The following is a 288,358-nucleotide window of genomic DNA, read 5'->3' as shown; positions in this document are numbered from 1 at the left end:
ATAATACCTGGGAAATAGTAGACAAGAAAGAGGCAAAAGATAGTAAAATACTTACAAACAAATGGGTATTCCGTGTGAAAGATAATGGCACTTATAAAGCTAGACTTGTTGTACGAGGATTTGAACAAAACAGTATTGACTACAATGAAATATACAGTCCAGTTGTCAGTCAGTTAACTTTAAAATCTTTATTTGCACTTGCTGCTTCTAAAGACTATAACATGATGACATTTGATGTTAAGACTGCATTTTTATATGGAGAGCTGGAAGAAAATGTGTATATGAATATACCGGATGGATATGAAAAACAACCTGGGAAATTTTGTCGATTAAAGAAATCCTTATATGGACTAAAACAAGCTCCTATTACATGGAACAAAAGATTTACAAAAGCAATGTTAAAACTTGGTTTAAAAGCTACTAAAACAGACCAGTTTGTATTTACAAATGAAGATAATACAATAATAATAGCAATCTATGTAGATGATGGACTTGCTTTGGCTAAAGAAAAGCAAACATTAAAAAACATTTTAAACTGCCTAGAAAAGGAATTTGAAATAAAAGTATACAATGATCCTACTACTTTTATTGGATTTGAAGTCAAGAAGACTGAGAAAGGTATAACACTGAAACAAGAAAGCTACATTGGAAACTTATTAAAGAAATTTAGTATGGAAGATTCTAAACCTGTTAAGACACCCTGCAATACAGAAAATAAAACAGAAACGCAAAACACAGATACTATAAATTTTCCATATAGAGAACTGATTGGAGGACTTCTATATGTATCTACAAGAACAAGGCCGGACATAAGTCAAGCTGTAAATGAAGCAAGCAGAAAAATAGAAAACCCTACAAAAGATGATGTGATAGCTGCAAAGAAAATACTAAAATATTTAAATGGAACAAGACAGAAAGGAATCATGTACAAGAAAGGAGGAGATATGTCAAAACTAAATGCATACTGTGATGCAGACTATGCCAATTGTAACAAGACAAGACGCAGTACAACCGGATTTGTGATAATGTTAGCAGAAGGACCTGTGTCTTGGTGTTCAAAACGACAACCAATCGTTGCATTATCATCAACTGAAGCAGAGTATATTGCAGCAGCTGATTGCTGTAAGGAATGCTTATATTTAAGGTCATTTTTAAAGGAGTTGATTGGTTCTGAAGTTGAAATTACATTAAATGTTGATAACCAAAGCGCTATTCAGCTGATCAAAACAGGTTCATTCAATAAAAGATCCAAACACATTGATGTGAGATACTATTTTATTCATGAAAATTATAAAAAGGGTAAAATTAATATTAAATATTGTCCTACTGATAAACAGACTGCAGACATATTTACAAAACCATTGTTAAATAATAAATTTAATTTTCACGCCCAAAATATTGTCAACTAAATAAGTTCATGATATATGTATATAACTTAAGAAACATCTACTTAAAATTTGTATAATTTAAAATTTGATAGCATAGAATAACAAGTATTATTTAAATTGTAAACAATTTTAATAATAGGAGAAGGTGTTAGTGGGTACATCCCTATTAAGAAGTGTGAGCTGTATGTAGCACGACACTAGTATAAAAAAAGGATATAGAAGAGTAGCGTCATAACACTATGGTCTCTAAGAAAAATGTAAAACAGAAAAACCAGTAATGTCCAGTTAAATAAATAATATATATTAATAAAAGGTTTGTTTTCTCTCGTCTGAGCATCTCCACACCCTTCAGTTACAAGGGGCGCGCGAGCTCAGAATTTTTAAATAAATAAAGAAAATAACATATCGACGATTAAGAACTATATGCCTCAACTAAATGTCCTGGTCTACTAAAGTCTAGGGTTTGATGATACAACATCATCGTAATTGCAAAAACAACTAGTTAAAATATATCGTATTATGATGGCTATTTATGGCCGCTACAGGGGCACCGATAAAGTGATTGCCTAAGGCGCTCTGGACCTTTAATACGCCACTGAACAAACCAGAGAAGTAGGCTACAATCCAGCGCTTAGTCACACGCAAGCGTTTCCCCGTAACAAGAAACCGGTCGGAACTGAAGCCCGTTTCCTATTGTGGTTTCTGCTGGTAATTTCGAGGTTTTTGTTAAAGTTGTAAGTCTTCAAGTCGTTCATGCGCTCGCCGAGTTTCAATGTACCAATTACGAGTTGTTATAAATATTATTTATACGAAAAACAAAACCGAAGTAAAATAAGAATATCATTCAAATCAGTCAGACTGGTGGTAGTCTTACCTGGTAGGATCCAGATAATCTATAATTACTATCGATTTTTTTTATATCCTGGCAACCCCGGGAACGTCAGTTTGACATAATATGTCACAGAGATCAAGCTATCTTTTATAAAGTATAGGTGTATCGACGGTCATTTTATTTTAGCCACGTTAACTTAAAGATACCCTCTAAATCGAATGTTCCAGTGCTCGCCTTTAAACCGTTCATACCAACACCTCCAGATATCGATTCACTTCCCGTATTCACATATTCGTCCTAGATTTATTATGGCAAATGATATTGAAAAAAATACTGTATCAATATATTTTGTCGTCTAAAACTGAACAATACGATCCGAAGAGAGAAAAGCAAAACAATTTACAGAACAGAAAAATATAAAGAACTTTTTTATGTTTGTCTATTAATATATGTATAGTAGGTATGATGCTTTTGAATGGAGAGTACCAGAATGCCGAGCCAATTGCTCTATGGCAAACCAGAGGGCTGCAGAAGTCGTGGCAGACCCAAACTCCGATAGTTGGATGGCATGGAGCGCGACCTCAAAAATATCGGCGTCAAGAACTGGAAGGAGAAAGCCCTGAACAGAGCAGTCTGGAGAGACATACTGGACCAGGCTAAGGCCCACCCTGGGCTGTAAGGCCTAAGATGATGATGATGATGAGGTATGATGCTTTATGACTGATTAGATTAAGTAAAAACCACACATTCACATAATCTTTTATAATTAGAACATCTTACACACAAGTGAATCGATTTAATGTTATCCACCACAACAAAGTGTTCTTAAATAATAATTCAATACCATACTATCACTGGACACACACGGCATAATGTCGATGGGCTCTGGCGACCACTTAACATCAAGTACGCCGTTAGCTCGTCTCATAAAATAACACATCTTAGTGTTAATTTTGGTACGTGCAACTTATTAAATGAATATAAAGCTAATAAAATATCCGCGAAACATTTTCAGTGCAACACCATACTGTGTCTTTAATGAGAATTTATTAACGCGATGACAGTTTTATCATCTGACATTGTTTGTATTTAAATCTCTTTAGCGTATGTGTTTCGCGTATTATCCGCTGTATTCACGGTCGTCCAAAGCAATAATATATGGCTGATTACTTTATTTCTTAGTGTAATTATCTTATTCAGTTATATGCTAATGGAGCAAGTTTTATAGCTGGGTTTGATTAAAGCCTATATTTGGGTCGATATTGAAGTCGTTGAAGTCGTCGTGGCCCAAAGGATAAGACGTCCGGTGCATTCGTATCTAGCGATGCGCCGGTGTTCGAATCCCGCAGGCGGGTACAAATTTTTGTAATGAAATGCGTACTTAACAAATTCACGATTGACTTCCACGGTGAAGGAATAAGATCGTGTAATAAAAATCAATTCCGCAAAATTATAATTTGCGTAATTAGTGGTGGTAGGACCTCTTGTGAGTCCGCACGGGTAGGTACCACCGCCCTGCCTATTTCGGCTGTGAAGCAGTAATGCGTTTCGGTTTGAAGGGTAGGGCAGCCATTGTAACTATACTGAGACCTTAGAACTTATATCTCAAGGTGGGTGGCGCATTTACGTTGTAGATGTCTATGGGCCAGTAACCACTCAACGTCAGGTGAGCTGTGAGGTCGTCCACCCTTCTAAGCAATAAATATCCCGATTTTATTGCTTAGATCGCATCCCTTTACTCCCTGCATCCCTTTACTCATTACTGCCGCAAAACAGTATCGTTCTATTTTTTCTCAAAACAAGTTGCCATATACACGTGCTCCAGTGACGCTTTATAACCCTTCCGCGAAAACTGGCATTACCTCTTAAGCTACCAACGAATAGGTAGGTAATTTAAAAATAAGCCTTATAATTACAAGACCGGGAACGCATTATGAGATCTACGTCCATCCAAATCTCAATCATATAATTTAAGCTTCGCCTGATGCGCCCTTTAACCTATCTCATACTCATGACTAGCTCACGATCAGTCTATTAGAAATGACAAATATATCGAGATAATCTAATCCAATGACACATTAATTTGACCATAAGAAACACAGTAGCCGCATCTCAGAAGCGTGTAATGGAGGCGTAGACATAAATTAACCAATCAAGGGGTTCCGTTAGCCGACGGTAAGTGGCGCCACCTATCATTAGATCGTCTGCGCGCGCGTCTCGCTTATGTTGTTATGATTTTAAAAGGATTTAAATCTCTTGTTTAATTTACATTGCTCGTTAGGTTTTGGACTAAAATACTTAAGGTTAATTTTTATGATTTCTATGTTTATGATGTCTACATTTATGTCTATTTCTATGATGTCTAGCTTTTATTGATAGCGAAGCGTAAACGTAAGAGTAGCGAGACGTAAACATTGCAGTTTTTTTCATTCAGTTCATTAATATTCAAGATGACCAATAGAGTGCTACCCTCAAAGCGTCATCAGCATACATTAAGCACCTGTTCCTACAAAAGCACATGCAATAAACAGAACATGAAGAAATTCGACAAACATAATCAACGTTTGTGTGCAAGCTAGCAGACGAAGTGGAACTAAGATATAGGAGCTATCCGCGGATATCGCACCGTCTCCTTCGAGGCGGCGTGTGTGTTGGCGGGGACGCCGCCATGGGAGCTGGAGGCGGAGTCGCTCGCTGCCGTTTATCGGTGGCGCAGCGAGCTTCGTGCTCGGGGCGTGGCGCGTCTCCCCGAAAGTAAGCTGCGGGCGCGGTAGGCCCATTTTCGGCGGTCCGTGCTCGAGCCGTGGTCGAGGCGGTTGGCCAACCCCACGTGGGGTCTACGGACTGTCGAGGCGGTTTACCCGGTCTTTGATGACTGGGTGAATCGTGGCGAAGGACTTCTCACCTTTCGTCTGGTGCAGGTGCTGACCGGGCACGGATGCTTCGGGAAGCACCTGCACCGGATAGGAGCTGAGCCGACGACGAGGTGCCACCACTGTGGACACGACCTGGACACGGCGGAGCATACGCTCGCTGTCTGCCCCGCTTGGGAGGTGCAGCGCCGTGTCCTTGTCGCAAAGATAGGACCGGACTTATCGCTACCAGGTGTCGTGGCGTCGATGCTTGGCAGCGAAGAGTCTTGGAAGGCTATGCTCGACTTCTGCGAGTGCACCATCTCGCAGAAGGAGGCGGCGGGGCGAGTGAGGCAAAGCTCTCCTCACTACGCAGAAATCCGCCGCCGCCGAGCAGGGGGTCGGGATCGGGGTCCCGTCCGTAACCCGGCCCCCTAAGGGCTTCGGGCTCCACCCGCTTTGTGCGGAGAGGAGCCTAAAAAAAAAAAAGAAAAAAAGGCGTGGGACGGCGTGATAGGCCGCGTTCCCCCGACCGCTCCGGGGGAAGGTGTAGCGCGGCGCCATTAGTGCGGGCTCTTGGCCCGTCGACCGAGGGAACCGGCGGTCGTGACGCTGGCGGCCGCCGGTCCGGCGTCTGGGGGACGGCGGGATGGATGTAATATGCTCTGCGTAAACCCTGTCCCGCCGTCTCAATAGCTCCGACTGGGTTCCCGCCCGGTCCGGGGTAGGGCGCCGGCTGTGAGCGGCAGGAGTTTTTAGTGAGGTTCGACTCCCACATACCCCACCTGCCGTGCGGGTGGGAATCCGGCGATTTTCTCCTGTGGAAAAAAAAAAAAAAAAGATATAGGATATAGGCTCCAGTAACCACTTAACACCAGGTGGGCTGTGAGCTCATCCACGCATCTAAGCAATAAAAAATATATATTAGCAATATTCACTTCATCAGTGGACTAAGTATGCCTTTGAAACGAGCGGATATGAGATTAGAACCATAGTAAATCAAAGTCCGAATTGAGTTGTGATGTCCTTATATAGTAAGTATCATATTTTGATAGTTTTTCGTAACTTGATTTATATTATTGGGCCCGACAATTATAAAATTCGTTGAGAGATTCCAGCAAAACAATGCAAGTATAGAATTCGAAGCAATGTACATCTAACAACTAATCATCACCACAATTGCAACACACGTGTCGTGTTGAGGCAGATCCGTTATTCTGTTTCTGGGCCCTGTGTACGTTTCCAACACAGTGTATAGTATTAACAGTTAATTCACTTTCACTTCAATCGAATATTCATCAAAAAAAATATCCATAATGTTAGGTGATGTGATCCTGTAGACGCCATGGTAGTTGTCAAACAAAATGTTCTTTCTGTGTAGTTCTTAATAGACCATCGCATTGAGAAAAATTGTGATATCTTATACCTTTAAACGAGCAATTCTTGTATATATATAATCTGAATCTCGGAAACGGCTCCAACGATTTTCATAAAATTTAGTATACAGGGGATTTCGGGGGCGGTAAATCGATCTAGCTACGATTTATTTTCAGAAAATATTGCTTTATTCGTGTTTTCAATAATCAACTCTTCCCGACATCTATTGGCGGATAATAATACTATTTTTCTTAATTGAGGGCAACTAACTGCTTTAAATACACAACAAGATGGCGTTATAAAAAAAAACCGAGCAATGCTCGGTCATCCTCTAGTAATAATAATGGGCATTAATTGATGAATTTATAATAAATATTTATTTGAATGATATAGGTAAATGTATAGTAAGAAAAATAATAAAGAATAGTTGCAAATTTTTATGTATGTTTGGTTTTTTTCCGTTGATCTCAAAAGAAAGCTAAGTACGGGATAAAGACTAGTTCTATTTGTTTCTCACTCCTCCTTGCGTCGTGCTCCATATTTCTCACGATTGTGAGCACTTCCATCCAATTTTGTAAATATTTGTTTATGTGTTGTTAATCCTCATTTATTGTTTATCTTAGTCAGGGGTTTTCTGCAGTGTTTTCTTTGGTATTCACGAGTCGTGGACTTATTTTAAGCTGGATATGACTGGATATATACGGATTAATTTTGCGTTTTTTTTTTTTATTGCTTAGATGGGTGGACGAGCTCACAGCCCACCTGGTGTTAAGTGGTTACTGGAGCCCATGCACATCTACAACGTAAATGTGCCACCCACCTAGAGATATAAGTTCTAAGATCTCAGTATAGTTACAACGGCTGCCCCACCCTTCAGACCGAAACGCATTACTGCTTCACGGCAGAAATAGGCAGGGCGGTGGCACCCACCCGCGCGGACTCACAAGAGGTCCTACCACCAGTAACATTTTTGACATTTCAAATAATTTACACTTTTAGTTGTCACGGGCTACTGAAACTATAATAAAAACGATAACAATAAACGCCAACACCGCTAGCTTATAGTGTAAAAATAGTTATACTTTGTACATTTATAATCTGCGTTTATAATGTAATGTGACTCATCGAAGTGACTGCATCTCACATACACTGTGACAGCGGAGCCTCTTTCGCCATAATCAAAACAAAACACTGATAATTGTCGGGTTATTATAAAAGAACTTTATTTTTCATCGAAATAATTAATCTGTTTGTTTATTGTATGTATGAGTATGAGTCGTTTCGTTTGCAATTTGTTATCTTCATAAGCCGATGTCAATAGAAGTGCTTTTAATGGCAAGGCAGAGAGCGTCAAGTAACAGCTTTTGAAGTCCTAGCTGCAATGAAACTAGTACTAAGTTAAAATAATATTTATTAACTAAGTTGAGCATTCTTACCTGTCTTTTTCAAGAAGTCTTTTTCAATATTACATAAATAATCTAAAGACCTAATTATATAAATTCGTTCTATTATTAATGTGATGAAAATTTCAATGTTTTTGTAATTTACTCTTCTATTTTTCAAATATTAAATTATAAATTTTAAAGTATGTTTGTTTGTCCTTCTTTCACGTCGAAAGGAAGCAAGGGATTCACATGATTTTTTCATCGTATAAGGTCAGAAGAGTGACGTGATCTATTTATCCCGAAAGGTCCTATCGTTTCCACGGGAAACTATGCTATTACTTTCCCTTGACCACGGAGGCGAAGCCGCGGGTAATAGTTAATTATAATATTAAATTTCAAAAAAGAAACTCAAAGATATCTTTGTAACATTGAAATTTTTGTTAACTTCTAGCTTTGTTTACTTTTACTTTGGATTGATAAGCTTATGGCTCACCCAATATCTTGTAACCGGAATCTAAATTTACTACAACTTGATCGCCACCATGGCTGTGTGGTCGGCACACTGCATTGCAATAAGGCATAAACGTACGTATATCCAGGATCCAACTTAGCCTAAAGGATAAGGCGCGATAGCAGTGTCTAACCAAGTACACCTGGGCTCAAAGCCTGACAGGCGACAGAAGCTAAGGAAATACTAGCCAAGTGTGTCACAAGCATATTCTATGATCTGTGGTCACAGTCACAAGCGTCTTCCACGACGAAGGAATATATCGTGCTAATATCAAAGCCGCCCAATTTTATGGATCCTCATCCAGATCATGCAGTCATGCTTGAAGGGTTGAGACCTTGGACCTGTTCCAAGGTGGCAGCAGTCAGGAGCATCTGTGGACCGTATGAACTAACTGGTTTTTTTTATTGCTTATATAGGTGGACGAGCTCACAGCCTACCTGGTGTTAAGTGCTTACTGAAGCCAGTAGACATCTACAACTCAAACGCCGCCACCCACCCTGAGACATGAGTTCTAAGGTCTCAGTATAGTTACAACGGCTGCCCCACCCTTCAGCTTACGAATTTGGGGTGACAAGACCGTCTTATGAAATTCAAATGTAATATCTGTCGACACAGAATCATGATGATTTAACTGAGAGCAACGGTGATACCAGTTTTCGTCTGACTCCACAGTCAGTACGACCCATCTCATAGTCAGTGATCATGAGGACTCATGGATCTGAGAGTAGGACCAGGAAATTATCCGATTGCTTGCCTTTTAAAAGCTTATGCCATATCCGGGAACCATTGTTTGTTGGGGAACATGCCAAAAATATATCTCCTATCTATAAATCTCCTATCTCCTATCTATCCAAATATCTATCTATCTATCTCCTATAAAATAATATGCCATATAAAGAAAAATCAAAAAAAAAGTTTGAACAATTTTTTTTATTGCTTAGGTGGCCGGACGAACTCGCGGCCCATCTGATGTGAAGTGGTGACCGGAACCCATAGACATCTACATCATAAATGCTGCCATCTACCTTGAGATATAAGTTCTAAGGTCTCAAGTATAGTTACAGCGGCTGCCCAAATCTAAGCGCATTATTGCTTCACGGCAGAAATAGACAGGGTGGTTGTACCTACCCGCGCGGACTCACAAGAACGTCCTACCACCAGTTATTACGCAAATTTTAATTTTGCGGGTTTGGTTTTTATTACACGATGTTGTTATTCCTTCACATTTTCATTACCATAACAAAACTAATGTTAATTGAATATAAACTCTATTAGAAGCGAACAAACTGCTTAACCCAACAACCACTCAACTTAAACAAATGAGTTCGAAAGTCAAACTCTAAATGTCGGAACATTCTGAACTTTGCAGGGACTATTCGGGTCACGTGCGCACCCCGCCGAAGAGCTCGCCTCTCTGGAATCTGCATTGGTCTATGGTTCAAGTCCATGAATCAACTTCGAATAGCTTTGAATACTAAACTAAAAACTTGTAGTAAATAGCAGACGAGCTATATAATATTCATTTTTAGGAGACCACTTACCGGTGGTAGGACCTCTTGTGAGTCCGCGCGGGTAGGTACCACCACCCCCTTATATCTGCAGTGAAGCAGGAATGCGTTTCGGTTTGAAGGGGGGGGCAGCCGTTGTAACTATACTGAGACCTTTAGAACTTATATCTCCAGTAACCACTTAATACCAGGTGGACTGTGAGCTCGTCCACACATCTAGGCAATAAAAAAAAAAAAAATTGTACTAGTTAATTGCAAACTAACAAAACTGCTACCCTAATAACACGTATATTGATTATAATTTAGTTAATAGTCGTTTGAATGTTCTGTTAACTCATCAAATATCTACTGGATATTGTCTCAATCCCCTTCTTTAATTCAATTTCCTTTTATTCCACTATCAATTTTATTTTATACCGTCCAATTTCAGTTTTCTTACAAAAGAAATGCTTTCCACTTTATTTTAACCGTTTAACTAAATGGGCTACATTTCCTTTGCCTTTCCAATGATCGAACGAACCAAAAAAATTGATTCCGTAACAATAACGTTGAGTATTACAACACAGTTTGGGCGGCAATTTTGAAAAAACAAATTCTGTCCGATTCCTTATTATTTCGAACAAAAACATAATATCTGTAAACGTCTTTGCCTACCTAAAAAAATTATAATTATCTATAATAAAAGATTATTATTCAACTAACGCAAATGAAAAACGCCCTTTCCATAAAAAAAAAACGGAATCAGCTAAAAAATCGCCGGCTTAGCCCCCTCGTTTTCTTGATAAAATCAATTCAATTTTTAGATTCTCTCTGCCTGTCATATCGGGCTAGGTGAGGGAGCGTGACCAGAATCACAAAACGGTAACAAATAGTCCAAATTTTATACCGCAAGTAAATTACAAAACTTTATGCTTTTTTAATACGCTTTTATTAGCTTCAGACGTATGTATGATAATATGTAACGGAATCTTTGAACATGATTTTGACCCCCTTCAAAAAGTCGGAAAATTGTATACTTAGGATTGACGACAATTAAACGTCTAAAAAAAAAAAAAAATTGAAAAAATTGAAATTCAACCAAAAAATGAAAATTAAATAATAGTTTAAAAAAACTAACAAAATACGCTTTTATTATTTAAAAAAAAAACGTGGGATGCATGGTATCAGTATGGTCATTAATATTTTATGAACAGATATGAGTAGAAGGGTTATTTTGATAATATCCTGAAAAGTACGCCACGCTTTTTTACAATAAAATCATTTTTTCTTACACTATTATTAATTCAAATTTATTAAAATATATTGTCTATTTTTTAGTTGGATTTTCTATAAAAGCGTACATATTTTGTTAATTTTTTTAAACTATTATTTATTAATAGGGGCTTTTTATTGATACCGAGATGTAGATACAGTCCTTCATAGTCTTACATACCAAAGTATACACGCGAACGGATAAGCAAAATAAAATTAAAACTAGTGATGATCCTGTCTTTGGTTGATCTGAGTCTCTTTCGGGTTTTGATCTCTTTGGAAATCGCTGTGGATAGTAATAATAATTATTTTATCAAAGTCTGGTGGTAGGACTTCTTGTGAGTCCACACAGATAGGTAGGTACCACCTTGCCTATTTCGGCCGTGAAACAGTAATACGTATCTCAAAGTGGGTGGCGACATTTACGTTGTAGATGTCAATGGGCTCCGATAACCACTTAACATCTGGTTATCTGTGAGCTCGTCCAGCCATCTATGCAATAAAATAAATAAAAAGAATCTTATTAAGTATAATTTGATTACAATTTCTAATAAAACTTTTCGACAATTTTTCTCATTTACAAGAAAATTTTGCAACCCACCTTTATCAAAATCTTAGGCGACGATTAAAAAACCTGAAATATTCTTTATTTAAACTAATAATGTAAGAAACAGCTAGGAAATCAGTAAATGTATTATGAACCAAAATTATTCCGGATTTATTATAATAAGGATTACCTTATTTGATTTACTGTTTTTCATTTATACTTTCATATTGAAATTCGGCGCTGCGTTGATTCGCTGACAAGTTCCAAACCTTCTGATTTGTGCCAAGCGTTTCATCAAGTAAACCGGAGCATGAGTTCGATGAATGTTTATCTTTTAAATCGGGCAATAAGGATTTTCGTATAAAGATACAGCTTTTGAATAGAAAAGTGTTTGGTTCGCTTGTTTTGTGCGTGAGTATTCCTCGCGTTAAGAAGTTGGTTAATTTACTGACCATTTAGTATGAAGTGACTTTTGGGGTTCATAGATAGCACACCGTGAACATGATCTTACGTTACTAATTTTCAATTTTATTATTACTACTAGCGGCCCGCTCCGGCTGCGCTCGGGTCTTTAACAAAAATCTCAACGACGTTGTTTTATTTTTTTAAATAAAAGAACACTTATGGTGGCATAACTATAATAGTTAGATATATGTATTCTGTCGCGACACTTTTTGTAAATAGTAATGTGTTCTACAAAGTCGTAGTACATTATTTTATTTTATCATAAATAGTTTTCGCAGGGGACGCGATGTAAATAATATTTTAGGTATTTTTTTACACCTTAGGTTACATTATTGGAGTTTTAGTAAGGATCTCTATTTTTTCAAAAAAGATTATACCCTATGTCACTCGGGAATAGTGTAGCTTCCAAACAGTGAAAGAATTTTTCAAATCGGTTAAGTAGTTTCGGAGTCTATTCAATACAAACAAACAAGCAAATATTTCCTCTTTATAATATTATTATAGTATAGATAACGAAAAAGTGGGTTTTTTTATTACCTACCCGACACGTAATATGGTTTTCCTTAGCACTAAAGTAAAATCTGCTACACTTTGACAAAAATAATCTTTATTGTATGCATTAAAATAAGTGGCATCCATTAACTAGAGTTGCATTCTATCGGATACCAAACTTATCTTATACAATCGGGAATGCATCTATCGTACTCCACTACAGACATTCTCTTTCAATTCTTTCATTATCCACTATAAAGAGTCCTACAATCAATTTCTAGCCACGAACCGCCTCGACCGAATTAAGTTTGCGTTACTTCTCGTCTTTCTTGTAAACGTAATAAGGTTCAAACTGTAAATGTTGATGTTGAATTTAAGTTGCGAAGTGCTGAGTCTGTCCATTCATTGTGGGTAGCATAGATTGATGGCCGGGTAGAAGCTAGCTGGTTTCGTGTGCAAAGACATTTTCCAAATACGATTTTTACGTCGTATCGGATTGATTGTTTTATCGGATATATTTTACATAATATGTACTTACTATATGCACTTACTTTACAATAAAACAATCTGTTTTAGATACCTACTTATTAGAAAAATACTATTGAATATTGAATTATGTATAATATTTTTCTAATAATAAATTTAGAACACAAACATAAACAATGATCAAAATGAATACAAACGAGTTATTGCACCATTTATAATAAAACTTAGCTACTGTACTTATTTAATTTTTATTTTGGATTTTATTTGCTGAAAAAACAATTGCCTAACAGTTTGGCTTTTTGGAATAATTTGTATCATACCCGTATTGTATATTTGGAGATGAGAGTAGACATTATTACAACAAAGTGAACTAGACCGGCACTGCGGTGGAAACTAGTACACTTCAGCATCAGAAACGGGTCTTTTTATAGGCCACCACTATTTTTAGAGCCGGTTATCGCTTTTTTTTTTCCTACCCAAGCCGATAGCCTTGAGAGGCTATTTCAGCGTAACCTTAACCAGTAGGTGAGCTCACGGGGCTCAAACCTGACGACGTTGCTAACACGAACCCTAGCAAGAGCCGTGCTTCGCAGAATCTACCACCGGATCGGAAACGCGACCCACTGAGAAGATCCGGCGAGAAACTCAGTGGGGTGTGTCTGTGGGTTATTTTACTCGTCGAGAACTATGACCGGTGCTTGAGGTACCTAAAAGCACCGTTAATGGATCGGGAGGATCCGAAATGACGGGTTTTGGGCGAGGTCGAATTGCTTAGAATGCGTATACAGGCGCTTGGAAAAGAGACGCATACTTTCCAAGATTTCAGTCATTGCAATAGTTCCCGCAATGTACGTCAGTTGTTCGCGAACCAGTATCACTGTATCAGAGCCGTCAGCAAACCTAGCAACTGGAAATAGATATATAATCAGGCAACAATTGAAATGTACAGATTATTTGTTCCGTTTTGTAACCGTAGATAAATAATAAATGAATGCTTACAGCCTGACCCTAACCGGGTACCTATAATGAGAACAATTAACTTATTGAAAATATAATGGCAGCGTCATTCTTCAACCATGACAAAGCTTTAGGTAACGGCTTGACTCTGCCCCTGGAATTACTGATGTCCATGAGTGACGGTAACCACTTACCACTAGGTAGGCCGTATGCTCGTCTGCCTACAAATACAATAAAAAAATTTGAACAAAAAACCTCACGTAGGTTATTTCGTCCTTAAACAAAAAGGAAAACATTAATGTGACCACGATATTATCGAAAAATCGTATCGTAAGTTATAAATTGACGTCTCGGTTAGTACAGATTACGAGGTGGAAGTAAAGTTGATATATAGGAGACGTTCAAAAGAATTTTAGCCGTTCTGAACGAAGATGGAGATAGGTGTATAATTTAAACTAGACTTTTTGAAATATATCGCGGTCTGGATTTTTAAATTGCATCGTAAAGACGCGAAGAACGTCTACGGACTAGCTTAAGAATATGGTGAAATAATATATTAAATGTTCTCCCTTCTTCTTTATTCTGATTTGTTAATACTGCTGACTAAGACTTTATACTGGTGGTAGGACCTCTTGTGAGTCCGCACGGGTAGGTACCACCACCCCGCCTATTTCTGCCGTGAAGCAGTTAATGCGTTTCGGTTTGAAGGTCGGGGCAGCCGTTGTAACTATACTTGAGACCTTAGAACTTATATGTCAAGGTGGGTGGCGCATTTACATTGTAGATGTCTATGGGCTCCAGTAACCACTTAACATCAGCTGGGCTGTGAGCTCGTCCACCCATCTAAGCAATAAAAAAGAGACTATTGACATAATTATTGACATAAGTAAAACGAACTAATTCTATGTAAATCAAAGTAATGTTAATTATATATGTTTCAGAATTTTAAAATAAAATCCAATGACATATGTCATCTGTTGAGTCATGTGTGTTCAATCTTCTCCCCTGAATATTTGAAACTGCGTTCATCTCGTTACTGATGAGTTGACATATTATGATCAGCTCTGTTCCGCAATAAGATTTTAATAACATATTATAATATGTTTGGAATGTGATTAAGCCGTAAAAGTAATTTTCACTACTCATGAATATCATCATACAACCGGGATAGTAATTTTACCTTACTTTAAACCTTTTATAATGATAATATTGTAACAACGCTAAATAAAATAAAATACTCTTTATTTACATTCACATTCTGTGAATTTAAATGATAATTCCGCTCAAAGTTCGACCACAGGGCTACCACAATTTATTATTATTAATCATAGTCAAAACCGCTAGTAACGGTTAATATTAAATCTATAGTGAAAACTCAAAATACAATAAATAGTCGTTGTGAAAATCCTTGAACTGCTGCGAGAGTTATAAATGTTACGTTGAATTAAATGTGTGTTGGATCTAGATATGACTACAGTTAGCTAAGAATTCTTGTAATTCATTTATTTATCATCGCACCTCCCGCCATCGGAGCAGAGTTCATCCATATTATCTGGAACCGCTGCGTTCATCGACAGTGCGTTTCCAAAGATCTTTTTTGCCACGTACCATCCGGCTTTGGAATGAGCTCCCCTCCACGGTGTTTTCCGAGCGCTATGACATGTCCTTCTTCAAACGAGGCTTGCGGAGAGTACTTTATGGTAAGCAGCGGCTTGGCTCTGCCCCTGGCATTGCTGACGTCCATGAGCGACGGTAACCACTTACCATCAAGTGGGCCGTATGCTCATCTGCCTATAAAGGCAATAAAAATTTAGTTCCTTTGGTTCTAGTTACGACATATGGACTAAGTGTTGTTTTGACTGGAATAGCGGTTGTACTTTTCCTTGTATCGGAAATTAAGGTCCCGTAATGGCTGACTCAGTGCTCGCTTGTTGGTCCTAGTGAATCTGGAAATGCTATCAAATTCAAATTCAAATTCAAATTCATTTATTTCAACTTGGATGTCATCAAAAACACACTTGTTGAATGTCAAAATGTAAAAGAAAATGTTAACTCTACCACCGGTTCCAAAAAAAAGCCACAGTCCTGAGAAGAACCGGCGAAACAAACTCAGCGGGCTTTTTTTTTTTTGTATTTTCTCAACTATTTTCTTTTTTTTTTAAACAAGAAAACATATTTACAGTATACGAAAAAACAAGTCAAAAAAATACAATTCAAATAAATAATAATAATAATCAAAAATGAAAATCCGCCGTGGTGATCCCAAAAAATAGGAAGAAAACACCGATTACTGACTTTCGAAAGCAGTAGGTAAGCAGTAAGGTAAATGGGCAGTACTTGTAGGCTCACAGTGTAATGCCTTCATGTGCTCATTACATATCAACAAGGTTTTGGGATGTTTTTTCCTAGATCAAACGATCATAGCAGTGGTCACCCACAGCAAGAGATATGGTAGTGCTATTCTAGACAAAATCCACAAAGCCAATAGATATCACAAGCTAATCAAGAAATTTTTTTAACATTCCAAACTAAATCGGTTTATTAAGTTCATTTTTCCACATTAAAAAACTGTCTATTCTAGTTAGCGCCTTTTACATTATCTCTGGACTACCATATGACTCATTTTGACAATCAGTCACAATAATTTTTAAATCTTTTTTCGTCGAATGACCTAATTGAATATCGTGCTACTACTGTTTATAATTTTAAAACCGCTATAATCTTGCTTAACTATATAACCTTACTAGCTGTCCCGGCAAACATTGTTTTGCCATATATAAGATTTCTAGGGAATTTCTAGTGTAGAAACAAAAACTAACCTATTGTAAGTGTGTAAGGATGTGGTAAATGAGTGAAAGAGGCATGTAGCGCTGTGAACGATGAGGGAATATATAATAAAAATAACAAAACCTCATTCAACCACATAATACCTCATTATAACAAAAAAAGACCAAAAAAAAAAAAAAATAAGGGTGGACAACCCTAATCACTTAGGGGTATGAAAAATAGATAGTAGCCGATTCTCAGGCTTACTGAATATGCATAAAAAATTTCATGAGAATCGGTCAAGCGGTTTCGGAGGAGTATGGGAACGAACATTGTGACACGAGAATTTTATATATCTATACTAATCTATACTAATATTATAAAGAGGAAATATTTGTTTGATTTGATTTGATTTGATTTGATTTGTCCCTGATGAACATAGGCTACTTTTTTTAAATTTTTTTTATTTTATTTTTTTGGTTTCATGTGTGTTTTAATGTTTCCGAAGCGAAGCAAGGGCGGGTCGCTAGTTAGATTAATAAAACGCGTAGTATTATGAAGACGTGTTTAGTAAGTAGTAAAGTAGTAGGTAAGACGTATTTTGTGATGTCACTTCAGTTTGACACTTCATCAAAACATTGTACACTACAAATTTTACTGGTAGATACTACCACCTGTTTGACAAATATGTTTTATTTATTGCTTAGATGGGTGAACGAGCTCACAGCCCACCTGGTGTTCAGTGGTTACTGGAGATCATAGACATCTACAACGTAAATGCGCCACCCACCTTGAGATATAAGTTCTAAGATCTCAGTATAGTTACAACGGCTGCCCCACCCTTCAAACCGAAACGCATTACTGCTTCACGGCAGAAATAGGCAGGCTGGTGGTACCCACCCGTGTGGACTCACAAGAGGTCCTACCACCAGTAAACCTGTTTGCCAAGTCTTTTTGCTACAGGAGTGAGACTTAGAATTCATAATATAAGATGGGCAATAATGTTGTTAATGTCTATCAACTCCGCTGACCACTTAACACCATATGACATTATTGATATTATGATCTTGTTCAGATGTCAGAGCAATAAATATACAAAAAACTGTTTTTCACGTCTCGCGTTGAGGTCGAGGGCAGCCTCAAGCAGCAGTTGTTGGAAGCTGCTGTAAAGATTTATCATCAAACCATCTGTACCCGTCCGCTTCGCTGGGCATTTAAAATTAACATTATTATTTCTCACCCCCACAAAGATTCTCATGTATTTTCTACATGTATTTTCTACATGGATACCAAGTTTCAAGTCAATCGGATGCATGGTTCAGTAGTTATAACGGAACATCCGTTAAAAACCACTGTAGATTTATATATTAGTATAAGTATAGATAGACTGTGAGCTCGTTTATCAGTGTAATTACATATTCTACCACGTTTTTCAATAACGTTGCGTGTTCATGTGGCAATCTGTAATTGATTTTAACATGAACCCTTGGATGATATGCCGTGGATACATGGTGTCCGTCATGACGTTCAACCTATTCGCACACCTAACACACTAACACACATACACTCACACACACACACACACGTACGTACTATATTCTTACAGATCGTTCTTCCTGGTTAACTTTCTTTACCTGGTGACCTAGCACTGAACCACTGACTTTTGTAACACAGGTTTTCCTAGCATAAAAGTCAGGGAATATTGTTATTGTATACCTCATAAAAAAAGCCATGTATATTATTATACTAGTGTTAAGTATTTTTGTACGTGTTTGTATTTTAAGAGGCTTGAATGAATAAATATTATTATTATTATTATTATTATTCGCTGGTAGCCTAAGAGGCTGTTCTAGACAGACGCTAGAGGTGGCTTTTACTGGTGGTAGGACGACTTCGAAAGTAAGGTAGTATGGATGAACTCTATTCCGGTGGCGGGCGATGCGATGGTAAAAACGAAATGACAGTCAGCTCAAACAATTCCTCAGAGCATTCAGAGCATAAATACTGTATCATTTTTTATCATAAACTGATGGACTGTTTAAGAAACCACAAAGGACGAACGTACTAAAAAATCATTTTTAATTTAATGTAATGACAACAGAAGCCACGAAGCATCATAAATGAATCAAAACAAAAAAAAAAACAGAAAACGTCTGTCAATAACACATTCGAGAATGTCAGTTTTAGTGCGTGACTCAAGTCGCGGCGTGAGTAACAACATTAATTTATCTTTGGCTATTTTAAAAGCGACGTGCTCCGCGCGCGTGTCCTTATGGCTTGCGCGTTATTAATCTGTGGTCGAATACGACGATTGCGGTTGAAAGGGATTCACAAAAAAAAAAACACTTCAATGTAATTCAAAACGAGTAATGTTTAAAATAATAGTTCAATTATTGAATTTTTAAAACGTACTTAGTGTTAAAGGATTATCATGGTGGCGGCGACAATTGCAAATTTTTATATATTTTATTTATTTATTTTTTATTTCTCAGATGGGTGGACGAGCTCACAGCCCACCTGGTGTTAAGTGGTTATTGGAACCCATAGACATCTACAACGTAAACGCGCCACACACCTTGAGATATAAGTTCTAAGGTCTCAGTATAGTTACAACAGCTGCCCCACCCTTCAAACCGAAACGCATTACTGTTTCACGGCAGAAATAGGCGGAGCGGTGGTACCAACCCGTGCGGACTCACAAGAGGTCCTACCACCAGTAAAAAATAAGTGCACCATCAACAAACTTTGCAATAAATTACGCGTTCACGTGAGCATCTTTTTTGCATACCTTTCTGCTAGTACCCCCAACAAACTATTCTAACTCCATAGTGACTGGTGGTGAATTCAAGCAGCTCAGCCTGAAAGAAATTACTAATATCTGCCCTAGCAAGAGCAGTGCTTCGCTGGACGATCTGGTCCGAATCGCAACCCATTGAGAAGTTCCGATGAAAAACTAAATATTTTTTGTCTATCAGCGAACACCCGGTAGCCAATCTAATATATGACGATAATATTCCTCTGTAAGGACACAGTTGCAGTCGCAAATAAACGCTAGTATTAACCAATGATGGTATTTAATCTATATATTAATACGTGAAGCAAAAACTTTGTACCCGTTTTTACGAAAATTGCGCGGACGGAGGAGTATGAAATTTCTCACAATCATAGAGAATATAGAGAAGGAGTGCACAATGCTAATATTTTTTTAAAATAATGCATAAAAGATGCATTAAATCAATAAAGAAAACATTACACACACTACATACCATGTATTTGATGCACACACGCATGCATACTATTTATTGTCAAACTTTTGTTCTTGACGTCTGTTGTCAAATTGAGAATAGATTAAATATTGTTTGTCTTTGTTAATATTTTTTATAGTGTAGAGTTAAGTTACGGCGAACGAGTTAATTATAAAAAAAGAATTTATTTAATTAAAACGATGTTTATTCGTTTGAATGTACTACAAGACTAATTTATAATTACAATATATTTATTAAAGTAAACTTATTGCTAAATCTGCAATGGTGCAGTTTCTGTTATGACGCACGGGGTCATCCGATGTGGATTCAGCAAATACGGGCATCGGGCGATTGCCTAACTCCTCCCTCCTTAAGATAGAAGCGCGTCCCGCAGCTTCCAGCAGCGTCCTCGATGCTAGTGTTCTCGGGGCTCTCGTTCTTTGATTGTAGTCGTCGCTGTCTCCACTGCCACAGCTTCCAGATGATTATTGCTATCAGAATGAGGTAGAGTCCCAGTGTTGACCAACTTGGGGTAGTCATCATAGTCTGCCAGTCGATGACAGGTTGTTGAATGTTTTCAACCCGGTCCATCAGTTCGTGGATGCTATCCAGAGATATATCTTTCAGTTGTAGGTTATAGCGAATATTCCCTTCTAGAATAGTGGTTTCGCTGGGAATGGGTACGATTTCATCAGCTGTAATAGTGTCCGTGTTTGTCTTCAGTGTTCGGTTGAATATTTCCACTTGACAATCGCTTGTAATGCTGGCGATGTATATTCCTGACATCTTTTTATAGTCAGATTTCCTTCCGCAGCGAGATTTCAGGATTTGTTCGTCTTTCAAGATGATAAGCCATTTGTTGTCTTCTAGTCTCTGGATCTTGCCTTGTTTCAGGTTCATCCTGGCACGGGTGCAGTTTGTGCTCTCGTGTTTTATAAGAGTTACTATGCAGTCTTCAGAGTTCTCCACAGGTTGGGTGTTCAGCGATGTGCAGAGTTGGACGTCTTGTGTGATCTTTTTGCAATCTTCCTCCAGGTATGAGTACTCGTTGGTTCCCAGTGCTAGGTATTTGGATTTAGGAATAATGGTGAGGTTTTGTTTATCTGGTATGGAGTATAGATGGATAAGGTCATAAAGGTTTTCATCTATGGAAGGGATATCTAGTATGAATGTTAGTGCGTCGTTTGTGCTATACGCTTTTACGCTAATAGAGCTCTCTATACTATGAATATTTTTAATACTTATTCTATCAACGGGTCTAAATTGGTAAAGTTTTTGAATAGCTGTTATTTCACTTATAAGACTGTGTGGAGCTATAATGCTAGGATGCATTACTTCTAGTTGTGCAAAGGTCATGGCGTCTTCTAATATAACTAATTTATCTAAGAGTAATTGCAAACTAAAATATATTTGGATATATAAATCTAAAAAGTGCAATCTGCTTATTACTACGTTATTACTTAAAGTGGCGTTTTTTAACATTGAACCTATCTTTTTCTGATTTTCGTCTAATAACTTGATCTGTTTACTAAATTCTTCAACTGCGTGCTTTGCTATGAATAAAGTTTGTTTTTGAGATGTGTTAATATTATGGACTGAATTACGTAGATTAGATAATTCATTTTCAAACTTAATAGCGTCTTCATAATCCAGATTACCTGTAATAGTTTTAACTACTGAACCTAAACCGTTAATTAAGCCACGTCTAAATCTATGGTGCGGTGCAATAAATGCTAACTTCTTCCCTATTAAATGTAAACTATTTTCTATTTGATCCTTATATGCTCTATGCAACTCTTCGTTACCTTCAGCAGCTTTAGTACTGGCATATAAAGACATAAGCTTTAAGGTTGTTTCATGTAAATACGATACGTTATATACGCAGGCCAGACTAAAAGTGTCTATCTGCTTCAAAATTTGTCCTTGTTTTAACAAAAGGATGCCATTACTATTGTCTATAGGATTAAGGGTCAAGTCGGCGGCTGTGTAGAGCACGAAGGCTCCTGCGATGAGGGTCCTGGAACAAGATGTGGTCTACGTAAGAGTTTGAAATGAACTCGAATCGATTTAGAATTTGGGTGGTGCCCTATAATTTCTGCGACATTATTAGGGTGTAAATGAATGATTTTATACGGACCTTTAAATACTGGTTTTGTCTTGTCGCTCCTGGTGGTTTTGGCGACCTGTTTGTAAACGGTTTCACCTACCTTAAACGTGATTGTTTGCGCTGCCTGGTTTCTCTTTTCTATTACCTGCTCTTTGTTCTTAGACACGTGGGCTGCTATACATTCCTGTACTGCTTCTGCATTCTTGCGGTGATTGAGGACATAATCTTGATAAAATTCTTTAGGATAATATAGCTCTAATGGATTTCGGGATGCCGTATGACCGAATAAAAGCTCACGTGGTGTATAGCCTGTAGTAGAATGAATAGCGTTGTTATAGGCGATTATAGCGTATTTCATGATCAATTGTATGGGGTCGTCTTTATTTGTCATTCTTTGAATTCTTATTATTTCTGCGATGGTTGAATGAAATCGTTCAATGGGTGAGTTAGAGTTTGGGTTGTAAGGCGTCGTGAAGTGAATGTGGATATCATGCGAAGCACATATCTCTTTTATGACGTCATTATCGAACTTTGTATCTGAGTCTGTGGTGATTTTAAGAGGTAGTCCTAGTACAGAAAATACTTGTAATAGAGCTTCTGCGATGTGAACACTACTAGAAGCATTCAGAGGCACCGCCTGGGCAAATTTAGAGAAATTGTCGATAATTGTTAAAAATGTTGCACCTCCAGTACTATAGAGATCCATGAACAAGTGTTGAAATGGCTTCGTAGGTGTCTCTGTTATAATCAATGGAGGTTTTAAAGGATTTCTTTCATATTTGGCCTTTAGGCAAAGGTCGCATTGATTAATGAACCTTTGAACTGTCAATAACATATTAGGCCAGTGATAATTCCTATGCAGATGCTTAAAGGTCTCTTGGATACCGCGATGCGATGATTTACCTTCGTGATATCGCTTAATGAGTTCTTGTTGTTCAGTTTTATTTTCAACAAGTGTGACCCGCGAAGTACATCTTATTAATTTAGGTCCTCTGTCATTAAATATCGTAGTATACACTCTTGAAAAGGCTAAGTATAGATTTTCGTCGTAAAAATAGCAATGAAAAACACGGTCAGCTATTGTGTGTTCCTTTAAAAATTTGATAATTTCTGATTCAGTGTTATTTACTGGGATGAAAACATCCTTAATAACTGTCCTAGAGTTTGTTGATCTGTCCTCTACTCTGTATGTAGAACCTGGTGTGGACCTAACGTAAAATTGTTTCAACTGTCTATCAATAGCGTCGGATATTATAGGGATACCGTTATTTTCATTATCAGGTTGGGTATGATTTGTAGAAACTAATTGATCGGGGTCGACTGTTGTTGCACTCCTTGTGTCTGTCTCTTCGTCAATTTGAGAGGGATAGATACTGGTCATTTCTACGTCATTGTTGTTATAAGGTTGGTCGTCATTGTCAGTATTGTTACGTTCATTGTCTTGGTTATTCGGGTCATCAGTTTCTACCTCTGCCTGTCTACGGGCGTTTTCGAATATTCTATTTATTATGTTGTCGTCACTATTGTCATCAACATTAACAGCTAGAGAATCTATACTATTATGAAAAATTTTTGCTCGAGATAGTGCATCTGCGTTAGTGTTTTGTTTGCCCTTTTTATAAACAACTTTGTAATCATACTCTGCTAACTTTAGTTTCCATCGTGTTAATTTAGAGTTAGGGTCCTTTAGACTCATTAACCATGTAAGGGGTCTATGGTCCGTATAAATTGTAAATTTACGGCCATATAAGTAAGGTCTAAAATACTTAATTGCCCATACTATCCCTAACAGTTCTTTCTCTATGGTAGAGTAACGGATCTCAGTATCTGATAATGTCCTTGAGGCATAGGCTACTGGTTTATCTGAGCCCACATTGCCTTGGGAAAGTACTGCTCCTAAAGCAAAGTCAGATGCGTCTGTCGTTAAAATAAACGGTTTGTCGAAGTCAGGGTATTGCAGGATTGGGGCGTTTGTTAGAATTTGTTTGCATTTATCAACTGCGTCTAAAAATTCGTTTGTATGTTCAACCTTTGCGTTCTTTTTTAGACATGCTGTTAAAGGTTTCGTCAACTTCGCGAAGTCCTTAATAAACTTCCTATAGTACCCGACTAGGCCTAAGAAAGCTTTTATGTCTTTTTGCGTTTGTGGTATAGGGAAATTTAATACTGCTTTAATTTTGTCCTTGTTAGGATTTAGTCCTTGGTCAGTCAATTCATGTCCTAGAAAGTTAACGTGCTTCTGTAGAAATTCTGATTTGTCTAACTGAACTTTCAGATTATGCATTTTGAATCGCTGAAATACTAATTTCAGTTTTTCATTGTGGTTTTGTAGGGACGTCGCGGCTATTATGACGTAATCTAAGTACATAAATACGTTGTCTATACCTCGGAGTATATGGTCCATAAGACGCTGGAAAGTGCTCGGGGCATTTTTTAGTCCGAAAGGCATTCTTAGGAACTCATAGTGGCCTCTTTCAGTAGTAAACGCTGTTTTCTCTACGTCTTTAGGGTGCATTTCTAATTGATGGTAGCCGCTTGCTAAATCTATGGTCGTGAAATATTGTGCGCGCCCTAATCTGTCAAGGATGTCGTTAATGTTTGGTAAGGGGTACTTGTCTTCTATAATTCTGTCATTAAGTCTTCTATAGTCAATAACAAGTCTCCATTTAACTTTTCCTGATGCATCCGGTTTTTTCGGAACAATGTGTACCGGGCACGACCAAGGGGAGATACTTTCCCTAATGATTCCTTGTTTTAACAGACTATCTACCTGTTTCTGTATCTCTGTTCGTTGTTGGGGAGCCTGTCTATAACTTCGTACAAAGATGGGGGTGTCGTCGGTTAGTCTTAATTCGTGTTTTACTGTATGGGTAAACGATAAAGGAATGTTTTCCGAGTAGAATATGTCACGGTACTGATAGCAGATTTTAGTAATTTCCCGTTTTTCTTCCTCGTTCATGTGGCTGGTACGAATTTTCTTTAAATTTTCACAAAGTTCTTTATCTATGTCAGTTTCCGTCTCAATTTTGTTAATTTCGTACTTCTGACTGTTTTCTATCAAATGTGACGGTAGTGGGCTTAGGGCTAGCATACGATTGTTACTCACTATTTGCTGTGTATCATTATAATTGATTATAGATGTCCTGAAAATCCCGTTTTTTACTGTTACTATCGCGGCTGGTGACTTTAATCCTTTAGACCAAGTGAAATCGTCACAAATATAATAACCGTCGGTATAATTTGTTTTAACCGTTATAAACCTCTCGCAGTTCGGTTGTATTTTAACTTGCTTTACCGGATAGTCGAAATATATTGGTATTTCGGTATTAAATGTTCGCAACACTTTATTTTTGAAATCTATATTACAACCTAATTTTTTAAACAAGTCCATCCCAATAAGGCCCTTATATTTGGGGTCAAAATCAAACAATAAAAATTTGTGGTGTATATCGGTGTTGAACAGGTAAGGTAAAGGTAAAATTGCGACGTGCTCGTGACGAGTAGTAGCATGCGCGGTTTTTACCGTAAATGGCTCACGTTCGATGCAATGTTCGAGACTAGTACCGGCTATTACATCGGGTGATATCATACAACGTGAGGCACCAGTATCTAATAAAAATTTACCTTGAAACTCCGGTAATTCGATGTAAGGGAGGTGGTCTTTGCCGTGGTGGTTGAGGTTAACAATCTTTATCAGCTGGGGTTCGATTGGTCCTCGTCCTGAAGAAAATCCTGTTGATTTGATTCTTCTCCCGACATATCTGGCATATACTCGTAGTTTTGGTCACTGTATTGCATATTATGGTTATAGTACTCACCACTGTAATATGGGTCGTAACTGTCAGGGTAATACTGCTCCTGGCTATGCTGTGTGTAAAACATTTTTTCCGGTGCAAAGCGCGGTTTTTCGGGCTTTTTTACTGACCTCATAGTGACGTCTGATACTCTTTGTGGTGGGTTTATTTGCTGTCGAGGTACATTTAGTTGTGGTCTAAAGTTGCCTGTATTCCTAAAGGTACCTGATCCGCTAGGTCTCACCTTACCTGACGCCGGACCACTCCTCCAAGACGGCATGGTTGGCCCTCGTTGTGGTTTTAACTCCGGGTTCCAACTATTGCGCGGGGGAAGGTTACTTACCGGGTAAGAGATTTGGTTAGACTTAGTTATTTCCTTTTGCTTATGCTGTATATTTAGTGAACTAAAACTATTATTAAATCTATTAAAAGCTAATCGGGCTTCCTCTTGTCTAGCCGTTACTATAGCTGCTTCTAGAGTCGAGGGTTTTGAAATCCTCACCCCAATAGATACGTGAAAGTCTAAGTGACTTACATATTGGTCTATTACCATATTTTCGTAGTATGACTTATCTGTGTGTCTACCTACCACGTTTAATGTGTCTAATATTTCTCGCAAACGTTTACCAAATGACTCTGCGTCTTCGTTCTTATTACGACGCAACCTTATTAATTCTTGCATCAATTGTATTTCGTTGCGTGGTTCGCCTAATCTACGCGTTAGTGCTGTTTTAATAGCTTGCCAACTATCCACGTTTCCCTCGGAAGCTATTGCACAAATTGCAGTATCGCTCAGTTTACTCTTAATTAAGCTAATAAGAGCGGGGTGTACCCTAACTGGTTGATCCAATAATGATATAACATTTTCTACTTCTTTAATAAAATAGTTCAATGTTTTAGGGTTACCATCGTACTTAGGTAACAGTTCAGAAATGAACTTAAAAGTTGCTAGTTCGATGTTTGCCATTGCCATCTTTATAAGCTATACAACACAAAACTATAAAACTCACAATTAAATAACTTTGTAATAATGTTTTACGTAAGATTATTAGCTAGTACTCTGCTTATTCTGTACGACAAAAGCGTGAAAATGAATTATCAGCAACGTTATATGATCCGCGATTTTAGCGAACAATAAAACGTACTTATGATTTATAATATTGCTATCCAAGCGAATTACAACTGTGTCATTGACATATGCATATATAAAAAAAAAAAACCTATCAGATTCACCTACTCTAGTGTATGTAGTGCTTTGTTTATAACGATTTTAGTCTATACACAAACACACATAACATTCAGGATATAACGGCAGGAAATATAGCACAGGAAACTGGGAATACAACTTGCACTCACCCCAATGTCCTTTGCATCTCCAACCGGGCCTTGTAGTACAGCAGGACTCCCAATTCTCCGGAACTCCCGCTTGATGATAGTCGCCGTTCGTAGATCCGTTGTATGAGCTCGCGAAAATAACGGTTGATACCGTTCACTCAAGCCTGAAGAGTTATATTCTAGGCGAGTGTCGCGATCCTACCGACTGCGCCAGTTAAGTTACGGCGAACGAGTTAATTATAAAAAAAGAATTTATTTAATTAAAACGATGTTTATTCGTTTGAATGTACTACAAGACTAATTTATAATTACAATATATTTATTAAAGTAAACTTATTGCTAAATCTGCAATGGTGCAGTTTCTGTTATGACGCACGGGGTCATCCGATGTGGATTCAGCAAATACGGGCATCGGGCGATTGCCTAACTGTAGTCTTGGCGAAATTTGTGATTATAGAAGTATAAAATACTATCATAATAGTGTACAAACATACAATTCCAATTAATTATAGTCGAATTTCGACTACTGCGGGACCTCTAGTTAATATAATTATCTCACTTCCGATAACACCTTGAACCATTAGTCACTACTCCCGATATAACAGCTAAACTTCTATGATGCCACATAACCAAGAAAACTTCTCAAAAAAAAGTTCAATACCCCACTAATAGCTAAAAATTTGCATTTAAGGTGACCACCGCGTTATTTATATGTCTAGACTGGTTAATATAACCGCGCCTTTCTGGACGGACGTTGTTATTAAAATACGAGTATTTTAGCCCTGACTGTTTCCATTTAACTCTGCAGTATAGTAAGTTTTCGGTTGCTGCACCTGAGGGTATTATAATAATAAAAAAAACCCAAATAATATGCGTCTGATAGTCGCCAAATTAACCCGCTAAATTAGATACATTGTGACAAAAGGTCATTAATTTTACCTTAACTGCGAGCTTCGATAAATACTTAAAATCGGGCAAAAAAAGATAAATAGACAGCATTAATACGATTATTCTTGTACGAGTAACGCCACCTATCGTCGGACAAGAAAAACGGATAGCGGGACAAGTTTAGAATATTCTCGGACTTTCCAGTTGCATCGAGAGTTTTCAGGGGCCCTGAAAATGTTCTCAATATACGTAAAATGAGTCTAGAACATTCTCAGACACTCCAGTTTTATCGGAAATACTCTAGAGCGCAGGCGCTATAAAAAAATTATATTCGAAGTGAAACGAATAAGAGAATTGGGGGAAAAGGGAATTGTGATATTTGTGTCTATCTCAACTGTCGTAATAATTAAATAATAGTTAAATTAAATACAAAAAAATTAAGACTTTAACCTCATGTCTCAAAATGGCTAAAGACATTAAAGTTGTGACTTTGTAAGTTCATCTACCAGTATAGAGAGATGAATAAGCCCTTGACTTTACTAGAGTTAATTAAAAGACTTTAGTTAGTAGTTTTTGGGAATATTTGTGGCCGCTATAAATACCTCCACGACATCTAAGTAGAATTTTTAACCTATTTGGAGATCCAAGAGATGAAGCCTGGAGTGAATGAGGAGTTAGAGCAAGTGACGACAAAGAAGAATGAAAGATGACACTGTCAGATGCCAGATAAATAATGCACCGACTTTTCCTAAGGCAGTATTTTTTTTCTTCTTTTTCTCCACCTTATCCCACTAGGTGGGGTCGGCACAGCAAATTTTTCTCTTCCATTCTCTTCTATCAGCCGTCAGCTCAACACTCACTCCTCTCTCTCTCTCCTATCGTCATTCACACACTCCATCCATGTCTTCTTCGGTCAACCTCTTTCTTCTCTACCTTGCACTACCATTTCCATACATCTCCTAGTCATATGCATCTTCTCTCTTAGCATCACATGTCCATACCACGCTAACCGTCCGCTCTTTAATTTGTTGATTACCGTAGCTACTTTCACACTTCGTCTGATATACTCATTCTTTATCTTGTCCTAAGGCAGTATTCAATTAGAAATATATAATACAAAAGCGTGATTAATTTAAAAGACTTAGCAGGGTCTAGGGATAAAGGGTATTTATACTAAATGCCCTTTTGTGTAATTCAATTGCTGTGAAATGACCGCATCCCAAATTACGATGATCAACTACGTGGTTGTGTGCCGCGACAGACATTATTGTTCAAGATCGTACCCACTGCTTCTATAGCGTCCCGAGTGGCCGTCAATATTACCACAGCGCGGTTTTTTTGCTTTTTTTAAGCAAAAGTTTTTATAAGGTACTCTTTTTCAAAAATATTTTAGGAATTCGTGCTAAATATATGAAAATGCTTTACCCATAGACACAGTCCACTAAGTTTCTCGCCGGATCTTCTCAGTGGGTCGTGTTTCCGATCCGGTGGTAGATTCTGCGAAGTAGTGCGCTTGCTAGGGCCAGTGTTACCAACACTCCCGGTTTGAGTTCTTAAAACAATACTTTTTTTTTGTAAGTAAATATTAACCTTACCCATTTTTACAAACATCATCACCATTATGATCATTTATGAGCTTCCATAATTACTGTCGTCAGGTGAGTACCTCCATCCCACCTATTTCGGCCACAAAGCGCAATGTCCTTTGCTTAGGGTTAAACATGAGACTCTCCTGAAATATTAGTCCGAAGTAAACTAGAATATTACGATGCAAGTTGTACCGAAACACACAAAGTTTGCCAAACATCTGTGCAAACATTTGTCATTGGCGGGTGCAACGCACTGTATTTAATTTCGCCTTGTTTGTTAAGGGCTTTTTGATAACCGAACGTTTTGAGTCATGGCCATTTGGTCGTTGGCCCGAGGCTTAAGCGAATAAAACTAAATGTTTTACCATAATTGTCCTAGATTGTTTTCCGTAGCCGAGACAATAAGCTACCGGGCTATAAGTATTTAAGTATTTACTGTATAGGTACTGTTACACATGCTCTAAAATAGCATGCTAAAAAGCGTGCTATTGTGTATACTCAATACGAGCATGCCCGCAAATCAAACCCGCAAAATTATAATTTGCGTAATTACTGGTGGTAGGACCTCTTGTGAGTCCGCACGGGTATGTACCACCGCCCCGCCTATTTCTGCCGTGAAGCAGTAATGCGTTTCGGTTTGAAGGGTGGGGCAGCCGTTGTGACTATTCTGAGACCTTAGAACTATATCTCAAGGTGTGTGGCGCATTTACGTTGTAGATGTCTATGGGCTCCAGTAACCACTTAACACCAGGTGGGCTGTGAGCTCATCCACACATCTAAGCAATAAAAAAAAAAAATATAAAAAATGCTTATGAACAGTTTACATTTGCTAGCAATAGGCATGATAGTTTTAAGTATGCTATTTATTTATGTATTTTATGTATGCCTTTGTATTATACCTGTTGCAAACGACTCATCGATACTAGCATACTCAATAAGCAAACCTATTCAGACGCGCTTAAAGCAAGCCCCCTTCCACCCGCGCCGCAGGTAGCATGCTCAAAAACGCACGCATGTTGATTTTTATGCAAACTCGAAATGAGCATGCTACTTTTGAGCAACATTCCGACACAGATGCTACGTAGTAGCAACTGCTCAATAGAAGCATGCTTTCATGCTAGAAATGAGCATGTGTAACTGTTCGGTGATATATTACCGAACACCTTTGTCAGCATAATTCGCGTGACGCGTTAACTTCATTTCCACAAACCGTTAGTGCACGATCAACAACCGCGTCACCCGGGTGCATTCATAACATTAACATTTAATTTAATTTCTCTATATTTTAACAATAAACATTTTTAAGTAACATTATCTTTAACTAAAACCTCACACCGCACCCTACATTTTGGTCCTTCGAGCCTTATTGAAGCCTACATTTTGGTCTTAACTTACTAGAATTACTACACCTTACTACCTTAACTCACATCAAAAAGTTGTTTCTCACTCTTGATGATCACATTATGTCATTAACGTTTTTTTTTCCTACCTAATCGTTGGTAGCCTAAAAGGTTACTCCAACTCCACGTGGACCGATAGGTGAGCTCAAAGGTTCAACTTAAGATATTTTTATTGCTTAGATTGGTGGACGAGCTCACAGCCCACCTGGTGTTAATTGGTTACTGGAGCCCATAGATCTACAACCTAAATGCCGCCAACCACCTTGAGATATAAGTTCTAAGGTCTCAGTATAGTTATAACAACTGCCCTACCCTTCAAACCGAAACGCATTAGTGCTTCACGGCAGAAATAAGCAGGGTGGTGGTACCTACCCGTGCGGACTCACAAGAGGTCCTACCACCAGTACAATTGGCAAATCGGTATAGTGAAAATATCGCAAAGCTTCGAAAACATATTCTGCCGACTGAAGTTATCTTATCTGTGAAATTATCTTAGACTGAAGTTAAGTTATCTTATCATAGCTTATCATACATGTAATAAGCTTGCAATATATCTTATGAGGTAAGACAGTCGCAAATAAATCATCAATACACAGTCGCATTAAAAATTGTATAAGAACCTCGTAAATCAGTGTTCAACAAAGTGTAAATAATAAATAAATAATAAATAAAAAAAATTAGCGTATATCTTTACTTATTTTTATCTGAACATACAAAATAGAATAACCAAAATCGAATAAGCTATTTTTAAATATATTATATACAAGCTATTTTTAAATCGCTCTCAGCCTATGTTTGCACCAAAACCCGTTGAGGTGCCGTAATTAGTGCAACGCTACGGTCAGCAAAACAAATCGTTAGCGCAAAATATTGATTACACACTGCAAATGTTTGCGTTTAATTTTACTAATGATCGCTTCGGTGTTATTTTTTTGTTCGTTCGACCTTAGATTAACATATTATAAATTTAAATTATTATTAGATTGGGTGCGGTTGACGGTGATGACTTGAATTAATTAAAAAAAAACCGAAAGCAAACAGAATACCACACAATAATTAAGTTACAGATTTTAATACCGATTTAGAAAAAATAAAATGTAATCAAAAGTACCCAAATCTAATGGATAAATAATATTACATTATACATACATATTACAAATCAAGAGATACAACCCACAAACAAGTCACGCGATAACCTCAAAACTGTGACCAAATATGCATATTCGAATTGTTTTCGTGCGTGGCGTAAAACTGACTCAGTGGTGAAGTAATTAGTTACCCTGACTGCTACCAATCTCCAGGTTGCCTCCATCATTAGTGACCATGAAGACCATCGCAATACTTATTTACGCTATATAACAATAGTTTAACTTTCCTGCTAACATAACTTTACGCCTAACGAATATCGTAGTATCTAGTAGCACCTAGAACGCTCGAGAAGTACAACGCCATCTATTGTCAGATAGCGGAAATACAATACTCGAAATGTGTGGAATACTCTCGATAATTCTAGGGATGTGGTATCGGCTATAAAAGCATTGCAGAGATGGCACGCAGTTAGTTAGTAATCGGAACTACTCGAAGCGAAACAGCGAACGGATCACCGTTTGTGAGTTTTTTAAGTACTAATACAGTGTCAACTTTTAATTCGGTAGATTTTACATCGAACCACAGCGCGTGACAATAGCAATACGTTCCTGCAAACCTTACTTTCGAAACAAAGAATGATTGATGTCGCATTAGATCAGGTGCATCCGAATGACTCACCGATGCATAATCACGCGCATTTTGCTCACAAAGAAAATGAGTTTTCAGAGCTTCTTGTTCGTAATTAAGTTACTCATCGATACGGTCTAATTAACGTAAAACAATTATGATTTTTTTCCGGAAACAACAAAAATAAGCGTTGCCATTTAGGAGCGAGTTGAACTCGTTCTGTTTAACATGATTTATTAATAAATAAAATTTGATTATCCGTCTGTATTTTTCAAATTGAGCTTCTATTTGGCTAGAAAATCTAATCTATCTATCTAAAGACCTTATTAATTTACATATTGGAATTTGGATTTTCATTCAATGTAAAAAAATATTGACTTATTATCTATATATATAAAAATTAAATTGCTGTTCGTTAGTCTCGCTAAAACTCGAGAACGGCTGGACCGATTTGGCTAATTTTGGTCTTGAATTATTTGTGAAAGTCCAGAGAAGGTTTAAAAGGTAGATAGATAAATATGAAAATGCTCGGAATTCAATAAAAATAACAATTTTGTTTTTCCTTTGATGTGTCCCCAGTCGGACGTATTGCTTTTGTTTGTTTTAAGTTTCTTTTATACAAAACTTTAGGTTTTTTTTTTATCGATTTAGGCACTACGAAGTCTGCCGGGTCATCTAGTTAATAAATAAAAATTTATTTTCCGTCTGTATTTTTCAAATCGAACTTCTATTTGGCTAGAAAATCTAATCTAGATATCTAAAGACGTTATTAATTTACATATTGAAATTTGGATTTTCATTCTATGTAAAAAAAAAAATTGACTTAATATTATGTATGAATTTTTTTTTGTTGTAGTTGTAGACAGACCAGCATACGGCTCACGGGATAGTAGGAAGACATCGTCACTCATGGACATAATCAATGTCAACGTCACAGCTAGGCCGCTGTCTACTGCAGAGCACTCTCCTCAAGCCGCGCTTGAAGAAGGATTTGTCATAGCGCTCTGGAAATACATACGCTTTGAAGTCGTCGTAGCCTAAAAGATAAGACGTCCGGTGCATTCGTATCTAGCCATTCACCGGTGTCCGAATCCCGCCAGCGGGTACCAATTTTTCTAATGAAATACGTACTTAACAAATGTTCACGATTGACTTCCACGGTGAAGGAATAACATCGTGTAATATAAATCAAACTTGCAAAATTATAATCTGCGTAATTAGTGGTGGTAGGCCCTCTAGTGAGTCCGCACGGTACCTACGTACCCACCACCCTGCCTATTTCTGCCATGAAGCAGTAATGTGTTTCGGTTTGAAGGGTAGGGCAGCCGTTGTAACTATACTGAATACTGACTTTTATCTCAAGGTGGGTGGCAGCATTTACATTGTAGATGTCTATGGGCTCTAGTAACCACTTAACACCAGGTGGGCTGTGAGCTCGTCCACCCATCTAAGCAATAAAAAAAATAAAAATAAAAAGACCGGGAAAACGCTAGGAAGAAGAGAAGAAAGTCGCGAACGAAAATATTTCTGGATGTTTCGTGGCTGACGCAGTCGCCATCGCCAATCTCGAATCCATCCGGCGTGTTCGGAATGAGACAATTAATTTTGTACGGAAAACAAATGTTTTGCACGAATTTCGACATATTCTCGATTGGGAAACGTAACGCGCGTGTGTATATATATATTTAGTTACAGCGATACATCAAGTTGAATGAAATAAAGATCAAAGAAGCGAATGTTGTATTTTCATCGCACGAATTCGTTTCGCTTCCCGACAGGACGGACAGTCTTGGCTTTTGTGAGACCTCTCTTTTGTAAATGATTTCGTTTTGTTTGACGCGTCGCTTCTTCGACGAATTTATTGTTGAAATTTTACGTAAAACTTCACCGGAGCTGCGATCGATCAAACGGCCACCGTCCGAGACCTGAGGAGTTCTCCGGACGAGATATTATGAAGTTGGAATAAAACACTTTTGAAATAAGCCCTACAAATTATAATTATGTTTATTTACGTCAGCTTTTTTTTATTTATTGCTTAGATGGGTGGACGAGCTCACAGCCTACCTGGTGTTAAGTGGTTACTGGAGCCCATAGACATCTACAAAGTAAATGCGCCACCCACCTCGAGATATAAGTTCTAAGGTCTCAAGTATAGTTACAACGGCTGCCCCCACCCTTCAAACCGAAACGCATTACTGCTTCACGACTGAAATAGGCAGGGTGGTGGCACCTACCCGTGCGGACTCACAAGAGGTCCTACCACCATTACTATAACAGCAAATAAAAACACGTTATTATCGCCCCACCATAATATCAACTGTGAGTAGAAATGAGCACATTTCATTTAATAATCTTGAAAGCCTAGCAGATGCTCAAAGTAGCGCCCTCGTTATCGGAGCTTTTAAGCAAATAAATAAAAGTCCGTTTTAAATGGATATAAATTATTTAACAAGAAAATCCTAGTGTCGGATTTGTAAGAACTAATCCATGGAAATAAAAATGTACTGTCAGAGCTTTTAACTAAGCTCCGTAGGAAGTTGCCGTGTGTTTTCTTTTCAATTTTTAAATATCACTTCTCTTCACAGAAGCTTCTAGAACTTAGAGAGATAAAGACGTTGTGGCCTAAAGGATAAGACGTCCGTTGCATTTGTATCTAGCGATGTACCGGTGTTCGAATCCCGCAGGCATTTACATTGGCACCCGTACTTGACGAATGTTCACGATTGACTTCCACGGTGATGGAATAACATCGTGTAATAAAAATCAAACCCGCAAAATTTTTAATTTGCGTAATTACTGGTGGTAGGACCCCTTGTGAGTCTGCGTGGGTAGATACCACCAACCCGCCTATTTCTGCCGTGAAGCAGTAATGCGTTTCGGTTTGAAGGATGGGGCAGCCGTTGAACTATATTGAGACCTTAGAATTTATCTCAAGGTGGGTGGCGCATTTACGTTGTAGATGTCTATGGGCTCCAGTAACCACTTAACACCAGGTGGGCTGTGAGCTCGTCAACCCATACAAGCAATAAAAAAAAATTGTACGGAAGAATTTATAATGATATTCCCGAATATTCAATTCTTTTGAAGTTGGCAACAAAAGCAGTATAGCCCGCAATCAATTAACAAAAAAAAAAAAACAAAAAAAAAAAACGAAAGCACAAATAAAATGCATTTTTCTAACAATTTATAAGTTTGCTGTGCCACCCCGGCATTCATTATTAACACGTACACAGTTCATGCGACTTCAAGTCGGTGAACTCCGAGCGCGTTTCTAAAATTGTAAATGAAGCAGATGGTCATCGCATAGACTGTAAACAACTACAAAATGAATACTGCCTAACCGTCTAACATGAAACTAGGAATTGACATTTCAGTCATTTTGCGGTAGGCAGCGGCTTGGCTCTGCCCCTGGCATTGCTGAAGTCCATGGGCGACGGTAACCACTCACCATCAGGTGGGCCGTATGCTCGTCTGCCTACAAGGGCAGTAAAAAAAATTAAGTTGCATTAGAACGATACGAATTAAAACAATATTTATAACTATAGTGTTGGATTGTTTTTTGGCATTGATTGGTTCACGAGCTCACAGTCCGTGTTATGCTAAGTGGTCAATGGAGCTCATAGACATCACAACGTCAATGCCACTACCGATCTCCCACTGCCACTCCCATAGACACAATGCAATGAGTTTCTCGCCGGATCTTCTCAGTAAGTCGCGATTCCGATCCGGTGGTAGATTCAGCGAAGCACTACTCTAGCTAGGGATTGTGGTAGCAATTTCTCTCAAGTTCAGCCCCGTAAATTCATCTGCCTGTCTGCAAGAAGCCGAAATATCGCCTTAAGTTGTCGTGGCCTAATGAAGTCGTCGTGGCCTAAAGGATAAGACGTCCGGTGCATTCGTGTTGAAACGATGCACCGGTGTTCGAATCCCGCAGGCGGGTACCAATTTTTCTAATGAAATACGTACTTAACAATTGTTCACGATTGATGACCACGGTGAAGGAATAACATCGTGTAATAAAAGTCAAATTATAAAATTTATAATTTTCATAATTACTGGCACTTACTACACGGCAAAAATAGGCGGGGTGGTGGTACCTACCCGTGCGGACTGACAAGAGATCCTACCACCAGTAATTGTGTTATGGTGTGCAATAAAGTGTATTCTCTCTCTCTCTCTCTCTCCCTCTAAGTATTGTTATTTTTTAAACTACACTGTGGCTTAGAACAGTTAACAGTCACGCAAACCTTTGTGCATAGCTTTTTTTCAGTGTAATTTTCCACCGGCACGTTGCCCGACTACCTATACAATATTCATTAAGTAATTGTGTACTTAATAACTAATTAAACAAGTATCCGTTTGCTTAATTCTTATTAAATACTAGCTGCATCCGTCCGCTTCGCTGGCCATTTAAAACTAACATTATTATTTCTCACCCCCAAAAAGATTCTCATCATTAACGCCCCCGCAACTGGTGTAGGGAGTCCAACACAAATATAAATATTAACCTATCCATTAAGTATATGTATTTTCTACATGGATACTAAGTTTCAAGTCAATCGGATGCATATTTCAGTAGTTATAACGGAACATCCGTAATAACCACTGTAAATGTATATATTAGTATAGATATAAATGACGTTATAACAGATTTTAATAATGTGGCGAATAAAAAGGCTACTACCGCATCTAGGTAGAAAGACTTCAACCTATTTGAAGGAAGTCGAGAAAGAAAAGAAAAAGAAAATTACAGATTAATAGCCAAAATGAAGGATGAAAAAATTAAAATTTAAAAGACTTTTTAAAAGACTGATTGACACATAAAAAGACACCATATAGATACGCATGTTTCATTAAAGATACCTAATATGAAAAATCTTTATTTGTAAGCTGGACATGATAGCACCGCAGTGTTATAAAACTCATTATTTTTAAATACTGTTCCGAAAATTTCGAAAACTATCTACATAATTCCATTAAAACACCTGACGCCTGACTGAGGTTGATTTATGGTGTCACAAGAAAGTTTTGCTCTTAAGTTTTTGTAAGGAGTAAAATGTGATTATCGAAAAAAAAAGTGTTCTGTTAGAATTAATTAAAATAATAAAATGTCTGCCAATTAAAGTAATTTAATTTGAATGACCAATATATTCTACAATTAGATTTTTAATTAAACTTTAAACATTATCCAATGTCGTTAACCAAACTTAATTCAGATGAAATTTCTACTGACTACATAAAGTCTGTGTGACAAGATAAATATTAAATTAATGAAAAGATTTCAGAGGATACCGTCGGCAGAATAATTTGAAAAAGTTGGAAATCCTTAGCTGTAGCTTCAGCAAATAAGTCTTAGCATCGGCCACTCACCGCCGTGGATTTGTCAGACTGCACTCGGCGAGGGCTGCGACGTGCCACCGAAGTAGCGTCACCAAAACAAGAAATGAAATTGTTATTTTTTACAATTAATGAAATCATCAGATTAACTCTATCGAAGCTTACTTTAGCTATTAAATTAAGCATCGTATCTGTAAGATTAACTTTGCGTTTATATTGTACTTATCTATAGTTAAGCTCCGATATAAGCAGAATGATGTCATCCATATACACCCTAGAACCAGATAGTTGTAGCTAGAAATTTGTTTTCGATGATTGAGGAGAATTACTACGAAGGAGAAACTCTTCCACCGAGCGGGTATTATTTTTCGGTTGATTGACGGTCTGAATTGTTTTTTTTCCAATCGAACGATTGTGATTAGTCCGTGCGCTTGTCTGCTAAACTAGAAAAGGTACATGAACTTGAAAGCTCAGCCGGGAGTGGAGACTTTGCTAACACATCCGAGCGCACCCAGCGGAGGCCTAACAGCTTAAGAGTAGCTTCGCCGACGCCTAAAATGTTATTCGCCGACATCCGAAAATATGATCTTATCTTATCTTATCTTATCTTTTACCTTTAAACGAGCAATTCTTGTATATATATATATATATATATGTCGGCGGCAGCGCGCCAGGGATGGCTGAGCGGTAGTTTCGTCATCACTCGTATTCGATTGAACTCAGTTTAGTAAATAAAGCTTTTTAATAATAATTAGTGAAACTCAACACACACAACTTTCACAATGACAGGATAAACCGACAGTTTCGTTGCACATACCGACAGACCGACTGACTGACTGCCAGAGACTCACTGACTGAGACGGACCGACCGTCCGATACGGACTGAATGACTGTCTGACACGGAATGCCACGACTCTGTCCACGTACCGCCATTTTATACTGTGGCGCCACGTAGTGTACCCTACATTTTGTGACATTTATCAACACAACATTTCATCATTTAAAATAATAGTCAAAACAACTTCTTAATATTACTAAAAGTCGTTATCCACGACACGGCCATTCTGACACGTCACACGTCCTCGTGTGATTGTTAACCTACAATCAAAAACATCCACGGAAACACTTATTCCGCTCGATCACTCCTGACTACACTTTACGACTTATCGGAAAATTTAAAAGTCATCAAATAATTTTTATTCTAAACACAAATTCTATAACGACATTGAAAGATTACACAAACGAAAATAAGTGATTTACTACTGCTGCAAGTTCTCCCCGTACAATTCATGTACACAGTAACTAAGTCATTCCTGTGACTACAAGTGTTCAATGATAGTCATTCCTGTGATTACAAGTGTTCAATGATAGTCATCCCTGTGACTACAAGTGTTCAATGATAGTCATCCCTGTGACTACAAGTGTTCAATGATAGTCATCCCTGTGACTACAAGTGTTCAATGATAGTCATCCCTGTGACTACAAGTGTTCAATGATAGTCATCCCTGTGACTACAAGTGTTCAATGATAGTCATCCCTGTGACTACAAGTGTTCAATGATAGTCATCCCTGTGACTACAAGTGTTCAATGATAGTCATCCCTGTGACTCTAATCGACAGTCATCCCTGTGACTCTAATCGACAGTCATCCCTGTGACTCTAATCGACAGTCATCCCTGTGACTCTAATCGACAGTCATCCCTGTGACTCTAATCGACAGTCATCCCTGTGACTCTAATCGACAGTCATCCCTGTGACTCTAATCGACAGTCATCCCTGTGACTCTAATCGACAGTCATCCCTGTGACTCTAATCGACAGTCATCCCTGTGACTCTAATCGACAGTCATCCCTGTGACTCTAATCGACAGTCATCCCTGTGACTCTAATCGACAGTCATCCCTGTGACTCTAATCGACAGTCATCCCTGTGACTCTAATCGACAGTCATCCCTGTGACTCTAATCGACAGTCATCCCTGTGACTCTAATCGACAGTCATCCCTGTGACTCTAATCGACAGTCATCCCTGTGACTCTAATCGACAGTCATCCCTGTGACCCTATTCGACAGTCATCCCTGTGACCCTAATCGACAGTCATCCCTGTGACCCTAATCGACAGTCATCCCTGTGACTCTAATCGACAGTCTCTTTATGAGAACCATCGCATATAGATTTCTCGACAAGAGAACATTCGGCACCAGATTCCAAATAAAAATAAAAACGACTCACCAGATTTTTCTCATTTACCAAAATACCCGATGTTACGCAGCTACTGGCACGTCACAGCGTCGCTCTGCTGCTGCGTTGCTCGCGGCCGTAGATGACATCGCGCCATCAATTTGCCTCGGCGGCAACTCGTAGCAATGTTTTTGCTTAGATGGGTGGACTATGCACGAGCTCACAACCCACCCGGTGCCATGTAGTTATTGGACCCCACAGACATCCACAACGCAAACGCGGCATCCATCCCGAGATACAAGTTCCAAGGTCTTAGCATAGCTACAACCGCTGCCCCACCATTCAAACCGAAATACACACTGCTTCACGGCAGAAATAGGCAGGGTGATGGTACTCGTGCGGTCGATGGCACTATACGGAGCACCCGTCTGGTGCCACGTCCTTACCCACGAGAAAGTCGCCGCGCTGCGACGCCGGCAGCGCGCGATCGCGGTCAGAGTCATTCAAGGATACCTCACAGTCTCCTACGAGGTGGCGCGCCCTAGCGCAAGTGTAGCCGGAGCGCGGGGGCTCCAATCTCGGCAGTCCGTGCTGGAGGCGTGGTCTCGTCGTTTGGCGGACCCGTCGGCCGGCCTCCGTACCGTCGAGGCGATCTGCCCGGTTCTCGCGGACTGGTTAGGCCGCGACCGCGGAAGACTCACCTCCGGCTACCTGTGCAGACTCACAAGACATTTTACCACCACGCAAACTTTTTACCACAGCGAATCTTACCAGCCACCACGCAAACTACAATTTTGCGGGTTCCACCTCTCCTACACGATGTTACTCCCACACTGCGGAAGCCAACCGCAAACACTTGTCAAGCACGCACAAGCACGCACTTCACCAGAAAAACTTGCATCCACCAGCGGGACCCGAACACCGCCGCATCGCCAGACACGAACGCACCGAACGTCTTATCTTACAGGTCACGACGACTTCAGATGTGTCAATTTTTCTTCCCCACGGAAACTTGCTTGCTTTCTTGTTTGCTTGCTTGCTGGAGCCCGAAGTCATCGAACGTGTAGTGTTATTGGTATTGAATCTAGTAGATTCTAAAGTTTCAGCGACAATTCACAGTCTCATGTCCTGGCTTACTGCACTAGTGCCATGTAACTCTAGCAGTAGTCATTGGCTTAAAAACGATTCGTGTCGGAACTACTCACTCGTCATGACAGATCCATTATTGCGATCGAAGTTTCACTTGAGACTTGCACTTGCCTTAATTTCTTGCAATAGCTTGTTACGTGTCGTATTTCCGCTAGTAAATGCCATGTGATAAGGCGAGAGTCAACTGGGCAACATGAGTCAGAACGTAAGATGTGACGATTTCTTCGTGGCTCAGATCTTCCATCGAGGTAGCAGACGTTATTACACAACTTGCGTATGCTGCATTCACGCTTTTGTGGCTTACCATTGCTTAAATTGATAAGCGTCGCAGCAAGAATTTTGCATAACGAGCGAGAAATAAGTCGCAAATGCCTCCATGTGACACTTACTTGTGAAATCCGCGACAACATGATAAGGCACCGCCTTACAGGGCCCCACTGAAGACTACAATGAGCTATGCACCATCCAGTAGACGTTCATCGAGGTACATATCAACCGTAGCGCACCAAGCACATGGATCGGCATCTGTCTGTTCCCGATGAATTTTCGACCCGTGATCTCAGATACCGTTACTGGTATTCTGATTTCTGATCTGCATCATGTTTTTTTCGCTGTACTTTGAACATGTTCAAACACGTCACGCCAGTGAGAGTAGAGTCCTGATCCCACTTCTGATGTCGGCGGCAGCGCGCCAGGGATGGCTGAGCGGTAGTTTCGTCATCACTCGTATTCGATTGAACTCAGTTTAGTAAATAAAGCTTTTTAATAATAATTAGTGAAACTCAACACACACAACTTTCACAATGACAGGATAAACCGACAGTTTCGTTGCACATACCGACAGACCGACTGACTGACTGCCAGAGACTCACTGACTGAGACGGACCGACCGTCCGATACGGACTGAATGACTGTCTGACACGGAATGCCACGACTCTGTCCACGTACCGCCATTTTATACTGTGGCGCCACGTAGTGTACCCTACATTTTGTGACATTTATCAACACAACATTTCATCATTTAAAATAATAGTCAAAACAACTTCTTAATATTACTAAAAGTCGTTATCCACGACATATATAATCTGAACCTCGGAAACGGCTCCAACGATTTTTATAAAATTTAGTATACAGGGGATTTCGGGGGTGATAAATCGATCTAGCTACGATTTATTTTCAGAAAATGTTGTTTTATTCGTGTTTTCAATAATCAACTTTATCGATATCTAATCAACTTTATGACTCTTCTCGACATCTATTGGCGAATAATAATACTATTTTTCATAACTGAAAGCAACTAACTGCTTTAAAGATACAATAACACTAAAGCTGTGTTCCTTGCTGGATGTCTTGTTGTTCTCTTCAATGAAACGATTTGGCTCGTATTTATAGGTTTATTAAAAAATAAAAACTGAAGAACAAATAATAATGAGGTTGAATATTGTAGTAGATAATTTATGTAATCGTTAAAGATGTATATGCGTTCGCGATCGCTCGATGAAGTGAAGCTCGGTGGTGGGCGAGAATAAAAACTTGTTTGGAGGGGGATTTAGAGATCCTTAACAAGCTGTTTCAGCAGATGGTGTTGTTAAGCCACCCGAAGCCAATGAGTGTTTGGTTTAAGGTTAGACCAAGAAAATGAATTGTTTATTTATATTATTTGTGTCCTGTTAACACACGTGTTCACTTAAAAATGCCTAAACGATCTTGGAATATTTCATCATTTTATCAATATGTAATTTAAATATATTATTTATTTATATATAATTATATATATATTTTTTTTATTTAAATATAATTTCTAAAAAACACAATTTATAAAAAAAAAAACCGCGCAAAGCTCGGTCATCGTCTAGTGCTGACTGATACGCTGACTAATATAATAATAATAACTCGCTAAAACTGAAGAATATAATAAAACCTCCACTTCAGTCTATTCATTTACCTGACAAATCAAGAACATGTATTTTTATTCTGCTGACGCTACACAATACCGACGCGAGTCGGGTATCCCTCCAGTCCAGGAAATTGAGTGAATGTTTTCCAATTTAATCGCATCTGCCGTGATACTTCGAAGCGTGTCTGTTTTCGGAACACTTTGCTAAGGTACCAACGTGTCTAGATTTTTTAAAACGAATTGTATAAAGTGTTGATCAAAACATGTATGGCTAGAGCTATAGCAATCAGCAGTCTTCTTACAATCTAGCGACGTGTTTTTATATCTGAAGACAGATAAACCTGGTCTAGTATTTCTATTTACTTACTTTATTTAGGTAGGACGTCTTGTGAGTCCGCACGGGTAAGTGCCACCACCCCGCCTATTTCTGCCGTGAAGCAGTAATGCGTTTTGGTTTGTAGGGCGGGGCAGCCGTTGTACTGTTAAAATTGAGACCTTAGAACTCATGTCTCAAGGTGGGTGGCGGTATTTGGCGGTGGCGTTATAAATATCTATGGGGTCCGGTAATCACTTAAGAACAGGTGGGCTGTGAGCTCGTGCACCTAAGCAATAAAAAAAATAAAAAATTACATATTTAAAAATTTCTAAATTATTTAGAAATTTTGATATTAATTCATCATCATCTTAGGCCTTATAGCTCAGGGTGGGCCTTAGCCTGGTCCAGTATGTCTCTCCAGACTGCTCTGTTCAAGGCTTTCTCCTTCCAGTTCCTGACACCGAAAACTTTGAGGTCGCGCTCCACGCCATCCAACCATCGGAGTTTGGGTCTGCCACGACTTCTGCGGCCCTCTGGTTTGCCATAGTTGCCTCGGCATTCTGGTATTCATTCGAACCACATATTAATTGTATCTCTGAAAATCGAACTCAATCAAAATCTCATGAATATAATATAATAACATGGCGCGCGTCACTCACTCACTACGAGCTCTTCTAAGTAAATTAACGAATAATTGCATATTATTATAACATAATAACTAAATATTTGTACTAATAATGAGAGCGGCTTCCTTAAATTTTAGTTTGTTTGAAGCTGTTTAAGAAACTAAAATATTTCTTTTCTGAAAAACATGATTTTAGTAGCAGCGCTACATCGGACTGAAATGAGGGGTTTCCACTCAGACCAGGACCCGGCGTCTTCAAAGGAATATAACGTTATAAGTTATTAAATATGTAGTAATATGGAACGCTGCTCTGATTAGATTACATGAACTGCTTTCTATCATAGTTCTGTTTTGTCAGTTATCTATAGAGAGCTGTTAATACCTTATTTAAAATGATTCTATAGTATGGAAATAATATATTCTGAAACCGGATAGATATGTACCTTTGTACATATAACTTCTCGATTTGAAAGGTTATAGTAGATGAAACTAAAAGACTAATAATTAATATTTTTTTATTACCCCTGTAGGCAGCCGAGCATACGGCCCACATGATGAGTGGTTACCGTCGCCCGTGGACTTCAGCAATGCCAGGCGCAGAGCCAAGCCGCTACCTACCGTTAAGAACTCTCCAGAAGTCTCGTTTAAAGAAGGACATAGCGCTTGGGAGCACCGTGGAAGGGAGCTCATTCCAAAACCGGATGGTACATGGCAAAAACGATCTCTGGAAACACATTGTGGATGAACGCAGTGGCTCCAGGTAGTATGGATGAACTCTTCTCCGGTGGCGGGCGGTGCGATGGTAAAAACGAGATAATGGTATCATTTCAAACAATTTGCATTTGTATTACCTTTATTACTATACAACCCAACTGATGTTAAGCGTTGTTGTCGCGTATAGAAATTTGGTAAAGGCAGAAGCGTAGTAAGAAAGAACAGTACAAACACAAATACGGGATCTTATCTACTATCTACCCTCCTCACCTAAAATCTGTCTACGTTGTTTCTAGTTTGTTTTTCGGGGTTACTGCTTGAACTCAGGAAATCAACAACAACATCACGTCTCAAGTTAGCTTAGTTAGTAACGGCTTAACACCGGGCAGATCGTAAGCATGCTTGCTCATTAAATTGAATAATAATTAATACTCGCTTTTTTAATACGTCCCAATCCTACTTAACAGCTCTATAGGTATACCCCATTTCCTTTACCCCCAGAGTTCAAATTAACTCGACGTACGTACGTGACTCAGTAATTCCTGTTAGATTATTCATACAAATAATCTCTTTATACATGTAATTTCAGCTAAGTGTGCCCTCTAGTGCCGTAATTGTGGCTTTAATTAGACACTAGGTTACCTAGACTAGCTGTTCGTACGTATTTCGTTCAACAATACATGCTCAAATCGGTAACCGTTTGAGTTTACGACAAAGGGAAGATCTTCCATCGAGCGGGTGATATTTCTCGGTAGACCGACGGTCCGAATGTTGTTGTTCGGAACTTGTACATATGCGAGCTTATCTTGAAAATGTCGTAAGCGAGATTCGGGCATCTGTCAAATATCTTGTGTTCTGTGATGGCTACCGCCACAACCGTACTCGTCGAACTCGGCAAAGAGTACGACGTACAACCTAACCCATGCATCAGCCCGCTGAGTTTCTCGCCGCATCTTCTCAGCGGGTTGCGATTCCGATCAGATAGTAGATTCATTCGCGAACCAACTGCTCTTGAGTTGTTAGGTCTTCTTCGGAGACGCTCGGGCAGCTGTTAGCAAGCCCCACCCTTTCTAGATGATCCTTTGCTCGCCCATCTGTCCTGGTGAAACTGAAAAGGCCTCCGGGCCACCAGTAAATTTTCAAACATAAAAAAATATTCTCAAATGGATTTTCAAATCAGCGTATACAATAGTTTCTATGTGAAAGGAATTTCTGTGTCACGGATGATTGAATTTTCAAATATTCAGTTCTATCTAAGTGTTTGTATTATGGCTGATATTATTAATCTCTTTCTGAAGTAATTTTATGTCAGCAGAAACCGTCAACCATTTTTCTTTTTTAAGTGATTCTCTCGACTTTAAAATGACACAAAAAACCCAGTGATTTTCGTTCTAAATGTAAAATTTACAGTGGAAATATTTTCACTTAAATATGTATTATATACCACGTTATTCAGAAAGAGCGTCGAACGGGACTTAGTTATGGCCGCATTATGCGTTTGGGTCCTGTAATGCGACTGTGAGTTGAGCGTGTACTATCAACAAGAAAAGATTTTAATTTATTATATTACGTTCAATAAATTCAATATCGGAGTGGTCATCTTTGAAACGTTTCAAAAATAGAACGTTTAAATAAAGATTAATTTTTCATTCTAATAACCACAAACAATAAATAATTCTAATAAATCATAATAATAAAAATAGAACGCTTAAACAAAGATAAATTCGTCATTCTAATAACATAGGTTCTAAGGCTAGAATGCGGAATCACTAAGTCAACAACTCGAGTAATGATAGATGAGTCATGTTTCAGAAATCCAAATCTGTTTTGGACTAAGCCCCCGTAGAAATTAACGTAATATACAACAAAAACTATAAAGTTGGACGTTCTTAAGTGATGGCCCATTAAATACCTGGCAATTGGGTTTATAATTAAATGAAATTTAGAACACAGACAATTTCTTTTCTCCGGATCTTCTCGGCTCGCCGCGACTGGTAATAGCCACATTCGCGATACAGCTGTCCTCGAGCTGTGAGATATTCGGACTGCTCTTAGAAAACCTCACCCCCTTTCCCCAGAGTTCGCGCTCGTCCAGATATTCTAGAAAAGGCCTCCAGAAAGCCAGTAATCCTTTCAGCCTAAAATAAAAACAGCTCCGTGATTTTATGCAGTGATAGATCTACAAATCGACTGATAGTTTGGGGACCAGAGAGAGCGACACAATTAACTCTTTTATTCCCAGTAACCGCAACTTTTTTTTTTCTTTCTGATTTTAGAATTCAAATTCGCATTTACAAATTTAAAACAGCCAAACATATCCATAACACACACAAAATAAAAACACAAGCCAAAAAAAATCTGTTACATAATAATACTTTAATCCGCTCATCTTTTGCACTCGACTGTACTCAAAGATAATGCACTAAGAAATAAAAATGCAGAGTGACCCGGGAGCTAACACTTGTTAAATCATGCAAAATTTAAATTTATGAATCAGAATCGTGTTGCCAAACACCTTCTTACTCAATTCTTTCAATGATTCAAGTAGTTGGGAACTTGGCAGGTTCTAGACTGGGCACCGCTGTGTACTCAGTTTATAAAATTTACAAGATCATCAATGGAAACTCTTCTTCTTTTCCTTATCCCACTACTTGTGGGGTCGGCATAGCATATTTGAAGTCATCATAGTCTAAAGGATAAGACGTCCGGTGCATTCGTATCCGGTGTTTGAATCCCGCTGGCAAGTACCAATTTTTCTAATGGAATACGTACTTAACAAATGTTCACGATTGACTTCCACGGTGAAGGTATAACATCGTGTAATAAAAATCAAACCCGCAAAATTATAATTTGCGTAATTACTGGTGGTAGGACCTCTTGTGAGTCCGCACGGGTAGGTACCACCGCCCTGCCTATTTCTGCTGTGAAGCGATAATGCGTTTCGGTTTGAAGGGTGGGGCAGCCGTTGTAACTATACTGAGACCTTAGAACTTATATCTCAAGGTGTAACCACTTAATACCAGGTGGGCTGTGAGCTCGTCCACACATCTAGGCAATAAAAAAAACAGCTTATATAGTATAGTTACGCGGCAAAAATATTTAGTGGGGTGATCTCTTTCTTCAAACAAGGTTTGTGGACAGTCCTCAGCAGTGAGCAGCGGCTAGCATTGTAGTGAGCACGATGGTGACCACTTACTGTCCTCTGGGCCGTAAACTCGTCTGCGTGCATCTGCGAACCCGTGCGATATCAAAATACGCCGCGCTCATGAATATTGTGATTGCTATAAATATTATGAGAACATTTGTTCGTTTTCACTCTCTACTTTTTTTAAATATTATATGTTTATATTGTACTGTCGGCTTCCCATCAGTTGGGCCATATGCTCGTCTGTCTACAAGGGCAATAAAAAAAACCTCGTTCCTCTTTGATAAACGATGCGATACAATCGGGATTGTCACAATCAATCTTACCTTAGGAGGATTATGACACAAACTGTCACCAACCCGCTGACTGACCGCGATAACTTTTACTTAGCCTGATGAGTTACAAATCTAATCCGAACTCGCTTCGGTGATATATCCCGGCGGCACGACCAAAAACGTCTACAATGAATTCGTTAATTACATTGAAGCAGACGCGAAGACATATTGCTAAGTATGACGTTGGGCCATGAAAATAGCGAATCACTCCCAAATATAAACCTTACAATCGTCTTTTCTGAATCATGTTCCGAGAAAAACTGATCGCCAGTATTATACCGCGCATTCTAACATCCTCATAGCAAAAGCATTGATGGATAGCATGTTATTGGTGTGCAAAATGAGAAATGTAGGAGAGACAGTGGCCGAGGTTGACAGCGGCTTGGCTCTGCCCCTGACATTGCTGAAGTGCACGGGAGACGGTAACCACTCGCCATCAGATATGCTCATGACATCGGAGCAGCAACCATCAACAATGATTCATTAAAAAAACTAAAGGTTCACTTGCAGCGTCCATCAAAAATTCCGTTAGATGGTAACTTCGACAAAGTCGCATCGTACCAGACTCGGTGGAAGCCTTGGCGATATCGATAGGAGTACTGCATCTAAGCCGTTTGTTTTACAACGCCCATTTATTTCAGGTCTGCGGATGTTTTTGGAACCGGTGAGAGACTTAACACGTTTTAGCAAATTAATTATGTCTCGATGACATTTGAGTTAGATTCATTTAAGGTTTTTTCTACTTACTGCTTTTTTTTATGTTGTGATAGACAGAGACAAGTATCGCGAACACGGTGGCAGCTTTTGCGTTGAAATTGGAATGTATGACCGCTTCCTTACAGAAATAATACTGAATTATGATAACGCTAATCGCTGTCTCCATGGCCGCGTGCTTAGGGGAAATTCTCACCGGGTCTCGGAACGCAGCGAATCCCTGATTTATGCGGAACCCATACAAATGCAATCTGCTTAATTGCCGAGTGCCTTAGCCGATAAGACACCGCTCAGCCACTCCAATAGATCAAAAGAGCTTAGGGTAACATGAAAAATTAAAATTCAAAATTTTCGATGCGTATGTAGTGTACAAGTTTTACTGGTGATTAGGCTTCATGAGAGCCCGGACGCTTGATTAACACCACTCTGCCAATTTTTGTCGTGAAATAGTATTGCGTTTCTGTTCGAAGGGTGGGGCAGCCGTTGTACTGTAAAACTGAGACTTACACCTCATGTCTAAAGGTGAGTGCTGGTGTTTACGTTGTTAGTGTCTATGGGCTCTGGTAACCACTTATCATCAGGTGGGCCATGAACTCGTGACTGATAAAAAAAGCAAGAAATAATGCAATGTGTTGACTGTTATATACTGATGTAAACTTCTTACTTGAAATTATCAGTCATAAGTTGATGTCATTGTCAATCTGTTTTATTAGTTATTTGTCAATGTATCTAATGTAACCAAAACAATTTTTACTGTTAATTTTAGCGTATTAAAACCTTATATTCATTAAAGGTTTTCTCTTATTACATATGCCTACCGAGTACTCTTTTTTCTGCCTTTTCTAGTAAACTCGAGGAGCTCACGAGGGGCTCACGACGTTTAGCGGATACTATGTTCTCACAATCGTCCCTCACAGCGATGGAGTAACATCGTGTACTAAAATAAAAAAAACAAACATTTTAACTCACCTGCTTGTTAATAGAATAGGTGTATCGTCAGTCCATACGGGGTTTAATGGAAAATACCCGAACCCATGGCCTCTTAGTAATGAATTCATACAGTTCATGTGTTATTCAAAGTTATGTGTTCACGCAACTGAGAAGTTACACTTCTTAGGCGTTGTTGAACTATTTGTGTATTTATTAGTTATATTTATATTATTTTAATCATCAATAATAATAATAATAATAATCATCTATATAACATTTTTAAGCTCTATAAATAATTACAAATACAGTAAAAATACATTCTGATAATCTGCTTCTCCAAACGCGACAAAATTATTACAGTTTTAATAAGTACAAAAAGCTCGTATTTCAAGGATAAAGCTCGAAAACAAATTCGAAATAAATACTCCAGCCTACCAATCAGCCAGTAATTTGAAAGATTGAAAAACCCCTAGAACGTTGGCAAGATCCTCACACTTGATGTCTGCCGAAAATCCACTCTTTTATTATTTGAGGGGAAAATATCGAAAAAGAAACCTACGTTCATTAACTGAGGGTGTAAGTTACCCGGCTTTCTCGAACATATGATATTCTGGATTACTCGATATCGAAGCATGACAAATTTTTTTACCTACCGTAGCTGATGATCTTGAGTAACCATTTCAGCGTAACCTTAACAAGTAGATGAGCTCACCGGGCTCAAGCCTGACGACGTTGCTATCACGAACCCTAGCAAGAGCCGTGCTTCGCAGAATCTACACCGCATCGAAAAGGCTACTCACTGAGAAGATCCAGCGAGAAATTCAGTGGACTGTGTCTGTGGGTTAATTTACTCGCCGAGCCCTTCCTCGCAAGCGACGGGTTCGACGAGAACGACGACCGGTGAACGCGACGTTTTAAATAGACATTTTTTATTGACAAATATAAAACAGCACACGACATCAGCAACATCAGGGTCATAGCTAAGCCGTCTCCTCTCGCTTACGACATTTTGAAATTGATGGTGTAGTGAGCTCTGCTCCGATTGCAGATGGTACGATGTTAGAACATAGTAATCAGCATCATGATTTCCATAAGCCATCGCTTATTTCAGAGGTTTCAGTTTGAACCAACTTATCTTGATTACAGTCTGTTTACATGTTCGTCGATGCACACCATTACAATTTATTTCGTGTAGACCAGGGGCTCCCAAACTTATTTTGTCTACTGCCCATTTTGAGAATAAATTATTTTTTAGCGCCCCCATTTCTTCACATACTTAAAAACCACTATAGCGAGAGCTCAGTCGGTGTGTAAGAGTCCTCCTAGATGAAATTACAAATCACCTCCTAAGCTACAACACAACGCTCCCTTTCTGGGTCTATTACCACCCCCTTTTAGGCCTGCAGCGCCCACAAGGGGGCGTCATCGCCCACTTTGGGAAACTTTCTACTTTTTTTGAAACATTTTCTTTTTTATTTAGTTATATTATAAGAGTCAAAATATGCGCTCGGTCGATGTAAAACATATATTCTAGTTACGTTTGGCGTAATCAAGGAAAACTGTTCCTTACATTATTCCATTTCGAGCTCCGAAAACCAACTGCGTCAAAATATCGAGCGACCCAATAATAGCACCGGTTCTGTGTTTTTAATTTGTACTTTAAGTAAAACCGGAGAGCATACGAGAAGCGGGCGTCTATTAAAAAAAGACATTTGTTTTGTGAACACAAGGGGTCGCGCACCCGCCTAAACCACTCGGCGGATCAAGGATATATTTATAAGTACGCTTATATAAGAAATACATTTATAAATTGTCCTTGGAAATTTTATATTACATATTGTTGCCCCGGTAAGAGTAACGCCATCTATCGCTGAATAGTCGAACGAATATCGAAAGATCTAGCAGCACCTAGAACGCTCGAGAAGTACAACGCCATCTATTGTCGGGTAGCGGAAACTACTACCAGAGATGTGTGGAATATTCTCGATAATTCTAGGGATGTGGTATCGTCTATAAAAGCATTGCAGGGATGGCACACAGTCAGTAAGCAATCGGAACTACTCGAAGCGAAACCCGTACGAAGAAGCGAAACCGAAGGCAATCGCCTTATCATTGCCGCCGCTGACTACTCCCCGAATCCTAATCACGCAGAAGCTAATCACCGTCGACGCCCTAAGCACGTCCTTATGGATCCATTAGATCCAATAACTCTTGCATTAGACGCCTTCAGCTCTAACGCTAGGAGAGGATAAAACATTAAAGTAATAAGTAAATGAAAGTGAATCTTGAAATGTCAGTGCTTACAGTTGAAATCCGATCATGCAAACAATAGTAACAAAACTTAAAGGAATTCTGCAAATGCCATATTTCAGAAACGAAACGCGCAGTTCCTTGCGTCCTTCCTAAACTAATATCGGAGTGAAGCCAGAGCGTCCTTGCTGGAAACCTTGACCAAAACGTACGAGGTCCAACATAACTGCGCTTTGTAATCTTACTGCATACTGTTTTCTCAGCATAGAGTAAATAATGAGAGCCGAAATAAGCTGGTGGTAAGAAGTACTGGTGGTAGAACCTCTAGTGAGTCCGCACGGGTAGGTACCACCACCCTGCCCGTTTCTGCCGTGAAGCAGTAATGCGTTTCGGTTTGAAGGGCGGGGAAGCCGTTGAAACTATCGTGCAGACCTTAGAACTCATATCTTTAGGTGGGTGGCGGTATTTACGTTGTAGATGTCTATGTGCTCCAGTAATCACTTAACACCAGGTAAGCTATGAGCTCGTCCACCGACCTAACAATAAAAAAAATCTAGAGAAACATAAAAACATGTGCTCTGGAAAGCGGCCAAAGCATGTCGTAAATACAATTTTATTAAGATACACCTTTTAACCGACTACAAAAAAGCAGAATTTTATCTATCGATGTTTGACTGTATTTTAATGTGTTTAATTGTTAAATTTAATTACCTCAGACGCTTTTTTCTGCTTCATGGCAAAAAGAAAAAGGCCGGGTGGTAGTACCTATCTGTACAGGCTTACAAAAGGCCCTGCCAGTCATATATTTGGAATTTTCTATTGGTAGTCAACATTTTTTATTTCATTTTCACGTAACCTTTTTTTTAGACATTATAATAATATGTATGTCTAATATTAAGACGACAAAATACGAAATTCCATTAAGCAATTCAAGCTACAGAGTTTGTCAAAGAAATAGACCGAACTCATCCACCGAAAAACATTAAGTTAATCGGGTATTAAATTAAACTAATAAAAATATCAATGTCCTGTCTACATCAGTGTTAATCTGTGAACTAATCGTAGGTGCCATAAACGATTCGAGTCGAATCGACCTTGTACTTTCTGACTCAAGGTTCTATGTCGAACAATGCTAAGCTTTTGTAACATCGCGATATCAGGGTCGTGACGTCTTAGGACTTAAACAAATCTTTTTGGGAAAAAAATTACAATAATTTATTGGAACGAAGCTCCTTATGGGATAATGCGGAGGGGTACCGTAACCGGGCAAAAGCGTCCGTAACGTAAGATTTTTATGAGTAATACACACAGTGTAAGACTTAACTTTGTAATAACGTACAAATTAGTAATGCACACAGTGTACGACTTAACTTTGTAATAACGTACAAAAAATTACATATTTTTTTATCATTCATTGACCGCGATCTCAGAGCGTTCGTTTGCGCAATACACCAACTCTTATGCAAACATTGCCGACGGCTCGAATTAAGAAAATAAGCAACTCTTTCAGGGGGCTGGGTGTACAACTTTTCAACAAGATCCCACAAAACGTTCAACTACTACCTGTTCATAGATTTAAGAAAACTGTCAAGGAACGTTTGTGCAACAAGGCATATTATAAAGTTAAGGATTTTTTACTAGATGGCACTACGTGGGAATGAGGCGTTCGCTCCTGGCCTTTTCATTTTTCATTATTATTATTATTTATTTGAATTGTATTTTTCTGACTTGTTTTTTTGTATACTGTAAGTATGTTTTCTTGTTTAAAAAAAAAAGAAGAAAATAGTTGAGAAAATACAAAAAAAAAAAAAAGCCCGCTGAGTTTGTTTCGCCGGTTCTTCTCAGGACTGTGGCTTTTTTGGAACCGGTGGTAGAGTTAACATTTTCTTTTACATTTTGACATTCAACAAGTGTGTTTTTGATGACATCCAAGTTGAAATAAATGATTTTGAATTTGAATTTGAATTTGAACAACCGTAAATGAAGTGTACCACAATAAGTTCGCACGTTACCGAATGACCGTGGGTTGTTGCGAAACCTCCAGTTTTATTTTCTTTATACCTCGACTAGAACTTAAAATTAATATTTTTATAATAAGGAATTTCGTTCCTATCCGGTGTCCCACGACACCACACATTTTTATTATTATGTTATAGTCATAACTGGTGTTCTTATATCTATTGGTTTACCTTTCGATACGGGCCAGCGCGCACATCATATTGCATTCCGATGCATTTTATATCAAAGTCATTCATTTTCGAGTTTAGTTCGTGTACCATCATCAGGAAGGCGTCGCTTACTCGAATAATGTCACTTTTATCATATAAACAGTCACCAGTCAGTGTAAACATATCAATAAACAATTAATCAATATTGGAGTTCATTATCACAACAGAGGGTTGTGTGGACAAACCGTACTCTTTCTGTTCGCTCAAGACTGTGAAATCGATTTAATACTAACTTCCCGATGAGCCTAAATCTTTAAACTGTAAATATAGGCCGAGAGCTGGACAACTTAATAACCAATTTATGAGTTAACCGATCGATTCCGCGCATACAATTAAAAACAATTATCTAAAAATTTTCATAGATACATTTCTTGTCAACCTTAATTTTCGTGAGTACGAAACTTGGATTTTTCTTGAGTTAAGAAGGCGGAAACATACGAGAAAAACAAACAGAGCGGGCCTCCTAACACCTTTAACAAACATCATCATCATCATCATCTTAGGCCTTACAGCCCAGGGTGGGCCTTAGCCTGGTCCAGTATGTCTCTCCAGACTGCTCTGTTCAGGGCTTTCTCCTTCCAGTTCTTGACGCCGATATTTTTGAGGTCGCGCTCCACGCCATCCAACCATCGAAGTTTGGGTCTGCCACGACTTCTGCGGCCCTCTGGTTTGCCATAGAGCAATTGTCTTGGCATTCTGGTACTCTCCATTCGAACCACATGTCCTGCCCATCGTAGGCGTCCAATCTTTATAGTTGTTATGATGTTAGGATCTTTGTAAACATCATACAACTCGTGGTTATAGCACGTCCTCCATATCTCGTTTTCCCGCACAGCACCGAATATCCGTCTTAGAATCTTACGCTCGAACACAAGTAGACGGTTCTCATCTTTTTTGCTGAGTACCCATGTCTCTGAGCCATAAATGAGCCATAATTTAACAAACATACTAAGTGTAAAAACTTAAACGAAGTTTAAACAGCAAACCAAACAATTCATTTCGCCTTTTCTTATCCTGTCGATACAGATCAGGATATAAGAGTGAAATTATAAGATTATGCATTGTCATCGCTCCATGATGCGTGTGACAATTTTAAGGTTAATCGGAAGTCAGAAGAAGTAGAAGTAAGAAGAAGTTAATTCAATGAAAATGACGTTCAAAGATTCCATTACATACAAACAAACATACATACATACATACGGACATACCAAGCTAATAAGAGCGAGTCATTGAGCTCGTGAGCTCACTTGCCAATAGCGTAACTGGAATATCTTATATTGTATTTTACTGGTGGTAGGACCTCTTGAGAGTTCGCACGGGTGGGTACCACCACCCTGCCTATTTCTGCCGTGAAACAGTAATGCGTTTCGGTTTGAAGAGTGGGGCAGTCCTTGTAACTATACTGAGACCTTAGAACTTATATCTCAAGGTGCGTGGCGCATTTACGTTGTAGATGTCTATGGCCTCCAGTGACCACTTAATACCAGGTGGGCTGTGAGTTCGTCCACCAGTCTAAGCAATAAAAAAAAACTTGTACTACCAGCGAATGGGTAGAAAAAAGGATAAATTTCTACCTGGTCTTTCATCTCTTCACAGAAATAAGCAGCCTGATCCAGTCTCGGTACATTACAACATACCCTACCGGCAGGGCTCAAAATATTATTGAAGAAAGTAGTGGAAGTCAGATAAGACAGCTGTTGTTGTTGTTGTAGTTCTAGGGTACACCGCTGGTACATAGGGCCTTCACAAGTTGTCTCCACTTGACGCTGTCTTGCGATTGCTCCTTGAAATCCGTCCAGGTCACGTTGGCAGTCCTCACCTCGTTCTCCACGATGCTTCGCGAAGTATGTACAGGGCGACCAGGTCTTCTCCTGCCAAGCGACTGCCACTTAAACGTGATTGATGCTGCGTTGACTCAGATAAGACAGATACTGTGTTTAATTCGGTTTTGATTTCGGTTACATTTACCAACATAACCTACATAGATACTCTATTTATTTTTTCAACTATATTTCCCTTTGAACGTACGCATGTTTCGAATCACGTTTTCAATTTATATATCCATTAAGTACAGAGGTACACATGGAAGCTTAAATTGATTTCTCTCGCAAACATACACGAAGAGTTAGGCCGGCTCGTGATCCACTTAACATAGATGTTGCCTACATCGATCACAGACCTAACACGTTAAAGTTCAATGGAGCTAAGGGCCTGTATACAGGGTGCTTTCTTTAAGGGCTCTATTCTACATGTTGGCACGTTTCCTTTTACCTTTATACTGAGTAAGGGTGTCCGAAAAAACAGCTTAAATACAGATCTTAATATGGCATCGAATCTTTTCCAAAAGTTTGGTATAGTATAATTTTAATAACGTCATATTTTCGATAAATATTCACAATAAATACCATTTTTGAAACATTACCATTAGTTGTACTAATTGTGAAGCATGTTCCCTATTTGCTGAAGCACCAACATCCTGCCTATTTCTAGCGTTAGGTATTGCGTTTCGTATATCCGGTTGTATCAAAAGCAGTTGATTCTTGGTACTGGTGTGCCCATTCGTCTATGATAACGGATTTTAAGGATCTCTAAATCCCCCTCCAAACAAGTTTTTATTCTCGCCCACCACCGAGCTTCACTTCATCGAGCGATCGCGAACGCATATACATCTTTAACGATTACTTTATCTACTACATTCATATTGCGCTTCATTATTATTATTTGTTCTTCAGTTTTTATCTTTTAATAAACCTGTAAACACGAGCCAAATCGTTTCATTGAAGAGAACAACAAGACATCCAGCAAGGAACAACGGATAATTCAAAAATGCATCAAAACCCTATAAAATATTTGAGAAGTCTTTAGAACGCCCTGTATTTATTCCGTCGCTCTATTTCCCTCGAGACACTCGTTGAACGGATTACCTGATCAATTCTCACTTCAAAGACATCTTATATTAGAAAAGTTTTTGGTTATTCCGTATGTGGCATGAGGCATAATAGATCCTGCGACTACATTTGGATTTAACCGACAATGTTCAAAGGAGTTGTACTCATCGTGTACACATCAAAGGGTGAAGTCTGACGTACTTCGGTCACGTAATGAGGAAATACAAAACTCATCAAATCACTGAAAGAACGATCTGCCGATAAAATCATGCTTGGAAAACTGGCGGGAGTGATTTGACTGCAGTTTTACCTCGTAAAAGAAACCTCAATAGGAGTGGAACTCTAAAACTAAAAAGTCAAACGACTTGACGAATTTAGCGATTCTGAGCAGGGAGATTTTGATTAGTGAGATGTCTTAAGTACCTTAATTTCGTGAATTTAACACTCTGAATTGATTCATAGCGATGTAGATACGCAAGTTAATTTACCCTACCTTTAGTGTTTAGTATACAAATCCACAATACCTACAAATCCATAAACTCATAATAAGCATGCCTTAAAAGTGAAAACATTTTAACAATAAAAGTCTGTTCGGTTATACAGTTTATATAAAACCCAAACTATATTTTAGTATATACTGTATCGTCGTGTTAGTGTATACTGTATAGTATGTACTGTATGTAGTATTTTAGTATACTGAGACCTTAGAACTTATATCAAGGTGGGTGGCGCATTTACGTTGTGGATGTCTACGGGCTCCAGTAACCACTTAACACCAGGTGGGCTGTGAGCTCGTCTACCCATCTAAGCAATAAAAAAAAATCAAAAAAAATAGTAAGATGAGAAGTGTGTCTTCTGCGGTGTAGAAGATACACTTCTCAGAGAATATCTCGTAGTATCTACGATATACGTCCCGTATTGAAGTAAAGGACGACCTCTGATACGTCAAAGTCAGCAGTGACAACTCGAAAACGCTGTTTTCTGTATAGTCCCATAACATAAATATTGAATCATAGCTACTGAAAAACGTTTAGAATTGAGGTTTCAATAACGCTAATCTTATCCTTCAAATACAAAAGCATTTTAAGATTGCTTCTCGCCACACGTAAAAATAATATATATTTTTTTAGCATATCATAATTTCAGTAGGAAATCCTAAGTTAAAGTTAAACGAAATCTTTGAATGGAAGCGGCGACGATCAGTACAGATATTCAGAAACAAAGCCGGGATCTAGTGAATCCGCTCGAGGTCCGGTACCTTGCGTTCGTTTTACCAAATTACTGAAATTTCATTCGGCTTGTGGGGTCCGAGGGAAACATGTGGGGGCAATACAATGATGTAGTACGTGATATGGATATGGCATTGCCTAAGGTAAAAGCACCTATTACGGAGGTATTTCGCAAAATTTGAAAGTAAGAAAGAAAAATAAGCATTTGTAAGTATTTCTAAAGATGGAAAAAAATTTCATCGTCAAAAATGGAATTTAAATTTCGTATTACTGTTGAGTCTATGTTTCTTTTCTAGAAATTACTTATTTAAAAAAATGTTTTAAATAGCCGGGTCGATTTTCCCTAATACGGAGGTATGATTGAGGTCAGAGCCTATTACTGCGGTAGACGGTTCCTAATACAGAGGGTCAGAAATTATATTTATTAAGTTCCGAACATATAATATTTATTAAGTAAATAATATAAATGTGAAGAACTTAAATTGTAAGTTTTGCATTAATTGACCACTTTTAATGAAATTTATAATACAAATGTACCTAGTAAGTATAACAGTGCATTCACACAGGTCGGCTCGGAAAGAAGAGTACATTTTTACCGCGTTTAAAAGTGATTTGGATTGTATTTTAACATGAGAATTCTAGGGAATTTCGAATGTATACACATAAATAAAATTGGAGTGTCTGTTTGTAATATTGAAATAACCGCTTTTTACCACATGCATATAAATATATATACGGTACATACACCAAAATAACATTTTTTACAATTTTTGTCTGTCTGTCTGTTTGTTCCGGCTAATCTCTGGAACGACTAGACCGATTTTGACGAGACTTTCACTAATAGATAGCTGATGATATAAGGAGTAACTAAGGTTTTTTAGATTTAAACTTAATGGTAAACTTAAGGTAAGTGAAGTTTTCGGCTCAATTCAGACATCGGTGGCAACGGCCGACAGCGATGTGAAGGCCTACCCGATCTTGTGGACCGAATGGTAAACAGTGGACGTCGCCCTAAGCACGTCATTACGGATCTTCCCGATCCATTAACGGTGTTTTAGGTACCTAAGCACCGATTACCGTCCTCGCCGAACCCGTCGCTTGCGATGAAGAACTCGAAGAAGAAATCAACCTATAGACGCAGCCCACTGAGTTTCTCACCGGATCTTCTTAGTTGGTCGCGTTTCCGATCCAGTGGTAGATTCTTCGAAGCACTGCTCTTCGTAGGGTCAGTGTTAGCAACACTCCCGGTTTGAGCCCCATGAGATCATCTACACGTCAAGGGGAAGCTGAAATAGCCTGCCAAGGCTATCAGCATTGGTAGGAGAAAAAAAAGGTGCGAAGAGCACTTTCAGCTTTGAAAGAATTTTAAACTTTATTTACATTGTTTTATAGATCAGTATCGCTTGAAAGGATAAAAATGTTCGGTGGCTGATGCGGCGGCCGCTGCCACTGCTGTCTGAATAGAGCTATACATATTTAAGATCATTCCGATAGAGGCACCCGTCACGTGCGGACGTGCTCATCGTCCACTCGATCGCCCGGTCTTTGTTCGCCCGGCTTTTGTTAGCCCGGCCATTGTTCGCGCGGCCTGTGTTTGTGGTACATCTGCCGACTAAGTGCTCTTTCTGGAAGTTTTTATTTGTTTTGTTTCCTTTTGTTGTTTCTGTGTTCGTGGTACATCTGCCGACAAAGTGGTTTCCTGCAAGTATTTATTTGTTTTGTTTCTTTTCGTAATTTCTGTTTTGTTGTGCTTTTTCTTTGTCCTGTAGTAATCGCGCCGCATTGCCACCTGTGTTCAATAGAACCGCTCAGGTCCGAGAAGTTGGGGCCTCGCCGCAAGGCGAGTGTTTTCAAGACCCGGGGCCGCCCCACCTGGGTACTCAGCGATCATGGACGCTGTATTCGCGGAATTCCTCCGACTTCGCCACCCACAGCTCGCCTCGGAGTTTTTGGCCTTCAAGGCCAATCACACTGCGAGCCCTCTCGAGGACTCCGCCGCGCTCGCTGCTCCTGCGTCGCCTGTACCTGCGTGCAGAGCTTCTGCATTGAGCACCGCAGCCTCTGTCGTGCCTGCCGCTCCCGTGTCGCCTATACTGGCGAGAAAAGCTGCTGCGTCGTCCGCCGTGACCATCGTTTCAGCTGAGCGATCATCCGCGGCCTCCGTCGCGCCCTCTAAAACACCTACACTTGCTCGTAGGTCGCCTGCACCCGCCTCCTCGTGCTCCGACTCTGACTCGGACATGGAGGTCGACCTCGCCCCCGCCTCATCGACGGATGGATTCACCCTGGTACAGAAGGGTAAGAAGCGTGCCGCGGAGTCTCGAGCTCCCGCGGCCGCTAAAATTAGCAAAGCCGTGAACGCGTCGCGCCCCCGCCCTCAGACTCCCGTTGCGCCCCCAGCCCGTGCCACTCCGTCGCCGCGTCCGGTGGCACAAAATAAAACCCAGACCCCTCCCCCGGTTATCCTTCAGGAGAAGGCAGCTTGGGATCGAGTTTGCCTGGCCCTTAAGGCCAAAAATATAAATTTCACGAATGCCCGTAACCTCGCGAACGGCATTCAAATTAAGGTTCAAACACCCGACGACCATAGGGCCCTCTCTTCTTACCTCCGTAAGGAGCGTATAAGTTTCCATACGTATACGCTCCAGGAGGAGCGCGAACTCCGCGTTGTAATACGCGGAATCCCTAAAGAGTTAGATGTAGAGCTCGTAAAAGCCGACCTGTTAGAACAAGGCCTACCAGTGAATTCTGTGCACCGTATGCACACCGGTCGCGGTAGGGAGCCATATAATATGGTTCTAGTCGCTCTCCAGCCTACCCCCGAGGGTAAGAAAATCTTTAACACACAGACCGTCTGTAGGCTCTCTGGTATCGCTGTCGAAGCCCCCCATAAAAAAGGCACTCCTAGCCAGTGCCATAACTGTCAATTGTACGGGCACTCTTCCCGTAACTGTCACGCGCGCCCCCGATGTGTTAAGTGTTTGGGCGATCACGCCACGGCCCTCTGCGCTCGCGACCAAAAAACCGCGACGGAACCACCTAGCTGCGTCCTGTGTCGAACACAGGGTCACCCCGCGAATTACCGTGGTTGCCCCCGAGCCCCTAAAATAAATCGCCGCGTCGCCCGCCAAAACCGCCTCCGAGCTTCCGGCCCAGACATCAAAGCCTCGGCACCCTCTGCGTCGCAGGCTAAGCCAGCGTTCGTTCCGGCGGCGGTGCCCAGTGTCTCGGCCTGGGCAAAACCGCTGCCGTACACGAACACGGCTACAACTCCCTCCTCCGCGATTCGTCCCGCCCCCGCGACTCGTCCCTCTCCCGCGACTTGCCCTCCGACCGCGTCCGACAATCTCGCTTTAGCGATCGACTTCTTTCAGTCGATCAACTTTGAGCGCGTTAACGCTTTGGGCGACGCCATTCGCGCTGCCTCCACTGCACAACACTTTATCGCCGTTGTGCAGGAATACGCCGACGTATACGCGTCATTAAATACGTACGTCCTCCCCTCACTCCGCCGGTAATCAATGGCGTATATAAGTAGAATAAAGCCCCTATCCGTAACGATAGGATTTTTTAACGCTTACGGTCTCGCAAATCAACGTGATCAGGTTTCTGACTTTTTGCGTGACCACCAAATTGATATCTTTTTAGTGCAGGAGACCCTACTTAAGCCCGCGCGCCGTGACCCTAAAATCGCGAACTATAACATGGTCAGGAACGACAGGCTCTCTGCCCGTGGTGGTGGTACCGTCATTTACTATAGAAGAGCCCTGCATTGCGTCCCGCTCGATCCTCCCGCGCTCGCTAATATCGAAGCATCAGTGTGCCGAATCTCACTGACGGGACACGCGCCGATCGTTATCGCGTCCGTTTATCTTCCACCGGATAAGATCGTTCTAAGCAGTGATATCGAGGCGCTGCTCGGTATGGGGAGCTCTGTCATTCTGGCGGGCGACCTAAATTGTAAACACATCAGGTGGAACTCACACACCACAACCCCGAATGGCAGGCGGCTTGACGCGTTAGTCGATGATCTCGCCTTCGATATCGTCGCTCCGCTAACCCCGACTCACTACCCGCTAAATATCGCGCATCGCCCGGATATACTCGACATAGCGTTATTAAAAAACGTAACTCTGCGCTTACACTCGATCGAAGTAGTTTCAGAGTTAGATTCAGACCACCGTCCCGTCGTTATGAAGCTCGGTCGCGCTCCCGATTCCGTTCCCGTCACGAGGACTGTGGTGGATTGGCACACGCTGGGCATCAGCCTGGCTGAATCTGATCCACCATCGCTTCCGTTTAGTCCGGACTCTATCCCGTCTCCTCAGGATACCGCTGAAGCCATAGACATCGTAACGTCACACATCACCTCGACATTAGATAGATCATCGAAGCAAGTTGTAGCGGAGGACTTCCTTCACCGCTTCAAATTGCCCGACGATATTAGGGAACTCCTTAGAGCTAAGAACGCCTCGATCCGTGCGTACGATAGGTATCCTACCGCGGAAAATCGTATTCGAATGCGTGCCCTACAACGCGACGTAAAGTCTCGCATCACCGAAGTCCGAGATGCCAGATGGTCTGATTTCTTAGAAGGACTCGCGCCCTCTCAAAGGTCTTACTACCGCTTAGCTCGTACTCTCAAATCGGATACGGTAGTAACTATGCCCCCCCTCGTAGGCCCCTCAGGCCGACTCGCGGCGTTCGATGATGACGAAAAAGCAGAGCTGCTGGCCGATACATTGCAAACCCAGTGCACGCCCAGCACTCAATCCGTGGACCCTGTTCATGTAGAATTAGTAGACAGTGAGGTAGAACGCAGAGCCTCCTTGCCACCCTCTGATGCGTTACCACCCGTCACCCCGATGGAAGTTAAAGACTTGATCAAAGACCTACGTCCTCGCAAGGCTCCCGGTTCCGACGGTATATCCAACCGCGTTATTAAACTTCTACCCGTCCAACTCATCGTGATGTTGGCATCTATTTTCAATGCCGCTATGGCGAACTGTATCTTTCCCGCGGTGTGGAAAGAAGCAGACGTTATCGGCATACATAAACCCGGTAAACCAAAAAATCATCCGATGAGCTACCGCCCGATTAGCCTCCTCATGTCTCTAGGCAAACTGTATGAGCGTCTGCTCTACAAACGCCTCAGAGACTTCGTCTCATCCAAGGGCATTCTTATCGATGAACAATTCGGATTCCGTACAAATCACTCATGCGTTCAACAGGTGCACCGCCTCACGGAGCACATTCTTGTGGGGCTTAATCGACCAAAACCGTTATACACGGGAGCTCTCTTCTTCGACGTCGCAAAAGCGTTCGACAAAGTCTGGCACAATGGTTTGATTTTCAAACTATTCAACATGGGCGTGCCGGATAGTCTCGTGCTCATCATACGGGACTTCTTGTCGAACCGCTCTTTTCGATATCGAGTCGAGGGAACCCGCTCCTCCCCACGACCTCTCACAGCTGGAGTCCCGCAAGGCTCTGTCCTCTCACCCCTCCTATTTAGCTTATTCGTCAACGATATTCCCCGGTCGCCGCCGACCCATTTAGCTTTATTCGCCGACGACACGACTGTTTACTATTCTAGTAGAAATAAGTCCCTAATCGCGAAGAAGCTTCAGAGCGCAGCCCTAGCCCTAGGACAGTGGTTCCGAAAATGGCGCATAGACATCAACCCAGCGAAAAGTACTGCGGTGCTATTTCAGAGGGGAAGCTCCACACGGATTTCCTCCCGGATTAGGAGGAGGAATCTCACACCCCCGATTACTCTCTTTAGACAACCCATACCCTGGGCCAGGAAGGTCAAGTACCTGGGCGTTACCCTGGATGCATCGATGACATTCCGCCCGCATATAAAATCAGTCCGTGACCGTGCCGCGTTTATTCTCGGTAGACTCTACCCCATGATCTGTAAGCGGAGTAAAATGTCCCTTCGGAACAAGGTGACACTTTACAAAACTTGCATAAGGCCCGTCATAACTTACGCGAGTGTGGTGTTCGCTCACGCGGCCCGCACACACATAGACACCCTCCAATCCCTACAATCCCGCTTTTGCAGGTTAGCTGTCGGGGCTCCGTGGTTCGTGAGGAACGTTGACCTACACGACGACCTGGGCCTCGAATCAATTCGGAAATACATGAAGTCAGCGTCGGAACGATACTTCGATAAGGCTATGCGTCATGATAATCGCCTTATCGTTGCCGCCGCTGACTACTCCCCGAATCCTGATCATGCAGGAGCCAGTCACCGTCGACGCCCTAGACACGTCCTTACGGATCCATCAGATCCAATAACCTTTGCATTAGATGCCTTCAGCTCTAATACTAGGGGCAGGCTTAGGGACCCCGGTAACCGTACTCGTCGAACTCGACAAAGAGGTCGACGTGCAACCTAACCCATGCATCAGCCCGCTGAGTTTCTCGCCGGATCTTCTCAGCGGGTCGCGATTCCGATCCGGTAGTAGATTCATTCGCGAAACAATTGCTCTTGAGTTGTTAGGTCTCCTTCGGAGGCGCTCGGGCAGTTGTTAGCAAATCCCACCCCTCTTGGCTGAGCCTTTGCTCGCCCACCTGTCCTGGTGAAACTGGAAAGGCCTTCGGGCCACCAGTACACTTTCAATCATAAAAAAAAAAAAAAAAAAAAAAAAAAAAAAAAAAAAAAAAAAAAAAAAAAAAAAAAAAAAAAAAAAAAAAAACATATTTAAGATGAACAAAATAGAATTACTTAATGGTAAATTTATTGAGGACTGCTTAGGAACAAACAAACAAAGCATTTGCTTGACCATCTGTGAATGTTTCACAGATGGTCATCTGTGAATGTAAACAAAAGATAAGAAAGTTTAATAGTTTTATGAATGAGTCTTTGTGCCTTTACCGACTCAATAGAAATATCTGTACGGGATTTCTGGGAATCTGTCATAAATGGTTCATAAAAACAAATCGCTATACCCGAAATTGACGCTATAGTATCCAAAGTCGCTCTTACCGAATGAATTTCTTACGAAAATATGCTTTAAATTCAAGGGACGTAAGTTTGACGTCGCTATAACCGAGGTCGTTATTAATGAAATCCACTGTATTTAATATATTTTAATAACCTTTCACTTGTACACTATTCCCCTCTTATACATCGTATTTCTCTCTGCTAATGGTTTGCTGGAAGAAAACTCATGAAGAGTTAAGCTCGCCTTTGTACATAGTATTTAGACATTCTTTAAATCTGTTTTTATTGTATTATCTTTTTGTGTAAAATAAGTATAAATAACCTTTCTATTATTTCTATGGAATCCTAAAACTTGTAATTTTATGTTCTATGAGTATGACCGTAATAGGAGATCATAGAACCTAACACAGAGTTACCTGGAAATAACTACCACCGTAATAGGAAAACTACTCGTATTTTTTTAATCCTAATTCTGACCCATCAAAATTTCGATAAACAAAGAATGTAAATACTTAATCAAACGATAACAGTTTTTTGGCCCAGATGTGTAAAACTCAAGTCAACAGTTATACAAAATAAATGATTTGTGATTAATTAAAATACACCTTCCTATTTTTACCCCTTCTAAGAAACCAACATTTTGCACTCGACAGTTTTCATATTTAACTAGATTTTTAATGAATAATACATACCGCAGAATATGGTTTCTAATTTACAAGATTAATAATTATTCCAACTAAACTTGGAACTAATTCAATAACTTAATAAATTGAAAGTTATAAACAATTAAATATGCCCAGTATATTTCCTATTTCGGAGTTATACCACCGTATTAGGATTAATCTATAAAATTCGTACCGTATTACGGCGGTATTTTGTTTCTGATTTTTTGAGTAAAAAATTAGTTACATATATGAAACAAGCTATTTAAAAAGTAAGTATAATAGTAGGAAAATGCTACAAATAACACATTAACAAAGTTGAACGACTTATTAATACAAAAAACTTAGTTTCTAAATATTAGTGTACTTATTTTTTTGTTCCGCGTTGACTCCCATTGACTCCCATATTCATTGAGGGAGTTGTCTTGAGTATGCGTAGGTATATTATATGATATGTAACATATATTGAAGTGAACGATAATCGCCTTGTGCCCTACTAAGTGTAGAGCGCAAGGTGTCGTTTCCGAAGTTCTATTTTATATTGGCAATAGAGTTGGATATACATTCCTTTTTAAATAGTAAGTACTATATCACGTTTCAGTTTCGGTAAGGAACAAAATAATTGAGTGAATTTTGTTACTTTAAAGTTTTAATGTTTCGATCACGATCTTTGTGCATAGAAATAGACTTGATCCGCCATTCCTGGCCAAAACAAATCCGTATTATACCGGAAATTGGAGAAAAGGACAGTTTATACTGGATCATATTTTAAAATGATAATCTGTTTCGTTTTTAAGTTTAATTTTTTGTCTGTCTACGCATACCTAAGCCATCCAAGTGCCACCAATGTAGCTTAAGTAAGGTTAGCACGAGCAGTTTCAAGAAATCGCCAATTGGAATTCTATAAAATTATTTTTAAGGAAATATTATTATGATATTGGTGAACTTTTAAATGATAATAACATGTAATCGATTAGATCTATTATTTTATAATTTTAATGGATTATGAATGTAAATAAATTCTTTATAAATACGAGTATAATTTATGAATGTTATATTATAAATTGACAGCTTAATAAGTAATCTTCAATTAATTTTATATTTGCACACCTTTTATTCAAGTAAGGACATACTATCTTTATTTATGTACCGGGTCTCTGGCAAATAAATCATTTATATTGAATTGAAAAGCGCATTGATAGTGATATTATCACATCCATCTAATTCTCTTTATGAATGAATGTATTTTGTGTAGAAATTTACCCAGTTTTATAAAAGCAAAGCAGACGAAATGAGCTTAGCTTGAATCGTAGCGAGTGTGCGGCCACTCAACATACTGAGCTGAATGCGAACTCCACTCAACACATTCAGTGGATTATTCTAAGAATTTAACTTAATTAGAACATTTTCTGTGTAAATAAAATACTTTATGTTTTTAATGAAAATATTATCTAGATATTTCGCGTTGGGATATTTCCGTTTTTTATCGCGCAGAATAAGAAGTCTAGGTCACGACCCACCTGTTCTGTGTGTTTAGTGCGAGTTTCTTAACGTTCTCGATAGCGTAAAAGTTAACTCATATTTGTATGGAATGGGATCGTTTGCCTACATCTCAGCCCACTGAGTTTCTCGCCGGATCTTCTCAGTGGGTCGCGTTTCCGATCCGGTGGTAGATTCTGCGAAGCACGGCTCTTGCTAGGGTTCGTGTTAGCAACGTCGTCAGGTTTGAGCTTCGTGAACTCACCTACAAGTAAAAGTTACAATGAAATAGCCTCTCGAGGCTCTCAGCTAGGAAGAAAAAAAAAATTGCATACATTTGCCGTTAGGAGCGCTGTTCCAACTGCATACAAAATTGGGTTAACTTTTACGCTATCGAGAACGTTAAAAAACTCGCACTAAGCACACTGAAGTGCTCACCGTAGACCGCAGACATCACAACGTGATGACCACCTCCTTCAAACACGAGGCAAAAGTCTTAATTGAGAAGCATTAAGGCTCAATCGAACTTTAACCTTTAAAATTGATCATGAACACGCGTTTGGTACGTATTAACTTAGAAATAATTGTACCTAGTCTGGTCTACTAGACTAGTTTTTGTAGACTCTAAATTTAAATGAAGCCCACCGCCCCGCCTATTTCTGCCGTGAAGCAGTAATGCGTTTCGGTCTGAAGGGTAGGGCAGCCGTTGTAACTATACTGAGATCTTAGAACTTACATCTCAAGGTGGGTGACGCATTTACGTTATCTATCTATCTATGGGCTCCAGTAACCACTTAACACCAGGTGGGCTGTGAGCTCGTTCGCCCATCTAAGCAATAAAAAAAAGTGAGTCATTTTAATTCTGCTATACAAAGTATACGTACTCGGTACATTCAAACCGAGAGATAACTGTTTCATCTAAAAGAATGAGCGACCCAAAGGTAAACTAGAAATGGCTTCGAATTTATGTATATTTATGTTAATCTAATTTTTTTGTTAGTTTATGATTTTAAACTTACCGAAGCCTAAAGACTGTTAACCACTTCGAATTATCATTTCGAATTTAATACATCAATCGCTAATCCTAATGGGAAGATATGACTCCTTTGCGGCCAAAATAAGCACTACAGAGGTACATACCCGCGCGGGCGCGTAATAAAACAGATATATAATAAATTTTGTATCACCTGACGTTTCTATAACTTCTGATATAGTTAATGTCCCAATCATAACCCATCACCGACCTCTAAATCAGAATCAAGCGTCCCTTACCAAGATCGCATCGTTTCGGACTAACTACCTCAGCGTCGACAAGACGATCGACAATTCACAATACTATACCTGCTTACCGACAAGCCATAATGTCAATACAGATCTAATCTGTATAATTAAGTGGTCGGTCCATGTTGTCTGTATGAAGTTGATTAAGATCGCAATCAGTTATGAATTATAATCGAATCATCTCGATGTTGCTGATTTAACAATTTTGTAATTTTGGATTAGTTTTCGTAAGATCACAAGATTCGCGTGATTGTATTGCCGTCAGCTCGAATTAAGGAAATGAGTGACTCATTTGATTACTACGTCAACAAGATCCCATAATACGTTCAATTACTAGATATTCATACAACTGCTGATTTAACAATTTTGTAATTTTGTATTAGTTTTCGTAAGATCGCAAGATTCGCGTGATTGTATTGCCGTCGGCTCCAATTAAGGAAATGAGTGACTCGTTTGATTGCCATGTCAACAAGATCCCACAATATGGTCAATTACTAGATATTCATACATTCAAGAAATTAGTCCAAAGGACGTTTTTGAAACAATGTAAAGAGGTCAATGATCATTTACTATTTATTACTGGTGGTAGGACCTCTTGAAAATCCGCATGGGTAGGTACCACCACCCTGTCTATTTCTGCCGTGAAGCAGTAATGCGTTTCGGTTTGAAGGGTGGGGTAGCCGTTGTAACTATACTGAGACCTTAGAACTCATATCTCAAGATGGGTGGCGGCATTTTCGTTGTATATGTCTATGGGCTCCCGTAACCACTTAACACCAGGTGGGCTGTGAGCTCGTGCAACCGTCTATGCAAAAAAAAAAACTATTTATATGTTACTTTGTGTGAATGAAGCGTTCGCTCACGGCTATTTCATTTCGTTGGTTACTGTCGCCCATAGACATCAGCACTCGAAAGCGATGACATAGACGCTAACCCGCTTGGATCGCCGCACCCCCACCTCCTCATCAATCGTTATGTTAAGGCATGATCGCTTCATGACTGGAATAGCAGAATGGCTGTCCCTCCTGCGCAAAATTACAGTATTCCTTACCACTAATACAAAATTAGTGGTTCACAGAAACTAAAATTAATTTTAAAACCAGGTACAAACTATCAATGACGTATTAATGATATACCAAATACACAATACGAATACAAGGAAAAGGATAAAAATCTGTTCCTTATGAAAGCTCTGTTTCAATGAAGACATGGAATGTCGAGTTTTTCTGCATTTATTATGGAAAACTTGCTTTAACTGACCGCTTTACGCATCTCTAGTACAATTTTCCTGGCAATATTATATGAAAGCGCCTTGTCTTAACCACCACCTTAACCAACAACTTAGCACCAGGTGGGCTGTGAACTCGTTCACCCATATAAGCAATAAAAAAAAACTCAACGAAAGTCAAACCGAGATTATCGTCACTTACCGAAGGTCATGACATCTAAGTCTTGTTTAGCAACTGTCTCTTAAACGCATCAATGCATCGCGGTATATTAGACAGAATTCTTAGACATTTTTTTTTATTGCCTTTTTAGGCAGATGAGCATGCGGCCCACCTGATGGTGAGTGGTTACCGTCGTCCATGGACTTCAGCAATGCCAGGGGCAGAGCCAAGCCGCTGCCTTCCGCTTAATACTCTCCACAAGCCTCGTTTGTCACCACATGTCATGGCGCTCGGGAAACACCGTGGAGGGGAGCTCATTCCATAGCCGGATGGTACGTAGCAAAAAAGATCTCTGGAAACGCACTGTGGATGACCGCAGTGGCTCCAGATAGTATGGATGAACTCTACTCCGGTGGCGGGCGGTGCGATGGTAAAAACGAGATGCTGGTATCATCTCGAACAATTCCTCAGAGCACTCCCCATGGAACATGCGGTACAAAATACAGAGAGAACCGAAGTCCCTCCGCAGACCCAGAGGCTCCAAACGCCTTGGTTACATTAATCAGACATGCCGCGCCACCGGTTTGTCTGATTAATGTAACCAAGTAATGAAATATTCGACCAGGAACGAAACGCGGCGAAAGACTTATATTAATTTCGAAACAATTCACTGAGCCTGCATCTCGGAAAAACTAAACAAATCACTAGAGTTTGCCTCTACTATCAGTACATTCGATTGTGGTACGGTACACGAATTTGGTGGATTCAATAAAGACGAAATCTATAGAAAAGTACGGGTGACTGTAACGATTATTCTAGCTGCAATAGTACTCTGATAAAGCAGACGTGTTCACAAATGGAGACCACGCATCGACAAGTCCACAGTCTGAAGCGTTTTTGTGCCGATTGGACAAATTATAATTTGCGTAATTACTGGTGGTAGGACCTCTTGTGAGTGCCCACGGTTAGATACCACGGCCCTGCCTATTTCTGTCGTGAAGCAGCAATGCATTTCGGTTTGAAGGGTAGGGCAGCCGTTGTAACTATATTTCAACTATAGAACTTATATCTCAAGGTGGGTGGCGCATTTACGTTGTAGATGTCTGTGGACTCCAGTAACTACTTAACACCAGGTGGGCTGTGAGCTCGTTCACACATCTAAGCTATAAAAAAAAAAAAAAAAAAAAACGAATATTTTTGCACGCAGAAAAGCCGTTAATTATGATGCTGACAGATACGCATTTTCATTACAGCTACGCATATAATACTTTTGAAGTTTAATCTGAATTTTCATTTATTCGAAACTTAAAAATTTTGGGCCATTTAACTATTGAAAATCGGCAGCAGTATTTACGGCATAAGACTGATTTTATACCAATACTTTATACATTAACCGATGATGTGCATCAAAAGTTAGAACTATAATTTTTTGTACACAATTCCTGTACCGCGTCACACTACACCTGCCTTTGATAGTTTCGTTCTAAAACTTTTCTTTGCGAATTCCCGCAGTGTCTTGACGAAGTTGGCTCGTTAGTTAGTATAAAGTTCGATTCCGTGTTGAGAACCTCACTGTACTTCAATTATTACCGACTGTTCTTATTTTTAGTTTTTTTATTGCTTAGATGGGTGGACGAGCTCACAGCCCACCTGGTATTAAGTGGTCACTGGAGCCCATAGACATCTACAACGTAAATGCGTAAATGCACCATCCACCTTGAGATATAAGTTTTAAGGTCTCAGTATAGTTACAACGGCTGCCCCACCCCTCAAACCGAAACGCATTACTGCTTCACGGCAGAAATAGGCAGGGTGGTGGTACCTACCCGTGCGGACTCACAAGTGGTCCTGCCACCAGTAAACTCAATCAGGTCTTTTTCTACGACGATCCCGTTAATAACAGGTGGTCACGATTGAGTGAACAGCTGAAATAAGAGGTACTTTTGTTAATTCGTTTTTAGGAAAGTAGATCTTACAAAGTAGTCAACATCATCACTGCTCTGACAACAGGATCTAATACCTATTGCAAACTAGAATCTGAACTGACCTAAACCTCATTAGAGAAGAGTTAACACTTTATGTCCCCAACTTTTTTCCTTGGTATCACGAAAGCTTAGCAGAATCGTTCACGACTCAACCGAGCTTCAGTGGCTAAAACTGTCCAGAAATATGTTGAATTCCAGGGTACAGCCTACCAGCAGACAGCAGTAGGACGAAACACCAGGTTTACCTGCCCTCGGCGTTGTTAATGTCTATGAGCGACGCTGGCGACTTACCATCCGGTGGTATGCTCTTCAACCTACAATGGCAATAAGGAAACCTACGTAAAAGGCTTCTTATCAAAACCTTATCGACAAAGAAGATTTCATTCCAAAGCCAGATCGGTACGTAGCACAAATGACGTTTTGTAACACTCAACGACTCATGCATACTCTTTACAGTACACCTATAGTCTATTATTGTAGTGTATACGGTGTGGTAACGCGTCGCCATGACGCGTCCTTACGGATCCATCAGATCCAATAACCCTTGCATTAGACGCCTTCAGCTCTAACCCGGAACCGTATTCGTCGAACTCGGCAAAGAGTTCAACATGCAATCTAAACTAAGCATCAGCCCGCTGAGTTTCTCGCCGGATCTTCTCAAGGGGTCGCGATTCCGATCCGGTAGTAGATTCATTCGCGAAGCAGCTGCCCTTGAGTTGTTAGGTCTCCTTTGGAGACGCTCGGGCAGCTGTTAGCAAATTCCACCACTCCTGGCTGCTCCAGCTCCATCCAGCCTTTGCTCGCCAAAAACAGCGTCGCCATGCGCAAGCGACTGTTTCTAAATATTAATATTATATTTTTCATTATGCCACATTAATTTCCTGTTGTAAGTTATCATTTTATGCATCTACACATTTACTGATGGTAGGACCTCTTGTGAGTCCGCACGGGTAGGTACCAACACGCTGTCTATTTTCGCCGTGAAGCAGTAATGCGTTTGGGTTTGAAGGTTGCGGCAGCTCTTGTAGCTATACTGAAACCTTAGAACTCATATTTCAAGGTAGGTGGCGGCATTTACGTTGTAAAATGTCTATAGGCTCCGGTAACCACTTAACATCAAGTGGGCCGTGAGCTCGTCCGCCCATGTAAGCAATAAAAAAAACCACGTGTGGCACTCAGGGACTACCGCGCTAAAGCTATTGCATAGCATTTTTTATCAACTTATGCAATTATACTTAGACAATAATAATTTTAAATTAAAACAATAATAAAATAAGACCACGCTATATTTTATAAACATTAAAAAAAGCAAAACATTAACACACTCATAAGCTAGACCGCGCGAGTCCCGTCAGTAAGTATCTACAGTCGGCATCGCTGCGCTACTTTGAGAAGACGGCACGACATGAGAACCCTCTTGTCGTGGCCGCCGGAAACTACATACCCGATCCTGTAGACCGTTTGGTAAACCGTCGACGTCGCCCAAAGCACGTTATCACGGATCCTCCTGATACATTAACGGTGCTTTTAGGCAATACAAGCACCGGTCACCGTCCTCGTCGAACCCGTCGCTTGCGACGAAGGGCTCGACAAGCGAATTAACCCACAGACACAGCCCACTGAGTTTCTCGCCGGATCTTCTCAGTGGGTCGCGCTTCCGATCCGGTGGTAGATTCTGCGAAGCACTGCTCTTGCTAGGGCGGTGTTAGCAATTCTCCGGTTTGAGCCCCGCGAGCTCACCTACACAAGCTAGGGTACGCTGAAATAGCCTCTCAAGGCTATCAGCACAGGTAGGAAAAAAAAAAAAAAAAACCGCGCGAGAGAGAAATGGGCAGACTTTCATGATGCGCATGCAGTGCGACGTCACGCCGCGAGCTTATTCACAAACACTACATAAGCGCAACGTATGAATATGTTGAACACGAGCTACATGGACGGCGGAGTGGGGGGTGTTAGGTTTTTATTTTCGTTACGGAATTTTTTGATTCGGTTACCGCGCTCAAAGCTTTTTTTTTTTATTGCTTAGATGTGTGGACGAGCTCACAGCCCACCTGGTGTTAAGTGGTTACTGGAGCCCATAGACATCTACAACGTAAATGCGCCACACACCTTCAGATATAAGTTCTAAGGTCTCAAGTATAGTTACATTTAGTTTACCATTGACCCTAACCTGAACAACAAGTTTCTCGATAGATTCTCCTGACCGTCTATATATCCATCATAAATACACTTAGGTATGTTTAATTATATTTACTAATTATATGTATCATAAGAAGAACGTAAAAGAAAACCAAAAAAATATATATAACCTTTTCATCCAAAGTAATACGCATTAATTTCCCATACGTACATAATAGTGTTCGTATATCATTGTGAGAGACAATTAACACAAGATACCTATTCTACTAAGATTATCTCGGCTACATCGTGGTCACCAATTACGCGTAATAATGGCACATAATTTAGGTAAATGACCGCTCCGGATAATTGATGTACTCTGTTTATGTACGAAGAGGTTTGTTTGTGCGTGAATAGGGCCGCTGCATAGTGAGGCACTGATTCTCGTTATCTCAGACGATCCAACGATACTACTGCTCTGAGTTGTTATAACAATTTGGGACGATCATATGTCTAATATTAAAGCATTCCTGGGTCGCATTTCTCATGTCTGAGGGTCGTGTCCATCTCCTCCCATTATCCTTCTCTGAATGTTTCGCCATCTTCCTTTGTTTTCGGCAGTGTGGTATTCAGAGTTGTGCGGATTTAGTCGGACCAGCGCATTGGATTGCGGCCACGAGATCTTTTGTCTGCAAGCTTGCCAATTACCATCAATTTTTCAAGATTGTCACCGGTCTTTCTGGCCATGTGACCGAAGAACTCAAATATCCTCTCGAGGCAGTTTGTAGAGAGCCCGGTTTGGATATTGAGGTGTCTTAATATGGATGCGTTAGTCCGTTAGTGCACGGGATTTGTAGCGTCTTCCTCCAGCACCACATCTCGAAGGCAGCAATGGAGTGGCGATCAGCTGATATCAGAGTCCAATATAAACTTGTCTTAAAAGACACTAATACACTCATGTCGGAAACCAAGAAATCCACGGAACCTATTCTGTGGTGTGAACATTAAGTTTTCCATTTACAACTAAAATACAACAATTAAATTTATTAAATTAAATTATTAAATTGGCCCAAAGCATTTCAACTATATCAAAATGTCAAGTCAGATTCGCTTGTAACTCGCACTGAAATAGATTGATTCGTGTTAATTATTATAAAATCATAGAAAATATTGTCTCATTGTAAATTATACTATTTATAAGGGACACATATGTTTCTGCAGATGGTCCTAAAGCTTACCGAGTGTGAGCAATCTGAACTATTCAATAGAGCTTAAAGGGTTTATTGGAGGGCTCTCACTGAGTCTAGACTGACAAAACTGGACGTATTATTTCTTGGAAACTACTAATTATGAAATGAGTCATTCGCACCAATCCGCCACTAGTTTTATGAAGGAAAAAATAACACATTCTCTCTCCGCGCATTATTACTCTGATAAAAGAGAAATAAGAGTAACAAAAGGCCGCGAAGTGAAGGCGCGTAAAAGCCGAACCTAACTAGTACAGACCCGACAAAGAATGTACACCATCTAGAACCTTTGACGGAGATTGTCAATATTCCTGTCTCCAGTGCAGTGGAGTGACGATTGTCTTTAAGGCCTATTTCGTTGGCCAAATAAATAGCTATCCAGTAATGAGTTTTTGAATAAAAAAAAAAATATAACGGGCCCCTAAAACGATCGTCCCCCTCTCCTCGGCGTGTTATCAATTTGGAACTAATGGCCCAATTTGGATTCAACCGGGTACGTCCTGATAATAAAATTCATCATGGAACGCTTCCCAGGGCAAAAATTAATATTCGAATGATGTAACCCAGCAATGGTGTACGTCAGTCTAATTTATGAGCAATAGCGAGTTATAGCAACCTACAATAAATATACTAGCTCATAAAATAGAGGAAAACACTTTTGCAGGATAAGAACAGTACCGAATAACAAACATTCTAATATTCGATTGGGAGGTCAGTTAGTTAGTATTAGTGAGTTACTTAATTATTGGGTGTTAATACCCGCTCGATTTCGAAAACATTTCACCCATAAGGTAAACTAGATATACCCTGCGAATGAGAAGTAACTTTGAAATATTAAGTGAATAAAATGAAGGAAACAAGTGCCCAAATCCAGGTTACAGCATTACAATAGCGCTAAAACTCACAACAATATTATTAAATTTGACATAAAGACAAAGCTCCGTAGTAAGTTTTTCAGTGAATCCATAACAGCTAATCTTTGGCACCTGGATAACCAGATAAATAAAAATCTAAGCAAACGCGTACGGGACAAATATTCACAAATGACTTCCGAGTCGAAGGAACAACATCGTATAATAAAAATCAATCCGGCAAAACTTTTATATGCATTAGCGTAGTTATCGGTGAGGGTAGGGTAAGTTTGCTGGTGGTAGGTCATGTTGTGAGTCTGCACGGGTAGGTACCACCACCCTGCCTATTTCTGCCGTGAAGCAGTAAATGCCTTAGAACTCATATCTCAAAGGTGAGTGGCGGCATTCACTTTTTAGATGTCTATAGGCTCCGGTAACTACTTAACACCAGGTGGACTGTGAGTTCGTCCACACATATAAGCGATAAATAAAAAGTTTCTAACCCAATGCACAGCACATTTCTCCCGCGAAGCAGCGATATGTTCCGGCTTAAAAGGTGGGACAGCCAATACAGTTGAGATTTCAATGTCATTGACATTAACGATCATGAAGACACAAACATTTTTCACGATTCTGAATCCAATAACGCTTTTGCTTGTAACTCGCACCGCATCGTTGAAACGCAACGATGAATTACTGCAAATTAAAATTGTTTAATGAATCAATTTTATTACTCGAGATTTGTTTTTCGGTTAATTGAGACGTTCTAACATCGACCTGCTTAGGAAAGTTACGTAACTAATTGTAGAATATTAAAATTAGGAATATTGAGTTACATTATTGGAGGTTCGAATTCAGAAACTATAATTTTTAATATTATACGATGAAGCAATGACATAGTATAATAGAAATCAAACCCGCCATAATTACAATTTGCGTAATCACTGGTTAGGTTAGAAACTGTTGTAAACCCGCCCGGGTAGATACCGGCATCTAGTCTTGTTCTACCGCGAAGCAGTAATGCGTTCTAGGACAGCTATAAAATTTAGGGTTCCTGTGTCTCAACATAGGTGGCGCCACATTGACATTATGATGTTGATGGTTTCTGATAACCAAACAACAACAGGCAACATATGCAGTAAAAATAGAAAAAATAATCTAATTTACGGAACTATTTAGGTGTGTAAAATATCACAGTTTCAAATATATATTTTTAATGCATAGATGGGTGGTTGAGCTCACAGAGTCATACAGGAGTCCATAAACATCTACAACGTAAATGCCGCCAACCACCTCGAGATGTGAGTTCTAAGGTCTCAGTATAGTTACAGCGGCTGCCACACCCTTCAAACCGAAACGCATTACTGCTTCGTGGCAGAGTGGTGGTACCTACCCTTGCGGACTCACAAGAGGTCCTATCACCTAATGGTGTAAAATCAAAATATCGATTTTAAGAGCAAAAAGTCTGATCAATATTTGAGAGGCTTATACAAACCCAGTTTTTACCTTCTTTTTCAACAGCCTCGACTTTATAATTTTCTTTTACAGTATGCATACGGATTACAAACATACGAAACAACAATAATGACACTAAGACCCCGAAAACTTAAGAAATTGACTCTGATCGGGAATCGAAAATGGATCCAATAACAGAATGACAAGCTCTAGTGATTTCAATGGTCGACCACCGGTGGCCAATTAGAAAGAGTATAAAATAACAGCGCGAAGGCAACGCGCGGTGGCTACCAAGTGTTCACTAATTGGCGACACTCGAAGCGAGTTTATCGTTCGAGTCTCGACGACTTCCTACTTTCTGTCGAGAACTATTCAGTCGACGATTTGCAGTTTTGCTTATTTTTCACGTTCGACTTTGGTATGTTTTGGTTCTCTGTTATGAGGGAAGTGTTTTACGTGTAATTTTAATAACTAGAGGTCCCGCAGTAGTCGAAATTCGACTATAATTAATTGGAATTGTAAGTTTGTACACTATTATGATTGTATATTATATTTCTATAATCACAAATTTCGCCAAGGCTACACTATAAAAAAATATTAATCTTTATTAATATTTTATTGTCTTTACAAACAATATTTAATCTATTCTCAATTTGACCACCGACGTCAAGAACAAAAGTTTGACAATAAATAGTATGCATGCGTGTGTGCGTCAAATACATGGTATGTAGTGTGTGTAATGTTTTCTTTGTTGATTTAATGTAACTTTTATGCATTATTTAAAAAAAATATTAGCATTGTGCACTTCTTCTCTATATTCTCTATAAGTGTGGAAAATTTCATACTCCTCCGTCCGCGCAATTTTCGTAAAAAGGGATACAAAGTTTTTGCTTCACGTATTAATATATAGATGTTCTTATTCTTAATACGGTACTGGAGTTTTATAAGCTCTATGATAAAAACTAAATCGGTGGTGCAGTTGTTAGCGCCCCAGATTGTTGTGCCGAGAATCGGATGGGTTCGATTCCCACGTGGGGAAAATATTCGCGTGATGAACAGATGTGTTTGCTCTTTGTCTGGGTGTTGATTATCTATATATGAATATATTTAAAGATATTGTTACGCGATGGGGTTCGGGATAAATAAAACTTCCACCGAAGTACAAAACTCTATTAAACACTTTGAACACTTAAGGAACACTTTAAAAATTCTCAATTCACTTCTTCTGCTTCGCTTCAGGTGATCCGTTCGCTATTTCGCTTCGAGTAGTTCCGATTACTGACTGCCATATCTGCAACGCCATTATAGTCGATACGACATCCCTAGATTTATCAAGAACATTCTGAGCAAGTCGAGTAGCTTTGATTTGTGTTTCCGCTATCTGACAATAGATGGCGTTGTACTTCTCGAGCGCTCTCGACTTTACTAGTCCCTTTGATATTTGTTTCGGCTATTCGGCGACAGATTTTTTTTTATTGGTTAGATGGGTGGACGAGCTCTCAGCCCACCTGGTGTTAAGTAGTTACTGGAGCCCATAGACATCTACAACGTAAATGTGCCACCCACCTTGAGATATAAGTTCTAAGATCTCAGTATAGTTACAACGGCTGCCCTACCCTTCAGACCGAAACGCATTACTGCTTCACGGCAGAAATAGGCAGCGCGGTGGTACTTACCCGCGCGGTCTCACAAGAGGTCCTACCACCAGTAAAGATGGCGTTACTATTACCGGCGTAGCAATAACTATATAAGTTTGTATGTCAGTATCTGGTACCCATAACACAAGAAATCCGAATTTAGGGTCGGTTGACTGTGCGTGATTTGTCCTCTGCTATTAAGTAATAAAAAAAGACGGACCAAAATAGAATACTATCCATAAATCATCATTAATTCCACCGAACACAGCATTGAAAATTGAACGATATCGGTGGTTTTCTGTTCTGACATCTTGTGTCTGTAAAATCAATAAAAATATGAATTAGAAGAAAACAAGAGTAGAATTGCATAAAAAAATAAGACTAAGATCCTATTTCAATATATGGGGTAAATAGCAAAGATCGTCCTTTTGTCGTCTTCCACCGAGCGTTTGAAATTGCTCGGTAGACCGACGGTGCGAATGTTGTTGGTCGGAACTTCCTTTTAAGTAAACTTATCTTGAAGATGTCGTTAGCGAGATTCAGGTGTCTGTCAAATATACTATGTTATGTGATAGCCACCCACTACACAAAAGATGTTGAGGATTTCGTAATAATAATAACAGTTGCCAGAAATCTGAGATCATAATAAGATCCCGACAATTAGATTGATTTGATTTGATTTGAGATCGTACATGCAAACAGGTTAACGATTCTATCTCACTCGATTATATTCCACATTTATAAATACTTTAGTAGCCGGTTGCCGAAATTCGACTATAATTCATTAATATATCAATAATAACCTATTAATAATTAATGAATATTTATTATTAATATTAATAATTAATGAAATTATAAGTTTGTACACTACTAGCTGTACCCGTCCGCCTCGCTGGGCATTTAAAATTAACATTATTATTTCTCACCCCCACAAAGATTCTCATCCTTAACGCCCCCGCAACTGGTGTAGGAAGTCCAATACTCATATAAATATTAGCCTATCCATTAAGTACATGTATTGTCTACATGGATACAAAGTTTCAAGTCAATCGGATGCATGGTTCAGTAGTTATAACGGAACATCCGTAAAAACCACTATAGATTTATATATTAGTATAGATGTTATCGAGTAAAATTTAAACCTTACATAATATGTGAGCCATTATTTACGATCTAGTTCAGATACATCTAATGATTAGGCAATATATAGAACCTATTATTGTTTTATAATATAATTAGTAATTTTATAATCAAGTAAATAGTTGATTCATATTTCTTTGCACTTATAATAATTTATTGGCGCCTTCTGCTTGACAGCTTCCGGCGCAATAAACCTTTAATGTTATTTATGTTATATAATTCGATATTATTACGTAAATAATGAACAGAATTATTAAGATAAACAGTATTTAATATTACCTATTAAGTTTGTATTATAATAGGTCAAGATGATTGTATAAATACCGGCGGTTAGCATATTTCTATTCATTCGTATTCTACCCGTCCTAACGTGCTATTAAAGAGAATATATTATTTCGTGTAGATGAAAAGTGTCTTAATACCGCCCTGCCTACTTCTGCCGTGAAGCAGTAATGCGTTTCGGTTTGAAGGGTGGGGCAGCCGTTGTAACTATACTGAGATCTTAGAACTTATATCTCGAGATGGGTGGCGCATTTACATTATAGATGTCCATGGGCTCCAGTAACCACTTAACGCCAGGTGGGCTGTGAGCTCGTCCACCCAACTAAGCAATAAAAAAAAATTAAATTAAAATTGTCGCCCCAACCTGATAATCCTTCATACACTAAGGATCGGGTAGAGTAATACCGAAAATGACTTCAATTTTCGGGAATAATAATCCGCGAGTCGCACAACCGCAACAACGCCAAAATACGAAACCATAAATCGATCGAAACTGTCAACAGAACAATCATCGAACGAAACTCGTATTAATTAAACGGTCACAGGATAATCATATTTAATTGAAACATGAGAATCTCATTACACGCGACAACGAATAACCCTAGGGATTAACTAATGCTCGCTCAGTCGTTGACTGAACTTCATTAATGTATCACAATGAACATTATAACGTGAATGAAATCGAACAGAACTCGATTCGAATTTAGAACCTAATTTTAACACGACAACCAGTGGTAGGTATTTTTACCACTGACTTTCTCGCCGCGTCTTCTCAGTGGGTCGCGTTTCCGATCCGGTGGTAGATTCTGCGAAGCACGGCTCTTGCTAGGGTTCGTGTTAGCAACAGGTTTGAAGCCCCGTGAGCTCACCTACTAGTTAACTAGTAGGTAAGCTCACGGGCTCACGTTGGCTAGGTTTCGCTGAAATAGCCTCTCAAGATTATCAGCTTGAGCAGGAAAAAAAAGCTCTCAGGTAAGCATACGCTGGCTAGGTTACGCTGAAATAGCCTCTCAAGGCTATCAGTATCAGCTTAAGCAGGAAAAAATAGGTATTTTTGTGCATCGAATTTGACATTCATCGCTGTCTTTTACAACTGAAATACTTAATTAAACTATTACTATGACATCTTATTGCTAGTAATCCAGAAACGGTACTCAATTTCCAGTAAGATCTTGGCTGCTATTTGGAAGTGCACTGTAACCATCATCGTGTTCTCACGTACTGCGGTCACATCGCTCGTAGAGACCCCGATAACTTAGAGAAGCTGATGGTAGTTGATCAGGTTGGGGTTGACGGGAGAAGATCACGCCTACGTGAATGTAACCGCTGGCCTGATGGCCACGTCTGAGATAGTAGCATAATAAATAAATAAAATAAAATAAACCTTTTATTTCGTGCAAGTGACTTATAAAAACAAAATTATATCAATTTGATCTATGTGATTAGCTAACTTAAAATTGTTTGTTGAATACTATTAGGTATTACTTCCACTTGCAAGAACCCCTCCTCGGGTAAAAGCCTCCTCCAAGGATAGCCAATCTTCTCTGGATTAGGAAATTTTAACCCAATTTGTAGTAGCTACTGTCTTTATATCTTCTTCCCATGTAGTATATGATCTTTCCTTCTTTATTTTTTCGTAGTTGGATCTTTTTTTTGTCCATCTCTATTCTCTGGTCTAGTAACATACTAATAACACAGTATGACTAGTCAATATTCTGGGGAATTGTTCAAGATGTTCCTTCACCCCCTTTATTACTATCACGCCTCCCGCCATCGGAGCAGAGTTCATCCACACTATCAAAAACCCCTACATTCATAGATAGTGCCATTCCAGATATAATTTTTGCCAAGTACCATCCATCTCTGGAATGAATTCCTCTCCGTGGTATTTCCAGAGCGCTATCACACGTCCCTCTTAAAGAGGGCTTAGATAATCCTTAGTAGGTGGCTTGGGTTTGCCCCTGGCAGTGTCGATTTTCATGACTAACGATGGCCACTCACCATCAGTTGGTTAGTAAAACCAATAAGTGAATTACTAATACTTGTAGCGGTATTATTAACTCGTGGTTACCGGGTCGGTGATATGCTGAATAATTACCGAAAACAATATATAATCCGGAAATCAACTAACGTATTTTCAAAATCTGAAAATGTATAGAATACTAGCTGGTCCAGCAAAGCTGGTTTTGCCATATAAATTATTTCTAGGAAAGATAAATAACCTAGATAACGACTGCAGCGCCATCTGCCGGGCTGATTTGTGAATCTAAGCCATCCAGGGTGCCACACAAACGCATACACAAAAATCATTCAAATCGGTCTAACCGTTTAGGAGAAGCTCAGTGACAAACACACGCACAGAAGAAATATATATATAAAGACTATACCAACAAAACTTCGATAATAATCGTTAAACATCCCATTACTACACGTGATAGCATCGTATCTATGTCCTGAGCATGTGTCACGCGAGCCGGCTGACTAAAATAGCGTGTATCGGGAAAAAAGTCGAACCTATGATTCAGACGCGCTTAAAATATTACTCCGGCCTATACGGGTGTGGCCCGAGATGTAAACGGCAGCGTGTTTTTCAGATGAGCTTTAATAAAAGCATTATTTTAATTATGTTTCTTTTTATTGCTTAGGTAGGTAGACGAGCTTACGGCCCACCTGGTGCTAAGTGGTTATAGAAGTCCAGAGATATCTACAACGTAAATGCTGCTACCTACCTTGAGATATGAGTTCTAAGGTCTCAGTATAGCTACAACGGCTGCCCCAACCTTCAAACTGAAACGCATTACTGCTTCACAGCAGAAATAAGCAGGTGGTGGTACTTACCCGTGCGAACTCACAAAACGTCCTACCACCAGTGATTACGCAAATTATAATTTTGCGGGTTTCATTTTTACACCACAATGTTATTTCCTCAACGTGGAAATCGATCATGGACATTTGTTAAGTACATATTTCATTAGAAAAATTGGTAATCACCTCGAGATTCGAACACCGGTGCATTGCTAGATACGAATGCACCGGACGTCTTATCCTTTAGGCCTGGATGTCTTCGAAGTAGTATTACTGGAATAAATTCACGCTATATTTAGTATTAGAAAGAGAAAGCTATACTCTTTACAAAAAATTACGTTAATATTTGGAAAATAAACAGGAGAAGAACGAACGTAAGCTTAGTACGTAAGTACTTTTTAGTGATTATTGTCCACTTCGATAAAGCGGCACGATACGAGAACCCTCTCATCGTGGCCGCCGGTAACTACATTCCCGATCCTGCGAAAAGAATGGAAAGCAGTCGACGTCGCCCCAAGCACGTCATTTCGGATCCTCCCGATCCACTAACGGTGATTTTAGGAAACTCAAGCACCGGTCACCGTTCTCGTCGAACCCGTCGCTTGCGACGAAGGGCTCGACGAGTTAATTAACCCTCAGACACAGCCCACTGAGTTTCTTGCCGGATCTTCTCAGTGGGTCGCGTTTCCGATCCGGTGGTAGATTCTGCGAAGTACGGATCTTGCTAGGGTTCGTGTTAGCAACGTCGTCAAGTTTGAGCCCCGTGAGCTCACCTACTAGTTAAGGTTCCGCTGAAATAGCCTCTCAAGACTATCAGCTCAGGTAGGAAAAAAAAATATTGTAATGAAAATGACATAAAACTTGTATAATTTAAAAAATCCCGTATATAAATCAGGATTTACTATGTCTATGACCGGCATGTCTATCTCCGGCAGTCACTTAACAAATTCACGTCACTTAACAACGACATCGACTGCTTTCCATTCTGTCCGCAGGATCGGGAATGTAATGGATCCGTAAGGACCTGTCAAGGGCGTCGACGGTGACTGGCTCCTGCGTGAACAGGATTCGGAGACAGGTCAGCGGCGGCAACATTTAGGCGATTATAATGACGCATAGCCTTATCGAAGTAACGTTCCGACGCAGTCGTCATGTGTTTGCGGATCGATTCAAGGTCCAGGTCATCATGTAGGTCGACGTTCCACACGAACCACGGAGCTTCGACGGCTAACCTGCAAAAGCAGGATTGTAAAGATTGGAGGGTGGGTCCAAATTCCTCTCTCAGCAACACGATAGATTCGGCCCCCGCATGGTGAGGGTATGGATATTAATCTCTAATAACAGTAAAAAACACCAAATCGAATACACAAAATTAGTTTTAATTATTTGAACCATCGCTAATGACTTAGACCACAAAAGGGTTCGAGAGCGTGCCGTCCTCATGGGAAATCTTTTCGACGCCAACGAGGGTGAAGTCCGGATTAACTTACGTTTAATATGTCAATGCGATGCCCCCGCCACTGCCTGCATCACGTTTTAGATTATTGAACGATTTTTAATTTAGTCCGTTAAATAGATCAAAACTATTTAGTTTAGGGATCTCCGAGGTCCTTTCCGACGTCATTGGCACGGATGATGAACTCCAAGGCTTGGCCTGGGGTGTTTTTCGGCCCAAGTACCTCCGAAGGAGTCCTGATAGTCCTTCACGATTTCACGTACCATCGGATTGGACTCACGAGCCGCTGAGATGATCCGGCCAAAATCTTGGCGCGCTGACATTGTGTAATAAGAGTCAAGTCGAACTCTTTGGTGGGTTGTCGATGAAAATAATAACCTGTTAGTTGCTGCTACAATTAGAACTAACAGCCGCACTAAAAGAGCTAAGAATCGATCAAATAGACCCGTAAGAATGCGCCTTTATTGGTAGCTGGCTTTCGCGTCTGGTTCAAGAATGGACTTAGTACCGATCACGAATAAGGGACTCATCACATTGCGAGTAGTATTCCCACTTCATAAAGAAAGGTCACACACAAACAATAAATCCAAAATCAAATTTCATTTACAAAGCGCGATCTATAAGTCCCAATACTCGCTGTTAAACAACTATCTGCTTGTAGTTATGAGGAGCACACGTGAATTACATAATCCCATCTAATTTTTATTTATTTTCTAGCTGACCGGGCAGTCTTCGTAGTGCCTCAATCGATAAATAGAAGACCTAAGCTTTTGTATAAAATAAACTTAAAACAAACAAAAGGAATCCGTCCGACGGGGGACACATCAAAAGAAAAACAAAATTGTTATTTTTATTTAATTCCGAGCATTTTCATATTTTAAACCTTATCTGGACTTCCACAAATAATTTAAGACCATAATTAGCCAAATGGGTCCAGCCGTTCTCGAGTTTTAGCGAGTCTAACGAACAGCAATTCATTTTTATATACATAGATTGCATAGATAGCTGGACGAGCTCACAGTCTACCTGGTCTTAAGTAGTTACCGGAGCCCATAGACATCTAAAACGCAAATGCGCCACCAACCTTGAGATATGAGTTCTAAGGTCTCAGTATAGTTATAACAGTTGCCCCATCCTTCTAACCGAAACGCATTATTGCTTCACGGCTGAAATAGGCAGGGTGGTGGTACCTACCCGTGCGCACTGACAACAGCTCCTACCACCAGTAAGAATCTGATACTTAAGATACTCAAGAATCTGATACTAAATAGTAAAAACCTTCGTTTCATTTTCACGTGCCGATATAATTTAAAAGAACATTTGAATATAAGTATTGTGGGAAATACAAAATGATTACAATTCGAAGTGCAGCCTTGATGCTTTCTTGATTAGTGAACTAGATTATTGAACTTGAAGGTCCGAATTGAATTCGCGAGGGACCAATGACGTAATGGCATAACCACTTAGGGTGGATTCGACCAAACTTAAATTTATACTCGAGTAACTATACGAGGAATAACCTATTCCATGATTTTAATCTCGAGTAAATCCATAGTCGTTTTTCCACGTATACTTGCGCTAGGAATAACAATACGCGAATAGCAGAGTGAATGGTGAACAAAAATAAAATCCGGCAAATAAATGTTGTTGTTCAACGGCATAGTGTAAGAGCATACAAATCGTCAACTCGATTTTGCCGTATTTTAGTGTGAAAAAGTAGCTGTTGTGAAAGATATCCAGCTGTCAAACGTATTCTTTTTATTTGTTGTTTGTTTGAGGGAAATGTCAAGTTTTGTCGTGTGGTTTTATCTTTTTTCGTTTAAACGTTGCATTATACAATGCCAGACTATTAATAATAATTTAGTGCATTGCGTTGACTTGAAATTAAAACAGAATAAATATTTATGAAATAACAGAAATCAGATGTTGGACTGACAGACGCCATTACTTTATTCTAGGAATAGCTCCGTTATTCCGTGCGAAACGGCGGTATAGTAACAATTCCCGAATAGGCCCACTATTCTTAGAATTGTAGATGGTAAAACGTAAAATTGATTTACTCTCGATTAACTGACGAGTTATTCTAAGAATAAGATTTACTCTTGTTTGGTCGAATCGACCCTTAATCAGTTAAACTGTGAAATCATTTCACTTTCTGCAACAATAAAAAAAAAGACGGGTGGCACTCGGAGACTGCCGCGGTAAAGCTATTGCATAGCATTTTTTATCAACTTATGAAATTATAAATCGACAATAATAATTTAATATTAAAACAACAATAAAATAAGATCCGGCGAGAAACTCAGTGGGCTAATGTGATATAATTTTCTATTTTACAATTCCGTTTGTTGCCGATAGAGGCGCTTGACGCAAAAGCTCAATCGCGCTATCGTTGTGTTACCCACGAAATTATATCACATATTTTGATAGTATATAAATCGGTGTTTAGACTTCTTACTATAAACACTACACAAACGCAACGTGTGAATGTGTTGAACGCGAGCTACATAGTAGGCGTAGTGAGGGGTGGAAGGTTTTTTGCGTTACGGAATTTCACGATTCCGCTCTCAAGGCCCGCGATAAAATCTATGCAATAGCTTAAAAAGTCAAAAACTTCAGAAAAACACTGAAAATAACACGTCATTCTCAGTAAACTTTCACTAAAAGCTGTATGTGAAAGATTTCATTAACTGATTGCTGTGTTCGGTGAGCTACGGAAGTGTGACGCCATTTCTTTTGAAACGCCGAAATGTTTTCGCTACGTCTTATAAATTTCAGAGAACATCATGAAAGGAAATTTCCAGATGTATTCATTTGTAACTTTGTTTGAATTTATATCAACTACTAGCTGACCCGGCAGACTTCGTAGTACCTCAATCAATAGATAAAAGACCTAAACTTTTGTATAAATAAACTTATAACAAACAAAAGGAATCCGTCCGACGGGGGACACATCAAAGGGAAAACAAAATTGCCATTTTTATTTAATTCCGAGTATTTACATATTTATCTACCTTTTAAACCTTCTCTGGACTTCCACAAATAATTCAAGACCAAAATTAGCCAAATCGGTCCAGCCGTTCTCGAGTTTTAGCGAGACTAACGAACAGCAATTCATTTTTATATATACTTATATAGATAGATTGAAACTCGCCACCGCTACATCGCGAGCGAATCATTTGTATCAAGTCTTGTCAGACCTGTCTCTGCATTGCACCATAGAAATTGAGGTATTTTGATGTTGAGTATCGGAATCTATAGACATCGCAATGTGAACATCGCAATTTTCGATAGGCAGCGGCTTGGCTCGGCCCCTGGCATTGCTGAAGTCCATGGGCGACGGTAACCACTCACCATCGGGTGGGCCGTATGCTCGTCTGCCCACAAGGGCAATAAAAAAAACCCGGTGGCATTTGAGACCCACCTTGAAACATGAGGTTTATGGCCCAATTGTATAGTTAAAGAAAGTATAATTCAAATCAGACTGCATGGCTACTTCGCGACCGACTGGTGGTAGCTATTAGAATAACAATTTCAATTTTTTGTGGAGCATGAAACTAACGAAAGGCGATTGCCTGCAGCAGAGATGCGAATGTTGCGATGGATGTAACGAGAATGGATAGAATACGGAATCAATATGTTAGAGGAAGTCTGAAAGTGGCACCTGTGACAAAGAAGCTGAGAAATGCGCATTGGGGATGGTATGGACATGTGATGAGACGAAATGAAAATGAGGTTGCTAAGAGAATGTTAACTATGAATGTGGGAGGATATAGAGGAAGAGGGAGACCTAAGAAGAAATGGATGGATTACGTGAAAAACGATATGTGTAAGAGCGGAGTGAGCGAAGAAATGGTATATGATAGAAGAGTATGGAAGGAGAAAACATGTTGCGCCGACCCCGGTGATTGGGAGAAGGGCAGGATAATGATGATTGTCTATATTACTATTGTCTTAGTCAAATTAGAATTTCAGCACCGGTATAGTTAATCGATACGATAAGCCCGGCGTGTATTCCTGTTAGCCTGCATGACCCTACGATTTCAGCGATCTATTTCGTTGCTTTGTGACCCTGTCCAATACTCTGCGAGTGCGGGTTTTATTTCCGGTCATTGTTACACAAGCTCTTTGTGTACGTTTTCTTTCCTTATCTACGAGATGACAGGATGAGATTTTTTTTATTGCTTAGATGGGTGGACGAGCTCTCAACCCACCTGGTGCTAGGTGGTTACCGGAGCCCATAGACATCTATAACGTAAATGCGCCACCCACCTTGAGATATAAGTTCTAAGGTCTCAGTATAGTTACAACGGCTACCCCACCCTTCAAACTGAAACACATTACTGCTTCACGGCAGAAATAGGCGGGGTGGTGGTACCTACCCGCGCGGCTTCACAAAAGGTCCTACCACCAGTAATTACGCAAATTATAATTTTGCAGGTTTGATTTTTATTACACGATGCTATTCCTTCACCGTGGAAGTCAATCGTGAACATTGGCTAAGTACGTATTTCGTTAGAAAAATTGGTACCTGCCTGTGGGATTCGGACACCGGTGCATCGCTCAACCCGAATGCACCGGACGACTTCAAAACTTCCTAACTTGGGGTCCGCAGAAGCATCTAGACGAAAGAAACCCTTCAAAACGAATTGATAGTAAGTAATTATTCGGATTGCTAGAACTCGGCAATTACCTTCAACGGTAACGTATGCTCGTTAAAATTACCGAGATCCCGGCGCGGCGGAACGTACACGGCGCATCTTGGCGAGGGCCGCCACACAAACAAACCGCATTGACTTACCCTTTTGACACGAACGCTCCCCTATTTCCAGTAATGAGCCGTCTTTCTTTATACGAGCCTCGTTTCGGGTTTTTATTTTTGACATTTTTAAATTGAAGCAAATATAATATTGTGCCGTTGGTTTCAGAGCAGAATTACGAATGATAATGTCGTTACAGTTCCAATGGTCTTCTTCCATCGGGATGAATACGATGTATCTTGTTTCAGTTTTAGTTTTGTTGGTGATTAGGGTCGTCTAAGGGGGTGTGTGTGTGTTTTTTAAAATGAAAAGATTTTTAATTTTTTTATTGCTTATATAGGTGGACGAGCTCCCAGCCCACCTGGTGCTAAGTGGTTACTGGAGCCCATAGAAATCCACAACGTAAATGCGCCACCCACCTTGCGATATAAGTTCTAAGGTCTTAGTATAGTTACAACGGCCGCCCCGCCCTTCAAACCGAAACGCATTACTGCTTCACGGCAGAGTGGCGGTACCCATCCGCGCGGACTCACAAGAGGTCCTGCCACCAGTAAATGAATGTTGCGATGTGGTTATTAAAAATAAACTTTAAGCGGACCTTGTAACTCAATAGTCGCCTAACTATAAGCAACGTGGCATGAAGTAAAATAGAATATAGACTTATACTAAAAGGAGACCTCGTTTTAAGCCTTGATTTGTAAGGAGTCCTTTGAGGCGCTTCGCTTCGGGTGCAACAGTTGAAACGGTATGAAGTGGACGGGGCGGGGCTGCCCTCAGGCTCCCAGGAGCGCTGTTTGATTCTCAACAACATACGCGCCGGCTTCACTTTAATTGCTTCCCCAAATGCTTTTGTCACAAACGGAATGTAAAGTTTTTTTAAAAAAAATTTTTATATGAAAATTTAGGTATTAGGTATTTGTTTTGAGGTGAACAAAAATAACACACACAATAAATAGACTTAAAAGTATTCTAGAATATTGTTTCTAGAAGATTTTTTTTAACAGACCACAAGAGGTTTTGAACAAAAGCCTCTTGGTTTTGGTACATCTGCATTTGGTACAAAAGCCTCTGGTACATTTACTGGTGGTAGGACCACTTGAGAGTCCACGCGGGTAGGTACCACCACCCCGCCTATTTCTGCCGTAAAGCAGTAATGCGTTTCGGTTTGAAGGGTGGGGCAGCCGTTGTAACTATACTTGAGACCTTAGAACTTATATCTCAAGGTGGGTGGCGCATTTACGTTGTAGATGTCTATGGACTCCAATAACCAATTAATACCAGGTGGGCTGTGAGCTCGTCCACCCATCTAAGCAATAAAAAAAAAGGCCCAATAGAATGCGGTTGTGATTTTTTGAGGCAAGACGTAGAATCACTTAGAATAGGTAGACGGATTCGCGACCATCCTGATTCTAAGTGTTTACTAGAGCACATAGACGTCTCTACGTCATTTCTTTATGGTTATTACATTATTTTGTCTTGACGCCGTTCGGGACATATCGTATTAAGCAGGTACCTACTTTATTTGAAAGAAACGTAGCTGCCTGCCTGATTGGAATACCGGCACAGGCGTATCGCTAGGTGCAAGCACCCTTATCTTTTAGGCTACAACTTCACGCACTTCCAAATTCACTCATGTTAGCAGAGTCATATGACTCCTCGTGGTTAGCAGAGTATGAATTAAAAATAATCGTGACTCGAAACTATGGAGCCATCAATCTTTTTCGGTCGATGAGAAACTTTATCTTGGCAATGCGAGTAATGTACCAAAACAACGTTTCAGTTGAAAGTTAGCAAAAACACACAGTGAGTACACGGCCTTAATCGAATTTCGTGTTCACGTAAGCATTAGGGCGGGCTGTTCATAATGCGATTACTGATTTACTCCAAAGTCGCCAAACTTGGAAAATTTTGGTTTTGACTTACTCAGTGATGCGGAGTACTTAGCGCCTCTGACTCGAGCTGGGTCGAGAGGGTCTTGGGTTCAATTACCACAACAGGTCAAGATGAACAGGTTTCAGGTACTACTTTTTCACTGGTGGTAGGACCTCTTGAGAGTTCGCACGGGTAGGTACCACCACCCCGCCTATTTCCGCCGTGAAGCAGTAATGCGTTTCGGTTCGAACGGTGGGTTAGCCGTTGTAACTATACTGAGACCTTAGAACTTATATCTCGAGGCGGGTGGCGCATTTACGTTGTAGATGTCTATGGGCTCCATTAACCACTTAACATCAGGTGGGCTGTGAGCTCGTCCATCCACCTAAGCAATAAAAAAAACTACTGGTGGTAAGTATTGTGATATCGCGCGAGTAGGTACCACCAGCTCGTATATTTTTAGTGCCAAAACCCTTTATATATTTACAAGGGGGACTTTGACCACATGTCACAAGATAGGCGCGTACAGGTTGTGATTTCTATGGGCTCCAATAACCATTTCACCTCCGTCTGCTTACCCGACTGGTACGATAATTATTCAGACTCCAGTATTGCTTGAGACTAATTCAGCAATGAAGGAACAAAACAGTGGAATACAGAATTTAACGGAAGTGAGCCCGTATCCAATGTCTTGTTTGTGCCTCAACACAAAATTGGGATATAGAGCAACTATTGTGTTAAAGCAATCAACAAATCTAAATTATATTTCAAAGTGAACGGTAACATACGCAAGTTTTTTATGTTTTTATTTTTAATTTAAGCTTCTATACGCAGACGAGCATACGGCCCACGTGATGGTAAGTGGTTACCGTCGCTCACGGATGTCAGCAATACCAGGGGCACAGCCAAGTCGCTGCCTGAGTTCCGAGTATAAATGAAAAGCTTTTGCCGTGAGTCTGATTACATAAACGACAAAAAATATCACAATCTGTATAATTATATAATAAATTTTATAAATCATAGCTATAAATATATATAATATCTTCGTTTTAAGATGTCACAGCGGAATTTCGGCCATACATCATAATAATATGTGGTCCCATAGCCCAAATCAGTTACTGTTTATTTATTCATTTATTTATAACTTTATACTTTAGACAGTATAAAGGCGGACTTAATGCCATAGGCATTCTCTGACTAAACTGGCAAGGTTCATATCTGCACCCCCTTAGAGATGAACCTTAGTAGGTGTAGTGTGATAGTGATGTTACTTAAGCATATGTGTATATATAACATTCATAATATTTATAGATACAAATCATCATCATCATCTTAGGCCTTACAGCCCAGGGTGGGCCTTAGACTGGTCTAGCATGTCTCTCCAGACTGCTCTGTTCAGGGCTTTCTCCTTCCAGTTCTTGACGCCGATATTTTTGAGGTCGCGCTCCACGCCATCCAACCATCGGAGTTTGGGTCTGCCACGACTTCTGCGGCCCTCTGGTTTGCCATAGAGCAATTGTCTCGGCATTCTGGTACTCTCCATTCGAACCACATGTCCTGCCCATCGTAGGTGTCCAATCTTTATAGTTGTTATGATGTTAGGATATAGATACAAATACTCGTACTTAAATAAATACATATACATAAATATTATACAACATGAGCTTACATATCTATTCGATGCTAAAATTCGCATTGTGAATGTACCGACCTTAAATGCATAGGTAGGTATGTACAGGGTGATTAATCGACTAGACGAAGTTGTATCTACAGTGTGTTTCGCTTTGCACCCAACAATGATGGATCACTGTGCAGTCTGCTAGTTAACTGGAATGCTTGGTCGTACGTCATACGATTATGTCGTGGTTACTGTTTATTTTATGAGGGCGATCAGTTTATTTATTTTTTTGAAGTGAAACTTCTTTAGGTGCATGAGGGTAAAATTTTTACAGATGTAACGTCACGCAGGTATGCAACGGAAGTGGCGAAACATTTTAATACAGCGCCATCTATGAGATTTTTAATACTAACGTGCGTATGAAACCTCTTGTAGTGAATTTCAATTTAGGATTATACGTGACGTTAAAATATCGATTCACAGAGGGCGCTACCTCATACTATAAAAGATGATTTACAATTACAATTTACTAATGACAAAATTTTACATATACTTAGACATTTAGGATAATTGTATTTTAATTTTTGAAGGTTTCACTTCTAACACGTGTGAATTGCACACATGTTTCTTTTTTGTTTAATGTCTGCGAAAGTTTTGTTGAATATCATTGTTGTTGGCGGTCGCAAAGTGGCGATATCGACGGAAGAAAGCGGATTCGTTATAACTTGAAAAACCCGACTTTACACCAGATATACGACAAAGAGAAGATCTTCTACCGGGTGATATTGCTCGGTAGACCGACGGTCCGAATGTTGTTGTTCTGAACTTATATTTATATGCAAGCTTATCTTGAAAATGTCTTAAGCGAGATTCAGGCATTTGTCAAATATCTTGTGTTGTAAGATGACTACCGCCACATTTGTATATACCTAATTAGTATACAACCATATATAATCTAAAACCTTGTAATACTAGCGAACCGCCCTCACTTCGCTTCGGAAACTGTAATTTATTATTGATTTCTCCACTATTTAATGGATGTTATTATACATATAAAACTTCCTCTTCAATCACTCTATCAATTAAAAAAAAAACGCATCAAAATCCGTCGCGTAGTTTTAAAGATTTAAGCATACATAGGGATATAGGGACATTTTTTTTTTTTTTTTTTTCCTACCTAAGCTGATAGCCCTAGCGGCTATGTCAGCGTAACCCTAACTTTAGTAGGTGAGCTCACGGGGCTCAAACCTGACGATGTTGCTAATACGAACCCTAGCAAGAGCCGTGCTTCGCAGAATCTACCACCGGATCGGAAACGCGACCCACTGAGAAGATCCGGCGAGAAACTCAGTGGGCTGTGTCTGAGAGTTAATTTACTCGTCGAGCCCTTCGTCGCAAGCGACGGGTTCGACGAGAACAGTGACCGGTGCTTGAAGTACCTAAAAGCACCGTTAGTGGATCGGGAGGATCCGAGATGACGTGTTTTGGGCGACGTCGACTGCTTTCCATTCTGTCCGCAGGATCGGGAATGTAGTTACCGGCGGCCACGATGAGAGGGTTCTCGTGTCGTGCCGCTTTATCGAAGTGGCGTATGGACGCCGACTGTATATACTTACTGATGGACTCTAAGTCCAGGTCGTCATGGAGGTCGACGTTCCTGACGAACCACGGGGCTCCGACGGCTATCCTGCAAAAACGGGATTGAATAATTTGAAATGACTTAAGGTGTATGCGGGCCGCGTGAGCGAACACTACACTTGCATAGGTCATGACGGGGCGTATGCAAGTTTTGTAGAGTGTCACCTTATTTCTAAGGGACATTTTACTTCGCCTACATATCATCGGGTAGAGACGTCCTAGGATGAAGGCGGCACGATCGCGTACCGTCTTGATGTGGGGGCGGAATGTCATCCTACTGTCGAGGGTGACGCCTAAATATTTGACCTTCGGGGCCCACGGTATGGGCTGGTCGAACATCGGGGATATAGGGACAGAGAAAGCGACTTTGTTTTATACTATGTAGTGATAAATACATAACAATTTTCAACTTTCTGAATATGAATTATGAATTTTTTAAATTTTAACAAAAATTCCTAGGGCTTTTCTAGTTACGACAAGTTCGTTTTCATCCATCGATAAATTGTGATTCGTACTGACTCCGGTAGTTATTGAATACTAAATTGGTCGCCAAGAAGTCTGAAATAAACAGTGAATTGGCCGTGTTCTTAGGATTGGATCTCTCTCTGATTCTAACAGCAACCGCTCATTATCAGCTGGACCTTAGGCTTGTCTATCTTTAATGCCTTTGAAAATCTCTGAATACTGAACCTAAGGTTCCGATTTCAAGTAAAGATCAAAGCCAGTGTCTCTTTGCATGATATATGGTATTCAAAGCCTGGTTATGTTTATTCTTGTCTTGAATATGCTTCCTGCTAGGGTAATGTCTGATCACTTCCATTCAGAACATAGTTCCATTAATTCACTCTATAACATTTCATTGATTAGATTAAAGCATATTCTTTTTGAATTAATGTAACACAAAATAAAATAGACATTTCGTTTGTTTACATACATTTTCTCTAGTCCATACATTTCTCTCTGTAATAAACGTACATAAAAGCTTACTTACAGAAAGGCCGAGGGCACACTGACCGCGATAAATCAGTGGAATGATTTAGGCCGTGTTCACACCATCCCCATTTTTATTCGGCGCCGTTGCCCGCACACATCTACATATTTGATACATTTTCAGAAGGATCACATTGATCCGAAAAAAAACGGATGTGGCTTATCGTCAAAAATATTTGTCGATTAGTACAGGAGCTGCCAGTCCAAAGACTGTTAAATAGTGTTACGCGCTGGGGTTCGGAATAAATAACATTCTGCCGAATTACAAGCTAACACTGTATTTAACACTTAGAACACTTAAAACACTCAACAAACACTTTAAAACGCTCAATAAACACTTTAAAACTCTCAATTCGCTTGTTCTGCTTCGCTTCAAGTGATCCGTTCGCTGTTTCGTTTCAAGTAGTTCCGATTACTGACTGACTGGGTGCCATCTCTACAACGCTTTTATAGCCGATACCTCATCTCTAGAATTATCGAGAATATTCTACACCTGTCTAGTAGTAGTTCCCGCTATCTGACAATAGATGGTGTTGTACTTCTCGAGCGTTCTAGGTCCTACGATATTCGTTCGACTATTCGACGATAGATGGCGTTACTCTTACCGGCGTAGCAATAGTTACTAAAGCGAATATAACGACACGTTTGCCGATTTAATTGGCATCAGACACTGGTATTTTTGACTTCCTTGAGCGACGGTAATGACCTAATCAGAAACCATAAGCTCATGTTCTTTGCTTCTTTTGTTCCTCAGACTGGTCAACAATCTTTCGGCGCCCAGGTGCTACTAGAGCCCACAGACATCAACAACGCAACAGGCACTATCGTCGGAGCTCCGCGCTCACATCAAGCTCACACAAAGTTGGTACTCACACGACACGGCTGTTTTGTTATTTCAATATAGAAACATTATTTAGTTCATCGAGTATTGACCAAAATAGTGACCGCTATATTTTAGGATAGTAACTAAGCTGTGAATAGTGTCAAGATGAGTTCGTAGGGCGTCTACGACGTAGACTCGTAGTAAGTGCTACGCGGACCTATCGATCGATTATGTCTGAGTTATACAGAAAAGCCTCTGGGTCTGCGGAGGGACTTCGGTTCCCTCTGTATTTTGTACCGTATGTTCCATGGGGAGTGCTCTGAGGAATTGTTCGAGATGATACCAGCATCTCGTTTTTACCATCGCACCGCCCGCCACCGGAGTAGAGTTCATCCATACTACCTGGAGCCACTGCGATCATCCACAGTGCGTTTCCAGAGGTCTTTTTTGCCACGTACCATCCGGCTATGGAATGAGCTCCCCTCCACGGTGTTTCCCGAGCGCTATGACATGCCCTTCTTCAAACGAGGCTTGTGGAGAGTATTAAGCGGTAGGCAGCGGCTTGGCTCTGCCCCTGGCATTGCTGAAGTCCATGGGCGACGGTAACCACTCACCATCAGGTGGGCCGTATGCCCTTCTGCCTACAAAGGCAATAAAAAAAAAAAAAAAAAAAAAAAAAAAAAAAAAAAAAAAAAAAAAAAAAAAAAAAAAAAAAAAAAAAAAAAATTGAAGTATTTATTACCGTCAAAATCCATAGCTTGTTAGCTTTGTATTATTCATAGCTTGTTAGCTACTGGGAATTGGTTATATTTCGACAGAGACACATTTCACGAATAGTTTAACATAAATAATTTTCATGATTTCTGATGGTAGTGCTTGTTCTAAAGACGCGCGGATAAGTTCCACCTGTTTATTTTTTCTTTGATTCAGCCATGTACTTCGGTTCAAAATGCATTGCTAATTCACGAAGCGGAGTATAAAAATATACTATAAAATTGAAATTCGATATGTCTATCTACTCTGGAACCCAGTTAAAACCAGACGATCCGTGAGTTTGTCCACACGTCCGTGCCACAAAACAACATAGTCATCGTATAGTGTATACCTAAACCCACCTTACAATAATAGGACTGTTGTATTTCATAAAACCCAACCCGGAAGCAAACTCCTTTGCGACCCAAATAAGCGGTAGCGGTTTGGTAGGCAGCGGCTTGGCTCTGCCCCTGGCATTGCTGAAGCCCATGGGCATCGGGAATCACTCACCATCAGGTGGGCCGTACGCTCGTCTGGCTACAAGGGCAATAAATAAATAAAAAGCTGAATCGTGATCTCAGTAAATTGCCAAACTTTCAATATTTATGCCACATCCAAAACTTTGGTATTCCCAGTCAAAATATAATGTTCTCCCTTCAAGAATAATACGGCGATAACTAACGGGAGATGTCAAACGGTCGGGATATAGTCAGAACGGTGATTTCAATATTATTTAGTGGCGGCATTATCTGAAATCGATGACCGAACATAGCTATTTAGACGAATATTCTAAGATGCGTACTGTTCTCGTATTCTCGGAACCGTTCGTAAGTAGGTTGTATTGTTATCAGGATGCATTGATCTTTCCAAATTATACCTAACTAGCGGCCCGCTCCGACTCCGCTCGGGTCTTTAACAAAAATTTTAACTACATTGTTTTATTTTTTCGTTAGTCGACAAGCCACATCTCTTCTTTTAAAAACTCCCATTCACAGCTCTAGTCGCTATAGTGGCTCTTTCACAATACAAGCAGTGCGATTATGGAATTCTCTCCCTCAACCTATTCGTGCTAGTTCCTCTCTAGAAGTTTTTAAGAGTCAAATGAAGAAACATTTCCTGTCACTTTAATTGTATTTAAGTTATTGTTTTATGTATGTTTATTTATATGTATTTTTCATTTTATACTAGATTTTTTTTTTTTTTTTTTAAGCTTAGATAAAAATCATGCTTTAATAGCTTTTATATTGTACACTATTCCCCTCTTATACATCGTATTTCACTCTGCTATTGGTTTGCTGGAAGAAAACTCATGAATGAGTTAAGCTCGCCTTTGTACATAGTATGTAGACATTCTTTAAATCTGTTTTTTAATGTATTTTCTTTGTGTGTACAATAAGTATAAATAAATAAAATAAATAAAAAATAAAAAAAATAATTTTTTTTAAATAAAAGAACACTTATTGCGGCATAACTATAATAGTTAGACATATGCTGTCCCGATACTTTGTGTAAATAATAATGTGTTCTACAAAGTCGTAGTATATTATTTTATTCTATCATCAATAGTTTTCGCAGGGCACGCGATGTAAAGAATATTTTAGGTATTTTTTTTACACCTTGGGTTATATTATTAGAGATTTAGAAAGGATCCCTAATTTTCTTCAAAATAATTATAGCCTATGTCATTCGGGAATAGTGAAACTTTCAAACAGTGAAAGAATTTTTCAAATCGGTTCAGTAGTGTCGGAGCTTGTTCAATACAAACAAACAAACAAACAAATCTTTCCTCTTTATAATATTAGTATAGAGTATAGATAATGTAGATGTACATAATACTAAGTGAGCACATGGTCGTTGGTGCCCAAAAGTTCTCAAGTTGCGACCGCGTATCGGAAGACGCACCGTGTCTAGGCCTTCTAGAAGGTGGACGACCTATTGGAGTTCGCGGGGATCTCATGGATACAAGAAGCGCAGGACCGAACCTTGTGGCGAGGCTTGGGGAAGCCCAGTTGTGGACGTCTGTGGGCTGATACATAGATAAAGGTCGTAGGCACGGAATATCTTCCACTTCGACATACAAACATGAGGTGTCTAAAGACTTTCGGATGGCGGTAAGAATTGAGTCTCGACATAAACACATCGACATACGAATATAACGATAATCTTAACCGGCTAAGGAAGTCTCACGCTTTTGATATCATTGCTCTGCCATAAATAATACCATGGATGTCTACGCTCGGGATAAAAAATAATTCGTTTAGTGGAATGAATGTTTTAATTTATTTTTAGCCGTCTAATCTTAATTTCTTAGCGGTTTAATCTTATTTCTTAGCGGTAGGCAGCGGCTTGGCTCTACCCCTGCATTTCTGAAGTCCATGGGTGACTGTAACCACTCACCATCGGGTGGGTCGTGTGCTCGACTGCCTGCAAGGGCAAAAAAAAAAAAAAAAAAATTCGACACTTAACATTTTTTTGGAAATTATAGAAAGTTATAAAAGGCGCCAAAGTAGTTGGTGAGTGATGGAATGCACAGATAATGTAAACTGGTGCGTAAACGTCAAACGTCATTTTGCGTTTCGTTTCACGCTATGTAGATATTGAAGACTGGAAAACCCTTGTAGACAATACTTAGCCTAAGCTTTGTATTTACTCCTAATAGACCGAGCGGTGAAGAGATATCAACAATATCCGCTTTAAATCCAGTTGCCCGTGAAACTCGTCTACCAATCTAAGTTATCTATCTATATACATAAAAATGAATTGCTGTTGGTTAGTCTCGCTAAAACTCGAGAACGGCTGGACCGATTTGGCTAATTTTGGTCTTAAATTATTTGTGGATGTCCAGAGAAGGTTTAAAAGGTAGATAAATATGAAAATGCTCGGAATTATATAAAAACAAACAATTTTGTTTTTCCTTTGATGTGTCCCCTTGGTGTGTCTTTTATTTATCGATTGAGGCACTACGAAGTCTGCCGGGTCAACTAGTAATTAATAAATAATATAATAGAAAAAACAATTGACCTGATCCAATTTAATTTCTGAAATTAATATGAGTAAGTTGAAGTTTAAAAGCTCAAAGTTTGCTCGCCGCAGTCCGGAAGAGCTTCAGGCGATCAACAGTTAAGCCGCACCGAACTTCACAGCTTGAGCTAATATTTGTCTTCATCTGTATTGAACAAACGTTCAATGCAGTTTCATTGTAAAAATAAATAAAACTATTTTCATTTTAACCTTAGACTTCGCCTTTGACTGTAGGAATATAAATAACTTGAATAATAATGTATATCAGAATTGATTTTTATTGAATACAAACATACCACCACCCCGCCTATTTCTGCCGTGAAGCAGTAATGCGTTTCGGTTTGAAGGGCAGGGCAGCCGTTGTAAATATACTGAGACCTTAGAACTAATGTCTCAAGGTGGTTGGCGCATTTGCGTCGTAGATGTCTATGGGCTCCAGTAACCACTTAACACCAGGTGGGCTGTGAGCTCATGAAACATAATGGTATGTGTCAAATCTTAGGCGTTTGCTCGCATATCGCATTCAATTTCCTTCGACAGGCACGCTTGGTCATTAGGTCGAAATATCAACGCTATTGGAATCACATCACACAGCGTCGTAACTATGCGATAATAACACACAAACAAATTCATGATTTCTAACTAGCTTACCTGGTAATTAGCACTTGTAACACGCTTAAGGTATATCAAAGGTCCTATAATTGAATATACAAGGTGTTTTTAGTTGTAATGGTTTTAAGGGACTGACTGGCAGTTTTTCATACAATTTCTTAGAACGTGAGTGGTTCGTCTTTCGAACTGTATATTTTATTTACGTTCACCGAATAAACGAGTAGCAACGGATACTAGGAGAGCTAGTATTTGAAACTCATTCGATTTTTTTAATTCTCAAATTTAATATAAGTGCGTACGCGGGACGAACTTGTATCTTATAAAGCAAATAGACACAGAGAAGCGATGCAATTCCACAGCGGTGTGTTTACATTCAATAACTGTATTTAATAGCGATTTCAGGACTCTGCAGACGGGATACTAAAACCAGCAGTTTGTCTTAGCAACTTAGCAACTGTTTTGAAGTCGTCGTAGCCTAAAAGATAAGACGTCTGGTGCATTCGTGTCGAGCGATGAACCCGTGTTCGAATCCCGCCGGCAGGTAAAATTTTTTTCAATAAAATACGTACTTAATAAATGTTCACGATTGACTCCCACGGCGGAGTTAATAGCATCGTGTAATAAAAATGAAATCCGCAAAATTATAATTTGCGTAATTACTGATGGTAGGACCTCTTGTGAATCCGCACGGGTAGGTTCCACCACCCCGCCTATTTTAAAGAACGGGGCCTACCATTGTGCTGTTAAAGAGCACGCTGAGTAGTTAATTATGAAATCGCACTTGCACAAGGAACTGTAAGCTATTTATATTATATACTGGATGTAAGAAGACCGCTTCCGAAAACGAAGACAGATGATAGTAAGTACTAATGGCACCTTTGATGTCATTAGTACTTACTGATGGTAGGACCTCTTGTGAGTCCGCACGGGTAGGTACCACCATCCCGCCTATTTCTGCCGTGAAGCAGTAATGCGTTTCGGTTAGAAGGGTGGGGCAACTGTTGTAACTATACTGAGACCTTAGAACTTATATCTCAAGGTCGGTGGCGCATTTACGTCGTAGATGTCTATGGGCTCCGGTAACCACTTAACATCAGCTCGTCCACCAATCTAAGCAATAAAAAATAAATAAATAAAACATTAATGTGTCTACACGCGGACGTAACTTCATATTTATATAATTTATAGAGGCAAATATACAAGCGAGGCAATTCCACAGCGCGGTAACTGTGTATTTACCTTCAAGAAGTGTTTCGATAGTTTTGTGATATTGCAAACGGGACATAAAATGCATAAAACATATTTCCATTCAATTAAAATTAATTAACGGTTAAATTATACATTTGTTTCATTAATTTCTATACCGAATTATTTGCAGACCTTCACAGATAATTAGTAATGTGTATTAAGTGTGTATACCTGGGAAAGATACCAGAAATATACCTGGGAAAGATACCAAAAATATACCTGGGATATTTCTGTCGTGAAGCGTTCATCATGCGTTTGGTGTATGAGACAGTCGTTACAGAATTAAATTGAGACTTTGATTTCACGCCTTAAGGTAGATAGTCGTCGTGGCCTAAAGGATAAGACGTCCGGTGCATTCGTGTCGAGCGATGCACCGGTGTTTGAATCCCGCAGGCGGGTACCAATTTTTCTAATGAAATACGTACTTAACAATTGTTCACGATTGACTTCCACGGTGAAGGAATAGCATAGTGTAATAAAAACCAAACCCGTAAAATTATAATTTGCGTAATCACTGGTGGTAGGACCTCTTGTGAGTCCGCGCGGGTAGGTACCACCACCCCGCCTATTTCTGCCGTGAAGCAGTAATGCGTTTCGGTTAGAAGGGTGGGGCAGCCGTTGTAACTACATATACTGAGACCTTAGAACTTATATCTCAAGGTGTATGGCGCATTTACGTTGTAGATGTCTATGGGTTCCAGTAACCACTTAACACCAGGTGTGCTGTGAGCTCGTCCACATATCCAGGCAATAACAAATTAAAAAAAAAGATAGGGGCATTCATGTTGTGATGTCTAATGAACACCACCAAGAAAATAATTTGAAATATTCGGTCCACACATTTGGAAAATAATTTATGGGGGCAAGTTTAATAGAGCCGCTTGCAACTTTTATTTCATTCAACCCCACTGCGTCTCTGACACGATTACAATATTTGTTTCTTACTCAAGTACTTTACATATGATGCTACATATGCATCCAAAACTTTTCAAGAGCCAACGTTTCTCAAACTTTGTTAATACACTTTATACCCTCATACATTGCTTGTTTACGTAAACAATTTTGATATGTTAGCATTTACGTAACTCGCATTATATCCGTGTGCTATTATAATAAAAACTAAATAAAGAGACGCGATGGACATATAATTTACGTTCGCTCACGTGCATTTTGTAATGATTATTTGCATATTTTTCCCGGAAGCATGAACGAGGATTGATTTAACGCTTCATTTGGCTGTACGCTCTCATAAGCGGATATTATTTGTGTTTGGACTCTGCAAATTGTTGATTTATTAATTAATTGGTATGTTTTATGTAACTACCGGGTTTCTCTTCAGGTAAAGAAAGACATTATTTATGTGAGGTTTGTGATGAGGTTTTGGAACGAAGTTCCTTATGGGACGATGCGGAGGGGTACTCTAACCGGGGGAAAAAACGTCCGTAACGTAAGATTTTTATTATTCGTGTCTTAGTATGATGGCTATACAGTGTCTAATGTATAGTCTACGTGATAACGGTTATTATTATTATTCATATAAATAGCTGTTTCTTTGTATATTATTATTATATATATTTTATAAATCATTGTGAATAAAATAAAGTTGATAACTTTGTAAACTAGTTTTATTTTATTTTTATCAATAAAAAAATCATAATAAAAAATGTATACCCGAATAATTATTTTCTTTATACCTCGAATAAAACTTAAAATTAATATTTTTATAATAAAGAACTTCGTTCCTATCCGGTGTCCCACGACACCACACATCGGTTGATTAGTAAAACAATAAGTATAGTTACATGTTTATTCGTGTTAGCGACCGCGTTGGATAGCGACCACGTTAACCATTAACCAAGGTATAAGGCTTATTACTAAAACTAGTAAGCTAAGCGGGTCGGAGTATTATTCCCCTACTTTAGTATATAGTATTAGTGGAGGGAAGCCCACGCAACCTGTCGCGAGCCAAGTTTGTTTTCTGTTATCGTACTAAACTTACCTCATGGATTCACGCGTTTGCAGAGACAAAGAGTGGCTAAAGTCACTCTATCTATAAACCATAGTGTCGTATTCATTTTAGCAGGCATAACCGAGGCTACCGGGTCATGTTATTAAAAATAATCGTGTTCATATTCTATATCTCCAAATTAGTGCAAAAATTCATTCAAAATAAAAAAACTCGGCAACGGACAGCTTAGCTTTGCTTAGCTTGACCGTGTCCCGGGCATTGCTGAGGTCCATGAGCTACGATAACCGGTCACAGTCAGTTGGGCCGTATGGTCCTTTGTCTACGACCGCTACAAAAAAAAACACTTGTTATTGTTGCGTTATTGAATTACCAACACCCAAAAATAGATTATATAATAATAAATTGTCCTTCTTCAAACGAGGAGTGTGGAGAGTACTCAACGGTAGGCAGCGGCTTGGCTCTGCCTCTGGCATTGCTGAAGTCCATGGACGACGGTAACCACTCACCATCAGGTGGGCCGTATGCTCAATATGCTGCCTACAAGGGCAATAAAATAAATAAAAAAATATGTCGGCGCAAATATGACTATTTATCTACTTATTATAAAAATAATAATGATTGAATGTGATAATCGGATCATCTGATCATCTGATCATCAACTAATTACTCTGTGATAAGAAATTAATGTTAAACAGTTCCTTTTATTGTAATTTCAATACGTCCCTCCTCCGTCAAATATATAAACTTTCATATTAATGTAGAAATGGGATTGTGGCACAAAAAATATAATTTTTCTATTTTTGCACTTTTACTTTTCTTTTCTAAAATCTTTTAAAATAACTAGTCAGCTCATAAGTATTGTCACACAGTAAAAACTTTTCTTTTAGAATGCTGGCCACAAAAAAGTTTATTGAATTCGAATTTCGAATTGTTCATGAAAATAAAAATGTATACTTTTAGAATTTTACTCATTTTTAAATATGGAGTGGACGCTTAAAGAAGACCGTGTTGCAGTTATTGCGTTGCATCGTTGCGGTTACGCGCCAATTCAAATTTTTAACATACTGAAAAATTTGAATATAACCAAAAGATTCGTTTATCGTACCATCAAACGATACAATGAAGACTCTAGTGTAGATGACAGGTCAAGAAGTGGTCGCCCTCAGTCTGTTAGGACTCCAGCAGTGATAAAAGCTGTGAAGGCGCGAATTCAAAGAAATCCCAAACGTAAGCAGAAACTGTTGGCCCTTTAGATGGGGTTAAGCAGAACCACGGTGAAAAGGGTGTTAAATGAAGACTTACGGCTTTGGGCATATCGAAGAAAAACAGGACATCGTTTGAATGCTCGTCTAATGTACCTGAGACTGAAGAGATGCCACGCTTTGTTGAAGCGGTACGCGGGAAAAAAATATCGGGAAATTCTTTTTTCGGATGAAAAAATTTTTACCGTAGAAGAGAGCTACAACAAACAAAATGATGAGGTGTACGCACACCGTAGTGAAGAAGCGAGCAACCGTATTCCGGGTGTCCAACGAGGTCATTTTCTATCCTCGCTCATGGTATGGTTGGGAGTTTCTTATTGGGGCTTAACAGAGGTACATTTTTGTGAGAAAGGTATAAAAACGAATGCAGTTGTGTATCAAAATACAGTCCTGACGAACCTTGTGGAACCTGTTTCTCATACCATGTTCAATAACACGCACTGGGTATTCCAACAAGATTCGGCGCCAGCTCATAGAGCGAAGAGCACACAAGACTGGCTGGCGGCGCGTGAAATCGACTTCATCCGGCACGAAGACTGGCCCTCCTCCAGTCCAGATTTGAATCCGTTAGATTACAAGATATGGCAACACTTGGAGGAAAAGGCGTGCTCAAAGCCTCATCCCAATTTGGAGTCACTCAAGACATCCTTGATTAAGGCAGCCGCTGATATTGATATGGACTCGTTCGTGCTGCGATAGACGACTTATTATCTTATATTTTCATACGTTACATTATTACCAATCCTTTTTTTTTTCTTGGAGCCAAACCTTGTGGGACCAAGTATGTAGGACTTGACGATCTGCTGATGTTGGGAGCAGACCACGGGCCATTATAACCAATCCTACATTAATGACATTAAGTATAGGTATAGATAAAATGCTTGGTGGTTGGCAGGATTGTGCTCAGTGGTAAGCAATTGGAGAGGCCTATGTCCAGCAGTGGACTGCTATAGGCTGATAATGATAATGATGATGATGATGCTGATGATATATAAATGGTCCGTCTGTGTCCCAATGCTTGACCAAGGCAAGAACTCCAAGTCCCACTTGCATTGTATACAGTTGCTTTAGCCTACAAACCTCAATGCGTGACAGGACCTGGAAGGTGATACTTACCCGAGCAGGTACAGAACATGGCTTATCCGAAATCTCAAGGCGGAATATAAGCCGACAATCTTAGCAGCGCCGAGCCTCGGTGGAGGCACCGTTTTAATTAAAGGCCGGTAATTGACCCATAAATAGTGGGGCGACAGTCGCGCGACCACCCGCCGAGAACTGTTAACAAACTGCCTGGAATTATGAGGCGTAAGACTTTAGAATAATCTTGTTTATATTGTTATACCCCTTTTTTTATCGTACCGACTAAAAGTCGATATATCGCCGAATTTGGAAATCGGCTACCGCTTTTTGCTGTTGCCTATTTTTTTTATTGCTTAGGCTTGGGTATTATTACGAAAGCCCTACAACTTAAATGCTGCCACCTACCTTGGGATATAAGTTCTAAGGTCTCAGTATAGTTACAACGGCTGCCCCATCCTTCAAACTGAACGCATTACTGCTTCATCGCAGAAATAGGCAGGGTGGTGGTGCCTACCCGTGCGGACTCACAAGAGGTCCTACCAGCAGTATCTCACACCTTACTAAGATCTTTGGGTGCAAAAAAAAAGAGATGCAAAGGGATCGGTCTCCAATTTAACTGCTTCGAAGTCTTATTGGCCTCAAGGATATGACGACGGTTGGTATATTGGACGCTCAGTGTACTCTTATCGAGCGATGCAACTACGCACGCAGGTACTAATTTATTTAATTAAAAACACATTTACTATGTGTCCACGAATAACTTCTACGATAAAATATTTTTTAGCGTAGCGTAGCTTTTGTAGCGTATGTTGTAAATGACGCGACAAAAAAACCAGCAGCGTAACGACAAGTTCTTTTATTTGTGCGAGAAAGCAGAAAGCCGGTAGAAATGGCTGGCATGGCTTGTTTTCCGCCCTTCGATGGCTTTGGCTAGTGGCAGTGGCGGAAGGGGGCGTGTCAATATGTGGCTTTGCGCCATGGCTAGCGGCAGGGCATGGCAGCTGACGTCACGTCCGTTACACGTATAAAAAACCAAACCTGTAAAAGGTTTAAATTTACATAGTTACTACTTGTAAGGTGTACTGAGAGCTCACACGGGAGAATATTAGTCTCTTTTTCTTCGGGCCGGGGGCCGAACCTCCTTCGATGTTCCCACACCAAGGGGACGCGCAGCATATGTGGGATTCAGTGGCCGAAAATGTTAAAGATTGGGCTCAAAAATATGCATTAAGGATCCCCTCTTAAGGACTTCTCTGCACTCTCGCCCGACGCCCGATCTCCGCCCGAGATTGAACCTGAGCAAGATAGGGGGGATTCCGTGGTTAACATTCAGATGAATCAGACGAAGAACAGATCAGACGCGTAGCTCTTCCTAAGGACACCTGTCCGACGGAGTCGTACGGAAGCACCCCAGGTCGCCCCAGACGGCACCGCTGGTGTCGCGCAATATCCCGCTTGACCAGAATCAGTCTACCGGATCGAAACGCGATTCACAGCCATATGGACACTTTTTCATAGCAGTTCCGTAGAAATGCAGCGCGCCATAGTGAACAGCAGCCTGACTCAATACCTATTTCTGATCTAGATCAATTTATTAGGCTTCACGGCAACTACTGCGATACTTTTATACGAGCTATAGCTCAAAAATACGTTCGAATATTTTGATAGAGAACAACATTCATGAAGAGAAAAATTAAAAATAACAATTTACAGAGCAATATAGAAGAGTTCGAACGCGTTTTCAACGCGCAATTTCGTATTCATTTTCAATTCGATTCATTTTTAAATATTTTATTTATCATTTCATATGTCTGACGGCAAATGGATGTAACGACGGTGGATTTGTATTTCCAATTAATTTCAGAAACGCACGTATAATTGTATTACTATCAAACAAGGTGTAATTAATATTTAACGGCCGTCTGGTGTAGTGGTAAGTGACATGGTCACTACACAAGGGGGTCGCGGGTTCGAATCCCGCCAAGGGAAGATATTTGTATGATAAATATAAATGTCTTTTCCAGGGTTATGGATGTATATTAAATATATGTATGTGTATAATAAAAATCCTACATTTATTTCCGTTATCTGGTACCTGTAACACAAGTTCTTTACGAACTTATCACGGGACCAATTAACGTGGCTTGATTGTTAGTAAATATTTACTATTATTATTAAAAATATTTATAAAATGTAGAAGAAGTCAATCAATGTTTGTGAATAAGTTTGCCGTTTTTTTTTGTGAGAGAAGATTTTTTTACTTAGAAGATAAACGACCCCACCCACCTACTATTGTTAAGTGGTTACCAGAGCCCATAGACAACAACAATTTAAATACCGCCACCAACCTTGAGATAAGTCTCAGTTTCTTAGCACAACGGCTGCCCCACCCATTAAACCAAAACCCATTACGGCTTCGCAGCAGAAATAGGCATAAAATCGACACTTTAGGATAGCCACACTTTCGAGGCTTCGAGGATCACCAACACCATATACCTACCACAGGTGTAAATACGGATAGTTCTCGAAATAATTACCACCAGCTTCGGGAACTACCAACACCACATACCTACCACAGGTGTTAATATCCGAGAACATTAACTTAATGAGACAAAAGGTTCAGATTTAACACGGAGCTTTAAATAGTATCCCAGTATTCTCCGGAGCGAACAAGAAATGAGTCGTCTATTATCAAAGGTGGCAATCTGTGCATTTGGACAAAAAAATGTTATTGATATGTCAATACAGATTGATTTGAATATAATCGTCTCCTTCAAAGAATACGGTTCAAAACCTGCATTAAATAAAGGTTAATACTTAACCTGTTATTTATCTAAGATGTCGTTCAGAAGAGTTTTGTGACTGCCAATGGAATACAAAGTCAATAATTCGATTTTCTGATTTACCAATAATTGTCCAAAAGTCACATTGCCGGCTTTGATAATAGTCGACTCAAATGTAACCCAAACAGAGCTCAAACAAATAAATACACAACTGGAAATCATAAAAATATTAATTTCCCTAACTGCGCTACACGAAGTAATCGAGACACACTGTACGTTTGAACGGCTAGCGTCATTAGCGTGCACGCTTCTTAATTTGAAGCTGTCAGTGTCCCCGTTATGCGAAACGACAAGTGGTAGGGCGTCTTATGAGACGGCCCGAAGCAACATCACCACCCTGCCTATTTTCGCCGAGAAGCAGCAATACTGTTGGTCCAGTAAAAGTAACGCCATCTTCCGTCGGATAGCCGAAATGAATATCAAAAGAACTAGTCATATCGAGAACGCTGGAGAAGTTTAACGCCATCTGTTATCAAATATCGGAAACACATATCGAAAAGACTCTACTATAAAAACTTTGCAGATGACACGAAAGTAGTGAGTAATCGGATATACTCAAAGCGAAAGTTGTTCTGTAATTGTTCTAAGTATTAAATAGAGTTTTTATTGGTACTTCGGTGGAAGTTTTATTTATCCCCAACAATTGCAAGGAACAATACATTCCGGCTTGAAGTGTGGGACAGTCGTTATAACCATAGAGATTTAGATCATTGAGATTTAGACCTCTCGTTCCATACCGGAAGACGTAGCGTGAGTAGGCCTCCCACAAGATGGACCGACGACCTATTAAGGTTCGCAAGGATCCGCTGAATCAGCGCAGGACCGATCGTCGTGGCGAGGCTTAGGTGAGACCTATGTCCAGCAGCGGACGTCTGTGGGCTGGTAGAATAGAATATCTCTATTGTCTATGGACTTCAGTTATCACTTAACAACCGGTGGTCCGTGAGCTCGTTCACCCAATTATATCATAAAAATTCATTATAACGTGACTGAACTTTTCAGACTGACGTAACATTTCACTGACCAAAGATCTGATCAGTGCTGTTCCTGTGATAATAAATAGAAGACGCTAAGAAAAATTAAACGAAAAAAAGTACTTGGTCAAACTCCCTGCCCGTGTGTGGTCCAAACGTGTGTTGGATAAAAACCGTTATTAAAAACGTAGTACGGCACGTAATTCACGTGCTTTTTAACATGCAATACGGTTTCCGGTGCTTTACATGGAACACAGAGAGATTCCCGACGATTCAAAAATGAAAGCTCCATTTTTAAGCTCTTAATAAAGTATAATGGAGCTTTCAATGTTGTTATTCGTAGACTATTAAGTGTAAGCGCTATTACCTGACTAATGACTATATTGCATAGTGTTGACCACATATTGGAATGATAAATACCCTAGACACTTCCTTACGGATCCATCAGATCCAAATTCAATAATACTTGCATTAGACGCTTTCAGCTCTAACACTAGAAGTAGACTTAGGGACCCCGGCTACCGTACTCGAAGATCAGCCTGCTGAGTTTCTCGCCGGATCTTCTCAGCGGGTCGCGATTCCGATCCAGTAGTAGATTCATTCGCGAGGCAGCTGCTCTCGAGTTGTCAGGTCTCCTTCGAAGGCGCTCGGGCAGCTGTTGACTAAGCCTGCCTGAGCCTTTGTCGCCCACCTGTCCTGGTGAAACTGAAAAGGTTTGCGGGCCACCAGTAATCAGTAATCCTTCAATTATAAAAAATAAATAAATATGGGAATGGTTTTGTGGATTGTAATCAGACATGTATTTTTGAATTTGCGTAACTACTAATGACGCTAAATATCTGTGAGCCCAATCGGGTTGATATCCAGCCTATTTTTGGGCCCCAAAACTGTTATGGCGGTTTGACAGTAGGAACCCGGCAACTAAAGTAAAGTAAGTAGGCAGCGGCTTGGCTCTGCCCCTGGCATTGCTGAAGTCCATGGGCGACGGTAACCACTCACCATCAGGTGGGCCGTATGCTCGTCTGCCTACAAGGGCAATAAAAAAAAAAAAAAAAAAAAAAAAAAAACTAAAACGTCGACCTCATGTCTAAAGATGGGTAATGACATTCGGGTTGTGGTATCTATGAGCTTCACGGGACACGGCTTTTTCGGTGGCTACCTGAACCTCGTCGCCCGGAGGGAGCCGACGCCAAGGTGCCACCACTACAGTGGCTGTAACGAAGACAGGGTGGCGCAGCGCCGCGTCCTCGTTACAAAAATAGTACCGGACTTGTCGCTTCCGAGCGTCGTGCCTACAATGCTCGGAAGCGACGAGTCCTGACAGGTGACGCTCGTCTTCTGCGAGTCCACCATCACGCAAAAGGAGGCAGCGGAACGGGAGAGGGAGAGCTCTTCTTTCCTCTCGGCGCCGTGCCACCGACGCCGAGCTGGGGTTCGGAGGAAGGGGTTCATCCAGCTCCGACCCCTGTGAGGAGGCAATCTCCTCCCGGTGATGGTCATGGGATGACCTGAGGGGGTTGAGGCTAAGCCCCACGCTACCGTCACTCTAGCGCGCTTGCACCAGGCAGATGGGACGACGCGTCGGCGGCTGCGGTCTGCAATGCGTCGTCTCTGTCGTCGCCAAGCATATTGTGGAAGAGCAACCCGGTTGGCGGTGAATCGCGTTCCGACCCGGCAGGCTGGTTTTGAACACCAGCAGCTTCGCCCGGGCGGCCTGGTAGGACTGCCATACTGCAGAGACCGGCGTCGTTGGTCGTCGATTATCGCCTCGACGACCCGTCAGTCGGACGTCCGCGGGGTGCAGCCGCGAATCTGGTTGTAGTGTTGACCGCGGGAATCCCCCTACTCTGGACGGGTTTTGACTCCAGGCGGAGATCGGACGTCGGGTGTAAGAGTGGGGAGGAGTCGGGGGAGTTGTTTAGTGCGGTAGGGCCTTAAAATTCCTTGGACCCTCGATCTGCCCCCAAAATCTGCAGATCGTCAAATACCACAACCCCGCACGCCCCCTTAGGCGCAGGGACCTCGTAGGAAGTTCGGCTCCCGGACAGGAAAAAAAATCTATGGGCTCCGGCTACTACGTAACATCAAATGAACTTGGAATTATACTTTAAATTTAAGAGATCGCTGTCTTGCAATGCTATTGTTGCCGGCATTAAGTCTAACCAAAACTTTAAGAAATACTGAATAATTTGTTGCATAATTTTAAATAAAGACATTCACAGTTAATAAGCTACCATCATTGTACGTTTAAGCCCTATGCATAAATTCACTCCTCGTTTTCCTGCCAACAAGTCAACTGTAAGCTATCTATGGTAAAAAAATTAATAAAAACCCTTTTGCATCAAACTTTTTTGACAAAGAAGTGACAAAGAGTGGGCCAGACGGCATCCCCGCAGTGGTTCTGAAAACGTGCGCCCCTGAGCTGACACCTGCGCTAAAGCGTTTGTATCGTCTCTCTTATTGCGCTAACAGGGTTCCGTCTTCATGGAAGACCGCCCACGTCCACCCTATCCCCAAGAAGGGTGACCGGTCGGACCCGTCGAGCTATAGGCCTATCGCGATAACTTCCTTGCTTTCCAAGGTGATGGAGCGAATAATAAATACACAACTCCTGAAGTATCTTGAGGATCGCCAGCTGATCAGTGACCGACAGTACGGTTTCCGTCACGGTCGCTCAGCTGGCGATCTTCTTGTATACCTTACTCACAGGTGGGCTGAAGCCTTGGAGAGCAAGGGCGAGGCTCTTGCTGTGAGCCTTGATATCGCGAAAGCCTTCGACAGGGTCTGGCATAGGGCACTTCTATCGAAGCTACCATCTTACGGAATCCCCGAGGATCTCTGCAAGTGGATCGCTAGCTTTTTGGATGGGCGGAGCATCACGGTCGTTGTAGACGGTGACTGTTCTGATACCATGACCATTAACGCTGGCGTTCCACAAGGTTCGGTGCTCTCCCCCACGCTTTTCATCCTGTATATCAATGGCATGCTGTCTATTGATGGCATGCATTGCTATGCGGATGACAGCACGGGGGATGCGCGATATATCGGCCATCAGAGTCTCTCTCGGAGCGCGGTGCAAGAGAGACGATCAAAACTTGTGTCTGAAGTGGAGAACTCTCTGGGGCGAGTCTCCGAATGGGGTGAATTGAACTTGGTTCAATTCAACCCGATAAAGACACAAGTTTGCGCGTTCACTGCGAAGAAGGACCCCTTTGTCATGGCGCCGCAATTCCAAGGAGTATCCCTGCAACCTTCCGAGAGTATTGGGATACTTGGGGTCGACATTTCGAGCGATGTCCAGTTTCGGAGTCATTTGGAAGGCAAAGCCAAGTTGGCGTCCAAAATGCTGGGAGTCCTCAACAGAGCGAAGCGGTACTTCACGCCTGGACAAAGGCTTTTGCTTTATAAAGCACAAGTCCGGCCTCGCGTGGAGTACTGCTCCCATCTCTGGGCCGGGGCTCCCAAATACCAGCTTCTTCCATTTGACTCCATACAGAGGAGGGCCGTTCGGATTGTCGATAATCCCATTCTCACGGATCGTTTGGAGCCTCTGGGTCTGTGGAGGGACTTAGGTTCCCTCTGTATTTTGTACCGTATGTTCCATGGGGAGTGCTCTGAGGAATTGTTCGAGATGATACCGGCATCTCGTTTTTACCATCGCACCGCCCGCCACCGGAGTAGAGTTCATCCATACTACCTGGAGCCACTGCGGTCATCCACAGTGCGTTTCCAGAGATCTTTTTTGCCACGTACCATCCGGCTATGGAATGAGCTCCCCTCCACGGTGTTTCCTGAGCGCTATGACATGTCCTTCTTCAAACGAGGCTTGTGGAGAGTATTAAGCGGTAGGCAGCGGCTTGGCTCTGCCCCTGGCATTGCTGAAGTCCATGGGCGACGGTAACCACTCACCATCAGGTGGGCCGTATGCTCGTCTGCCTACAAGGGCAATAAAAAATAAAAAAATAAAAAAACACAAAAAGTCATTTACCGTAATTTTCCCTATTGAAATGTATCGTGATTAAATGTACAAATGGGCTCAGATTCAAAAATCTAATTACTTATAATATGTACATACATCGCTGACAATAAATCCGAAAAGGTTCTAATCGCAATAAACGATTTGTATTCCATATTACTATAATTATATAAATAAGCTAGTAAAAACGTTGTTTTTTTGTGTATCTCTCGTAGTCGTGCTTCTGTATGTAATTAATGAAGCCTATGCGAACCGAAGCGTGACTTCTGTTTTTTGTTATTTTCATCCAAAATTCCTACTTTTTTAGATGAATTACATTTAGTACGGTAGTTACAATTTTGTCTAGATATCCATTAAACTATTTTGGGGTGGGTCTTTATGTAAAAAAAATTGGTTATAGATTAAAAATAAGAAAGATCTAAAAAAGTATGTGCTAATTTTGCAGAATTATGTATTTTACTTATACAATTTTTCTTCCAAAAACGACACAGATTAAAAAAATTCCTTTCCTTTGCTATGAACTTGTGAAAGCTATCCTCGTTCCGCGTTGAGTGAAGCTAAAGAAACATTAATTCTACATATTCCTTGAAATGTAGCGCACGCTTTTACTGGTGGTAGGACCTGTTGTGAGTCCGCACGAGTAGGTACCACCGCCCTGTCTATTTCTGCCGTGAAGCAGTAATGCGTTTCGGTTTGAAGGGTGCGGCAGCCGTTGTAACTATACTGAGACCTTACAACTTAAATCTCAAGGTGGGTGGCGCATTTACGTTGTAGATGTCTATGGGCTCCAGTAACCACTTAACACCAGGTGGGCTGTGAGCTCGTCCACACATCTAAGCAATAAAAAATAAATAAAAAAAAAACCTGCTTACGTCACATAATAGGATATATCAAACACATATGTATTTATACATAAGATTGCATAAGATATATTTATAGTGTAAGTTGATGTACATAATAATATGTGCGTATTATGTTGCTTTTTTTTGTTTTTAGTTTTTTTTTGCAAACTTTACTTTCTAAGCTTTTCTTTCTTTTTCCTTTATTCACACATTATAATAATATGTGATTTTGATGGTGGAAACATGTTTGGTTATTGTTTTAGCTATGTTTTTAAATATTATAAGCTTATTTTGTTCTGTTGATTTCTTAAATAAATAAATATATAAACATCAAATATGGTTATGATTTTCAACAACATTTGATATAATGAGCCCGCATGATAACCCCTTTATATCCGGTTCGAAAGATAACATGCCCTTCCACTAGTACTGAAACTCACATATTAGGATATTAGGTACTGGATAGGTGATGCAGGAATCTCTTGAGAGATCCTGGGCCGTATGTTCGTGTATGCTTATTAATAGTTAAAGCTTCGAACCTATTGCTCTATCCTAAGCTAGGTATGATCACTGTAGTAACTTAACGTTATTTGACAACTGCTTTTGACAGCTGACAGAACAGAATTAAGATGGATTAGACTGTAGACCGATTCTTGTGAAATATTTATTTTTATTGCTTAGGTGGGTGGACGAGCTCACAGCCCACCTGTTGATAGGTGGTTTCTGGAGCCCATAGACATCTACAACGAGAATGCCGCCACCTACCTTGAGATTTGAGTTCTAAGGTCTCAGTATAGTTACAACGGCTGCCCCGCTCTTCAAACCGAAACGCATTACTGCTTCACGGCAGAAATAGGCGGAGTAGTGGTACCTACCCATGCAGACCCACAAGAAGTCCTACCACCAGTAAAAGTCAGCAGAAATAAAAATGAATATTAAATATCAATAGATAAAATGTAAGCCTGATTAAAATTAATAGTAACACATTAAGGACCTAGGCAAAATATTCTAATGAATTGTAATACTAAACAACACAGCCACTTGCCTGGTGACATTAATATGAGGCACAGTCGCATAGGAAACTCTACGAACATCGTTTTAATAAAAAAAATAACATGTGTGCAATTCACACGTGTTCGAAGTGAAACATTCAAAAATTAAAATACAATTATCCTAAATGTCTAAGTATATTATTAGTAAAATTTTGTCATTAGTAAATAATTGTAAATCACTTTTTATAGTATGAGGTAGCGCCCTCTGAGAATTGATATTTTAACTTCACGTATATCCTAAATTGAAATTCACTACAAGAGGTTTCATACACACGTTAGTATTACAAAGTCTCATAGATAGCGCTGTATTAAAAATAATTAGCTAGTAAACGAATACACAAACCAATATAGCGTGTATTCAAATCAAATCAAATCAAATCAAATCAAAAAATTTTTATTCAACATAAATGAAAGTACATACTTGTTGAACGTCAAAAGAACTACCGCCAATTCACAAGAACTAGCCTCCGTCCTGAGAAGAATTGGCAAGAAACTCAGCGGGCATGTTTTTTTTTTTTTTTTTTTTTTTTTTAATAAGCAATTATTATTTATTTATTTTTTAATATTACATTTTTTTTTTAAATATGAGTTTTTTACAATGAGTATTATAACGTAACAATTACTACAATATTGAAATGCCCGGAGCGAGCAACTCATTCCCACTTTGTGCAATCTTCTAGATAATCATTGACTTTATAGTAAGCTTTATTGCACAGATGTTCTTTAACAGTTTTCTTAAACCTATGTATATGTAGGTTCTGAACATCTTGTGGGATTTTGTTGTACAGGCGCACAGACAAACACCCGAATGAATTTCTTATCTTATGTAACCTACTCATCGGCACAACAAGTTTGTGTTTGTTCCTAGTATTTCTATTATGTATGTCCGACTTTTTAGGAAACTCCTCAATATGTTTACGAACATACAACAAATTTTCAAAAATGTACTGGGATGGCATAGTGAGAACTTTAATTTCTTTAAATTTCTCCCTCAGGGATTCCCTTGAGTGCATGTTATAAATAGCGCGTATAGCTCTTTTCTGCAGAATAAATATCGTTTCTACATCGGCCGCATTGCCCCATAGCAAAATGCCATAGGACATGACACTGTGGAAGTAACTAAAGTAAACTAAACGAGCCGTGTCCGCGTTTGTTAACATTCTAATTTTTTTTACTGCGTATGCTGCAGAGCTGAGCTTACTCGCCAATTTATGAATATGAGGTCCCCATTGCAGTTTGGAGTCCACTGTTATACCAAGAAATACGGTTGACTCAACAAGCTCCAATGATTCCTCAGAAACAATTACATCACTATCCACTTGTCTCACATTTAAAGATGGTTTAATACATTTTAAAGTAAATTTAATACATTTAGTTTTCTTACTATTCAATAATAGGTTATTGATACGGAACCAATGAACCACACACGAAATCGCATCATTCACTTCGTCATAGACTTGTAATTGTCGTTTAATTTTAAATAATAAAGATGTATCATCTGCGAATAATACGACCTCGTGTCGGGACTCAATAAAACTAGGTAAATCGTTTATATATATTAGAAATAAAAAAGGACCCAAAATGGAACCCTGAGGTACACCCATTTTCAACAAGGTACCTGAAGATCTATTACCTTTCACATCTACTGTTTGTATCCGTCCTGATAAATAGGAAGTAATAAGTTCCAATGCACCATCCCTAATACCATAGTGATGTAGTTTCCTCACCAATGTTTCATGTTCAACACAGTCAAATGCTTTGGATAAGTCACAGAAAATTCCAAGACAATCATGTGATTCCTCCCAAGATTTAAAAATATTTTTGACTAGATAAGCACCTGCATCCGTTGTAGAGCGACCCCTGGTAAACCCGAATTGTTTATTATGAAGCAGGTTATTTGAATTAAAATGTTCTAAAAGTTGTGTCAAAATTATTTTTTCAAAGATTTTACTCAACGTAGGGAGTACTGAAATAGGTCTATAGTTAGAGGGGTCATCAGTACTACCAGATTTAAAAAGAGGAATCACTTTACTATGTTTCATTAAGTCAGGAAATACACCACACCTAATACAATCATTAAAAATACTAGCAAGATGAGGAGCAATAATGTCTATTACAGACTTCAAAACCTTTACTGATATTCCCCACAAGTCAGCTGTATTTTTTACATTAAGGCTATTAAAACTTTTTATAATATTGTTTGAATTAATTTTCCTAAATTTAAAAATTTCATTACATTTGTTGACATGTTTATGCAATAATATTTCAGCTGCTGTGGGGGATGAATTTAGAGAAGTGGTAGTTGAAACTGGAATGTCAGAGAAAAACTTTTCAAAAGCATTAGCCACATCTTCATGACTAGTTAGCAATTTATCATCTATTTTTAATGAGAATTCTTGGTGGCTATTTCTGACTTTTCCACTTTCTCTACCAATGATGTTCCAAGTCATCTTTATCTTGTCAGGGGCATTTTTTATTAAATCACTTAAATGTAAAGATTTTGCCGCTAAACAAACTTTTCTAAATACTTTTGAATAGTTCCTGACATATTGATGAAATGTTTCATCATTATTATAGGCTTTTTCAGAGTACAGATCATATAACTTTTTTCTACTTTTGTACACTCCGGTGGTGGCCCACTCGCTGAACACTGTTTTGTTTTTTAATGTTACAGTTTTATTTATTATTTTTACAGTATATTTTGTTACAGTATTATTTATGTTATTTCTCGATTTTTTTTTTTAATTGCTTAGATGAATGTACGAGCTCACAGCCCACCTGGTGTTAAGTGGTTACTGGAGCCCATAGACATCTACAACGTAAATGCGCCACCCACCTTGAGATATAAGTTCTAATGTCTCAGTATAGTTACAACGGCTACCCCACCCTTCGAACCGAAACGCATTACTGCTTCACGGCGGAAATAGGCGGGGTGGTGGTACCTACCCGTGCGGACTCCCAAGGGGTCCTACCACCAGTGAAAAATCCCTTATTCTCTCTCTCTCTCGTTCAATCTTTCTCACTTTAGCTCTCTCCCACCTCTCGCTCCATGGCACTGTGCGTGATACGACGTTCGCTCTGTCTCACTTTTTCTCTCTCGATCTTTCTCACTTGCTTGCTCCCTACTCTCACTCCATGGCTAGTTGCTTCATGCTACGTTCGCTCTCTCTCAATCGGTCTCGATCGCTCTCTTTCTCTTTTTCGATACTTCCGTTGCATACCTGCGTGACGTTACATCTGTAAAAAATTTACCCTCATGCGCCTAAAGAAGTTTCACTTCAAAAAATGGGGAATCATGGGACTCTTAGTTTGTATTTCATTGAAATCAATAGTTACATATTACAATTATTTATATGGACGAGCGAAATCGTGCACAGAGGTTCAACACTTAATGAATTTCCGACATTTTCACTAATGTCTTAGATTAATATGTTAAAACCATGTTACACGTTCCCGAGAGATGTTCACTTAAATAACGATGTTACAGTTTCAGAGTCCATAACGGTTTTGGTCGAATGATATAAATAATTTACCTTAACTCATCGTAGTGGATAGCTTGGAAGGTTGATATGATAAATTTTAGGTTTCAAGGGACCACTTCCGAATCTGAAACTGCTATAAACTAGCACAACTGACTTCAACGGACAAAAGTATTTAAATAATCGTTGCCTTAGTATGGAATTGGACATTTAATCGTTTTGTGTAATATGAGACTCCGATGCTTAATATCAGAGAGGCCGTGAGCTCATTTGCGAACATAGCATTTGCGAGCAATAACGATTTATAAAACCTCATTTGTGAACTGATTCATGCTCTCAGTGCTCGGAGAACGTGCCATTGTGATTTATTTATTAAAAACAACTGATGCAATTTTTTATTTTAAAATAAGAGAAAGAGAAAGAGAGAGAGAGAGAGAGAGAGAGAGAGAGAGAGAGAGAGAGAGAGACTATTCTTTATTGTACACAAAATGAATAAACAATGAGTGTTCACGACGTTCAGGGCGAGAGAGGAGACGGGGAAGGCAGCGGGAGGAGGATGCGCCCGCGGCCTGAGATTCGTGTTCGTCGACACTGAGTTTCTCGCCGGATCTTCTTAGTGGGTCGTGTTTCCGATCCGGTGGTAGATTCTGCGAAGCACGGCTCTTGCTAGGGTTCGTGTTAGCAACAACATCAGGTTTGAGCCCCTTGAGCTCACCTACTCGCCCGATTACACTGATATGGTCTCTCAAGACCATCAGCTTAGATAAAAAAAAACCGCACAAAACATTCAGACTCGAGCAGCCGACCGAGGCGGAGCTCTCTGTTGTTATCGATGTACACTTCAAATTTAATAAATGGAATTCATTTGAAAAGTGAGTCTTAATTACTGTCACTATGGAAGGCAATGATAATGATGAAGAGAATGGCGTCAGAGACGCTGACGTCATCATTTTCAAAACACTATGGAACCGCTGAATCCGTCGTATGTATATACATACATTCATAAATATACAAATATGAACAATTCCATAATTTTAGTTCTGTACACATAAATAAGCAAAATTCTGAATATGACGAACGAAATAGCACAACGCTATGCATTATTCGCAATGATGTACAATAAATTATAGTCTACTCCGCAATTATTTATCTCTGAAAAAGAGCACTAGACAAGAGTACTGAATGCTATTTTATTTTACAAAAACGGATATTCGCGAATCAATCTTCCAGTCGGGACCGAGGTAGCGACAGCAAAAACACAACGTCTCGACGGTACACTTAAAACGCAGACTACGGTTTGTAAAACAGACGTAACAAACAAATTTCATACCTTTATTTTAACTTTAGTTTTAAAGTAATTTAAGCACAGAGCTGATCTATCAAACTATTCTGATGAAAGTCCTTAGCAGCGCGTCACAGATTGATCATATTCCTGATGTGATCAAATTACAAGTCAACTATTGTCCACTTGCGGATTCCTTTATCGCACCGGTAATAAAAAGTGAAGACTAAAGAAAAAACGACATATGAACCAACCCACCAAAAAATGAGGTCGAATTAGAATTCCATAGTATATAACTCGTATGATTTACAGACTAACTTGAGTACTTGAGTAGTCTGGCCATAAATAGCATCAAAGTAAAAAAAAATCATGAGAAAAATTCGCGTCCGGAGGACTGCAGGCTCGAACTAAGTATTCTTCGTACATAAAACTACGCGTCTTTTCAGAAAGAATATTTTTTTGTAACGCGAAGATTACGATTGACTCGGACAATGTGTTGCCGAATAAAGAGACGGGGCAAACTCGGGGTTTGGCCGACGAAGGAATAATTTGCTAATAATTGCTCGAGCAAATTGAAGGAGGTTTAACAGCTCAAGAACAGCTTCTTCGCGTGTGCACTCCCTGTATCGTGTGTGTAACAAATAAACGCATGACATCGAAAGTAACCTCAATAATTTATTTAATTAGTAATCTAAGTTTTGGCTGTATGAACTGTTTCCTTAGTCTATCCAAAAAGAAAAATAATTTTAAAATATAATAAATTAATCAATAAATGAACGGAATAAAATAACATATGTACTATTTACGCACTTTATCTTTAACTTGGACTATATTCCGTGCTGCTGGTCAAATTTCATGATTCTAGGTCAACAATAAGTGTCCTGTAAGTATTTACGAGGGCGGCACTGAAAATTTCGGGAATTAACGAAGTGACACAACATTACTATTTAAAAATGTATTTATTGCTTTTCGAAGTATTCTCCGCGAAATTTGACACATTTTTCCATACGATGGAACCAATAATTGAAGCAACCATTCCATTCGGAAGTTGGGGTCTCCAAAATGACCGTTTTGTAGGCGTCCACAGCTTCTTCAGGTGATGAAAATCTCTGTCCACGCAATTTATTCTTTATTTTAGGGAAAGTATAGAAATCATTAGGGCTTAGGTCGGGGCTGTACGGCGGATGGTCTAATAATTCTATGTTTTCTTGCTCTAAAAACTCTTTTGTTCTGTGCGCGGTGTGAGAACTCGCATTGTCGTGATGGAGGATGATGCGACGGTTGCAGTTCTCTTTACGGAGTTCAGAAACGACCTGTGGCAAACAAATGCTAGCATACCATTCTGCATTAACCGTTCTTTGTCCTTCAAGAGGAATAGTCGTAACATGGCCGGTTTTGGAGACAAACGTGGCCACCATTTTTTTTGCAACACTCCGTGAACGAACAATTTTTGTTGGCTTTAACTCATTTTCGAACACCCAAACTCGTGACTGGTTTTTTGTTTCGGGTTCGTACGCGTATATCCAGGATTCGTCACCTGATACAATGTTGTATACAGCATTTGAGGATCCTGCGTGTCATCTTTCGAGAGTTCTGACGCACCAAGTAACGCGAGCCGCTTTTTGCTCTTCACAGAGCGAATGCGGTATCCATCGGGAAAACAACTTTTTTACACCTAATTGTTCATGCAAGATTATTTGTATTTGACTCATGCCAATATCTAAAGTTGCCTGAATTTCGCGGTATGTCACATGTCGATCTTCCTCAATCAGCTTACGCACAGCATCAACGTTTTCTTGGGTGACTGCAGTTTTTGGACGACCTTGACGGGGATCATCACTGAGCTTGACACGTTCACGTTGAAACTCAGCAAACCAGCGATAAATTGTGGTTTCGGATGGGGCTTCATCACCAAATGCAGAAATCATCCGGTCAACACACTGTTTTTGTGTTAAACCACTTCGAAAGTCATAATAAATCATCGCTCTTGAATTTTCTCGAGTCAATTCCATTTCCTCAACGACTAAACAAGTTTGACAAAACCTCGTGACAAGACCGAGAATCTTTTTTTAAATAAATAAATGGTATTCGATTTTTTAAACCAAGGAGTTTTCAATTAAAAAGATTTTAATATAACAGGAACAGTGGAAATATTCCATTCCCGATACTTTTAGTGCAGCCTAGTATTATTGATAGCATAAGGCTGTGACCTTTTGGTTGTACTAGCATAGAGCAACCAACAACTTTATTTATTTCCAAAAAGAGCTAAAACTTTGGTTTCAACCGGCGAAACAAACTCATTGAGTTGTGGGTTTTTTTCTCGTTTAATTACAAAATTCTTAAATTGGCAACTTTAGAGAAAATACATTAAAAAAATTTTGAAACAAGCCTCATTTTTAATGTACTAAACGCTACATCTAGATTCCTGTAGTCCGCCAAGTCAACAAAAACTGGCAAGACGGAGCTAACTTATTGCGTCCATACCGGTCTGTAGATTTGTCAATGTTCATTCCTTTCACGGAAGGCAGACGCGGTGCACATTTCGGTGGTAAATCTGAAAAGCTGGAACGATATTTAGAAAATATTTAGATTTCCATACACCCCGTATGCATAAAACGATGACTATAAGGCTAGTAGTGATACAGACTTAATACAATAGCACTAAAGATCATAATTCAATGAGCCAAAACAAGGAATTTTGTTCTTAACTAACCTCTTAATCCTACCCTAGGCGTAGAGGTCCCAAACGATGGTCGGACCAAGTAGCGGAGGAACTGGGGGTACCTGTCAGTGACGTACTCCACCAAGCTACAAAACGGGATCGATGGAGACAGCTGGATGACGGAATCGGACGGAGTCACGATCCTCAGCAGTGAGGGACCGATCGACGAGAGAGAGAGAGAACCTCTTAATCACTGTTCTGTGATATTGTCATTTGATGCTTACTTAGTGTCCGTTTTTATTCAAGTACTTTAGCTAAATAAATGTCCTCATGCGTTTATGTTTTTAAATCGTTTTTTTTAGCTACTTAAGTATCAATGCTCAGACGAGCTCAAGGGCACGGAATAAGAGCAGTGCTTCGCTGAATCTACCACTGGATCGGTAGTGCATCCCACTGAGAAGATCCAGTGAGTAACTCAGTTGGTTATGTGTGTGGGAAATAGATATTGTTACGCGCTGAGGTTCGGGATAAATAAAATTTCACCAAAGTACAACCAAAAACTGTATTCAACACTTACAACACTTAAAAGGCTTCACAAACACTTTAAAATTATCAATTCGCTTGTTCCGCTTCGCTTCAGGTGATCCGTTCGCTGTTTTGCTTTGAGTAGCTCCGATTACTGACTGACTGCGTGCCATCCCTGCAACACTTTTATAGTCGATACCTTATCCCTAGAATTATCGAGAATATTCCACACATCTCTAGTATTGTGTTTCCGCTATCTGACAATAGATGGCGTTGTACTTCTCAAGTGTTCTAGGTGCTACTAGATCGTCGATATTCGTTCGACTATTCGGCGATAGATGGCGTTACTCTTACCGGCGTAACAATATAATAACATTTGTATGAATACCATCTTGAATGAATACAATCTTGGTCATATAGCAAAAAAACCCTCTGACAACCTGCAGAGACTTACGGGTAAAGTGGGTGGAAGACGATCCAGAGGTCGGAGCTGAAAAAGATGGGGTGACCAAGTGTCCGAGCATCTGGACATGAGATTGAGCCACGCACTTCACTGCGCCACTGGCCGACATGAGTGGCTACAAATTACAAAAAAAGTCACAAGCGGGCGCATCACGATGCTTAGCAATGAGCAACGAACTGAAGGAGGGGGAGGAGGAGTTTGAATACACTTTAATGAACTTCTTTGATCAGGTTAAAATTCTACAAATACCCATAAATTTATTACTCTGATGGTCTAGCTGTCTTTTGGAATAGATTGTGGATAATAGATGTAGTGAGCAGTATTTACATTTTAGCTTTATTTATTTTTCTGCTACTATTGTCTGTTAAATTTTCTGTAAGTATAAAAATAAGGAAGCCGTCGTGGCCTAAAGGATAAGACGTCCGGTGCATTCGTATGTAGCGATGCATCGCAAAATTATAATTTGCGTAATTACTGGTGTTAGGACGTCTTATGAGTCCGCACGGGTATATACCACCACCCAGCCTATTTCTGCTGTGAAGCAGTAATGGGGGCGGCATTTACGTTGTAGATGTTTATGGGCTCCGGTAACCACTTAACACCCCGTGAGCTCGTCCATCCATCGAAGCAATAATTTTTTATCCCACTAATGTTTCTTACCATGCAAACATTGTTACTCAATTGAAAATCAACTGACGCGCGAGGTGAACGGCCTCAGGGGAACTCAGGAGACGACTACACCCACCCCCATTGCATTGAGGATTTGCCTAATATTGGCTACTTAAAACAGCTTCGCCTTTTTAAGAGAGATCTCAATGTTTTCTATCAGTTTTAGAGTTGCAGTGTACCCGGTCTATATCACTTCAGTTTCTTCTAAAGCCCCGTATATTCCTATACAACACAGCAATAGTTTATCACCCCGATGGAAGTTAAATACTTGATCAAAGACCTACGTCCCCGCAAGGCTCCCGGTTCCGACGGTATATCCAACCGCGTTATTAAACTTCTACCCGTCCAACTCATCGTGATGTTGGCATCTATTTTCAATGCCGCTATGGCGAACTGTATCTTTCCCGCGGTGTGGAAAGAAGCGGACGTTATCGGCATACATAAACCCGGTAAACCAAAAAATCATCCGACGAGCTATCACCCGATTAGCCTCCTCATGTCTCTAGGCAAACTGTATGAGCGTCTGCTCTACAAACGCCTCAGAGACTTCGTCTCATCAAAGGGCATTCTCATCGATGAACAATTCGGATTCCGTACAAATCACTCATGCGTTCAACAGGTGCACCGCCTCACGGAGCATATTCTTGTGGGGCTTAATCGACCAAAACCGTTATACACGGGAGCTCTCTTCTTCGACGTCGCAAAAGCGTTCGACAAAGTCTGGCACAACGGTTTGATTTTCAAGCTATTCAACATGGGCGTGCCGGATAGTCTCGTGCTCATCATACGGGACTTCTTGTCGAACCGCTCTTTTCGATATCGAGTCGAGGGAACCCGCTCCTCCCCACGACCTCTCACAGCTGGAGTCCCGCAAGGCTCTGTCCTCTCACCCCTCCTATTTAGCTTATTCGTTAACGATATTCCCCGGTCGCCGCCGACCCATTTAGCTTTATTCGCCTACGACACGACTGTTTACTATTCCAATAGAAACAAGTCCCTAATCGCGAAGAAGCTTCAGAGCGCAGCCGTAGCCCTAGGACAGTGGTTCCGAAAATGGCGCATAGACATCAACCCAGCGAAAAGTACTGCGGTGCTATTTCAGAGGGGAAGCTCCACACGGATTTCCTCCCGAATTAGGAGGAGGAATCTCACACCCCCGATTACTCTCTTTAGACAACCCATGCCCTGGGCCAGGAAGGTCAAGTACCTGGGCGTTACCCTGGATGCATCGATGACATTCCGCCCGCATATAAAATCAGTCCGTGACCGTGCCGCGTTTATTCTCGGTAGACTCTACCCCATGATCTGTAAGCGGAGTAAAATGTCCCTTCGGAACAAGGTGACACTTTACAAAACTTGCATAAGGCCCGTCATGACTTACGCGAGTGTGGTGTTCGCTCACGCGGCCCGCACACACATAGACACCCTCCAATCTCTACAATCCCGCTTTTGCAGGTTAGCCGTCGGAGCTCCGTGGTTCGTGAGGAACGTTGACCTACACGACGACCTGGGCCTCGAATCTATCCAGATATATGAAGTCAGCGTCGGAACGGTACTTCGATAAGGCTATGCGTCATGATAATCGCCTTATCGTTGCCGCCGCTGACTACTCCCCGAATCCTGATCACGCAGGAGCTAGTCACCGTCAACGCCCTAGACACGTTCTTACGGATCCATCAGATCCAATAACCTTTGCATTAGACGCCTTCAGCTCTAACACTAGGAGCAGGCTTAGAGACTTCGGTAACCGTACTCGTCGAACTCGACCAAGAGTTCGCCGTGCAACCTAACCCATGAATCAGCTCGCTAAGTTTCTCGCCGGATCTTCTCAGCGGGTCGCGATTCCGATCCGGTAGTAGATTCATTCGCGAAGCAATTGCTCTTGAGTTGTTAGGTCTCCTTCGGAGGCGCTCGGGCAGTTGTTAGCTAATCCCGCCCCTCTTGGCTGAGCCTTTGCTCGCCCACCTGTCCTGGTGAAACTGGAAAGGCCTTCGGGCAACCAGTAAACTACCAATCATAAAAAAAAAAAGCAATAGTTTATATTTAACTAGCGACCCGTCCTCACTTCACTTCGGAAACTGTAATTTATTATTGATTTCTCCACTATTTAATGGATGTTATTATACATATAAACCTTCTTCTTCAATCACTCTATATAATAAAAAAAACCGCATCAAAATCCGTTGCGTAGTTTTAAAGATTTAAGCATACATAGGGATATAGGGACAGAGAAAGCGACTTTGTTTTATACTATGTAGTGATAAAGCATATAGGCGTTGTGTGGAGTAATTTCTCCCTAATGTAGGGGCTGCCTCAAAAATTCTATATCGAAAAAATCTGTCTGAATTACCAATGATTCTTTTATCACGAAAATCTAACGTTTCCAATTGGTGGGATAATATATCATGCATCAAACCAGTTTTGAAGCGGGTCTTTAATTGGTAAACAGCAGTTTGATTCAACTAATACTCTTGGTGACATCCATGATCTACGAAATCACTCGTCACGAAGAGGACTGAAGATTCTTTTGACTAAAACTGCAGTGGAAATAAAAACAGAGACACACTAGTTTGCCATTATCATGTACATTCAAGTTATTCGCCTTTACGTACGCTCTTTCATTATTTTTTTTTTTTATTGCCTTTGTAGGCAGACGAGCATACGGCCCATCTAATGGTGAGTGGTTACCGTCGCCCATGGACTTCAGCAATGTCAGGGGCAGAGCCAAGCCGCTGCCTACCGCTATTTTACTAGATGATGATTTTTTTTGATAACGCCATCTTGTTGTGCCTTTAAAGCGGTTAGTTGCCCTCAAGAAAAATAGTATTATTATTCGCCAATAGATGTCGGGAAGAGTTGATTATTGAAAACACGAAGAAAACAACATTTTCTGAAAATAAATCGTAGCTAGATCGATTTATCGCCCCCGAAATCCCCTGTATACTAAATTTTATGAAAGTCGTTGGAGCTATTTCCGAAATTCAGATTATATATATACTAATATACAAGAATTGCTCGTTTAAAGGTATCAAATTTACTAGACAGTAAATAAAGAATTCGCATGAAATCGTATTGTGTCGAAAATAATCATACAATTCAATATTATAATATACAGACGTATCCGAAACTCGAAAATCATCAATATCCGCCTTATCGCATCACTAGTAACATCTAATATCCGAATTGGCGTTCTCTTATACAGAACAATAATAATTTTGAAATATTTTCAAGCGAACTTCGACTTTATCACGTTCGTGTTAAGTTGGTCGTGTAATGTAGACGTAATTTGGTATTTTCACAGTCCGTGGGGAAATTATGTAAATGGATATAGGGGTACAGTTGGCAGGTATTTTGTCAGATAAACGTTATTTGCACAGTTCGATTAGGTATCGCACAATACCTAGGTATTTTGGAGGCTAGACATCCCTGATTTTATGTTCACATTTTATATGTTCAATTCACATGAGAGTTTACTAGAATACGCGAACATCTTATCTAGGTCAGAGGATAGGTCGATGAACTCACACCACTCACGACTATTTAGCTTCTGACCTATTCAAATCCTCGGGGATTAGAATGATAATTTATAACTAATTATTGGTTTGTCCGAACTATAATTTTCTTTTTTGCTTTATTCTTATTTTTAGTTCGGTTCTATACCATCAATATATTTTTCTTTCTGTTTATAAGATTGAGCAGAAGACAGTGCTAAAATCATTGGGTCTTATTGTACCAATAGACAAAATATTAAATAAACAATGTACGAATCGGAAAAGTTTATGTATTTCAGCGTAACCTTAAATAGTAGGTGAGCTCACGGGGCTCAAACCTGACGACGTTGCTAACACGAACCCTAGCAAGAGTCGTGCTTCGCAGAATTTACCACCGGATCGGAAACGCGACCCACTGAGAAGATCCGGCGAGAAACTTGTGGGCTGTGTCTGTGGGTTAATTTACTCGTCGAGCTCTTCGTCGCAAACGACGGGTCCGACGAGAACGATGACCAGCGTCTTAGCTGTATCCCTGGTATTGCTGACGTCCACGAGCGGTTATAAGTACTCACCATCAGATAGGTGATGTGTGCCTATGTGCTTAAGGATACACATAGGTGGAGTTTATCAAATTCCCCATCTGGCTTCTCCACCTATATCATTATCATTCTATAGTCGCCCAAAGATGGACGAAAGGCTCTCTCAATTCTCATGATGGAGTCCGGTTTTCTGATCACCTATTTTTTCCCGGCCATCATTCTCGGCCCCACCTAGCCGTGGGACGTCACACATTACATTTTCCGATTTGCGGTCACCATTCTACAATCCATCTACTCTAACGATCGTCGCTTTTACGGCAATTATGCTTGCCCACTACCACTTCAGCTTGCCGATTCACTAAAACATGTCCATGACTATGTCTCTGTCGAATAACCTCATTTTATCCTTCAGAGAAACTCCTAGAACGGTTCCGTAGCTCTCTGTACGACCTTGAGCTGACGGACCACATCTCTAATGCTAACGTTCTCGTGGTAAAATATTCTTATCTATACTTCTATACTAATATTACAAAGAGGAAAGGTTTGTTTGTTTGTTTGTATTGAATAGGCTCCGAAACTACTGAACCGATTTAAAAAATTCTTTCACTGTTTGGAAGCTACACTATTCCCAAGTGACATAGGCTATAATCTTTTTTGAAAAAAATTTGGGATTCTTACTAAAACTCAAATAATTTTTTATTTATTTATTTATTTATTTATTTATGTACACACAGAAAACAAGACACAGTACAGAGTAATAGGAAAATTATGTACAAAGGCACTGCTTATTTCTTTGAGAAATCTCTTCCAGCAGACCTGCGAGAGGATAATGAGAATAATAATAAAAAGTGATAAGTGTGTGTAGAACAAATAACACATAACTAAAATAACAACTACAACATGAGAATTATAGCACAAACACATAGCATAATGTAACCCAAGGTGTAAATAAATTACCTAAAATATTCTTTACATCGCGTGCCCTGCGAAAACTATTGTGATAAAATAAAATAATGTACTACGACTTTGTAGAACAAATTATTTACAAAAAGTGTCGCGACAGCACATGACTAACTATTACAGTTATGCCGCAATAAGTGTTATTTAATTTAAAAAAATAAAACAACGTCAAATATCGTTGAAATTTTTGTTAAAGGCCCGAGCGGAGCCGGTGCGGGCCGCTTGTATACAAATAAACAGAGAGACTGAACGAAATTATAAAGGTTCAATTTTAAACCACTTAGAAACGAAGTCCCGTGAAAAAGTGGCCGCGTTGAAATTTGAAAGGATGTTGGTGTGACAGATGTCAATATTTAACATCACGACCCCAGACGGTTCGTAGCCAATCAGACGACATTCAGTGACTAATGGCGGGAGGCGACGCGGCGACGTGCTGATTTTAATTCGAATCCAAAATTCATCAAGTAATTGCGGATTCAAAAAGAAAAAATCGCGTTGATGCCACCGTGTGTAGTTTGGGGTAACCAGACTGTAAATTTTCTACTATTTACCAAGACAGTTTTTATTCACTGTAGGTTTTCAAAATTTCCGACATTTATTTTTAATATATTATCACTGAGAAAATATAAATATACTTAAATTTCGTGTTGTCATCTGAGAATAGAGTAGTACCACCCAGCCGAATCCTATCCGAAGCAAACTTTCATTTCCTATTGTTTAAAAGTAAGCCATCCTAACTATGTAATTGAGCATTCGTATTAACAAAAGGTGGTCTTAAAAAACTTGCTAAAAACATTATAACTTCGTACGGTTAATGTCTTGTATTATTTTATTTAAACACAAAAAAAATTTAAAACTGAAAATTTTATCCACATTTAAACTTGGTAACCCTAGCCCGTAACATGCAGGGAACATTAATTAGTAAACAGTCTACTGTCTGAGTGTTGCAACAAAAGCCGATTCTTTTACTACATTAAAGAATAAAATGGTAGTTTTTTTCTAACTTTTTTTTACATCCGTACAAAAGCACAAAGTACAGAATACACAAGCTCATAAACCGTTTTGTGAATTTTAAATGTTGATAATTACTCGATGCGAGCCAGGAAGCTTTTTGTGAAACTCAAAAAGGAATAGGAAAAGTTCTGTGTGCCGCGAACGGCAACGAGCTTTTTTATATGCGATGCTACAACGATAGTAATTGTTTAAAGCTTTGTGTGTATGTTTATATTTCAAAAGCTTATTTAGTCTATTATTATGATAATTAATACTCTCATAGAATTTACTTCGACTTCCGAGATTAGTAGAAATAATTAAAAGTACTTCAAAGATTTAATTTATTTTTATTTTATTATTTCCTTTGTTTTCAATATGTACTTTACAACTTCGGTGGTCACTGACAACGAAGTCGAGATTAATACACAAAAGTTTTATAGTTCTAACTACTTTTCATAGAAGATAGACGGTTAGGGTTGACTGGTCGGTTTGGTATCCCAGCTCCAAGTTTATCTGATTGTAGGTAGTTGCAGGAACCTTTATTCTGTACAGACTCAACATCTGTGAATTGCACGAAAACACGGTTTACCTTGAAAAATAAAACCCAAATCAGCAAGAATTTAGGAAGAAACAATCAATTAAGGATTTTGCTGCTAGAGACGAGTTTCCCATTTGTCCTGATGTCCAACAAATTACTATCATAGTAGGATCTTATAAGCATAAAAGAATGATGCAGAAATGAATAAGAGACCTGGTCCTCTTCCACCACATCTCTTCTTCAACCCGTCTCCACCTATACCTATATATCTCCTATACCCAATGATGAGTATAGGTCTCCTCGCATACACACCATTCTCTTCGGTCTCTTGCCTTTCTCGTCCAGTCTCTACCAACTACTTTGACCAGGTCATCGGTCCCCCTCGTTGGCTGTCTGCCCCCGTTACGACGTCCAGTACGAGATCTCCACTCCAGAACTTTTGTGCCCCACCGATTGTCAGTGCGACGGCATATGTAGCCGGCTCACTTCCACCACATCTAAAGTGGTGAAATTCCCAACCTAATCACCTTGTCAATTCCTACTACGAAGTCTGCTGTTTTCGCACCTAATGTGGTCATAAGCTCGATATCATTGGCCCTTTTTTATCTCAAAATGAACGGTGCCATTCACACTGTAGTCTCCGGTGCTAGCGATCCAAATATAATTTGTTATCTTAAATTGCCTTTATAGCATCGAGCCGTCGACCTGTACAAACTTAGTCTAGACTTTAACTTAGGCTAATTCCTACGATACAAACTTGTCTCTTTTAAAGTATGATAAAACCATTACCGGTCACATTAGAGAAGCTTAAATTAATGTACCGATTAAAAGAGCAGTGTATTTGTGAGTAAATTATGCACCAAGGAATTTTTCGGGTAAATTTTGCTGGTGTTGCCAGCTTTAGTAATAAATATACCGAGTTCGGCTCATGCTAGGGCGATATCGATGCCGTTGACAGTTTGGCTGTAAACTAACATTATGTAACTTTTTTTGGCTGAGCTATTTCACTCCCGCTGACTTTCTTATTTTCCTTGGTTGAGCAAAGGTATCCCGGCTCACTTAGTATGAAGTTATCACCATAACGACGTTCATGATCGACATTCACGGTGAAGAAATAATATCAAGTATCAAAATCGAAGCCGCTGAAATTAGAATTCCATTTATTCAGCCTTGATCTATTCTAAAGTTCCGAGCAACTTTAAAACATGTAACCAATCAAGATATACGAATTTACTTCTTTAATAATAAGGTACATATTAGGAATCACTAACTTAAGTAGCAATTTCGAACAATACACAATTAATGTTGATTGAATAATACAAAGCAGAAGGTTAATTCCTAATGAAAAGATGAGAAGAGTGCAATTTTAAACTAAATTGTACCCTATGAGAATACAGTACAGCTTAAATTCGTTTGAATTATACATTGACTTGAATATCTCACCTTAAAACCGTTTACTTTGTTAGTACTTTTGTTTAAAGATCTTGCATGCAGACGAGTATAAAACCATCCTAATAGTGAGTGATTAAGATCACTTTTGAACATCGTTAATGCCATAGGCTTACCCATGCCGCTATCTACTGCTGATCTCCGCAAACCTCGTTTGAAGAAAGCTATGTCATAGCGCTCAGGAAACACAAAGGAGGGAAGTTTATTAAAGACGGTAGGCAGCGGCTTGGCTCTGCCCTTGGCATTGCTGAAGTCCATGGGCGACGGTAACCACTCACCATCAGGTGGGCCGTATGCTCGTCTGCCTACAAAGGCAATAAATAAAAATAAAAAAAAGGGCACAGACACTGTAGCATTAAAATGTTTGAAAATTATACTTTATACTTACCGGTGATTGGACATTGGCGTTTTTTTTTATTGCTTAGATAGGTGGACGAGCTCTCAGCCCACCTAGTGCTAAGTGGTTACTGGAGCCTATGCCTATATGCGCATAGAGGATTAGGAAATACATATATGTATATACAGGATACAGTAAAATCACTTAAAAAAATTTAGTTATATAGAGGATGGGGTATTTTTTATTTATTTATTTATTGTTAACATAGAAGTAGAAACACAATCTGTATCTCAAGCAGCAGTGCTTCTCGTACAAGGAATACAACAGCTTTACTTCGAATACACAAAACTAGAAAATTATTAGACAAAAATTAAACTGAAATTCATGGATTGCATATAAGTGTCAATATGTAAGCTTAAAACATTACAATTAAAGTAATAAAGTATTAAAATAATAACTATATGATTCATGAACAACTTTGTGGCTTTTAATCTCATTCTAAGTTCTCCTTAGGTCACCTCTCGCTCCCATCCCTAGACCGAAATCTATACATCATGTAAATTTTAAAATCTAGAATAATGAAAGAACATGCATATACAATTTCCGAAAATAATATCAAAAATTTTTATGATGAACATTTCGTCTTCGTCCATCGAAGCCTAAAATAATAATTCTTACAGCCATTAACATACAAGGACAAACAACGGGGTATTTAATCAAAGCAGAAATGTACTTTTGATTGCAGTCCCTTGCAGCGTTCGCTCCCTGTGGGGATGAATATAGGTCACCCAAATACACGACCCTATTTAGGGCGACACACCCGTTTCACGACAATCGTACATGACGTAACATTTGGACCAACTTGCTGGCAAAAACACCGCCATCCAGACCAATTAAACACTTAACCTGCGCGAAAAATTTACATTTTAACGCATCATCAGTGAAATTTTTGTCAAAAACTTTTAGTCAATAAGTAAATATGTTGTTTTATCAAAGACAGCGTTGTTATTCCCTGAGATAGTTACGAAATATTTCAATGAGCTTAACGAATTGAATCACTCGTCACTTCCAACGATACCAATATCATACTTAATCGTTTAGATCACTCACTTCATCACTTGTGACATTAATGTGCTTTTCCCGACAGCAGCTCTTTATAGTTTGGTCGTCAAGTCGGAACCTAAGCTCCCATGCCTCCTATTAACTCTTCTTATTAGTTAATTGGAGGGTCAAAGACCAAATAGCTTTCCTGAATGCTTTCTGAAGCTCATCGCTTAGAGTATTTTGGTGTGGCCATCCTGTCGATTCTGACTATATAGGAGCTTCAACAGTGAGAATGAGTAATGACTGAGTATTAAAATTACGGTGGTTTAGACGAGAACTCGCGATAGTTTAGCGACAGAAACAGACAAGGTATTGATACTGTTGCTCGGTAGTAACAGATGCGTAACAGCTAGTAACAGTTGGAACAGTAGTCTATGTAGTAGTAGAACTATGTATAATAACGCATCCTATTTAAAAAATTAAGCCTCCGACACCATTTTAATCTCAATTTTATTGGTATTACCCTAAGAAAAACCTTTGCAAATTTGTGTTGGATTTGGAAAGGGTCACAAATCTTCCCCAATCTACGCCACTGCGCTTAATACATACACACTTCTTTGTATTACATAATCGCTGAGAAATATCAATGCCATATTTCACGGGCTAATAACGTCATGTAATTAAATTATTGTTCACGTATCTAACTCGACTGAGACATAAAAGTTATGCCGACTCTCGAACCTAGTACGAAACTTAATAACATCAATTTTAGCGAGTCGTTCAATGAATATGAATGAAGACTTATTCACCGCTCTCGCGTATTCAGTTCATTTCACAGATAATATCAACTTATTATTATACGGTCTAATCTGAGCAACTTTGACTCCTTTGGGTTAAGTCGATATTTTTTTTGTTTATCGTCTAAGTTTGATGTCCAAGTCTGAAGCTTACTTGCTATTAATCGCCCAGATATTTATTTAACTTAGTCTCAGCTAGATTGGAATACTCGATGGGCTGTCTATTTAACTTCATTTAAAAGTTGCAGTGCTCCAGTTGGGTAGAGTGTAAACACGAGCAGAATTGCGAAGTAAAAAAGTACACTTAGTGAAACTTTTTGTTGTTGTCAAATAATGTGGCATTTACCCTATCACCGAAGTGCGTAATAACCTACTAGGGTTTGAAACTGCGTAGTTGCAGCTACACGTGCTTCAGCTGAGTTCGTTCACCCCTTGAACTTTCGAGATGTTACACAGCGTGTTTAAAGTAAGCTTAACGCTCATGCGTCTTATTTATCACATCAGTGCGATTAGTGCGAGTTTTTTTTAACGTTCTCGATAGCGTAAAAGTTAACTCAAATTCGTGTGAAGTTGGAACGTTTACCTATGTTTGCCGCTAGGAGCGCTGTTCTAAGCACACGGGTACTGTGTAGGTGAAATCTCACTGCCCACTTAAGGTTGAATGCTATTGGAAACTTTATGTAAAAATTGCAATTGTGTATTTCTCAAATCGGTATTACTGCTACGTGGTACAGACAAGATAGTGGTATTAGCCTATGTGAGCCACGAATAATATACCACTAGTCATTGATCAAACATTGATAATAGAATGCCCGATATTTACCAGAGATATACGTGGCTTCAGTAGCTTTTGATGCGACCAGAAGCAGATTCTAGACAATGAAGACTGCATGAGCCGAGAATGCCTATACTTTATGCCATGCCACTATACGCCTTCGTAGGGTGCTGGAATTCTTCGGACATATTGCTCGTAAAGAGGGTCACAATCTAGAACAGCTGATGGTGACAGGAAAGGTAGATGGCAAACGTCCCAGAGGACGCAGTCCCACGAGATGGTCGGATCAAATACGATCTTCTCTGAATATCAACTTCCACAATGCCCTTGGTGAAGCTAAGGATTGCACCAGATGGGGGAAAATCGTACGGGAGAAACTGATGCAGCGGGGGAGTCCCGACCCTTAGTAATGAGGAAAACGACGCTAGGAGGAGGAGGAGGAGCCGACAATGCGCCATCCATCCGTCTGTGTCAACAAAAAATTCGCCATATTTATTTAGAAACAATATAACAAAAAATTGACGAAATACGACAGTATCGCGCAGAGGAAATTGAAAATGTCTTTCAGAATATGAAACAGATCGTAGTACCTACATTCAATTTTCTGACAATAACGACAAGTCGACATAATTAGAAATGCTTTTTTGTCACTCAATGATAGACTCAACAACAATTCAATTAGATATTAACTTTAGTAAACAGCGGCTAGGCTTTGCCCTCAGCATAGCTGATGTTTATCCTGTCTTGGTGAAACTGGAAAGGACTATGGGCCACAAGCAATCACTCATTAAAAAAAAAGCTGATGTTTACAAAATTATTATTTATCATGTCTAACAACAAGTCACTAATTCTTAATCACTTTTAAAGGCATGAAACATTGATATATATAAGAATCTAATGGAATTTAGATGAGAAATAGTTTAATATATGAGTATAGATGAGAATTTCCAAATAAACCTCCGAATATTGAAGGCAGCGTGCACATAGTCTGCCTCCGACATGTCTTTTACAGATGTTTGCTTTCGAACCACAGATGTTTACTCGTTCCCATATAAAAACGACAAGTTGATACGTAAAAATGTCTATCGAGCTTACGAAATATTTTCGTGATTCATTTCAAAACGGATACTTGAGTCGACTATTATCAAAGCCGGCAATGTGACTTTTGGACAATTATTGGTAAATCAGGAAAACGAATTATTGACTTTGTATTCCATTGGCAGTCACAAAACTCTCCTGAACGACATCTTAGATAAATAACAGGTTAAGTATTAACCTTTATTTAATGCAAGTTTTGAACCGTATTCTTTGAAGGAGACGATTATATTCAAATCAATCTGTATTGACATATCAATAACATTTTTTTGTCCAAATGCACAGATTGCCACCTTTGATAATAGACGACTCACTTGTAAATGTAAACCCCTATTACACTTAACATGTTTCTTCTTCTATATCGTTTACTCATTGCTGAGGACCACGACCACATGTGAAGTTCTTCCACTGTGTTCGATCATGGGTGGCATGGACTGCATAGTACAGACTACCACCAAGTGCTTTTCTTACTAGATCTGATCATGTGGCTGGTGTTCTGCCCACGGCGCGCTTGCCCTCAATGCGACCCGCAATTGTGAGCTCCTCTAATTCATGTCTGGGAAACTGCATGATGTGTCCGAAGAAGCTCATAACACGTTCCCGGCAGATGGAAGAGAGCCTTATTCTTTGAATAGACTCGTTAGTTCTCATAGCAGTCTACGGTATTCGTAGCACCCTCCGCCACACCCATATTTCAAAAGCATCGATCTTTTACCTGGTATTACTACTTAATACGTACCTGGTATTAAAACATTCAGAACTTCCTATTTTGTACTCTACAATGCGGTTCGTATTATTCATCATGTTATGGATCCAGTGCGTCTCAAATGAACTATATTGGAATATATTTCACTATCACTTACACTTCTGCAGCTGTATTTAGGAAGTTACCTTTTCAATTGGTCCTAAAAGATAGATAGGCCACTTCGATAAAGCGGCACGACACGAGAACCCTCTCATCGTGACTGCCGGTAACTACATTCCCGATCCTGCGGAAAGAATGGAAAGCAGTCGACGTCGCCCAAAACACGTCATCTCGGATCCTCCCGATCCACTAACGGTGCTTTTAGGTACCTCAAGCACCGGTCACCGTTCTCGTAAACTAAACCTCAGACACAGCCCACTGAGTTTCTCGCCGGATCTTCTCAGTGGGTCGCGTTTCCGATCCAGTGGTAGATTCTGCGAAGCACGGCTCTTGCTTGGGTTCGTGTTAGCAACGTCGTCAGGTTTGAGCCCCGTGAGCTCACCTACTAGTTACGCTGGAATAGCCTCTCAAGACTACCAGGTTAGGTAGGAAAAAAAAATATAGGTACGCTGATGAACTACCTGGCTGAGCCTTTGCTCGTCCACCTGTCCTGGTGAAACTGAAATGGCCACGAGTAGTCCTTCAATCACAAAATGAAGGCTGATGAATTATCGATTATCGCAGAATTAAACGCGTATGGATCTCCAAGCTTGTGTAGCCGAAAGCATAAATTACGGAGCGTGCCGAAACATAGATAAACATTATAAGGATAGTCGGGGAACTATAATTATGAACACATAACGTATTTCCTTAAGGAAGCATCAAGAAATAACTCGTCGATTTGGAGCGAACAATAAATCTAATAATAAATAAATCAACGAGGAAAACGTTTCATCAATCGTTCTCGGATGTCGTCGTGTATTCGTGCATTGGCTTGTGAATTCGGTACCGATTTGTCCAGGGACGTATCCGGGAACGTAACGATGGGACCCTAAATATATTAATTCCAGGGACTAACAAGTTGAAAACTGTAAAATATGGTTTTATTCGTCTAGGTGAACAGACTTGCTCACGATACATGCATTTAAAAGAAATTGTAATCTGGCTATTTTTATTGACTAGTGATCTCCCGGTAGTCGACATTCGACTATAATTATTTGACAATTTGACCACCGACTAGGTATAAGCAATAAGATTTTTTTACAACAAACAATTATTATGGATGCGTGTGTCAAATACATGGTAGTGTGTGTAATGTTTTTTTTATTGATTTAATGTATTTTTTATGCATTATTTAAAAATATATTAACATTCTGCACTCCTTATCTATATTCTCTATAAGTGTGGGAAATTTCATACTCCTCCGTCCATGCAATTTTCGTAAAAACAGATTGAATTGTGTATTCTCGATCAGTAGTATGGATCTACAAGTTTATTATGTGTGTTGAAAATGATGGAATTACATATGAGACAATACTTCAAGTCCCATGGTGAATAGCGGCATTTGGTATTTGATGTCTTTTAATTCTGGTAAACATCTAAAGTTCTCTGAGTATAAGATTGAGACTTAGATATCACGTCTCAAAATGAGCAATCATGTTTTTATTTATTGCTTAGATGGGTGGACGAGCTCACAGCCCACCTGGTGTTAAGTGGTTACTGGAGCCCATAGACATCCACAACGTAAATGCGCCACCCACCTTGAGATACAAGTTCTAAGATCTCAAGTATAGTTACAACGGCTGCCCCACCCTTCAAACCGAAACGCATTACTGCTTCACGGCAGAAATAGGCAGGGTAGTGGTACCCACCCGCGCGGACTGACAAGAGATCTTACCACCAGTAATTACGCAAATTATAATTTTGCGGGTTTCATTTTTATTACACGATGTTATTCCTTCACCGTGGAAGTCAATCGTGAACATTTGTTGAGTACGTATTTCATTAGAAAAATTGGTACCCGCCTGCAGGATTCGAGCACCGGTGCATCGCTTCAACACGAATGCACCGGACGTCTTATCTGTTAGGCTACGACGACTTCAGAAGAGACCCTGGTAACTACATTTGATTATAGAGACCCTGGTAACTACACCAATAGAGACATGTGCTCATAAAAACAAAAAAAATACGCTTTTATAGAAAATCCAACTAAAAAATAGAAATAAATTTTAATAAATTTGAATTAAAAATAGTGTAAGAAAAAAAAAATTATTGTATAAAAGCGTGTGGTGCTTTTCAGGATATTATCAAAATAACCCTTCTACTCATATCTGTTCATAAAATATTTATAAGTACTGATACCATGCACCCCACGCTTTTTTTACAATAAAAAAATTTTTTCTTACACTATTTTTAATTAAAATTTATTAAAATTTATTTTCAATTTTGTTGTTGGGTTTTCTATAAAAGCGGATTTTGTTAGTTTTATTAAACTATTATTTATTTTTCATTTTTTATTGAATTTAAATTTTTTCAATATATGTTTTTTTACAATTTATTTTTTTAATATTGATTTGTCATCGGTCCTTAATAGGTATACCAAATTTCGAGTTAATCCGACGTTTTGAAGGGGGTCAAAATCATGTTCAAAGATTCCGTTACATACTAACATACATACGTCTGAATTTAATAAAAGCGTATTAAAAAGACATCAATCTGTTGATTGATAAATTACGAAAAGTTTACAATAACTCCTTCAAAAAACCTCAAATACGTCCCAAACTCCGTACGGGCAGCACAAAAGGGCCCCTTCAGATGTCACGGCGGCGCCGCTGTCAACGGCCTCTTTCATCTGAAGACGCCTTTATCCAACTTCCACCAACTATTATAATACTGAGACATCTATTTAGTACTGATTTATGTGGCACAACGTTCCCTTTGAAGACTCGTCTCTCTCACGGAAACCCCAAAAGTACGTAGGCAAAATGAATTCACATTTTCTACGTTTTCACTTATTTACAGACGCAATTGACGCTGTTATGCCCATTTTCGTATAGAGCGAATTCAATTTTTTGCCGTCGATGGAACACGGGCTTTTGGCTTGATCGTGAAGTCTTAGAAATATCGAATCAGCAAATTCGTAAAAAAAGTGTTCATGTCTAATAACGTATCCGTCTTATTCGTCATATTTCGGATAGTTTGCTGGGTTAAATAATGAGAATTTACGGGCCGCACGCTTTCCTTCTTTTTTTTTATTGCTTATATGGGTGGACGAGCTTAGAGCCCACCTGGTGTTAAGTGGTTACATCTACAACGTAAATGCGCCACCCACCTTTAGATATAAGTCCGAAGTTCTCAAGTATAGTTACAACGGCTGCCCCACCCGTCAAACCGAAACGCAATACTGCTTCACGGCAAAAAAATAGGCAGGGCGGTGGTACACACCCGCGCGGACTCGAAAGAGGTCCTACCACCCGTAATAATGCAAATTATAATTTTGCGGGTTTGATTTTTATTACACGATGCTATTTCTTTACCGTGGAAGTCAATTGTTGAGTACTTATTTCATTAGAAAAATTGGTACCCGCCTGAGATTCGAACACCGGTGCATCGCTCAATACGAATGCAACGGACGTTTTATCCTTTAGGCAACGACAACTTCAAAAGGCCACGACAACTAAGCATATAAATACAGCCTCTAATATTTTACGGCAAATTACAAACAATTAATTACATTCTGTGCCCCTTTACAGCATGTTTCCAAAAATATCGGTATTTTCAAAAAGAACCCAAGGAAACCACAGCGACAAGTGTTTTAAATCTACCCGAAAAAAATTTATTTAATGCCCTCATTGTTCTCGGCGAGTTTATAAACTTGGAAATTGCGTTTCCACGCGGCAGAACTTCGGCGCTTTTGCTGCTAATTTCCCAAGAGTCGTATTCTTGGCTACCCGCTGAAACTCGTTCAACTTCTTTTCGGTGTTAACTCCGTTACCCACGTGTCCGGTAAGATTCTGATAATTTCGGAATGCGAAACTATTTTTTGATTTAGTTTCGTGATTTTTAGATTCCCATTCAGAATTTATGGAGACCGCGTACAGGCGAGCGCAGCGTTGGGCGCCCCCCTGCCCGGTGGACCGATGACTTGCGGCGATATGCTGAGAAAGATTGGACGCGGAAGGCGGAGGATCGTTCATTGCGGCGGACTATGGGAGAGTACTGTAGGTGTTTCTACTATATTTATGTATATTAGTTCATATTATTTATTAATTTACATTGTACACATACGCAATATTTAATATTATATCATATTTAATTACGTATTCTATAACACACTCTCATACAGTACACAAATACGCCAAACAATCATACATTCACAACACTACTCAAAATTATATTATTTACACAAGCATAGTCGGGCGTAACCACTAGTATGCAGCAAAGACCCCGACTATGTATAACTGCGTACGTACTGGTCGTCGCCTGCGCCACGACTCGGCCGCCGCTCGCGGCCAGTCGGGTTTGATCAACGCTACGCTAAGACTGTGTCACTCCTCGACTTACGCGTACTCTTTTGCTTCGTTACGATTTATTGCTTTCACCTATTTTGTATTACTGTGTTTGAACTTGCTACCGCTTTATCTGTGCCTTCTGTACTCCGTAATTTCTCCTTCTAAATATTGTTATACCGTCTGTGATTGGAAATAAACTGTCCATCCAATTACGGACACGTTATTGTGCCGCCCGGCACTGGTGACCTTACCACCACCATCGACAACAACCAAACTGGTGACCCCCGACTACGAGCACCCCGGAGAAACAGATGTCGGAATCCAGCGGATCGGACACGGCGCGCTCGCGGGTAACTACACGACCACGTCGACACGTCAAGATGGCGTCGCCTGTCGAGCCAGCGTGCCCGATTACAGAACTACCCTCAACACACATCAGGATACCACCGTTCTGGCCTGAAAAACCCGAAATATGGTTTGCGCAAGTGGAAGGACAATTTGCCATCATGCGAGTGACTGACGAGACGGCAAAATTTTATCATATATTGGCCAGCCTCGATCGCCAATATGCCGCCGAGGTAGAAGACGTGCTCACCGGTCCTCCCGATTACCAGCGGCTTAAAGAGGAGCTGATAAAAAGGTTGTCGGCGTCCCGCAGTAACAAGGTGAAGCAGCTATTGACGCACGAGCAGCTCGGTACCCGCAAACCGTCACAATTCTTGCGTCACCTACAACACCTCGCCGGACCGGAGATCCCGGAGGACTTCCTGCGGACTATATGGACCAGCCGGCTACCAACCACGTTGCAGCCGATCGTCGCGTCGCAGTCGACGCTTCCATTAGACGCACTCGCCGAGCTCGCCGACCGTGTCCACGAGATCGCAGCCCCAGTACACCACGTTGCGGCAGCCGTGACGTCATCATCATCATCGTCATCACAAATCGACAGGCTGTCCCAACAAGTAGCGGAGCTGACGCGGCAAGTCAGCGCCCTGACGACGCAGGTGCATCATCAACCGCGGCCGCAGGAGCGCGGGTGCGAACGTGGACGTCAACGACAACGCAGCCACTCATCCTCACGCCGGTCGCAGTCACACTACCGCAGGTACCCCATTTGCTGGTACCACAGCAAACACGGTGCCGAGGCGCGGAAGTGCGTGCGACCCTGCGACTACAAGGCGGGAAACCCGACAAGCAGGCAAGTGATGGCGACTGACGACTACCGCAACTCTACGGGTCGCCTCTTCATCAAAGATCACAGCAATAACATCGACTTCCTCATAGACACTGGAAGTGACATTTGTGTTTACCCTATTTCTAAGTTGTGTGAACGCCGTGCTAAAACTAGTTATCAGCTCAGTGCTGCCAATGTTACAGTTATAGATACTTATGGTTATACGCAATTAAATGTTAATTTAGGTTTACGCCGCAACTTTCCATGGCGCTTTGTTGTTGCTGACGTCACTAAAGCCATTATAGGCGTCGATTTTTTGTCTCATTATCGACTCATAGTGGACGTCAGCCAACAAAAATTAATCGATAGTCTTACCAATATGAGCACTGTAGCCAGTCTAGATGTAAATAATAATCGTGTTACTAGTGTTAAGATAATGACAGGTGGCGACAGTAAGTACCACGCTATCTTGGCTGAATACCCGGAGCTAACACGCCCAGCTGGTACTCCAGGTATTGTCAAACACAACACAAAACACTACATACGCACTACACCAGGTCCACCCGTAGCATGCTCACCCCGTCGTCTCGCGCCGGACAAACTTAAAATTGCAAAACAAGAATTTAACATTATGATAGCCAACGGAACTGCACGTCCGTCTGACAGTCCATGGTCATCCCCGCTTCATCTTACTACCAAGAAGGACAACGGTTGGCGACCATGTGGTGATTACAGACAGTTAAATTCACGCACAATACCCGATCAGTATCCGATTCGTCATATACACGATTTTTCACAAAGTTTGTCTGGTTGTAAAATTTTTTCAGTCATCGATTTGGTAAAGGCCTATAATCAGATACCAACAGCGGAGGAGGATATCCCGAAGACCGCCATCACCACGCCATTTGGTTTGTTTGAATTTCCTTTCATGAATTTTGGACTTAGGAATGCCGGTCAAACCTTTCAGAGATTTGTCGATGAAATGACGCGTGGCTTTGACTTTTGCTACCCGTATTTAGACGATTTTCTATGTTTTAGCAAAACACCACGTGACCACGAGGACCACTTGCGCCAACTTTTCAACCGTATGAAAGACTATGGTGTTCTCATCAATCCGGCCAAGTGTGTTTTCGGTGTACCCGAAGTTACCTTTCTCGGGTACCAAAACTCTGAAAGGGGCACAAAACCACTGGATAGCAAGGTTGAAGCAATCAGCAATTTCCCCCCACCAAAAACCGTCCGAGAACTCAGACGATTTTTGGGGATGGTGAATTTTTACAGGCGATTTTTGCCCAACGCCGCTCAGATTCAAGCCCCGCTGAACGCCTTGTTATCCGGTTCGGTTAAAGCTTCTCATCCAGTAGTCATGGAAGGAGATTCACTCAGAGCTTTCAAGGATTGCAAGAAAAGCCTTGCTGATACAACATTGCTGGCTCATCCTGACCCTCAAGCTAAATTGGGTCTAGTTACGGACGCCTCCGATACCGCAATAGGTGGAGTACTTCAGCAGCTCAAAGAGGAAGGTTGGCAGCCATTAGGTTTCTTCTCCCGCAAGTTGAGCCCGTCACAGATGAAATACTCTCCGTACGACCGTGAGCTCCTTGCGATTTACGAGAGCATACGCTACTTTCGGCACATGCTGGAAGCTACCCACTTCACAGTCTATACTGACCACAAGCCGCTATGTTACGCTTTCCACCAGCGGAAAAGTAACTGTTCACCACGTCAGTATAGACACCTCGACTTCATCTCGCAGTTCACCTCGGACATCGTCCACATCGCCGGTAAAGATAACGTGGTGGCGGATACCCTATCGCGCGTTGATGAACTGCAGACTCCTGTCGATCTCGAAGTGATGGCCAATCTACAAGCCTCAGATGCTGAACTCCAAGACCACCTTACAGGCGAGACTTCTCTTCGCCTAGTCCAGACGAGCATACCTGGGAGTCGTGCCATTTTGTACTGCGACGTCAGCACACCGACACCCAGACCCTTCGTCCCACATCAACTGCGCCAGCAGGTTTTTGACTGCCTCCACTCGCTCAGTCATCCAGGTCCCAATGCGACAGCTAAACTCGTTGCGCAACGCTTCGTTTGGCCACTGATGCGTAAGAACTGCCGTGAATGGGCCAAGGCATGTTTGACTTGCCAGCGTGCGAAGATAACTCGTCACGTTGCCTCACCTTTAGGTACGCACGTTTTGCCTTCAGCGCGTTTCAGACATGTTCATTTAGATCTGATCGGTCCACTACCGCCCGCTGGCGAATATCGGTATTGCCTCACAGCCGTCGATCGCTTCACACGATGGCCGGAAGCAGTGCCTATTACTGACATCACCGCTGAAACAGTAGCCAAAGCGTTCATCTCCTGTTGGGTGGCGCGATACGGTTGTCCTACCGAGATCGTTACCGATCAAGGCGGACAATTCCAGTCGGCGTTGTTTCAACAACTGTCCAGCTCCATCGGTTTCAATCACCGGAGGACCACTGCTTACCACCCACAGTGCAACGGTTTGGTTGAGCGTTTTCACCGACAGCTGAAGGCAGCCATCACCTGTCATGCTGACGTCAACTGGACCGAGTCCCTGCCGCTTGTACTCCTCGGCGTAAGAAGTGCCTTCAAAGAAGATCTTCAGTCTTCGTCGGCTGAGTTGGTTTACGGTGAGCCGCTTCGTCTACCGGGCGAATTTTTCGGCCACGATGTCGCCTACTACACCACCGACATAACCGAGTTCTCAGCACGGATGAAGTCTTTTGCCGAGAAGGTTCGTCCTGTTCCACCCCAGCACCATTCCAAGCACAGAACCTTCGTTTTCAAGGACCTGAAAACTTGTACTCACGTATTCCTTAAGGAAGAAGTGATACGTGGCGCATTACAGCCAGCTTACACGGGTCCACACGAAGTACTCAAGAGAGGCGCCAAAACCTTTGTTGTTCGCGTCCTGAACAAAGATATGACAGTAAGCATAGACCGCCTTAAGCCAGCCTATATACTGTCGTCCGATGTTCCTGTACTCCGGCGCAACATACCAAAACTTCCCGATTCCGACCCGGATCCAAAACCAGATCCAGGGCCTCCACACCAGCAGACGACTCGATCGGGGAGGAAAGTACGCTTTCCCGATTATTATCGACCTAAGTAGGTCTCTGGAGGGGAGTGTTGTAGGTGTTTCTACTATATTTATGTATATTAGTTCATATTATTTATTAATTTACATTGTACACCTACGCAATATTTAATATTATATCATATTTAATTACGTATTCTATAACACACTCTCATACAGTACACAAATACGCCAAACAATCATACATTCACAACACTACTCAAAATTATATTATTTACACAAGCATAGTCGGGCGTAACCACTAGTATGCAGCAAAGACCCCGACTATGTATAACTGCGTACGTACTGGTCGTCGCCTGCGCCACGACTCGGCCGCCGCTCGCGGCCAGTCGGGTTTGATCAACGCTACGCTAAGACTGTGTCACTCCTCGACTTACGCGTACTCTTTTGCTTCGTTACGATTTATTGCTTTCACCTATTTTGTATTACTGTGTTTGAACTTGCTACCGCTTTATCTGTGCCTTCTGTACTCCGTAATTTCTCCTTCTAAATATTGTTATACCGTCTGTGATTGGAAATAAACTGTCCATCCAATTACGGACTCGTTATTGTGCCGCCCGGCACTGGTGACCTTACCACCACCATCAACGACTACCAAAAGTACTACATCTAGCAGTGGAGAGGAACAGGCTGATGATGATGATTCATAATTTCTGTTCCACTACCCAAGAACCTCTGTGAGAATTTTCTGACTGACCACTAATGAGTAGAAACCATAACCCAATCATCATTAGTCCTTAACTGATTTTATAAGTAAGGCATTTTCGTATTAGAACAATGAACAAATAGCAATGAACAATTTAATTATAGGCTAAGCCACCATTAAGAATTTGTATTCCACTACCAAATAATCTTCATGAGAATTTTCTGACTGACCACTAATGAGTAGAAACCATTACCCAATCATCATTAGTAATTAACTGATTTTATAGTTAAGGTACTTACTTATTAGAAAAATGAACAATATAATTATAGGCTAAGTCACCATTAAGAATTTGTATTCCACTACCAAATAATCTCCACGAAAATCTTCTGAATGGCCACTAAGGAGCAGAAACCATAACCCAATCATCATTAGTCCTTAACTGATTTTATAATTAAGGGATTATCGTATCAGGAAAAATGAAAAATATACAGCGTAAGACACCATTAAGAATTTGTTTTCCACTACCAGAATCTCCATGAGAATTTTCTGATTGGCCACTAAACCCTAACCCAATCATCATTAATCCTTAACTGATTTTCTACTTAAGGCACTTTCTTATCTGAAAAATGAACAATATTTAGCATTGTTTATCTTACTTTAAAAGGCGGTATCATTTGATTATTGTAAGACTAGCGACCCGCCCTCGCTTCGCTTCGGAAACATTAAAACTAACATGAAACCAAAAAAAAAAAATAAAAAAAAAATTAAAAAAAGTAGCCTATGTTCATCAGGGACAATGTCGGCTTCAAATGGAAAAAGAATTTTTCAAATCGGTCCAGTAGTTTCGGAGCCTATTCGAAACAAACAAACAAACAAATCTTTCCTCTTTATAATATTAGTATACATTAGTATAGATACTAAATTACACTTAAATAATGTTTGTAACTGATGAACCAGTGATCAAAGTAATTATTCGATAAAATTATAATAAATACACATAATAAAACTTAATGTAAGATCTAAAAAAATCAGTATTTAATAACAAGCTGAAATAGTTTTTCTTTCTATTGTTAAAGTAATAAAATTATTGTAATATCATCGATCCGTGGTAAGTGTTCAAATTTTTAAGTTATTCGGACATCTTGAAGTTTGTAGAAATGCGACAAAATTCCGTTGCGTGTTTTTCTTTATGAAGAAAGGAATACTCGTAGCCTGAAGGCCTTTCCAGTTTTACCAGGACAGGTGAGCGAGTAAAGGTTCAGCAAGGTGGTATGATATTTGCTAACATCTGCCCGAGCGCCTCCAAAAGAGACCTAACAACTCAAGAGCAGCTGCTTCGCGAATTAATCTGTTTCATGGATTCAGGTCGAGCTAACAAGCACGCAAGCTGGAAGCGATAGCCGAGCCATGTCGTGGATGATTTGGCAGACAAGTGCACAGTGGAAGTACCACTCGATGTTAAGTGGTTACCGGAGCCCTCACAGCCTGATTGCCGCAAACATGAGATCAAAATCTCAAACGGCCGTCTGGTGTAGTGATAAGTGACATGGTCACTACACAAGGGGGTCGCGGGTTCGAATCGCGCCACGGGAAGATATTTGTATGATAAATATAAAAAATGTCTTATCCAGGGTTATGGATGTATATTATATATATTTAAGTGTATAATCAAAATCTTACATTTATTTCCATTATCTGGTACTTGTAACACAAGCTCTTTACGAACTTAGCACGGGACCAGGTAACGTGGCGTGATCGTTAGTAAATATATATTTGTTTTATATATATTATTTTTAATTGCATCGTCTAAAAATGTATACATCCCCGTGCTGGCTCACAAAACGCACTTACGCCAGTAACATGTTTGAATTGATTAAACAAAACGCACAAAATCATTACTGTCATCAAATGCTGTAAAGATCGATACGATGTAGGCATGATATGTTCAAAAACTTAATGCGTCTTAAATTTAACCGACTTAAAGACTCATTTCAAATCCCGATCAAACAGTTCTTGAGACTCCATCGGTCATCCGGAGCGGCTCAATCACAACAAACCTAATGTTCTAACCAGAGAGTCTGAGTAAAACATGAAAGGTTTCCGAGCCAATCTCTCCGGGGCCTTATTGCTCATAATTTAGACGGAGCTCTCCTTAAAAACGGCCGTGTAAGTGAACACGGTTATAATAACGGGGAGCGAAACCTTTCCTGCTAAAAGCCCGGAGTAGTTTTGGGCCCTTTTCCGGCCATCCTACCTCATAAATGGAAGGAAGTCAATTTTTCCAAGAAAAATAAACGTGTTTTCGTTCATTTTAGCTTCGGATTGTGGTGTGAATTTCCTCGTAGCTCTCAAAGACGTTCTTAAAAGGTTTCTTAAGGTTTTATTATTGCTTCTGAAGACATTAGAATACGACTATCTACAGTATGTGGGTCTTTGCTAATAGACACCATTGAGGTCAAAAGCATAACTCAACCACTACCTACTTATTAGTCAAATGAACCCATATCCTTCTCTAGCCTCTCAAGCTACTACTGTTACTCCCTGTCAAACGTTCTTAGTGATTGAATCTCCGTATTTCACTTATCTACTCTGCTTACGTCACAATTCCTATAATGTACTACTGGTAGAGAAGAGAGAGTGGAAGGCACAATATTGACAGTTTGTTCCAGAAGGATCTTATAACTTTATATATAAGTTATATTATACTCTTTTAAGGGAATTGTTATTTCTCCTTCGCTGCTCATTGCTTCCTTTGCCTTCCAGTATCTCGCTTGTTTTCCTGATTAGATTAATTTAAAAATTGATGGCAATTTTACGGTTGTTTTACGGCACCTCCTTATTTGCCACGTGATGTGATTACGGATAGCATCCAAAACAATTTTATGACAAAATTTATGGCATTTATTCGTTACTGTAATGTCACGAGTAATAGAATTTCAGTATGACAAAAGTTTCGTGATATGCTTTTTTTTGTTGGATGATCTAGGTAATGAATGTCTGTTGTGGGCAGCGTGTCTGTGCCTTTGATATCGCTTATATGTTATATACTAATTAAGAAAAGAGACTAGGCTGTATGGTATGATACCTTCGCCTTTACTGTTGAAAAAATGGAACTACTAAATACTACTGTTAAAAATTTAGTCTATTATCGAAGCTAATAATTGTTTGAATGGATTGCTAAATAACCTAAAAACTGTAATGTAATAGATTAGTTTTTTTTCTTTCAAATTTTAACCTCACGCGAATGTAGTTTTGAAAGATATTTCTCTAATCGAAATCCCGATGCTTCTTAAGCATTATAACATGCTCTTCTTGTAATGAGAGGAGAGTCTTCAGCTGAATGCCACAGCTTGTCTATGCCACTAATATAGAAGTTGACCGCTCACCATCAGGATGCCTTCTGGTCTTTTACTTTCTAAGCAAATACAAAATAGCATGCGTCTAGAATCTACTGTACACTACATCAAAGGATAGAAAGGATATTTAAATGTAATAAAACTATGTAAACAAGTAATTTCAGACTTTCAGTGATAAATAAAAAATACATTTACGGAAGACCACATGACCACAAAGAATTATCGATAATCTTTATATAGGTATATAATTCTACCGTACGATTTGACTGTTTTTTTTTGTATGCAACGTTTGGGTGACGCCCCGAATGGCTTAGATTTACAAATCAGGCAGATGGCACTGCAGCCGGTATCTAGGTTATTTAACTATACTGCAACTAAACGACTGGATCGACTTGAATGAATTTTTGTGTATGCATTCATTCATTCATTTTGTGTGTGCAGGACAACGTCTGTCGGGTCCGCTAGTATAATATAATATTATATAATAATGTAATAAAAATATCGATAACTGTATCCTTTTATTCGTTTTAAATCATCTGAAATTAGCTTTCGATCGACAAGCAGGCCGGATGCTGCTGGATTCTGTAATCGAAACTTGCCCTACTGTTCCCTCTATATACATATCGTTAACCCTTATTATGGAGGGCCTCTTTCAGGCTATAAATTATAATCGAAAAATAAGGAATACTGGCGTTGTCAAAAACGCGGAAATTATGAGCGCGTTTTCCGCGTTAAAGTTCCGCATTAACTTTTATTAAAGTTTCTTTAATTTTTTTTTTTTGTATTTGTTATCATTGAACTGATTTGTTTTTTTGGCTATTCGTTTGCTGGGTTGCGTTATTAATATTTATGTTTATTGATATAGAATAGGGATGGAAAAAATTCATGAAAATTGAATAACAATATTCAGATATTCTGTTACGTTTTACGTTCGCATGTTTTTGAGGACAATCCATTCGGTCATCAAACAAAATATTTACAGAGCAGCAAAAAAACACCTACCACTAAAAGGGCATACTAATTATTATAATTTTATAGAAACGCATGCATAATTATAGTACTAAATCAAATTAAGTCACGAACGATAGAAACTCGTTTTGCACATCTTAGGACTTTTATTTTTATTGCATTAATGGGTGGACGAGCTCACAGCCCACCTAGTGTTAAGTGGTTACTGGAGCCCATAGACATCTACAACTTAAATACCGCCACCCACCTTGAGATATGAGTTCTGAGATCTCAGTATAGTTACAACGGCTGCCTCACCCTTCAAACCGAAACGCGATACTGATTCACGGCTGAAATAGGCACGGTTGTGGTACCTACCCGTCCGGATTCATAAGAGGTCCTACCACAAGTAATCACACGAAGTCCTACCACCAGTAAGCTTACCGGACTTACTGGAAAATGCACTGACCTTTACCGATTTCTGTCGTGAAACGTACGTGAGTTTGCACGTAATACTGTTAACACTTTCACCTCATTTCTTAACACGTGACTGCGTTATGTGATTCAAAGAGCCCCATGCGCGACTGTCTCTTGGTGCGGGAGTCAAATTCGCTAGACGTGAGACGTAACTATGTCCACGTTCCTATGGGTATGGGTATATTAAAAAACGAGCTTTTGTGAGGTAGGTATATCAGGTCTCATACTCACTGTAAAGAACTTCTATCTTGCCTCGAGTCCTTCAAAGATGATCCCACGGTCAACGTGTTAAATCTACGTTTATGAGTTTATCTATGAGTTCAGGTTACAGACGGTAAAACAAAATGACTCTTCTTGTTATTTCAATACCCTATTTTAGAGTACTTCACGATAGCACACTTACTATTCCAATTCTACTCTAAAAGGCATTAATGCTTACGGGTTGTATTAATTAAATTTAGTGGTAGGCAGTGGCTTGGCTCCGCCCCTGGCATTACTGACGTCCATGAGCAACGGTAACCACTTACCATCAGGTGGGCCGTATGATCGTCTGGCTGCTCGGCCAATAAAATAAAATGTGTGCTAATGGCAATTGATGTTTTTCTAATTGTCTTACTACGTCGAAGTAAAGGCCGATAAGGATTGTTTCCTGTCTAAATAAAACATTTAATCAAAAATAATGTAGTCAAATGAAATCAGGGTTGTAGTATATTTCTAATGTACAATGACTTTTAAGAACTTTATTACTTAGTAGACAAGTTTTGATAACGGCTAAACCCTAAATAAAAATACACGTATTACGTAAATTTCCATCAGAATAGTTCCCCTTTTCCTTAAAGTCAGTTCGGGCAGCAAAGAATAAGTCACGTGAAGGAGTCGCGACAATTTGTAGGCAAATGCGGGTAGTTTACACCGAGCCGAATGTACCTGAGGTGAGTGTCTGTGCAATATCCGCTCCTCTCTCATATCCGCCGCTCGCTCAACGTCTTTAGCGGGTGTACTCGAACATAAGCGACAGCGTTAAAAGTGATTAATATTTGTTATTATACGATAAAAGTTGTCATAGATTGGTGATGGTAAACAACCGCTTGAGACGTCAAATGCTTGACTTAACACATGAATAGACTTCTTTTGCCATAGTTCTATTACAGGATTGTTGTTACTTATTTATGTTGGTCATAAACGTTAGGAAAATCAGAAACATCGCTAAGCCGCTGCACATTGTTGAATACTCTCTGCTAGCCTTGAAGCCTGATAATTAGAAGAAAGACATGTTATAATGCTCGGGAAATACCGTGTCGTAAAATTTATTCCAAATCGCGTGTAGAGATAAAAGTATTTGGGAACGCACTGTGGGTGAAAGCAGTGGTTCTGGATAGTGCGTGTGGCAAGGTATTTGACAGATGCCTGAATCTCGCTTACGACATTTTCAAAATAAGCTTACATATTCCGAACAACAACATTCGGACCGTCGGTCTACCGAGCATTATCACCCGCTCGGTGGAAGATCTTCCCTTTGTCGTATATACATACATTGCGGTTGAACTCTACTCCGGTAGTAGGTGATATGATATTGAATAGTAAGTAAATGAAGGGCTCGTATCGAACAACTCCCGAAATTACTCTGGTCACATCTGACAGACATTTGCAACTGCTGTGTGGATTGGACAAACCGAAATTGGTAGGAGAACGCACAAGCCCCAAGTGCAAATTTATCCAAAATCAACTTATAATTTAGAGTGAAAAATATAAATCGTGTGGTGAAAGGGTGTTTGATTTGAGCGACATTTTCACAATTTTACAGAAGAGCCATATGAAATTTAAAATTTGGAACAAAATATTATAACAAATATCTTTTTCAGCAATTTGAATGGCTTGTTAATTGTTAATCTATATCTACTTATATACTAATATTATAAAGAGGAAAGATTTGTTTGTTTGTATTGAATAGGCTCCTAAACTACTGATCCGATTTGAAAAATTCTTTCACTATTTGGAAGCTACACTATTCCCGAGTGACATAGGCTATAATCTTTATTGAAAAAAATTAAACCTCCAAAACTAAAACTCCAATAATGTAACCCAAGGTGTAAAAAATTACCTAAAATATTCTTTACATCGTGTGCCCTGCGAAAACTATTGATGATAGAATAAAATAATGTACTACGACTTTGTAGAACACATTATTATTTACAAAAAGTGTCGCGACAGCATATGTTTAACTATTATAGTTATGCCGCAATAAGTGTTCTTTTATTTAATAAAAATAAAACAACGTCAAATATCGTTGAAATTTTTGTTAAAGACCCGAGCGGAGCCGTAGCGGGCCGCTTGTATTGAATAATTCAGAATGTACCTCAACTTAGATCACGACAACTAGTACCAAATAAAACGGACCTTTAATTACAAAGATAGATGTAGAGTATTATCGAAATTTCGCTTAAGCCAAATAGCATTTCACATCTCGAAATGCTTATAAATTACACCACACGAGCGGAGTCACAAAGGCAGGTAAAGTGCTGGAAGTCGATATTGCGAAGTAGGCGTTTTGGACTCTAGTCTGAAACTCTAACGAATATTTGATGTGTGAATACCGTGTAACAAGAAACTAGTATTCGTATCTACAATAGCCTTTGTTCCGGTATGTTTGAGGCCATCTTAAGGCGGACCACGTCATTTAAGGTACATATAACACTCCTATAACGGTACTCAGCGGCTTGGCTACGGTAGGCAGCGACTTGGCTCTACCTCTGGCATTACTGAAGTCCATGGGCGACGATAACCACTCACCATCAGGTGGGCTTCGCTGGTCGTAAGCTATGCTCGTCTGCCTACAAGGGCAATAAAAAAGATGTGTGGTGTCGTGGGAAACCGAATAGGAACGAAGTTCCTTATTATAGAAATATTAATTTGAAGTTCTATTCGAGGTATAAAGAAAATAATTATTCGGGTATAAATTTTTTACTATGATTTTTTTATTGATAAAAATAAAATAAAAAATACTTTACAAAGTTATCAACTTTATTTTATTCACAATGATTTATAAAAAATATATAATAATAACATACAAAGAAACAGCTATTTACATGAATAAAAATAATAACCGTCATCACGTAGACTATACATTAGACACTGTATAGCCATCAATACTAAGACTATACATAAATAATAAAAATCTTACGTTACGGACGTCTTTTCCCGGTTAGGGTACCCCTCCGCATCGTCCCATAAGGAAATTCGTTCCAAAAAAAAAAAAAAACTCAACGCTGACTTATATAATAGGTACAAGTCCGTCTGTTACAAGACGTAATACTTAACTCCCAAACCGCAACGCGTATAACGTCTAACGTTAATCGAAACAGCACAAATAAATTTACAATATGGCTAAATTAAAAGCAAATCGCCTAGAAACGGTCCAAGTCTTTGATCGCTACATCGCTCGCTCGGCCCGTTTGATCACTCGACTGAGCTAATAGAAATGGAAAGGAAAAACTTTGTAGTCACACAGTATAAATAGATTATAGTAACATCAACAGTACAACAGTAACATCACACCGAGACTCGTTTGAGAAGCAATTGCTTTTGAGTTAGTTAGGTCTCCTTCGGAGGCGGTCGGGTAGTTGTTAACAAATACCACCCCTCCTGGCTGAGCCTTTGCTCGCCCACCTGTCCTGGTGAAACTGGAAAGGCGTCCGGGCCACCAGTAATCTTTCAATCATAAAAAAAAAGAAGTTACTTTGATGCTTTTTGAGTCTCTTAAGTTCCCACGCGCATTTCCATTGAAATAAATAGAAATCTGAATATAATAGGAATAGTAGTTAATATAATGAAAGTATCCATTTGGTGCTCAAAAATGATATACGAAAGAAACACCCATAAAAAATCCTATGGTTCTAAGTGATGCAGGTCTACCCGGGTGAGCTCTTAGGACGCCCCACTGCCCAATTTATAAGTTTTTCGGGTTTTATTTTTATTACACAATGTTATACCTTCATCATGGAAGTAATTCGTGAAAGCACATATTTTATTAGAAAAATGGATATCTGCATGCCAGAATTTGAACACTGTACAATCGCATCGCACAACGGATGTCTTCTTTAAGCCAAGACGACCTCAATGCAAACGCATCCAACACCTATCCACGAGCGACTTTCATGTTAAATAAGATTCATTTAATACTAGCTGACCCGGCAAACTTCGTAGTGTCTCAATCTATAAATAAAAGACGTAAGCTTTGGTATAAAATAAACTTAAAACAAACAAAAGGAATCCGTCCGACGGAGGAGGACACATCAAAGGAAAAACAAAATTGTTATTTTTATTTTATTCCGAGCATTTTCATATTTATTTACCTTTTAAACCTCCTCTGGACTTCCACAAATTATTCAAGACCAAAATTAGTCAAATCGGCCAGCCGTTCTTGAGTTTTAGCGAGACAAACGAACAGCAATTCATTTTTATATATTATTATATAGATAAATAGATATAGATTAATTTATGAAATAAAAAGTACAATTTTATAAATTATGCGTCAATTCTGGCATATTTTTTTATTGCTAGTGTAGGCAGACGAGTATACGGCCCACGTGATGGTGAGTGGTTACCGTCGCCCATGGACTTCGGCAATGCCAGGGGCAGAGCCAAGCCGCTGCCTACCATTAATCGCCCAGCATCTTTTACAATTTCAAAGTTAGATGAACTAAGCTACTAAACCATTTGCATATTAAATTAACTGTGGCAACCCCACCCAAACCGACCGCACGAAAGCTAATGTCGCATACGAGTTTCTTGATCTGCTGTCGACTTTATTGCGAGCATCGTTGTTATAAGTACGCTTATGAAGGAAAATTATATTCATTTATTTTGTCGTCATACATTTTTTCTTGTTGGAATGTTGTTTGATCGCTGAAGCCATTCGCGAATATATAAGTATTAGGTAGATACAAAAAAAATATGTATCGCATTCGGGGATTGCCGCGGTAAAGCTATTGCATAGCATTTTTTATCAACTTATGAAATTATAATTAGACAATAATAATTTAATATTAAAACAATAATAAAATAAGACCACGCTATATTTATAAACAAACATTAACTGTCCCCTTCACCCTCATAAGCTAGACCGCGCGAGAGAGGGATGGGCAGACTTTTTATCGCCCGCTTATTCATAAACACTACACAAGCGTAACGTGTGAATGTGTTGAACGCGAGCTACATGGTAGGCGGAGTGGGGGTGTTAGGTTTTATTTTCGTTACGGAATTTCTTGATTCGGTCGCCGCGCTCAAAGTCCGCGATAAAAGCTATGCAATTGCTTAAAACGTGCTACCTAGGGCATTCGGCCTTATACGAATATTTCGGGTGTGTGAAATTTAAAAAGAGGATACATAGAATGGTCTATCCGGCACAACTGTTAAAATCCAATAGATACATTCGCTTAAGATAACGAGCTTTCTAAATATGAAATTACTAGGACATCTATTTTCAGTTTTAATGTTTTCGTGACTTAAATAGTTTTTTTGTTAATTTTGCGTTTTGTTCTTGCATATTGTTTTCATTTTATTTATTGCCAGCGTTTCGAACAGTATACAGTTTTCTGATCGAGTCTTCTAATAAATAATTATCGTTTTCCCTATAAATTAGACTAAGAAACTGTTGACTTCGGGAGCAGTCATCTCCTTGCCATCGGGCAGAAGTTTTCTCCGTGGCAACATCTGGGAATTTTCCTTGAATTTTTGTAGATATTTATTATAAAACAGCAACCAACTGATTCGAATCGAATGATTATACCTTAAGTCGAGCTGCACCGTTGAAGCTGTATCGTCTTTGAGCTATATCAATTGTGCTGGGTCAAGCAAGCGCTAACTCACATAACAGACAAGCAATTAAAAGTCGTCGTGGCCTAACAAGACGTCCGGTACATTCGTATGTAGCGATGCACCGGCATTCGAATCCCACAGGCGGGTACCAATTTTTGTAATGAAATACTTACTTAACAAATTTTCACGATTGACTTCCGCGGTGAAGGAATAAAATCCTGTAACCAAAATGAAACCCGCATAATTATAATTTGCGTAATTACTGGTGGTAGGACACCTTGAGTCCGCACCGGTAGGTACCACCGCACCTATTTCTACCGTGAAGCAGTAATGCGTTTCGATTTGAAGGGTGGGACAGCCGTTGTAACTAAACTGAGACCTTAGAACTTTATCTCAAGGTGGGTGGCGCATTTACGTTGTAGATGTCTATGGACTCCAGTAACCACTTAACACCAAGTGGGCTGTAAGCCCGTCCACCCATCTAAGCAAAAAAAATTAATAAATAATAATGCACACGTCATTGCTACCAGCGTCGGAATGTGGTCGAAATACATCCATAACATCTCATTTGACTTCTGAACTTGTGTCCCGGTGATTATAATGAAAATACAATTTCGTGGTGGATATCGCATTTTTTTTGTTCAATCCATTCAGTTATTACATACACAGAACCCAATCATATTTTAACATCGCGTGTAGGTACTATATTGTCGACATCAAAATACCAATCGTGCCGGTCGTATTTCTAATTTCCTGTTCCCAATAACTTTTATTGATAAATATAAAAAATAAACTTGTACAATAAACCTGAGTAGTAATAACAAAAGAAAAGTTTTTTAATCAATCCTTCCAATCAGTTACGTTTATGTCAGTTGAAAGGTAACAAATTTTCTATGTATTTTGTATTGTTACGCGCTGTGGTTCGGGATAAATAAAATATCTACCGTAGTACAATTAAAAACTGTATTCAACACTTAAAACACTTCACAAACACTTTCAAATTCTCTTTTTTTTTTTATTTCCTACCTAAGCTGGTAGCCTTGAGAGGCTATTCCAGCGTAACCTTAACTAGTAGGTGAGCTCACGGGGCTCAAACCTGACGACGTTGCTAACACGAACCCTAGCAAGAGCCGTGCTTCGCAGAATCTCAGTGGGCTGTGTCTGAGGGTTAATTTACTCGTCGAGCCCTTCGTCGCAAGCGACGGGTTCGACGAGTACGGTGACCTGTGCTTGAAGTACCTAGAAGCACCGTTAGTGGATCGGGAGGATCCGAGATGACGTGTTTGGGGCGACGTCGACTTCTTTCCATTCTTTCCGCAGGATCGGGAATGTGTCAAATTCTCAATCCGGTTCTTTCGCTTCGCTTCAGGTGTCCGTTCGCTGTTTCGCTTCGAGTAGTTCCGATTACTGACTGACTGCATGCCATCTCTACGACGCTTTTATAGTCGATACCTCATCCCTAGAATTATCGAGAATATTCCACACCGCTCTAGTAGCAGTTTCCGCTATCTGACAATAGATGGCGTTGTAATTCTCGAGCATTCTAGATCCTTCGATGTTCGTTCGACTATTCGGCGATAGATGGCGTTACTCTTACCGGCGTAACAATATGTATGTACTTTATATAGTTTGATTTGAACATTTACCTACTATCAATCTATCAATCTCAGTAGCAATGGAAAGGCACCGAACCTGGAAATAAAATTTAATAGGTTTACAATAATGTTTTTTCTCGCTATTTTATGACTTTCATGAATGATTTTAAATCTGAAAGTAGATTTTCAATTTTAACATTTAAAATATTATTAATGGATTATATGGAATATTAATGGATTGCTTAGTAAGTCTGACCTATTATGTGTAAATATCCAAGAACTTGATAAATGTGCAAAAAATGTAGATGTAATTTGCTTAACAGAGCACAACATGAACAAATTAGACTATGTGCATGTAACTTTACCAAACTTTAATTTAGGTGCACACTTTGCCAGAGAAAATAGAAATGGTGGATCCTGTATACTCATAAAGAAGTTTCACAAATATAAAGTATTGCAAGAGATATCTAATCTCAGCGTTTGTAATGATGTGGAGTGTTCAGCTATAGAGTTAATTGAACACAACTTGGTTATAATCTGTATATATAGACCACCAAAATATACACAAGAAAAACTAAATATATTTTTTAACGTTTACAATTCTATAATGTGTTTAGTACATAAACGGAAATTCAAAAAAGTAATTGTATGTGGTGATTTTAATATTGACCTATTGAAGAGAAACTCTATTTCTCTACGATTTGAGCATTTAACTTATAGCTTTAACATGAAAATAGGTACACGTGAAGTAACTCGCCCAAGTAGTAATACATGTATTGATAATATATTTAATAATGTACAAGGTAGCAAATGTGAAGTAATTGATCTTGGTATGTCAGACCACACTGCTCAGATGTTAACGTGCCCCGTCAAAAAAACGTGTACTCTTAGTCATTGGTACACAATACGAAGTGATTTTAGTAATGAAAACATAAAAAAATTTCAAGAATGTTTACAAAGTCTAACTTTTTATGATGTATTTAATTCAAATGATCCCGAATATGCCTTTGACTCATTTTTTGAAGATTTTAAACTATTTTATGACCTTTGTTTTCCCAAGATAAAAATAAGAAATACCTGTGTTAAAAAAACAAGGTGGCTATCTAAAGGGATTGGTAAATGCTGTAAACAAAAGAGAAAATTACTTTGGAATTATCGAACCAGCCCTTCAGAAAGTCAAAAGCAGATTCTAAAAAATTATAGTACGCGACTTAAAAGAATTATAAAGCTAACTCAAAAGTGTCAAAACAATTATTATATATCAAATGCAGACAATAAATCGAAAGCTACATGGAGAATAATTAATGAAAGTAAGGCAAATTTTCCAAAAGAATATATAACACGAATAAAAGTAAATGACCGTATAATAACAGACCCCATTAACATTGCCAACGAATTTAATACCTTTCTTATTAATGCTACTAATACTGATAATGATATTGATAAAATAAACTCTCCGGTAAATTTAAATGAAACACCAGAAATTTTGAAAATAGATACAAGTAATAGTCACAGTACACCTCACTCTTTATTCATGAATCCTGTTATTCCGTACGACATCTTTTTGTTAATGAAATCCCTTAAAAACACTCATAGTTCTGGTTATGATAATATTATTACATCGGCAATTAAATCGGTAGCACTTATTATAAGCCCAGTACTTAGCCATATCATAAACTTATGTATAGAACATGGCATTTTTCCAAGCAAACTAAAAAGATCTGTCATTAAGCCACTCTTTAAGAAAGACGATAAAGAAAACATTGCTTGTTATAGACCGGTATCTTTACTTCCCATTTTTTCCAAAATTATAGAGAAAATTATTTACGAAGCTATTAACTCCTACTTTGAAAAACATAATTTATTTACACAAGAGCAAAAAGGTTTCAGAAGAAATAAATCAATTAATATGGCTATACATGACCTATTAAAACCTATATATTACAACTTAGATAATCGAACTCCTACTGCTACACTGTACATGGACATGACTAAAGCGTTTGATTATGTGGATCATAAAACCCTTCTAGATAAATTAAATGCTTACGGAATTAGAGGCAATGTCCATAAATTATTAAAATCATATTTAACTGACAGATATCAAAGGGTTGAAATAGACAACATATGTCCACTGAGTAGGACAGTACAAAGCTATCACTCAAATTGGATGAAAATGAAATTCGGTGTACCTCAAGGCAGCGTACTAGGGCCGCTCCTTTTTCTAATTTATATTAATGACTTCCTTAAAGCCATAGAACATCCGATGATTCTCTTTGCCGATGATAGCACCGTTATCTTTACAGAAAAAGAATTAAATTCCTTAGAGTCCGCTATTAACACTACTCTTAAGCTAGTTATAGAATGGTTATTAAGAAACAATTTAGTAATTAACCTAAATAAAACAAAAATTGTCACATACCCACAAGAAATACAACACTCTTTGAAAATAGAATATGATGGGACACATATTGAAGAAGTGAATAGTACTAAATTTCTGGGTATTTGGATTGATAATGATATGAAATGGCAAACACACATTGATACAATATGTAAAAAATTAAACCAATATACGTATGCCTTGTATAAGTTAGCGAAAGTAGTAGACCAATCAGCTGTACTGACAGCTTACCATGCATATGTGGCGTCAACCCTTAGATATGCTTTAATATTCTGGGGAAATGCCACTAATACAGAGTACGTATTTAAAGCACAAAAGAAATGTGTGCGTGCTATAGCAAACATTCATGTACCAGACTCATGTAAGCCTTTCTTTCAAAAGTTTAAAATCATGACTTTTACATCGTTATATATTTATGAGGTAGCGATTTTTGTCAAAACGAACAAACATCTGTTTGCAAAACCGCAATCTGTTAGGAATACTTTAAAGATCTCTTCGCTACCTCATAGAACTGCCCTTTATGACAAGAGTTTTTTTAGTATGTCATCAAGAATATTTAATAAACTACCAAGAAAAATTTTGAAGACAGTAGATTTACAAGATTTTAAGCAAAAATTGCAAGTATTTTTAATAGATAAGGCTTACTATAGTATGTCAGAATATTTAGACGATAACTTTAGATAATTAAGATGATAAAGTAGAATAATTTAAGTTTTATTTTTTATTTTTATGTAGACTTACACCTAATATTTGTACGCTTTACTAGCAGGACATAGTCATACATTTATTAATATTAGTGTTGGCGACAGCGGCGTCGCCCCATAATTATAGAATAAGTTGAAGAATATAATAGAATATAGAATAGAATAATAGATTTATATAGATACGTACATAGACATAGAGTTATAACAAATAGATAAATAACAAATAGATAAATTATATAGAGTGCATATAGATAGATAAGTATATAGATAACGTGCACATAGATTTTACTAAGAATAGAACGTAAGTTGCTTTGAAATAAATAGTATACACTTTTGCTTTATTATTCCCGATAGTTTTAAGATTAGCATATTAACTTAAATGAACACGCGCCCGGCCCGCGTCCCGAAACGATGTAACAAACAGCATTTATCTGTGTTCAGGACCGGGTATTTTGTTTATACGGGCGCGTCATATAGATTAAGCATAGAATAAGTTATATGTATCGATAGGGATTACAACATAGAATAGTTAAGTATAAGGCATTAGTATATACATTTATTAAATAAATAGATATAACGAATAAACCGAGCCGATCATAGTGAAAATGATCTCGACGAGAGCCGTATTTTACACGAGATCTCTGTAGGGTAACATTCCGAGGTAGTTAAGCGACCCTGCGACGCTGTCAGGTACCTGCCGACTTGCCGACCGACTACCTGCCGACCTACCGACCGACCCTCGACCGACTACCTGCCAACCGCCGGCCGCCGACCCTCCGAACGAAGATTACAAAAAAAAGCACGAGTAAAGACATCAGCGCCTCGAAGATATTTATTGAAGACTTGAAGACCATTGAAAAGATCGTCGGTTATTGAATTCGGTTGTATTGACAGATCGGTCGGCTCGGTTTACGTTAATTAGTAAAGTTTTGAGTTTTAATTTCGAGTGAGCTTGTACGATATCGTACACCTCAGGACCCTACATCGACTGCTTCAGATCGACACGAATAATCGCCACGAGACGGGCATCCGGCGTCTTATAGGATTTCAAGAAATCTTATAAGATTCATAAACCCGTCCAACCTGGGTTGGCGTCACTCGCCTTATCGACACGGGTGACGTGCTGCGTACCCAACAGCTGGTCCTTCGAGCCGGATCCAGCGATTATTCAGCGATGCCGATCACCAGGAGCAACAAGGGATCATCGAGGGAACAGCCACTCGAACCTGCGGTTCAAGAAACCAGTCCGGAGGCAACAGAAGCGACTTCGTACGAAACATACGTGAGCTCCGCGACCGGTACGACCCAGAACACAAAACTTGAAGAGACAACGACGCGGACACGTGGTGAAAATAGACCCGCGTCGAAGAAATCGCTACGACGTAAAGAACTGGCAGCGAGAGCGGAGCTGGCGGAAAAAGAATTGATAGAAGCACAAGCAGCCACCATAGCCGCCAGACTCCGCCTGCAATTGATTCAGGCCGAAAGCGAAGACGACGATGATTCCATTATAGAAGAGCCAAAGGACCGGGAGGACCAGGTCAGGGCCTGGGTCCAAACGTCAGCGGGCAGTATGGACAAGGAGCCCGCAGGCGAGCACATTGAGAACCGCCCCGTCAGCAAGGCCAACATGGAAGAGTGCGGCAACAGGGACCTGGCTAAGGCGATAGTGGAAGCAGTAAGGAGCGCAACGACCAAGGAGCTGCCGCCACAACCCGACTACATGCACCAGTTGCCGACGTTCGAAGGCGACTGCAGGGAGTGGGTGGCCTTCAAGGCTGTCTACGAAGATACCGCTCCACTCTTCTCAAGCGCTCAAAACATGGCGCGGCTGAGAAGAGCGCTGAAGGGACAAGCCAGGGAAGGAGTCCGCAGCCAGCTGTACTCCGAGAGCACACCGGAGGAAGTAATGGAATCACTGCGGCGGTGCTATGGAAGAGCGGACGCTTTAGTCTTAGCGGAGCTAGACCGCATACGAAGACTTCCGACGATAAGCGACTCCGCCTACGACATTTGCTCACTGGCGAGCAATGTTAACAATACCGTCGCAGCGATCAGGGGGCTGCGGAAACCCCAATATTTGATGTCGCCCGAACTGCTGAAGAGCATCGTCGACAAGATGCCGACCATCCTGAGGTTCCGGTGGTACGACCACATTATCGATAAAACTGAAGGAGACCCGGACCTCAATACGATGTGCGGCTTCCTGAACAAGATGGCGGACCGGTGCGGGCCACACGCTGTGGCCGAGGTGGCAACAAAAAGACAACCATCGAGGCGACAGGCGACGTACGCCACAACCGACTGCACCGAGCGCGCAACTTCGGACAGAGTAATAATAGACAAGCCGGCGTGCCCGCAGTGCAAGGAAGGACACCCGCTGTACGATTGTCCGAGGTACGAGAGAGCTACGGTGCAGGAACGATGGAGAATGGCAAAGGAGTCGCGCCTATGTTACAAGTGCCTCAACGGTAAGCACCGGAAGCAAACATGTCAACGACCGCCATGCCGCACGTGCAAGCGCTGGCATCACCACTCGCTACACAACGAGAAGCCGGAGACGGAGCCAGCAGAGAACAGGGAAATCGCGAACAACGTGCGACTTCCCATCAACTGCACACAGATCAGCAGGGCGTACTTGAAGATGGTGCCCGTTGAAGTGTACGGGCCATCGGGATCGACGACAGTGCTGGCCCTGCTGGATGAAGGCTCCACGGTAACTCTCCTGGACTCGAGCGTGGCAAAGCAGATCGGCCTGAAGGGACCCAAGGAGACGCTCCGCCTTGAGACCGTGGGCGAGAAGACCCTGACAAAGAAGGACTCGATGAAGCTTAACATCCGAGTTCGAGGGCTTCACCAGCGGCAGAAGAGAACGATCGTCGGAGCGCGCACAATGGATGACATGAGCCTTGCACCCCAGCGACTGAAGAGAGAGACCATCGAAGGCTACGCACACCTGAAGAGCCTGGCGGACCAGTTATGTTACGATGAACAATCCCCCCAACTATTGATCGGGCAGGACAACTGGGGACTCATCGCCGCCAAGAAGACGCGCAGGGGCAGAAGGAACCAGCCGGTAGCCTCATTCACCCAATTGGGATGGGTGCTACATGGTCTCGATGGCAACAACGCCAAAGAGGTCAAATTCCTCACCTGCGCCCATGTATCGATGCGTGAAGAGGCCTTGGACAGACAGGTGAAGGAGTACTTCATGATAGAGTCGAACCCAAGCGTCCGAGCACGGATATGGAGGCGAAGGCGCTCGACATCTTGGAGAAGGAGGACAACAGAGGTTGGAGACGCGATGACGGCCGCTTCGAAGCTCGGACCTACAATCCCTGTTCGAAGCGTTGTTGCGGTTCCGGAAAAGGCTCGTCGTGGTTGTCGCGGACATCAAGGAGAGGTTCCTGCAGATAAGGATCAGGGACGTGGACCGCGACAGCCCAAGATTCCTCTATAGAGAAGATCGACGCGAGGCCCCTCCAAAGAGTATAGAATGACGTCGGTCATATTCGGAGCGGCCTGTTCACCGAGCGCGGCGTCGTTCGTTACAAATAAGAATGCCAAGGATTACAGACATCGATATCCAGAAGCCGCGCGGGCAATAGAAAGCGCTGCATTCTGGTGAGCCTCGCAGGCGGTGTGACCCCAGGAGACATAGAGCTGGGGTCGAAGGAAGAAAAGACCCCGGGCCTGCGGTGGTTCTACGAGTCGGACAAGATGGGATTCCAGACACATCCACGAGACCCAAAGGATATAGAAGCACGAACCCCGACCAAACGAGAAGAGCATTTGGCGGAGCGGGATCGACTGGGACGACGTCATCCTGGAAAAGGACGAGGTGGCGTGGAAACCTTCGCATGCTGCAAGGCCTCCGAGTGGCAAGGTGCTTCTCGTGCTGCAACACTGAGGGGGAGCTGCACACGTTCACCGACGCCAGCGAGAAGGCCTACGCGTGTGCAGTCTATTGGCGTCAGAAGGCAGACGAGAGCACCTACCACGTCACGCTTCTAGCAGGGAAAGCCAGGGTGACCCCACTGAGACCAGTCTCTATCCCAAGGCTGGAGCTGCAAGCTGCGCTGCTGGGGACAAGGATGGCGCAGGCGATAGCGGACGAATTGGACATCGCGGTCGGTGGAAGGACGTACTGGACTGACTCCAGCACAGTCCTGACATGGATAAAGACCGACCCACGCACGTTCAAACCTTTCGTCGCGCACCGACTCGCCGAGATAGAAGAGTCAACGAAGCCCCAAGAATGGCGATGGGTGCCTGGCTCGCAAAACCCAGCAGACGACGTAACTAGAGAGGCGCCGGCGGATTTCGACCACACGCATCAGTGGTTTAATGGACCCGAGTTCCTGTCGTGGGATGAATCGCGCTGGCCCAAGCCGCGAACCTTCAAGCAAGAACCGTCTGGAGAAGAGAAAGAGGCCTTCCTGGTCGCCACGGCGAGGACCGCTGACGCTCGACCCACGCCCGATCCGCACAGATTCTCGAGCTGGGTCAGGTTATTGAGAGCAACAGCCAGGGTCCTCCAATTTATTGAGCTGTGTCGACCCCGGAAGGAGAGCGCCTGCGTGTCCAGACAATTGAAGCAGCAAGATCCCACGTGGAGGACGACACGAACGAAGCAACCCCAATCCACATGGAAGTTAAGGACCCCGGAAGCACCTACAGAAGCATGGCTGCCGCTTGATCCGCCCCACTTGAAGAAGGCGGAGAAGATCCTACTGAGAAGCAGCCAAGGAGAGAGCTTCGGTGAAAAAGATCCCGAACGTCACCCCAAGTTGCGACGGCTCGACGTCGTGATGGAAGATGGCCTGTTGCGCCTGCACGGACGTATCGACGCAGCGCAATACATAGATGCAGACCGCAAGCGACCGATCGTGCTGGACGGGAAGCACGTGATAGCGAGATTACTGATCAAACACTATCACGAGGCGTTCCAGCACGGTAACCACGCAACGGTGATGAACGAGGTGCGGCAGCGCTATTGGATCCTGGGTCTAAGATCGATCATTCGAGCGACGGCCGTCCGATGCCAGTGGTGCAAGGTCTATCGGAGTACACCACGACTACCGCCCACCGGAGACCTGCCGATAGAGCGGCTACGACATGGAGAGCCGCCGTTCACCTGTGCTGCCGTCGATTACTTCGGGCCGATGACGGTGACTGTAGGACGACGTCACGAGAAGAGGTGGGGCGTGCTGTTCACATGCCTCACCACGAGAGCAGTCCACATGGAGCTAGCAGCGTCACTGACGGCAGACTCAATGCTGTTAGCGCTGCGCAGGATGGCTGCCCGACGAGGAATGCCCAAAGTCATTTACAGCGACAATGGGACTAACTTCGTCGGCGCTAACAAGGAGCTCAAGCAGGCAATCGAGAATGCAAGGGAAGCAGACGTCGTGTCACGGGCCGCTCAGATGAACATAAAATGGAAGTTCATCCCGCCAGGAGCGCCGAACATGGGAGGCGCGTGGGAACGTTTGGTGCGGTCCGTGAAGACCGCGCTGGCGGTCACACTGAAGGAAAGACACCCGAGGGAAGAAGTTCTGCACACTCTTCTGTTGGAGGCGGAGCACGTCGTCAACTCGCGACCTCTCGTCGCCAGGGAAGAGAGTTGGGAGTCAGAAGCACTCACGCCGAACCACTTCCTCATAGGGAGGTCCTGCGGAGCTCCGCGAATCGGCGACTACAGAGACGAAGACCTGACCGGCAAAAGGACATGGAGAGTGGCGCAGCGTATGGCGGACCACTTCTGGAGTAGGTGGGTCAAGGAATACCTACCTACGCTGCTGCCCAGGAAGATCGACGGGAGAGCAGCTGGCGAGGACTTGCAGTGTGGGGATACCGTCCTCATAGTGGACTCCACGCTGCCACGCAACACATGGCCGCGCGGGCAAGTTGTCCATACCTACCCAGGCCCCGACAACCGTGTACGAACTGTCGACGTCAGAACGAGCGGCGGTCTACTTAAGAGACCTGCCTCCAAGATGATCCTGCTGGTGCCTGCGACGAGCGACGAGCCCACGCCCATAGAGTCGCCACGACAAGGAGTCGGTGCTACGCACGAGGGGGAGGATGTTGGCGACAGCGGCGTCGCCCCATAATTATAGAATAAGTTGAAGAATATAATAGAATATAGAATAGAATAATAGATTTATATAGATACGTACATAGACATAGAGTTATAACAAATAGATAAATAACAAATAGATAAATTATATAGAGTGCATATAGATAGATAAGTATATAGATAACGTGCACATAGATTTTACTAAGAATAGAACGTAAGTTGCTTTGAAATAAATAGTATACACTTTTGCTTTATTATTCCCGATAGTTTTAAGATTAGCATATTAACTTAAATGAACACGCGCCCGGCCCGCGTCCCGAAACGATGTAACAAACAGCATTTATCTGTGTTCAGGACCGGGTATTTTGTTTATACGGGCGCGTCATATAGATTAAGCATAGAATAAGTTATATGTATCGATAGGGATTACAACATAGAATAGTTAAGTATAAGGCATTAGTATATACATTTATTAAATAAATAGATATAACGAATAAACCGAGCCGATCATAGTGAAAATGATCTCGACGAGAGCCGTATTTTACACGAGATCTCTGTAGGGTAACATTCCGAGGTAGTTAAGCGACCCTGCGACGCTGTCAGGTACCTGCCGACTTGCCGACCGACTACCTGCCGACCTACCGACCGACCCTCGACCGACTACCTGCCAACCGCCGGCCGCCGACCCTCCGAACGAAGATTACAAAAAAAACCACGAGTAAAGACATCAGCGCCTCGAAGATATTTATTGAAGACTTGAAGACCATTGAAAAGATCGTCGGTTATTGAATTCGGTTGTATTGACAGATCGGTCGGCTCGGTTTACGTTAATTAGTAAAGTTTTGAGTTTTAATTTCGAGTGAGCTTGTACGATATCGTACACCTCAGGACCCTACATCGACTGCTTCAGATCGACACGAATAATCGCCACGAGACGGGCATCCGGCGTCTTATAGGATTTCAAGAAATCTTATAAGATTCATAAACCCGTCCAACCTGGGTTGGCGTCACTCGCCTTATCGACACGGGTGACGTGCTGCGTACCCAACAATTAGCTTATTAATCTTTGTTAAACTATGACCACAAATAATAATAAAATAAATAAATAAATAAATAAAGCAATAAGCATTTCCTTAATACATTCGAACAGCCGTAAATATCCGAATTGGATTAGCAAAACCGCCGTCCGTCGGTCTATTCAGAGTTGAAAATTTAGTGTCGACCGTGTGAATTGCTCAATTCCTCACGAAATGTCGACGCTCTTATACTCCCAATGCTATGCTATGCGTAGCGACGCGAAACAACGCAGTGCGTAGTGAATGGTCAAGAGAACATAGACATTTTTATTCGATTATTTAATCAATTTTAGATTTTTTTAGATTATTTAATCAATTATAATCAACTTTTTACTAAACAGTTGATTATTTAAATAATCTAATAATAAAATCTTTTAAAATTTTACTAAGCAGTTTACCAAACAGCAACAATACTAAATTTTAGTGAACAACCGTAAATATTGATTGATAACTATAACGATAGAGTTGCGGATCACAAAAAAATTATTGTAATCGATTATTTTAGCATCGATGATTCTCAAAGAGTTCTTTCACGAATCTCGATTACAACATCTCAAATTTTTGCGACCAAAGACTTTTTCTCACTCGCACAAACGTCATTCGTGGTACTCACTTCGGTAAAATTACTCGATTACGAGATCACAACGTTAATATGAACTCGCACTCACAAAATAACACCGGGCACGTTTGCCGCTAGGGGCGCTGTTCCAATTGCATACAAATTCCAAGCAAACTTGCTCGCTATCGAGAACGTTACAAAGCTCGCCCAAAGCACACAGTTCAGGAGTGGATTGACAACGAATCCGTGAATTTTAAACGACCGATAGTTTGATATCTATTAATACGTGAAGCAAAAACTTTGTATCCCTTTTTACGAAAATTCCGCGGACGGTGGAGTATGAAATTTTCCACACTTATAGAGAATATAGAGAAGAAGTGCACAATGCTAATATCTTTTTAAAATAATGCATAAAATATACATTAAATCAATAAAGAAAACATTACACACACTACATACCACGTATTTGACGCACACACGCATACATACTATTTATTGTCAAACTTTTGTTCTTAACGTCTGTTGTCAAATTGAGAATAGAATATGGTTTGTCTTTGTTAATATTTTTTTATAGTGTAACCCGAAATTTGTGATTATAGAAGTATAAAATACAATCATAATGGTGTACAAACTTACAATTCCAATTAATTATAGTCGAATTTCGACTACTGCGGGACCTCTAGTTCATGAAAAATTACAATCTAGTCCGCGTGTCTTTCGCACACCGACTCAGCGTCACAAACGAAGCGACCTGGTATAAGGTCGTCACAAACGAAGGTACCTGATTTACATCGAGAAATAAATCTTTAAAACACAAAACCGCCCAAAGCTAGAATATTCAAAATGAATGCAAGATCGAACCACAAGTTTTCGTTGCTTTAAGCTTGATTAAGCTAATTAAAGCTAAACCAAAAGCAAATTACAACGTTTTTTTATTTATGGTTGAGATGTGTGGACGAGCTTCACGGCCCACCTGGTGTTAAGTGGTTACCGGAGCCCACAGACATCCACAACGTAAATGCCGCCACCTACCTTGAGATATGGGTTCTAAGGTATCAGTATAGTTACAACGGCTGCTTCACCCTTCAAATCGAAACGCATTACTGCTTCACGGTAGAAATAGGCAGGGTGGTAGGTAGGCTTAAAAAATGAGTGACAGTTGAAAAAGTATAGCTCGTAATGTACCACGAGCATTATATCCTGTCTGCCACATAAAACATGGCCGTCTTCGTGCAAATTACATGCTGCTTTGGCCTTTAATCAGAACATCTTTCTTCGGGTTAAAAAACGAAATTCTTTAGAATTTCTTTTTCAATATACACTTAAAATTCTGAGTACGATCGTTGAAAAATATAATATGTAAATTGATTTTCGTTAATTGTTATAATTTTTTCTCATTTCAATGTCATTTTTCCAATAATTATCAATGTGAAATTATACGATTTGAAGAAATTAAAATCCTCAGAAAACAACAACAGTTTGAAAATTACAAATTCAAATTCATTTCATTACCTACTTTGTAAATAAACGTATTAACATTAGCCATCGCCAGCAAATTAGTTAGATAGACTTTAGGATCAAACTGTTAACAGTTTATTTTTGGTTTACGTACCCTAAAATGTCCGTACTTTCCATTATAACACAGATACTAATTATTGTTATTCACTATTATCCAATATATCCCAAACAAAAGCTCAGATGTTGGTAAGAGAGTAGCCGATCTGAAATGGAGTTGAGCTGGACACTTAACAAGGCGAAACGATAATAGTTGATGTAGGACAGTGACGGAACGGTGGCCAAGATTAGGTAGTAAACATGCCGGAAGACATGTCCTTACGGATCCATCAGATCCAATAACTCTCGCACTAGACGCCTTCAGCTCTAACACTAGGAGCAGGCTCAGGGACCCCGGTAACCGTACTCGTTGAACTCGGCAAAGGGTTCATGCATCAGCCCGCTGAGTTTCTCGCCGGATCTTCTCAGCGGGTCGCGATTCCGATCCGGTAGTACATTCATTCACGAAGCAGATGCTCTCGAGTTGTTAGGTCTCCTTCGGAGGCACTCGGGCGGCTGCTAGCTAATCCCACTCCTCCTGGCTGAGCCTTTGCTCACCCATCTGTCCTGGTGAAACTGGAAAGGCCTCAGGGCCACCAGTAATACTTCAGTCATTAAAAAAACCTATGGTGGACCGATGATACTCAGGACGGCGGATAGATGTGGATGAGAATGAGGGACAATCAAACATTATGACATAAAAAGGGTACCAAAGGGCTGCAGATAATGATGACTATCCAATTAATGGTTTTTTTTTACTCTAATGGGTTATACAAGACCTTCCGGCGGCTGCCCTACTCATTGAAGCAACCGTAAGGCATGACCGCATCGGTAGCGATGAGAAGGATGATGATACCTCACAGTATACGGTTTTGCCTGTACGCAAGCTTGCGGACACCCCAAAAAAATTATGCTTAGGTTACATTTTGGACAAATGAATATTGTTAGGCTACCCTGAAATTAACGTAATACCTAAATAAGGGGTCTGTTTTTCGGGATTTTTCTGCAGAATCATAATCATGGCAAATGTCCCTTGATCCGAACACGGTCAAATAACTCGATACAAAATGTACCGGGCGTCTTATATTACGAACGGCGCTACGTAACGCTAATCTGTCTTTTCGCACATAAAAAGAATAATTCGAAAGTCGGCTCACACTTCATGAGACCTTACGTTGCTCTCGGGTTAAACTACGGTACTTGGTGTCAAAGGGCGGTACATAAAATATTTTACGAGCACAATAAACTTGGCTCCCAGACCAAGTACAGTGGGACTCTAATAACATGCTCTTGTTTAATGACCGAGAAAATTGCCGAGACCCGGGGGCTAATGAAGTTTTGTAATGATGCTAAACTCAATTGTAAAACGTAAATGTACTGACAATGTCATCGTGTGGTTGAAGGTCACAATTATTTCTTGGAGAATTTTTAATTAGCGTTGGCTCTCAGACCAACTACAGCCAACTGGACACTAATAACAACATTTTAAAATGAGTTGCCAAAGATATTAAAAATAATCAAAACAATCATACAATCAGGTTTTGTTTTTATGAAATACTAGCTGACTCGGCAGACTTCGTAGTGCCTTAATCGATAAGTAAAAGACCTAAACTTTTGTATAAAATAAACTTAAAAACAAACAAAAGGAATCCGTCCGACGGGGGACACATCAAAGGGAAAACAAAAGTGTTATTTGTATTTAATTCCGAGCATTTTCATATTTCATCTACCTTTTAAACCTTCTCTGAACCTCCACAAATAATTCAAGACCAAAATTAGCCAAATTGGTCCAGCCGTTCTCGAGTTTTAGCGAGACTAACGAATGGTAATTCATTTTATATATATAGATTAATGTAACTTTTTTTTATTTTTAATCACATTATAATAGGTATCTAATATCGATCAATGCAATATTTTAATCATAACGATTGCTGTGCCAAATATCCTGTATTAGTACACACACGTAAAAGTGCAGTTACCTTTAGCCGAGTTTGAGAAAGATTGTGCCGTTTTTCTGAAAAACAATAGCTGTAGCTGCAATAGTTGTCCCGCAACTAAGAGCAATCGATTAGGAGGCCGTGTCAACAACAATGTCAGACAGGAACGTCGTGTATCTATCCGCAAACCCATATAGGCAATGGACCAAGTTATCATCACGACTTTCTCATGCAACTTAAACACACGCAAACACGTATTTTACGTGAACGGATAGCGCTTAATCTATTGACGCAATTAAACGCTTATTTATAGTTGGACAGAGATATAAACATGTAAATGAATGCTCCGTGGGAATAACGTCGGATTGTCGCGTCCGAAACGAGACAGATTTATAGCTATGTCCGTGTCCGTACGAGCGGCCGGCTTGGCGCAGGAGAACGATTTGTCGCAACCTCCACGCTGCTTTGGGATGAGAATTAAACAGGCATACATATAGTCCTGGCATGTCCCACTATCAATTAGTACATACGGTTAGGTACTTACCCGACCACTCCAAATACTTGGAACAGCAATAAAAACTTTATGTGATAGATAAACGAGCACATAACCTTACATACGCTCACGCACGTAACTGATGATAGAGCCAACAGTTTAAGTAGGTATCTACTTAGTCTGGCCATAAATACTGTAACAATTAAAAATAAACAAAATATTACATTTGAATTTGGAATCTGTCATTTTTATATGATTGCTCATTGAGTTTTCTCATTTTGGCGCCAATACATTGTACAATATTTTGCGATATTAAAATGGAGTGGGGTGATAAAGAGAACCGAATCGCTGTGATTGCATTACACGAAGTAGGTATGGAGGCAAATGCAATTTTTAAAACTCTCCATACGCTTGGTATTAGTAAAATGTTTGTGTACCGGGCTATTAATATGTGCAATGAGACCTCCTATGTTTGTGACAGAAAAAGATCTGGCCGTCCACGTAGTGTTCGTACGAAAAAGGTGATAAAGCAGTTAGAGAAAGAATTCGAAGAAATCCTGTCCGAAAGCAAAATATTTTATCTCGGGAGATGAAAATAGCAGCTAGAACCATGTCGCATATTTTAAAAGATGACTTAGGACTTGCAGCCTATAAGAGATGTACTGGTCATTTCTTAGCTGATAATTGAAAAGAGAATAGGGTGATAAAATCAAAACAACTACTGAAGCGGTACGCAAAGGGAGGTCATAGAAAAAAATTGTTTACGGATGAGAAAACTTTTACAATTGAGCAACATTTTAACAAACAAAATGACCGTATTTATGCTCAAAGCTCTAAGGAAGCTTCCCAATTAGTCGACAGAGTGCAACGTGGGCACTATCCGACTTCAGTGATGGTTTGGTGGGGTATTAGCTATGAAGGAGTGACTGAGCCATACTTTTGTGAAAAAGGTATCAAAACATCTGCACAAGTGTATCAAGATACCATTCTTGAGAAGGTAGTGAAGCCCCTTAACAACACCATGTTCAATAATCAAGAATGGTCCTTCTAGCAAGACTCGGTGCCAGGTCATAAAGCTCGGTCTACGCAGTCTTGGTTGGAAACGAACGTTTCGGACTTCATCAGAGCTGAAGACTGGCCGTCGTCTAGTCCCGATCTTAATCCGTTGGATTATGATTTATGGTCAGTTCTAGAAAGTACGGCTTGCTCTAAACGCCATGATAATTTGGAGTCCCTAAAACAATCCGTACGATTGGCAGTGAAAATTTTTCCCATGGAAAGAGTGCGTGCTTCTATTGATAACTGGCCTCAACGTTTAAAGGACTGTATTGCAGCCAATGGAGACCACTTCGAAAAAGCTTTTTATACTTTAAATTGTTTTATATTTATGTATTAAACTAACACACTGTAAAAGTAATAAATGTTATTTGCAATAGAATTTTTTTTTCCTTTGTCTCAGTATTTATGGCAAGACTAGGTATATAATAATGCCCCATATATTTTTGTTGGTAGGTTGCTACTAATTAAAATTTGAAACAAGTATTTCCTACTAGGCCATTCATAGCTATAACTAAAAAAAGAAAGTATTGCTTTACATGAATATCACTGAAATTTTAGGTTTGCTATTATTAAAAGATGTTCTTTTCTCCTTACATTTTTTAAATCGCGTGTCTGTGTGCAGCCGAGAATTCATGTAGTGTGGTGCATTTGCAAAAATCGGTAATTGTTTCAACTGTATACATAAACGAAAACCTTTTAAAACATTTTATCAATTATGTTTCATATATTTGCATCGTCTGTGGCTTCTTAATAAGTTTTGGTTCGAAACATAAGACGGGTACTGAGTTTCTCTGAGACTTTTTTACTGAGACTCTTAGCAACTAAAGGTCACATGGCAAGGCCAAAGATCGCGGCCTATTTTTAGGCCCCTTGAGTTTCTCGCCGGATCTTCTCAGCGGGTCGTGATTCCGATCCGGTAGTAGATTCATTCGCGAATCAGCTACTGTTGAGTTGTTAGATCTCCATTGGAAGCGCTCGGGTACCACTTTGAGAAGGCAGCACGACATGAGAACCCTCTTGTCGTAGCCGCTGGAAACTATATACCCGATCCTGTAGACCGAATGGTAGACAGTCGACGGCCGCCCGAAACACGTCATTACGGGTCCTCCCGATCCATTAACGATGCTTTTAGGTACCACAAGCACCGGTCACCTTATGAAACTAGAAAGGCCTCCGGGCCACCAGTAATCCCTCAATCATAAAAAGATCACGGCCTTCCATCACCCAGTTGCTCTTTATCATAAGTCCATCGCGCAGACCGAGAACGTGCCATTTTAACATAACATTTTGCTCGAAATATTTAGAGGGGCGGATGAAATGCACAGCGGTCCAACGAATTTCACACGATATTTCACGTATCTATCTCAGCTTTCACACTCAGTACGACGGACGACTACTTACGAAGTTATTCGACAAAATATGGATGTTACACCAAATACTGTTTGTTATACTTAGTGTAATTTAAAAAAAAATGTTTCAATAATTGTACCGCAATTTTACAATAATACAAAATAAAATTTCGATGTACATACACAGCTTGGACATAAAAATTAATTTTCAGTAGGTACCTAATAATTCTTGGCCTGACTTGGCGTTTCTTACGATCGGCGAACATTTTTAGAACGGATTTGGATCTCAACAGTGGTTCCCGGGGGCTGCTACATCTAAACCTGCCTTTTACATATCTCTAGTAGCAATAAAAGGGTATTTTATTGAGTATGAGTTAACGTTTACGCTATCGAGAGCGTTAAAAAACTCGCAGTAAACACACAGACTGATCGAATTATTTAATAAAACAGTTACCGCACACCTACATGGGCCGCTCTTGTATCAAACTTGGCTTATACTGACTGTGTTGACCACGGGAACCCCCCTACTCTGACCGGGTTCTAACCCCGGACATCGAACATCGGGTGTAAGAGTGCAGGGGAGTAGCTTAGTGCGGCGGGGCCCCAAAATTTCTTGAACCCGCGGTCTGCTCCCAACACCTGTAGATCGTTAAGTCCCACATACCTTGTAGGAGGGCTTCGTAGGAAGTTCGGTCCCCAGTCCGAAAAAAATAATAATATTAGGAAAATATATTCTTGATCAATTTATTACAATATTAAGCAAAATACCATAGTTAAGGAAGCTTTTTAAAGCATTTGTCACAAGTATCACATTAACATTGAGTACCTGTTACCATAGCTTTGATAGCATAGGTATACTGTACAGTGTGTACAAACTTCTTAATATATATATTTTTTTTGTATAGACTTTTTTCTTGAGTAGACAGTAGTTATATTCATTATGGTAGTGCTTTGAATTAAATTAATACTTGTGTCTGTAACTCTTTACAATCAATGAGGCTGTGTAATGCAATTTTGAGCGCGATATACACTTGTATATTGTAGATTTTTTTACTTTGTCTAGTCCTAATTGATTAATATCATTCTAATAAAATAGCATTTGTATGTGAAAAAACGGAGAAAATACAAAAATCGGATCTAGCAACACTGACGGCTTATCGAAAGTTCAATGCCCTTCACTGATATCTTTGACAGAACGAGCAATCGCTCACATCAATAAACACTCAAATTATTATTTATTACTCACTACTGTTACCACTGAAGTAGGAAACCTAGGTCTATGACTGTTACTAACTGATAAAAATGTCAGTTAATGCAAAATGACTAAAATAGTGAAGTACCTACATATTTACATCACAAACTATATCTTGTGCGTGTCATAACTCCAATAGAGAAGTCTCGAACAGCAAAGGTCTCGAGCGTATTTGACTCTTTAAATTAATATTTAATTTAAAAAAAAAAACGATGTGTGATTTGGAAATTTTAAAATTAGAATCTAGAACAATCACATCGTCCGGCATGGTCGAAGTATGTATCGTTCATCTTTACATTATTATTAGCATTCTGTACTATAAAAGCTTATTTTTATTGTTAAAAACTGTACTTTTCTGTTTTACGTTAATTACAAAAAAGGTTTTTTGAAGCCACATTTATATCAGAAAAACCCGCGACCATGGTGTGCCTAATATTTTTCTGTCTACATAAGGACAATATTTTTGGCTGGTGACTTAGTGTGTATCCTTCTAATGCTACTTAATAGCTATACCCATCACTAAAAAGTTTCTAACTAACAATAAATTATTTTAATGGAGGTTAGATTTTCTTAACTCAACTGTCAGTTTTGTTATAAAATAATTTAATATTGTCAACAATGTGTTTCATAAGCCATGAATAGCTGGCTCTTATCTAAAACACTTTGAATTACAAGCCAAGTAGTAAATAGCTTAATGAATTAGGGCATACCCTAAATTTTTTGTTCAAATGCCTTCATTACTTGTTACTTACTTGTTGTTGTGTACTTACAATATTCACTTGAGAATATTAGTTTTTTATTTTGTTGTTTAGTATTTTATAATTTTGCCACGTACCATCCGACTATGGAATGAGCTCCTCTCCACAAAACAACATTTATTAAAAAATATTATTGTTTTCAGTCATACTTAAAACAACATTCCGAGTTTCGTTCAATTAATGTTTGGAAAACCTGGTCCTCAGACAATGAAGATCATCATGTTGTATGCTATGGTAAAAAAATACACTACCATAAATTTATGACACTTAATAATGAAAGTATTACACAATACAAACATTTGGAAACAATGGATGAAAGGAAAAAAGCCTTGAAGAAATTAGCGAAATTATTAGATGAAAAAACTAATTTAATTTGTGAAATGGAATTCTACACAAGGAAACAGTCTGAGAATGATGTTAGAACATATTTAAACCTGATAAAACAACAGTTTGAGTTGCAAAACATAGAACACCATTCAGGGAAGATGAAACCATTTGGTTTGTATTTTTTTTTACTTAGTAATCATCTTGTGCTGTGTTTCCTACAGCCCACGGACACTAACAGATCATTGTCATCACATTGGTACTGTATTAAAGTAATATCATTACTTACAAAGATAATTTTCAAACAACAAGAGATGGAATTTTATTTTATTTTTTATGCTTAACCTTTTTGGAGTTTGGTATGAACTTATATTCAAAGCTTATACTTCAGTTCTATCCTTATTTAATGTATGTGTTGAAAAAAGAGCTATCTGTACATTGATAGTACTTCTTTAAACAAGCCTTAAATAGTATCCTCTGTGGTTCAGCTATTTCCCAGGCATTACTGACTTCCATAAGCAATAGTATTCACATACCACCAGGTAGAATGATGTTTGTTTGCTTTTGAAGATAACCAAAAAGAAACATCTACTTTCTCGAGATATATCTACCTTGTTATGATTGGTTGTCTGTATAAGTGATAGTAGTAAGCTCATACAACAATCCTGCCTAGTTGAGCCATGAAGCAGTCATACATTTGAGTTTAAAGAGTGGAACACTCTTTATGCAGTACAAAGTAAACTTCAATGGCAAGGGTCAATTATATTCTGTAACTGTACTGTATTCTGTACTAATAATAGTGGGACTTTTTTTATTTATTTATTTACGGCAAATGGTTACAAGACCTTATAGCCTAAAACTAGTGGGACTTTCAACTAAAGGGTGACCAAACTATCCAAAAGATATTCTTCTTGATTTAAGAACAGTGTCTTCTTATAATTGTTATGTTAAATTAGTATGTTTTTTGTTTTTACAGTGTGCATAGACGGCAACACTCCGCTATTATATTTGGGTTTCTTGCAAAGGATTATTTATTTCTTGGGCCGTTTCTGCATATACACAACACCAGAAATGGCTCCAATTTGTACTCTCTTCATGGAAATGGCACACGAGGCTGGGTGAGCCGTACAAACTTAATTATTAAACAACAAAACACATAATGTACTGGTGGTAAGATAAGGGTTAGGTGCAAATCATGTAACATGTCTATCCTGATTTTGTGTTTGTGGAGATTACGACGAAGGGCAGATCTTCCACCAAGCGGGTGATATTGCTTGGTATTTACTGGTGCTAGGACTTCTCGAGAGTCCGCGCGGGTAGGTACCACCACCCTGCCTGTTTCTACCGTGAAGCAGTAATGCGTTTCAGTTTGAAGGATGGGGCAGCCGTTGTAACTATACTGAGACCTTAGAACTCATATCTCAAGGTGGGTGGCGCTTTACGTTGTAGATGTCTATGGGCTCCAGTAACCGCTTAGCACCAGGTGGGCTGTGAGCTCGTCCACCTATCTAAGCAATAAAAAAAAAACGACCGTCTGAATGTTGTAGTTTGGAACTTGTTTATATGCAAGCTTATTTTGAAAATAATATAAGCAACATTCAGGCGTTTGACAAATATCTTATGTTGTATGATGGCTACCAGACATAGTGTTATCATTTTTTTTATTTTGAAGTTTCTTTTCTATTTCATGATTAAACAATTATTGTCTTATAAATTTCTTTTATGTTTCAGCTTCAAAGACTATTCGTCGCTAATCATTCTCGACAAAATAAACGAAGGCAAATTACAAGACTTAAATGGAGTGAATGGTTTTCAATCGGGTAATTGATGCAGATATTCGAACTTGCAGCAAAAAAATGCAAAGCTTTAATCTTCTATATCAGTATTATACATACATACGTATAATACATGCTCGACAAATGTTCTCGACTGACTTCCACGGTGAAGGAATAACTTCGTGTAATGAAATCAAACCCACAAAGTTATAATTTGCGTAATCACTGGTGGTAGGACCTCTTGTGAGTCCTCACGGGTAAGTACCACCACCCCGCCTATTTCTGCCGTGAAGCAGTAATGCGTTTCGGTCTGAAGGGTAGGGCAGCCGTTGTAACTATTACAACTGAGACCTTAGAACTGATATCTCAAGGTAGGTGGCGGCATTTGCGTTAATGATGTCTATGGGTTCCGGTAACCACTTAACACCAGGTGGGCCGACAGATTGTCCATCCATCTATATATGGATATATAAAAAAATATGAGGCCAAAATAAAGTTCCCAAAGCCAAAGGAATATAACCAATTACCTTCACATTAAATTTAATCTAAAACTTTAATACTTCTTTTAAGTTGACATGCCAATTTATTTTGAATGAGGAATCATTTTTGTGAAATTACTTTCTTGAAAAATAGTTCGGATCTTACACTACAATCCATTACAGTATGAAGTAAATAAGTCGAATTCCGCCACCAATTTCTTTTTTATTGCTTTGATGGGGTTTTTTTTATTTCTTTGAAGGGTGGACGAGCTCACAGCTCACTTGGTATTTAGTGGTTACCGGAGCCCATAGACATATACAATGTAAATGCCGCCACCCACCTTGAGATATGAGTTCGAAGGTCTCAATATAGTTCAACGGCTGCCCCGTCCTTCAAACCGAAACGCATTACTGCTTCACGGCAGAAATAGGCAGGGCGGTGGTACCTACCCGCGTGGACTCACAAGAGGTCCTACCACCAGTAAAGTGAGTGAAATACGGAGATTCATATCATATAAACATAGATTATGTAAATGTTAACCTAGATCATATAAATACTGGACATAATCTTAATAATCCCAACTACCCGCAATATTTACGTGATCCCTTTACCTATGCCCGTCCCTCCCTGGCTCCTTGTAGAACACACATTAAGACTCTCCTCAAATGCCCTGTTCATAAAACACATGCTTACGCAAAATCGTTTTCTGTACAAGCAGTTATACTTTGGAATTCCCTCCCTCCAAGCACACGAGCGCGCAAAACCATAGCAGCGTTAAAGAAATCTGTTAAAGAGCATTATTTATCCTTACCATATTAAATAAAAGTATGTATATGTATGTGTGTATTTAAATAGATATTTGTGTTTGTGTGTGTGTTTGTATGTATATATATATTGTTTTGTATCTTGTAATATGTATATATTATTATATGTAATGTTTACTGTGTGCACTGGGTTTGTGTTCCTAATTCTTCTTTCCTTTTGCGGGTAGGCTCGTCAAAGGAATGAAGGAATTAGGAAGAATCCAGTAGGCTGGAAGAGATTTCAACATGAAATAAGTAGTACCCTTGTACTCTGTATCCTTATTGTCGTGTTTCTTCTAACAGCTGTGTGTACAAAATATGTAAAATAAAAATAAATAAATAAAATACAGGAACCACTGCTGTTGTCACAGCCCGGTGCGATCTGGACTCTGCCGTTGACATGTTCATCGCTTCGTCACCAAATGTGAGTATATAATTATTACCTTAGCTTACAGACGTGTGTCCCATCTGATGGAGAGTGGTCACCGTAATGCTCAGGCGTGTCACAACGGCGTACCCTAACCTCCTTTCATTGCAGACTTATATCCTGATTGGTGAGCAATCCTTATTTCAGGCACCCTGGAGACTGCGATCTATTTTAGTGCAGGAAAACGTGTACGACCATTTCAAAAGAGCCATGAAGTGGAAACACGACTTGGGATGCTCGGAGAAAAAGCCGGGTATCGAAATAAGTGACCTTACGTACGAAATCAAGGGGAAAAAGTTTATCTTCGATTACACGGGGCGCGGTGACGCCGCCGGAATCACGATAGAAGCCTACAGGACAACAAAAGAGCTGTTGCAGTTGCTGGACAATTGCAAACCTTATTACCTCAGCTTATGGGCCAGCGACGTGGCCGAAGCGGACGAGGTTGCTCTGAAATGTTGCTCGAACGTCGTTTGGTCGAACGATCTTGCCAATTTCGCGTCTCCCGTTGCACTTTTCAATTTAATATTCCCTATTCGTGTCCGAAACGCGGAAAATGGCGACGAAATTAAAGAATTAGTCAAGGATTGGACTAAATTAAGTTTCGGTGAACGTAAACATGCCTTACTGACTTCGCTGCAAGGGTACATAGGGGGCATTGAGTCGAACGCCGAGACGTACCGCGCGAATGAGTTCGCTCAGAGATTAGTCGACGAACAATCTGGTTCTTTAATTACACACGGTAACGTGTTAATTAAGGTCTTGAAGAGAACTACCGAACTGCGTCCTATGGTCGAGGACTTTTCGTATGAATGCATCCGGTCAGCTTTGTTTGGCCTCGGTACCGTTGTCGATAAGATTGAGGATGGCTTGTTGGAAGCGTTTAAGGCGAACGGCGTGCCGATCTCGCGTCCCACTATACCGATTGTCGGTTACTGGACAGCTCTGTACAGATACAAATTGATTTGGTCCAGTTACGGTACGATATTCGCTAATTGAGCTCGGGTTTTTGTAATAAACGCTCACTTCGTTAGGACCGGTGATTCAGAGTGAATGAGTAAAATATGACCCCACCCCTACATCAGTGTGCGAGTTTTTTAACGTTCTCGATAACGTAAAAGTTAACTCATATTTGTATGCAGTTAAAACAGCGCCCCTAGCGGCAAACGTTCCAACTCTATATAATTTTGACTTAACTTTTACGCTATCGAGGACGTTAAAAACTTGCACTACGCACACTGGAGACTTCGATTTCATTATATACTATAGACGTTACTGCCATTGTACTATAGAACTGATACTTGAAACTCGTGTCTCAAGGTTGTCTCGTGTGGCGGCATTTACATTGTTAATGTCCTTGGGCTCTGGTAAACACTGAGGCACAGAGAGGGCCATGAGATCACTAGCTGCTTAATAAAAAATACTTTTTATACCAGTTTTTAACAACAATTAGATTTTTAAGCTGAAGTTGAGAAAATAATACTTTTAGGTAGGTAAAAAGAGCGTTTAAAAACACTATTTTATAAACAAACATTTTTGCTTAAAAATATTGTATATCGTTATTTTGTTGTACTGGGGTTTATCCTTAAATATATCGATTTTATATTTTGTTAATAAAAAGATATTTTGAAAGCTATTTCGGTTTTTCATTGCGGAAATCACTTTACTAGTTTGCGAGGAGAGGATGTGCGTGGTAATATGTGAAAAATGTTAGAATGAAGAACCAGTTCTTAGCGCCATATTTGGGGCTAAAGCATCTTGAGGGATACTGCTACACAAAAACAAATTTCTCAAATTCAATACGGTCACTTACTGGTGATAGAACCTTTTGTGAGTCCGCGCGGGTAGGTACCACCACTGCCTATTTCTGCCGTGAAGCAGTAATGCGTTTCGGTTTGAAGGGCGAGGCAGCTGTTGTAACTATACTGAGAGCTTAGATCTCATATCTCAAGGCGGGTGGCGTATTTACGTCGTAGATGTCTATGGCCTCCAGTAACCACTTAACACCAGGTGAGCTGTGAGCTCATCCAACCATCTAAGCAATAAAAAAAAATAAAAACTTAATATTCTCTAAAGTATGAGATATGAATTTATGAAATTTTGTTCAGTGCACTCACAATTGCGTCTATCTGCATTTTTTGATAAAAGCAGATGGCAGACTGGCTCACGACCCACCCGATGTCAGGATTTCGTTGTTACCGAAGCTGCCATTTCACAACTGAATGCTGTTTCCCCTCCTGAATAACTGAGATTAAAGTCTCCGCTACCTTGGATAAATTTACTTTACTTTAGCTGGAACCCGTGGCTATTTCTCTTCAAAAATAGGATGGTGGTACTAGCCTATCCAGGCTCACAATGCTTATTACCACTAGTTAAGAATTAAACAAGCTAGCGCTACACTATAATGTAATACCCACTGAATAGTTGGACAGTTGCGGAAACGCACACTACGCAACAACGATATATCACAACTTATAAATCAAATATATAATTTTTTTATAAAACAAAGTCGCTTTCTCTGTCCCTATATCCCTATGTATGCTTAAATCTTTAAAACTATACAACGGATTTTGATGCGGCTTTCTTTAATAGATAGAGTGATTGAAGACGAAGGTTTATATGTATAATAACATCCATTAAATAGTGGAGAAATCAATAATAAATTACAGTTTCCAAAGCGAAGCGACGGCGGGTCGCTAGTCTTAAATAAAAGGCGTTCACATATCGCAACACGGAAGTTTTAGTTTTAGTCCTTCGGACGAAGGAGCCTTCATGATGCTAACCAGTCACCGAAAGCTTTAGGCGTCGTGCATATCGACACTCCTCTTTAGACTTTGGTTCGAAATGGTAAAAGCTGCCCTCGCAAGCGGAACACGAATCCTTTGCGGAAGAAATAGCCGTGGTCCCGGCGCGGTAATACCGGCTCATTATAAAATAGACAAAGCTCTTACGAAAACCAGTAAGTCTCGAATCGATTCGATATAAATAGTGCTTCCAATTAAATGTCAAGTCGACGGTCGTTCCGATTTCGAACAACTAAACAAATGAAGAGCCGATTAGACATTTGTATGAAGTTTACAAGTAAATAAGAGCCGTGTGATATTAAAATAATTTTTCTTAATTTTTATCGTGAACAAATATTATGCATCGAAATTAAAGTGTGAACAGTATGAGAGCCATGACAAAGAGTAAGAATCAAGTGTACAGTGTTGGGAACTATCTGATGACCGGCAGAGTTTTGGGGAAGGGACACTTCGCACGCGTCGAAGAAGCCACACACAGAATTATAGGCGCTAAGGTAAGGAAATATCTAAGGATCACCGTGCTACTAATCTATTAGAAAAGACATCCGATTCCTATTTACCGACACAATACAGAAAAGGTATATTAATGGTTTTAGAGGTTTATGCACCTGTGTGTGTTTCGGTGCATTAATTAGGTTTTCATTTTAATTAAAAAATAAGTATCTGCGAAATAAGAATCATAGAATATTTTGGTATTCATTAAAGAATCTAATTATATTTTATCGTAAACATTGAACTGGCGTACACGAGTATGTATATAAATTAAGACTTGCTCACATAGGCAGTGGCTTGATTCTGCCCCTAGCATTGTTGATGCCCACGAGCAATGGTAACCACTCATCATCAGGTGGACGGTATGCTTGTCTGCCTACAGGGGCAATACATTTCTTTTTGACCATGTATTGACATGTGAACTAGCACGACAATTGCGGTATTTTGTCTCGCCGAGTGCCGGAGCTATGAAAAATTTATAATATTTCATTTCTACCATGTTATCATTCACAACTTCTTTTTATTTTATTTTTTTATTGCATAGATGTTTGGACGAGCTCACAGTCCACCTGGTGTTAAATGTCTACCGGAGCCCATAGACATCTATAACGAAAATGCCGCCACCCACCTTGATATATGAGTTCTAAAGTCTCCTCAGTATAGTTACAACGGCTGTCCCGCTCTTCAAACCGAAACACATTACTGCTTCACGGCAGAAATAGACAGGGTGGTGGTACCTACCCGTGCGGACTCTAAAGAGGTCCTACCACCAGGAATCTGAGCTAAGTAAACAAACTGGGCTGTGCCAGCTGATTTTACTACCGAACTCAAGTATTGTACAACTAGAATTCTTTTCAATTACTACGAACGTGGAGTAGAACTGAATGCGTCTTCAAACGAAGCCTACAACAAGTCTAAACACAAACTATTAACCATGACCGCGTCACACGTTCATATGCCTCTTAAGGCAATATAACAGCGTATGAACCTATGTCAATTTCGTCCCACAGACACAGCTGAGTTTCTCGCCGGATCTTCTCAGTAGGGTCGCGTTTCCGATCCGGTGGGAGATTCTGCGAAGCACGGCTCTTGCTAGGGTTCGTGTTAGCAACGTCGTCATGTTTGAGCCCCGTGAGCTCACCTACTAATTCTGCGAATCTAGAATAACCCCTCAAGGTTACTTGAATAGGTAGAAAAAAAATACCAATACAGTACTACTAAGGTGTCGTCAATCCTTGCCTTTCAGGTGGCAGTTAAAGTGATAGACCTAACATGTATAAAAGAGGAATACGCACGCAGGAACCTGCATCGCGAACCAAGAGTGATGGCGAGACTGCGGCATCCTTGCATCGCTGCTCTGTACGAAACGATGATGGTAAAAACCTATTTCACTGCGACCTTTTTCACGTCGCGAGGTGGCTGACGGGAATAAACAGCTGGTGATAACACCACATCAACTTGCGCGTCCGTCTAAAAACATTGAATAGGCTTTAATACTCTCTAAGAATATTTTTTACTCTCGTAGTAGATTCGCAAAGAACCAGCCCTTGAGTTGTTTCAATGCCACCATCCACCTTGAGATATGAGTTCTAAGGTCTCAATATAGTTATAACGGCTATCCTACCCTTCAAACCGAAACGGATTACTGTTTCACGGCTGAAATAGGCGGGATGGTGGTACCTACCCGTGCGAACTCACAAGAGGTCCTACGACCCGATACTACTGCGTTGGTGTATTTGTGTGTGGTGATCAGCACGGGCCGCGCCTTTACGTGGTGATGGAGGCGGCGGGCGGCGGCGACCTGTGCTCGCACGTGCTGGGGGCTCGCGGGGGCGCGCGGGGCCTCCCCGAGCACAGGGCACGTGCTCTCGCCGCACAGCTCGTCTCCGCCGTTCGGCACATGCATGCGCGTGCCGTGGTGCATCGGTAAGGGCGTTAGATTCTTCCTTTTTATTCCAATACATTGTCAGATACTTAACTATTACTCATACCCGATCCTGTAGACCGAATGGTAAACCGTTTACGTCGCCCAAAGCGCGTCATTACGGATCCTCCTGATCCATTAACGGTGCTTTTAGGCACCACAAGCACCGGTCACCGTCCTCGTGAACCCGTCGCTTGCGACGAAGGGCTCGACGAGCGAATTAACCCATAGACACAGCCCACTGAATTTCTCGCCGGATCTTCTCAGTGGGTCGCGTTTACGATCCGGTGGTAGATTCTGCGCAGCACGGCTCTTGCTAGGGTTCGTGTTAGCAACACTCCGGTTTGAGCCCCGTGAGCTCACCTACACGCAAGGAGAAGCTGAAATGGCCTCTCAAGGCTATCTATCAAGCATAGGTAGGGAAAAAAATAGCTGTCATAAATGGTCATACCAGCTTATCTATTGATGAAAATTCTTCATACCCCTCCAAACGTATTTCGATAAACACGCATACAATATCGTACATATTAATAAATGTAACGTCTCTAAACACAGGGATCTTAAAATGGAAAACATCATGTTGGACAGTACAAAGCAGTTTATAAAAATAGTCGGTAAGTTTATAATTATTCATTCCCCTGTAATAGACATAGGGTACGTGCGACTGACAATGCGTGTTTAGTTTTAAGCAGACAAGCAATAATCCCATAAGAAACTGTTGCTCTTTCCTTCAACTGTCAGTATGTAGAACTTGCACCTTAACCACTTAATTCCCATTGCGTTTTGAAGATTTTATTGCTTAGATGGGTGGACGAACTCACAGCCTACCTGGTGTTAAGTGGTTGCTGGAGCCCATAGACATCTACAATGTAAATACCGTCACCCACCTTGAGATATGTGTTCTAAGGTCTCAGTATAGTTACAAAGGCTGCCCCACCCTTCAAATCGAAACGCATTACTGCTTCACGACAGAAATAGCCAGGGCGGTGATACCTACCCGAGCGGACTCACAAAAGGTTCTACCACCAGTAATTACGCAAATTATAATTTTGCGGGTTTCATTTTTATTACACGATGTTATTCCTTCACCGTGGAAGTCAATCGTGAACGTTTGTTAAGTGCGTATTAGATACGTTACGTGTTTCAAGATTTCGGGTTATCGAATCTTTGGAGCTCGAGCGGCGGGCTGAGGACGCCCTGCGGCTCCCTGGAGTACGCCGCGCCGGAACTCTTCATCGACGGAAGGAAATACGGGCCGGAGGTCGACCTCTGGAGCATGTGAGTTGAAATGATCGTATAACCCCCCTTCGAATAGCCAATTAAAACGACTTAAACAGCGCACGTCCCCCCATTAGTAATAGGATTCGTAGAATATTTGTGTAAACGGGGGACAAGTCGCATAAGGACGTCAGACCCTAAAGTTGGATTCCTTGTACTGTGAGAACCAGAGACTGATTTATCTAATATATAAAATTCTCGTGTCACGGTGTGCGTGACTGAACTCCTCCGAAACGGCTCGACCGATTTTCGTGAATCTTAGCGTGCATATCGGTCAGGGTTGAGAATCGAACAACATCTATTTTTCATCCCCCTAAATGTTAAGGGTGGTCCACCCCTAATTTTTGTTTTTTATTTTTTAGACAAAAAATTTTATTTTTATTTTTTTATGATACAGCGTACAAAAATACATACAACGCTAAATTTTCACCTCTCTGCGATCAACACTTATTTTTTATTTGCTAATTAAACACTTTAAATTTTTTTGCAAGAATTTTGTTTTTATTTTGTCATGACTTAGAATAAAAAAATTCACATTACTCTGAAATTTTCATCCCTCTACGATCAACCCCTATTTTTTATTTGTTAATTATAAACTTAAATTTTTTTGGCAAGATTTTCATTTTTATTTTTATTTTGTCATGAATTAAAATAAAAAATCTGATGTTACTCTCAATTTGTCATCCTTCTATGATCAACCCCTATTTTTTATTTGTTAATTATAAGCTTTAATTTTTTTGGCAATATGTAATTGTTTTTTTATTTTGTCATGACTTAAAATAAAAAAAATCATATTACTCTCAATTTTCACTCTTATACGATCAACCCCTATTTAATCCCAATTATTATTATTTTTATTCTATGCACAAATCCGCAATAAGGTTGCAAGATGGCAATCAAATATTATAATTGTAGTACGATAAATTCTTATTCAGAGTTTATAATTTCAAGTTCCATTAATTATGTTTTTTTTAAAATTCAATTTGATCTCCCGCCTTCGCCGGTCGATTACTGATCAACTATCAATCGATCAGTTATCCCCGCCAGGTGTCACCACTCATCCAGCAAACATCACGTAGTAGGGATAAGGACGAAGCCGGTCTCCTGTCTTACTTACTCACTATACATCATAGATTATACACTTAATATATTTGAGAGCTATACAATAATATACATTTTTCAGCCATGTTTTTTTGGTTTTATTTGTGTATCAATAGAATATTCAGTAGCTCTGAAACCGGCTACTATCTATTTTTCATACCCCTAAGTGATAAGGGTTATCCACCCTAAACATTTATTTTTTTATTTTTTGGATAATTTTTTTTTTGGTTATAATTAAGTACTATGTGGTTGAATGAGGTTTTTTTTTCTACACTAGAATTTCCCTAGAAATCTTATTTAAGGCAACACAACGTTTGCCAGGTCAGCTAGTATCTATATCTTAGTACGTAAAGCAAAAACTTTGTATCCTTCTTTACGAAAATTGCGCGGACGGAGGAGTATAAAATTTCCCACACTTATAGAGAGTATAGAGAAGGAGTGCAGAAACTATTTTTTTTTATTTATGCATAAAAAATTCACTTAATAAAAAAAAACATTACGCACACTACCATGTATACGACACACATATTAATATTGTTTGCCTTTAATATTATTTGTATATAGTGTAGTCTTGGCGAAACCTGTGATCATAGAAATATAATAGTATTTGACAATAGAACCTTAATAATATTCAAGCTTATAATTTCAACTAATTATAGTCGAATTTCGATTGCTGCGGGACCACTAGTACTTTTAAAAATGTATATTTAAAAAACACGATTGTAAAAATAATGTAGAGTGTATGTGCTTTGAGTCAAGAGAATACCAAAGTGTTACTTTCTCTACTCTGGTTGTTTGGTGATTTATTTTAGTGTCTATGTTGAATTAAGAGTCGATTGATTAGAGTCTAAGAATCACAAATTTTGTAATGTTTAAATTGTTGTTTTTTTAATGGTTTTTCTTCTGAGTCCTAAATTTATATACATTAAACACTCTGACAATGAACAAACAAATTCATCATAAAAATGTTTATCGACCCACTCTCGGCCAGGTCCGGTCTGGGGCGCCAATTACTGCACCACCCAGTTAATTAATCAGTAATGGCGACGTACACTTTCCAGCGGTGTGATCGTGTATGGTATGGTGACAGGCGGCCTGCCGTTCAGCGCGGGGTCGGGCGGGGGGTTGGGCGGGGGGTCGCGCCCGCAGCTCCGCGCCGCCATCGCCCGCGGCTTTACCAGGAAACAACGGGCGGCCCTGGCCTGCGTCTCTAACGGTAGGTCAATCAACTGTAGCTACTGTACATTCACATCCAGATTCAAGCTACGATATAAAATTCTTCTCTAACACCGATTAACGTTGCCGCAACTAGGTTTTTATGGTCTTTATAGGCAGTCGAGCATGCGGCCCACTTGATGGTTAGTGTCGTGTTAGTGTAGTTAGTTTGAAGTAGTCGTGGCCTCAAGAGTAAGACGTCCGATGCATTTGTATCTAGCGATGCAACGGTGTTCGAATACCGCAGTCGGGTACCAATTTTTCTCATGAAATGCGTACTTAACAAATGTTTACGATTGACTTCAATGGTGAAGGAATAGCATCGTCTAATAAAAATCAAACCCGCAAAATTATAATTTGCGTAATTACTGGTGATAGGACCTCTTGTGAGTCCGCACGGGTAGGTACAATTACCCTGCTCATTTCTGCCGTGAAACAGTAATGCGTTTTGGTTTGAAGGGTGGAGCAACCGTTGTAACTATACTGATACCTTAGAACTCATATCTCAAGGTGAGTGGCGGCATTTACGTTGTAGACGTCTATGGGCTCCGGTAACCACTTAACACCAGGTGGGCTGAGCTCGTCCACAAATCTATGCAATAAATAAAATAGTGATCACCGTCGCTCATGGACTTCAGCAATGCCAGGTGCACGGCCAAGTTGCTGCCTACCATTGAGTACACTCCACAAGCCTCGTTTGAAGGACATTTCATAGCGCTTGGGAAACACCACCCCATTAACGGTGCTTTTAGGCACCACAAGCACCGGTCACCGTCCTCACCGGTCAGCGAATTAACCCATAGACATAGCCCACTGAGTTTCTCGCCGGATCTTCTCAGTGGGTCACGTTTGCGATCCAGTGGTAGATTCTGCGAAGCACTGCTCTTGCTAGGATCAGTGTTAGCAACACTCCGGTTTGAGCCCCGTGAGCTCACCTACACACGTTAGGGTGAAGCTGAAATATCAGCTGAAGGCTATCAGCATAGGTAGGGGAAAAAAAAGAAGGGAAACACCGTGCGAGAGTTCATTCCAAAGCCAGATGATAAGTGGGGAAAAAGTAGTATAGTATATGCAGTATATATAGTAGTATAGTACTTAAACTATAAATAGTAGTTATAGTGCGAATGAATTCTACTCCATTGGCGGGCGGGGTGCTGGTGAATGAGTAAATTAGAAATACTCATTTTTTTTTCATATCAACTTTGATGGATGGCGGCGGATGTGTAAACACGAAACCATCATATATTCCTATATTTTAAGGAAGATCATAACGAGTCGTTATTAAAAAAAAAAAAAACTAAACGAAACTCCAAAAAATGTTTATTCATTTTAAAAAAACATCTTATTCACTAAAGACTTAAATGGTAATTAGAAAACAATTAATATTATTTTTATACGTTAAACGTTTACGACGCAGTTTGCGTCAAATGAATTTCGTGTTGTCAAAATCGACAAAGACCACCAGCTGTCGTTGTCTCTGTCGTGCGACTGATGACGTCACTGCAAAAATGTTCGAAAGAGCGCGACTATAATCGGGTCTCTTTCTAATATACGACGTCCAGAAACTGCTTTAAAATTAGTTCTCGGATATAAAACTTGATAATCCAATTTGAATTATCGGTTTAAACATTTTGAGTAAGAGTTAAACAAAAACACGTTAATGGCGTTAATTTATCGTTTTGTTTCTTGTTTATCTGCTTGCTGTGATTGATCTGTGAACAAAACACATTACGTGAATTTATGTATTTTTTTTATTGCCGGCTCAGCTTATCGCCCACCTGATAGTCAACACCACTATCTAATAAACATGCATTATTATGAATAAATCGAGAAATCGGATCTTCATATAACTCAAGGAAAAAACCTCTCGAGAAACCTTGAAAGAAGTCCTGATATTGTTTTTTTTTTTTTTTTTTTATTGCTTAGATGTGTGGACGAGCTCACAGCCCACCTGATGTTAAGTGGTTACTGGAGCCCATAGACATCTACAACGTAAATGCGCCACACACCTTGAGATATAGTTCTAAGGTCTCAGTATAGTCACAACGGCTGCACCACCCTTCAAACCGAAACGCATTACTGCTTCACGGCAGAAATAGGTGGGACCCGTGCGGACTCACAAGAGGTCCTACCACCAGTAATTACGCAAATATAATTTTGCGGGTTTCATTTTTATTACACGATGTTATTCCTTCACCGTGGAAGTCAATCGTGAACATTTGTTGAGTACGTATTTCATTACAAAAATCGGTACCCGCCTGCGGGATTCGAACACCGGTGCATCGCTTCAACACGAATGCACCGGACGTCTTATCCGTTAGGCCACGACGACTTCTAATAAAAATTTCGCCAATCAAATAAAAAAAAAGTCTAATTAAGTGATCACCGTCGCTCATGGATATCAGCAATGCCAACGGCAAAGGCAAGCCGCTGTCTACTGCCAACGGGTTTTAATTCGTTAAGACTTTCTGTAAATTAGCGCGTAAAGGGCAAAGACAAATTTCTGATTTAATCGGGACTGGTAGATCGCTTAGAGACAGGAGTTGTAAATATCAATTTTACTCTCAGCAACGATTGTTCCACGTTTGCAACCGATTTCAGACGTAAAACGGTAATTACGCATTGGTTTTTCCTCCTTTCGTAGGTAGCCCTAAAGGTCTTATTAAATACGCGCGCACTAGTAGGTGAACTTTTGGGGCTCAACCTTTGGAAACTTGCTAGCCCTTACAAGAATCTCGCAGAATCTACTCCAAGATCGAAAACACTATTGTTCCAATGTGGTCCACAAAACGTAGTGCCCTATGTATTTTGCATAAAACTATCACCAGCTTAATGATTCATGCCCTTCCACTATTACATCAGTCGATATCAGAAAACCGGGCGTCTTGCATAATCGATCACGGACGCTTTCGTCAAACGACATTCTAATCACGTCACAGATTGCAAAACTTTTATACAACACTTGCTGGAACCGAACGTGGACCTGCGCATGAGGATCGACGACGCAGCGTGCCACCGATGGCTGAAACGACCAGGAATGAAAATGAAGACTCATCCGTTTGCCACTATAGACCCCAAGACTAACAGAGAGGTGAGATAACTAGATAATCTTTGACCAGGGTCAAGGTTGTATTCAACAATGTCGACGAAAACCTATTTGCTACCCTTTAAGTCTGATCGGAACGAAAGCTTTTAAATTGTACCAGCTGTACCCGTCCGCTTCGCTGGCTATTTAAAATTAACATTATTATTTCTCACCCCCCCCCAAAGATTCTCATCGTTAACGTCCCCCAACTGGTGTAGGGAGTCCAACACTGATATAAATATTAGCCTATCCATTAAGTACATGTATTTTCTACATGGATACCAAGTTTCAAGTCCAATCGGATGCATGGTACAGTAGTTATAACGGAACATCCGTAAAAACCCCTGTAGATTTATATATTAGTATAAAAGTATAGATTACTATAGATGTACTGCTGCGACTTAGGGATTAAGGATCATACATAATACCAGTCTGTCCGTTTATTATAACAATGGAGATAGCTTGATCGGGTTTTTATACCGGTCGATTACAGGTATGCTTTAGTGTCGAACCGACTAAAACCCCTTTGGCACAATCCACATCCGAATCTCGGAGGCAGGCAGGTGTTGCCTTTAGCTTGAAACGCGTTAAACACCTTACAAATTAGTTGCGTCTAAAAAGAATGTATTTCATAAAATTTGTAACTCGAAACCGCTTAGATTTACAGGCAAATATCAGAGCTGTGTGGTCAAACGATAATGGACGTGGTTGCGCAAATAAAAGCTGACCCCTTCGGCTCGACAGCTGGCATGTACAACATCAAGGCGCATTTGTTCAACATGAGGGCTTTGCCAGGGACAGACTTATTATGGTCGCCGAATAGCATCGAAGCTAGACCCTTGTCGCCACCAGAATATCGCGCCAAACAAGAGAGGACCGAAAGTCTGGGCAGTAAAATTGAAATTTCTAAAACTGCCCTTCAAGCGAGCCTGAAATCGGCTGTTGAAAATAGCGATGTAAAACTTCAGAACAGAGTCAAACCCCCACCGTCCAGAATGTACGATAACGGTGACTGTTTGTCTTCAAGACTGCCCAGTATCGACGAACATTCCAATATGGAGACGATAAAAAACAACAGGGTTTTATCGACGAGGAAAATCATTGATGAATTGAAACCTAGACTTAACAGCTGCCCTAATAGGGTAGGGAATGCTTCGACGCAGTTTTACAGGAAGGCAGGCGACGCGCTGCCGAGGTGGGTAGCACTGATCCACGAGCTGATCAAACAAACTGACATGTGTACAATATAGTTCATTTTTATTCGATTAATGTATCTGAGCGCGCGTTTGGGATGGTATGGGCATGTGATGAGACGAAATGAAAATGAGGTTGGTAAGAGTGTTAACAATGAATGAATGTGGAAGGATATAGAGGGAGAGGTAGACCTAAGAAGAAATGGGTGGATTGCGTTTTTAAATATTTTTTATTCCTTAGATAGGTGGACGAGCTCACAGCCCACCTGTTAAGTGGTTACTGGAGCCCATAGACATCTACAACGTAAATGCGCCACCCACCTTTGAGATATAAGTTCTAAGGTCTCAAGTATAATTACAACGACTGCCCCACCCTTCAAACCGAAACGCATTACTGCTTCACGGCAGAAATAGGCGGGGTGGTGGTTCCCGCGCGGACTCACAAGAGGTCCTACCACCAGTAATAAATGTCAAGAGCAATGAATTGTAACCTAATATGTAATTGTTTTATTTTCTTTTTTTTCTTTCTTTCTTAACGAATATATTTCGTACGCGATTAAGACATTAATTCTAATCATTAGCATATATTATTTTGAAATTATCGTAATACATTGAGTTTCCCAAAAAAATAATTTAATTATTTTTTTTTGTAAATTGACAAGTCTCCAATTAGTTAATTGGTGGTTTTGTCCTGTAACTCATTATGAGGCACAAATAACTCATCTCGTCGGCACGTCTCTGTTGTTAGTTGGAGAACGAGTGAACTGTTGAGCGCTGCGCCCCGGATCTTGTATCAAAGTAACGCGACTTCCATTAAAAGAGCTTCTTTGGGGTGAGCGTTTTTCGTTTACTTTAAAAAAAAAAAACTATAAAATACGTTTTTTTGACGAATCACGAATATTGGAAATCCATGAGAAAACCATATAAGTCTTAAATTTGCATTAAGTACGTGCGCGACAAATAGATGAATAACTCAATATCACGCCAACCGATTTCGATGATTATTGTTTTTAGTGATTTGAAGTCAATTTTCATTAAAGCATGTCTATTTACAATATACTTATACTACTTATATTTCTATTTTTATCTATATCTATACTAATATTATAAATCTATACTAATTATTATTATAATTATAAAGAGGAAAGATTTGTTTGTTTGTTTGTTTCGAATAGGCTCCAAAACTACTGGACCGATTTGAAAAATTCTTTTTCCATTAGAAGCCGACATTGTCCCTGATGAACATAGGCTACTTTTTTTTATTTTTTTTTTTATTTTTTTTTTTTGGTTTCATTTGTGTTTTAATGTTTCCGAAGCGAAGCGAGGGCGGGTCGCTAGTATAGATATATCTTTAACTTGAGCTCATTACGTATTTTCATGATTCGTCACAAACCACAATTCCTAGTTCCTGATATCCATATCAGGAATCCGTGGACGTAACTATTGACCTTTTGCACGCGAGAGTTGAGTATCGTTCACCGCTTTGGTGCGGAAATGATCGATGCACTGTGTAAACTATAGAAATTACTTTATTTAATTTTGATGATTGACGCCTTGTTTGTATTGTTACGCGCTCGTGTTCGGGATAAACAAATACTTAGAACATTTAACGAACACTTTAAAATTCTCACTTTTTTTTTTATAGCTTAGATGGGTGGACGAGCTCACAGCCCACCTGGTGTTAAGTGGTTACTGGAGCCCATAGACATTTACAACGTAAATGCGCCACCCACCTTGAGATATAAGTTCTAAGGTCTCAGTATAGTTACAACGGATGCCCCACCCTTCAAGCCGAAACGCATTACTGCTTCACGGCAGAAATAGGCGGGGTGGTGGTACCTACCCGTGCGGACTCACATGAGGTCCTACCACCAGTAAGTAACCGCTTCGCTTCAGTTGATCCATTCGCCGTTTCGCTTCGAGTAGTTCCGATTACTAACTGCCTTCGTGCCATCTCTGCAACGCTTTTGTAGCCGATACCACATCTCTACAATTATCGAAAACATTCCCGGCAAGACCAGTTTCGATATGTGTTTCCGATATTTGATAATAGATGGCGTTACACTTCTCTAGCGTTCTCGATATTACTAGTTATTTTGATAATCGTTTCTGCTATTCGACGACAGATGGCGTGAACTCTTTCTAGTGTAACAATACGTTTTTGATTGATGTTCTTATCGTTCTTTTTGTCGTTTATAATTAAATCATGCGGTAAGCGATACCTCACCGCTCGAGTGCAAAGAATTAAACTTCCGTTTTCATTTAAACAATACGTGGACTTGTTCGCCGATACAAGTTCGTTTCACAAGAAATACGTGCATTAATACGAAAAAGTTTGTTTTTTAAAAATGATAAAAAAAAAAAAAAACTAAAAAAAACTTGATTTTTGTCACAAAACGAAATGTGTTTTTTTTTTTCACAGGAACATCACGAGTCCTCACTCTTCATCGAACAGCCATAGCAAGAGCGAAAGAGCATTGCCGGTAACGAAATACATTTCTATATTTTATTTATGTGTTTATGCTGTCGGTACTGGTGACGCTACGACCTACAGACAGTGGTCGATTTACACTAGGGGCAGTCGGGGCAAGTGCCTAGGGCGGCAAAATTTTTTAAGTAATTTTTTTATTTTATCTTATCAACATTTCTCAGTACAATTAATTAATTCTATTAATTAATAATTTTCTTTTTAATTAATAATCTAAGAAATTTTAATACACCTATTATTTCTGAATTATAACATTGGCACTTTTGGTAAAAATTAATAATCAAAATGATTTAATCAATTCATTTCCTTGAGATTTAAAATAATAATCGATTTTTCTATTTTCTATAATTAAAAAATAATAATTGGCACCCTTAGTGCAAAAATTATAATTGTTAGAAAAAAAAACAAATATTTATATATGTTTTTGGAATATATGAACTATGATAAAGTTTCCGCAATAAAATTTTTGTTGGCCTTGTAGTCAAAGGAGCTTACGGCCCACCTGATGGTGAGTGGTTACAGTGACCCAAGTACAGCAATGCCAAGGGCAGAGCCAAGCCGCTGCTTACCAAAATACATAATATGTAATATATTACTGCGTTTCGGTTTGAAGGGTGGACCAGCCGTTGTAACTATACTTGAGACCCCAGAACCTATATCTCAAGATGGGTGGCGCATTTACGTTGTGGATGTCTATGGGCTCCAGTAACCACTTAACACCAGGTGGGCTCTAAGCTCGTCCACCCATCTAAGCAATAAAAAAATATATTATTTGTTCAAAACCTTTTAGAGAGTAGTTTCAATATAGAAAAAATAGGTTTACTGACTGTTATGATACCCTCTGGTTCCTAGCTTTGCTTTCATCATCACCATTCCCGAATAGCGTCAGCACTTATGATCCTTTATTAGAGAACAATCCTCTCCCTAGTCAGTCAGTCCTATTCCTAATTCCACAAGGCACGGTTGCCGTCATTGTCGTCGTAAATCTTTATATGTCTATTCCATCAATAAAATCTTTTTTTTAAAAGATATTTTCTCAACTCCGTATAACATGTCTGCGGCTGGCGCTCCCGTGGGAGGAGCCCTATCAGGCCGCGTGACAACGGGTTCATTGTCGAGGTCCACATTCATTAAACAATAGCCATTAACACTGTTGGTTATGAAGAAGACGTGTAATTGATTCAAAATGTTCAAGGTTGGATGGTATTCAACGAGACGTGACCGAGAATCGACTCCATTACAAAGACTGAGACGGACAACGCCGCTAAAGTAGAAAAGTGTTTTCAGTGAACGTAGTAATTGTGAAAATAAAATTTTATTATGAAGAAAATGCGTTTATTATATTTTCTACGATTTTTATTAGACGAATTGGCGCAGCCATTGCCCTGACTTCGTCGAATGCGACGGCGGGCGAGGCACGTGTAGTCCAGTCATTTTATTTATTTATTTATTTATTTATTTATTTTAGGCCAAATTAGGCAGCGATGCACCGATGTTCGAATCCCGCAGGCGGGTACCAATTTTTCTAATGAAATACGTACTTAACAAATGTTCACCATTGACTTCCACGGTGAAGGAATAACCATAGTGTAATAAAAATCAAACCCGCAAAATGATAATTTGCGTAATTACTGGTGGTAGGACCTCTTGTGAGTTGCACGGGTAGGTACCACCGCCTTACCTATTTCTGCCGTGAAGCAGTAATGCGTTTCGGTTTGCAGGGTGGGGTAGCCGTTGTAACTATACTGAGACCTTAGAACTTATATCTCAAGGTGGGTGGCGCATTTACGTTGTAGATGTCTATGGGCTCCAGTAATCACTTAACATCAGGTGGGCTGTGAGCTCGTCCACCCATCTAAGTAATAAAAAAAAGGTAAATGATAGCCTAGGTGGTGCGATGACCTCCGCAGGGTGGCCGGCAAGATGTTGATGAGGAGAGCCGCAGACCGGGCTCAGTGGTGTGGATTGGGAGAGGCCTATGTCCAGCAGTGGACGACTGTGGGCTGTTGATGATGATGATGATGATGAAATGATAGAGGAGTATGGAAGGAGAAAACATGTTGTGTCGACACCAGGTGACTGGGAGAAGGGCAGGAGAATGATGATGATGATGATGATGTATTCGTGCGAACCTGTGGGAAGGCCGTGATGTTCAGCAGTGGAGCTCTGCGCTGATGATGATGATGATGATGTGAAATATAAAGATGGATGTTTACTATTTAGGGTCGATAATGGTTTACTAATTGTTGTGGGTTGTGAGCTTGTCCACCCATCTAAGCAATAAAAATATAGTACATTGTGCACCAAAATTGCAAACACGCGGGATGAGATGTCCTACTTTTTTCCCGCGGTGCTCATACTATTTTTTCTCCTACCAGGCCGAAAGTTCGTGGAGTACCGAGCCGGGGTCCAGGGGCGAAGCCCTGGCAGGGGGTAGGGGGGGCGGAGCCCCCCCATACTCGTAAAAAAAGAAAATTAACTGTTTTTTAATTTTTAAATAAACTACTACTAATTGAATAAGAACTGTCTGATGAACTCATCTTTGTTTAATACTTCAGTATTAAATTTTATTGCCTTTTGTTTATTTCACTTTTACACTAAACACAATATTGCAAATTACCCGAGCACAACAATGGCGGAGAATTTTAGGTGCGTGAGAGCAGACGTAGACACTAACGCGCATGCGCACTTGTCAGTAACTAGAGAGGAAAAGTTACACTTTCTTCCCTGTACAGCGGGAGGAAAACTGAACTTTCGGCGTAGGTAGGAGAAAAAAAAATGACACTCACCTCTTGTCGCGTCAGTGCACGGGCATGTGCGCGGGGTTGGCCATGGCGGCGAGGCGCGTGTAGGCGGTGTGCGCGCGGGCGGCGGGCGCGCTGTCTCCGCCCACCGTCTCATTCTTGAACACGGCCACGCACTTCCACTGATTCAAGTATTGCACTGTAAAAACCAATAACCGTTACTTGGCCAGTCCCAACACATCAGTAATAATAACGGCTTTTTTTTTTGGAACGAACTTCATTATGGGACGATGCGGAAGGGTACCCTAACCGGGAAAAAACGTCCGTAACGTAAGATTTTTATTAGTAATGCACACAGTGTACGACTTAACTTTGTAATAACGTACAAAAAATAACAATTTTTGTAGTCATTAATTGACCACAATCTGAGAGCATTCGTTTGCGCAATACACTAACTCTTATACAAACAACCGTGAATGAAGTGTACCACAATAAGTTCGCACGTTACCGAATGACCGTGGGTTGTTGCGAAACCTCCAGTTTTATTTTCTTTATACCTCGAATAGAACTTAAAATTAATATTTTTATAATAAGGAACTTCGTTCCTATCCGGTGTCCCACGACACCACGAATCTTTTTTTTCCTACCTAAGCTGAGAGCCTTGAGAGGCTATTTCAGCGTAACCTTAACTAGTAGGTGAGCTCACGGGGCTCAAACCTGACGACGTTGCTAACACGAACCCTTGCAAGAGCCGTGCCTCGCAGCATCTACCACCGGATCGGAAACGCGACCCACTGAGAAGATCCGGCGAGAAACTCAGTGGGCTGTGTCTGTGGGTTAAATAACGGCACAGCTAAGCCGCAACCTTCAGCACAGAACTGCTTTCACACACCTCATTTGAAAATACATCAAAAGAATCAAGAATGAATTCCGGCAACTCAATAGGGATGTACTCTGACTATGGCATACAACGGAATCATCTCAAACAATGCCATATGTCAGTGAGTCATACCGTAGACAAAGAAGTTCAAAGTGAACATTTCACTTATTGACCCAAGGAGGTCTAACTCTCAATTGTATTGCAATGGTTGTCCCATCCTTAAAAACTACTTGATATCATACCATTCGTTTACAACTCTACATTCGATGATCGAAGAATATATCTTAGGAAACTATACATCTGGAATAGATATGAAATCGAGTAAAATTTAATTATACTGAACAATTGACATGGTTATTATCATTCCTTACTATTCCATAGTCTGACGCAGCTGTCGTCCCCCGACGAGGCCAGCAGAGTCCCGGTGGGGTTCCACGACACCCTCCACACGCACGAGTAGTGCTCGTCGAAGGCCGCCATTACTTCACTCTTGAACCGCACGCCCAAACCGTTCGCGGAGATAGACGATTCACTGTGACGTCACAATAATAATTTAAATGTTATATTCCAACGAATGCAAACTAAATAGAATACACGTAATGAAGTTTTACTGGTGGTAGGACCTCTTGTGAGTCCGCACGGGTAGGTACCACCACTCCGCCTATTTCTGTCGTGAAGCAGTAATGCGTTTCGGTTTGAAGTGTGGGGCAGCCGCTGTAACTATACTTGAGACCTTAGAACTTATATCTCAAGGTGGGTGGCGCATTTACGTTGTAGATGTCTATGGGCTCCGGTAACTACTTAACCCCAGGTGGGCTGTGAGCTCGTCCACCTATCTATGCAATAAAAAAAGTGCTCAAAAGTAATGCAATATTTATTCTGTCTTCATCGTTCCCTCACCGCTAAAGATCGTGACCACATGTTACTTTCCTCCATAGTGTTTGGTCGTAGATGACATGGACCGCATGGTTATAGACTAACATACCTGCTATATTTTTATATTTTCCAGAATTTCTCTAAGTTAAACGATTGTCTCGAAGAGATCGATTTTAGCCTATTGTTACAAATCTATCTGCTTTTTGACCGTTTTTTAATGTAAATTGTGTTTTGGTGTGCAATAAAGTGTATTCTCTCTCTCTCTTTCTCTCTCTTTCTCTCTCTCTCTTTCTCTCTCTCTCTTTCTCTCTCTCTCTTTCTCTCTCTCTCTCTTTCTCGCTCTCTCTTTCTCTCTCTCTTTCTCTCTCTCTCTTTCTCTCTCTCTCTTTCTCTCTCTCTCTTTCTCTCTCTCTCTTTCTCTCTCTCTCTTTCTCTCTCTCTCTTTCTCTCTCTCTCTTTCTCTCTCTCTCTTTCTCTCTCTCTCTTTCTCACTACCACCAACCACTTTCTGAACCAGATCTGACCATCGGGCTGGTGTTCTGTTTATAGTGCCGCAGAAATGAACCATATTTTTCAAACGGTACCTTATCATCATATCGACGCTTGAAAGGCAAACATGACTAAGCGACAATGCGTGAACTTTACAGTAGACTAATTTAAAGTTGAAATACCTGAAAAAAAATCTATTTTAACGAATCTAGCTGTAGGATTGAAATTATTTTAATAGACCTAGTAATATATATTTTTTGCGCATTGAATACGGTTATTGCCTATCATTTATGTACAAAGCAGTTATTGTCGCTTAGTCACGTTTGCCTTTCAAGCGTCGATATGCTTACCGGCCCTTCTGTGAATTTTAACGGAAATTTTACACTTTGCATCATCTGTAGTCATGTCAATGACAAGATAATAAAGTACTCACGAAAGTGGTTCGATTTTAATGATTCTCAGGTCCTTGGCGGCTACGGCGAGGAGATGGAACGAGCGGCCGAGGTTCGGAGCGAAGGCGAGGTCGTTGACCGGCTCCTGGACGGATGACAGACAGTCCGTTCGCGTCCAACGACGAGACGTTTCACTGTATCTGAACACAAATTTAATTAATTTTTTTTGTTTAGCTTCATAAGAGTTTTTATTACGTACACAGCGGTACCATTGTGGCGGGTAGCCATCACAGAACACAAGATATTTGCTAGATGCCTGAATCTGGCTTACGACATTTTCAAGATAAGCCTGCATATTTATTTATTTTTTCCCACCTAATCTGATAGCCTTGAGAGGCTATATCAGCTTCGCCTTAACTAGTAGGTGAGCTCACGGGGCTGAAACCTGATGACGTTGCTAACACGAACCCTAGCAAGAGCCGTGCTTCGCAGAATCTACCACCGGATCGGAAACGCGACCCACTGAGAAGATCCGGCGAGAAACTCAGTGGGCTGTGTCTGAGGGTTAATTTACTCGTCGAGCCCTTCGTCGCAAGCGACGGGTTCGACGAGAACAATGACCGGTGCTTGAGGTACCTAAAAGCACCGTTAGTGGATCGGGAGGATCCGAAATGACGTGTTTGGGGCGACGTCGACTGCTTTCCATTCTGTCCGCAGGATCGGGAATGGAACTTGCATATATACAAGTTCTGAACATCAACATTCGGACTGTCTGTCACCCGCTCGGTTGAATATCTTCCTTTTGTCGTATACTCTCCAAACTATGACAAAAATCTTCCCTGGGCTATAGACAACTATAAAAATTTGCAAATCTATCAAGTAAATGAATGAAGCCAAATGTTTACATTCACTACAAATACAATACAAAAACTGATAGTTTTAAATCACTGCTAACAGTAGACATTGTCAATGGCAGGGGCACATCCAAGTCACTGTCTAGAATTATCATTATTTCAAGTAATAAGTATTTTAGATATTTACATATAAAAGTAAAAGTGTATATTTAATACATGGATTACAACATATAAATTAATACTTACTCATAAATAAAAACTTTTCCATTACAAGCTGTGCTCTTATCAGATGGTACTGATGCTAAGGCATTTGTTGTGTTAGGTTCATCGCTGCCTACTGCCAACATTGGTGGGTTTCCTACCCTAGAAAAAAAATGCAATATTGAAGATATTATAAAAAAGTCACTAATACAAGCCAACAGAACAGTTTTATTTTACACAGTAAAAACACAATTTGCTCCCAAAAACTCTCTCTTACTCTCACTTTCAACCTCTAAACTAAATTCCCTGCTGTTTTATGAGTATCTGGGGACTTAAAAGAGCTCTTTGTTGACTACACGTTATTATTGTTGTTGTTGTTGTTGACTGTTGTTGTTGACTACTTGTTGTCCATAAGTGACTATATCCAGTTACGATCAGATGGGCTATTTGCTACATCCAATTATAATAAAAATACATACCTACCTAGACAATGAAGGGTTCCATGATAAACAACTAATTGAAACTTTCGTCGGTATCTCGTGCTGGAGGGTCCATTGTGCCAAATTCATCACATCCGGAGCCTCATATATTCTGTAAATCAAACAGAATGTTGTTTTCGCTTCAAACAGATTAAAGTGAGAAGATGAAGAGCAGTATTGCTATACCAGTAACAACATAGCCTTATGTGGATTCTGAGGTCAACTATTTATCTAGAACGACACAGAATTAATTCAAATGAAAAATGGTAATTAGCTGAATTTAATTGTTGAAAATGTAGAAAACCAGGTAATGCTTACAGCTTAGATTACATTAGTAGCTGCCAATATTGTTACATAAATCATCACTCACATTTAGACCCAAATTCTTAACCATCTAGTAAAACAGCCTACAAATTAGAAAACGAGACTGTTTCATTGCAGAAATAGGCAGGGTGGTAGTAGCTATCAGTTTATGCTTGAAATAAGTAGTACCAGGAGGTTTTACTGATGTGTAGTGTTATGGATCAACATAATACCTTATAATGCCATCAGCTGAGCATGTAACTAGTAGTAGACCTAAATGTTTAGGTCCAAATTTAACATCTGTTACTGAAGTTCTTGAATCAACGAGGTTTGACCGCTTCAGCCATGTACGTAAACTCTTTTCAGAGCCTGTTGCTGTGGTGTCACCTGAATACAATATTGAATACATATTTATTTGAACCAATCATTTTGAACTATATACTCCTACTATTCTGCACTTGGCTTGTGTATATCTCTGCATGACTAGTGATGGTGCTAGTGATGACTAAATAGGCCATTCTTTGGTCACAGTTTTTCACACTTTATGTCTGTTAAAATTTATATTATTTTGCAACTTCCAAGCTAGGTTTCCTAGAATGTAATTTTTTTATTGCTTAGGTGGGTGGACGAGCTCACAGCCCACCTCATGTTAAGTGATATGGGATCTAAGATCTCAGTCTGTCTACCCAAACACAAAAAACTAATGAAAGCTTTCAGAAGTACATTGAATGTACCATGATGCAAAACTATGAAAAGCAGGCACCCTACACCTTACATTCTGCAAAAAATGGGTAAATTGTGGCTAAAACTTACAAGAATATACTATAATCTATATATATAAAAATGAATTGCTGTTCGTTCGTCTCGCTAAAACTCGAGAATGGTTGGACCGATTTGGCTAATTTTGGTATTGTATTATTTGTAGAGGTCCAGAGAAAGTTTAAAAGGTAGCTAAATATAAAAATGCTCAGAATTAAATAAAAATAACAATTTTGTTTTCCTTTAATATGTCCCCCGCCGGAAGGATTCCTTTTTTTGTTTTAGGTTTATTTTATACAAAAGTTTAGTTTATTTATTGATTGAGGCACTACGAAGTCTGCCAGGTCAGCTAATTATACATAAAATATATTATAAAACAACTCATCTAGAAAAAGTAATAAATTTAATGCTAAATGGTATGAACAAATGGTTCCACATACCCACTTCCTCCCAAATAGCAGCTGTTCTATCAAAGGAGCAAGTCGCAATGACCTGTCCAAACTCTGGGTGGGCCCATGTAACTTTCCAAACAGAGCCGTGATGAGCCTTCCAGCTCGCTGTCATCCGCCAGCCTCCATGCCCGTCTGTGTCCCATATCTAAGATAAAAAATAACATATTCCAAATTATTAACTTTCACGATTGCTTATTACTACGAAGCAACAAAGCTTTCGTGAATTACCAGAAGACTAAAAAAATTTCATTTTACCACGTTTTACAACTATACGTACGTAAAACAAAGGTACGTACTCTAATTAAAAATAATATAAAGAATGTACCTTTACGTATTGATCACTGGAACAAGTGGCCATTCTCTCCCCGTAGAAGTCGTACGCGACATCGTGAATAAGGTCTTTGTGATCGGCATGTATCGTTTGGGCCTCGAAAAGGTTCGTAGCTATGTTTTCACTCATTGTTATTATGAACTAACAGTGTTTTTTCCGTTACATTAATCCCAATTTATAACCTCAAATTAACAGAAAATGACATTAATGACAGTAATAATTCCATTTTTCAATATGAAAGGCGAAAGTATCACTTCATACAGACAATTTTTTTTTATATTCTGTTAAATGAAAAACAACGTAAAGGGAAAGATTATATGGATGAAATTAAATAAAATGAGGTGAGATGGGATGAAATAAAGTCACAGTAAAATGACAGTTATTTAAAGAGACTTTAGTGGACTTTTTGGAAGAGTCCGAAAAGCCATGTCAAGCGACTGTTTCATTTTCCCACATGCGCTTTTACGGATGCAAAACAGTAATTAAAGCACCATTACTACACGTTTAAGCCTTCGTCAAACAGAACGCGTACTTAGCGCGCGTCAGAGCGCTAAACTAACGCCGCGCTATGACGCCGAGATGTATTGTACTACTACGGTATTATACCGTCAAACAGAGCGCCAGCGCTATAGCGCTCATAGTATAGTAGTACAACACATCTCGGCGTCATAGCGTAGCGCTCTGACGCGCACTAATTACGCTTTCTGTTTGACGAAGCCTTTAAGCCTGAAGAAACACTAAATTAAATAAAAAACAATACACACAACTTCGGTCCTGGCGTTTCCGCCAAAAACTCGTTCATTTGTGTCTGTCTGTCCATCTTATTCTTTAGGTCACCACAATTGTTTTACAGGATATCGATAAAGGATTTAATCTCATCCCCAGCAATTAAGCGGTCCTTCCCGGAGTGGCACCCATGTAGATTAAATGGGAGAAACTTGTGGTAACTTGGGAAAACTTGTTAAAGAGCCTCAGTCCATGAATGAAAACAGCATAGATAATAATAATTTATAATATATAATTTATAAAAGGGAAGCAATTCAAGCAGTTCGTACCCCACACGACGGAAGACCAATGCTGTAAATAACAGTGGTCTTTCGTTAGACGTTAGTACCCGCCTTACCATGTTTTTCTCCCAACATCGATGTCGTATTTATTACCTACCATTCCTACACTAAGATCTATAGATGTGTGAAAAGGCTCATGATATACTTTGAAAAAAAAAACAATTAAAAATTATAGGCATTTAATAAAATTAGTAGTGTACTAGCTAATTTAATTACATAGATTAACAAGGAAGCTAATATTATTTATAAATATAACAAATTCATACACAAAAATACATCAATTATTAACATTATTGTCAAAATAAACACGAAAACAGAACAATTTAGATAGATGCAAAATTTGTATATGATTAACTAATTATGAGTGTGATAATTTTCATTAAACAGATCTCCAATAACTTGACCAATTTGTCAAATAGACAATTACGTATTTTTTTTTAATTTACTACACACTTTAAGTGTTCAATGATAATATTTAACATTTGTTAAATAAAAAGAGGAGTTGAAAATATGTTATGTTTATTATTTTTAAATTACTTACAAAGAATCCGTTCCTAAGGACCCTATACTATTAGGTATTGATGCCGGAATATTTATTACAAATTTACTTTATTTAATTTACATTACAAACACAACGAAAGAGACAAAAAATAATTTAAATATTGGAAATTTTTAAGTCCGTAATTTTACGAACGGTATTAAATTTGGCACAACTATTATTTATATGTGTATAAGTATATTAAAATTAACAAAATGTCTTTCAATTATTATTTTACAGTTTTAAAAATATTCTACCTAGGATTATGAAAAGTCAACAACATTTCATTAATTTTTTATAAAATATGGCAATTGAGATTGCAGCTCAGCTGATAATAAGTGGCAGGCATCGCTTAGAGACGCTACAGTGTAACGTCTGTTAATAGGTCCTAACAAACTTAAAATGAATTCGAATGGTTCTGAAAATCAGTTCTTTTAGGGACAAAACTTATTCGTATTGAGTGACGCGCCTATACCGGTAGATACTGATGTATTGTGGGGACGCATTGGTATTGCCATCCTATTTCCGGTCGCCTAAAAGACTGCACAGCCGCTAGACGACTTTCTCATAGTGCAATGGACGACGATCAACGCTTAATACCATCAGATCCCTTACCCAGCTCAATGGCATAAAAGGAGACATAAAAATTACTAAAATGATGCTACAAGCGTTTATAAATGAATTCGCAGTCAGCAGAAATAACTTCAATGTTAATCCTACTATTAATTTGGCAAAAAAATGTTTACTTTTTTTTTGGTATTTTCATAAGTAATGTCTACTTTACTTTTTGTTTTGCTCCTAACATCCTACCCGCAATCTTCAGTCTATGCCTGACCGTGACGCTTGCAACACGCCGAAATATCGACAACTCGTGAAATGTGAAAACCGTAGTATGAACCTGTTAAATAACAATTGTGTAATATAAATAATTGTAAATAATAATAAGTGTGTGTAAGTTTAGCTAAAGTTCTTCAAACTTCCTATATTGTATTATGAAGTTTGATGTACTTTTGCTTAAAATAAATTAGAGCTCCAAAACTTTATAAGTACACCTGGAACTTTCTAAGTTTTATTAAAGCTAGTTCTCTTTTTTAATTGATCAATTTCTAAAGCCAGTTTTCTGTTTGTCTCAACTAAAACGTCTTGGTTGTAGGTTAGATTCTGAATCTGCTCATTCATATTGGACAGTTGTTTCTCTAAATATAATTTTTGTTTTGTCAGAGCCATCATGATGTGCAGGAAATAATTTCTATTGTCATCTGCGACGTCGGTCAGTGTAAGTTTAATAAAATCTTTTAATTCATCTAAGGATTTATTCTCCATTACGTCAACGCAAGGAGTAGAACTAGAATGTTTGATTGGTAGATTTGTATTTGATATCCGAGCTTCTTCGGCAAGTCCGTTGGAAGGTAAAGGGGATGGAAACACTAAGTTATCCATCGTTCTGCTAGTTAAAGGAGTAGATATCTTACTAATGTTCTTTTCAGCGTCCAACTGGCGATACCTTGCTTCGTGCCTATCACTTTTCCTTTCATGGTCCAAAGACTTACTGCCTTCATCATCAAAATCATTGTTCGATTTATCCAGTCCCATCATGACAAGAAATGAATCTGCTTTGGCATCACCTTGATTAGATATTTCGAGATTATTTTTTGGGGGTGTGTCGCTTATGAAAAACATATCCGAAGTTCTTGTACGGACCGGGGAGTGTACTTTAGTTGGCGAAAGACATTCAGTATCTTCTCGCAGGCTGATTTCAGCTGAGAAGGCCATCTTTCGCAAAGGTTGGAAAGTAACCTTTCTAACTTCATCTTCGTGACCTCTAAGTATTTTGAATGGAATAGTTAAATCTCTCAAATCGTATATGAGGACTACGCCATTTTTCGTACCGAAACCGACTTGGTTTTCTGTGTTCACGGCCAGGGAAGTCAATGTGTAAGCAGCCTTAATAGTCGAAACTATGTTCTGTAATCGAATATCATAAACGTGCATGATTTTATCGTAGCCACAGGAAAACATAACGTCTCGATTGATCAGCGAGTACGCAATATCACTGACCGGAGCCCCGTGTACATTTTCAAAGAACACCTTATCTTTATTCGTGGTTACGTCTCGGAGCACGATGTGGCCTTCATCGGTTGCTAGCCCCAACAGCGAGCGAGCATCTTGATGAAACTTCATCGCCGAAATACTTTTCGAACAAGGCAGTTTGACCGTTAGAACCGGAATGTTTGATACAAGACCGTAAATGACCGTGTCGCCATTTTGCATGGTCGCTGCTAAACTAGTATTCTTGGCATTGTAGCTAACGAAGTTTACAGCAGACTGGTGTGAAGGTGTTGGAAACGTTTTTATGACACTTCGGTTCTTCGTGTCCCATATCATTACATTACCGTTCTTGGTGCCTACGGCTATGTTACGATGGCCATCTCGGTGGAAACTCGCACACCAACTGTCTTTTAATGATAAATGCTGTAAACTCCGGACGTCGTGATCCGCTGCAGATAATATTTCAACTAAGCCTTTTGAATTCACCTGGAACGTTAATAAAATCCTTTATGAATATGCAACCATTAAAAATTACAATCGATTTTTTTAGTACACTAATTGTTTCTGTGTGCAGTTTAACATAATTAAAAACAATTGAAAAAGTGGCTATTACCACGATGGGAGTTCCTCAATATTTAGGGGAGGCAAAGGGGGAAAACATGGCCTATTGAGAATTCGCAAGGTGACAAACCTTGAAGATATTTCCGAAACGTTTTGTCGTCGTGGCCTAAAATATAAGACGTCCGGTGCATTCGTATGTAGCGATGCACCGGTGTTCGAATCCCGCAGGCGAGTACCAATTTTTCTGATGAAATACGTACTCAACAAACGTTCGCGATTGACTTACACGGTGAAGGAATAACATCGTGTAATAAAATTCAAACCCGCAAAATTATAATTTGCGTAATCACTGGTGGTAGGACCTCTTGTGAGTCCGCACGGGTAGGTACCACCACCCTGCCTATTTCTGCAGTGAAGCAGTAATGCGTTTCGGCTTAAAGGGTGGAGCAGCCGTTGTAACTATACTTGAGACCTTAGAACTTATATCTCAAGGTGGGTGGCGCATTTACGTTGTAGATGTCTATGGGCTCCAGTAACCACTTAATACCAGGTGGGCTGTGAGCTCGTCCAACCATAACAACAATAATAAAAAAAAAGTTAAAGGTACTCAAGAAAAAATATTACCCCGTCGAAAGTCCATCGAAAATTCCCGGGAATTCCATACCGACATGCATATTATACTTCGTAAATATCTCTAACGCGTTTGATTTTGTCAAATTACCAAAACTTTGGGAAACTCTCTTAGCTATGGGTAGCTGCAAGGACTTGGTCCCTCTGCTGAAGGGACTCTGTGAGGAAGAGCTTCCGTGAGAACAGATGACATATTACCGTGTCACTTCCACCCTTTTTTTTTTCGGGCCGGGGGCCGAACCTCCTACGAGGTCCCCGCGCCTAGGGGGCGCGCGGGATATGTGGGACTCAACGATCTGCAACGTGTTGGAAGCAAACCGCGGGCCCAAGGAATTTTAGGGCCCACCCACTAAACGACTCCCCTGCACTTTTACACCCACGTTCGATCTCCGTTCGGGGTCAAAACCCAGTCAGAGTAGGGGGTTTCCCGACCGACCGACGGGTCGTTGAGGCGATAGTCGACGACCAGTCACTTCCACCGTCCAGTGCTCCTGTTCAATATATGTACGGAGCTTATAATGAGACTTAACCTCGAAAACTGGTCGGATGGAATAAATGTCAAGAGGTCAGAAGTTTTCGATACGCAGACATCCCTTTAGTCACGTCAAGCCAGGTGGAAGAGCTGCTCAACAAAATGGAACGCACCATTCTTGATTTCAGACTTAAAATTAAATGCAGCAAGACAACAATCATGATTGGCGACGGTTCTAATAATAACTCGCCCGAGGTCACAAGAATTGCAAACTGTGGCATACAATGATATATTTACAAACTTGGGCGCACTAATTTTGTACAACAGAGGGTGCATTGAAGAATTAAAGCAGAGTATGGCTATTTTGAGGTCAGCCATGGACAGGATGAAGAAAATAAGGGGGAATCGAAACGTCACCAAAGTCACTAAAATTACAGTTGTAAGATCACTCATCTTCTCTTTGTACAGGAACTCAGCATTAAGTAGTGTCTCTTTTCCATTTTTCAGGATCACATTCTCACATATGCTACACATAGGGGTGACGACTCAGCAGAACACCACCACAACACCAAACAGCAAATTACCGTTACAGTGGACAGATCAAAAGGTCAAAGTCCCATCAAAAGTGGACCAGAAAGGCTGTGGTTCAAGAGGAATGGTGACATATCGTGAAGAGCACCACCATCCGAACTGATGACCACATCCACGCTGCTAAGGGTGCAAAAGACTAAGAGGAAAGAGAAAAAGAAGCAGTATAAAATGTCTTTGTAGAGCTTGTCCCAAAGGCTCAAGAGGCTCCAAAATGCTTGACTTCATCCAGTAGGACATTGACAAATTTTCACTGATAGAGAAGTATCAATCTCATGAGTGCTTATTTTGATTGATAGATATATCAATATTTAAAAAAAAAGCTAACTTTCATTTTACAAAAGCAGCAATTTCATAAGTAAAAGCTTAATATTAGTATTTATGGATATGTAAAATTAAGCTTAATTGTGGTTGCCCTTTGTTATTTGATCGCTACGACAGGCCAATCAGATGGTAATGAATATAGGTGATAGCTCCGCTAACATTTTCTATGCTTTTCAAAACGACAAGATTAAATCAATATATAATATAAAAATGAATTGCTGTTCCTTAGTCTGGCTAAAACTCGAGAACGGCTGGAACGATTTGGCTAATTTTGGTCTTGAATTATTTGTGAAAGTCCAGAGAAGGTTAAAAAGGAACTTAAATGCTCGGGATTAAATAAAAATAACAATTTTGTTTTGCGTTTGATGTGTCCCCCATCCGTCGGATTCCTTATGTTTTTTAAGGTCTTACATTTATCGATGAACGGTCAGCCGGTTCTAAATAATTGTTTATGTTTGAATTATATTTTACCTGCAATATGTATTTGCTGTCGTCGCTCCATGAAATATCACGTAGCAGACCCTCGTAACATCCGTAGGACTTTTTCAGTTCCCACGTTAAACAATCATAAAGTAACAAACGAGAACTTGCTGAGGTGAAATACATTTTTTTAGTTATTCATCAACATTTAGAACTACGTAAATTGACATATGCGGAACCAGTGAACTAATCAATTAAAAACTTGCGAGTCTCAAATACAATTATTTTGAATAAAACGTTTATGAAAAACAAAACAAATCGAAAACTGTGTCTTGCTATACGCGGAATTTTGACATTAGCACTTTGACAGCTTTAAGACACTTTGACACTTGGCAATCTTGGCATTATCAGCTAATACGTTTGATTTTAATAAAGTGTGATTTGTGAACTGATACCAATGGTGACATAAAGTAGCACCTTATCGAAATTTGTGAAACTGAATTGTTTCATTTGTTTCGTCAAAAGTTAATGAAAGAGTATATATATACATAATCAAAAATCAAACCATGCAGATCTCATTTCAAACCTGAACAATATATGCCAAATTGTTAATGCCAGAAAACACACTGTACCACATAGGATATAATATACTAGCTTCACGGAACATGCAGGTGATCTCACGGGGGTTTGGCCTGGTCCTGGTTAATTTGCTAACATTAGCCCTAAGGAGGAAGAGTGCTTCATTGAATCTATCTCCGGATCGGAAACGCGTCCCACTGAGAAGATCCGGCGAACTTAGTGGGTTTACCATACAATGCTACGTATAACGAAAACCTTATCCAGCTATTTTAATGATAAGTCGTTTGTTTTATTTTTGCTTAATCAGTGTTTTTTCAGGTTTGGCCTTTATTAATGGTGCTTATTACATATTTTTTGTGTTTTTAGGAAAGTACACAATTTGTGAAGGTGAATTTTTTCATGACTTCTCAAGACATGACTTCTCAAGTGCCTTCAAAAATTCCATTATACTATTATACATTACATTCCCACCATTAAATTTAAGGATTATTAATGCTTTTTATCTCATTTTACTCGGTGTTATCAGATTTTACTTAATTTAATTATTTTTCATTCAATCCTATCCTTTAATCAATTTTATCAATCAATTACTCTGTTCCATTGTATTTTCTCCTAAAGACATGACTTTAGACTTTTGGTAAAAAATTCTTTGACCTTATATCTAAGTTTCTTAAGCTAGTTTAATAGACCAATAAAAAAAAAGATGACTGACGTGTCGCATAATGTTGATTCTATTAAGTTTTAAGCATGGAGTTAATATAGTGACTCTATGGTTTTAAGTTAGAGATCGCAATTAATTCCGAAAAGTATCGATTCGAATCGATTCACAATACATTCGATGCAAAGAAAATTGATTACTTTTCGAGTTGCTGGGGCTTTACTTTTTTTATATTTGAAAAACTTTACATAGAAACGAATCAGTAACTCACGTTACACATAAATCGATTAATCAAAATGCAAATGGTGCAATATTAACCAATGTAAAAGGACGAATTATCAATTAAGACGAAAATATGTGTACAAGCAATTAAGTACAAATTCTTTATCGATTCTTCCTTTAATCGATCTCATATTTCATCCCAACCAGATGTTCCTCGTTCCTCCCTACCGGTGTCAACTCGGATCCAGAAAAATCTCAACACGAAACTAATACATAATTTTAATAATTTAATTCAGTTTAAAACATCCAATCTAAAGTGAGTACCTAAATTAAATAATCTTACAACTAAGTATTGCCTCAAGCATTAACTAGATAAGATTTGTAAAAGAAAATAATGAATGAACCGGTAAATTTAACGTCAAATAATAAACTTACAGTTCAACGTTTACATTTTAATATTCGCATACGTTTATAGATACTTTTAAAGATTTAAGATCTTTAAATTTCTCTATTTTGTAATTAAAAAAAATGGAGAATGTTTGTTTTGAATGTTCTGTTGACATCAATAACTACAATGCTGTACAACAGCCTAAAGCTGTAAATAACCTACTCTGAATTTTTAATCAATATCATATCTCAAATAAGCGTTTTGCTATTGCTCGCAAGGTCTGGGGCGGCTATAAACCCACTGTCTCTGGGACCAACACAGATCTATTGGAATTTATTTTTCAGGTTTTAGAAATGTTTGTCCGAACCCGAATCTGGCATCAACTACTTACCTTGGACAAATTTTCTTCACCTTCTCAGTAAACTTTTACCGTCTAAGGTGCAGCAGTTACGTAGTAATGACACAGAGGGTTATTCTCTGTCACCACGGAGTCATCAGCCAGAAGAATTGTCATCTGCATATGGCAATTTATAACCATATTACTGAAACTCTATACTTATTAACAATCATATTGGGTTTTTGGTCATTGAAACTTTTCATTGTGATTTTTGAGAGAAGGTTTTGTGTTTATAAATTATTTGTTCCATGTGAATACGACAGAAAAAGAGAACGAAAATAATTTTCAAATCCTTAATTAGACTTTTTCTCTGATTTCAGAATGATCACCGACATCCAGCTCGCAGTTTTCTCCAACATTTTGGGAGTCTCCATATTCTTATTAGTTATCCTGTATCACTACATAAATGCGAATAGTTCCAAATGATATAGGTAAAGATATTTAAAGAAATTAGTTTTAATTAGCCCTAAACATGATTCTGACAATTTATTGAGTTCTGAAAAATTATAAAATCGAAAGCTGGAGTAACACACTCTTCACTGCTTTTAATAATATACTTTACAATTAAATAAATGATCATTAAAATGTATATAATACAATTTGCATCTGTGAAAAAATCAGCCATAAAATCATATCGATGCTTGAAAGGCAAACGTGACTAAGCGACAATGCGTGAACTTTACAGTAGACTAATTTAAAGTTGAAATACCTGAAAAAAAATCAATTTTAACAAATCTAGCTGTAGGATTGAAATTATTTTAATAGGCCTAGCAAGATATTTTTTTTGCGCATCGCATATGGTTATTGCCTATCATTTATGTACAAAGCAGTTATTGTCACTTAATCACGTTTGCCTTTCAAGCGTCAATATTTGTAAACAAATTTTACAGAGTGGCAACCTCTTACACTATTCTCCTAAACTATTTTTGTAAACTTTAGAATTGTGTTGGTATGATGGTCTTTATTGAGACTAATATTGAACAGAAAATTGGGAAGAGACCTAAGTGTGTGACCTAAGCAGAGTTTTTGGTTTCTCTTAATTTCTTTATATTATTATGTATATTTTACAGTACAACTTCAAAATCAGTTTACTCTATTATTTTTTATTGCTTAGATTGAGGGATGAGCTCACGGCCAACCTGATGTTAAGTGATTACAGGAGCCCATAGACATCTACAGCGTAAATGTTGCCACCTACCTTGAGATATGAGTTCTAATGTTTCAGTTTGTATAGTACAACGGCTGCCCCACCCTTCAAACCGAAACGCATTACTGCTTCACTACAGAAATAGGCAGGGCGGTGGTACCTACCGGATCCGACTCACGAGATATCGTACAACCAGTAATTACGCAAATTATAATTTTTCGAGTTTGATTTTTATTACACGATATTATTCCTTCACCGTAGAAGTCAAAAGTGAACATTTGTCAAGTACGCATTTCATTAGAAAAATTGGTACCCGCCTGCGGGATTCGAACACCGTTGCATCGCTAGATACGAATTTACCGGACGTCTTATCCTTTAGGCCACGACAACTTCAAAATAATTAAGCGTGCATCCGCGTTCACGGTATTAAGTCCCATACTCGATGCCCGATAATGACTGTACAAAGTTTCTACTCAGTCACTAATATAATAATATGTTCCGGAACAAAAATTCAGTCTCAAAATGTGTATCATATATTGGGCAGATATTGGCTTGCACTGAATTACTGTAATAAAACATTATACAGTTCAAACTGTTCAAAGAATTGATATAGTTAATATTAATTTAAGTAAATTAATTCAATTGAAATAATTTTAAGAAATAAAAAAAAAAGTTCAATAATACTACTGGAGGTCTAATTGGTATTATTATCTGTAAATATGGCATAGCCCGATTTCGCGAGTCGAATACATAATTAAAATTATTTTTACAGCCTGTTTCATTCAAGTCTGTATTTACTTTTCATATTATAATTATGTCTAGGTTTATTAATAGACTTATTTATACGTATCTTTTGTTACAGGTCAATCGCGGCCATTGTAAAAGCATTGGTGTCTCTAATAAAAAAATGTGCTTTATATTAAGATGTAAATAAAAGTTTTACTCGAATTATTTTTGTTTCAATTATGATGTACATTGTACAAATACTTTTTTACCGTTACAAAAATATTCTTTAGGGCGAAGAGGAAATATTGTTTTGCATAGTACCGTCGAATTAGAGCTAACAGCCTGGCCACGGGACATTCGCCGATGCGAATATTCGCGCGGTGCGAACGGCGAAGCGTCTAGCGACTAAAACAAGCGCATAGAAATGTACCTAACAAGCCACGCGCACCGGCGACCGGCGAAGCGACCGGCGAAATGTACCGAGCGAATCGCGCGATGCGGCGGGCGAGCAAAACAAATGCATGAATACGGACGGCGCGAGCCACGGAGTCGAGCGGTAGTCGCGGCGAATAGTGCAGTGATTAAATGAGTTTAGTTGTTTTCGCCGCGAAAAATTGACGCCGAAATTGTTATATTTTTTATTTATTTTTTATTTTATATTTTTAAAGTCGTCGTGGCCTAACGGACGTCCGGTGCAATCGTGTTGAGCGATGCACCGGTGTTCGAATATCAGGCGGGTACCAATTTTTGTAATGAAATACGTACTCAACAACACTCAACGTTCACGATTGATTTCCACGGTGAAGGAATAACATCGTGTGATAAAAATGAAATCTTCAAAATAATAATTTGCGTAATTACTGGTGGTAGGACCTCTTGTGAGTCTACACGGGTGGGTACTACCACCCTGCCTATTTCTGCCGTGAAGTAGTAATGCGTTTCGGTTTGAAGGGTGAGGCAGCCATTATAACTATACTTGAGACCTTAGAACTTATATCTCAAGGTGGGTGGCGCATTTACGTTGTGGATGTCTATGGGCTCCAGTAACCACTTAACACAAGGTGGGCTGTGAGCTCGTCCACCCATCTAAGCAATAAAAAAATAAAATAGCTGAAATACTAGCTAGACCAGCTATTTGGAAGTCTAGCCACCCAAAGTATTTCTCGTACTTCTTGTGGAATTCTCCATTTATAGGTATACTCCGATTCTTATTCAAATCATGTACTTCACAATCTTTTCCAAATAATAGGTCCTGAACCAAAAAACTATTAATTTGTAAGCAATATCGAGATAATTTCGATATAGACATTTCGCTGTCGGACTTCCTTACTAGTCGCGGCGGCGAACGTGAGTACCCGTGGCCTGCAAACGGTGCTGCGCGAATGGTCGCCTCGCCCACCGCTTCGCTGTTCGCACCGCCGATCCCCGTGGCCAGGCCGTAATTCCGTCCATTTTTTTCTTTTTTTCCCTTCCTATGCTGATAGCCTTCAGAGGCTATTTCAGCTTCACCCTAACGTGTGTAGGTGAGCTCACGGGGTTCAAACCGGAGTGTTGTTAACACTGACCCTAGCAAGAGTAGTGCTTCGCTGAATCTACCACCGGATCGGAAACGCGACCCACTGAGAAGATCCGGCGAGAAACTCAGTGGGCTGGACCGTCCATACTACCTGGAACCAGTTCGGTTAGTCACAATGCTTGAAAATATGTCACGTAAAAATATTTATGTACATAAACCAAATAAAATGTTTAAAATGAATTATTTCCTTTCGTCAAAGTGGCGTTTAATCAATAGTAATTTAATGTGATAATAAGATAGTTTTCAGCTTCTCGTAAATCAACGTCTTTACGTCTTTTCCCCAAATGAAATCTACATGAGTAAAAGGTTCAAATGGAACTTTATACATTTCTTTTGCGTTGCCTAAACTGGAATACAGCTTCTCGACATCGTCAGGGTGAGCGAGCCAGTCTTCGTCGCTGTAGAAGAGATACACAGGTGTCACAACTTTGTACAAGCGATAGTGTGGGGGTTCTTTGTTACCGTACAGCTTTAAGTTAAAATATCCGTAATCAAACATTTTGAAGTCACCAGACATTGTTCCTTGGCCGAAGTGCACGATCTGCTTAACCGACGCTCCGGCTGGCATGTGCCCGTATAGTACAGGAAGATTGGTCACGTTCAATTGCTCATAACCAAAACCGGTAAATAGGAAGATCACATTACTGCACAAGATTTCCGCCAACGGCAGAGTACCACACAGAAGAAACTTTAAACTCCGAATGAGGTTGTTGTCCGGTAGAAACTCACGTATCCCGAAAATTTTGGTTATGTAATAAATCAACGGAGTTCCCGGCGTGAATAGTCTGACGATTGGTGACCTTACTTTCGTCATAAAAGCTACAGGAGATAACGCGATCATTGCAGAAATTTTCTCGTTATATTCCGGCCTCTCAGATGTCATAACAAAAAATGTAGTGGTACCTTGAGAATACCCAATATATTTTAACGATGAGGTATTTTTAGATGCGAGGACGTAATCGATCATCGCTGGTAAATCATAGTAACCTATTTCATGCCATGAGAAGTCCCAGAATATGGCGTCCGACGGATTTAAGATTAAATGTTGTTTTGAGTGTTTGTTGCCACGAGCATTCCCCATCCACACATCATAGCCTTCTCTGGTAAGGAGAAAGGCCAGTCCGCCTTCGGGGCCTGCAACAACAAAATCATCCGAACTTCCAAGCAAACCGTGCATCAAAAACACCGCTGGTCCTTTATTAGGTATTCGAAATAAGGTTAAACAATATTGATCCTCAGTCGTTACAAAGTGTTTTTCCACTTTATGATTGTATTTCTCAATAATTTTCTCAATCGAAAGCGTAATGTCTTCATTCCCTAAACCGGCGTGGTAATCTGCAACGATGTCGTCAAAATGTTTTAGTATAGTTTTGTTGATAAGAGTCGGCAAATGACCACCAAGGGCGTGGATTACCGTGCCCGATAATGACGTAATCGCACCCCTGCCGCTGCTTATAATATCTTCGGCCACACGAAATGGCCCAGAAAAAATCGGTAGTTGATAAAACATATCTATAAGAGCACTCACGGTAGTGGAGGTACTTGACAGTGTATAGCGGATTAATTGTCCGCCCACTTGATTTGTGGAGATAATAACGATCACAATCAAAGTAAAGTTTCTCATGACGAGTGCGTGCTGATGGTGTTATTAGCGAACTGTGGATTGTCCACATCTCCGTCAGTAGGTGGCCTTGAATCCATTAGATATGTTTTTTGGAAATGTTCATTTCCGCGAATGAATTGCAAAAATTGAAACAATTGAAATTAAATAGTTTGAAGTTTCTGTGTCTAAGTAGGGTTAATTGAGCCGAAAGCGAGCCGAGAGAATATTCTGGTACCGCAGGCACCTTGTTGAATGTGTTACTCACACAGCTGCTTTATCTGTATACCTCTTGGTAATCCATCTCTAATGGTTTATTCGTTAATAATAGAGGAAAACAGGATTAAAAGCTTAAGTCCATAAAAATCTAGTAGGAAGCGATTTAGCTGTGTCTGTAGCATAGCTGAAATCCACAAGCGACGCGGTCATCGTATGGAGTGTATGCTCGTCTGTCTATAACAGCAATAAGAAAAGAACACCGCTTCTTCTTTAGGCCACGATGATGACAAAATCAGTCTTTTTGTTTTTTCATCTTTATATGGAAGTACTTATTGAACTCCATAGACATCACACCGTGATTCTCATGCGATAGCTATGTACCTACCTACTATATACCTAAATAGTGAAGTGATCTTCGCACATAACAATTACTAGCTTTTGCCCGCGACTTCGTCCTCGTGGAAAATAGTTCACAAATAATGCTTTATTTTAGAACAAATTTGGTTAGCATAAAAAATGTTATAGTGAAACAACCTTAACATATAGACATATTATTATGCTGACGCGGACTTTTTTTTAGATCTTTTAATGGGGAACAATTCTGTCGTACATTATTTTAGCGAAACTTTAACCGTTTCTGCAGCGTATACGCAGCGAAAGCTCTCAAAAGGGAAAAAGCCGGTTTTGAAACATTCTTTATTGGTGCTCCGCTTGCATTGGTCTTAGCGTGATGTTATATAGCCTATAGCCTTCCTCGATAAATGGGCTATCTAACACTGAAACAATTTTTTAAATCGGACCAGTAGTTCCTGAGATTAGCGCGTTCAAACAAACAAACTCTTCAGCTTTATAATATTATAGTATAGATTAAATTGTAAAGCAGGCTGTGTACAGTGACGTCCTAGTATTTATTAGACTAAATGCTTTCACCGTAGATAATATTCTTGATTGTCATCGCTAAAAAAGTACGAAATTTGCGCGTCATTTCTTATAGCTTAAAGCCTTTTAAAGCTCCGGCTATAAAATATACTGTAAACTAATATAAAAGGATCTGAATACTCAAATCGTAGTGAACATGCCGCTTGTTTGGCCAAGAAGCGAGTTTTACGCAGATCAAAATCATTCTAGATTTTTTTACAGCAATTACCTAACTGTAATTGCGCGACACGTTTCAAATAATAAAGTTACGAAACATAAAAACATCATGTTGGCGTTTTATGATTGTGCATTTCCACAAATAACTGTACAAAGTTCACTTTCTAGGAAACGTGAGATATAAGAGAATCTCAAATTGCACGCGAATGAACTGATTTGTTATATTTATTATGTTAGAACAGTTTAAGTAAACTAAATATTTTTTAATGGTTTTCAGTCCTAAAGGCTTAATGGGAATGCTGAGGTCGACGTTCATAGGACTTCATAGTTTTTTTTTTATTGCTTAGATGTGTGGTTTGTTATTTGTATTCTCGGGATATTATGCTCCGAACACATAAAAGTCAAACACACCAATTCAACAATATAATAATATAATATGTGTACAATGTTCTATTATAAAGTGTAAAAAGAGTAAACAAGTCGCTAGGCACTACAAGGCACAAATTAAAACTAAAATTTTAATACGTTTTACAATCAACTTAAATCGATGCGCGCGAATCTGGTAGCATGACGTCACGGGACACCTGCGCGTTCGGGAACTCCGATCGCATCCGATGACGCCCGAGTGCGACCGAGTGTTGCACGCTACAGATGGGAGGACGAGCTCACAGCCCACCTGGTGTTAAGTGGTTACTAGAGCCCATAGACATCTACAACGTAAATGCGCCACCCACCTCGAGATATAAGTTCTAAGGTCTCAGTATAGTTGCAAGGGTTACCCCACCCTTCAAACGGAAACGCTGCTTCACGGCGGAAATAGGCGGAATAGAATAGAAATCAAAATTATCTCTTAAGGGTGGGTTATAGGCCGTCTATATTTATTATTATTTTTTGTAGTATTTCAAGAAACCACTGGGCGCCAGGGTTGGTTCTTAGTTATTTATTAAATTAGCCCGCAAATAAAAACTAAGCTGTCACTTGTCTTTTTGAAATGTCTCAGCGAATGTAAAAAAAAAATCAGATGAAATTAAAACTCTCTCTCTCTTCGATCGGTTCCTCACTGCTGAGGATCGTGACTCCGTCCAATTTCGTCAACTAACTGTCTCCATCGATCCCGTCCTGCAGCCCGGTGGAGTGCGTCGCTGATAGGTATCCCCAGTTCCTCCGCTATTTGGTCCGACCATCGTTTGGGACCTCTACCCCTAGGCCTTTTTCCCTCTTTTTTACCGGTCACCACAAGGCGTTCCAAATTAAATATGTATAAAGAATATTTAAAGCATATTAACGCAAAATATTGTGTTTAAAGTAGCTACCATAATATTGTTTATTTCTTTAGCATGCAATCCAGTTTTATGCCGGTTTGAGAGATGAGACGACAACCATCTATCTATATATATAAAAATGAATTGATGTTCGTTAGTCTCGCTAAAACTTGAGAACGGCTGGACCGATTTGGCTAATTTTGGTCTTGAATTACTCGTGGAAGTCCAGAGAAGGTTTAAAAGGTAGATAAATATGAAAAAATTCAGAATTAAATAAAAATAACAATTTTGTATTCCCTTTGATGTGTCCGTCGGACGGATTCCTTTTGTTTGTTTTAAGTTTATTTTATACAAAAGTTTAGGTCTTTTATTTATCGATTGAGGCACTACAAAGTATGCCGGGTCAGCTAGTTATACAATACAATTGAGACTTCGACTGCAAGGTCTCTCAAGTACTGTCTCATTACATTATCGTTATATACCTTATAAACTAGTAAACGACAAGAAGCCGACCCTATGTGAAACTATGTATATATCGTAAAAAGAATTGATGCCTAACCCTATCCGCTACAAAATAATTTACAAAACTTGTATGTATTTAATCACGCAGTAACGCACTGCGCAAATAAAAAATGCTGAATTAACTTTTAGTATCTACTTTCGCGATTCAATTTGTCCTATTTTATACTCTTTCAAAACTAAATAAACACGTTTTTCGAACATTGTGACGCTTTCATACTGGAAGCTGTGAGACGTGTTGCTATAAAACATTATTGTCTTTCGGTGGATCTCCGTTAGTTGGAGTCAGCTCTAGTTTATGCTCTTTTAACGTAGCTTTTTCTTTTAATTGCCGTATAGGCAGACGAGCGTACGGCCATCGCTCAAGGACGTCAGCAATGCCAGGAGCAGATCCAAGCCGCTGCCTACGCTTGTCTTATAAGCCCACTGAATTTCTGACAGCCCACTGAGTTTCTCGCCGGATCTTCTCAGCAGGTCGCGATTCCGATCCAGTGGTAGATTCAGCGAAGCACTGCTTTTGCTAGGGCTAGTTTTAGCAAATTCTCTTAGGTTGAGGCCGTGAGCTCACCTATATCCGCGAATGGATAGGGGGGAAAATTGTCTTAATGCTAGTGTTTCGCTTTTCCGCCAGAAGTCGCTGGCCGCTCCCTACTTGAGTTTTCAAAAATAATCCAGGTTTGATCCATGCGTTAGGACACATAAGTATTCCGTTCGGAAATTTATCCATCCAAAAAATCTTACCATCAACCCACATTGAGTTTACTATTGCTTCTTTTGAGTCATTTGTAATTTTTTTCTTGGGCGAACAAAGCCGATAGACCTAGAGATCTTAAACATGAAGTCTCTTTTGTATACGATTGTCTCACACTTGAAAGAGAACGCAAGTTTGCTTGGCAGTAGAAATACGTAGGGCGGTAGTACACACCTGTGCGGGAATCTAATACTTATTCTTCTTCTTTCCTATTACCCTCTGCTGGAGCTCGAATCAAAATCTTCCATTTGCATCGGTCTTGGGCAGTCTGTTCTAGTTTCTCCCTCGTCGTGCCCAATACGCCCAGTTCCTGCTCAGCACAGCGACGCCAAGTTGTTCTGGGACGGCCTCTCTTCCTTTTGCCAGACACTTTCCAGGTCAGTGCTGTCTTGGATAGACGAGTATCAGGCTTTATTAATGTGTGATCAATCCATTGCCCCCAAACAGACACTAATAGAGAGGGAGATCCTTACGCGGGCATATAATACGACCAGAAAAAATTTTTCCTCGGGGCGTAGATTAAAAACACAATTATTGTTTAATTATTAGATTTTATCCATCGATATATATTTTATCATTTAAGCGTAGAAATATATAGTCGGCGTATAGCATATAGCATAGCCACGTTAGTGAAGTATATCCTTATTAATAAACTATAGGCATATTTTGTTATCAATAACAATTACCAAGCTAAACGATTTTTAAGTTAAGTTTCATCACGCTATTTTTTCGATCCGGAGTAGCCATTACATACAAAACTAAATGATTTTTTTCAAAAATTCCTTTAAGTGATATGAAGCTGTGTTTTTGTGACTAAATAATATTCATAGAAATATAATATTATTATATAAATAATCACTACATTTTTAACTAAAAATTCATGTTCGTTCATATATTTTCCTTACACATTAATAATTTATATTTATAAACATGGCAAAATAAATTATGCAATGTTCGCAAAGTCATATACATAATTTAAATACTTTTACGCTTTAAAATGTAATGTATTATTTTCATTTTACTATTTCCGACGTTACAAATAGGCCAACCATTGATTGATTTGGAACTCTGCGCTTATGCTTAACGATTACGTTTCCCTGTGCTTCTGTTGCTGCCACCAATAGCGTTTAAGAATATCCATGGAGTTAAAAAGTATAGTAACTCTATGAGAATATCTAATACATATAAAGGTACTATCATAATCTATGATGAATAAAGGGTAATGATGAATAAAAGGTCTTTGTTTTTGTTATTAGCGTTCTATATTTTTGAACAGGACCAGTCTACCGAATCGGAATGCGATACACCGCTAATCGCTTAGAGGTACTCTTCCACAGCAATTGTTGCGCTATGTACCTGTTCTTTTATCGTTTGTGGTACCCATAACACAAATGAAAACCCTAGTTTGGAGTCGTGGATATCTTTTAAGTTATAAATGTTGAAGATAGTAAAAAATAATTGACCCATTAAGTAAATGGTATCATTGCCATCGTGATGTGTGTGGTGCCTGCCGTAAATAATTAAAAAGGGCAATCATGAGCTCATCAGGTCTTCTACTCATACAGAATATTAAAAAACTCTAAAAAACTTCCTCTTTCGCATGATGCTGCTACACCCTGATATTTTTAAAAGTCTTGGAAATAGGACTTTTATTATAACCTGCTTCGGTCACTAATCGAAATTCGACCGTCAGTAATCATTGACACATTGACAGTAATCATTGCTTAGACCCATTTTTCATAGTACATTTTTTTCCTATTTTGTTATTATTATTTCGAATAAAAATGACTTTAACCAAAATTGTTTTTTTGGCAGCCCCAAAGTTCGTCAATTGGTTAACAAACAGAGGGGAGAGTATTGCTTTTTCCATTTAAAAATGGACGTTAGTTTTATATACTCCTAAAAACAAAGAAATGAACGAACGCAAGAATTTTATTGCCACGAAATAATATCCCTGCCTAGTCTGATTTATTTACGAGGTCGTGAAGATATTTACTCCACACTAAAATAGTCAACGCAGTGTAAACGATTTTCGCTTAGAAAACACATAATGCTGACATACGAATCTGTTTCCGACCAGAATAGGTACCGCACGAACAGTGCTGAGTTAGCGATTACATTTCTATAAAAGCGCACGCTTCTTCCCTTTACCACACAATCAACTGTTGGCAACATGAAGACTATATACGCATTGCTGTGTCTGACGCTGGTGCAGAGCATCTCCTGCAGCATCTTCATGACGAAACAACACAGTCAGGATGACATCATTCAACACCCTCTGGACTATGTCGAACAGCAGATCCATCAGCAGAAACAAAAACTACACAAGCAAACCTTGAACAAGAGGAGCCACCAGCACTCTGATTCGGATTCGGATTCGGCGTCTCGTGCGGCGGCGTCACATTCAGCCTCCCAATCGTCGAGTTCACAAAGCTCCAGTTCACAAGAGGATGAAACTAAGCAGGTGCACGATAAGATGAACGTGAAACACCACTCGCCGGTGTATTCTGTCATTATGAAACTCAAGAAAGAAGTTGATATCAATCACGGCGATTCCGTCGTTTGGAAGAATATAGAAATGGCCTCCGGCCCTAACTCGCCGGTTCAGACAGAGCAAGATATTGAGGATATTTTCGGTGACTCCCTAAAGACGTGGGATCATTTCACTGACGATGCAAAGAAAAATACCTTCCACGACGCTATCAGTGAAACTCAAAGGGAAAACAATGAGGACTTCCACCTAAACGCTACTGAGCTGCTCAAGAAACATCAATACCCCGTAGAAGAACACACGGTCGCCACCGACGACGGCTACCATTTGACTGTCCTGCGCATTCCACCCACGCACCAAACCAGGGACGATAAGAAGAAGCCGGTCGCGCTTCTAATGCACGGCTTACTCGGAAGCGCTGACGACTGGTTACTGATGGGTCCCAGTAAGTCACTCGCTTACATGCTCTGTGACGCCGGCTACGACGTATGGCTGGGTAATGTTCGTGGAAACAAATATTCCCGCTCTCACGTCAGCAAGCACCCAGCACTCAATGACTTCTGGAAGTTTAGCAATGACGAGATCGCTCTTCACGACTTACCCGCTATAATTGACCACGTTTTGGATATTAGCGGCCAAGAGAGACTTCATTACATAGGCCATTCTCAAGGCGCGACCACCTTCTTCGCCCTGATGTCCGAACAGCCTTCGTACAACGAAAAGATCGTTTCGATGCACGCGTTGTCTCCTATTGTTTACATGAATTATGTACGCTCGCCCCTCTTCCGTATGATCGCGCCCACGAGCAAGTTCTACCAGTATATACACGACCAAGTCGGTCACGGAGCCTTCGAACCTGGCAAACACCTGATCGAAACCTTCGGCGGCGCCGCGTGCAGGGAAAAACTCGGTTGCAGACACGTCTGTAACAACTTGAACTACGTCATATCGGGTATCAACGTTTACAACCAGGATGCGGATATAGTTCCCGTTGTGATGGCCCACCTGCCAGCCGGCACATCCGCCCGGGTCATGAAACAATACGGTCAGAATGTGGCGTCGCACGATTTTAGAAAATACAACTACGGAGCAGAAACCAACATGAAAGTGTACGGCACTTCGGAACCACCTAGTTACGACTTGAGCAAAGTCAGCGCGCCTGTCAATCTTTACCACAGCCACGATGCCTGGTTGGCCCATCCCAAGGACGTGGAGAAACTCCAAGAAAACCTGCCTAATGTGAAGCAGTCTTTCGAAGTTCCAGAGCAACAACACTTCACGGACCTGGACTTCCAATTCTCGAAGAAAGCCCCCGATACCGTATACCAGAAACTGATGGAAAACATGCAGAATAACTCATAAATAATTACGTGTAAATAACGTTTGGTACTAAATAGGATAAAATACATTCAATAAATTTAAATTTAATTCGTTTTTTTAATATTTGTGTTGCATTTAATAAATCCGTCCGTTGAACATGTGTTTTTAACTCTCATTTATTGAACCCAAGTATTTGATTAGTCAAAAAAATAGTTATTCTTTTTTTTATTGCTTTAGTTAATCACACAATTTATGTACTTTAAGGATTGTGGTCGTGACAACGCCTTTTGCAATTTCAGTCTATAGATGCATATATACTGCACTATTATGAATAAACTAGAAACTTCATTATAATCGCCTTATCATAACCGTCACTGACTAAATACTCCCCGAATCTTGAACACGCAGAAGCCAGTCACCGTCGACACCTTAGACACATCTTCTATCAGATCCAATAACCATTGCATCAGACACCTTCAGCTCTAACGCTAGGAGCAGGCTTAGAGACCCCGATAACCGGTGACACTTAACCGCCACAACCTAACCTTCAGCCCGCTATGATAGATGTCTATGAGCTCTAGTAAACACTTAACACCAGGTGGGCTGTGAGCTTGTCCACCCATCTAAGCAATAAAAAAAATATGCTTCTGACAGGCGGCAAGCCGTAGCCCACTGAGTTTCTCGCCGGATCTTCTCAGTGGGTCGCGATTACGATCCGATGGTAGATTCTGCGAAGCATTGCTCTTGTTAGGGCTAGTGTCAGCAAATTCTTTCAGATAGAGCCCGTGAGCTCACCTACCCGTCCACGCGTAAATGGAATAGCCCCCTAGGTTACCAGCGAATATGTAGGGGGGAAAAAGTACGGCAATTTTTTTTCTAAGACAACTGAAATTTACCCTGTGACGCAATATTTAGTGCCGTTGACTGGCTGGTCCGGGAATCCTAATTAAGGGCTAGGTGACCGTGAGCGAGTTGTCCCGGACTAATTTTAAATATTGTTGTTACTAACCTTATACTCTTTGCTAATTACGATATTTTTACTTGTCAAAATTTAAGTCAGTCGCACAATAAATGTCGTTGCAACCACACACAGTTTTTCTTTACGGATAGTACGCAAACCAAATTGAACCTTAATTACATCATTCATATTGGTCAAATTCGAGCGGATTTTTTTGAACATACAAGCTATCGAAAATGGACGCCGGTCAGTGAAAATATTGTTTTCCAGTAAACCGTAAACCACATTCCAGTGATTTAAAGACAAATAATTTATACATAATTTATAAATATTACAATTTTATTCCGTTTTCTGGTTGGACGGTACTATGGATGAACTTTTGAACGTTTTAGAAGATACCGCTGCGCTCTTAAACAAAACTCAAATTAATTTAAAGAAATGTCCAAAAGCTAGATTGACAAGAGGTTATGTAGAAGCAAGAATCAAATGTATCGAAGACTATTGGACTACATTTAAGCAAACGCATCTACAATTGGTAAAAATAACACCGAAAGAACAAAGACAAGAGTTACCATATTTTCAAAATGAAGATTACTTTGTGTTCGAAGATTTGTATCTCGTCTTGTTAGCCGATTTAAAAGATCTTTTGCAATCTTTCACACAAGCAGCCGCGCCGAGTACTTTAACGTCCTCACCAAATAATTCTAAGATTATTGCGGATACCGAAAACCTTGTTCGGTTACCGAGAATTGAATTACCTAAATTCACTGGAAACTATGAAGATTGGCCTACGTTTCAAGACCTATTTACCTCCTTAGTGGATAAGAACCCGGCTTTAAGTGACGTACAAAAGTTATATTATCTTAAGAGTGCAGTCAGCTGCGAGGCAGAAACATTATTAAAACCTATTCAAGTCACGGAAAACAATTATAAAAAAGCATGGAATATTTTGAAGTCAAGGTATGGAAATAAACGATTAATAATTAACTCAGTGTTGAAGAAATTATTTAATCAGAAGAAAATTAATTCTCAGTCTGCAAATCAATTAAAAAATTTATTAGACGTCACGACAGATTGTTTGAATAATTTAGAAAATTTAAACATACCTACGAGCTCCTGGGATCCTATAATTATATTCCTTGTGATACAAAAGTTAGACCCGGAGTCTCACAAAGAATGGGAGCAGACAGCTTATTCAAAATTAGAGGACGAACTACCAACTTGGGAGAATTTTAAGGATTTCCTGCAGTCAAGATACCGTACCTTAGAACTTGTATTGTCCGTGTCAGGGACTTGTAGCAGCCGTGACAAACCTGTAAGAGAACGTTCACATTTACTAACTGCCACAGCCACCACGTCACAGCCAAATGAAAGAACTTGCGTGCTCTGTAAAGAAAAACATACATTATGTCATTGTAAGAATTTTACCAAACTGCAACCTGAAGAAAGAGCTGATTATGTCAAGACCAACAATCTGTGTTTTAACTGTTTGGTGCCTGGGCATTCTGCTTACCAGTGTAAGTTACAAATGTCCTGTCGCTTATGTAGAAGACGGCATCACACTCTTCTCCACCGCCATCAAGACTCGGCACAAACTGAGGAAAAGAATCAACCGAGTGCATCTCACCACGGGGTAGAAGAGAAAGAAGAGGTTATAAATAGCATGGTGGCGTCACATCACAGAACTAAGCAAAGTACAGCACTACTAGCCACAGCCATGGTTTTAACGAGGAACGAGCATAACCAAACCGTTGTTCTTCGTGCGCTAGTAGACCAAGGTTCGCAGGCTTCATTTTTAAGCGAGAAGGCGGCTCAAACGCTCAAACTTACCAGGCAATCAGCGAGAGGAAGTATTATCGGGGTGGGATCTACTAGGACTAATGTTGATCACGTGGTTCAACTTAAGATTGGCTCCCGCTGGAATCCAAGCTTCGAAATCAACATACAAGCATATGTTATGAGTAAACAGTTGACCACAAAGATCCCCTCCAAAGCTGTAACTGTCACACATTGGCCACATCTAGAAGGACTCAACCTGGCAGATCCAGACTACTACCAACCAGGTTCTATAGACTTACTTCTTGGTGTTAAAGAGTATGCACAGATTGTGCAACCAACACTTATTAAGGGCCCTCCAGGTTCTCCATGTGCCCAAGAAACCAACCTGGGGTGGATCCTCTTCGGAGAAATCGATAATAACCATGAAAATGAATCATTTCTGGTCCTTCATCATCAAGTCCATATAGATCATATGTTGAAATCTCTCTGGGAAATTGACAATGATAAAAAGAGAATATTAACAAAGGAAGAAAAGCTATGTGAAACAATATATGAAAGCACACATACGAGAAATAGTGAAGGAAGATATCTAGTAAGGCTGCCATTTAATACAAATAATCCAATTTCGATTGAAGGAAATACGAAGGAAATAGCTAGAAAAAGGTTACTTCAACTAGAAAGAAGATTTAAGAAAGAAACTAAACTGAAAGAAGATTATACAAAGGTCATGCAAGAATACATAAAAGCTAACTACATGGAAGAAATCCCTAAGAATGAAATAAATGAGAGAAAATCAGTATACTTACCTCATCACGCCGTGGTACACGCAGACAGAGAAACTTCTAAGACACGCGTAGTATTTGATGGTCCAGCGAAGGGCTCCAACTGCGTTTCTCTAAACGATGAATTGCTTGTAGGTCCGCAACTGCAAGAGGACTTAAGGAATATACTTATGAGATCGAGATTACACCGTGTTTGCTATGCAAGTGATATACAAAAGATGTACCTGCAAATATTACTTTATGAAGAAGACGCCGATCGATATCAACGCCTTTTGTGGAGAGAGAATGATTCAGACCCGATTAAAGAATATCGTATGCTTCGTGTTACATTTGGTACAGCGGCGGCTCCTCACCTGGCTGTAAGAACGCTTCACCAGGTGGCGGACGATGAAGGTCGAAATCATCCAATGGCTGTTCGAATTATTAAAGAAGATTTTTACATGGACGATCTAATGTCGGGGGAGAGCAGTGCTCCTGAAGCCATAAAGAGAGCACAAGAAGTAGATAATATTCTACAGAAAGGTGGATTTGTATTATCAAAATGGTCATCCAATTCTGCTGAATTTTTGAAATTTATAGAACCAAACAAACGTACATCTCTAGCACAGTTGGATTTTAAATTGGATGGAAAAGTACAAGCCCTAGGTTTGATATGGAACCTGGGCACGGATCAATTTCAATACAAGGTTAACTTACCAGCAAGGTCAAGCAGTATTACAAAGAGAGGCATACTATCTGATATTCAAAGACTTTTTGACCCACTGGGATGGATCGCCCCTAGCTTTTTGGCTATTTTGGCTAAGATACTCATACAAAGGCTATGGCTAGAACCGATTGGCTGGGATGACGAGATTAACCAATCGCTGTTACACGATTGGCTGACAATAAGAGAAGACTTTGAACATGTAAAAGAGATAGGTATTCCAAGATGGCTAAACACAGTAAGCACACAGATGGAAAACATCGAGGTTCATGGTTTCAGCGATGCTTCCATGAAAGCCTATGCTGCTGTAGCTTACATTCGTGTGAAGAGGGAAGATGGTTCAGTATTCACCAATCTATTAGCTGCCCGTACTAGAGTGGCACCACTCCGTACCGTGTCTCTACCACGCCTGGAGTTATGTGGGGCGTTTTTATTAGCAAAGTTACTTAAGCAAATAGAAAATGCAATGCGTATACCTACTTCTAACATCTATGCATGGACAGATTCATCAATTGTTCTTGCATGGCTATCTGGTGATCCTCATAGATGGAAGACATTCGTGGCGAACCGGGTCGTAGAAATTGTAGAGAATGTAAACACACATCGATGGTTCCATGTAGCTTCGGAAGAGAATCCTGCAGACATCGGGTCGCGAGGCATGCTGCTGGCGGACTTGAAACAGAAACAGTTGTGGTGGACAGGGTCTAAGTGGTTATGCAAAAAAGAAATAATATACAGTAAGCCAGGAATAACAGAAACAGAATTGGAAATGAAACCAGTAAAATTAAATACTTACCACAATGCAGAAGAACTAAAACCTTTAACCGCTCAGTTTGAAGATTTTGATACGTTACCAGAATTACTAAAAACTATTATTTACTGTAAAAGATTTTTAAGATACAAAAGTAATTTAAGTACGAGCAAGGAAATAACTACACAAGAATTTGAAGAGGCGCTTATCACATGCATTAAGTTAGTACAACAAGAATTTAAAGAAGAAATAGATCGGCTAAGAGATAAGAAACAAGTTAGAAAAAAAAGTAAATTACGATCGCTAAACCCATACCTGGATGAGAATCATATCCTCAGGGTGGGCGGTCGCCTTAAACATACTAACTTACCTGATGATCGAAAACACCCAATTATTCTTGGAAATAAGAACACCCTAGTACACTTGGTCGTTGCTGACGCCCATATCAAGACACTACATGGAGGGGTTCAGTTAATGCTATGTTATCTCAGATCAAAGTATTGGATCTTAAGGGCAAAATCAATAACAAAGAAGCATGAGTACATCAATGTTTAATATGCGCCAGAATGAATGCTATTACCAGAACGTCACTGTAGCAATATTATTATTAAATTAATACTAAGTCTCAAGTTAAGCATTGTATTGTATTATGATGTCTAGTATTTAAGCAACCTTTATTTCGTTTTGTAGAATATTGTTTTGAAGTCACCTTGAGTAATTAGTGCAATAGATTTAGAAAGAACTTAGTAGTCCTTTGGTGGGCGGTATGTTGTTACTAACCTTATACTCTTTGCTAATTACGATATTTTTACTTGTCAAAATTTAAGTCAGTCGCACAATAAATGTCGTTGCAACCACACACAGTTTTTCTTTACGGATAGTACGCAAACCAAATTGAACCTTAATTACATCATTCAAATATCATTTATTTTTATTTATAAATATCACTTCCAGTAAATACCACAAGACGGGCAACAACATTCTTGTTGTGATGTCTATGGACTCTAAGTTGGCATTTTACCTTTAACCATTTCAGGTTTACCCCTTCCAAACCAAAAATCAGGTAGGTATTTTAAACTAAACGAGTACCACAATTTAACCATTTAAAATAATGAAAAACACAGGTTTTACCGGTTGAAATTATTGCACTTCGTAATTTTATTCTTAGTTATTTTCTTGAGAAAATCATGTGTGAAGATGCATTAAGGTCTAAAATAATGGTGTTCTTTACCTATGTTCTTTTAGATTCTGTATAAGTTTTTATTCAAACTAGTGCCAAAACAGTGTTGTCATTAACTAACTACCTCTACATTCAACAATTGTAAACGAACGAAGTTCAATATTTAAAAACAATCAAAAGATGGCAGTACGAGCGCTACAAAATTAAACCAATCAGATTGTTTGACATTTAAAACCCCACGCTTTGTTTTGACATTTTATGCACGCATCTGTCATCAAAGCGCTAACATGTGAGCGAAATGGAAATATAATTTCCAGTGTGCTAGATAGGGATAGTTGCGCGACGGCGCATTTAATTCCCGCCGTCCCCCGTTCGACAGTTGAGCTCGATTCCGTTCACAGAACGTAGTTCATGTCGATTATTTTTGTTTTTGTTGAGATACAGTGCTGTCAAATGTAATTTTATGTACTGAAAAAATCTAACAGTTGTGGTCAGTGGTCCAGAACCAAAACAAAGTGTTTGCATGGATTGAGTGATCAACTATGTTACCTCCCACGGCCGGTCTCTCACAAGAACAGCGCGACCGGACCGAAATGGCATTCCAACACCGACGTGACGTGAGGGAATTGACCCGAGAAATCATCAGGGACGCTCGCGTCGCTAACAGACAACAGTCCTCATCTCCTGGAGGTACGCCGGTCCAAATCAAACGACGCCACGTTTCCGCCATTCTTGTCAAATTGACATGATGTGTCAAGGTGACATTAACATGAAAACAATGCTGTTTTCGGCTCGAAATTACGATAAAAATAAGATGCGACCCCATTACTAATGTATACAAGTCAAATACAAAAGAATTTAGGTCTGTTACGTCATCAAAGCGTACGTTCTCAAGAAATAAAAATGGCGCCAAGTCGCCACATTGCTTATCAAACCTAGCTTTAGAAGACTTTTTTAACGAATCTATTCGAAAAAGTAGGTTAAATATCTTTGTTGTTTCCATAAATAAGCTTATGCTCTTATATAACATAACTGGTGCTGTAAAACAGAACAGAATTGGCACGTGTTCGGGTTATTTTTAGCTCGTTCATTAGCTACGTAATGTCGGCCTACATTGCATTAATCAAGGGAGTATTTTGTCTCTTAAATAACTTATAAAAACACTAAAATATTTCATTGATAACAACAAAAAACTTTGTTGCTGTGTTTGTTTTTGTTGAATTCATATTGACTTTATTAAAATGTCTAAATGACAGGAAATTGACAGCGGTCAAGCCATACAAGATGGCTGCTGTCAAACCATTTGGATCACGCGGTTCGCTAGGCGGCGACACTTTGATTGTTTTTCATGTTATTATTATTAATAAACTCTCATAACAAAAACTATTTGCACGCCTTGATGTTTTTCAATCTAAAACAGATACTTGCAGTTGGGTTTAGTTATCAAAATGTATAAAGTAACATACATAAGATATATGGTAGGTTTCTGATCTGAGATCAAAAAATGAAAATAAAATCCAAAACATAACTAAGACTGAAAAGGGAATCACGGATCGGTGCAGGTTGGAGAGGTTGGGCATACACCCTCTTCACAAAACATAACTGGGGTATTGGACTCTATAGGAGTAAAATAATCATAAATGAAATTTTATTATTTTAAGATGGGATCATTTATTTTAAAAAGAAATGTTATTTATGCTTTATATTTTTCATTCAACGCAAAAAGCATAAGTTCTATTACAGATATTTAAAAAGTTAAGGTAATTAATTAAAAATACAATACATAACAGATCTTATATGAAATATTATGATATAAGGCAAATGGACTACCTTACACTTACCTGAATAATTCGATCTATTCTGGAACGGATACAAAATATTATAATAGAATATGGATTTGACACAATTTGACAAATGTGTAAAATCAAACCCATAAAATAATAAATTGAATAATCTTGAATGTGATATATCCCTTTAGAAACACAAAGTGCAAATTCTAGCTATTTAATCATTATTATGTGCGAGTTATTTATTTAACATGCTTGATATTAGATTATAATTTATCATGCTTGATATTAGATGACCTATATCCAGACTGAGTATGAGGGTGAAACAGAAGGATTATAGAATATAAAGAAAAGAAACATCTTAATTCATTTATAGTTTTTCAAAATATTTCCAAGCACCATTTGAGTATTAATGCATATGATGAAACTATTGAGAAAAGTAGTGGACCCACTCGTTAGGATTCTTTTTGACAAACTTAGTGTCACCTTTGATTTTCTGGAATTTTGAAATTAATTTGTATATTATAATTATGTATATAAATATATATAAATAATTTTGAAATTAAGTTGAATAACAATAACAATAAAATTTGAAGTTAACAATTTTACTCCAGAAGATTCTGATCATTAAGTAGTTTGTATAGTTGAGTTTGCTGACAAGCATTATCCTAATAAAAGAGGATCCTATTGTGAAGATGCTGTTTTAGAAATGTATCCCAAACAGGTTGTTATCAAATATATAGTATTAACTTTAAAGACACTTAGTGACATTTTTTTTTCCCCGCATAATCATGATGAAATAGGCAGTCCCAAAGATTGCACCAATTATCTTCTTCCACACGTAATGTTGTTTCTTCACTATTTTTGGATGATTGAATCTTAGTACCATGATCATTACAAAAAAACTTAGGGTTTGTCACTTGTGATAATATCAAACACTTCATTGGAGATACTGCAGCTAAATATTCTCTATTTTCTGAACTTTTTTTTTTTGATTGAAGGATTACCGGTGGCCTGAACACCTTTCTAGCTTCACCAGGAGAGGTGGGCGAGCCAAGGCTGAGGGCGGGAATATTTTCTCCAGTTTTTTTTATTGCTTAGATGGGTGAAGAAGCTCACGGACCACCTGGTGTTAAGTAGTTACCTGAGCCCATAGACATCTACAAAGTAAATGCCGCCACTCACGTTGAGATGTGAGTTCTAAGGTCTCATTTTTACAGTACAACGACTGGCCCACCCTTCAAACCGAAACGCATTACTGCTTCACGGCAGTAATACGAAGGGTGGTGGTACATACGCGTGCGGATTCGCAAGACGTGCTACCACCAGAAATTACGCAAATCAAAATTTTGCGGGTTTGATTTTTATTACACGATGTTATTCCTTCACCGCGGAAGTCAATCGTGAACATTTGTTAAGTACTTTTTGTTATTTTAGAAAAATTGGTACCCGCCTGCGGGGTTCGAACAACGTTGCATCACTTGATACGAATGCACCGGGCGTTTAATCCTTTAGCTACGACGATACGTATATTATGGTTATCAAATAGGCTTACATACATGGCATACATGTATTGTTATACATTAACACTGACACTTCAGTGCATGTTTTTTAATTTTTTTTATTTTATTGCTTAGATTTGTGGACGAGCTCACAGCCCACCTGGTGTTAAGTGGTTACTGGAGCCCATAAACACCTACAACGTAAATGCGCCACACACCTTCAGATATAGTTCTAAGGTCTCAGTATAGTTACAACGGCTGCCCCACCCTTCAAACCGAAACGCATTACTGCTTCACGGCAGAAATAGGCGGGGCGGTGGTACCTACCCGTGCGGACTCACAAGAGGTCCTACCACCAGTAATTACGCAAATTATAATTTTGCGGGTTTGATTTTTATTGCACGATGTTATTCCTTCACCGTGGAAGTCAATCGTGAACATTTGCTAAGTACGTATTTCATTAGAAAAATTGGTACCCGCCAGCGGGATTCGAACACCGGTGCATCGCTCGATACGAATGCACCAGACGTCTTATCCTTTAGGCCACGACGACTTGATGGATGTCCACAATGATGATGGAGTAAAACTCATAAATTCATAATATTTGTGTGGGAACTGACTGATTGTTGGGCGTATTATATTGACCGTGCACAAGTAAATGTCTCATCCTGTCAATTACTGCCACGAAGAATTACGAATATCAGCAGTTATATTATTCGGTAACCATACTCGTCGAACTCTTAGTATCCGGTAACCATACTCGTCGAACTCGGCAAACAGTTCGACGTGCAATCTAACCTAAACATCAGGGCGCTGAGTTTCTCGCCGGATGTTCTCAGCGGGTCGCGATTCCGATCCGGCAGTAGATCCATTCGCGAAGCAGCTGCTCTTGAGTTGTTAGGTCTCCTTTGTAGGCGCTCGGAGAGCTGTTACCAAATCTCACCCCTCCTGGCTGAGTCCTCGCTCGCCCACCTGCCCTGGTAAAACTGGAAAGGGGCCACCAGTAATATCTCAAACATAAAAAACAAGTTATTAAAGTTCTATAAATATGTGATATAGTTGAGAGCTGGCGTCTCAGGTTGGGCGGTGTTACTCAAACTTCGTAGTACATACCGGTAACTAAGTAAACATAATGTCACTGAAGCTACAAAAACCTTTGTATAACTTGCATCGTGTCGGATGATGCTAGCAGGTGGAGTCGCGTTCTTATATCTTAGTTACGTAATTGAAACGTCGAGATAATAGACAGCCAGCTTTTGTAATTTAAAACAATAGCTCGGAGTTGCTTTGTTCCGTAGGAACAACACAACTAAATTGAAATAATTAAATGAAAGACTAGAAATAAATGGAGAGACTGCAGTAGAACATTGGATGTAAATCTAAATTGACTTTTAAGTAAAATAAATGTATAAACGCTCCCATCATCATTCAACGCGAAAATACCGTTTTAACTGTATTGGCATTCACATTTCATCTGATTACTTGCAAGGTTCGACCCCTCATGACTCTGCCTTCTAAGTTTTGTTGAAACAGTATAGGTAATAAAAAAACACGTTCAAAATAATAATATATTATATCCTTTTTTTATTTTTAATAACCATACTTCCATCTTTCCATCCATCCATCTTTCCCATTTTCACTCCTAAACTATCAAGCCAGTTCGAAGTGTGGGATTCAGAGAGATTAACGTGAACATTGACGTCACTGTTTGGGTATAGTGTTTTCTGTGTTAGCACGAAATTATATGCCATTCGGATACATTTTTACACAGTTATCTTAGCCGTCAATATTAGTTATACTGGTTTACTGGTAATAGGCCTCTTGTGAGTATGCGCGGGTAGGTACCACCACCCTGCCTATTTATGCCGTGAAGCAGTAATGCGTTTTGGTTTGAAAGGTGGGGCTACACTGTACTGAGAGACCTTGGAACTTATATCTCAAGGTGGGTGTCGCATTTACGTTATAGATGACTATGGGCTCCAGTAACACCAGGTGGGCTGTGAGCTCGTCCATCCAACTAAGCAATAAAAAATAACTTTAACAGTAGCCTAGATTAAGCGGTGTTTTATGGTTGATTCTTAAATTAAATAAATACGCGGAGCATTCTTTTAAGGAATACTCTATCGAATGTTTACCTAAGAGCAACAAAATAGGCTATATGTGATCACAACTACGGATCTCTTACTAGACGTTAAACACATTATTTGCCGGATTTAGCTAACGCCCGAAGTAAGCGGCTTTTTAGAGGTTTTATTTCTTATTAGTATCCTTTCGGCGATAAATCATAGCTTGAATTTAAATTTGATTACACACAAATTCTAATTTAAGATGTTTTAAATCTTTGACTTCACTCAACCTCGATTTATTGATTTCTTAATGATTTACATTATTTTAATTCTTCAACTTTTTAAACATTCCATTCGCAAGCAAAAGTCGATAATGTTATTTGTTGTCATGCAAAACGACGGGCAAGGTCCAACTAATGTGTACGACTTAATTTGCATTACGTTGTCAAAGTTCAATGCTCTGTGGTGCTTGGTGCGAATTTCTTAACGTTCTCGATAGCGTAAAAGTTAACTCAAATTTGTATACAGTTGAAACAGCGCCCGTAGCGGCAAATGTAGGCAAACGCAGTAATGACCTTCGGTTTGAAGGGCGGGACAGCCGTTGTACTGTTATAAGTGAGACCTTAGAACTCATGTCTTAAGGCGGGTTGCGGCATTTACGTTGTAGATGTCTATGGGCTCCGGTAACCACTCAACACCAGGTGGGCCGTGAGCTCATCCACCCATATAAGCAATTTTTTTTGTAATCCAAATGCATACACATTTGAGTTAACTTTTACTCTATCGAGAACATTAATAAACTCGCACTAAGTACAGAAAATATAAACGATTTAATTTCGTATTTTGTTCGTTTTCTGCAAAAAAACATGAAACAATTTATGCTAGAATGAGATGGAAGCAAGTCACGCCTAGCACTAAACACGATTTTTTCTATTTAATCAGAATGTATCCTTGAAGGGATTACTAAAGTTCATAGATATAAAAATGACAGGAATTCCACTTACCACCTTGAACCTTGAGGTTAGTATCAATTACATTGGTACAAAAGACGTCCCTCCCCCACTCTTTAAATCAGAACGCGCTCACGCATCAATAATCATATCTTTATATTTCAGTCGAAATATTAACGATCGTATATATGATTAATTAATGGTAGGCAGGGGCTTGACTCGGCCCCTTGGCATTGCTGAAGCCCATGGGCGACGGTAACCACTCACCAACAGGTGGGCCGGACGCTCGTCTGCATAAAAGGGCAATAAAAAAACTGTCCTTTTCTAGTACGCATAGGCAAAAACCTTGTAAAAATTAGACCAATAGTTGTCCGAATTGTACAGTATATAGGCTGTTTTAATCTAAATAAAATACATAAGAAGAATTTAACGAGAATTTCTATTACTATTAAAGATACGATAATTATTAGAAGATGATAATGTTTTATGAAAGATTATAGACCTAAGTGTAATTGTTTCGGAATACTCTGAAACTTTTCCAAAAAACATTGTCAAATTTCAGCGAATTTACACAAAACCATAATGAATTAACCACCTAAACCTTTCTCCTGGAACCGCTTCGTTCATTTAGGAAAACCATAAGAAAATCCGATATCAGAAGAGTACATTGTATTATAATAAATATGATGTGATTTTAAAGCCGCTTTGAAAAATTCGCAACATTATGTGCATCATTAATACTGAATTATGTAGAAAAATCAATACTAACACTAACAATAGATTAAAGCTAATACTTTACTTCTTAAATAGGGCTTAACATTTTTCTAAATTACTAGCGACCCGCCCTCGCTTCGCTTCGGAAACATTAAAACACACACATGAAACCAAAAAAATTAAATAAAATAAAAATTAAAAAAAGTAGCCTATGTTCATCAGGGACAATGTCGGCTTCTAATGGAAAAAGAATTTTTCAAATCGGTCCAGTAGTTTCGGAGCCTATTCGAAACAAACAAACAAACAAGTCTTTCCTCTTTATAATATTAGTATAGATATAAATAAAAAATAAAACAGCATATCCCTGCTACTATATTTTCTTGTAAACATACATTACGATTCGGGTCAGTCGGGGAAAGTATTGTAAACAACGACGGCCTTGATTTAATTCTTGCGTCACCCTCGCTAGTAGTACGTTGACCCCGCGATCGATAAAACTCCCCCCACTCACAGTTCCGCGTCATAAAGAAACGCTAATTTAATGCTCACTGATGATTGATGACCATGAGTCGATTGATACATTACCGTTATAGGGATATTATTATTACTAACGGTCGCAGAGTGTTCGAAATTCGACCATAATTAATTTAAATTATAACTTTGAAGGTTATTAAGGTTGTATTATCAAAGAACATACTTCTATAATAACAGATTTCACCAAGGCTACATTATAGACAAATAATATTAAGACAAACAATGTTATTCTATTCTCAATTCGAACACAGACTTTAACATTAAACAAAAGTATACTTATATGCGTGTGTGTGTCAAATACGCAGTAGTGTGTGTGTAATGTTTTTTTTATTGATTTAATGCGTTATACTCAAATTCCTTTACTGTCTCAGCCACTCCTCTTTGGAATAGCCTTCCCCCGAGTTTTCGTGAAGCACATTCGGTTGATGCTTTCAATGTTTAAATGTTCAATGATCAATGTTTTTGTGCAATAAAGAATTTTCAATCAATCAATCAATTTAATATATTTGTATGCACAATTAAAAAAGAATTGCATTCTGCACTACTTCTCTATATCTATATATTAATACGTGAAGCAAAAACTTTGTATCCCTTTTTACGAAAATGGAGGAGTATGAAATTTTCCACACTTATAGAGAATATAAAGAAGAAGTGCACAATTCTAATATTTTTTTAAAATAATGAATAAAAGATACATTAAATCAATAAAGAAAACATTACACACACTCCCATGTATTTGACACACACACGCATGCATAGGTACTATTTATTTATTGTAAAAATTTTGTTGTTCTTGACGTCTGTGGTCAAATTGAGAATAGATTGTTTGTCTTTATTAATATTTTTCTATATTGTAGTCTTGGCGTTGAAAATACAATCATAATAGTGTACAAACTTACAATTCCAATTAATTATAGTCGAACTTCGACTACTGCGGGACCTCTAGTTCTCTATATTTGTGGGGAATTTTATACTCCCCCATACGCGTAATACTCGTAAAAAAAATTTGCTTCGCGGATGAATATATAGATTTCTGTGTAAATAGTCGTATGTCGGTATGCGAGTCGGGTTGACCAGTTGAACTTTGTACATGTCGTGAACTCAGAGGATATATTTTATCTGTCAAGTGGATACAATATATTGAGAGGCGCAAGGCTACTCTTGCTTTAAGCGACATTTTTGCAAATTTACAGGAAAACCATTTAATGTTAAAAATTTCGAAAAAAAAAATCGTAACAAAAAAAACCATCTTTAGCTCTTTGAATGGGATAAATTTGATTGAAGTTCAATTAAAAACATTGAATTGTTGATATTAAATACCAAATACGCTTCAGGTGGTCCGTTCGCTGCTTCGCTTCGAGTAGTTCCGATTACTAACTGCCTTTGTGTCATCTCAGCAGTGCTTTTACAGTCGACACGACATCCCTAGATTTATCGAGAACATTCTGGGCAAGTCGAGTAGCTTCGATGTGTTTTTCCGCTATCTGACGATAGATGGAGTTGTACTTCTCGAGCGTTCTCGATGTTACTAGTTCTTTTTAATATTCGTTTCTGCTATTCAGCGATAGATGGCGTTACTCTTACCGGCATATTATTACCAATTTAACCAAAACTTATAATACCTTTGTTTATTTCCACAGTAAGAAACCGTTTCCCTTCGACTTCATCGACGGACGAAAATGAGAGCGGCACAGACGGCGAGGCGGACCGGTCGCGCCGGCAGACCATCCTCCACGGAGTCTCCGGCATGCAGCCCCAGGGTCAGATAGTGACAATACGGAAACGTCGAGGGAACCTCGCCAAGCATTCGGTGAAGATATTGAAGCGATGGCTGTACGACCACAGGTACAACGCGTACCCGAGCGACGCCGAGAAAATAGCGCTCAGCCAGGAGGCCAATTTGAGTGTCTTGCAGGTGAGCAGAACGAATAAGCACCTCAAATTAATTTAGAGTCGTCGTGGCCTAAAGGATAAGACGTCCGGTGCATTCGTGTTGAGCGATGCAACGGTGTTCGAATCCCGCAAGCGGGTACCAATTTTTCTAATGAAATACGTACTTAATAAATGTTCACGATTGACTTCCACGGTGAAGGAATAACATCGTGTAATAAAAATCAAACCCGCAAAATTATAATTGGCATAATTACTGGTGGTAGGACCTCTTGTGAGTCCGCGCGGGTACCACCACCCCGCGTATTTCCGCCATGAAGCAGTAATGCGTTTCGGTTCGAAGGGTGGGGTAGCCGTTGTAACTATACTGAGACCTTAGAACTTATATCTCGAGTCTTATCCTTTAGGCCACGACGACTTCGAACGACTTCGATAACTTTTAGTCAAGTGAAATTAATGAATGAATGGCTTTTATTGTTCCTAATCCGTGCCAGGTATGTAACTGGTTTATAAACGCGAGACGTCGCATCTTGCCGGAGATGATACGTCGCGAGGGTCATGATCCGTTACACTACACGATCTCACGCCGCGGACGGAAACAACCCTCGGGCGCTTCCTCCAGCGCGTCCAACTCTGGAGTCGTTGTCGCTTCTTGGGACGGAGCTGATGTTGAGGTAAGACATAGAAAGGTGGTGGAGTTTGTCCACAACAAGACAGACCTCTGATGTTATTCAACAAAAAAGTACCTGCAAGCATCTGAAATATACAGTCGCTTAGTGGGTAAGGCACTAAAAACACATTTAGGTCCATGATCAACTCCTAACACCTACAGACCGTCAACTCACACTGGTTCCGCATACCCCCTAGATGCGAAAACCCTGTATGAGGTTTGGCCCTTACCAGAAATAAAAGCATATGTAACCAGTCAAGTTTCCACCAGTTGCCAAGTTGATAAAATATGAGTATTTCTCGAAACACTTAATGAATAAATCACTTCTGATCTCTATTCCATTCAAAATGTATTGATTTTTATGGTTTTCAATTATTCATCCGAAATAGTGTTAAAATTCATTGAAGTTATGAATAACTAAATAATTTATTTTAAGTTAAAAACAACGATTGTTTCAATTCTCGCATTAAATCTATTTGCACCATCAACAGAATGATCCAGACCGCAGCGCAGAGCAAGAGTACACTGATGGTCTACTGGTGTATCGTAGTGAAGGAGATGACATTGCAGACGGTGAAGAAGGCTACTCCTCCAGTGCGGTCAGCGAGGAAGAAGTGAAATACGATCCTTCTGTGTGGCAGTCGGTCATCAGATACGGACCAGAAGATAAGGAGATACATCCCGCTGTCAGAGGGTATGTTGATATTTTTAAAAACTGACAGTTACTGTGTACTGATGCTGTTCCTTTATTTAAACCCTGGTAAAACAGCAGTATAATTATATTTCTTTGAAATATAAGATAACATTAATTAATTTCAATGTAATTAATTTTGTGGTCCAGTAATTTTGGTAATCAAATACCAGTATATACAAGGGAACTGTTTTCGTTACCTATTCTTGGCACGAAAATTAATACTAAAAATATTTAATATTCAACAAGTAATGTGTATGGAAATTATTAATGCTTACTCTATTCTAAGAGTTACAGGTTTGAACTCAGAGGGCGCCCTCCTCCTGATGTTACTGTTATGCACTTATATTATACTTCAATTTGTTTTTGTATTTAAAGTACGGCGTCGGCGGTGGTGACGGTGCGCACGGCGGAGGGGGCCGTGGAGGGCGACGGAGAGGGGGGTGAAGGGGAGGGAGAAGGCGGCACGCCGGGGGGCTGGCACCCACAACTCGCACATCTTCCGCAACTGCCGCACCCGCTCAGGAAACGGCTGCAGGCATGTATACCGATCACAGCCACGACTCTTGTGCTCTATTGTTCAACTTGAAACGGTTCTATTTTTTGTTTTGGTCACAGACAAATTGAGAAATTTTAGTTTGTATTAAACTGAGAATTTATGTAAAATATTATTACGCGCTGGAGTTCAGAATAAATAAAAATTGTACCGAAATACAAATTAACACTCTACTTAAAAGGCAAGTGCCTTTAAAATTCTCAATTCACTTCTTCCGCTTCGCTTCAGGTGATTCATTCGCTGTTTCGCTTCGAGTAGATCCGATCACTAACTGCCTTTCCCTGTAACGCTTTTATAGTCGATACGAAACCCCTAGTATTATCGAAAACATTCCTGACAGGTCGAGCAGTTTCGATATGTGTTTCCGATATTTGATAATAGATGGCGCTGTGCTTATCGAGCGTTCTCGGTTTTACTAGTCCTTTGATATTCGTTTCTCCTATTCGACGATAGGTGGCTTTACTTTTACGGGTGTAACAATATTTCATGACAATTGAAAAACTTTTTGGCAGGAACGTGAGGAGTGAAATTGTGTGATTTGTTTTATTTTGTCTATTTAGTGTTTCTTCAGGGTTAAATGTGTAATAACGGTAGTTTATTAACTGTTTAGTATCTATGAATGTGCAAAAATGTGGGAAAATCAAACAAAGCCGCTGATCGTAACTTCTCGGTATCTTCCAAAAAGTCCACTGAAAAAGTCTTAGTAAATTCCTAACATTTTACTGAGATTATATTTCATCCCATATCATCTCGTCTCATTTCCTTTTCATTTCATGCAATGTTTCATATTAATCAACTTCATTTAGTAAAATAATTTTTTCTATAAAAAAAATTTTTTCATTAAAATTAAAATAAGACATGACCTAAAGGTCTTAGTTACCAGGTCATAAAATTCCTTTAAAAAAACCACGACTATTGATGTCCGGGGCAACGAGCCGCACGAGGGCTCGTTGCCCCGGGGCGTGGCTGTGACTTGGCTCGTGTTGCAGGTGGTCCCGGCGGCGGGCGAAGGCGAGCGCGACAAGTTCAAGTGCCTGTACCTGCTGGTGGAGACCGCCGTGGCCGTGCGCCAGCGCGAGAAGGAAGCCGACGAGCTGCCCGTCTAGTAGCGGTACCACCACTCTCATCTGTATGTACCTTATCCTTACCTATATCCACGGTTAAGGAATAACATCGTGTAATAAAAATCAAACCCGCAAAATTATAATCTGCGTAATTACTGGTGTTAGGACCTCTTGTGAGTCCGCGCGGGTAGATACCACTACCTCGCCTATTTCTGCCGCGAAGCAGTAATGCGTTTCGGTTTGAAGGGCGGGGCAGCCGTTGTAACTGTACTGAGACCTTAGAACTTATATCTCAAGGTGGGTGGCGCATTTACGTTGTAAATGCCTATTGGCTCCGGTAACCACTTAACACCAAGTGGACTGTGAGCTCGTCCACCCATCTATGGCATAAAAAAACCAACATTATCAAATTCAAATCAAATAAACATTTTTTTTTAACTTACAGATGAGAGAATGTTGTAAGAACAATGAAGAAAGAAAAAAAAACAGTAATCTTCCACATTTGTACGTAGAGAGACGCACCACAATATTATTATTATGATGTCATGTTATAAATTATATTAATCGTATGTTGTAAAATGTTCCTGTAATAACGAACGTAGGTTGTATTATTGTATATCGGAACCGATTTTTTTATTGTCGTGTGCTTATCGTTACGTTACACGGCGACGCGTCTGAATATGTAAACGGAGCTCCGATACCTCGTAGGTCGTAGCTTCAAGACTATATAACTTTGTGACATATACTGTAAAATTAACATAAATATATATAAACATTAAACAAAAAAATATTAGCATATTAACTAACACGTTTACCGCGTTTGTATTGTGTTGGTCGCGTCAAGAGAATTGTTATTGCAGCAATGCCGCCGCGAGTTATTCTATAAATTTATAGTACCTATATCTCTAACATATACATGATATAAATATTTTTAAAACATTAAAATGAAATTCGTGTTGAATACTTAGTTATTAGTGCACTGTCGCCTCTTTTATACACGTGTTTCGATTCTAAGAGACTAAAATGCGAAGGAATGTTAATTATGTATAGCAAACAAAATAATCTATAGCTTTTAAATCCTAGAATCGACAAATCGGATACTCATAACAAAACCAGTCTTGTAGTTGTAAGTGATCATAAAGAAATTAAAATGTTCACGTCGATCGGTAATATGTATCAAAGATTTGTAATGAAATCGCTGAAATTCGTTTTGTTTATCAAAGTACCCACCAATTGATCCATAATGTCAAATTATGAGGTAAATAATTGTGTTCGGCCACGGAATTAATGCGATAGATCATACAAAATCAAAGGACAGAAATAAAAAATATATGAGACATTTGGATCACGTTCAGCTATCATACTTTAGAGCAAAAACACAACATTTATCTCAAGCTAACACAATAAACACTCCTACTAATCAGAACGAATTAATTTTTTATTTTCATTGCAAGTGGAACACCTCCTCAAAGCTACATCATCCATTCACGATCCGTCAGAACGCATTTTATCAGCGTCCGAACTGTAGTGTACTACGGATAACTTAATGTACGTTTTGGCCACAAATGACGTCACACATAAGTCGCGCTCATTTGATTCTCTAAATATCGGGCTGAAATTTTTAACTACTGACTCTGTGTTCCTTTCTAAAATGTAATAAAGCTAATTTGATGAATTAGGACAGATATTATGTACTTCTTCAACAGAAGAGGATGCCTTGCCTTTTATTAGAGCTATGTCTAAGATATGGCAATGTTTATAAGCAATATTATAGGTGTGCTAGTCTACAGATAATAATGAAACAACACACATAAAACATACTGAAGTGTCTTTATACAAGTTGATAAGTTTTCTACTTAATCCTAACTATTAAATTATTATAATTAAGCAATGGATTGTCGCCAAACACAGCTTGTTCGTTGACTGACTTTGATCGGAATTTTATACAAATTTTAACACATTGTCTTATTAATAATTTGTTCCAAAATAAAGTTGGTAACACTAATTGTGTGATTTGTTTCTTAAAAATACATTATTTTTCTTCTTTTCTGTTCAAATGACTGCTATTAGCAGTGTTATTTTTTATTAGATATTATTTATTATTATCTGGTATTTAATGTGTTCAAATTTTAAAAAAAAGGTATAGGATAAGTTATAAGATAGGATATGTATTATATTTTGTAATTGGAAACATTTAAGCAGTACTAAGTAACAGTTAATTATCATTTGATATACAACTTGATTTATATTAAAATCATCCTAGATATATTTTAATAAGTTCATGAAGCTATTACTAAAAATTCAAGTCGTAATTTAAATTTCAAAGTATTATCAACAAAATTTATTTTAATTCGAATATATGCAATACGATGAGTATATTTAAGCGCAATATTTTCCGAGTATTTCTTTTGTGCGTTGACTTTGTAATTTGGTTTCTCAGTAGATATAAACTGTGAACAGGAGAATTATACTATATTTAATGGTATTTTTTCTATTTAGTTTAATTAATAGAAGATAGTTTTTAGTTTTAAAGAAATAAAAAGCATATTTTATAAGAATGAAGGTTTATTTGTCTATAAAATGTCGATTTTAATATTTAAGCGCTTAGTTTTCTTGTAATTCATAAAATGGCAACACTATTAATACAAATAAAAATAATGGCATAGTTAATGTTTTGTTAAGTGGTATTTTTTAACTTACAATTGACAATATGTATGCAATAAGTCAACATTTCTTTAATTTTACCTGAGTACAATAAAGTAGAGGTTATATTTCGTTCTCAACTTCTGTAAATAATTGTGTAAGTTCTTTTTAGCGAATAAAATAAAATGGACAAAAACAATTGTTTACTTTTTAATTGTAGTCAGTCCTATATACCGGGTTAAATAAATATATGTGGGAATATTTAGGTGTAACCATTGGCCACACCGACCTGACAGATGACAGATGGTGCATGAAGTATAAGTGACAGATTGATTAAGACGAAATAAGAAAAGACGTACCTATATTTTGGTGAACTGATGATTAAATAAAATTTAACAAATTCGCTAATTTCATTGTGCACCGCGATCCCACAAAACTTTGGGGGCTCGTCCGGGATCGAAATCGACATCAAGATCGGTGATCAGTGTACAAAAGTTGCGAACAAAGACTACGCACACGGGAAAAAGTGAGGGTATTTTCACATTTCAAATTTCACGTGAAGACGTTTACAAAGAATTCTATTGATAGTAAAATGCCTCGGAAGGGTGTTAAAGAAGACGAAGAATGCTTTGCTGAACCTGCTCCACAAATTTCCTTCTGCGAATTAGAAAAATCTATGACTGCATTTTCTGGTGACGATGCATACGGCGTGGATACCTTTATAAAGGATTTTGAAGATATCGCTAATCTCATGCAATGGACGGGCATTGAAAAACTGATCTACGCAAAAAGGCTTTTGAAGGGGACAGCAAAATTGTTCCTGAGATCTTTGACTAGTAGGACTACATGGGAACTCTTGAAAACGGGATTAAAAGAGGAATTTGGATTACATCTGAACAGCGCAGCCATTCACAAGACCATATCAAATAGGAAGATGAAACCAGGTGAAACCTACCAACAATATTTTTTGCAACTCAAAGAACTAGCAGTACTCGGAAATATTGAAGATGACGCCCTAATGGAATACATCATTGATGGCATCCCTGACAATGAAATGAATAAAACTATACTATATGGGGCTTCCAACATCAAAGAATTTAGGAAAAAACTTGATTTATATGCTGAAATAAAGAAGAAATGTCGAACGTCAAACAAAGCTTATAATCAATCAACAACATCCAAGCCTACAACATCTGGATGGAAGAAACCATTACCTAAGAAGAGATGTTTCAACTGCGGAGACCTAGATCATGAATCTTCAGGCTGCTCTAAAGGAATAAAGTGCTTCCGTTGTAATGACTTTGGTCATAAGTCAACTGACTGTCCCAAAAATATAAAGAAGACTCTAGAAATAAAATGTAACAAGGAGAATGATAGCCAAGCACCCTACAAAGAAGTTTTGATCAATAATGTTATGGTAAAATCACTTATTGACACTGGCAGTGATGTGAACCTAATGAATGAATCTACATTTACTCAAATACATGGCGACACTTGTAACTACCATCCTGATTTAGTACAAAGCCTGACAGGCATTGGTGACTGTGAGGTACATACAAGAGGCTCATGTACTCCAAGAATTGAGATTGATGGTTGCCAATGTGAAGCAACGTTCTATATCATCGAAGATGACAAAATACCAGTTGATGTAATAATAGGGAACTCAATATTACAGGACATAGAACTCAGTTTTAAGTCTGGTGTTATTTCTGCTAAAAGAATTTTACAACTCACAATGTTAGAGGATCAGGCTGAGGAACCAATGATTATAGGAAATTTCAAATATAAAGATCAGGTTGAGAAAATACTAACAGAATATGACCCTGGAAAATGTTCTAAAGAATCCAAAGTTGAATTAAAGTTATTACTTACTGATGAAACCCCAGTGTACCAGAATCCACGACGCCTATCCCCTTTAGAACTAGAAATTGTAGATAAACAAATTAAGGAATGGCTAAAGGATGGTATAATTAAACCAAGTAATTCAGACTTTGCAAGTCCAATAGTACTGGCAAAAAAGAAGAATAAAGGATATCGACTGTGTGTCGACTATCGAAAACTAAACAAAAAGATAATTAAAGAGAGATTTCCTCTTCCACTCATAGAAGACCAGATAGACAGGTTGAAAGACGCTACAATGTTTACAACATTGGACCTGAAAAATGGATTTTTTCATGTTAATGTTTGCAAGGAGAGCCAGAAGTATACATCGTTTGTGACTCCTCGTGCCCAATTCGAATTTCAAAAAATGCCTTTTGGTCTCTCCGTTGGACCCTCTGTGTTCCAGAGATTTGTTAATGATGTGTTTCAGGACCTGATCTTGGATGGTGTGGTGTTGACCTATTTAGATGATTTGATCCTGCCATTTAAACTTCCTAAAGAAGGTATTGAGAAGTTACAAAAAGTTTTATACAGAGCTGAAGAATATGGACTAACTTTCAACTGGAGTAAATGTCAATTTATGCAGAAGAAAATTAACTATTTGGGTTATATCATTGAGGATGGTAAAATCAGTCCATCAAAAGAGAAAGTGACTGCTGTTGCTCGTTTTCCAACCCCACACAATATTAAGACTTTACAATCATTTCTTGGACTTACAGGATATTTCAGAAAATTTATCAAAAATTATTCTCTTATAGCAAGACCGTTAACCAACCTTTTGAAAAAAGGTGTTATTTTCAATTACGACGAAGAATGTGAGAAGGCAGTTGAGACCCTCAGAACTATTCTGTGTCAATCACCAGTTTTGCAGATCTACAATCAAGACTTAGAAACCGAACTCCACACTGATGCAAGTGCTGACGGCTATGGAGCTGTATTATTACAAAGAAACCTGAAAGATAATAAGATGCATCCAGTCTACTACATGAGCAGGAAGACTTCACCTGCAGAAAAGAAGTATCATAGTTACTATTTAGAAGTTTTAGCTGTTGTTGAAGCTATCAAGAAATTCAGAGTTTACCTGCTTGGAATCCATTTCAAAATAATCACTGACTGCTCTGCTCTGACAACAACTCTAAAGAAAAAAGACTTACCTCCAAGAGTAGCACGCTGGGCTCTGTTGCTTGAAGAATATAATTACACTATTGAACATAGACCTGGAATAAGAATGAAGCATGCTGACGCTCTCAGTAGACAACCTGTAGAAAACATCTTTATACTTACCGACACAATCGCCCGCCTCCGTAGAGCACAAGATGATGACTTAAAAATAAAACTGATTAAAAAGGTCTTAGAAAAAGAACATTATGATGACTTTATGATTGAAGCTGGAATATTATGGAAAATAAAAGATGGAAAAAAATTAATGGTGGTACCTAAGAAAATGCAAAATGAAATTATTAGAAAAAATCATGACAAGGGACATTTTGGATTAATTAAAACAGAAGAATTGATTTCCAGAAACTATTACTTTGAAAACATGAAAGATAAGATCAAATCAGTATTAGAAAACTGCTTAGAGTGTATTTTAATTTCACATAAAAAGGGAAAATCCGAAGGTTTTCTGCATGCCATAGACAAAGGAGACATACCACTATCTACTTACCATATTGACCATTTGGGACCGTTGACATCAACAAATAAGAATTACAAGTATATACTCACAGTTGTAGATGGATTCACAAAATTTACATGGATTTACCCAACAAAGACTTTGTCCACTGATGAAGTTATTGACAAACTGAAGATTCAACAACAGACTTTTGGTTCACCACAGAGGATTATTAGTGACAGAAGTACCTCCTTTACATCCAACACTTTTAAAGAATTTTGTGAAACTGAAGGAATCTTACATCACATTATTACTACTGGCCAACCTAGAGGTAATGGTCAGGTTGAGAGAGTCCATCAGATAATAATTGATGCTCTAAGTAAATTATCAGCAGATGATCCCACCAAGTGGTACAAACACATCAGTAATATCCAGAGATGCTTAAATGGTTCATTTCAAAGAAGCATTAAGATGTCACCCTTTGAATTACTGACAGGAGTCAAAATTAATAATAAAAATGAAGCTATCTACAATTTAATTAAGGAAGAGAATCTTAAATTTTTCTGTGATGAAAGAGAAGACTTGAGGAAGAAAGCAAGGGAGAACATACAAAAAATTCAAGATGAGAATAGAAGAAATTTTAACCGAAGACGAAGGAAACCCAGAGAATATGAAGTAGGAAATCTTGTTGCTATCAAGAGGACACAATTTGTGCAAGGCTACAAACTGCATCCAAGATACTTAGGACCTTATGAAGTCGTAAAAAAGAAGATGAACGACCGTTATGATCTCCAGAGGATTGGTCAAGGTGAAGGACCCCATCACACCAGTAGCTCCGCGGATATGATGAAACCTTGGGTCGCTGATGCTGTCGAGTATGAGTCATCTGGGACAGACGACTGAACAGGACGGCCGTGTGGGAATATTTAGGTGTAACCATTGGCCACACCGACCTGACAGATGACAGATGGTGCATGAAGTATAAGTGACAGATTGATTAAGACGAAATAAGAAAAGACGTACCTATATTTTGGTGAACTGATGATTAAATAAAATTTAACAAATTCGCTAATTTCATTGTGCACCGCGATCCCACATATATATATACATATATAACAAACATAAAAGTTACTTAGACGTTTTTGAGAATAAAACTTCAGTGGAACAACCCTGGATTGAAACTGAATTCAGGATGTGGAAAATCTCGACCTTCTCAATTACTAGATGCTATTCCTCCAAATTATTACTCATGATAGGCCGTCTTTTGAGCATGGATTGGTGCTACCACCCTGCCTATTTCTGTCATGAAGCAGTAATGCCTTTTAGTTTGAAAGATGTGGCGACTGTTGTAGTGAAAAACCTGAGACTAGAACTCCCGTCTTAAAGTGGGTAACGGAACTCGCATGTTGATGTCTATGGGCTCTTGTGACCACTTCACCATGGGCCTGGAGCTCGTCCACCCATTTAAAAAAAAACTACGTTTGTAATAGTCTTTTTTGATTTTGTTATTTCTCTATGGCTGGCAATAAACTCTAAATTCAAATTATGAATTTTCTTTTAAAAATGTGAACATCTATTTTCAAATTCATTTGTTTTTTGATTATTATTTTGTTTTCACTACGTTTGTATGAATATGGACATCATAAAAATACGAGTTGATAATTATGGAATAGGTACGTGTTCCGTCACGATAGCAAGGCCGCACAAACCAAATAGTACCAGCAGTGTCAGATGTGTACGGTGAGGAAAGGAACTGTGTGCTTAGTGCGAGTTTTTTAACGTTCTCGACAGCGTAAAAGTTACCCAATTTTGTATGCAGTTGGAACAGCGCCCCTAGCGGCAAACGTACGCAAACGATCCCATTCCATACAAATATGAGCTAACTTTTACGCTCTCTCGCTCTTAAAAAAACTCGCACTAAGCACACTGGATACAATGATCAGAAGCACACCAATCTCCCGTTAGTCGCTCGGTTCTAGTGCTCACACACGACAACAAGCGACCTCACACGGCACAATAGACGGTCTCTAAGCTACAAATGCTAGAGTCGCAAGTCTTGCGTCATCCATCCTAGCCACTAGTTCTGCGCGGACAAACAAAAATCCAATAGCCGAGAGGCAGAGCGCAAAAATTATCACTGTGGTGCCAGAAATTAGAATAGCAAAATACCTTAAGCGCCTCATTGAATTGATATAAAATATTATTTATAATGACTGAGTTTCCATACACTAAACAGCAATTTCGTAGGTAAAGACCTAATATATAGTATTATAATACTATAAAATCAAGATCGCTTTATCAGGGGCCACCTAACTGTAAGTGACTCTATTCATTAGCATTGTGTAAATCAGCCTTTCCCTTTCTTTTTTTTTCCTACCTAAGCTGATAAGCCTTGAGAGGCTATATCAGCGTAACCTTAACTGGTAGGTGAGCTCACGGGGCTCAAACCTGACGACGTTGCTAACACGAGCCCTAGCAAGAGCCGTGCTTCGCAGAATCTACCACCGGATCGGAATCACGACCCACTGAGAAGATCCGGCAAGAAACTCAGTGGGCTGTGTCTGAGGGTTAATTGCTCCTCGAGCCCTTCGTCGCAAGCGACGGGTTCGACGAGAACGATGATCGGGGTAAACCGAATGAGCTATAGTAGTTTTTAAGTAAGTTTGGTTTTTTCCTGGTGGTAGGACCTCTTGTGGGTCCGCGCGGGTAGGTACCACCGCCCTGCTTATTTCTGCCGTGAAGCAGTAATGCGTTTCGGTTTGAAGGGTGGGGCAGCCGTTGTAACTATACTTGAGACCTTAGAACTTATATCTCAAGGTGAGTGGCGCATTTAGGTTGTAGATGTCTATGGGCTCCAGTAACCACTTAACACCAGGTGGGCTCGTCCACCCATCTAAGCAATAAAAAAAAGGTTAAAAAAGGAGGGTGCTAAAAAAGAATTTATTCTCAAAGTGGCCAGTAGACAAAATAAGTTTGGGAATCCCGGGTCGAAATAATAACTATTTAATCAAACTCATTTATGTTGTACAATATTCAATTTGTTGAAGCTGTTACGTCGCTTGGCGCCACTGTCGGGACCCGGAGACTTCCTCTTGCCGTCGCCACCGTTGGGTGCCGTATCTTCGATCAAAATATCTTGACTTGGGAGATTAAGGAGCAGCCTGTCAAAACTGCTGCTAGCTTTGCTTACATCTTGCCTCTGATCAGCTTTAAAAGGAAAGAAGAACAATAAAAAACAAAAAAATATATGAATTTGAATGAAATTTAATAACAACATAAAAAGCTTTCCCATCGATTTTCCAGCTTCCTTTCCAGCCAAACTGTCGATCTTCGCATATAAACTTTCAAACCTTTTTTTTTTAATTACTTGGGTGGGTGGACGAGCTCACGGCCCACCTGGCGTTATGTAATTAAATGCCGCCACCCACCTTGAGACATGAGTTGTAAGGTCTCTCTTTTAACAGTACAACGGCTATCCTGCCCTTCAAAGCGAAACGCATTACTGCTTCACGGCAGAAATAGGCAGGGTGGTGGTACCTACCCGTGCGGACTCACAAGACGTCCTACCACCAGCCAAATCCAAATTTAGCATGATTTTGAAATACATCCATGTACATAGTACGCATTTGCACGTACACATGTAGGTGAAAATTAGTTTTTCAACAAGCAGGTCTATGAAATTACGTGATTCGTTCTTTGAAAATGACGCTTTCCATTGCCTTTCATTTCACATTGTACTCCTGTTCGGTGGTGAATTTTTCAGGAATTCTTTCTTAGCGGATGCTTATAACATAAAAGGTATCATCTCATCATCAGGAATTAATTCAGATGATCGCCTCATCCCCTTTTTGCCATCACGCCTCCCGTCACAGGAGCAGAATTCATCCATACTACCTGGAGCCACTGCGTTCACCCACAGTGCATTTCCAGAGATCTTTTTTGCCACGTACCATCCGGCTTTAGAATGAGCTCCCCTCTACGGTGTTTCCCGAGCGCTATGACATGACCTTTTTCAAACGAGGCTTGCGGCGAGTATTCAATGGTAGGCAGCGGCTTGCCTCTATCCCTGGCATGGTAACCGCTAACCATCAGGTGGGCCGTATGCTCATCTGCCTCCAAAGACACATAAGCCAATCTGATGTTAGCATTTATCGGATCCCATAGACACTACTAAGCCCTGCCACCTGTCATCCTCCCGCCCTAAATTAGGATTCCCTGTGTTATGGGTACCAAAGACTTTTAAATATATATATTTATATATTTTAAACAGCCGAAAAAAGAGCAAAAAAATCTGTTCATCACACGAATGTTCGTTCGATGCGGGAATCGAACCCACGACCCTTGGCGCAACAATCAAGGGCGTTAGCTACTCCACCACCGAGTCAGTTAGAGAATATTTTGACATGTGACCACAGGTTATACTTAGAGGAGAATTTAAAGAATATCTTTGATGTATCCATGAAATCGGAAGAAATTTATTGTAATCCTTATTACCCTGCTATTAATAAATGAGTAGCTTCATTAAAAAACTCGAAGAGCAACAAGATAATCAAGTAACCTTTGATCGACTTCAAAATAGGAGGAAGTCATCAATGCGTCTGTTTATGTTCTTTATCTCATAACTTGTTTCTAGATGAATTACTTTTTATGATTTTATTTATTTATTTAAATGCCAGTTGCCTCTCATGTGATCCCATTTCAATTTAAGATCTGATTAGTATTTTTTAGTTATCCTTAATAATGAAATTCTTATTGCCTTTCTAAGTAGACGAGCATACGACCCACTTGATGTTAAGTTGTTAGCGTCGCTGAGACATCGGCAATGCCAGGGGCACAGTCAAGTCGCTGCCTACCATATTTAATTAACTTCGACTGCATTGATGTTATTATTTTATTTTGTGGAAGGCGATTTTCTTTTTTTCTGATATGTTTTCCATTATTTACATTTAGTTTTTTATATCTATACATATAAATAAAATTGGAGTGTCTGTTTGTAATATTGAAATAACTGCTTTTTATGCACTACATACATATGAATATATATACGGTACATTCTGGACTGGTGGTAGAACCTCTTGTGAGTCCGCACGGGTAGGTACCACCTCCCTACCTAGTTCTGCCGTGAAGCAGTAATGCGTTTCGGTTTGAAGGGTGGGGCAGCCGTTTGAACTATACTGAGACCCTTAGAACTTATATCGCAAGGTGCGTGCGCATTCACGTTGTAGATGTCTATGGGCTCCAGTAACCACTTAACATCAGGTTGGCTGCGAGCTCGTCTACTCACCTAAGCAATAAATAAAAAAATACATTGTTTATAATTTTCTCAGCCTGTCTGTCTTTTTGTTTCGGCTAATCTCAGGAAAGGCTGGACCGAATTTTGACGGGACTTTCACTGATAGGTAGCTGATGATATAAGGAGTAACTTAGGCTACTTTTTTTAGACTAGCTTCACCCCGCGGCGTCACCCGCGGTACGAAAATAACCGCGGGTAGCACCGCGGGACTCAGCTATCAATAATAAAATTTAATGTTTCCGAAGCGAAGCAAGGGCGCTAATATAAAATATGTTTTTTTTTAAATATTTTGATAAATTCATTAACTGTTTTTTGGAGTGAGAGAGAGAGAATTAAGTTGAACATTCTAACCCTGATCATTGCTCTTCATCATCTGTTTCAATCTGAACTCCTCTTGCGCTAATTTCTGGCGCCGTTTCCTCTCGGCCCTGGCGGCCTCCGTCTCGCTGGCCATCTCGCTCGGCTTCACTTCCTGCTGCGATATTACAACTAAAGCCTTCGTCAAACAGAACGCGTACTTGGCGCGCGTCAAAGCTCTAAAGTAACGCCGCGCTATGAGGCCGAGATGTGTTGTACTACTATGGTAACATACCGTCAAACAGAGCGCCAGCGCTATAGCGCTTATAGCGCTGGCGCTCTGTGTGACGGTATGCTACCACAGTAGTACATCACATCTCGGCGTCATAGCGTAGCGCTCTGACGCGCGCTAATTACGCGTTCTGTTTGACGAAGGCTTAAGATAACACTGGTTTTCTCGCCGCTTAATTACTACTTGCAGTACATTACTTCTGGGCGAATTATTCACAACTATTCGTGTTAAGTTTGTACTTTTTTTATTTTTATTGCTTAGATGGATGGACGAGCTCACAGCACACATGGTGTTAAGTGGTTACTGGAGCCCATAGACATCTACAACGTAAATGCGCCATCCACCTTGAGATATAAGTTCGAAGGTCTCAAGTATAGTTACAACGGCTGCCCTACCCTTCAAACCGAAACGCATTACTGCTTCACGGTAGAAATAGGCAGGTATAGTATTTGTCTCAAGGCAAAAGTTTAAAAACTCGTTCGTAGCTAATAATGTATTGAAGTGAAACTTCTAATGCAACTTCCAACAAGATTGCGTTAAACGTTGAACGCTGCCATGGAGGGGGAATAGAAAGAGACAGAGCGAGAGTGAATGCGTGGCACTCGAACGCATGCGCGTAGTATACCTGGCCAGCGCGAGCGTTAAGGCGAATTTACATTACGAAATTAGTGGCGTGAAATTAATTTCGTGACATTAGTTTTACCAACAGTTTCACGTGTAATTTAATACTTTCGTAATGCATGCATTAATTTCATGCATGCAAATTAGTTTCGTGCCCTGCGCGATTTTTTGGTGAAATTAGTGTCATGCAACTAATTTCATAGTGTAGACGCGACGTGAAACTAATGTCGCGAAAGGGCCTGCGCTGTGCGGACGTGTGTATTGTTAGTTCAGACGCGCTTCAAGCGTTGAAAATGGCAAACCAACGATGGAGTACAGAAAAAAATATAGATCTTATTAATGAATATCAATGACAAGGGTCCCGAAACACCTACAGTAAAAAAATCAAAATTATCTTCACTCATTCGAAAATAGTGTTTATAACTCTCAGGATCTTCATCTGCTAATTCAGAGACTAACTTCATTGCACCTAAATGCCTTCTTGTTGACCATCCTCGAATCTACCAACGTCTTTTTTTTCTTGATAGTCTTTTTTAAGTTTATAGGTATATAAGCATTTCTTTAGCTACATTGAATATAGCAAATTATAGGTAGCTTTGATGCTGTTGGCGCCATGGTTACTGTGATAATGTGGATTTCGCGACACTAATTTTTTAACGAAATTACTTTCGCATATATCGAAACTACTTTCGTGAAACTGAGTTCAACATGCATGACACTAATTTCGTAAGGTAAACTCCGCATAAGTGGTTTACATACATCATTCACGGAAACGTGGCACGTCAAATTTCCTTTCTCTGTAAGCTTAATTTCATTTCACTTTAATTGTTTATATATTGACATATCTTAAATTTCGTTTTTGTTTTGAAACTTTCGAAAGAACTTCTCCTTTAGCAACGAGTAGCGTCCAATATTTTAATGAAGTATTTAAAAAAAAATATATATATTTTTCTATCTACAATTTAAAATATATATAATATAAATGTTGAAGATTTCGTATCTCTTATACACACAGCATTCCCTATTACAAGAGCAATCTGATTTAAGAATCAAAAATGAAGAAAACCACAATACTACACATCGAAAAAGAAGTTTCACTTCATTCACGTGCATCAAGTTTATTATTTCACTTATATCTTACCGCGTAATGTTGGTATAAGTCAATTTAAAGAGGTCCACTTTTTGACAGTCCAAAAGCTGTACGGTTATATTGCAGCCCCTCAGTTTACCCCTACGTTGGGTACGATTGCTCGGCTTGGTAATTTTATTGAAAATTATATTCCAGTTCCCTAGTGGTCCATACTGGTATACAAACATATCAATTATACCAATAATGACCGTTAGCAATTCGGATATGTTAAGATACTCTACATTATTTTGGGAACCATCTTAAAAATAAATACTAAAATTCAAAATAGGCCAAACAAAACATAACAATCAAACATTACAAATTTTCAAATAATTTATTTGTAATAAAACAGAGCAATGTAAATCCCAGATTTCCCTACTAACTAATCTATATTAATTTAACTATAAAAACACTGCAATTCCATACAAAAAAAGTCTTAAAAATTCTATCTGTTCAATGGAAAACTATGAATTAAGAAATATTAGTATGACTTTATTTTGAACACCGAAATAAAAAATACCTATCAAATTTTCTTCAACTTAAAGAAGGCAAAAAAATTACTTTCCTAAGAAGGCCCGTATAAATAATTAGTTCCTGATTTTTTATTTTGTAAAGAATATCTCGCCATTCGATTTTCTTCTATTATTTCTTCTACACAATGATGAATAATTTTAAAATACATATTACGTTTCCCGCGTCTTGGTAACAATATCAATCAATTTCATACTTGAAGCTTCAACAGATAAAATTTTTAAAAGTAATAATTTTTATCCATCCAATCGAACACACAACTACTACAATATTCATAAGACATAACATTAAAACGTACATCATAGGAAAAAAGTTTCACATGAACTCAATTAAAAGGAGCTACCTCGAAATTTCCTCGACACTCTACCAAACTCAACGGTATTTCATTTAATTGTGAATACCTGCTTTCAAAGCAGTCATCAAACTCAAAGTAGGTCAGCATATATCTTAAGGGAATCGAGGAAAATCCACGTCATTGTTAATTGTATTTTTCATATTTCATTTTTCCTTATTATTATAATTTTTTTAATTGTATTTTTTGACTTGTTTTTTCGTTTATTGCAAATGTTTTTACTTATTTAAAAAAAAAAAAAATATATATTTGAGAAAAAACAAAAAAAAAAGCCCGCTGAGTTTGTTTCGCCGGTTCTTCTCAGGACTGTGGCTTTTTTTGGAACCGGTGGTAGAGTTAACATTGTTATTTATATTTTGACATTCAACAAGTGTTTTCTACTGACATCTAAGTTGAAATAAATGATTTTGAATTTGAATTTTCAATTTTTGGCCACATTCGTCAAGTAAAAAGATTGACTTGGAGGTGCCTCGACGTGCACTCTATATAACCTCGCTCGAGTCGAGGACGAGGAAGTGTTGAAGTAACGTTTTAAAATACCAATTTTTGTTATATGATATACATAGTTTTCGTATTTTTAACAAATTAAATGTAACAGCGACACGCGTTAAATACAATAATACTTTAATTGTTCAATGTATGTATGTAATGTTTTATTTTATTTTATTATTCTAACATATTGTAAATAGAATTATTGGGGGCTTACCGATGACACACGAATACAAAATCGAGAATAAATTTCGTTCCCGACTAATTTGAGAAAGATACTTTATATATCTGTCTCTTTCATGCGCTACGTGAATTGTTGACGTATACGTGCTGTTCAATTGCGCGAGAGAGAGATAGAAGATTGCGGGTCAAGCACACATATTTTTTATTTTTTCCCAAAATACCAAGTGTATTTATTATCTATGGACAATACGGTATGTACGGTTTCTCTTTTAAAATAGATTTATAAAACAGTAAAAATATAATGAGCTTATAAAAAATATAAACAATAGATGTAGAACATTATTTGGTTTGCCTAATACCTAATACTTAAGGCAAGATGAAGAGTGATTAATATTGACAGTAAAAAAAATTTGGCAAGTCAAAATGGCGGCTGAGTTTATTGAGGTTCTACTGGTGTATATGGACAGCAGAACTCCCGACACCCGCAATGGATCCATTAACTTTCTTTCAATACCAATATTGGTAGGGCTTCTTGTGAGTCCGCACGGGTAAGTACCACCCTGCTTATTTCTGCCGTGAAGCAGCAATGGGTTCCGGTTTGAAGGGTGGGGCAACCGTTGTAACTATACTGAGATCTTAGAACTCATATCTCAAGGTGGGTGGCGGCATTTACGTTGTAGATGTCTATGGGCTCCGGTAACCACTTAACAGCAGATGGACTGTGAGCTCGTCCACCCATCTACAAAAAAAATAAGAAATAAAAATGAGCTCAACAGCTCAAGGCGGAAGCCCCGTCCTTTTTATTTAGCAGTTACTGGAGACACTAGGAGTATTTAAAAAAAAACAATGTAATTGCAAAATGGGAATGTGGACATTTTTATAATCAAATCTAATAACTTTATTAACTAAAATAGCTATTATTTTTGTTATTCTTTATTTACATGACCAAAGCAATGGTACGATTGTGTAAAGTATAAAATTTAATTCCTCTCCATCGTGCCATTTCAATAAATCACAAAAACACACGCACACACACTCACACACGCACGCACACACACACACATACACACGCAACGCACAAACAGGTCAGTAAAAACACTTTCTCAACGCTAGAAAATCTTAACGCAACCTATTCTATTAAATTCGAAAAACAATATTTTTTCATTTCTGTTCGAGATTCAAGTACTGATAGCCCGCTAGTTCAAATTAGGTACATCAAAGGTTTTAACATTTTTTTAAATATTTGTATTAATGTATTTTTGTCGTTCTGGGCTATGCATTTTTTTTTATCATCGTTATCGGACATCTCTAGCTGGCAAAGGGAATATAGACCATACAATCAACCTTAGATGAAAGGCAGATAAAAAAAAAATCTGATGAAATAGGTACTACAATGTTCACGGATGCCTACGACGACAAAAGAATCATATCGTATAATAAAAATCGAACCCGCAAAAATGGCGATCTCTCAAGTTTAAGCACTCAATAAAAATAGTCTGTGTACTAACTGTACGATTTCCGGACATAACCGGCTTACTCCGCTTAATATTATTGTTACTGATGCTAAGTTATTTACACATAGTAAACATTACTGAATTCATATTAAATCTTTATAACTGTAAAATTTTCTGATGCAGTCAACGAACAACAATCATTTAATTGATACACGTCAAGAAGAGGTCTAGAGAATGATTTTGTGGCACAACTAAAACTACGATTTCGACTCCGGTTGGACATCACCCGGAGACGTAGACTTGTGGCCCGCGTCGTCCGGAAACCTCTTCTCGACCTGCTCCGCGACCCATTTCTTCACTTTCTGTTCCGTCCAGAAGCCATCGTAAAAAATGGTCGGTTTGATCCAGCAACCCTGCGGGGGATTAGGCTCGGGGGGCCGACCGCCGACCACGAGGTTCTTGGCTGGCATGCCGAAGTTAAGGTTCACATTGGGAGGGGAGCGGTCGTAAGACTCGTAGGCGAAGTGCCACGGACCAGAACACTCGTAGTAGTTGGGGAATACCGGAGCACCCACTGGTGGAGGTGCTAGCCTTGGAGCGTACATTTGTAGCGGTTGTAGTACGAAACTTACGTTGGAGTTAGGCCTCACAGGGGGCGCGGGGACGGGCTGCGGTGCGGGTGGCGGAGCGCGGGGCGGTAGTGCCGCCAGCATGGGCTGCGCACGAGCCACTGGAGCACCTTCTTTCCTCGGTTTCACGGGAGACGGCTTCAGCTCAGCCCGGTTGGCAATGTTCAAGTTATTTTCAGAGTGGGATTCTGTTCCTATAAGGACCGACTCAGTTTTGTTTTCTAATAGGTCAATCAGATCAGCAGCAACGCTGCCTCCAAAGCTGAGAAGTGTCTCTCGAAGAGCATTTGTTACCGCGCACTGCAAAATAGATTAGACAATTTATAAAATGGCTCGTTTTGTATGAAATTTTGAAATAAATGAATAAATAAATACCTTCCGCGACTTATAAATAGCAAATCCTTTAGTGGCGGCGAATGAAGTGGCGTAGCCAATATTTTCCCTGTATATATCGAAACTCTTTACTTTGATCGATACAAAGGCGACGACGCCGGCGCAATACTTCCCGTTGTTGAAGTCGATGAAATCTGCAATACAGTTTGTCCTTGGACAATATTTCAATGTTTTATCAGTTTTGTCGCGTTATTTTTTAAACATGTTTATTATTCAAATTATGAGTTGAGAAATTATTCTAGACGATTCCATCATCTCTATTCAAAATTATCTAACTCACCATCTGAATACAGTTTACTTGTTATCCAATTAAAAGTTATAATAGAATAATGTGTTTACTAGTTTAATAGTTTTTCTCAAATAGCACTTAAGGTTTTTATTGAAATATATAAGTCAACTACATTAGAACCCACAGCCAAAAGTACTGTAGGAACATGAAAACCAATTGAAATAGCAAAACGTGTTCATGAAAATGAATGAGTTAAATAAATACTAAGAAAAAATTATATCTAGCTGCATAATTTTAGCTCCACCTCTGTCTTTATGAGTACACCATGCCACTTAACCTTTATACTTGTTTACAGTACCGTAACTAAAAGAATCTATTCTTTTGTATAGAAGGTAGTTTTAAATAATTCATTCAAAAGGTTTGTTAAAAATTCAAACAAACCCAATTCTTGTTTGGTGACACTCCAGCTCCAATTGTTGAAGCCCCACTGTGAGTGACCATAGTTGATGAGCTGCTGTCTACGCTGATGCTGCTCATGGTCATCTTCAAGCATATTGTCAGGATTTGGCAAATTTGGGGAGCAGTCGGGCTGTAAATATGTATAGGAGTCTTTCACATTCACATTTTGATTATTAACTTAAAATGGAAATTATGAAAGAAAATTAAATTACTAGTGTAACTTCTAATGAAATAAAAAATATTTCTAGAACTTTTCATATCTAAATAACAGATAATCAATTTGTGAATCTCATATTCCCTCAATTGTCGATCATCACAAGATTTTGTCAAAACTAAACCAGAAAAAAATACTATGTATAATTACTAAAATGCCCTAATTTTGATTGTCTACATACATCATAAGCATCATGAAATGCTCATGTTTCAGGTTGCAAGGATTGGATAGCATTTGTTTTGATACAATTAGCATTATGACCTAACTGCCATTCAGAAAAGAGTATCTTTAGGTTTAAGCAATTGATTAACAGTAGGTATACTTTTGCTTGTACATTCATTGCCCCCTTATGGCAATAAAAATCTAATAGTAAAACAATAGGAATTTCATTTCATACAGCTACAAGTTAATTACTTTTCAATTATTTTCAAGTTAATTAATTACTTATACAACTTTATTTACAATGTTCAACTGCTATAATAATTTTAGCACGTAAAGTAATTTTATTTTCAAAAGCTTAAATCAAACACAATTCACAATATGGTATTCTATTCTATTTTCTACAATGTATACTTTTTTCAGATGATCATTAAACAAATGCATTTTCGTCCAAATACTGTGTTGCATGCAATCAATCTAGTCACATTCTTGATACTTTCCGATTATCATTTTGTGATAAAATAGTAATTATGAGCACATTTCGAATTTTCCTCAGAAATTATTACGCTTCAGAAACTTTTCAGCAGCTTTCTAGGGAAATATGTTTCACTCATTTGCGGTTATTAAAGTACGTAATATTAGATAGAATTTACCATTTTTATATTGCAATTAGTGACTGGGAAGCCTGGTTTCCGTTGCATCTTGGAAGTGTGGAAGCGGTGCCAACGCAATAAAACTCAATCAATTTTTTAGTTTCTCATCGAAAATTCATCAAAACAGTCTTTCGTCGAATACTGTGTTTTCGGTGTCTTTAGATATCAACGTAAATTATTATTAGTTCGCAAATTACTATAAAAGAAAAACATTTTCGGTTTCAACCAACTACTTTCCGTAACTAATATTTTCTGTTTTTGTGTATTATCTATGTCATATGGTTCGAAATCTATGAAATTAAAATATTTATTGACTGTTATTATGGCCGTTGGGAAACGGAATCCTGACCTGACACCTGTCAGTTGATCATGATCAATGATGGAAAGGCGCTGATATTTACTTTTCTATAGTAAGTGGTGGTATTTGAATTGTGATGTCTATGAACTCCAGTAAGCACTTTACACCAGGTGTACCATGAGTTCATTCAGTTAGCTATACATTATTGAAAACGTGTTTGACTCGATTATAAGTTCTAGATGTAACTAAAATATTAAACAAAAAGATGGGATAATCATATAAAAAATATATAAAATAAATTATAAATACCTTGAAAAAGAGTTTTAACTGGCAAAAATACAAATTTGATCAATCTCCGATCCACATGAAACGTCTCTGTTATTATTTTCGCCTAGATCTATATTTTGTGAATGATAGTTCTTTTCTATTATTGAAGTCAGTTTTAGTAACTAAGATTTTTAGTTTTGTCGACTGCCTTCGCCAATCATTCATCCATGGCAATCTTCTCGCATGGTTTGTTTTAAACGGTCATGATTGTGTCAAATGGCATCAATCGGTCGGGTCGTCGCGTCCCCATAAGGGAGCGCGGAACGGGCTTCGGGGATACCCCTTTGCCCGGGTTTTAATGTCCCTTCCAATCGAGACAAATGTGATGAGCTGCAGGATTGAGCTGTTGCAGGTCTGTACTGATAGCGGGTAAGTGGCATAAAGCGCTGTGGCGGACTATATGTACATAACCTTTTAATCCTAAACAATATATACACTTAATATCAAAGACTTGTAGGCAGCGGCTTGGCTCTGCCCCTGGCATTGCTGAAGTCCATGGGCGACGGTAACCACTCACCATCAGGTGGGCCGTATGCTTGTCTGCCTACAAGGGAATTAAAAAAAAAAGTTCTAATTGAGCAGAGTTTGACTCAATTCCATTAAACTTTTTTTCTACCTATTCGCTGCTAGCATAAGAGGCTATTCCAGCTACGCCCGGACGGGTAGGTGAGCTCACGGGGTCAACCTGAAGGAATTTACTAACACACAGTCGTCGTGGCCTAACGGATAAGGCGTCCGATGCATTCGTGTTGAGCGATGCACCGATGTTCGAATCTCAGGCGGATACCAATTTTTCTAATGAAATACGTACTCAACAAATGTTCACGATTGACTTCCACGGTGAAGGAATAACATCGTGTAATAAAAATGAAACCCGCAAAATTATAATTTGCGTAATTACTGGTGGTAGGACCTCTTGTGAGTCCGCGCGGGTGGGTACCACCGCCCTGCCTGTTCCTGCCGTAAAGCAGTAATGTGTTTCGGTTTGAAGGGTGGGGCAGCCGTTGTAACTATACTGAGACCTTAGAACTTATATCTCAAGGTGGGTGACGCATTTACGTTGTAGATGTCTATGGGCTCCAGTAACTACTTAACACCAGGTAAGCTGTGAGCTCGTCCACCCATCTAAGCAATAGAAAAAAAAAACACTTGCCCTAGCAAGAACAGTGCTTCGCAGAATCTACTACCGGATCGGAATTGCGACCCACTGAGAAGATCCGGCGACAAACTCAGTGGGCTGTGTCTATGAGTTAGTTCGCTCGTCGAACGTCGAAATTCAAAAAGTTCGACGGTGAGCGGGGCTTAAGAAGCCTAAAAGCACCAAGACCGAATCTGGGGGATCCCACAAGACATGTTTCGGGTGACGGCGCGGCGGCTTGGATTCACCTAGTCGCGGTCGGATAAGTAATTAGCGGCGGCCACGATAAGAGGGTTTTCGTGTCGCTCCGCTTTGTCGAGGTAGCATTCTGGTGCTTCCTTAAGATACTTACGATTCGGTACTATACCTATACCTATCGGTACTATCACATACCACGGTGCTCCGACAGCTATCCTGCAGAAACGGGATTGGATGACCTAGAGAGAATTAATGTGTGTACATACGTCATGACAGAACGTATGCAAATTTTGTAGTGTCATCTTGAGGCTCAAAGCATGTGCCCACAGCAAAGCACGAGAAACCCACAAAATTATAATTTGTGTAATTGCTGGTGGTAAGACCTCTTGTGAGTCCGCGCGGGTAGGTACCACCACCTTGCCTATTTCTGCCGTGAAGCAGTAATGCGTTTCGGTTTAAAGGGTGGGGCAGCCGTTGTAACTATACTTGAGACCTTAGAGCTCATATCTCAAGGTGGGTAGCACATTTACATTGTAGATGTCTATGGGCTCCAGTAACCACTTAACACCAGGTGGGCTGTGAGCTCGTCCACCCATCAATAAATAAATAAAAAAACGTGTTTGGAGTGAACATGATGGAATTGTTTATTATATATGACAGCGGAGCCGCGAGCGGCCTGGTGTCGCCACTGGCAGCCGCGGGCAGAACCACCGACAAGACGTACGTGGCGCGGCTCTTCGCTTCACCGCGGGCGGGCGGCGGCTGTGTCGCGACCTTTTCTAGCTTTTCAAGCGATACTGATCTTTTAAGTATATAGATAAAGTTTAAAATTATTTCACAGTAAAAGTGCTCGCCGCGACGCTGCCGGCCGCTGCCATTCCGGTGTGACTCGGCCCTTAGTGCTAGTAGTGCCCAATAACATATGGACCAATAAGGACGTTTAGAAGCTGGCTCTTCCGTGAGCTGGGTAAGGGTTGCAATTAGCCGCGGCCACGACAGAGCAGAGCTCGATTTTATTACGGCGCTCTCGCGAAATAACATTCTGGTGCGGACTTCATATACTTCCACTTCTGAATACTTGAACATCCTGGCCAGGGGCACGGTAGATTCATCCACGAAGCAGCTGCTCTAGAGTTGTTAGGTCTAGAGCAGCTAAAACAATAAAAATCGGCTAACGAACGGAAGACAAAAATATTGAACTGTTCCGTATTTAACTATTTATTATGAAGTGTCATAGGTCTAATTTCAAGACCACTTCATGATTGGCCACACAAACAAATGCAGGCAAGATGTAAATTTTATTTATTTACCAATTATTAAAAACATTAGCTCACTCAATGCGCCCGGGACTTGTAAATTTATTCAGATCTCTGCTCTCTCCACTCGGCGCCATCCACTGAGAGCTTATCATAATTCGAACCGATTAAGCTCCAAGTTTCGTTCACTTCAGTTCCTTCGAACTTGAGGAAGTGTGATAATCAGCCCAACACTTCCCCACGCAGAGCGGCGCGTCACATCCACTGCACATCTGCGCCACAAACTTCTTTCTTCCAGCGACTTGGCAGCAGACGCAGCGTCGTCTCTTGCTGCCCGATCCAGAACCGGTCTTAATCAGCACAGGAAAATGAGTCGCCTCTAAATCTGGGGCCGTGGTTGGGAGGCTCGGAGGTCGCGTCACAGAGCACCGCGGGAAACGACGGAGCAAATCTTCAGCAATTCTGTAGCGAAATTCTCGTTGAGTTAAACAACAATCAGTTGTTTTTCTGTATACGAGATAGGAGTTATAAAGGCTCGTGTTTAGTAATCGTTTGAATATTAGTATGTACCGTTTAACGCCTCGCCGTCCTTCGAAAAGATACGCGGATAGCTTCTGATCTTTGATGTCCACTCCTCTCATGTATTTGTTATAGTCCAAAACAATTGATGGTGTCGGTGTGTTGCTAGATGCTTTTAAGACGTTTAAGTCTTTGTGATAAGTCGATAACAATGTTACGTCTTTCCAAGTGATTAACGCGACATCCCCGCAGTGCACAGCGATGCAGCCTCCGCTCTGTAGGTTAGTTTCGTTGATAGATTTGATCTCTCGAGGTAGTTGAGCATTTTGCCGACAGATCGAGCCGATGACGTCAGTGCGTCGCGACTTGAGGTATCGCGCCAGTTGCAGCTGGCTGTGCCATTTGTCCACGACCACCACGTGACCCACGTCGAGGTATCCGTCCAGCAGTTTGAGAACATGCCCAGAGAATTTGTCTTGCGATCTGTCTTTGGACTTTTCGAACACTGTGTAGTCTTTCTCTGTAAACATGACGCACTTGAGCAAATACCCAGTTTCTGCTTCGCATAGTTCTAAACACTTGATGCGTTGATTTTCATTACTTTGTTTGCAGCGCGGCAAGGCACCTCTGTCGCTCATATGAATAAACGATTCGCCTACACTAAGATGTTTTAAAGGGACATACAAACTTGAAAATTTATCGTTACAATGCTCGACTATAGGATTTATTTTGGACATTTCTCTTTCGTGGGAATCGACGAGTGTAGTTTCGTTATTGTCTTTAGAGAAATAAAGAAACTTTAATAATACACGGAATCTGGTCTCAGACATGATGTTTCGGAAGGTCGGCATGCCTAGTACTCCCGACATCCAGTACTCTCGGAGGGACGCCCTCACGCACATCGACATGTAAATGAGAACTGCAAAGAACCGATATAGCTCCTCGACTGTGGTTTCCTCCCACTCCAAGGGCTTTGGATTGGAGTCGATCCCTTCAGAAGCGTCAGTGACAGCTTGCGACGCATATCGGTTAGTTTCTTGCACTATCTGCTCCAAAATAGTTTGATCCCAAATATTAAGAAAAATGTCGACGTGTTCTTCAGATGTTGTGTTCGTACCCGGGGTCCGTGTGTACGCTTCTTGAGCACTTTGAAATGTCGAAAAATCTTCAGACCAGGAGCAGAGATGAGGAGATATCGATATAGATGTATCTTCATATTCAATTTTTACTCTCTCCGAAGCGAAATACTCCTCGTCAAGCCCCGTCTTACTGTCTAAAGATTGAGTTTCGTCATTATTTTCTATCTTCACCTTAATAGTTAGGTTCTTATCGAGGTACTCTTCCATCACACCACACGAAATAAACGTGCTTATATTTGAATCCTCTGACGGTGGAGTTTCTTTGCATTTTTGTATGATATTATTATCAATATCTGAGCACATCTCCTCGGTGTTACTCAATGCGGCAAATTCAATTACTGTATCGGGAGGAACATCAAATTCTAGTTCTTCTGTCTTTAGCTTATTTATTGCATGTCTCCCAACTTCTTTACGTGTACCATCAAGTTCTTTTTGAACTCTGTTACAGAACACCGGTAGGCCGTCTTCCGTTTCTTCTTCATTGGTCAAGAAATGTCGGAGTTTAGCTGCTTCCAACTTCAATGTTGCAAAGCCTGCAGTCTCATCGTCGCTATCATCGTCATCTTTTTCTACATGCGAAAGGTTATTGGACTCTTCTAAATCACACTTAGGATCGGATATTGTCTGCATAGTAGTACGGTTTTTGTTTTTTTCTATTATCGAGCTTGCCGAAGAAGATGCGATCAATTGTTTTCTGCTTCGTTTCCGTCGCCTGTCGGTCTGTATAGAAAAATAATTATTTAATCTTTATTTTTCAATTTTTCAGTTTTTCATCCATTGTTTGATTGTATATACATAATTTAATACTGGTTTCCTTTATATTATGTATGTACAAGCATCAAAATTTGTTGAAATGATTCATTGGTAATATATGGGACAATTTATTTTAGGAAAAATTTTAGTTACTATACTAATTTCGTGTTAGATTCCAAAATGTGTTGGGATACTAAAATTAGAATTTTAATTTCCTTAAACTTATCTTTCAAGGATTTCGCTAGTGTATATTATAAAATAGCATACATAGCCTTCTGGTGCAAAATAAAAATTTGACAGGAAAATTTAACACCAGTAGGATTGCCCATTATCCGCGGTCATTGACATTGGTAATTCCAGGAACACAGCTCCTTCTCTACTTACCTCTGATGACTTTTCAAGCCTCATTCGCGCTTGGGGACCAGAAGTTCAAAATTCAATCAACGGCAAGCTCATTCTTTAGGCAGACGGTATAGGGTATAAACGACTACTTAAAACGCACTATCGACCATTGCAGCAATCCCAAGAGATACGGATGAACTCTGCTTCGGTGGAGAGTGGTGCAGCAGTTAAATGGACATAAAGAGATCATCTTAAGCAATTATTCATGCCATTGCCAATAGAATATGCAAATTTTTTTTTAAGCTCAGATAGGTAGACGCTCACAGCCCACCTGGTGTTAAGTGGTTACTGGAGCCCACAGACATCTACAACATAAATGCGCCACCCACCTTGAGATATAAGTTCTAAGGTCTCAGTATAGTTACAACGGCTACCCCACCCTTCAAAACACTGAGTGGACTAGCATGTAGAGCTTGATAGCTCGCATTTGCGTGTGTGATTTACCTTGTGCCCCGAGGTGACGATACATTGACCCGCAGACCGTGGTGCTAGAAGATCACCTACACTATACGGTGAATTACTCCATACTTCCTGTGTGGAAACCGGTGATAATTTTCTTTCTGAAAAAAAAGTAAATTAAGCAAGGTTTTGGTCTAGCATGGCTTCAATATGAATTACATTCTAAGCACTACCCTTAGATAAATTTAATGCAATTAAAATTGATCTGGTCAAAAATACGGGTTGAGATGCTACTAATGATCCAATAAACTTTAATGATATATAAATTACTTAATGCGAATAAAAACTGTACTTGAAGTTTCCGTAATAGAACTGAGGCTCATTATTCATCACAACATACATGTTATATACAACATAAGAACAAAAAAGTCATCATGACCTAAAGGATAAGACGTCCAGTGCATAATAACTTATTTTTGCACAGAGTTGAGATTAAAAAGGGCTTTAACTATCTTTGATGTGTTATGGCAGTTTAAAACCAATTTTGATGAGGTTTAATAAATTATATATATGTGAATAATAAATTTATTGGTTTTTGCTTTGAAACTTAAGAATAAAATTTATTATGACGTCCGGAAATAAACTTAATATTTAAATCAGCACATGTAATTTACAAAAATAATTTTTTTTTTTATTGAAATAGGCACTTTACTAACATCAAATTTCTACAAGGGAGAATGTTAATGCTGCTCGTGATATGCAGTGGGCTTGTTATGGCTTTGTCGTCGCTGATGTCCATTAGTGACAGTGACAGCTCTCCACCACCCATCAGATGGGCAGTGTGGACATGTCTAAAACGGCAGAAAAAATACAGCCACTTCAAAATTGCACTGTTAGTATTTACTTCGAAGTGATCTTGACAAAAATAACAGGTGCTTATAGTTTTCAATGCTGATCGATCTCTCCTTGCGAGCGTTAACCATTTATTTCTAGTTTCATTATTTTTTGGCACGTTAATAAACATCTTTTCAGGTGTGGTTGGTCAGGTTGAGCTTCTACACAAAGGCACCGCATAGCATTTTTAATATTTCACATTCATTTTACATTTTTTCAAACTATCTTGTAAGTAACATTAGCTTGTTTTTTTAAACATAACAAATTTGAGACATTTTGGCGGGAACGCGAGGAGTGAAGTTGTGTGATTTGTTTTATTTCGTCTATTTAGTGTTTCTTCAGGTTTAAATGTGTAATAACGGTGGTTTATTTAACTATTTAGTATCTGTGAAAGTGCACATATGTGGGAAAATAAAAGAAAGCCGCTGGACGTAGATTCGCGGGATGCTACAAAAAGTCCACCGAAAAAGTCTCAGTATTTTACTGAGATTATATTTATCCTATATCATCTCATCTCGTTTCATTTCTTTTCACTTCATGTTATCATTTAAAAATATGAAATTATGATTTCGGCGAACCACTAAGAAGATGTGGTGACAAGCTCAGCAGGCTGATGGGCTAGATTTCACGTCGAACTCTTTAACGAGTATGGAGAAATATGCTTTGGATGCTACAATACAAGTAGCTTCTAAGAGCATCATGAGTGAATTAGAAATATTTAGTTACACAGCTGTACCTACCCACCGAATTTGATTCAGCAATTTTCACAATCTCCTTGACGTCATCTTTTTTACTACTTTTACAATTTGCCAGGTTACTATGAGTATCATGGATTTTTCGCCTTTTTCTAAAGTCTGCGCGAACTGCATTGTCGCTACTTGGTTGTCTACTGCCTTCTTGGCAGTGAAATCTTGATGGTAATACACCTGGCACTAATATTAGTCTCCGGCTGAATCCTGTTTTATATCGATAATAATTTTCAATGTCTTTTTCCATCTGTAATAAAAGGGAAATTGTCATTAAGGAATGTTAACTCCCATCTCCAGTTTCTGATGATCATGAAGAGCATTTTGCAAAAAAAAACTGATTTTATGTGTGTTATTTCATGAAAACTTTTATGTCCAGTCTAGGTGATGTAACTTTGTAGTAGCATGCAATTTATGATTAAAATAACTGTTGAAAGCATTGTCTAACAGTTTCCTTGAGTTGGTTTGACCAACATTTTTGCCATTACAAGCGTCTTACGCAAGGCCCTCCTGATTTTAAGCGCTGAGGTGTATTTCCTTATGGCGTAAAGTGTGTATTGGACATTGGTGTTTACAAGCATCTTACGCAAGGCCCTCCTAATTTTAAGCACTGAGGTGTATTTCCTTATGGCGTAAAGTGTGTATTGGACATTGGTGTAACAGTTTTAGGGGGATGCCAGTCTTTATCAATGAACCTGTTACCTTCACCTGTCCTTTTTGATCACGCATTTACTAGAGGGCGCTAGACTGATTGCACACAAGTGCTATATGGACTAGACGCTTTTGGTTAAGTTGTTGCTATCGCACATGGACATCAGCAACACAAAGGTACTACCAATTTACTGCCTACACAATAATTGCAATTAATTGAATGTATATTAGTATAATAGCTGTTCTGAGGAATAGCCTAACTTATTATTTAGAGGATTTCTTTAATGACACCATTTTAATTGGTAAAGTTTTTTGAGCTTTAGGAAATAATTAGTTTAGCTAAAAATCTCCTTTTATATTTCTTTTTATACCATTATTTAAGAATAAATATTCAGAGACAGATCAGTGACTGAACACCTGGCCACAAATTAAGATTATCTGTTCTATGGGAACCATAATCAATAACAAAGAAATAAAAATATATTATAAAGCCCATAGACAGCTATAGACAAAACATTAATTGTTCTTAATTTTATCATACACTGGTTGTTGTAATAGTCAACCAGAAATACATAAAAAAGGCAATAAGTAGTAACCACTGAAGGTTTGATACACCACCTTCACTTTAAATTCATAATTGTTACTTCCTTGCTGTATTTTTGTAGTAGCTAACCACTTAATTGGGCTATTGGTTACTTGATGTTAGAGACGCCATGACGAACATAAAACTTATTGAAACACGAGAACAGTGCCATGAAATATTTTTTTTTGTTTTTTATTGCTTAGATGGGTGGGTGGACGAGCTCACAGCCCACCTGGTGTTAAGTGGTTACTGGAGCCCATAGACATCCACAACGTAAATGCGCCACCCACCTTGAGATACAAGTTCTAAGGTCTCAAGTATCGTTACAACGGCTGCCCCACCCTTCAAACCGAAACGCATTACTGCTTCACGGCAAAAATAGGCAGGGTGGTGGTACCCACCCGCGCGGACTCACAAGAGGTCCTACCACCAGTAATTACGCAAATTATAATTTTGCGGGTTTCATTTTTATTACACGATGTTATTCCTTCACCGTGGAAGTCAATCGTGAACATTTGTTGAGTACGTATTTCATTAGAAAAATTGGTACCCGCCTGCGGGATTCTAACACCGGTGCATTGCTTCAACACGAATGCACCGGACATCTTATCCGTTAGGCCACGACGACTACAGGCAGCTGCCTGCTCTTCAAATGGTATGTATGAACTTAAAATAATATAACAATGGCTAAATAAATATTAAGCGTTGGGGAATTAAAAATAGATGAAATATAGCATAGCATTTATATCAGATTTACTCCAATGAAAGTATAACCTCAAAAATAATAGGTCAATTTAAAGAATCTGATTAAATAGAAAACAAATTATGAACATCGGGCCGACTTGTTACTTACATCGAAATGGTCTTCGCAAAAAAATATACTTGATTTCGCCGATACATTTCTTACATTCATTCGAGCACATTCCAACCACTTATTTCGCAGATCTGTTTTAGCTGGGACATGAATGAACAGCTTTTTGGGTGTTTTGATAGTAGTATTCCCACAAGAAGGCACAGCACAACATTGATAATAATTTTTCACGTTCATAACTCAAATTTAAACAATTTTGCACTATTAAACATTTTGCTTGTAGTTTTATTTATTGAACGATGACGACATTGTCGGGTTTTTTTTTGTGTCCGGCACGGTTTGTGCTTTAGCCAGTGTCAAATAATAAGATACTGATAAATCGCCGTTTTAATTATTTACAGTTTATGAATAATAAAAAACAAAGGAAACTGTCTGTGTTGGCCATTATTAATATCAGTGTAGGTATGAATCAAATTAGCAGCGTGGGACAGTTTATATAAATTATGTTGAGAAAGTAATTTGATTAATGTAGTAATTAACTCTGCAAAAAATAATATGAAGTTAAATTTTTTATTGCTTAGATGGTTGGACGAGCTCACAGCCCACCTGGTGTTAAGTGGTTACTGGAGACCATAGACATCTACAACGTAAAATGCGCCACCCACCTCGAGATATAAGTTCTAAGGTCTCAAGTATAGTTACAACGGCTGCCCCACCCTTCAAACAAAACGCATTACTGCTTCACGGCAGAAATAGGCAGGGCGGTGGTACCTACCCGCGCGGACTCATAACAGGTCTTACCACCAGTAAAAAATGAAGTTGAATGAAATGAAGTTGATTAATATTATGAAACATGGCATGACATCAAATGAAATGAGATGATATGGGATGAAATATAATCTCAGTAAAATGGTGGTCATTTACTGAGAGTTTTTCAGTGGCTTTTTTGGAGGATTCCGAGATGTTACGTCCAGCGGCGTTGTTTCATTTTTCCACATTTGTGCACTTTCACAGATATTAAACAGTTAATAAACCCCCGTTATTAAACATTTAAACCTGAAGAAACACTAAATAGAGAAAATAAAACAAGTCACACAGCTTCATTCCTCGCGTTCCCGCCAAAAATTCAAAAATTCGTAATGTTTTAAAAATAATATTAATATAACTCTTTATTTAACACCATATGTACAGAATAAGCTAATAAAACAAATAAAAGTCGGTGATTTATATTGGCGGCCTTATTAATTAACCATTACTTAATGGTAGTTTTCCAATTACAGAGCATAATGCGATTCAGTGACGCGCAATGCCGAATTATGCTGAAGCTTAGTTGAGCATTATGCCGCATAATGCGCTCTTGTGCTGTAATTGGAAAACGGCTAGTGTCACTTTGTTCCATTTCATGAAAACCTCGGCGTTGTACCGTGGTCGTACCCTTTCCATAATTATTTAATGTCAAAGTGCTATCCATATATTAAGTCTATAATCTATGGTGCAATCCATAGAAGATTACAATCTATGAATACAACATAAACACGTTAGGAAATTACAAATAAATTTATTAATTTATTAAATTGATTCATAATATTTATAAGTATATTATTTATGTAACCAAATTCTGAAGATATAAAATCAAGAAGTTACTTATACTTATTCAATAAATATCTGAGATTATATCGAGAACTTCGAAATAATGAATGAATTCTTGGAAATAGATGGGAGCATTTTGGAAGGGGTAAAATTAGTACTTTTTTTAAAGTCAATTCAAAATACATTAATACAATGCAATCAGCCCTCAATTGCTGTTCTTCTAATGAGTTTAATTTACTAAACAAACTGATCAAGTAAAGCATCCAGTGGGTAATACACACCCACACGAAAAGGGAACTTAATACTATTACTTCACAACAATTATTTACTGTTCTTTATTTATTGAATAAAAGCTGTATTATTGCTACTATGTCAACAGCAATAAGATTATTACGGTAACAAAAAAATAGTAATTACTAAATTAATGCTTGTTAAATACTAGGTTCAAATTATAAGTGAGCCCTATATTCGTATTTTGATGAGAGAAGTGAGTCTTGGTGGCTCATTTCAGAAGGATATGTATGTTTTTCGAGAGTACTAATATTCTTGGAGTTAATATGTGGAATATCAGTAAAAAAATTATTGCTTATATGTGTGGACGAGCTCACAGCCCATCTGGTTTTAAGGACAGGCCAGACAAAAAATCCAACAATGAAAACCAATAAATTTTAATTATGAAACATATTTATTACATATTTAAAATTATATTAATAAGGCATTTAAAAGAAATTTGTAAATTGTTTTCTTTCTATTATTCACAGGGTGGTCAAGTACTCAGGAATTCAATATCATTAAGTGCAATTCTCGGAATACCTGTGCGTATTTTAAATATACGAGCTAACAGGAGCAAGCCAGGATTGGCACCCCAACATTTAAAAGGTATTAATAAAGATCACAGTTGTTGCAGTTGAAAAGAAGTTTATACCTTTTAATTTTTAATTAAGCAATTTTGCATCTTAGTTTAAAAGGAAGTCTTATAACTGCATGGCATTATAGAATTTAAACTTTGGTATATAGAATCTCTTTTCTTAAACTTCTAGAACTAGATGATTTAACCCATTATTGTTTGTAAAGATTAATGAGCACCCATAAGCATTCACTAAAACTAAACTGCTATATTTATATAAGAGTATATGGATATATATGAGAATTCCTTAGGTTTACCTTAAGTTCGCTCAGTATTCTTTGGCATAAAGTTAAAAGAATAAATGTTTTAGTTTTATGTTGTTTATGTTAATAGGTGTAGAGCTAGTAGCAGAAATGTGTCAAGCCAAACTCAATGGTGCTCATATTCGGTCAACACAATTGGAGTTCAAACCTGGAAAGATTCGTGGAGGACATTATGTTGCTGATACACGCACAGCAGGGTGAGCAGATTAAAAAAAATGCAATTTACAATTTTTAGTGTAACTCATTGCCGCCATATAGTAACTGAAAGGTTATTTTGTCATTGAATTCTCTGAACTTTGCAATTTTAATGACAATATGGGTTAGCAACCTAAGAAAAACCATCACCGGGCTTAGTCAATAGACATTTACGAATTATATTTAGGCATATTCATGTAAAGAAAAACTTTTATTATCTAAAATTCTTTAGTTTTCTAAAAAGGATTTTTCTTGATGTCAATGAGTGAAGTCTATCATGCAGTAAAAAGAAAGTTTAAAATATTAATTTTATTATAATTAAGAGCTTTAAATGTTTTTTTTCTTATACATTTATCAGAAAACGCAGTTGAGCCTGTTATTGTTATTTGATTCTGAAGTACTGAATATCATTATATACATTGTAGTATATAAAAAACGAACAAGGTCTAGTTGAATCCATTTGAAGATTAGTCAAAAGAGAGTCGCAGTAGCGCGACAGCATTTGACAGTGGCCAACCGAAATCGCTCGACAGACAGCACAGTCTTTTTTACATTCTATACTGCAAATTGATCTCTCAACAATGTTAACGCACTTCAGTTCCTATTTAAAGTATATGTAAGCACATTAATTGTAGTCTAGTTAGTAAATAAACAACCATACAAAAATACAGCTCTTTGTCTCTCATTATTGAAGGAACCAGATGTGACTTGCCTTTTTTACATCTAAGGGGTGATGATGCTTGTCACCTGGTGTATACAAACATATACATAGTCCATATGAAGATCTTATGTGGAATGTTCACAAACAATTCTCTGTGTACAAAAAATACTAATTCCGCTATCTATCTGCATACTCCAACAAATGTTATATAACGTTCACAGTTCAATCAGTCTTTTACTCCAAGTGGCGCTACCCTGTGCAGTAATGGCGGACGGCCCCGTCACTCTGGAACTGAAGGGTGGCACCAATGCAGAGATGGCCCCGCAGATTGACTACATGACCGAGGTCTTTAAGCATGCAGTCAAACATTTTGGTGTGGATTTTAATCTAACCATACATAGAAGAGGGTAAGTATAATAATAATTACATTTATTTACTCCACAATACAAATAACTTTTCAATGAATATGACATAAATTTCTAATTCTATCTAAACAATATTACAAATATTACAATACATATATTAATTATACTGACAGTGAAGGTAAAAAGGTGGCGGCTCAGCTTTGTGATAGCTGAAACTATCGCTGCTATTCTGCCGCTGCCTGTAATTTTAATCTATAAACTAATCTAATCTATAAAATAATAAACTATACTACTAAAACTAAAATAATATAAATTAAGCTATAAAAAAATTATCTAATAATACCTAAATTTAAATATGTGGCATAATCTACATGTGGCATATTAGTGAACTTATATGACCTCCGCTCAAACTTAATGTCAGTTTTTGGTTTGTACAAAACGAACAGATTGAGACCTTAATGATGTGACTGCTAAGTAGATATGTGTCGTTCGTTCAATTTTAGAGATTCAGATCAATACTGACCTGTTGACAAAATGATCCGCTTCGTACGATCCGTTCAGTCGAAAGTTTGTATTACCGTTTATCACATCAATTTATGACGTAATTAATATTAATATAAAGTTTAGTATTGAATAACAGTTTAAAGGAACTGTTATAGTTCGATTGTTTACGTGAGATCAAAACAATTCAAATGTGTTATGCGTCATTATGCGACAACGAACGACTAACTTCTTCTGATTCTTTTCTTCTGATTAGTAGGTTTTGTGTTATACCAGTCGGTCTAGTGAACGACTCATATTTTTTGAAGTGACCCTATCGTTCGCGCGGATTTTGAGACCCGGGTCGTTTGATTCGTTCGTTCGCGAACGACACATATCTACTGCTAAGTTATTTCATTGTTAAGGATGGTGTTGGTGGTGGAAGCATAAGGTAATCGGACCCGACATTGTTAAAGGATAATATATTTTATTCTAATGTAAATGAAAAAAGTATTCACAAATAAATATCGAAACGAACCCAAGCCGAATGTGTACCACAAGGACGTTGACCTCATACCTAAGTTGAGGTTACATTGCGCGCGTTGTAATGTACAATAGCTTTTTTAAATACCATATTAGGAATCAATGATACTGGCTGGTTTCGTTTCCGGAAACCTCGCACACGGTATTCTTACTATATTATCCCCGTAACGCTTTTGACTCATTTTGAATGAGTGAAATACCCTCATTTGTTGACCCCACTTCTGCACTATCACTTTGACTGAAATTGACTATATTATCTCAAAATCTTCTTTAAACTGTGAACATCAGCACATTTTCAGCAAATAGGAAGAAAAAGGTTTCAAATATATCAGGCAAACTTTTTATTTTTTATGTAAGCTACCAAGGAAACAAGGCTATGGTGTGCTGTGATAATTATTAATCTTGTAATGGATCTATTTGAGAACATTTGTAAATTGATGGTCTCGTGGTAAATGCGCCATCCACCTTGAGATATAAGTGCTAAGATCTCAGTATAGTTACAACGGCTGCCCCACCCTTCAAACCGAAACGCATTACTGCTTCACGGCAGAAATAGGCGGGGTGGTGGTACCCACCCGTGCGGGCTCACAGCACGTCATACCACCAGTAAAACCACCAGTTTATTGTGTATCTTTTCTTTTTTTAGATTTTAATGTGTATTGTGTGCCTAGTAAATATATAAATAAATCTATATATTAATACGTGAAGCAAAAACTTTGTATCCCTTTTTACGAAAATTGCGCGGACGGAGGAGTATGAAATTTTCCACACTTATAAAGAATATAGAGAAGAAGTGCACAATGCTAATTTTTTTTTTAAATAATACATAAAAGACACATTATATCAATAAAGAAAACATTACGCACACTACCTTATATTTGACACAACACATATATATAAATATACTCTTTGTTTATTGTCAATTGTCAAACTTTTGTTAGTGTTTTAAGTCTGTGGTCAAATTGAGAATAGATAAATATAGTTTGTCTTTATTATTATTTATGTATAGTGTAGTTTTGGCGAAACCTGTGATTATATTATATAATTATAATAGTATTTGACAATAGAATCATAACAATGTTTAGACATTAAATTTCAATTGATTAAAGTCGAATTTCGACTACTGCAGGACCACTAGGTAGACAGCGGCTTGGCTCTGCCCCTGGCATTGCTGACGTCCAAGAGCGACGGTAACCACTCACCATCAGGTGGGCCGTATGCTCGTCTGCCAATACGGTAATAAAAAATAAATATTAATATCTGTATATGAACTTCCTCGTGAAGGTATTTCCCGAAGGGTGGTGGTCACGTGACGGTGGAGGTGTCGCCCCTACGGCACGTGCAGGCCGCCGACGTGACGCGGGGGGGCGAAGTCGCCGCTGTGTACGGCTGGAGCTATGTAGCTGGCTGTCTGCCTATTAAAGTAAGGTTGTTATTTATTTATTTAGACACACCAACATCAATACACACAAAACATTCAAGCTTAAAATTAACATGTATAAAATTAAGTACTGGTATGTAAGCCAGATACAGGCATGTACAGCAATCTCTTATAACACACTATGACATGTTACAGCAATTTTACATACAACGGAAAAACAGTACGACAAAATAATAATAATTAAATAACATGAAAACAAGAGTTAACTACTTAACGTTCTCTCATCAATTATAAACAAAGGAACTTGGATACCTACTAGTTTTTGAGACCAGGACACGTGTCGTTAAAAATGTCGATGCGAAAAATGTTATTGGTGGCCAGAGCGTTTTTTTATTGCATAGATGTGTGGACGAGCTCACAGCCCACCTGGTGATAAGTGGTTACCGGGGCCCATAGACATCTATAACGTAAATGCCGCCATCCACCTTGAGATACAGGTTCTAAGGTCTCAGTATATTACAACGGCTGCCCCACCCTTCGAACCCGAGCAGCAGAAATAGGCAGGGCGGTGGTACCTGCCCGTGCGGACTCACAAGAGCTACCACCAGTAATTACGCAAATTATAATTTTGCGGGTTTGATTTTTATTACACGATGTTACTCTTTCACGGTGGAAGTCAATCGTGAACATTTATTAAGTGCATATTTCATTAGAAAAATTGGTACCCGCTTGCGGGATTCGAACACCGGTGCATCGCTACACACGAATGCACCGGACGTCTTATCCTTTAGGCCACAACGACTCAACTATCTCTATCTATCTATAGATTATCTCAGCCATTTACCACCAGACGGGACATGTGATGGTTCTCCGTGTCCCTCAGACACAGCCCAATGAGTTTCTCGCCGGATCTTCTCAGTGGGTCGCGTTTCCGATCCGGTGGTAGATTCTGCGAAGCACTGCTCTTGCTAGGGTTCGTGTTAGCAACGTCGTCAGGTTTGAGCCCCGTGAGCTCACCTACTAGTTAAGGTTCCGCTGATATAGTTTCTCAAGGCTATCAGCTTAGGTAGGAAAAAAAATCCATCTGGACCAATAAAAGGAATGTTTGTTTCGCAGATGGCTTACTCAATGGCGGATGGTGCTAAGGAGAAACTCCGCGGGATCTGCAAGAACATTCACATAGAGTGTTACAAAGAGGAAACGCAGTTCGCTCCCGAAAACGCTAGCGGTATCGTGTAAGTAAAATAACTTTTTTTTTTATTGCTATAAGGGTGGACGAGCTCACAGCCCACCTGATGTTAAGTGGTTACTGGAGCCCATAGACATCTACGACGTAAATGCGCCACCCACCTTGAGATATAAGTTCTAAGGTCTCAAGTATAGTTACAACGGCTGCCCCAACCTTCAAACCGAAACGCATTACTGCTTCACGGCAGAAATAGGCAGGGCGGTGGTACCTACCCGCGCGGACTCACAATAGGTCCTACCAGCAGTAAAAAATTGACGGATTGTGTACTTAAAATTACAGGTTACAGCTGATGTAGTAGTGAGAAATTATTTTCCTTCGGGAAAACTCTGATCTTTATCGGAACACGATGACACCCGAACTATCAATGAATGATCGTATTAAATGAGTGACATTTTCATATCCATTAATATCACTATTAAGAGATCTTAGAACTTATATCTCAAGGTGGGTGGCGCACTTACGTTGTAGATGTCCCTGGGCTCCAGTAACCACTTAACACCAGGTGGGCTGTGAGCTCGTCCACCCATCTTTAAGAAACTTTATTGTTTAGTGTCAAATATCAAAATGAATAATGTCATCGTATAATATAGAGATGTTACAACCATAACTATTATTACTTAAAACTGGATATTTACCAGTGTATTATACGAAATAAGTTCTCGATATTTTTAAGTAATAATTGTTATATTTGTGACGTAGTTTAAAAATCATAATTATGTTACAACCGCCTTCTGTAACTTTGAAAATACTCCGTTTTATTGTCATTAGTAAACAAAACATTATCTCCACTTTAAAACATAATTAAAAGTACAACAACATAAAGCTTATTGGGAAATATTTACCATAATATAACACAATACTTGTCTAAATTTCATGTCATTGCCGTCACTTATATATTTGAATTGCGTATTACCCGCTCTATATATATATATTGGTTTGTTGATGCGACTTACCCCTACGGCTCTAAGATGAGTACTGAAGCTATTTGATAGAGCATGATAAATAGAAACTTTTCCGAAAAATTGTGAAGGAAAATCTTTTCTCACTATCTGAAGTCATTTATTCTTGCGTCTATGCAGATTGACGAGCAAGTTGTCCTCCGGCTACATTCTGGGAGGAGATGCTCTCGGCAAGAGAGGAGTGGATGCTGTGGAGGTCGGGAGGACGGCGGGAGAGATGCTCAGGGACGCTATCAGATCTGGTGCCTGCGTCGATAGTTATACTCAGGTGGGCGATGTCTTCCTCCAATTATATTTTGTATTAATTTTATATTTTAGAATTTTGTTACGACGTAACAGGTTATAATTATAACATTATAACGTGTAACAGGATCAATTGATTGTGTACATGGCGCTGGCGGACGGTCGGTCCAGGGTTCGAGTCGGTGAGATCACGCTGCACACGAGAACCGCAATACACTTCGCTGAACTCATCGCTAAGGTGAACAATGTTTGAAAATTATTTTCGTAATAAAATTATTTACTGGTGATAGAACCTCTTGTGAGTCCGCGCGGGTAGGTACCACCACCCTGCTTATTTCTGCCGTGAAGCAGTAATGCGTTTCGGTTTGAAGGGCGGGGCAGCCGTTGTAACTATACTGAGATCTTAGCACTTATATCTCAAGGTGGGTGGCGTTTTTACGTTGTAGATGTCTATGGGCTCCAGTAACCACTTAACACCAGGTGGGCTGTCGTCTACCTATCTAAGCAATTAAAAAATTAAAAAAAAACACGAGCGCACGGCTCATCTGTGAGTAATTCAGCACACCTATTAAGTCATTGTGGCTTATGAACGTCAGCGATGACAGACGAACATTTTTTATTTATTTTTTTATTGCTTAAATGGTTGGACGAGCTCACAGCCCACCTGGTGTTAAGTGGTTACTGGAGCCCATAGACATCTACAACGTAAAAACGCCACCCACCTTGAGATATAAGTTCTAAGGTCTCAAGCATAGTTACAACGGCTACCCCACCCTACAGCCTGACAGCCAATGAACTGTTTATTTTCTTATATCCAGGCGAAGTTTAGCATACAGCCGGACGGGGATCAGAATGTGATCGAGTGCGACGGCGCAGGATACCACAATAGGAACCTGCCCGTCTAGCCGCAGTGTGGAGGGAGCCTTATACAGTACGATATCTTTATATGAGACCAGCAGACCCGATAGACGTTGTCCCGCATACACAAAGTAGCGTAAAAGTTAACCCAAATTTGTATGCAGTTGGAACAGCGCCCCTAGCGGCAAACGTAGGTAAACGTTTTTTTTTTTACTTTTGCTGGTTATTCTGGTCATTTTATTAAGCTTAATTAGCATAAATTATTATATTGTCGTCGGTCCTCGTTCTGTGTGCAAATTTTCAAGTTTATCAGATGTATTGAAGTTGGGGAAAATCACATTGATAGATTTCATTACGTCAATAAATCAGTGTGCTTAGTGCGAGTTTCTTAACGTTCTCGATAGCGTAAAAGTTACCCAATTTTGTATGCAGTTGAAACAGCGCCCCTAGCGGCAAACGTACGCAAACGATCCCATTCCATACACAAATATGAGCTAACTTTTACGCTATCGACAACGTTAAAAAACTCGCACTAAGCACACAGCTGGAACTGCTAAAAATGTGCTATCGAATTTAATTATGTGCTTTACAACATTATAATGATATATCGGAAAATAATTGTAACACTATGACAATTCATTAAGTAACTTGTAATGTTAGTTACTGTTTGAAATAAAATATTGTTGAGAAAACTATTTAGTTTTTCTTTTACCAAAAAGGCAAAAGTGTTGACTTTATCCCACCGACAATGTTACTAACCTAAGACCGGTTGAACTTGATTCTCATTTTGTTTTTATTGCTTCTCTATGCAGATATGATGCAATTATTGATGGTTAATCACCGTCGCCCATGGTAATGTCAGGGCACAGCCAGACCGCTGCTGATCGCTGAGGACTTTTCCAACCTCATTTGTTACGGGCCTCTGGGATGGAGTCTCGTTAAAAAAATTTACTTCACTTGGGTATTAAAATATAGAAAAAAATAATATGATCACAACTTATAACCATCGGGTTGCAATATAAGAGTAGCATATTAAATTTAGGAGAGGATTGTTTGATACATAGAAAGAATAATATCAGTCTGTAAGCACGTGTCCGTGCTCAGAAAACGCTACGGAGAATTTAGTCCAGAACTGAAAGTGTGCAGCAATGGACAAACT

At 39.4% G+C, this 288,358-nt stretch overlaps 13 protein-coding genes across 20 annotated transcripts; 8 read left to right on the top strand and 5 right to left on the bottom strand.

Annotated features, from left to right (window-relative positions):
* The first annotated feature begins 167,294 nt into the window (after positions 1-167,294).
* On the top strand, positions 167,295-174,979 carry LOC119630011 (uncharacterized). Its single transcript, XM_038017817.1, has 2 exons — positions 167,295-169,523; positions 174,956-174,979. The coding sequence occupies exons 1-2, from the start codon at positions 167,295-167,297 to the stop codon at positions 174,977-174,979; spliced, it is 2,253 nt and encodes a 750-aa protein (XP_037873745.1).
* A 3,714-nt stretch (positions 174,980-178,693) lies between these two features.
* LOC101746239 (uncharacterized) lies at positions 178,694-184,998 on the top strand. 3 transcript variants are annotated; one of them, XM_038017740.2, is made up of 6 exons: positions 178,694-179,070; positions 179,697-180,051; positions 180,854-180,995; positions 181,609-181,697; positions 183,286-183,359; positions 183,510-184,998. In XM_038017740.2, exons 1-6 carry the CDS (start codon positions 179,008-179,010, stop codon positions 184,359-184,361), a joined length of 1,575 nt encoding a protein of 524 aa, XP_037873668.1. In that variant the 5' UTR covers positions 178,694-179,007; the 3' UTR covers positions 184,362-184,998. The 3 variants fall into 3 exon arrangements, with proteins under 3 accessions (XP_037873668.1, XP_062530096.1, XP_062530097.1); XM_062674112.1 differs by having other exon boundaries at positions 178,728-179,218; XM_062674113.1 differs by lacking the exon at positions 178,694-179,070 and adding an exon at positions 179,387-179,477.
* Positions 184,999-186,398: 1,400 nt separating this feature from the next.
* Positions 186,399-200,272, top strand: LOC101746095 (hormonally up-regulated neu tumor-associated kinase homolog A). Its single transcript, XM_004924191.5, has 11 exons — positions 186,399-186,660; positions 187,905-188,033; positions 188,412-188,584; positions 189,138-189,196; positions 189,731-189,860; positions 192,023-192,177; positions 195,116-195,267; positions 195,921-196,456; positions 197,203-197,286; positions 198,877-198,937; positions 200,138-200,272. Exons 1-11 carry the CDS (start codon positions 186,532-186,534, stop codon positions 200,213-200,215), a joined length of 1,686 nt encoding a protein of 561 aa, XP_004924248.1. The 5' UTR covers positions 186,399-186,531; the 3' UTR covers positions 200,216-200,272.
* Positions 193,480-207,928, bottom strand: LOC732957 (sec13-like protein). Of its 2 annotated transcripts, XM_038017475.2 has the most exons (9): positions 207,697-207,928; positions 207,360-207,516; positions 206,394-206,547; positions 205,862-205,969; positions 205,424-205,540; positions 204,365-204,523; positions 202,938-203,098; positions 201,732-201,885; positions 193,480-193,888 (listed from the first exon to the last, which is right to left on the bottom strand). In XM_038017475.2, the coding sequence occupies exons 1-8, from the start codon at positions 207,829-207,831 to the stop codon at positions 201,743-201,745; spliced, it is 1,134 nt and encodes a 377-aa protein (XP_037873403.1). In that variant the 5' UTR covers positions 207,832-207,928; the 3' UTR covers positions 193,480-193,888; positions 201,732-201,742.
* Positions 207,929-208,931: 1,003 nt separating this feature from the next.
* Positions 208,932-214,745, bottom strand: LOC101745951 (uncharacterized). Its single transcript, XM_004924190.5, has 2 exons — positions 214,403-214,745; positions 208,932-211,842 (listed from the first exon to the last, which is right to left on the bottom strand). Exons 1-2 carry the CDS (start codon positions 214,535-214,537, stop codon positions 210,370-210,372), a joined length of 1,608 nt encoding a protein of 535 aa, XP_004924247.1. The 5' UTR covers positions 214,538-214,745; the 3' UTR covers positions 208,932-210,369.
* A 1,309-nt stretch (positions 214,746-216,054) lies between these two features.
* Positions 216,055-218,688, top strand: LOC100188939 (dolichyl-diphosphooligosaccharide--protein glycosyltransferase subunit 4). The gene is given in 3 exon segments (NM_001134721.1): positions 216,055-216,126; positions 216,916-217,026; positions 218,605-218,688. A coding segment is annotated over 1 exon segment (105 nt). The 5' UTR covers positions 216,055-216,126; position 216,916; the 3' UTR covers positions 217,022-217,026; positions 218,605-218,688.
* Positions 218,689-220,227: 1,539 nt separating this feature from the next.
* LOC101737242 (lipase 3) lies at positions 220,228-221,696 on the bottom strand. The gene is made up of 2 exons (XM_062674114.1): positions 221,573-221,696; positions 220,228-221,178 (listed from the first exon to the last, which is right to left on the bottom strand). The coding sequence occupies exon 2, from the start codon at positions 221,123-221,125 to the stop codon at positions 220,265-220,267; it is 861 nt and encodes a 286-aa protein (XP_062530098.1). The 5' UTR covers positions 221,126-221,178; positions 221,573-221,696; the 3' UTR covers positions 220,228-220,264.
* Positions 221,697-227,663: 5,967 nt separating this feature from the next.
* Positions 227,664-229,343, top strand: LOC693022 (egg-specific protein). Its single transcript, NM_001126246.1, is given in 1 exon segment — positions 227,664-229,343. A coding segment is annotated over 1 exon segment (1,680 nt).
* Positions 229,344-230,495: 1,152 nt separating this feature from the next.
* LOC101744643 (uncharacterized) lies at positions 230,496-234,870 on the top strand. Its single transcript, XM_038017816.1, has 3 exons — positions 230,496-230,505; positions 231,321-234,225; positions 234,840-234,870. The coding sequence occupies exons 1-3, from the start codon at positions 230,496-230,498 to the stop codon at positions 234,868-234,870; spliced, it is 2,946 nt and encodes a 981-aa protein (XP_037873744.1).
* Positions 234,871-235,712: 842 nt separating this feature from the next.
* Positions 235,713-250,720, top strand: Achi (achintya). Of its 2 annotated transcripts, XM_012688716.4 has the most exons (7): positions 235,713-236,144; positions 244,648-244,922; positions 245,392-245,571; positions 246,059-246,261; positions 246,637-246,796; positions 247,804-247,943; positions 248,324-250,720. In XM_012688716.4, the coding sequence occupies exons 1-6, from the start codon at positions 235,997-235,999 to the stop codon at positions 247,918-247,920; spliced, it is 1,083 nt and encodes a 360-aa protein (XP_012544170.1). In that variant the 5' UTR covers positions 235,713-235,996; the 3' UTR covers positions 247,921-247,943; positions 248,324-250,720. The 2 variants fall into 2 exon arrangements, with proteins under 2 accessions (XP_012544170.1, NP_001153660.1); NM_001160188.1 differs by lacking the exon at positions 248,324-250,720 and having other exon boundaries at positions 235,997-236,144; positions 247,804-247,920.
* Positions 250,721-257,001: 6,281 nt separating this feature from the next.
* On the bottom strand, positions 257,002-267,942 carry LOC101745604 (DNA repair protein RAD52 homolog). Of its 4 annotated transcripts, none has more exons than XM_004924188.5 (6): positions 267,392-267,942; positions 266,348-266,495; positions 265,660-265,811; positions 265,288-265,584; positions 259,659-259,782; positions 257,002-257,221 (listed from the first exon to the last, which is right to left on the bottom strand). In XM_004924188.5, the coding sequence occupies exons 1-6, from the start codon at positions 267,437-267,439 to the stop codon at positions 257,028-257,030; spliced, it is 963 nt and encodes a 320-aa protein (XP_004924245.1). In that variant the 5' UTR covers positions 267,440-267,942; the 3' UTR covers positions 257,002-257,027. The 4 variants fall into 4 exon arrangements, 3 of the variants coding, with proteins under 3 accessions (XP_004924245.1, XP_004924246.1, XP_004924244.1); XM_004924189.5 differs by having other exon boundaries at positions 259,659-259,779; positions 267,392-267,940; XR_009975727.1 differs by lacking the exons at positions 257,002-257,221; positions 259,659-259,782 and adding an exon at positions 261,967-264,608 and having other exon boundaries at positions 264,684-265,584; positions 267,392-267,941.
* A 2,615-nt stretch (positions 267,943-270,557) lies between these two features.
* Positions 270,558-277,967, bottom strand: LOC101745461 (piggyBac transposable element-derived protein 4). Its single transcript, XM_012688745.4, has 4 exons — positions 277,548-277,967; positions 275,455-275,710; positions 273,866-273,981; positions 270,558-272,986 (listed from the first exon to the last, which is right to left on the bottom strand). The coding sequence occupies exons 1-4, from the start codon at positions 277,740-277,742 to the stop codon at positions 270,794-270,796; spliced, it is 2,760 nt and encodes a 919-aa protein (XP_012544199.1). The 5' UTR covers positions 277,743-277,967; the 3' UTR covers positions 270,558-270,793.
* Positions 277,968-278,976: 1,009 nt separating this feature from the next.
* LOC101745321 (RNA 3'-terminal phosphate cyclase) lies at positions 278,977-287,891 on the top strand. The gene is made up of 9 exons (XM_004924185.4): positions 278,977-279,240; positions 279,857-279,974; positions 280,336-280,462; positions 281,343-281,528; positions 283,794-283,932; positions 285,007-285,125; positions 286,219-286,366; positions 286,469-286,579; positions 287,160-287,891. Exons 1-9 carry the CDS (start codon positions 279,199-279,201, stop codon positions 287,244-287,246), a joined length of 1,077 nt encoding a protein of 358 aa, XP_004924242.1. The 5' UTR covers positions 278,977-279,198; the 3' UTR covers positions 287,247-287,891.
* The last annotated feature ends 467 nt before the right edge of the window (positions 287,892-288,358 follow it).

Source organism: Bombyx mori, chromosome 19 (assembly GCF_030269925.1).
Source record: "Bombyx mori chromosome 19, ASM3026992v2".
Taxonomy (NCBI): Eukaryota; Metazoa; Arthropoda; class Insecta; order Lepidoptera; family Bombycidae; genus Bombyx; species Bombyx mori.
The sequence above is the reverse complement of the archived record's forward strand: the minus strand, read 5'-3'. Positions and strand labels throughout refer to the sequence as shown.

What these genes read in the sequence shown, in the direction of transcription:
- LOC119630011 (XM_038017817.1), top strand. Translation starts at nt 167,295, where the DNA reads ATGCTGCAAGGCCTCCGAGTGGCAAGGTGCTTCTCGTGCTGCAACACT. An exon ending in CTACGCACGAGGGGGAGGAT is followed by an intron (nt 169,524 to 174,955) that starts GTTGGCGACAGC and finishes GCTTATTTATAG; the next exon opens with TTGGACAGAGATATAAACAT.
- LOC101746239 (XM_038017740.2), top strand. Translation starts at nt 179,008, where the DNA reads ATGTGTGATTTGGAAATTTTAAAATTAGAATCTAGAACAATCACATCG. An exon ending in CATCGTCCGGCATGGTCGAA is followed by an intron (nt 179,071 to 179,696) that starts GTATGTATCGTT and finishes TATTGTTTTCAG; the next exon opens with TCATACTTAAAACAACATTC. An exon ending in GAAATGGCACACGAGGCTGG is followed by an intron (nt 180,996 to 181,608) that starts GTGAGCCGTACA and finishes TTTATGTTTCAG; the next exon opens with CTTCAAAGACTATTCGTCGC.
- LOC101746095 (XM_004924191.5), top strand. Translation starts at nt 186,532, where the DNA reads ATGAGAGCCATGACAAAGAGTAAGAATCAAGTGTACAGTGTTGGGAAC. An exon ending in ACAGAATTATAGGCGCTAAG is followed by an intron (nt 186,661 to 187,904) that starts GTAAGGAAATAT and finishes CTTGCCTTTCAG; the next exon opens with GTGGCAGTTAAAGTGATAGA. An exon ending in AGAGCGAAAGAGCATTGCCG is followed by an intron (nt 198,938 to 200,137) that starts GTAACGAAATAC and finishes AAAATGTTCAAG; the next exon opens with GTTGGATGGTATTCAACGAG.
- LOC732957 (XM_038017475.2), bottom strand. Translation starts at nt 207,831, where the DNA reads ATGAGTGAAAACATAGCTACGAACCTTTTCGAGGCCCAAACGATACAT. An exon ending in CCAGTGATCAATACGTAAAG is followed by an intron (nt 207,517 to 207,696) that starts GTACATTCTTTA and finishes TTTTTATCTTAG; the next exon opens with ATATGGGACACAGACGGGCA. An exon ending in GGAAAAGTTTTTATTTATGA is followed by an intron (nt 204,524 to 205,423) that starts GTAAGTATTAAT and finishes ATTTGTGTTCAG; the next exon opens with ATACAGTGAAACGTCTCGTC.
- LOC101745951 (XM_004924190.5), bottom strand. Translation starts at nt 214,537, where the DNA reads ATGTATTTCACCTCAGCAAGTTCTCGTTTGTTACTTTATGATTGTTTA. An exon ending in ACAGCAAATACATATTGCAG is followed by an intron (nt 211,843 to 214,402) that starts GTAAAATATAAT and finishes TTAACGTTCCAG; the next exon opens with GTGAATTCAAAAGGCTTAGT.
- LOC101737242 (XM_062674114.1), bottom strand. Translation starts at nt 221,125, where the DNA reads ATGGGGAATGCTCGTGGCAACAAACACTCAAAACAACATTTAATCTTA.
- LOC101744643 (XM_038017816.1), top strand. An exon ending in AAACAGTTGTGGTGGACAGG is followed by an intron (nt 234,226 to 234,839) that starts GTCTAAGTGGTT and finishes AATATGCGCCAG; the next exon opens with AATGAATGCTATTACCAGAA.
- Achi (XM_012688716.4), top strand. Translation starts at nt 235,997, where the DNA reads ATGTTACCTCCCACGGCCGGTCTCTCACAAGAACAGCGCGACCGGACC. An exon ending in ACAGTCCTCATCTCCTGGAG is followed by an intron (nt 236,145 to 244,647) that starts GTACGCCGGTCC and finishes TTATTTCCACAG; the next exon opens with TAAGAAACCGTTTCCCTTCG. An exon ending in CGCTCAGGAAACGGCTGCAG is followed by an intron (nt 246,797 to 247,803) that starts GCATGTATACCG and finishes CTCGTGTTGCAG; the next exon opens with GTGGTCCCGGCGGCGGGCGA.
- LOC101745604 (XM_004924187.5), bottom strand. Translation starts at nt 267,439, where the DNA reads ATGCAACGGAAACCAGGCTTCCCAGTCACTAATTGCAATATAAAAATG. An exon ending in CTAATTGCAATATAAAAATG is followed by an intron (nt 266,496 to 267,391) that starts GTAAATTCTATC and finishes ACATATTTACAG; the next exon opens with CCCGACTGCTCCCCAAATTT. An exon ending in TGTCACCAAACAAGAATTGG is followed by an intron (nt 265,812 to 266,347) that starts GTTTGTTTGAAT and finishes ACTGTATTGCAG; the next exon opens with ATTTCATCGACTTCAACAAC.
- LOC101745461 (XM_012688745.4), bottom strand. Translation starts at nt 277,742, where the DNA reads ATGAACGTGAAAAATTATTATCAATGTTGTGCTGTGCCTTCTTGTGGG. An exon ending in TTTGCGAAGACCATTTCGAT is followed by an intron (nt 275,711 to 277,547) that starts GTAAGTAACAAG and finishes CTTTTATTACAG; the next exon opens with ATGGAAAAAGACATTGAAAA. An exon ending in TCGTCACCTCGGGGCACAAG is followed by an intron (nt 272,987 to 273,865) that starts GTAAATCACACA and finishes TTTTCTATACAG; the next exon opens with ACCGACAGGCGACGGAAACG.
- LOC101745321 (XM_004924185.4), top strand. Translation starts at nt 279,199, where the DNA reads ATGAATGAATTCTTGGAAATAGATGGGAGCATTTTGGAAGGG. An exon ending in ATGGGAGCATTTTGGAAGGG is followed by an intron (nt 279,241 to 279,856) that starts GTAAAATTAGTA and finishes TATTATTCACAG; the next exon opens with GGTGGTCAAGTACTCAGGAA. An exon ending in CTAACCATACATAGAAGAGG is followed by an intron (nt 281,529 to 283,793) that starts GTAAGTATAATA and finishes TTCCTCGTGAAG; the next exon opens with GTATTTCCCGAAGGGTGGTG.